The following is a 273,245-nucleotide window of genomic DNA, read 5'->3' on the forward strand; positions in this document are numbered from 1 at the left end:
GCCTGGAGATCTGGGCTGGGAACCTGATCTGGCAAGGAGCCACTCCTTGAGCGATGTGGCCATGGTGCAGTGGACTGTGCCCAAAGCATCTTGACTCAGGCTGTTAAGATCCACATAGTACATGAGGGGCAGTCAGAGACTCTCTGTAGTGGCTATATTCAAAATCTGAGTAATCAGTTTCTTGCAGCAAGGCTCAGCGTGACATTATGAGCACAGGAAGACAATCTGGACTGCAAGGGCCAGCACTGGCCAGGGGAATCTGGGATGCAAGGGGTTAGGGCTAACTTTAGCCTTAAGGAAACTGTTTTGACATTCAGGGAAACTGAGGAAGAAACTTAGGTCCACAGAGCAAAGGGGAAAGGCAGGGGCTGAGTGGGCTTAAGATTCCCGGTGCTCACCTCAGGCAGCCATAGGTCCCTGGGCTTTTTGGAGAATAGAGTGAAGGACATATTGTGTGGGAAATGGCAAGGATACAGAAAGGGAAGCGAGTTAGTGGGGTGTAAACTCCAGCCCTTAGCCTAAAGCTTTTTCTATTCCCTCCCATTTTCACAAGCCGAAGTTGTCATAGAATTGGGTCCCTTGTTCTATGATTCTAGTGCTGGAAGGGTCCTGAAAGGTTCTAGCCAATGCCCTGGGTGATGGTAGAATCCTATATTCTAGGCACGATTCATACACTCACAGAACTTGTAAAGCCTTCAGAGACCACGGGACCTGGTATACAAGGCCCTTCTCCTGCTTTCTGCTCAGGAATAGCATGCCTGGAAGAATTTTCCCCACAGCCTTTTTCTGCCTGGCCCCAGTCCCAGCTCCCAGTAAGAAGGCCATACCTGAGACAGCTCGGCTTTCTCCTCCTCCAGAGCCAGCTCAAAGTCAGGAGGCGGCACACTGCTGTGAAGCCCAGAAGGTCTCCCAGATTGCTCGGTAGTCAGACCAGCTTCATTAAAATGAACTTTGTTCCCCGGGGATTTGATCATGGAGGTGTTATTGTGTACTTGATCACAGTTCCTATGGCTACAGGCTCACAGTGGGAAGGAACCGGTATACATCAGCATCTTCCTGTAAAATAGGGATTTGACCTCATTTATAGTCAAACATGCAGCAGGCAACCTTGCAAATGGCACAGCATGAATAGAATTCAGAGAGTTCTGAATGACTTAAGTAGAAAAGAACATTAAATAAAACAGTACATGTGAAAGTATGTGTTCAATCTCTGGTTCAGCTTAGGTACTTAGTGGTTGTTAACTATTCATAATATTAATCTTTACATCCAGAAGGGGATTAGCCAACTGAAAGGTTGCCAACTGGCAGCCCTTGGGCCAAATTCAACCCATACACCTGTACTGTATTTCAGACTGCTTAAACTTGTTTTGAGTTAACTTCTTAAAAATCAGTATCTTTCAGTAAAAAAAAAAAAAAAAGCCAATTGCCAGTTTCCAGTGACAATGCCCTCCTGTCAAAGGCAACCAAGAATACACCTATAATTGAACAAAGTTGGGTTTATTAACTCATTCAATGAGGGAGACCACACAATATGGGAAACTGTAGGCCATCTCAGTAAGCATATGTTAGACATGACTTCTTATAGGACTTGAGATTGTGTTAGGTTTTTGGGGAAGACTCAAGGAAAGGGACTTTGCTGTGGTTTGAATGCTGTGAGGAAGTAGGGATAGTTCTGTGATTGGATATCTTTAAAATTTTTACTTTATTTATTTACTTATTTATTTATTTATTTATTTATTTAAGAGAGAGAGCGAGCACAAGCAGGGGGAGCAGCAGGCAGAGGGAGAGGGATAAGCAGGCTCTCTGCTGAGCAGGGAGCCTGATGCAGGACTCAATCCCAGGACCCTGGGATCATGACCTGAGATGAAGGCAGATGCTTAACCAACTGAGCCACCCAAGTGCCCCTGGATATCTTTAAAATTTTTTATCTAAAAGGTGGAGAGAAAGGAGCAAAACTAAAGCTATAATTCATAAAGGAGCATAATTATCATATTAGCCAGAATGGAGATATTTGGTCATTTCTGTTTGGATAATGGTCTCGTTTTTGTCTTGATCCATCACAGTGGTGGCCTTGTCTTGCTGTGTTGGTGTTTTGTGAAACTGTTTATGTTCATCAAGAGAAAACCACAGTCTAGTTGTCATGTCATACCTGCTCCTAACAACACCAAAGCCCAGATGACAGTGCCAGGCCAGCTCCAAGCTGTCAGACGATGCTTACTCTTTCTCGGTCTCCCTCTTAGCCCAGGGCAGATGGAGTCAGCCTCGGGACTTTAGTCTACTACCTAGCTCTTCACCATTGCCAAGACTTTGTTCATTAGGAGATTGTGGAGAGAACATCCATAGTTAGACGTATGTCGGTCTCACCTTTTCCTTTTGTTACAACGTGAGTTGTTGAGTCCTCTGACATGATGATGGTTGCACAGTAGCATTTAAGACTCTGAAGGTGGTACATCAGCCAACTACATTCCAGAAAATTACCAGAAACAAACTGGTTATTACTTCTTGTAATAGGCCCTGAAGACAGGGGCCCAGGTTATCAAATCCAGGCATGAAAACATGCCCGAAAGTCCAGCTTGTCTTTTTTAGAAATTCGAGTGACTTTTTTTAGCATTGTCACAGACTTTTCTACTTGACCTGTATTTATGCAGGTGCAGCAAGAGGTGTTTGCTAAAGCATAACTTTTCCTTTGGTTAATACATTTAAATTTAAATTGGTTGTTGGCTCCCAAGTAGATGTTGTGTCATTTATGAGGTCTGCTGAGGTTAGAGACAGATTTTGGATCATCTTTTCCAGTAGTATTATCCCTCTCTGGGAAGTGAAGCTCATATTTGTATGCATTGATAAGGGAGTAGGTTATCCCTCCTGGGAGTTTTCCTGAGTAGCTTGTTCTTGTCTTATTTCAGAGATTTCTAGGTATCACTGTCAGAAAAACATGATCCACTGGAGAGGTGGTAGTTGAAAATATCTGAGAGGCTCTAACAGTCACCCTGAATATACAGGATAAGTTAATGTGCAGCAGCAGGTAAAAGCTTGATATATAAGTAAGAAATAGGACCCCAGTGAGGCATAGGTTGAATTGAGGGATAAATATCCTTTATCACAATAAGCATATACAATTTTTGGACTCTTGAGGTGGACAGATTCCTTGAGCGGAGTTACACAATTACTATAAGTAGGTTAGAGTGTCTGTAGCAAGAATAGAGCCGACATTAGTTCCCATTCCGGATAACCTAGGCTTAACTGGTATAGATATAATGTCCTCAGCAAAAGCATCTTGTTCAGGTCCAATTTTTATAGGACCAAACTTTGGAATTCATTATGTGAGGAAAACTTAAGACCAGAAAGGACTTGTGGAAGGCAATCTACCTTCTGAAATATTTGAAGCTATTACATTTTTTTGTCAGCAGGATTAGGTGGGGAGGCAACAGATCCAGCAATGAGTTAAATTCAGAGCAATACAAATAACAAGTGTTGGTGAGGATGTGGAAAAAATGGAACCCTCATGCACTGTCGGTGGGAATGTGAATTGGTACAAGCACTGTGGAAAACAGTATGGAGGTACCTCAAAAAATTAAAAATAGAAATACCATACAATCCAGTAATTCCACTGCTGGGCCCTTACCTAAAGAAAATGAAAACACTAATTCGAAAATATATATGTACCCCTATGTTTATTGCAGCATTACAATAGCCAGGATATGGAAGTAATCTGAATGTCCACCAATAGATGAATGGATAAAAAAGATGTGATATATATAAACAATGGAATATTACTCAGCCATATAAAAGGATAAGATCCTGTCATTTGCAACAACACAGATGAACCTAGAGGGCATCATGCTAAGTGAAACAGACAGAGAAAGACAAATAGCATATGATTTCACTCATACGTAGAATCTAAAAAAAGCAAATGAACAAACAAACAAAACAGAAACATAAATACAGAGAACAAACTGGTGGTTGCCAGATGGGAGAAGGGTGGGAGGGATGGGCAAAATAGGTGAAGGAAATAAAGAGGTACAAACTTCCGGTTATTAAATAAATAAGTCATGCAGGTGAAAAGTACAACATAGGGAATATAGTCAATAATAATGCAGTCAATAATACTATAATATTGTTGGATGGTGACTACACCATATTACTGTGGTGAACATTGAGTAATGTATAGAATTGTCCAATCACTACATTGTACACTTGCAACTAACATATTAATATTATATGTCAGCTATACTTTAAAAATAGAAAAATAAAAATAAATTTAAAAAGGTATATTGTAGGGGCAACTGGGTGGCTCAGTCCGTTAGGTGAGGGTTCTTGATTTTGGCTCAGGTCGTGATCTCAGGGTCCTGGGATTGAACCCCTCATTGGGCTCCATGCTCAGCAGAGAATCTTCTTGAGGATTCTCTATCCTTCTTCTGCCCTTCGCCCAACTCTCTCTCTCTAGAATAAATAAATCTTTAAAAAATAAAAATAAAATAAAATGGTATACTGTACTTTACTTAGATTAGTGATAGATAATACTTAATATGTGATTTTAACACTTTTATAATATGCACATTGTGTAAAATAATTAAACACTGCCTACCTGTCGTTAAAAAAAACTCAGAGCAATAGCTAAGGTCTGAGAAATATGCAGCAGCATCATGTTTTTTAAAGATTTTATTTATTTATTTGACAGAGCAAGCGAGAGAGCACAAGCAGGGGGAGCAGCAGAAGGAGAGGGAGAAGCAGACTCCCTGTTGAGCAGGGAGCCCGATGCGGGGCTCAATCCCAGGACCCTGGGATCAGGACCTGAGCTGAAGGCAGACGCTTAACTGACTAAGCCCCCCAGGTACCCCGATACAGAAGATCATATCAAGAAAACTTCAGTCAGGGCGCCTGGGTGACTCAATCAGTTAAACGTCTGCCTTCGGCTCAGGTCATGATCCCAGTGTCCTGGGATTGAGCCCCACATCGGGTTCCTTGCTCAGCGGGGAGCCTGTTTCTCCCTCTGCCTGCAGCTCCCCCTGCTTGTGCTCTCTCTCCCTCTCTGTCAAATAAATAAAATCTTAAAAAAAAAAAGAAAGAAAGAAAGAAAGAAAGAAAACTTCAGTCAGTTAAAGAGGGGGTGTTAAAGACAATAATAGGTAAGATTTCCAAGAGAACAAAGGGTATGGAAAAGGATACTGAAGAACTAAAAAAAATCAATCTTGTTCTGTTGTCTTTTGCAGAAGCTGTTCAATTAGCATCTTGTTCCATCATCTGGGACAGACGCTGCCCACAGTCAGCAACTTCTAAGAGATTTGCTAAGAATCCTCAGTGTGAGGTCCCCTAATGGACTAGATGCCTAGTACTCAGGAGAAAATAATATATGTCTTCTTATTTGGGGAATATAAACCCAGGGATCAACAACTTGGAGTTTATTGTTGTGTCAGTTATGTCTTAAAAGTCCTTTTTGTAGAGGCTCATGGGCAGTTTTTTTCTTTTCCAGAAGACTAAATCCCCAGGTATCAGAACCTGCAGAGCTGCTTAGGTGGGTGTTTTGGTAATACATCGCGTTCTTATTGGTGCTAAGTCTAGAGGTATTATATGAGTCCCTGCAGAAATTAGTCATGTAAGTTTACAGTGGGAGCAATCTAGGATTGAAGTAATTCCCAGATGCATGGGGCAATTAACTCAGAAGGAAATAACCTGTGGATCCTGGAGGGAATCGATCATGTTGTACTACGGGCAGTGGCAAAACTTGGGGTTTCTGAGAGTTTTGATAATTATGAGTTTTCAAATTTCTTTAGTTCTCTTATTTTTGCTAAAGGTGGTGGATGATATAAACAGTTTATTTTTCCAAGTAAATTAAGAAAATAAGGGGAAATGTGTGTTTTTCTGTTACCAGAGAGATAAATTGAAACACCCTCCTTGGGAATTTTTAAATCAAGTCATTTTTTTCCTCCACCAGTATGTACATAGCTCTCCAGCAAGAGAAAGCCTCAATCCATCCTGAGAATAAATAAAAATAACCAGGACATTTTCATAGTTCATTTGGAGTTGTTCACAGGGCCTGGAGGCTTTGGTTCCTGCTCATGTCCTACCCTTGTAGTACTGTGGGGAGTACGTCATTGGAGGTTAGGGTATGTGTTGGAAACATCCTCTGCATTACCCTGACAGTCACCCCCACCCATGCTGGTTCAATGTTGTCAATTTATCTCTGTTATGTCAGCAATATCAAGAAGCATTCTTGCTAAGCTCCACTTTGACTATGCTTACCTCTTAGATAACAACAAAACATCTAAAAGTTCTTAATATGCTGTCCATTTTAGAGGGAGATGTCAGGAAATCTCGGTTTCTTTTTAAAAATTTAATCACTTTTTATTTGGAAATAATAATAGAATCACAAGTAATTCCAGTAATTCTACTGCTGGGCATTTATCCAAAGAAATGATAACAATCCCCATGGTAACATCTTACATCACTACAGTACGGGGTCATAATCAGGAAAGTGCTACTGGTACAATCCACAAATAACTCTGATTTCACTAGTTTTATGTGCCTTCATTTGTGTTTGTGCACATATTGAGTTTTATCACATGTGGATTTATGTCACCACCACCACCAAGATAGAGAACTGTTGCTTCACCACAAAGATCCCTCATATTATCCCTTTATAGTCACATGCATCCCCTCTCCCTCCCGACCCCTATCCTATCCTTTGGCAACCACTAATCTGTTCTCCATCTCGATGATTTTGTCATTTCAGAATGTTATATAAAGGGAATCATACAGTATGGAACATATTGTGATTGGCTTTTTTCATTCAGTAAAAGTCCCCTGAGGTCTAAATTGTTGAATGTTTCAATAGTTTATTCCTTTTATTGCTGAGGCGTGTGATAACCAGTGGCTGGGAAGCCTAACAAGAGATGGTAAGGCAAGCCAAAAATTAACAGTAGCAGAAAGTTAGGATGGAGGAACAAAGTGTTAGTGTTACCAGATCCCAGGACCAGGGTCACCAGATCCAGAAGCTGGAATCACGGCCAGCCTCTCCCGTGGCAGCTGGACCCATGTGAAAGCTACAGCTATCACAGGGGAAGCTGCCTGACATGGGGCTGGGAGTGAGGGTGGACGAGGGTGCTGGGAGAGAAATACCCTGGCTTCTCCCTTCCTTCTTCTGCTTTCCATTCTCCCTCCATTGCTTTTCATTGCTTGAACTGGAAGCCAGCTGACACGGCTGCCTGAGAGGTGTAGCCATTACCCAACGAAAAAAACCAAGCACATCAGGGACTATAAGGAGTGGATCTGAGGGCAAACAGGCCCAGAACCTGCACAATAGCACATGTGCGTGTTCAATTTTACGTAATAATGCCACACTGATTTTCTAAGTTAGAATTTCTATTACTGATGCACCTTGAAGTGACGAATTAATCTGAAAGTATAAACCAATAACAGTATAAATATTTGTTTTTGTTTTTGTCTTTCATCAGCTTGCAGGATGGGTGAAGGTAATTAATTTACCATCTGAACTGATTCAATATCTGGGACAAGCTTATAAGGATAAATCCAAGATTGTGATAACATAGGCTGCTTGGAATTTTTTGATTTTTTCTTTCTTTTTTAAATTATTAATTGTGGCAAAATACACATATGATAAATCTTATCTTATGGCTTAACATCTTAGCCATTTTGAGTGTAGAGTGCACTTTTAAGGTATCGTTCAGTGGTGTTAAGTGCATTCACATTGTGCAACCATCACAACCATCTATCTCCAGAACTTTTTTCATCTTGCAAAACTGAAACTCTGTCATTAAATAATGACTCCTCATTCCCCTCTCCCCCCAGTCCCTGGCAACCACCATTCTATTTTCTGTCTCTATGAATTTGACTACTCTAGAACCTCGTAACAGTGGAATTGTACAGTGTTTGTCTTTTTGTGACTGGCATATTTCACTTAGCATCAGGTCCTCAAGGTTGGTGGGTTGCTTCTACTTTTTGGCTCTTGTGACTATGCTGCTATAAACATGGGTGTGCATGGAGGAGATAATGCTTAGTGAAATAAGTCAAGCAGAGAAAGACAACTATCATATGATTTCTCTCATCTATGGAACATAAGAACTAGAACGATCAGTAGGGGAAGAAAGGGATAAAGAAAGGGGGGGTAATCAGAAGGGGGAATGAAACATGAGAGACTATGGACTATGAGAAACAAACTGAGGGCTACAGAGGGGAGGGGGGTGGGGGAATGGGATAGACCGGTGATGGGTAGTAAGGAGGGCACATATTGCATGGTGCACTGGGTGTTATACACAACTAATGATTCATTGAGCCTTACATCGAAAACCGGGGATGTACTGTATGGTGACTAACATAATATAATAAAAAATCATTATTAATAAAAAAAAAAATAAAAAAATAAACATGGGTGTGCAAATATCTCTTTGAGACTCTGCTTTCAATTCTTTTGGGTATATGTCCAGAAGTGGAATTGCTGGTTCATATGGTAAATCTATTTTTAACTTTTTGAAGAGCCGCCATACTATTTTTCATATGGCTCCACAAATTAATATTCCTATCAGCAGTGTACAAGGGTTCTAATTTCGCCATTTCTTTGCCGATACTTACTATCCACCCCCGTTTTATAGTAGCCATCCTAATAGAAACGGAGTGGTAACTAATTGTGGTTTTGACTTGCATTCCCCTGATGATTAGTAATGTTGAGCATTTTTCATGTGTATATCTTCTTTGGAGAAATACCTATTTAAGTGCTTTTTAAAAAATATTTTTCTTATTTATTTGAGAGAGAAAGAGAGCGCGTGCATGCTCACAAGCAGGGGAGGGGCAGAAGGAGAAGCAGACTCTCCACTAAGCAGGAAGCCCTACATGGGGTTGAATCCCAGGACCCTGAGATCATGACCTGAGCTGAAGGCAGCCCCTTAACCAACCCAGGCGCCCCTATTTAAGTGCTCTGCCCACTTTTTAATCAGGTTAATTTTTGGTTGTTGCTGTTGTTGAGTGTAGAAGTTCTTTATGTATTCCAGATATTAACTCTTTAGCAGATACTGGACTGGCAAATACTTCCTCCTATTCCACTAGTTGTCTCTTCACTCTGTTGATTGTGGCCTTTGATGCACAGAAATTTTTAATTTTATGTAGTCCAGTTTATCTATTTTTTCCTGTGGTTTTGGTATCATAGTTAAGAAATCATTGCCAAATCCAACGTCATGAAGCTTTTTCCCCTATGTTTTCTTCTAAGAGTATAATTTCAGGTCTTATGTTTAGTTCTTCCATGCATTTTGAATGAACTTTTGTATATGGTGTAAGGTAAAGGTTTAACTCCGTTCTTTCTCATGTGCATATCCAGTTTTCCCAACATCATTTGTTGAAAAGACTAGCCTTCCCCCATTAAATGATGTTGGTATCCTTGTTGAAAATCATTTGCCCATATGTTTGAGAGTTTATTTCTCTATTCTATTCCATGGTCTGTATGTCTATCCTATGCCAGTTGCCACAGTTTTAATCTATAGCTTTGTAATACATTTTGAAACCAGAAAGTATGAGCTCTCCAATTTTGTTCTTTTTCAAAATAATTTTGGCTATTCAGGGTCCATTGAGATTCCATATGAATTTTAGGATGGACTGTCCTATTTCTGCAAAAATCACTGCTGGGCTTTAGATGGATTTGGGTGGTACCAACATCTGAACAATATAGTCTTCCAACTCATAAACATGGATTTCAATTTATTTGGGTCTTCCTTAAGACCTTCCTTTCAGCAACGTTTTGTAGTTTTCAGTGTACAAGCCCTTTGTCTCCTTGGTTACGCTTATTCCTAAGGATTTCATTATTTTTGATGCTATTGTAAATGGAATTATTTTCTTAATTTCATTTTCATATTGCTCATTGTTAGCATATGGAAACAACTGATTTTCATGTGTCAATTTTGATTCCTACAACTTTGTTAAATTCCTTTATTAGCTCTAATGGGTTTTTTTGTGGAATCTTTAGGGCTTTCTACATATAAGATCACGTCATCTTTGAACAAAGATAATTTTACCAGGGCACCTGGGTGATACAGTTGGTTAAGTGTCCAACTGCTGATTTCGACTCAGGTCATGAACTCAGGGTGGTGAAACTGAGCCCCGCGTCAGGCTCCACACTCAGTGAGCGGTCAGCTTGAGATTCTCTCCCTCTCCTTGTGCCCCTCCCCCTTCTAGCTCTCTTTCTTTAAAATAAATAAATCTTTTTTAAAAAGATAATTTTACTTCTTCCTTTCCAATTTGGATGGCTTTTTTTTCCCCCCAAATTTGGATGACTCTTAATTTTTCTCTTGCCTAACTGCTCTGGCTAGGACTTCCAGTACTATGTTAAAGAAGTGGCAATAGCAGGCATTCTCATCATTTTCCTGATGTTAGAGGAAAAACTTTTTCAGTCTTTCATCATTAAGTACAATGATATTAGGTAATTGGTATTTTTCTTTCTTAAATAAGATTAATCAACAAACACCATTAAAGCGGGGAGGTACATGGGAATCTATAGAAGGTCCTTCCAGGATTTGCTAGTTCCCTAACAGAGAAGAACAACCATGGGCTTCTCCTTCTTCACGTAAGAAAAGGAGGGTGGCTGGGCTTACAGGGTTGTAGTAATGGACAGTAATGTGTAAAAGGAAAATAATAGTATTTCATAGGCAGATAGGCCACCAGCTAAGAACTATTGAGTGTTTTCTGTCAGAAGAAGAGTAGTCTTTAAAATAGGGATCCATATAGTTAGCAGAAACCTTAGAACTAAATCAAGGGAAAGTTTCACATGTTCTACTATTGTTTCTATAGCTCTTAGACAAAGTAGATATGCCTTGGCTATTGGATCTAATGAAAAACTGACATAAGCAGTAGGCGTCTGATGATCCCCATGTAATTGACCAGTATCCCTAATGCTTGTTCAGACTTTTCATGAACAAAAAGGAAAGATGTTTGTGAATCTAAAATCCTGGAAACAGATCTTTTCATAGATAGCTATCATACCAGTCTTTATGCTTAAGAATGATTATGCTTTTTTTAAACTGAAAAGTATATAATCATTGACAGATATTTATATTAATTTATATTTACTCATGTGTAAATAACTTAGGAAGAAAACCTCTCTTCGACCTAGTAATTTAAAAAAAATGATGAGTGTAGAAGACAAAAGAGCTCTCATAATCGTTTTGAATTCATTAAAATTTGGAGAATTCCAGATAAACCTAATTATTCCCAGTGTTCCTCACTTTATAAAGTAAAGAAGATCTCTGTGTTACCTAATGGCCATTTTAGAAAATCCAAAGATAGTTTAGGCATAAAAAAATAGCCTATTAGTCTAAATTTGAGGCCTGAATTTAGAAAAGGTAAAATCCAGAATAGTTGTAGAGGAAACAATATGTAAGAAACAAATAGCTAAAGAAAAATATTTGTAGGCAATGTAAAAAGACACAGCAATGAGCAACAATGGTTATTAGGAACTTTACTTTTTTCAAAAATAAGGACTCTTCAAAAATGACCAAGAGTATATTTAAAAAGCACCAAAGAGTTAAGAATCCTAAAATTTTTATGGCATCACAAATGACCCTGAGAAGCCAAAGTAATCTTGAGGAAGAGGAACAAAGTGAGAGGTACCACAATTCCAGATTTCAAGCTATACTATAAAGCTATAGTAATCAACAGAGTATGATACTGGCACAAAAATAGACACATAAATCAATGGAACAAAAAAGACCCTAGAAATAAACCCACACGTACATGGTCAATTAATCTACAACAAAGGAGGCAAGAATATACAATAGGGAAAAGACAGTCTCTTCAATTAATGGTGCTGGAGGAACTGCACAGCTACATGCAAACCTGGACCACTTTCTTACATCATACACAAAAATAAGCTCAAAATGGATTAAAGACCAATATGTGAGACCTGAAACCACAAAATTTCTTAAAAAAACACAGAGGGAGTAATCTCTTGGACATCAGCCTTAGCAACATTTTTCTAGATATGTCTCTTCAAGCAAGGAAAACAGAAGCAAAAATAACCGCACAGCAGTGGAAGCTATCAACAAAACAAAAAGGCAACCTATTAAATGCAAAAAGATATTTGTAAATGACATATCCAATAAGGGAGTCATTATCTGAAATATATAAAGAACTTATACAACACCAAAAAAAAAAAAATCTGATTTTAAAATGGGCAGAGGATCTGAATAGACATTTTTCCAAAGAAGACATACAGATGGCCAACAGATACATGAAAAGATGCTCAACATCACTAATCATCAGGGAAATGCAAATCAAAACCACAAGGAGATATCACACCACACCAGTCAGAATGGCTAGTATCAAAAGCACAAGAAAAAAACAAGTGTTGGCAAGGATGTGGAGAAGAGGGAACGCTAGTGCTCAGTCACTGCAAATGTAAACTGGTGCAGCCACTGTGGAAAACAGTATGGAGGGCCCTCAAAAAATCAAAAATAGAAATATCATATGATCCAGTAATTCCACTACTGGGTATTTATTCAAAGAAAATGAAAATACTAATTCAAAAAGATATATGGGGGCGCCTGGGTGGCACAGCGGTTGAGTGTCTGCCTTCGGCTCAGGACGTGATCCCGGCGTTATGGGATCGAGCCCCACATCAGGCTTTTCTGCTATGAGCCTGCTTCTTTCTCTCCCACTCCCCCTGCTTGTGTTCCCTCTCTCGCTGGCTGTCTCTCTCTCTGTCAAATAAATAAATAAAAATCTTAAAAAAAAAAGATATATGCACCCCTATGTTTATTGAAGCATTATTTACAATAGCCAAGATAGGGAAATAACCCAAGTATCCATTGGATAAATGGATGAAGAAGATTTGGCAGGTATATACAATGGAATATAAGCCATAAAAAGGAAAGAAATCCTGCCATTTGTGACAACATGGATGGACCTTGAGGGTGTTATGCTAAGTGAAATAAGTTAGAGAAAAAGAAATACCATATGATTTCACTTATATGTGGAATCTAAAAACAAACAAACTCATAGAAACAGAACAGATTGGTAGTTTAAAGAAGCAGGGGGTTGGGGTGGGGGAAATGGGTGAAGGTGGTCAGGAGGTACAAACCTCCAATTATAAGATAAATAAGTTCTGGGATGTAATGTACAACATGGTGACAATTTTAAAAAGAAAAAATATTAAGGTAAATAATATATGAAAACTAGGATAATTTACTTAGCTTTTAAATCAATACAAAATGGGTGCCTGGGTGGAACAGTTAGTTAAGCTCTAACTTTTTTTTTTAAGATTTATTTATTTATTCTAGACAGAGAGAGAAGGAGCATGAGCAGGAAGGGCAGAGGGAGAGGGAGAGAAAATCTCAAGCAAAGTGCAGAGCACGACTTGGGCTCAATCCCACAACCCTGAGATCACAACCCAGCTGAAACCAAGAGTTGGAAGTCCAACTGACTGTACCACCCAGGCACCCCTAAGGGTCTGATTCTTGATCTCAGCTCAGGACTTGATCTCAGGGTCATGAGTTCAAGTCCTGCTTTGGGCTGCATGCTGAGTATGGAGCCTACTTAAAAAAATCAACATAAAAAATAAGAAGGCTTAAGTCATGAGAAAACTAACCCTGATCTTATACTAACCAATATATTGTGTTGGTATTACTTTTATATGGTAGATTAAAATTTAAAGACATTGGATTAGCCAAAAACTCTTCTTTTATCTTAGAACTAAGGGCCTTTTCTTATCTTGCACTATAATAAAGCCCATTACATAAATACACTTTTCAGTGCCCACAAAGTAAACATACATTGAGTAACAATTCATTTAGACATGTTTGACTGTTTAACTATACTAGATGTTCCTAGAGTGTACACATTCAACAGAATAATTTTTTGATTAGTTAATCTTTAAAGTCTTCCAAGAGAAGAAAATGAAGAGCAAAAAAAAGTGAGAGGGAGCTACTTTAGACAATTATACAATTATCACTGTAAAAGGCTAATCCAGGTTTCTCCCGCAAGGAGAAGGAAAACAGCTTAAATGCAGAAAAACACGTTTTGCTTGCTTTTTTTTAGAGAGAGAGAGAAGAGAGCATGCGTGGGGGAGGGGCAGAAGGAGAGGCAGAGAGAGAATCTTAAGCAGGTTCCACACCCAGGGCAGACCCTGATATGGGGCTCAATATCACCCCACTGAGATCATGACCAGGGCCGAAATCAAGAGTCAGATTTAACGCTTAACCGACTGAGCCACCTAGGTACCCCCAAAAATACATTTCTTTTTTTTTTTTTAATGATTTTTTATTATATTATGTTAGTCACCATACAGTACATCCCCGGTTTCCGATGTAAGGCTCGATGATTCATTAGTTGCCTATAACACCCAGTGCACCATGCAATACGTGCCCTCCTTACTACCCATCACCGGTCTATCCCATTCCCCCACCTCCCTCCCCTCTGAGGCCCTCAGTTTGTTTCTCAGAGTCCATAGTCTCTCATGCTTCACTCCCGCTTCTGATTACCCCCCCCCTTTCTTTATCCCTTTCTTCCCCTACTGATCATCCTAGTTCTTATGTTCCATAGATGAGAGAAATCATATGATAGTTGTCTTTCTCTGCTTGACTTATTTCACTTAGCATTATCTCCTCCAGTGCTGTCCATGTTGTAGCAAATGTTGAGAATTCGTTCTTTCTGATAGCTGAGTAATATTCCATTGTATATATGGACCACAACTTCTTAATCCAGTCATCTGTTGAAGGGCATCTCGGCTCCTTCCACGATTTAGCTATTGTGGACACTGCTGCTATGAACATTGGGGTGCATATGGCCCTTCTCTTCACTACGTCTGTATCTTGGGGGTAAACACCCAGTAGTGCAATGGCTGGATCATAGGGTAGCTCAATTTTGAACTTTTTAAGGGACCTCCACACTGTTTTCCAGAGTGGCTGTACCAACTTGCATTCCCACCAACAATGTAGGAGGGATCCCCTTTCTCCACATCCTCTCCAACAATTGTTGTCTCTTGCCTTGTCTATTTTTGCCATTCTAACTGGCGTAAGGTGGTATCTCAGTGTGGTTTTGACCAAAAATACATTTCGACGTATACGTACACACACAAAGAAGAATGATGGTCCAGCCTATTTAAAAAAATAAGTTAGGAACTTGGGAATTTAATAGAGCTATACAATTAAAAAGTCAGCATTTATTAATCTCCCAAGTATGGAAATGAAATAATCACCTATGTTAAACAAAATAATCTCTTTCCCTTTCTTTTTTCTTTTTAAAAAAGAATTTATTTATTTATTTGTCAGAGAGAGAGCGATCACGAGCAGGGAGAGGGGCAGAGGTAGAAGCAGGCTCGCCGATGAGCAAAGACCCTGATGCAAGACTTGATCCCAGGACCCTGGGATCATGACCTGAGCCCAAGGCAGACGCTTAACTGACTGAGCCACCCAGGCATCCCCCCCCTTTTTTTTTCTTAAAGTAGGCTTCACAAGGGACTCCTGGGACTCCCTGGATTCCCCTGCTCCTGGACTCCCCTGCTCAGTGGGGAGCCCACTTCTTCCTCTCCCTCTGTCCCTCCCCTTGCTCATTTTCTCTCTCTCTTTCTCATAAATAAATAAAATCTTAAAAAAAAACCAGAAAAATATTGACTGTTTAAAAAAAAAAAAGTAGGCTCCACACCCAACGTGGGGCTTGAACTCACAACCTTGAGATCAAGAGTAGCATGCTCTACCAACTGAGCCAGCCAGGCGCCCCATAAAATAATCTCTCCTTTTAACAAACAAGACAATCTCCTTATGAGGGTTTCTTCCTTTGTTTTGTTTTGTTTTGTTTTGTTTTGTTCTGAGTTACCTCTCAAATAAACAATCTTGTTAGGGGCCACTGCAATTCTAACTTGTCCTTAGTGAGATTGTGTCAGAGAGGTAAGGGTACAGGTTAGTGTAACTGCGAGACAGAAGCAGAAATTTGGCCCAGTTTTCGTTGAGACAAGGATCCACAAGGATGGTGCTCTGCAAACTTGTATCTGCGGAACTTGGCCAAAGGCCAATTATCATTGACAGGGGCCAGAGACAATGTCCTGATTCTGGGCAGAAGAAATGAAACAAAGCAATTCCCAGCGACACAAACAAAAATTGAGGAAGAAGTCCCTATAGCAATTTAAAATGGCAATCTGAAGGGCACCTGGGTGGCTCAGTTAGTTAAGCATCTGCCTTTGGCTCAGGTCATGATCCCAGTGTCCTGGAATCAAGCCTCAGCAGGGAGTCTGCTTTTAACTTCTTCCTCTCCCCCCCCCACATGCGCGCTCTCTTGCTATCTCTATAAATAAAATAAATAAAATCATAAAATCATTAATTACTGAATGAATTAATTAATTGAGTCATTAATTAAATGGCAATCTGAAGCAAAGTTTATCCAAAAGATCCTGGTCTGAGGATACCTTTTGAATTCCATAGCCTCTAGGCTGTAGTACAGCCTTATTGGACATTGGTTGTTGGAGTGATTTTTCTGGTTTGTTCTGGTAACAAACGACACTCAAGCATGCTAACTAGTTATATGACCTGAGTGGTTGACATCTCCAGCTTCTTAGAGGGACAATCACTAGAGGTAGAGCAGTAACAGATTTGTGATGCCCTTAGACATCCAGGGCTGCATACCTGTCCTTTCCCTAGAAATGTTTCCTCTTATAGACCATGGCATTGAAAACACTAGGACAGATCATAGGAGCAGGCATAAAAAGCCAGAAAACAATTTTACCAAGGAAAAATAAAAATCTAATTGGATAACCATAAAACCAAAGGGGACCTTATTGTAAGGAAAACAAAATAATTCCAACACTGAAGGGTCTTAACAAAACATCAGAGCTCACATTTAATGAGAACTTACCTCCCAGCCATGGGCAGGATGGCACCTCAAACAGTTAGAAACACAAAGGGTCTCAGATGTGCACATTATTACTAGAGTTGAGTGTCCCAGTTCAAAGTAGTGAGGGCTTCAGCTGAATCTCTGTGGATTCTCCATTTCTGACAATCCCCTCCAGTCAAAGACCAGCAGCAGCACACCTGTAGGTGAACAAAGGAAATGGCTCATCATGGGGAACCCACCATGGACCTCTCAGCAAGAATGTGTTAGGAAGGACATAGAGGATTTGGGCTTGTGTTAGATGATTTTCGAGGAGGGGTTGAGAAGGGATATTTGTTCTAGGTTGGATGTTGTCAGGAAGTGGGGATAATTCTTTTTGGTTATCTTAATAATTTTTATCTGGAAAGTAGGAGGAATGGATCAGGGAGTAAAGCTGTTCTTGGTAAAGAAGCAGCAGTTACTCAAACTGTGGGGGTAGAGGTTATGTTTGGTCATTTTAATGGTTTGGACAATGTTCTTGTTTTTGTGTTCAGACATGATTATGAAATGGTCTTTCTCTCAATCCATCAGAGAGTGCCTTTGTCTGATGTTGGTGTTCTGTGAAATTGTTGATGCTCAAAAGGATAACACCATAGTCTAGCTGATAGTGCCAGGCCGGCTCCTAGCATTACCAAGGCTTCCAGAGGGAGAGTGTAAACTAGCTCCCAGCAGCCATGGGGTGCTTTTCTCTTTTTTACCAACTACACTTGAAAAATCAGAATTGGCAACCCGTTTTGGTAAAACATGAGCTCTCTGGGTCACCACGGGCCCCATTACACCCCAATACCTTATAATGCCCCACCCCACTCATTGTCCCCTGGCATTGAAATCTGCACCCCCTCCCTAAGCAAAATAGCAACCAAGCCTAGAGAAAGGTGACTTGCCGAGGATCACCAGTGAACTGGTGGCAGGGTAGAAATTACAACTGTTTTAATTTTCCTTCCGCAAACCCCCATGCTAGACATTAAGATCTTTTCTTATATCTCTGAAGTATCAGCCTCTCAAGGGAACGTAGATCCCGTCAGATAAAACACCTCTCGGACACTCTCTTGTCAATAACGTGTTATCTTATTCCTTCTTTTTTCCGGGACTGGGTGTCTCGCGATTTTAGCTGGGATTCTCAGACCTCTGCTTGGCCGCTGCAGCCACCCCTGACATTCATTCTGCTCCTCAAAACCACCACGCGTGTTCCTGCCTGGAGCTCTCCTCCTTCACACCTCCAAGTGGCCCGGTCTTCTCAGCTTCAGCTCCGCATCCCCTCCTCAGGGACGCACTCCCCGACGACCTTACCTACTCACACCCTGCATGCCCTAGCACTACTGTCACCTCCTCTAGAAGGCCACCTGCGTTTAGCCTCTTTTACAAGTCTCCCTTGGGCTTTGTTCGAAGCTCTCCTCAGTCTGTCAAAAGCGCGGGGATGGGAGGCGGGAAACCTTGCCCTCACGCCCGCGAAGCACTCCGAGGGCAGAAACCCAACCACCGGGCGGAGACCTCGCTTTCCACAGCAGGTCTGTGGCGGGGCGCGGCGTCCTCCAACCAGGGTCCGGGACTCTGGGGGAGCGCACCTCGCGCCGACCGCCACCCTGCCGCAGGCGGCGCGCTACCTCTCAATGGTCCAAAGCCACCACGCATGCTCCGCACCGCCGGCGCGCGAGGTCGGGGGCGGGACCTTGGCGCGCCTGCGCAGCTGCTCGGCCCCGGCTTCCGGGCGGCGTCGGCGCGATGGGGCTGAGGGCCAGTGCAGCTGAGTAGCGGCGGCGTGTGGGCGTGCGGGCCCGGCGGTCTGGCCCGAGGGCTCGGGTCTCGGGCTCTTTGGGAGCCGCCGGAGGGCGCGGAGAGAGCCTAGGATCGCCGTCCGCCGCCACTCCCTGGTATGTCGGCCGAGGCCTCGGGCCCCGCGATGGCCGAGGCCCCGTCCCTCGAAGCTCCTAAGCCCTCGGGTCTCGAACCTGGCTCCGCCGCTTACGGTCTGAAGCCACTGACCCCGAGCAGCAAGTACGTGAAGCTGAACGTGGGCGGCTCGCTGCACTACACCACGCTGCGCACCCTCACGGGACAGGACACCATGCTCAAGGCCATGTTCAGCGGTCGAGCGGAGGTGCTCACCGACGCGGGAGGTATGCCGCGCCACCCTCACCTGTGTGCTCCTCCATCCTCCAGATCCGCGTCCGCCTTCCCTCGCCCAGTCTCCCCTACCCCTTCTCAACCGTCCAGTCAGCTCATTTCACCTCCCTCCAGCCCCGAGTCCCGTCTCATCGCTCCTTTCTCATTCATAATCCCCCTCCTCTCTCAGTCCTTTACCCCGAGCAATAATCAGCATTTATGGAACATCACACGCCCCCCTCCAACAGGCGCTCTGGTAAGTAATTCAACATGTCACTTCAGAATTTTTATTACCAGGCCCCTCCAGTTCTCCCACCCGTTATTCCTCAGCTCAGACGACTTGGGAACCAGCCCTGCTGTCAGCAGCACCCTTCCAGGCAACCTTCATGTTCCTTCCAACTGCCCAGCCTTAATGTTTGCCTCTCTACCTCAGCACTGCTAACTAGCAGCCTGGAGGAGTTGTCTGTCTCTGTGTCCCTCTAGCACAGGTTCCCGTACGTTCTAGGGATCCATCTGTAAATGCAGATTGTAGGAAAAGTCTGTTTTGGGGTTTGCCATGGACACCAGAGAGGAGGGTGGACAGTTCTCTTTGGCAGGTGAACCTACCGTTCGTGGAGTGTTGCATTCAAGGTTGGGACGCAGATGCCCAGGTGGAACTGTAAAGTTTTTGTGAGGGTGGGGGAAGGTATTCAGAGACGGTATAACAAGGATTGTAAGAGCAAGAAAATTAAAATTTGGGTGGTGGAGTTCGGTCTTTAAATATATGAAGTTGAAGAATTTACTTATTTATTCAAGTATTTGTAAAGTGCCGGTTAGTGCCAGAGATACTTTGGTAAATGAATCAGACAAGGTTAGTCTTAGGGACTTCACTTTTTTTATAGGGGCAGGAGGAAAATAATAAGCAAATACACATACAAAAAATACATGTAATTGCAGATAGTAATAAGTTCTGTGAATAATATAAAGGTTAAAATGGTAGTGAACTGGAGGGTGGGGTAGATATTTTAATTAAATAGGATGGTCAGAATTAATACAAAAGTTTAGAGTTTGTTGATAAGGTAATCTGTAATTTTCTCATGGTGGGAACTTTTTTCAATGTAGAACAGATTAGGAAGGGAATTAGTTCTCTGTGTCTACGAGTGTTAAAAAGTGTCTATGGGAGAACTCACTGGATATGCTTTAAAGGGATTTTCTTGGAGATGGCAGAGGTTTGAGACAGATCAGTATTCAGACTTGTAGCTTTGGAATCTGTTTTTGATAAAAATTTAGTAGCTCCAGGGCCCCCTGCAAAGCCATTCTTCCTCCTGCCTCTCTCCATTCCACCAGGTTGGGTGCTGATTGACCGGAGCGGCCGCCACTTTGGTACAATCCTCAACTACCTGCGGGATGGGTCTGTGCCACTGCCTGAGAGTACCAGAGAACTGGGGGAGCTACTAGGCGAAGCACGCTACTACCTGGTACAGGGCCTGATTGAAGACTGCCAACTAGCATTGCAGGTGAGGGGCCCTGGGTCCCACCCTATGCCCATGTCTATGGAGAGCTGCCCAAGCAGTTAGATACTGGGACATTAAAAAATAGAGGGGAGGCATGTGGGGTACTGTCTGGAGAGGCTGCCTGTGGCCTAGCTGTGACTAGCCATGACCGCAGAAGATTCGGGGGTGCCTTCCTGTGTATCCTTGCTGCCTCAAGAAGGACCTCCCTCACCGCCTCATGCCAGGACTGTTGCAGTAGTTAAATGACTGCTCTCTCCTTGCTGTTCCTCCCTGGCTAATCTGGCAATCATACCACCACCCGAGTGATGATCCTTAAACACAGTCGAAATCTATTCTCCCCTCTGCTCAGAAATCTTAAATAACTCCCTGTGCCATAGGGGGGAAAAAATCTAAATTTAAATGAGAATATTATGACCTCCGTGTTTTGGTCCTGTGCTGGGAGGCAGCATTCCACTCCTAGCCAGGTTTTTTGTTTATTTGTTTTCATTTGTTTGGGTTTTTTTTATTAACTTTTTTTTTAGCAATGAAATCTTAGAAGCGGAGCTGCTCCCAATAAAACAGGTTGGGGATTCCACAGCCCCAACTTCTGGGCTTCTCTTCTGTGGATCTCTTAATGTTCTGAGGAGCAGAGCTTAGAAAGCACAGCCAGGACCTGTGGGTTAAGTGTCCCCTCTACCACAGCTGACTGAGTGACCTTGATTGAGTCATTTCCTACCTCTGGCGTTCTGTCCTCCTGTTCCAAAAGATAGGGAAACAAGAAAAATAGGTACAGTGTAATGAGTTTTACATAAAGCCCTTTATGCTGTTCTATTTTTACAATGTTAAAAATGTCCTTTCTTTTATGATACAATATTAATAGGAGATTATGAGTTTCTTTTTTGATGCCCTTTATATATTAAAAAGTGGCAACTATGAACAACTTTCTGTTGTCTTGGTGAATACTTATTGGTTCTTGAAATACAAGTATAGAGTTCCTTTGGGCAATATCCATGTTTTTCAAACTGCATCCCATAGGAAAAAAATGCATCTTATACTCACATATGTATAACTTAAGTAAGAGTTTTATAAAATGATACATTTAGTGAAATACACAGTGCTATATTGTTTTCTTTCTTTTGAATGCTCTTTGGGACTCATTAAACTTATTTCAGGACCCATCAGTGGGTCACCACTTGCAGTTGGAAAACCATTGAACTAGATGATCTTGAAAGTGGGTTCCTGCTCTGTAGTTGTACATTTATCCAGTGTTACCTCACACCCACTGTGCGTTGGGAGTGATTCTGCTGTCTGCTTGTGTGTACATCTTGTACTCCTGCTCGATACATAGGCAGGAGGTTGGGGATGCATCCAAGGTCAAAGAGCCAGCCAGTAAGCCGCAGAGCTCGGATTCAGCCCCAGGTTATCTGACTCCCAGGCGCGGTGCTTTTTCCTCTGTTCCGGTTGCCTCCTTTCCAGGTTTCCCTGATACCGTTCCCATCCTCACCCCACTCAGAGTTTGCTTATTCAGTTGGGGGTTTTGGTTTTGGTTTTTAAGATTCAGGTATAGAGAATTGAATTCATCATACTCCTCAGTGTGTGGTGCTTAATCATCATTGTTCTCTACAAGTCTTTTCTCTTTTTATTTTTCCCCTTAATTCCCAGCCCTTTGCCCACTTCCCTTTTACCCATAGGTACCCCTCCAATTCTAATGTTTTGATACATATACGTGGATTATGTTTGTACCCTTGAAAAGCTAAAAGCTTCGTTTTGTATATGTACTCGTTTTAAATTTCCATAAATGGCATTGAGCTATGGATTGTGTGTTCTGTTTCTTAATTCACTTCTTTCAAGATCTGCTGTCTGTACATTTAGTTCTTTGCTTCTAACAACTGCACAAGAATCTATGGCGTGTGTTCACCATGTTTTATTTATACCTTCCCCTGAGGTTGGAGACCTAGATTGCCTCCACCATCCTTCTGCAAAACGGTGCCACCTGCCACCATCAACATCCTTATACATGTGCCCTTGTGGATCATAGGCCAGGGTTTCTCATGTTTGTAGCTGGGAGTGGAATTGCAGGGGCCCAGAACACATACAAATGAATTTCAGCAAGTATCATCAGATTACTCTCCAGAATGACGTAGCACTTTATAGTCTTGATCAGCAGTACGTAAGGGATCCCATTTCTGCATATTCTCAGCAACACGTGGCATCAGCCAGTGTTGTAATTTTGCCAATCTGATTAGTATAGAGTGATCTCATTTTAATTTGCATGCCTCTAATTACTAATGAGATTGAGCATCTTTTCATGTGCTTACTTGCTTTTGTGGTTTCCCCTTCTGTGAATTGCCTATTCATATTCTTTACCAGATTTTCTACTGAGTTTCCTATCTTTTTCTTGTTGCTTTGTAGAAGATCCTTGCATATTTCAGTTTAGTTCCTAGGGAGAATTAAACCCTAAAGCATGTATTGTACACAATAAATTTACTTTACTCATATGCCTCTAGAATGGTACTATTTGCCTACCATCCTCGGAAAAGTTGAGAAAATAAGTACTCACGTTATTTATTTGTTGGATTTTGAGAGTCAGGTGAGGAATCCTAGTTGAGAAAGTCTGTTTCAGATAATTTCTAGTCAGTTTTAGTTGTCGCCAACATTTTCTCTTAAAATGTCACCTGTCTGTGGCGTCTTTTGTTGAATAGAAATCCTTGATTTTTTTATTATAAATAGCCACTTATTTCCAAAGCAGTATATATATGTATTGTAGAAATTTAGAAAACACAGATAATCAAAAAAATAAAAGCTCCAAATATCCTTCCAGGTCTCTGTGTGTGTGTGTATGTGTGTGTGTGTGTGTGTGTGTGTGTGTGTGTGTTTGCGTATTTGCCAAAATATATATGATCGTGCTATATGTGCTGTTTTGTAATTTGCTTTTTTTTATTTGTTAATAATTGCCATCTTTCTGTGTCAATAAAATTTCTTCTTATCTAACATCCAGAGTATACACAAATTTCTGCATTTGTTCCAGAAACATCTTTTATAACTGCTTCATCTAAACCAGGACCCAGTCTAGATCCTTGCATTACATCTGGTTATTATGTTCTTTAAATCTCTTCCAACCCCAAACCATCCCTTTTTTGCTCATGGCTGACTTGTTAAAAGAGACCACCAACTGTCCTGCACAATGACCCACTTTCGAAATTTGCCTGATTGTTTCCTTATGGTGTCATTTGGTTTGGTACTATACCCTGTTCTGAGTTTTCTGTAAATGAGACAGTAGATTTTTTTTTTTAAGTTTGTTTGTTTGTTTGTTTGTTTTAGTAATCTCTGCACCCAACGTGGGGCTCAAACTCACAACCCTAAGATCAGGAGTCACATGCTCTTCCAGCTGAGCCAGCCAGGCGCCCCAACAGTAGATTTAAAGGCTTGATACTAAACATTTTAATTAGAATACATTTTAGGTACTTTTACGTATTTCATGTTGTGTTGTATTGAGAGATCCATAATATTGCTAATATGACCCATCATTAGTAATGCTCAGAATTGGCCCCTAGATTCAGGTGATGATGATTGGATCCTCCGTTATAGTACACTTCCTTGTTGCCAGTCATAAAGTAATTTGTGTGGTGTTGTTTAGGCACTGTGTGAGTGGCAGTTCCCTATCAACCACACACCAATTGAGAATCCTTACCTGAATCAATAATTTCATTAGGGTTGTAGAGTAATTATAATTGTCATTCCTTCAGCGTTATTACCTGGGATTATGTATAAAGTCACAGTTTCCATTGTCAACTGGAGAAAATCTTGATTTTAATGTCAAGTTCCTCTTTTTTTTCTTTTTTTTTTTCTTAATGGTATATCCTTGTAGAGTCTTGTTTAAAAAGGTTTTTTTTCCATTCTGTCTACATCTTTTATTAGCTTGATAGTTTTATCTTTCATATATGGGTCTTTTAATCTAAATGGAAGTCACTGGTATAAATGTGAATTATGAAGGGATTTAAAGATTTTTTTTGTCCTCCAGAGAGTGAGCTAGTTTTTCCAGTGCTATCTACTAAACATTCTGTGGTAGCCAGTGTCCAAGATAGCCACCAGCAATTCTTGCTTCCTCCTCATTCAGGCTCTTGTATAGTCCCCTCCCACACTGAATAGAGCTAACCTATGTAACCAGTAGGATACTGCGGAAGTGATACTGTGTGACTTCCAAAGCTAGGTCATGAAAGACATTGCAGTTTTTGCCTCTGTCTGGGATCACTCTGGGGGAAACCAGCTGCCGCATGAAGATACCCAATCAGCCCAAGGGAGAGTTTACTTGGTGAGGGACGGAAGCCCCCTGTCAATAGCCAGCACAGACTCCCAGCCATATGGATGAACTATCTCAAGCAGATTCTCTAGGCCCAGTCAAGTCTCCAGATAACTACAGCCCAGGACAACATCTGGACTCCCAACTTCATGAGAGACCCTGGTTCAGACCACCCAACTAACCAAGCTCAGGTTCCCAACTCACGAAACTATATGTGATAATAAATGTTTATTGTTTTAAGCTGCTAAATTTGTAGTAGTTTGTTACCCAGCAAAGGATAACAGAGTAGGGTTCTGGGGTAACAAAAGCCTAAAACATAGGAGTGGCTTTAGAACTGGGAAATGGGCACCAGTTGGCAGGACTTTGAGGAGAATGTTAATAAAAGCCTGAAGAGTTTCAAAGGGTCTGTTCGTGGAAGCCCAATGACCTCAGAGGAGGCTACGGGGTGGCGGGGGTGGGGGTGGGGATGTTACTGGAAACCGGTGCAAAGGGAACCATTGTCATGTAGAAGCAGGATTTTGGCAACACTGTCTCCTACAGTAATGTAGAAAGTAGAAAATGTACCTCATGAACTGGGTGATGTAGCTAAAGAGGTTTCCAGAAAGAATGTTGAAGGGGCCACCGGGTTTCTTGTTGCTGATAGTAAAATAGAAGAGGAGAGGGTAAGCAAGAGGGAAAACAAACAAGGAGGCAGGAATTACTGGGTTTGAGAAGTCCCAGCCTTTCCAGATAACACATGATGTTACAACTCACAAATGGTTTTCTAGCAAAGATCAAATACAGGGCATTCTCAGTAAAACATAGTCTAAAGATGAAGCCGAGGATGTGATTGTAAAAGTCTTTGTTAAGACTTCAGAAATATCCCAGAAGATGCCTCGGAGCACTGTTGATCAAACAATAGTGCTTCTAAGAAGCTGGAGGGTGGTGCCCCTCAGCAGTCTCAGCACATACCCAAAGTAGAGGAGAGCATGTCTCACAAAGATTTTACAAGAATTACATTGGCAGAAACACTGCCAGCTTGGAGCAAAATGACAGAGACTGTTCAAGAGAAGAGGCTTTTGGGCCCCCAAAGCTCTACAGTCAGGAAACCATGGAGCTGCAAGCAAGGACTGTCTTTCATGGAAAAGGAAGGATGATTCAGGGCAGAGGCAAGAGCGTGAAAAATCATTTCTGGCAAGAGTAGGCATCAGAGATGCTAGATTGCAGAATTTTCTGTGAAGCAGTGACTATTGTATGCCACCTACCTCCCCCCAAACATTTGAACAAGAGTCCCCCCCTGATTATCCTAGTGCCTGTTCCACCACTGCGTATATGGGAGGTATATGGGAGAGAGAATTTGGGTCTTTAGTTCACAGGTCTTCAGATCAAGAAGAAATGTACGTAAGGAGCTAGAGTTAAGGAACTACACCCATGGAGCCTCATCCCCACCTGGACTGATTTAGGTGACGGGATTCTGTACTTTAAGCTGATGCTGTAATGGGATGAGACTTTGGGGATTTTGGAAGGGGGTGAGTATGCTTTTCAATGGGAAGGATTTGAAGCAAAGGGGCCAGAAGGTGGCCTGTGGAGCCAGCCTCCAAGGCAGTCCCCAATGATTCTTACTCCCTAGTATTCATTCTTTCGTGTAGTCCCCTTTCACACGGAACAGGGCTGACAAAACCAGGTCATAAAAGACATGGAAGCCTCCACCTTGCTTTCTCGGATTATTTGCTCTGGAGAAGCCAGCTGCCATGTTGCGAGGACACTCAAGCAACCCAATGGAGAGGTCCAGATGACCGGAGTCGGATGTTTCCTGCAGATAGCCAGCATGAACTTGCCAGCCATGTGAATAAGCTTTCTCAGACACAAATCCTCCAGACCCAGGCATGCCTTCAGATTCCTGCAGCACTGGCTGACTTGGCTACAACGTCAAGACAGACCCCTATGCCAAAACGACCCAGCTAGGGCACTCCTGAATTCCTAACCCACAGAAACTGAGATAATAAATATTTATTGTTGCTTTAAGCTGGTAAGCTTGGGGATAGTTTATTACACAGCAATAACCAATACACACTCCATACTTACCCCACTGATATGTGGTGTCCCCTTTATAAATATCAGTTCTCACATATACATCAGCCTGCTTTCAAACTCTCTTTTGTGTTCCATTGGTTTTGTGTGTGTTCCCCAAAACCAAAACCACACTGTTTTCATTAGTATGGCCTTATAGGATATCTTAATACAGGATAGCATCAGTCCTTCCTCTTGGTTCTTTTTAAAAATTGACCTAAGTAATAATAGACTTTTATTCTCCCATATTAATGTTAGAAAAGGTCTTTTTTTTTTTTTTAAGATTTTATGTATTTATTTATTTATTTATTTATTTATTTGTCAGAGAGAGAGAGTGCGCACACAAGCAGGGGGATCAGCAGGCAGAGGGAGAAGCAGGCTCCCTGCTGAGCAAGAAGCCAATACAGGACCCTATCACAGGACCCTGGGATCGTGACCTGAGCTGAAGGCAGATGCTTAACTGACTGAGCCACCCAGGTGTCCCTAATGTTAGAAAGGTCTTATGAGTTTCTCAAAAAAAAAAAAAAAAAAAAAAAAAAATCTGGTATTTCTGGTTGAGAAAAAGATCTGGTTGAGAGAGGTGAAAGGGGTTTTGGCATAAAGATTCTGGAAGACAGAAAAGAGGAAAGAAGCCCATGTATCTGGTTCTGCCTCAGACCTCATCCCACCCAACCAGGTTCATTTATTAACAGACTCTGAGCATCCACTGTATACTAGGCACTCCCTAGGTGAGAAGAGACAGATCAGAAGTAAACATACGAGAAAATGTGAGGAACTCAGTGCTGTGAAGAATGAGCTGCTAACGTGTAAAGGAGGTAGACGAGGCTGTTTTAGTCAGGGAGCTTTAGGAGACGGACCAGCACTCTCTGAGGGGTACTGTTTTGAGTTATCTGAATGGCATGAAGGGGCCAGCCGAGCACACAGCAGTGTCGACCATTCCAGGCAGTGGGAACAGCAAAGGGCCGGGTGGGCACAAGGAACAGGCCGTGGGTGAGGCTGAAGCCCAGCAAGCCAGGGAGAGTGGTGGAGACAAGATCAGACAGATTGGATCCCGCAGAGCTCTGTGGACCACTGAGTCTGGATTTTCCCCCAAAGGCAGCAAGCAGCTTTGGACGGCTTTTAAGTGGGGGAGTGAGTGACCTCTGGTTGTGCTGTTAACCACCTTGCGCTTCTTCTCCAGCAAAAAAGGGAGAACCTGTCCCCGCTGTGCCTCATCCCCACGGTGACATCTCCCCGGGAGGAGCAGCAGCTCCTGGCCAGCACCTCCAAGGTGAGGCCCCTGAGCCCTGGAGGGTGGAGGCGGGGGGCCTCTCCCTGCAGCCTGACCCCCACCCTTGTCCATGCTCTCCCCCACAGCCCGTGGTGAAGCTCCTGCACAACCGCAGTAACAACAAGTACTCCTACACCAGGTGACGGCCCGGGGTGGGGAGGCGCCCTGGGGAGGGGGCGGGCTCAGGCACAGTCCCGATGATGGGGTCCTGGGTGAGCCCACCCAGGGTGAGGGGGCCGGGGCTGCTCAGAGGGACAGAATGCCCGTCAGGATGCAGAGTCCAGCCCCGAGTGCTTTGGCCAGGTCCTTTTCACCCCGGAGGTTCAGTGGGCTGACCTGCAAACCGTTCCGGCAAGGATTAGATGAGAGTGGGTAGCATTACGAAGGGCATTTCCACAACAGACGTTGCTTTCGCGCTCCACACCTTAACTCCCATAATCCTCACGGTTGTTCGAGGTAGTACTATCTCCATTTGACAGATGAGGGAACTGAGGCACCAAGAGGTGAAGAAACTTGCCTGGTGTCACTTGGTTCAAGCTAGGACTTTAGGTGAAGACACCAGCCGCCCTGCCCCCCCCCCCCCCCCCCCCCGCCTGTGCGGGTAGCCCCTCTACTGTGCTGGGATTCGCTTGGCAAATGCTGCTGCTTGACTGAGGCCAGCTTAACCTGACTCTGGGGGGCGGAGGAAGTTCCCTGCTGGGCGCCAGGACCTGAGTGCAGGGTAGGTGGGGCCCCTGTGCGGGGGGGGGGGGGGGGGGGGGGGCGGACAGGACGACAAGACCAGAGGGAAGGAAGCCAGGGTGCTAAGGCCTCCTGGCCCCCTGGTCCTCAGCACTTCAGATGACAACCTCCTTAAGAACATTGAGCTGTTTGACAAACTGGCCCTGCGCTTCCACGGGCGGCTGCTTTTCCTCAAGGATGTCCTGGGGGACGAGATCTGCTGCTGGTCCTTCTACGGGCAGGGCCGCAAAATCGCCGAGGTGTGCTGCACCTCCATTGTCTATGCCACGGAGAAGAAGCAGACCAAGGTCAGAAGGGGTTCAGGCCCTGGTCAGGGAGGGCTGTGGTGGTGGGCAGCCCCAGGACCCCGGCCAGCGGCAAGTCCTGGGAGTCAGGAGGTGCAGTTCCAAGTTCTGGGGTCTCATGTAACCTTGGGCAAGTTACCTTCCTCCTGGGGGTCTCTGTTCCTCCATGAAATGAGGGTGTTGGATTACAGTGGGATTCTTCACGCAGCCCATTTGGGTCTCAAGGCAGACTTGAAGTGGTATGTTGGTTCGGGAATGTGTACACGTTTCTCCATATAAAAGGACCATATTTCTTAGAATGTCCGAAGGGTCCGTGGCCCAAAATAGATTCTTAAAACCTCAGGACTGTAGAACACATGGGTCTCTTAGAACACACTGAGTTTGTAAGTCCTGCGTCATTCACACGGCAGTCATCAGCAGATACTTCTTGAGCACCTCCTCTGCACGAGGCACCAGGCCTGGAATCCAGGTGAATGAAAGGCCCAGTAAAGCACCACCCCTCGGTTGTGCCATCTGCTCCCTTCTGACCTTGATATGAGGGAAGTGCCTCAGATACACACGTCTCTGAGCCCCCAGTGCTATTTCATACCTCCCCACCTTTGCACACTCTGGTCCCTCTTCTTGTACTTTTCCCCATCCCCATCTGCCTGATGAACTTGTGCTGAGTCTTTAAGACACAAGCTAAGCACAGCTTTCTTTGGGACACCTTTGCTCATGACCTTTCAACCCCTCCCAACCCCAAAGTGGGTCATACTTCCTTCTTAGTCTGCAGCAGGCAGGAGGGTGTCACAGCAGCAGCAAGGGGTTAGCTCGTTGAGGGCAGGGCTCTAGCTTCTCTTCCTGTCTCTCTAGCAGTAGACAGGCGCTTATCACGCAGTGGAAGCTAGGAAGCATTTATTGAATGCATGCATGAATGAATGAATGACCCAACTTCCAAGAAGTTTCCACTGGAACTAGGAAGACAGGAAGATAAACCAGTAATGACAATGCAGCTTGTTAAGAGTTACGTTAGCTCTGTCCTCCAGGCCACACGACACCTCCTCTGTCCCTCTCCAACACCTCCTCACTTCACCCCTTTCTACTCTCTCTCCACTCTGCCTCCCTCCTGCTGGTCTTCAAATACTGTACTAAGTGCGCACCTGCTTCGAGGCTGTTAACCTTGCTGTTGCCCTTTCTCTACTTACCCACCTGGCTCCTTACCCCATTCTCTGACTGTTGGTTGAGTGTTACCCTTTCAACGAGGCCTCCTCTGAACGCCCTCTCTGAAGTTGTAACATTCGTGGCTATGACCCTCCCTACCCCCTTTTTCCTGCTGTATTTTTTCCTGTAACATCACCATCTGAGTTGATATTTGATTACATGTATGTCCGGGTCCTCCCGTAGAATGTAAGCTTCCTGCAGACAGGAACTTCGTTTGGTTCACTGCTGTATTCCCAGTGCCTAGAACAACACCTGGCATGGTGCTGTCACTCAGTAAGTATTTGTCAAATGAAAGAACATACCAAGAGACTTGGCAGCAAAGGAGAGAAAACAAGTAACTTGCCTGACTTCAGAGCTGAAGGATAAGTATGACTTCGCTGAGTAAAGAATTTGCCAAGAGGAGAGCTAGTCCAGGCCAAAGAACGTGTGCTTGCGAAGGCCAGGGGGTATGCCGGTGTGGGATCGGCTGCGGCGGGGGCTGTCTGTGTACCTGCATCAGAGGGTAGGAGCTGGGGCTTGCTGGCCTTTTGCAGGTGGAATTCCCAGAGGCCCGGATCTTTGAGGAGACCTTGAACATCCTGATCTACGAGACTCCCCGGGGCCCAGACCCAGCCCTCCTGGAGGCCACAGGGGGTGCAGCCGGAGGTGGTGGGGCAGGCCGAGGGGAGGATGAGGAGAACCGAGAGCACCGTGTCCGCAGGATCCATGTCCGGCGCCACATCACGCACGATGAGCGTCCTCATGGCCAACAGATTGTCTTCAAGGACTGACCTTTGACATTTCTTTCTGTTTTCCTCCTGCCACTGGAACGCAGTTCCTCTCTCTTTCCCTCCCCTTCCCAGACCTTTGCCCCGGCTTTGCTGGCCAAGTCGTGGGTCCACCTTCTGTCCCTTCGTTGCATGGTACAGTTCACTATAGCCCTCTTCCGTTCATTCCCACCTCCCTGCTAACAGCACGGTACGTTCCAGCCCCTTCCATCAGTCAGAACCCTTCAGAAGACCTGCATTTGTTGCCTCATCCCATCCTTGTCCTGCTATCTTCCCACACCAGCTGGTTTAGAATGATTTAGAATTCCCTTTTTCTCTTTCTCTCTCTCTTTTTTTAGTACATCATACATGCCAAAGTGTCAAGCCAGCCCTTACTGACACCCACCATGTTCTGAGCCGCCTCCCCACCATTGTGCAGCGTACTTTCCCTCCCTCCTCCTTCCCCCACCAGTCCCCCTACCCCTTTAACTTTGTACTAGGCTGGCCTGGGCTTGCACCAGCTCAGCCATCTTCTCAACCTATTTCATATTATTTATTTTAATTTTCTATTAAATTATTGGAATAAAGTTGAGTTGAGGGTCTGGTGCTGGCTCCGGGGCAGAGGGTCAAGGAGATGGCTTGTGTTAAGGAGGTACTTGGCTAGTTGGCTAGGAGAGGACAGGAGCACCTGCCCCAAGCCTTTAACTGGGCTGGTAGCTGGAAGAAGGTAGTCAGGAGTTAGGAGAGGACTTAAAATCTGTATTTCAGTGTAGGCTGGCCAGTTCCCACCCTCAGCCCCACCCCACCCCCTGCAGCGGAGAGGAGGTCCTGGCTACCACTCAAGCTATCCCTGAGTGCAGCACCTCTCCAGCCCAGATGTCTTCAAGGGTCTGGTGCGAAGACAAAGTCAAGGGCCTGGCGCTCGGCTCCGGCCACATTGGGGTGCCAAAGGTCCACGATGAAGACCACTCGAGGCCCATCTTCGGGGGAGCCTAGGGCACATGGGGATGGAGACAAGAGAGGGACTGACATTAACTACTTACCTGCCAGAGCACCCACCATATACTCATAACAGCTAACACTTTGTAATTAAGTGCCAGGCTCTGTTCTAACCCCTTATAGATGTTAACTCTTAATCATCAAAACAAACTGCAAGTCAGTACAACGATTATTCCCATTTTATACGAAGTAACTGAGGCACAAAGAGATTGATTAATTTGCCCAAGTTCACACAGCTAGTCGGACAGGAACCCGGGTGGTTCAGGCCCAGGGTCTTGTTAACCACTTTGCTGTGCACCTCCGTGACCTCATTTAATCCCTGCAGTCACCTATAAAGAAGGTGATTGCCCCACTTCACAGGTGTTGGGGAAAGTTCTATGACTTGTTCAAGGTCATGCAGCTGGAAAATGGTAGTGCTAGGACAGGGAGCCAGTTGGGCTTGATTCTGCAGCCTCTAATCTATTCCCCTTCACTCAGTCTCTCATTCCTCCTAGCAGAACGGGAGCCCATTACCATTATGAGCCACTGTGTGCAGGAAGGAGTCATCCACCAGTAGACAGTGCCCCTCAGCCCAGCACTGGGGCTCGCCCCCGACCACCAGCTCACAGCCGGGAGGAATCTTCAGGCCTGTGGAAAGAGACCCAGGCATCCAACACCCCTGCCTCCATCAAAGGGGCCCACCCCATTCAGTCAAAAAGCAGTTTGAGGGTCTTAAAACGCCCCACATGGTGTCCCTCCTTGCTCTCTGGAAGGTGTCCCACATGTAATTGCAATACAGTACCGGATGAAAGAAGTGCTGGGAGATAGGGGAAAGGCAGTGCAAAGCACAATTTACTTGTTCCAAAGGAAAGGGAAGGCTTCCTGGAGGAAGCGGCATCTCTTCTTGGGCTTCTGTCAGTTTAGCTCAAGAACCTACTTACTGTATGCTCGGCCCTCATTAGTATAAAACTAATGGATCCATTTAGGCTCAAGGACCACAACAGAGTAAAGTGTTGTGAGGAAACTGAGCAGCCAACTCAAATGATGGGGAATAGGAAGACCTCCCAGAGCAGGTGTGGCACTTGAAAGTGGGAGCCCTGAAGGCTGAGTAGGAGTTTTCCAGGAGGTAATAGGTGATAAGGGGAAAGACATTCTGGACTGAGGATCGCATGAGTGTGGCATCTGCCAGGATCAGCCAGAAGGCTCTCCTGATCTGATGCATGGTGGGAGGGAAGGGGAGGAAGGGAACAGGTGGGAAATAAGGAGAGAAAGAATCTGGACTTGATCCTGAGGCCAGTGTGCTTTGAAATGGAGGACACATCAAATTAGTGGCACAGGAAGTTATTTTAGGCCACACAAGGTTTTAAATAACACTGCATTAAATAACAAAATTGTTTCCTTTTCCATTTTCTCTCAGTCTTCAGAAAATGAAGAAGGGAATCTCAGGTTGGTGCTACCATAGCTTTAACACCCCACTAATACCGCTCCCTTCTAAAGGAAGAGAGGGTAGGCTTCAGTCTCAGACTGGAGTATTTAGCTAGAATATTTAAAGCTTTTTTTTTTTTTTAGTTTGTTTTTTTATGAGTACTTTCTATCTAGTGCAAGTAATACTGATTATCATTGTTCTATAAAGATTCCTTTTAAACAGACGAGTGAAACAAAATGTAAGGGGAATCAGTACCAAGAAGCATAGTCCAGATGGTAAATGACAATGGCAAAGCTTATGAAGATGGTTGACAGGTCACTGAAGGTTAGGAAATGCTGCTGTGGGCAACAGGGAGTCAGGGAAGATTTCTGAGAAGAGAGGCATGATCAGAAGCACAGTGTAGACAGGAGCAGAGCGGAAAGTCTGGAGGAGGAATCATGGAGGCAAGGAAGTTGTCTGTAGGCAGCATCTACTTACCCAGATGGCATCTGACCCGGGCATTGGTGGGCCCACAGCGACCCTCAAGCCGGGCCCCAGGCAGGAGGACAGAAAAGCCAGCATTGCCGAAGGTGTTGGCACTCATAAAGCTCCGCAGCCCCCTCAGTGCCCGATAGGCCCCTGGGCACCGGCGGCAGTTGCTGGGTTGGCACCGGCCTGCTTGGTACAGCAGGAGCTGGTAGCACCCAGGGGCCAGGGGTGGGGACCAGCCCCGAGGCAGAGGAGTAGTCCCTGAGAAGTCCCAACTCACAGCCCCAAAGTCCCGCAAAATGGCAGGGAAGCTGCTCTCCAGGAGCTCCACGTCATGCCGCTGGGCATCCCGTGGCACGAAGGGGGCTGAGGGCAGGTCTGGCAAAAAAAGCAGGCCTGGGCGCTGAATGCCCAGGACCCCTGGCCCTCCCCCAGGGCCTGGGCCACCTTGAGCTGCCCGCCTCACCCTACCCATGCCAGCCCAGGAGTAGCGCCTGGCATAGGCCCGCAGGCGACGGCTCACTAGGCCTTCTGCCCTGGGTCCGTCCCCAGGCTCCCCAGAGCTCCCTGGGCTTGGCCTGCCCTTCTCAGAGCATCCCCTAGGCCCTCCACCAACACCCCCAGCCTGACTCCCAGCGCCTAGAGCCTGCGTGTCTTGGGAGCCCAGGCGGTAACAGTACCAGAGGAAAAGGGAAGTGAGGGCTCCAAGGAGCAGGGTGAGGGCTGAGGAGGCCAAGGGTGATGGCCACACAGGCATGATGGGCAGAGAGGCCCTGGCCAGGAGGCCTGGGGCATCTTCCAGACCCCAGTTTCCCTGTCCTCCCAGTTCTCCACCGGTTCCCTCTGTGGCTGCTCCCGGGTTACCCCCTGGGCTGTTTCCCCTCCACATTTCCCACTCTTGATTCTCTCTCCTGAGGTCTTCTCTTCACCTTCTATCTCCCTCTTTCTCACCTCCTTCAAGAACCTCCCAGTCCTCCTTTCTCTTTCTTTCCTTCTATTGCTCTCCCCTTCTACCTCTTCTTTCTCCTTCAACTCTCTCCTCTTCCTTTCCCCCCACCCCCTCTCCTTTCTCCTTCCGGCAGTTTCTCTCCTTCAGCCTCTCCTTTCCCCACCCTCTCTGTCTCCCCTCTCCTTTCTTCTCTCCTCCCTCTCCTCCCCGCCCCTCTTTTAGCTCTCCCTCCCTTCCTTCTAGCTTCCCCGGACAGCAGTTCCTACCCCACCTGGACCCGCAGCCCTGGGAGCCCGCAACCAGTTGTCCTCCGCAGCGGCTTCTCTCTCTCCTTCCAACCCCTTGTCCCCTTCTGCCCTCGCTTCTCACTCGACCCGACCCGCGGGTCTCCTCTCTCTGTCTCTGTCTCTTTCTCTTTCCCCGTCTCTCTCTGTCTCCCTCTCTCCCTCTACCCCTCCCTCCCTCTCTCCTACTCGTTCCTTCCTTGGCTCCCACTCACCCTGACGTCACCCCTCCCCACAGTCATCTCAGCTTAGCTACCCCCGCCCCCACCCAGTGGCAGTCGCATCTCAGCCGGGAGGGGGGGGTCGTCTCCGGATTTGTCTCCCCTCCCCGCCCCGACGGGGCGCCACGTGGGGCGCAGGGGGCACTGTGCCAAGCTCCAGCCGCCCCGCATTGCGAAAAGAAGGGGCGGGGGCTGAGGGAGGGGCGTGGCAAGACAAGGGGCGGGGCGAGCGCGTAGACTGATGGACAGGGCCGGCGCTCGCGGACTGAGGACAGGGACACTGCGGCCCATCCGTAGGTCTGCTGAGCCCTTGACCAGTTGGCCTGTGACTCCCCTCCCCCCTCCGCCTCCACTAGAGCCAGCCCCCCATCTCTGGGAGCCTGATTGATAGTGAGGGCGGCTTCAGCCAATCGCCCGCGGCGTCGGGGGCCGGGCCGCTCCGGCGGGGCCGAGAAGAGCTGTCCGCTAGCTGGTGGTGCTGAAAAGGGCGCCCAGAGGCGTTGTGAAGGAGGTCAGGAGGAAAAAAAAAAAAAAAAAAAGTTGAAGCTGCCTGGCAGCTGGCCGGGGTCATGTATGTAAGAGAAGGGGTCTCTCCTCCCCAGATCTTGGCCTGTCGCCCCTTTGACTTCTCATAAACGTGGAAATTTGCCATTCTCCTGGAGGAGGGGAAAGCCCATTTCACATGAGCTGTAAAAGGGAAAGGGAAGTCCCGTGGGGAGGGGGGAAGTATCTGGATGTGGGCAGGGGGCATATAGGGGAGCTGAGCAAGCGTGAACCCAGCTGTGCCGCCCCTCGGCACCCTGGGAAGAGGAGATTTAGATTCCAGATGTGCTGGAAAGGCTGGGGGAAGGGGTTGTAATTACAGCTAGGACCAGAGTTTCCTTTGCCTCCCCTAGGGGCCGCGGGAGTGAGGATTACGGTCTGGCTCATGTGGTCCCTCCTTCCTCCATCTGCACTTCCTCCTTCTCCCTCCCCACCCCCGTCGCCCCCAAATAAATCCCAGGCCCCTCCCTTCGCCCGTCCCCAGGATCTGACGTGGGCTCGACACCTTTCTCAGCTTCTCCCTCCCGCAGCTCCAGTGCCCGAGCCTCGGCTCTCCAGGTTCCGCAACCCCCTCCCCTCCCCACCAAGCCCCGCTAGAGCACAGTAGGAACCCTCCCGATCCTCGACCCCACCCCAGACCCCCAGAAGCTGTCTTGCCTCTCCCCACTCCCCCAGCTTGGGATCCAGCTAGCTCGCTGGACCCAGGCGCCCGAGCGAGCGAGAGGGTAACCCAGGCGACCCAGCCCCTTCGGCTTTCTCGGTCCCACCCCCTGCAGCCGGAGCCGCGCCCCCTCTTCCACAGAACCGATAGCAGAGGACAGAGGAGATTGGGCAAGGAGGAGTGGGATCCAGGCGACCCCCAGCCCAATTCTGCCCCTCCATCCCAAGAGGCAGAGAAATTTTCTTCCTTGCTAAAGGCTAGCAGGAAAAAAAAAGAAAGGAAGGAAGGAAGAAAATTAAAGGGAAAGATAAAAGGAGACGGAGGAAAGGTGACAGCTAGATTATTTAGGAGAGGCGCAGAGGAGAGAAATCGGTGTGAGTCGCCATGGGGACTCCCAGGGCCCAGCACCCGCCGCCTCCCCAGCTGCTGTTCCTAATTCTGCTGAGCTGTCCCTGGATTCAGGGTAAGGACGTGGGAGCGTGGGGGTAGGCCCTGGGACGGTCCCCAGCTGGGTCCTCTACCATCCTTTCTCTGAACATCCTGGGCTTTCTGAGCTTCTGGGGGAGGGGAGGGGTACAGCTGACAGGGAAGGGGCAAGTCAGGGCTTTCTGGCTTGTACCTGGAGCCCTAACCCCCAATACTGAGAAGGTGGTGAAATGAATGAGGGGAGCTTTTACCAGCATCTCAGGGGTTAAATCCAGGAAGAAGGGCTGGGGAAGTTGGGGGGATGTCTGCGGAGGCGGCAGAAGCATGCAGGGTACCTGGGTGGGAGATGGAGGTGCTGGGAGAGATGCCAGGCACTGCACACGCAAATGTTCTTGGACGTATGGACAAAGGCAGATGAACAGAGGCAGTGCTCAGAGCCCAGATATTCAGTCCTCTATTCTGACCCCTCACCAGACTCCAGGGAAGCAGGCAGAGACTGCAGAGAATGAGAGAGAGGAGAGAGAGAGAGAGAGAGAGAGAGAGAGAGAGAGAGAGAGAGAGAGATAGAGAACCACACTGCAGAGATAGAAACCCAGAGAGAAAGCTGGGCATTGCGGAAGCAAGGGCTGGGAGGTGCTACCAGACCCTCCGCAGAGCTCCAGCGTTGGGGGAAGAGCACCATTGAGGGGAAAAGGAAGGTAGCACTGTGGCCCCGCTCCACTCTGCGGGCGCTGTCCAGGGTTCATAAGAGCCAAGATGCTCAGTGAAGGCCCAGCCGGGGGCGGGTTGGGGGGGGGGAGGAGGAAGTGTAGGAGTGCGAGGGGCAGCTGGGAGCCCCTCCTCCAATCTTGGCTCTCAGCCCAGTCTGGGACCCTCTGAGCTCCTGCAGGCCCAGCTGACTGAGGGGGGAGGAAGAGCTCTGGAAAAGATCTTTCTGGAGAAGGAAGGAGTGTGGGGCAGTGGAAGGGCTCACACAACTTCATCTCCTAGGTCTGCCCCTGAAGGAAGAAGAGGTACTGCCAGAGCCTGGAAGTGAGGCCCCCACAGTAGCCTCTGAGGCTTTGGCTGAGCTGCTCCATGGGGCCCTGCTGAGGAGGGGTCCAGAGATGGGCTACCTGCCGGGTGAGGCTCCCAGAGTGGCAGGAGTGACACAGAGAAAGAGGGAGGGACATTAGCTCGGGGAAATGGGGATCCAAGCCAGTGACACTCAGAGAGGGATGGTTAGAGAGAGTCAGAACAGCATAGACAGAGAACCAGGGCAATTGAGACCAAATGATCAGAAGCCAGAGCCAGACAGAAAAACAGACCATCAGAGAGACAGATGGAAACTCAGAGAACCAGAGTGTAAGGAATGGGAGAGAGAGACAGAAAGAAAGAGAAATGAAGAGAGTAGCAGATTTAGAATCATACGATTAGAGAGCCATAAGAATACTAAACAGAGAAGAAGAGTTCCAGAGAGAGCAAAAGAGAGGAAGAGGAGGGGGAAAGGGGAGTGCAGAAAGGGAGCTGGGTCTGAACGGGAAGCATGGAGAGGCTCAAGGAGACTGTCCAAGAGCGGAAGGGTCTGGGTAGAGAGGTGGAGAGGGAGGGGTGGGGAAGTCAGGCTGTGGAAGCCTTGGGAGAAGGTGCAGAGTTCGGGTGCGGAAGGGAGAGGTGGGGGGCCTGCACCTTGTGGGGGAGGTCTTTTGGGTTCAGTGGGGGAGCCCCCAGTTTCCCGCAGCCCTGCTGTTCCCCACCCATGGCCCACCAATTTGCTCCTTCTGCACCCTGACTTCCCTTGCACTGTCCCAGGATCTGATCCAGACCCCACACTAGCCACCCCTCCAGCCGGCCAGACTCTTGCAGCGCCCTCCCTGCCACGGGCCACTGAGCCAGGGACAGGGCCTCTGACAACAGCTGTAACCCCTGAAGGGGGCAGGGGGGCAGGCCCCACCGCACCAGAGCTGCTGACCCCGCCCCCGGGAACTACGGCCCCGCCCCTTCCTGGCCCCGCCTCCCCAGGCCCGCCCCTCGTGCCTGAGGGAGGAGAGGAGGAGACCACGACCACCATCATCACCACGACAACTGTTACCACCACGGTGACCAGCCCAGGTGAGGCGTTTGAATGGGAATGGGGACAGTGTGCAGGAGCATGAATGCGGGAGAGGAGGGTGGGATGCAGGGAGAGAGGCTGCTGGAAACGCGGGGAAGAAGGAGTCTGGGTACAGATGGGAGAAGGGCTAAAGCTCAATAATAACGAAGGCTGGCATGTGTCTACCCTTGCTGGGTACCAGCACCGTCCCACGTGTTTTATCTTTATTACAACTGGGGAAGGGAGTTGTGGGCATGGGAGGGAGAGGGAGCAGCAGATAAAGATGGGGAGGGGTGCTGGGGACAAGACAGGTGAAGGCTCCTAGAGTTGCTTGGCTGGGAGGGCAAGAACACAGGGATTCACTCAATTTCGGCCACTTGTGTCCCTTTAGTTCTGTGTAATAACAACATCTCTGAGGGTGAAGGGCACGTGGAGTCTCCAGACTTGGGGAGCGCGGCCAGCCGCACCACGGGCCTCCTGGACTGCACATACAGCATTCACGTCTACCCTGGCTATGGCATTGAGATCCAGGTAACTGGACTTTGAAGCCCCCAAGCCCTTTCCTCTGGGCCCATGTGTGTGCACAGATCTGGCCTGGGAACCAGAGAAACTTTTCTGACTCAGATGCGCCTGTTTTCTGAGGATCTCAAAGACTCTCCTGGAGTTCTATAATCTGGCCAGTCACGGTTGTATCTGGGCTGCCACAGACAGGGGAAAGGAAGGCAGACGGTGGGAGACTTAGGGGTCACCCACCCTGCCTGACTCGCCCTGGGTCGGGGGGGTGTCTGGGTCTGGCTTCTTTAGGTGCAGACGCTGAACCTCTCTCGGGAGGAGGAACTCCTGGTGCTGGCTGGTGGGGGGTCCCCGGGCTTGGCTCCCCGACTCCTGGCTAACTCCTCCATGCTGGGAGAAGGACAGGTCCTTCGGAGTCCAACCAACCGGCTGCTCCTGCACTTCCAGAGCCCACGGGTTCCAAGGGGCGGTGGCTTCAGGATCCACTATCAGGGTGAGGAATCTGGGGAGCTGGTGGAAGGGCAGGGGCCACACTGGGCACAAGGGACATCCCTGGGAGGCTTCTAAGCACAAGGAGATGTCAGGGGCTTTTCATCCTGACTAGGACCCTGGGGGGCAGAGCCCTCAGAGGAGATCTAGACACACTTATTTCATACACTCACAGACCTGTGTCTGGGTGTGCACACATCCGGGTGGCAGTTCCTCCATTCACTCGACAAAGGTTTATTGAGCACCCATTTCATACCGGCCCTGTGTTGTCCTTGGAGAGAGGAAGGAACAAGCCAGATATAAGTCTTCAAAGAACTCAGAATCTAGGTAAGGAGATGGGCAAGTAATCAGGATGATTATAATTCAATGAGATAAGGACCTATATCCCAATGATGAAGGAAACACAGGCAGAAGGAACAAATTTCAAAGGGACCTAAATTTCTCCTAAGGAATATAGGGACACCTTCTTGGAGGAGGTAACAAAGCTGGGACCCAAAAGATATGCTACTAGGGGAAGGGTGGGAGGGGGAGAAAAAGGAAGGAATGGATCCGTCCAGCTGGATGGAAAAGCATGACCCCCTTGAGGAGTTGAAGTAATTCAGCATGGAAGATAGAATTGTCCTAGCTGTGTGACCTGGGGTGAGTTACTTAACCTTTCTGTGCCCCACTGTCTCATCTGAAAAATGGAGATCATAATACTTGGCTCATGGTATGATTAGGAAGACCAAATTAACTAATAATACATGTCAAGTGCTTAAAATAGTGTCTGGTACACAGCGAGAGCTCAGAAATATCAGTCACTGCCACAGAAAAGCCCAGAAAGTGGTGGGAGAGAAGCAGGCTACAAGAGACCAGCCTAGGAGGTAGGTTGGATTCAGATCATGAAAGGTCTCATCAGCTTCAGTAAGAAGTACAGACTGCTTTATCCTGCAAGGGACGTGGAGACATTTTGAAATGTTTTAAGCAAGATAGTGACAGCCTCAGATTTGTGACCTAGAAAGATCCGCTGACTTTGGGGGGTGTGGGAGGGGATTGTATCCATGCACGACTGCATTCATGAGCACCGCCCACAGACAACCTACACACAGGTGCACATCCGTACTCACCTGTGTGTACGGGAACCTTCCCACAGTGCAAGTGTATGCGCTAGCATACATATGTGTGTGAGGCCAGGGGCCTGGCCCACTGTGCCATTCCAGACACTGCTGCCATCTCCAAAGTCCCTTCCTGTGCTCCTCAGAAACAGTGAGGGAGCTGTGTTTTGGGCCATTGTCCCCTTCACATCACCTCATGGCCTTGCCTGCCTCTTGTGTGCAGCTGACCCCAGATCCCTTGTGGGCCTTTTCAGGACACACACAACCCGTATCCCTGCCTCACACCCTTTCCAGTTTCTCCTGAGGCCTCTGCTTGGGCCCCAGACACTCATGTGCACAAGGTGGAGAGACCTATTCGTGGAGGGGCCAGTGAGTTGGGGACCACGTAACTGGCGGTCAGATCGGCAGGGAGCAAAGGCATTCCTGAGGGCCTAGGGCCGATGGCTGGACTTCCAATGTTACAAAATGGCTCCCTGCTGGCTCCCTTAAGCAGCCACTTCCCTAGGGCACTGAAAATAGGACTCTTTAGACAAAGTGGAACATTTGGGGAAGCAGGGCTATTGCATAAATTGGCCTTCATTACCTGCCTCGGTCTTCCCTGCTTTGCGGCTTCTCCAGGCACCTTTGGGACCCAGGCCCTGTTTAAGCCCTCCCCAGTCTGCCCTAGCTGGGGCCTCTGGTCCAGAGTGGCCTCATTAGCTTCTCTGAAAGGCCAAAGGCTCCATCACTGCTCACCCCACGCCCAGCAAATGTTCCCATTTACAAAACCCTGGCGCCAACTCTTCGTATATGTGCTTCTCGCAGCACCCCTGATGGTGGCTGTTGGCCACGCCACCTCTGAGAGGAAGAAAGGCTGTACGGATGGTCAGCCCCCCGCAAGTACACTGCAGAGTTGGAAGGCCCATCCTCAGCCCTGACTCCCAGTCACTCATTCATCGAGACTGAGGGGCAAGTGCTTAAGATTTTCTGAGCACTTTCAATGTGTGAGGCGGTCTGCGTGTTCCTTTCCTTTAACTGGAAGGCCAGTTGTCAATGATAGGACTTATTACTGCTATTTACAGGTGACAGGCCCTCGAGGTGGCATCACCTGCCCAAGGTCACACAGCGAATAAGTCGTGGAACTAGAACTGGAAGTCAGGTCTGCCCGTCTCTTAATCCAGGGCTCTGTTGTACTATTGCCTACCACCTCTGGGCTGCATGGATTGGTCACTTAGGCTAGGCTTTTGGGAGACTAAATAAATAAGGCCTGGTTCAGTCTCACCATGACGGTAGACAGCAGTGCATGTGATGATAAAATTATGCATGTGCAGGTGTGGAGGCAAGAAAGAAACTAACTCTGTGGGAAAGGGGAGGGGTCAGGAAGACTTCCTGGAAGAGGTGGTACTTAAGTTACTCCTTGAAAGATGAGAAAGAGAGGGAAAAAGGCTTTGCAGGTAGGGGAAATGATGTGGAAAAATATGAAGTCACAAAACTACATTGTGTAGGCCGTGTGGGCTGCGGGTGCTGAGAGCTGAAGCTGTAGGTGTTGGGCTGGACACAGCAGTGGAAGGGGCTTGAATGTCAATCCAAAGCATTTGGGCTTGATTCCGTCGGTCGTGGAGAGCCATCAAGAGGCTAATATTTATTTAACCACTGTGTTCTAGAAGCTTTCGGGGTTTATCTCATTAGACTGCGGACTCCCAAAGGGCAAGGCCTGGTTCTTTTTCACCTCTCTGCGCTAGTGCCCAGCCAAGGAAATGCTTGTTGAATTTGAAGTAGGGAGACCAGGTCTCTGACAGAATCACTCAGGGCTGGAGAGTCAGCAAAAGCAAAGACCCAGGCAAGCTGGTACCTCCCAAGCATGGCTACCCAGAGCCTGCCCCTCCTGCAGAGACCCAGCTTTGGTGCACCCTCTCCAGGAAGCCCTTCTTGGTGAAATCTGCCCAGTCTGAAACAGACACACAGAACTGTGTCAGGACCAAATTTAGAATCCACTGTCTACTGCCAAGTCCCTCCCTCCCTCCCTTCCTTCTTCCTCCCTTCTTCCCTTCCTTCCTTCCTTCCCGCCTTCCTATCCTTTTCCAGTTTACTTATTTAAGTCATCTCTACACCCAACATGGGGCTCAAACACATGACCCCAAGATCAAGAGTCCCACGCTCTTCCGCCTAAGCCAGCCAGGTGCCCCCCACCCCAAGTCACTTTCTATTTATTTATCTCCTGTGATTCCACAAGAATTTCAGGAGGCTTTCAAAAAAGAACACAGCAAAATTAAATAAAATAAGAAGGAAATTGGTACCAGGAAGTGCTTATTAAAGATGAAAAAAACCAGAATGTGGACGGACAAGCCGTCGTTGCTAGGGACAAGCCTGAATCTGGTTCTGAGCTTCTTGGCAGCCAGCACAAAAAGAGAGATCACTCAGTTCTCACTGCAAGAGAGGAGAAGAGAAACCATTTCCTTAAGGAAAGCAAAGCTCTTCCCAGCACTTGGCCTTCCCTGGGGGGTTCACTGAGGGTGCACTGAATATTAAGGTCTGCAATGACAAGATAGCCAGAGTTCCTACAGGAGTTTCATGTGGTACGTCTGGATGAAAGCAGAGGGTCTACTCCCACCACGCACCTCAGTGGAAGAGAGCGTGAGTGCGCAGAGGGGAGAAAACGCTATGAGGCACTTAATAACCCATTGCTACATCTGGAAAATGGGTCACAGCCTTACTCTGGCCACCTCACAAGCACTGCATGAACTCATTTTAGAAGCTAAACAAGCTCTGCAAATACTATTTGTTATTACCAGAGCTGGATGGGTTCACGGTGGTGAACTGAGTTGCCTGAAGTCACTCCAGCAAAGGGGTGCTAAATGCCGAATTTCTTGAAGTCTCAGATTCTTCATCTATAAAATGGAGGCCAAAGTGGGTAGATTACAAAGACTGGGGGAGAGAAGGAATGTTGAGGTTACCTCTTGGTGAGACCAAGTGCCCGAGTGAGAGCTGCTGTATGGAGCCAGCCTGTGCCGCTAGGGGGACCTGGGAAGAGGGAAGGAAGTGCTAGGGGACTGGTGAGAGAGGGGAGCATGGGAAAACGAGTCCTCCTTCTCACTGTTCTGCCTGACCTAGCCTACCTCCTGAGCTGCGGCTTCCCTCCCCGGCCGGCCCATGGGGACGTGAGCGTGACAGACCTGCACCCTGGGGGCACTGCCACCTTCCACTGTGATTCAGGCTACCAGCTGCAGGGGGAGGAGACGCTTATCTGCCTCAACAGCACCCGGCCAGCCTGGAGCGGTGAACCCCCCAGCTGCATGGGTGAGTCTCCTGCACGATAGGTGGGGCTTCTGTCCTGGGAGCCCCATTGGGAGGGTACTATCTTGGGGGTCTCTGTCTTTGGGGAACACGCATCTTGAAGGGGTTTTGCCTGGAAGACGCCCTATCCTGGTGTCTCCATCTGGAGCTCTTTACACAGGTCTCTACCCTTGGAGAATCTTCATCCTTGGTTGAGGGGGAGGTCTCTATCTGGGGATGTCCTACCTAAAGGGTTTCCATCTGGGGCGTCACCATTCTCGAGGTCTGTTCTTTCGGAGACTCCTCGTCCTCAAGGAAGCCATTCTGGAGGTCCATATCTAGAGGGTCTCCATCCTGGAGAATCTTCATCCTGGGGATCCCATCTTGAAGATTTCCCATTTAAGGGCTTCAATTTTGGGGATCCCTAACTCCCCATGCCAGGGTGTCCACATCTGGGGAGGGTTCATATTAGCAGAATTTCCATCCTAGGGGGTGTCCATGCTGGGGGGTCTTCTATCCTAGGGCTGCTTCCCTACCTGGGTCCCGTCCTTGGAGAAGGTCTCATCCTCTGGGATGAGCTTGTAGGGCAGAGACCACCCTGAGGCCAGGTCCCAACCAAAGGTGGGGATGTAACAGCTCTGAAGACATGAGGATAAGTCACCTTAACATGTGGCCCCTCTACCCCCAGCATCCTGTGGTGGCACCATCCACAATGCTACACTGGGCCGCATTGTGTCCCCTGAGCCTGGGGGAGCGGCAGGGCCCAACCTCACCTGCCGTTGGGTCATTGAAGCAGCTGAGGGACGCCGGCTTCATCTGCACTTCGAGAGGGTCTCACTGGATGAGGACAATGACCGGTGAGGGTCTGGGCCTTGGGTCAGAGGTCCCCACCTCCAGGAAATAGGAAGGTTGCAGTGGGGAGTCAGACAGACCTGGGGTGGATGCCAGTTAAAATGGGTGTAAACACAGATTAGTCCCTCCCCTTTCTTAGGCAGTACGTCTGTGCAAACTTAGACCCATAGGCCCTGTCTGTGCCTCAGTTTCCTCTGCAGTAGAATGGAGATACTAGAACCTCCTTCTGAAGGCTTCTGTGAGGATAAATGTGTTAAGATATGTGAAGTGCTGAGAAGGGTGCCTGGCACACAGTGGGCCCCGTAAATGTCTTTGTCATTGTCATCAGCATCGGTACCGTCTCTCGCCTAACGAACGGCTACCTCAGCTCTGCCACTAGTTGCTCTGTGATGTTGGGCAAGTGACTTTTTCTAGGCCTCAATTTCCTCATCTATAAAATCAGGGATAATAAATCGTACTGACTCAAGGGCTCTTGTGAAAAGTAAATGAGATAAAATGTGTGAAGGCTTAGCATACATGGTACCTAGTCAATGCTTGAAAGCAATAGCTGTGAAAGTGAGTTAGGAGAGCCGGCAAGAGCCGAGGCAGCTTCTGAGGGGAAACTGAGCCCCTGGCCACCCTTCTGTCCATTCCAGGCTGATGGTGCGCTCAGGGGGCAGCCCCCTCTCCCCAGTCATCTATGACTCGGACATGGATGACGTCCCGGAGCGGGGTCTCATCAGTGATGCCCAGTCCCTCTATGTGGAGCTGCTTTCAGAGACACCTGCCAATCCCCTGCTGCTAAGCCTCCGATTTGAAGGTAAGTATCCTCCCCTCAGGGACCCCAATTCCTGCACTTTCCCCTCTTGCTGATGGCCAGGTACGGTCACAAGCACATACCCTCTCTGCTCATCTCTGTGTTCGGAACTCTGGAACCAAACTTCCTCCCCACCCGAAAACTACAAGAATCCCCTCTTATGGACCTCTTCTAATTCCTGGGGTGGCTTTTCCTGTTTAAGTCTCACGGATGGCTGGATCCAGGTACACAGCCAAGAGACCAGGCACCTTCATCTCTCAGGGCTTTCCTATGTTAGATTCACTGTCAGTCAGGCTTTCAGTCTGTGGGGCACCTAGCAGTTCCAGACTGACGTACCACCGACGTAGTAAGTCCATCCGAAAGAGAAAGGGTCCCACTTTCCTAAGAGCTTCAGCAAAAATGCCAGGAAGGGCTCTCATTTCCCTGGCTTGGGTCATGTGTCTACACCTGAGCCAATCAGTGAAGCTAGGGGCAGGTGGTGTTATGATTGGCAGATCCACATCACATGAACCATCCATAGTCGGCCCCAGCCTGACCTCATAGACTGGAAATGGGGGAGGCATGTGTCCCAAAATGAAAGTAGGAGTGCTGTGAACAGAAGACGGGGGACTAGATGCTTGATAGGTAGAAACAAGGTCAGTGATCATGGGAGAAGAGGCATTTGAGCTGGGCCTTAGTGGATAGAGAGAATTTTATTTTATTTATTTATTTTTTAGAGAGTGGGGGGTGGGGTGGGGAAGGGCAGAGGGAGAGAGAGAATCCCAAGCAGACTCCACGCCCAGTGTGAAACCCAACGTGGGGCTCAATGTGACAACTATGAGACCATGACCTGAGTAGAAATCAAGAGTCGGACCCTTAACTGCCTGAGCCACCCAGGTGGCCCTAGGATAGAGAGAATTTTAAAAAGAGGGAGAGTTGGGATGAGCATCTCAGGTGAATGGAACAGTGTGAGCAACAGTAAAGAGGTAGAGAAAGGCCTGGTAGGTTTGGGAAACAGAATTCCAGTGTGGAGCAGAGGCTTTGTGCGAGCAGTAGCAGGAGGGAGACACAGAAAGTGAAATGCTCAGAGATGGGAGGGGCTGGTTTCTGGTATGAGCACTGGGCCCTGATGGATGCCTAGGATTTGGACATGACACCTCATCAGGTGTAAGTAACAGTGAACTAGAACAGCAGATCTGGGAAATGAATGGCCTGTTAGATTTGAAAATGTGAAAAGAATTCCCAGGTTTGAGGTCTGCCTGCCTAGTTGTGGGCCATTGCTGCTCCAAGGAGCTCCAGGTTCCTCTCCACAGATCATTTTGCAGCTGAGATATGAGCACGTGGGCAAAACCGAAAATGCTCTCCAAATGTTCATTTTTGCTGAGTTAGTCCAAAGTCAAAATTGAGTAGCTTCTGCATTCCCTGTACTTTTGGATTCCAGCTACAGCATGGATAATCAAGGGTGGGGAGAATCTGGGTTGTTTTGTTTTTTAAGATTTATTTATGGGAGCACCTGAGTGGCTCAGTCATTAAGCGTTTGCCTTTGGCTCAGGGCGTGATCCCAGGGTCCTGGGATCGAACCCCACATCAGGCTCCCTCCTCTGCTGGGAGCCTGCTTCTTCCTCTCCCACTCCCCCTGCTTGTGTTCCCTCTCTCGCTGGCTGGCTCTCTCTCTGTCAAGTAAATAAATAAAATCTTTTTTTTTTGAAGATTTTATTTATTTATTCGACAGAGATAGAGACAGTCAGCGAGAGAGGGAACACAAACAGGGGGAGTGGGAGAGGAAGAAGCAGGCTCATAGCGGAGGAGCCTGATGTGGGGCTCGATCCCGTAACGCCGGGATCACGCCCTGAGCCGAAGGCAGACGCTTAACCGCTGTGCCACCCAGGCGCCCCAAATAAATAAAATCTTAAAAAAAAAAAAAAGATTTATTTATGGGGCACCTGGGTGGCTCAGTTGGTTAAGTGGCTGACTCTTGGTTTCAGCTCAGGTCATGATCTCACGTTCATGAGATCAAGCCCCAAGTCAGGCTCTGGGCTCAGTGGGGCATCTCCTTGAGATTCTCTTTCTCCCTCTCCTTCTGCCCCTCCCCACCCCTGCACACACACACTCTCTCTCTCTCTCTCAGATTTATTTAGAGAGAGAGAGAGACAGAGAGCATAAGCAGGGGAGGGGCAGAGGGAGAGCGAGAAACCACGAACAGACTCTGATGAGTATGGAGCCCAGTGCGGCCTCCATTTGATCTCATGACCCTGCAGTCATGACCTGAGCCGAAACCAAGAGTTGGACGCCTAACCGACTAAAGTACTCAGCTGCCCCTCTAACTGTTATTTTTGAGGAGAGAACACACCTGCATGAGCCAGTTCTCCAAAGGCAGCCTTTCCCCTCCCTCCTCTGCAGTTTCCAAAACCAAGTGGCTCTGGCTGGGAATCAAGCAATCTGGGTTTGAGACTGGATTCTGCCACTGCCCTACTGTGTGACATTGGGCAAGCGACTTTTTTTTGTCTGTGGACCTCCGTTTCCTCATCTGTAGAATGGGGGCTGGGATTTGACTAGCCTAGGGGTTTCCCTCCAGAGGCAAGGAAGGTAACATAAATGTGTGAGTGAGAAGGGTTAGGGTCTGGGGGAGACTGGGGAGTGAAAGCTAAGCCCAAAGTCATTCCATTTTAAACAGCCCACTGAGTGGCCAAACGACATTTGAATTCAGCCCAAGCTCCCCCAGTCTGAGATCCCCTGATGCCTGTCCTCATGCTTACTTTCTGCGACTGACCCCTCTCTAGCCTTTGAAGAAGATCGCTGCTTCGCTCCCTTCCTGGCACATGGCAATGTCACCACCACGGACCCTGAGTACCGCCCAGGGGCACTGGCCACCTTCTCGTGCCTCCCAGGATATGCACTGGAGCCTCCTGGCCCCCCAAATGCCATCGAATGTGTGGATCCCACAGAACCCCACTGGAACGACACTGAGCCAGCCTGCAAGGGTGAGCCCTCCGCGTCCCTAGGAGCTCCTTCCGTCTGCAGACTACCCCTGAGCTGGGGATCTTAGGAAGGCCATTCAGGAGGGAGACTTGCATATCCAAACCCAGTAAACCCAGACCTTGGGTAAATCCTTGTCCTTTTCAGAAATAGTTTTTGTAGCTGAATAACTGGTGGGTTTGTTACAGCAGTTAGGGGTCATGACCCAAACGTTTTGAAGAGCTCTAGCTGGAGCTAAGCCATGCGATTGGGGGGGGGGGGGGCGGCGATAATGCATAGGCTGGAGAGTGGGCGGGGTTAGGTGGGCGGGGTTAGGTGAGAGCAGGGCCCAGGATTGGGCACAACAAACAGGTGGGTAACAGGTAACAGCGAGCTTGTGAGGCGGTCTGATGCACACAGCTGGGAGTGGTGAGGCCCTTGGTGAGTTCTGAATCTGCCCCCCTTCTCCCCCAGCCATGTGCGGAGGGGAGCTGTCAGAGGCAGCTGGTGTGGTCCTCTCTCCCGACTGGCCTCAGAGCTATAGCCCCGGCCAGGACTGCGTGTGGGGCCTGCACGTCCAGGAAGAGAAGCGCATCTTGCTCCAAGTTGAGATGTACGTTCGGGTGCTGCGGGGGTGTGATGGGTGCGGGCTCAGTGAAGTGTGGTATGACAACACCCTAGCCTGCGCCGGGAGCCTGGCTGGCTATGCAAGATGAAAGAGGGGACTAAGGGTTCAGGATGGGGGTGTGGGTTGTCCGGTAGACCTAGGTACAAATCACTTTTGATTTGTTCAGGCGACTTTGGACAAGGACATGGGTAATGCAGCCTTCTGCAGGAGCTGTAGTGAAAAGGGGGTGTCTCTGACTTGGTGTCTCTCACTCTTTGGCTGTTTCTGGCCGCCCCTGGAGCGGTTTCCAGGAGCCCAGACCCGAACTGCGTCCTAGTCACCAGCACCAGAGGTGGTGGTGGGTGTGGGGAGAAGCCAGTGAGCTGATGTGGTATGAGATGGCCATGTGACCGGACAGAACCAGAAGTGGGCATGGTCCCAAAGTGGATATGGACAGGGCCTGGAGTTGGGCCGGTGGTAAAAGCATGGCCTGTGATTGGTCAGAGCTGGACTTGAGCGAGAAGGTGCAGCACCTGGGGAGGGAGGAGGGACCAGAGAGTGCGAGGAGTTCCTAAGGAGTTGGGCTGGGAATCCGGAAACAGGAACTGGGAAGAGGCACAGAATAAGTGGAACCCGGAGCAGCTGGCATAGAGGATAAGGCCGTAATTGGTCAAAGGTTGGCCAGACCTGGGATGGGGGAATGTGGACAGGGCTGGACAGTAGGTAGGGTTACTAATGAACTGAGTTAGGGATTGAGCAGAACCGCACAGGAGGGGCCAATCATAACTCAGCCCGCACAACTGGTTCCACTCCCTGCAGCCTGAATGTGCGTGAAGGGGACATGCTGACACTGTTCGATGGGGACGGTCCCAGCGCCCGAGTCCTGGCCCAGCTTCGGGGACCTCAACCGCGCCGCCGCCTCCTCTCCTCTGGGCCCGACCTCACGCTACAGTTCCAGGCACCGCCAGGGCCCCCGAACCCGGGCCTGGGGCAGGGTTTCGTGTTGCATTTCAAAGGTACCGAGGTCTAGGGTCCTGAATTGAGCAGGGGTCCGGCAGGCCAGAGATCCCGGAAGGAGCGTGGTCCCCGAGGCTGGAAGGGAGCCCTGAGTCGGTCGCCCGACAGCCTCCAAACTCGCTGTCTCACCCCTGCAGAGGTTCCGAGGAACGACACGTGCCCAGAGCTGCCACCTCCGGAGTGGGGCTGGAGGACGGCCTCCCACGGGGATCTGATCCGGGGCACGGTGCTTACTTACCAGTGCGAGCCTGGCTATGAGCTGCTCGGCTCCGACATTCTGACCTGCCAGTGGGACCTGTCCTGGAGCGCAGCGCCGCCCGCCTGCCAAAAGAGTGAGCCCGGGCCCCGCCCAGGTCTCTCGTGGCCCCGCCCCTGCCCGTCGGGGTTGCGCCGCTCCGCTTGGGCCCCGCCCATCCCCTCCGCGTCCAGCTTCCGTACCTTTTTGCCCCCCCCCCCCCACTCCCGGTTTCACTTCCCTTCGCTCTGGATTCTGCCCGGATCCTTCTCAGGCCCCGCCCCTTAACCCTTTGGGTTCCACCCCTCTGATCCTGGGTGTCCCGAAACTGTCCCCTCTGGACCCCACTCTCATCTCCGGTCTGCGTGCCTCTCGTGCACTGTTCTGGGCTCTGACCCCGGTTCCTCTGGGTCCCGCCTCACTGTGGTCCCGCCCCCACCATCTCAGCTCTCCGCTCCATTCTCCCCCTTCTAGACCCAGCTCCAGTCTCAGTCCCCAACCCGTGACATTAGGGGGTCACTTGGCTGGGGCCTAGGCTGGTCGGAGAACTTGGTTCATTTTAATGTAGTCACTGAAGCCCCATGCTGGGCTGGGGTTATGCAGAGGGGCTGGGGTCCCTCCCGACCCTGGCCGAGCTCACAGTCCAGAAGAGGGACAGACACTTAAACAGCTCAGGATATTACAGAGCCCTAACTGCTGGGTGATTTGGGGCAAAGTACTTAACATCTCTGAGTCTTGGCTGCCTCGTCAGCGAAATAGTAATAAGGGCTGTGAAGAGTTTTCACACAGTACCTGTGCGTGTGAACGGTTCAGTAGCTGCTATAAATATGAAGAAGCGCGGTGGGAAGGGGGGGTGCTCATTGTTCCAGGGAGGGGACAGGAGATTTCACAGAGAAGGTGATATTTGAAGGACCTGGGAGTGTTTATGTCTTAGAATAGCAGAAAGGGGTGGCGTCTTGTCATTTTCTCCAAATTTTGGGAAGCCTGCCACAAGGATATGGGATAGTAGGTCTTCCACCCGGCCCCGGGGGGCAATGGTGGGACCGATGAGATTAAGTTCAGGAAGGCAGATTTGGGCTGGACACAAGAAAAACTTTCTGGTTGATGCAGCTCCCGATCTCTAGAAGGATTCACAGGATGTCCAGCCTGAAAGCCAGACAGGACAGGGGAAGGGATGGAGGCAGGGCCCAGAGGGGATAGGGCCTGGCCAAGGCAGCACGTTGAGCCTGAAGGTGAGCTGAGACCCAAGTCTCTGAATCTCAGCCCAGTGCTCTGGGGCTGTGACCCGCCCGAGGGACCATGGACCAGTTATTTGACCGCCCTGAGCTCCGCGAGATGAGTCACGTTGAGCCCTCAGGATCATCAGGGTATAGGATACTATGTTTGTAAAGCATTTAGCGGAGGTCCATATACAACAAATGGCTCTACTTGTTACTTGCACAAGGGTGTAAACGGCACCTGCAGGGCAGGCTGTGCGAGTGCGTGGAGGGCGCTGGGAATGACGGGAACGAGTGGAGCGGGAGGGCTGGGCCCCTCTAAAGAGCGCAGCTGCTGTCCCGCCTAAGAGCCACCGTGCGGGGCTGGCGGCGCTGGGATGCAGCTCATATGCTCTGGTACAGGGGCAGGATATTTCACATTTCATCCTAGGACGGGGGCCCGGCTTGCCCCCACCGCTCTTTTCCGGAAGAAGCCTGAAATCTAAAATGCACCGAATTTTACATTTGTCCAACTTCTGATCTCCTCATTTGGAGGAGATGGTGGGAGGTTGGGGTTTGCTTAGCGGGAAGATGGCCTACAGCTCAGGCGTCTCCCAGCGCTCAGCTTCCGGGAGATCTTTTAAGGCCTGAGCTCCCGCTGAACTTGCCCTCCTGCCAACAGTCATGACTTGTGCCGACCCTGGTGAGATCACCAACGGGCACCGTACCACCTCAGACGCTGGCTTCCCTGTCGGCTCCCACGTCCAGTACCGCTGTCTGCCGGGGTACAGCCTGGAGGGGGCGGCCGTACTCACCTGCTACAGCCGGGACACGGGCACACCCAAGTGGAGCGACCGGGTGCCCAAGTGTGCCTGTGAGTCTGGGGACGCCCTGGGAAGGGTGGCCGGGTGGCCTGCTCAGCAGTGAGCTGGCAAGTGACTGATTTATCCCCTGCAGTGAAGTATGAGCCGTGCCTGAACCCAGGGGTGCCGGAGAACGGCTATCAGACGCTGTATAAGCATCACTACCAGGCGGGCGAGTCTCTGCGCTTCTTCTGCTACGAGGGCTTTGAGCTCATCGGCGAGGTCACCATCACCTGTGTGCCCGGCCACCCCTCCCAGTGGACCAGCCAGCCCCCACTCTGCAAAGGTGCCTGGGCAGACAGGGCAGGAGGGCGCACAGCAGGGTCTGGGGAGTGACGGGACTGGGAAAGTCAGGTAGCAAATCTGAGAGCGACGGTAACCTGCTGAGCTCCCCATTCACCTCCTGTGGGCTCTGATCCTCGAAGGGACATCAGTGGTCCTGGGGAATCTCAAGGTCATGGAATTGTCCTAAGGGACGTAGCCGAGGGGGCTTTGGCTTGGAAGTCCCTGGCCCTCTGGATAGGTCTCAAATTCCCCATTTTTGACAAATTCTACAAACCCGATTAGTTCAGACAGACCAAGAACCCTGAACTTTTAGGGGTCTGGAGAAGGAGGAAGAAGGCCCTGCCCACTCCACACACACCCCGCCCCCCACCAACAGAAGGATAAAGTTTAGGTTGAGCAGAGGGCAGAGAGAACCAGGCTGTCCAGCCCAGCCCCACTGGGCTCCCGGCCTCTACCCAGCCTCCTTCCCTCCCTGGCTCAGACCCCGTCCCCTCCCCCTCCTCTCCCTGCAGTGGCCTATGAGGAGCTCCTGGACAACCGAAAACTGGAAGGTCAGTGAGGGCACAGGTGGAGACCCAGGCCTGGCCAAGTCGGGAGGGCAAGGCAGAGGCCGGGGCAGGAGGCCAGGCCCCGGAGGGGTGAGGCCCAGGGCAGGAGGCTGGGAGAGGCCAGTGGGCTGGGCCCAGCCCCAGCTCACTGGCCTCTCCTCTCCCCAGTGACCCAGACCACAGACCCATCGCGGCAGCTGGAGGGTGGGAACCTCGCCTTGGCCATCCTGCTGCCCCTAGGCCTGGTCATCGTCCTCGGCAGTGGCGTTTACATATACTACACCAAGTAAGTACCCTAGTCGGGGAGCTGCTGGCCAGGGCAGACGTCCTGCCTGCCTGGCACAGAAGCCTGGGTGAGGGGGGGGTGGGGGGCTCACCTCTCGATAAGCCCCTCTATCTCCTCCCTCTCCCAGACTACAGGGAAAATCCCTCTTCGGCTTCTCGGGCTCCCATTCCTACAGCCCCATCACTGTGGAGTCAGACTTCAGCAACCCACTGTATGAAGCTGGGGTGAGCCCTTCCCCTCCCCCTGGAGAGCCACATCTCTCGGCTTCCCCAGGGCTCCAGATCTTCTCTCAAAGTCTCTGTAATACCCGTCTTGGGGATTTCAAACTCAGCCGCCTACAAAGGCTGCCTCAGTGAACACAGGAAGTCAGGTGTGGACGGTCGGGAGGGGCGGCATGGTGGGGACTGTGGCTAAGTGACCAAGCTGTGCCCCATCTAGTCTATAGTGGAAACTTAGGCCCAATCGCCAGGCCTTCCAGTTGTTGAAGACAACCCAGAAACTCAGATCTGTGTGTGATTTTAAGATACCGTGAGAGGAACCAAATACCCACAGGCCAGATTCAGCCCTGTTCCCACCCCATGGTTCCCAAACCTCATGATAATGTTATTTTAAAAACCCCGGGTCCTTCCCCTCCCTGGTGGACGCCTCCTCCCATTTTCTTCCCTCTTCCATCCCATCCCCGTCCAGCAACTGATCCCATCTCTCTGTCTCCAGGATACACGGGAGTATGAAGTTTCCATCTGAACCCCAAGACTAAGGCTGCAGGACCCAGGACGCCCCTCCTCTCCCCATGCTGGGCAGGGAGGAATACAGGACCTTGTCCCTGGCTCCTTTCCTCCCTGCCGTGTAAATAGTCTCCTGGTCCCACGAGGGGGCTTTGATGGCCCCAGGGACCCTACCGTAAATAAACCAGCATCCTGCCGCCAGAGCCTCCTCTTCTCAGTTGCCAAACAAGGGGCCTGCCCCTCCCCTCCCGCCCTACTGGCTTTTGGACCCTGGGAGGGGAACTCAGCTCCCCTGCAACTCCTGGGGCCTCTTTGGCCCAGGGCACCCCCCAAGGACTGCCTGAGAGCTCTGCTGTTCCCTTGGCCTTGAAGGCTCTTCCCAGATGCTCTGGCCCCCAGGCCTCACCCCTGGGGTCTGGAGGGTCAGAAGAAGAGGGATGAAGGGGGAAAGCAAGGACAAGGCCCCCTCCCCGCTTCATGCCATCTCCGAACCCACAATCTCCCCACCTTCGCTTCTGGATTTTTGGTTTTGAGCAATAAACAGAAAACCACCATTTGTAACTGGGCTGGTGGGGTATGGGAAGGTGGGTCACATAGTGGCCTGGAGAGGGGCCTGGGGAGAGCGGACCAGTTTGGAAAAAAGATGGCGCTCCAAGGCGGGGCACAGGGCAATGTCAGGGGGGCTGGCCTGGGGTCCAAACGCCCAGCTTTCCGCTCGGCCTGTGCGGAGGGTGAGCCCCCTCTGGGCCTCAGCTGTCTCTTCCCCTCTGCTTGATGCTTCTAGGCCCTTTTAGCCTGGAGAGAGCTGACAGCAGCCGCCTCTCCTGCTTGGCAGGACGCAAACAGCTGTCTGTCTGTCCCATGACCAGTTCACCTAAAATGCACGCCCCTTTTGAGAACGTTTGTATGCATCCACACGTACCGTTCTTTTCCTCCCCCATCTTTTTGGCACTCTAAGTATATCTGCTGTTACCCGTCTACTAAGTAATGGTCAAATTTGTAGCATTTCATAAAGAATGAGCTTGGTTTTGTACGCTATGGGGGTCCTTTTCCAGCGTATCCACTTTTAAACATTGTAAGGAATTTATAGCCCATTTCTCTAAAGAGCCTCCCAATTAACTGAATTTCACTTAATTCAAATTTTACATTTAAATATAATGAAACATTTTTAGGACACTCCAAAGAACACCGCAATACTCAGAGGAGGCTGAGTTTCAGAACGTGATGCGAACTGATCCTTCTAAGAGCGTGCGTTTCTAGGCGTTTCTTCCACGCCGGGCATGGTGCTAAGCACTTTGTACGCGTTATGTTTTTACCCTCTACAAGGAGCCCACGGGACAGGGATAATGACTCCCATTTTTTGGATAAGAAAACTGAGGCTCAGAGATGTGAACGGACTTCCTCAGGAGGCTCGAATAAGTGGCCAGATTCACCCCCCCCAAGGTGGCCTCACTCCCTTCTGGCCAGCAGTGCGCGTGACGTGTCCCCCCAGGCACGAGGCCCCAGAGCCCTAGAAGAGGCCTCAGCACTGACACTGGTGGCAGAGGTGGCTCCTCAGAGGCTAGGGTGGCCCCTCTCAGATGCCAGAGGCCTAGACGTGTAGGTGCTGGAGTGCGGCTAGGAGGCTGGGTTCCGGATCCATGAGCTCATCTCCGCCAAGAGGCTGACAGAGAACAGGTTGTTAACTGCCCGAATTAAAGCCATTCCAGTAGCATGGAACATGCCGTTTCACCCATATGGCCACACGTCTGGCCAGAAAAAAAAGAAAAGAGAAAGAAGGAAGGAAGGAAGGGAAGAAAAAAGAAAGGGCCACCCTCTCACATCTCCACCCCAGAGAAGCCACTCCAGAGCACGGCCTGGGTTGGGAGGAGGGAAGGACCTCTCTCTGTCTTTTTATTAAAGCCTTTGATTTCTGGTGATGTCCTTGCCAGCTGAGGGTGGAAAGGTGTGAGATGGTTCCAGAACACCTGGGAGGCTTCGAGTGTGCAGCTGCTGCTTATGACCAGGAGTTCCCAGCAAACTAAAGCATTAGTGACTTGTGAACGAGGAGCTCTGATGCATGTTCTAGAAGGACACAATGGGGGAGAACATGAGAGGCTAAGGGCTGCACCAGAGAAGGTTGGGGTCATCCTCCAGGTGTCAAGCTGCTAAGCAGAGCTCCCTAGAAAAGAAAAAGAACCTTCTGATTCTTTGGACCCAAGGCTCCCGTCTTCTCCTTCCATCCTTCACCTCTCCATCCAACCCCCATCCCCCCCACATCTCTCTATCCTACCACCATTCCCCATTTCCCCCACCCACGCACCCACCACCCATCTATCCACGTATTTCTCCACCCACACATCTACCCATCATTCTACCCATGCACACGTTCTACTCATCCATCTGTCCCCCTGTCCATCTATCCCTCATTCACCCGTCTACCCACTCAGCCCTCTTCCACCTAATCACTCAGCCCCCATTTAAACTTCTCAAAAGCAAGGACTCTAGGGGGCGCCTGGGTGGCACAGCGGTTGAGCATCTGCCTTTGGCTCAGGGCGTGATCCCGGCATTATGGGATCGAGCCCCACATCAGGCTCCTCTGCTATGAGCCTGCTTCTTCCTCTCCCACTCCCCCTGCTTGTGTTCCCTCTCTCGCTGGCTGTCTCGATCTCTGTCGAATAAATAAATAAAATCTTAAAAAAAAAAAACAAAAAAACCAAGGACTCTAGCTTGCTCACTTCTAGACTCCAGTCTCCACAGCAGTGCCAGCACATATGAAGTGCCTAAGACACGTTCAGTGAATTTATCCATCCGTTTATCCATTCATCCATTTGCCCACCCTCTCCATCCACTCACCCATTCCCTGACTCAACATTTTGCCCACGTACAAAGACTTATAATTCAAGGGGCAGTTCAAAGATCTGTAGGCTTCCATGTTCTTGAGGATGAGGAAGGAAAAGTCTCTTGGGACCATGGGGTGCTGCCCAGGGGATGAGAGGGTATTATCTCAGGATGAAATTCTCAATCAACTGCCATTTGGGAAGGAGTAGGAAACCACTGCATGAGCAGGTAGGGCCCTTACAGAGCATCTTGTCCAAGGCCCGCATTGACATATGGGGGAGAAAGGAAGCAACTCGCACAAGGCTAACTCTCAGGCTGATAGCACATGAGCTGTTAAGGCCCAGGGCTTTCCGGCTACTTCAAGCTGCTTCTAACACCAAAGCCCAATTAGGAGAGTTCAAAGGTCCCAAAGGCACTAGAAGGCCAGCTCCCTGAGGTTAAGAACAGTGGCCTGTTCTCAGCTGCAGTGTGCCACTGGTCTTGGTCATGAATATTGAGGTAGCAGCCCCAAAGAACTGACCATCGCTAAGACCTGGTGGACCCAGCACATACTAGACTCAATAAACATCTGCTATCAGCTCCTTCTCTGCCTTCCTCACGACCCCCTCTCTCCTCCTCCACCAACACCTTACATGGAGAGATTCTTCCGGACTCCAGCCTCAACACCCTCTTCCTGCTTACTCTGCATAACACCCCCGGGAGCAACCACACAGCCCTCAACTGCCGACTCCCTCCTAAATCCAATTTCTATCACCAGCCCAGACATCTCTGGTGAGTTTTGAAGCCTTATTTCCAACTATCTACACGGTATTTCCACCTGGTCTTCCCAGGGGCACCTCAAACTCAATCCATCCAAAGGTGGGAGCACGGCAGCCATGGTCCAGGAAGATGGAGGAGGCTGGCGTGACTGAGAAGAGGGAGACTAGGCGAGCAGTTGTAAGCAATGAGGTCCGAGAGACAGTGGGGTGAGGGAGGAGAGAGGCCCTGTAAGCCACTGAAGGACTTCAGCTTTTCCTCTGAAACAGGGAACTGTCGTGGAGTTCAGAGCAGTGGCATGTCATCATCAGACTTCAGGTACAGAAGCCAGAAATGTAGGGGCGGGTCATCTGATTTCCTCTTTTTTTCCCCCCTATCATTTCTATTCAATGACCAAACTCAGTTTTCCTGGTCTTTATTTCTCGTATCTGCCCCTCTTCTCATCTCTACTATTACTGTGACAATTCCGGACCCGATCATCACTAGCTTAGTCTCTTGGCATAACTGCTAACTGGCCTCCACCTCTGAGCTCCCCTTTCCAGCTCACTCTCCCCACTGACCACCGGAGTGACTGATCTAAAATTACAACCTCCCTTGATCAAATCCTCTCCAGGGACTCCTGATCTTAAGGCACGCACGCCTAAGGTCTCTGAGTAGACCCTGGCTACCATGCCTCTGTACTCCAGCAGCTAAACTGCCTCTGATCCCACTTTCTCTCCCGCCCTAAGAACATACACTGACATACTCCCACTCAGTCTACTGAAACTCACCTCGTATCTTTGCTCATACAAGCCCTGCCCCTTGGAACACCCTGAACAACCCATTTTTTCCTGGAAGATTCTTTCTTTAGATGTCACCTCCACCCGGAAGTTCTGTGATTCCGTTCCTTCCTGTTCCCACCAAGGCTGGGATAAGCGCTCTCCTGGCTGTTTCCAATTCTATGACAGGCACTGATCCGTATCATGTGTAATTGACCACCTACTTGACCAGCACCATGTTAACTGTGAACTCTTCAAGGGCACAGACTGCCCTTCATTTCTGGGTCCCAAGCTCCTAAAACCGGGACTGGCATATCCTGTGAACTCTAAATGTTTGGTTAATATGGAACAGCCTTGCCACTCATGGACTCAGTATATACCTTGTCACGAGGGGATGGCAGGAGGTGCGCCTTGGTGCGGGTACGGTTTCTGTCAGAACTAGAGAAGGCGGAGGGAAAGGGGAGGGCTGAGAATTCGGAATTCGAGGATCGGAGCAGAAGAGAATCAGACTGCACGGTTTCAAAGTCCCCCTACCCTGCTAGGATGTTGGCAAACCCTCGCTCTCTCCCCTCGGGCTCCTCAGCCTTCTCCCAGGACAAAGGGCATCTCCCTTGAAGCTTCACTCACCGGGTATCCGTGCCTCTGGTCTTGAAGAACACTGGAAGTAGAGGCCCCAATCAGAGAAATTATTACCCCCACGGCCAGAAAGAGATGTGGCTAGGGAGGAAGGTGCCGAGGTGTTCCTGGCCAGCAGTGAGGAGTGGGTACTGGGGGAGTCGGAGGGCGGGAGCACTACTCAGTCCAAGGGCTGGCTGTGAGATCAGGGAGACGGGCCCGGGTTGCTGGAAAGGTCAGCTGTGGTTGGGAGGGGTTAGGGACTGGAACTCGGGGTATGGTAGGGTCTCTGGACACAGTGGTCCTGGAGTGGGGGGGTCACCGTGTTTGGATATCTGAGTCCCTCGGTCTTGTGTCTGTTTTTTCTTCGTGGGCACAGAGTTCATGTGGCAGCCAGCGATAAACAAGGCCTCGTTGGTGAGTTCTGTGCTGATCCGGGTCAGGAATTCCTCAGATCGGGATAATGAAATCTTCTGCGAAAGGGGAGATTGGAAGGGCTCAGGCTTGGAGTTCCCACATGGGAGTCCTGGGTCTGGGGGCTCCCGGCCTGGGAGCTCTGGGTCTAAGGTCTGAAGAGGGCTGATTCTTGAGATTTGGCTGAGAAGACACTGGTAGTGGGGGGGCAGTCTTTGAGAACCTCAGGGCCAAGTGCTGGGGGCTATGGGCTCAGGGTTGAGGCTAGAGTCTCAAGACTGGAGGTGTCAGTGCCCTTGGCCTAGGAGCTCTCCATCCACTTCAGCTCATCCCCATGCTCACCAGACCTCCACCCAAGGGGGTTGCAGCTTGGGGCATCCTGCTGCCCTTCTTCTCCTCATTCCTGGTAGGTGTGGATGCCATCCCCCTGGAAACAGGTGAGACCTGTGTTAGGCTGAGAAACCAGCCCACTTTCCCCAAACCCATCCCACCCCATTCTTCAAAAGGGCCAGATTTAAATAGGGCCCTTAAATGAACTATCCTGCTGCCTGGTTCTCATCCTGGAAAACAAAACAAAACAAAAAAACAAAAACAAAAAACAAACAAACAAACAAAACACCTTTGCCTTAAATCTCCCTGGGGGGCGGGGGAGTGGGGTGGGAACGCCCACAACAATCCTCTCCCTCCACTTCTCCCAGGGGCACTCTCCTTCCTCCCACCCGAGGCCCTTCCCCAAGGCAAGGCAGCCAGCCGGCTTGCTGCCCCCGACCTGGCAGATGAGTTGAAATCTTGGGCAGGAGGGAAACAGGAAGGGCTAAGGAGCCCCTAGTTAGGTCTCAGGGGACGGGGAGTAGGAGCTGGGGAGGAAGGCTGGAAAGAGGGGGTGGTGCAGCTACCCGTTGCTATAAAAACCTTGGTGTCTGCGGACGTTCTGCAACCCCGTTGCCAGGATATTAGGGATTCTAGAACCAAAGGCGGGGGCCGGGGGGGGGGCGGCATTTTTCCAGCATGTCGCATTCGCTCCTCTGGTCTCCGTTCCTCCTCCTTTTGGATCCCTCCTCGGGAATGGTGACCCCAGCGCCAGAAGTCTAGGAAAGGGGAAGATCACACAGGGTGGTGCCTGGGACCGAATCCTCCTACCACTAGGGGCGCGCAAGAAGCAACCCCGATCTCGGCCGTTCCCCACGCGCCCCTCGGCCCCCCGCCCCCAGCCTCTCTAGCCGCCCTCTCGCTGCCTGGAGCCGCGAGAGCAAATGAGGCCGGAGATAGGAGGCGGGGCAGGAAAAATAAAAAACTGTGGGCTGTACTAAATAACCTTGCCCTTCGGGGACGCATCGACCCAGGAGGGCGGAATGCTTCCTTCTTGTCTTTGTCTCCAGGAAGCTATACCCTCCGGAGAAAGGAAAGGAGAAATGTCCATAGAGGCCTCCTTCTCTTTTGACCTCTCCTTCTCAGTGCCCCCCTTTGCTCGGCGCCGAGGCTTCTCTGCGCCCCCTGCTCCCTCTCCGCTTTGGTACGCGCCGATGGAAAGGGGCGGAGGGAGGAAAAGGAAGCGGGCAGATCTTAAAGGGGCCGCAGCCATTTTTAAGCCTTTTTTTTTTTTTTTTTTGTCATCCGGTTTTGCGCGCCCGGGCGCAGCTGGGGGTGACAGGGGCTACTGCTGGAGGCTGGAGGGCCTGCCCCCAGGGAGGGCGGGCTGTGCGCGCCCCTGCGCCCGACGCACCTCGGGGCCGGCCCATGCTCCGGCGGGCTGCGAGCTCTAACACCTGGGACCGGGCGGGGACGGCGGGGGCCTGCGCGCTGTGGGCGCGGCCGATCCGCGGGGCCGGAGGGTGAGGCCGCGCGGCGGGGCTGGGACTTGGTTGCCACCTCCAGATCGGGCCCGGGGCGGCAAAGGGGCCGCCGCGATGCCAGGTGAAAATATCTTCCTGTTTGTGCCTAACCTTATCGGTGAGTGCTGCCCGCGGCGCGGGGCCGAACGGGAGGGCTCGGGGGCTCGGGCAGGGTCCCTGATCCCACTCTGTCTGCCCCCGTCCATCCCAAGGTTATGCCCGGATTGTCTTCGCCATCGTTTCTTTCTACTTCATGCCCTGCTGCCCCCTCACGGCCTCCTCCTTCTACTTGCTCAGCGGACTTCTGGACGCTTTCGATGGACACGCTGCTCGAGCCCTTAATCAAGGTGACAGACACCTCCTCCCAGCCAGTCTTGAGGCCCAGCCACCCTCTGTCCCCTTTTCCTGCCTCCTCAGGACCTCGGGGTGGGCGGGAACTCGGGAACCTGGGGGCTCCGTCCTTCCCGTCTCTGAAGAAAGCAGAACAGAACGGCCTACTTTCCCGGCAGAAGGGATTTAAGCTGGCTGTTGAGAAGAACTTACTGACAGGGTGTGAGATAGCAAGACTGGGCATGGCAGTGCTGAAGGTCTCCCTGAAGAAAAACCCATTCAACAGGTGTTTCCTGGGGGACTACTGTGTGCCAGGCACAAGGAATAAGGGTTCCAGAAGCCACGTTTGGTGGGAGAATGGAGAGGGAAGAAGGATGGTTTTTGCCAGGTTGATTAATTTTTTAATCTGTTCTCCAAACCCACCTGCAAGACCTTCCCCAAGACTTCAAGTTGGCTTGTCTTGAGCCCTGGACCCTCGGTTCTGGGATTGATGAGCCGCAGAGCTCGCTTGCTCATGCCCTGCTCCCCCCCCCCCCCCACCGCTCCGTTCATGTCGCGGTGACCCCTGCCCACTGACCTCACACCCCACAGATAGCAGCAGCCCGTTTTCCTCCCCAGGCAGTGGACGCTGGGCATTTTCAATCTTCTTTTAGACTCTGCATCAGAGTGACATGCTAGATCTGGTTCCTGTCACAGACCTACTGCCCCTGATGGCCCCTTCCCACCTAACAGCCCGCATTTTTCAGGGACCCGGTTTGGGGCCATGCTGGACATGCTGACGGACCGCTGCTCCACCATGTGTCTGCTGGTCAACCTGGCCCTGCTGTACCCACGGGCCACCCTTCTCTTCCAGCTCAGCATGAGCCTGGATGTGGCCAGCCACTGGCTGCACCTCCACAGGTCTGCGATTCTGGGGGTGCTGGCCGGCTGAAGAAGACACTACAGTGCGGAGGGAGGGGTGAGGCTATACGGGAGGGTGTCTGGAAAGGCTTCAGGGTTCCTGCGAGGTCTCCCCCTTAGCTCTGCTTTGTTGAAGGACCTTGGGCATAGGCTCTGTCAAGTCCGGTCCTGCTCGCAGGTGGAGTAGGCAATCCCCGAAAGTCCTCTGATTGGATAGTCCGAGAATACGGCTGGGGGCTCTGGAATGTGGTATTTGAATCCTGACTCTGTTAGGGAATGACCAGCTAGGTCGTTGTGTGGTGTTGGGCAAGATGCCAGTTCGCAGTCGAGCCCCATCTCCTCTGTGCTCAGTAGAGGCAATCCCAGCACCTGCCTCCTGGGGGTTCATAGGATTAGATGGACGCGCGTGGTAAGGAGTGCTCATGGACTCCCCCTGCTTTCTCCCCAAGTTCTGTGGTCCGGGGCAGTGAAAGTCACAAGATGATTGACCTGTCTGGAAACCCGGTGCTTCGAATCTACTACACCTCCAGGGTAAGCATTTCCCGCCCCGCCCTTGTTCCCTCAGCTTATGCCAAGGCCTGGGCTGAGCCCGGGTCCTAGGTTAGGAGAAGACACGAGCCCAAGGAGGGACACAGCAAGCCAGGGGAGACTCTGGGGGAGAGAGGCCTGGAAGCGGAGGTGTGAAGGAGGGTAGGATTGGTGGGGAGGGTCTGTGTGAATTGCCGAGGCCAGCAGAAGGGAGGTGGGGGGAGAGAAGCCAGATGGGCCTGTGGAGCCAGTTCTCAGCAAGCCTTAGGCCGTCAAGGAAAAAGCCTTAGGCCACGTGGGCTTTATTCTGGGAGCACAGCTAGTGTCTGAAAGGATTTTTAAAGAGAGAAGCAATATACTGAGATGTCTCCCTCACCCCACCCGCACTCCTGCTTCCCAGTGGGGTATGGTACTAGGGTGCGGTACCAGGGTACGGTCGGGTTCCTCCCTGCTGCCCATCCGCAGAGGGTTCTGGCCCCTGTCCCTTAGCTGGGGGAGGGGCGGTACCACTTAAGCGCCCTCTTGCTGTTTGTGCAGCCCGCCCTGTTTACCCTGTGTGCTGGAAATGAGCTCTTCTACTGCCTTCTCTACCTGTTCCATTTCTCCGAGGGACCTTTAGGTAGGAGGCGAGGGGCCGGGCAGGAGGGTGGGAGGAGGTCCTGGCCTGCCCCAGGGGATGGCGGCCTGGGCCTCCTGTCCCTCACCTGCATCCCCCTTTCTCTGTATCGCCCGTGCTCCCTCCCGCAGTTGGCTCTGTTGGTCTCTTCCGAGTGGGCCTCTGGATCACCGCCCCGATCGCGGCGCTCAAGTCTCTCATCAGTGTCATCCACCTGGTCACTGCCGCCCGCAACATGGCTGCCCTGGATGCGGCCGACCGAGCCAGGAAGAAGTGACCCCAGAACCTCCAGCCCCTGGCCGCCCACCTGCCCTGGGGAGTCTCGCTAGGCCGGGCGGCTCCCCGCTCCCTCCTGCAGGGCCCAGGCTCCCGTCTTCCTAATGTGTTGTCTGGCCTGCTGGGAAGGCGGTCGGCCTCTTGGGTGATGCCATGTTCTCCAGAATCCTGAGGACCAGTCCCACCCCTGGGATTCCGAAGGACCTGGACTTCAAATCAGGAAGGATGATTGGGAGGCTCCGCCCATGCAGGCAGTGCTCCCGGGGCAGCAGGAGGCCTGAGGACCCGGCCTTGTCGCACCTGCTGGCTCAGCCCAGGGATCTGGACTGGCCTGGGTCTTTAGGGACACTTGAGTGAGAGAGATGGGGTAGGGGCCAGGTTTCGCAAAAGGCAGAGAGTCAGAGCTGCGCCCCTGGCCCCAGGAAGCCTAGGGTACTACGGCCAGGAGAGAAGGGAGCGTGTAGACTCTTTCCCATCCCAGTCTCCTGCATCCGGTCTATCCTGACTCTGAAAATCTCCAGAATAGGGGGCGTGGGGGGGGGGGAGGGCTTCACTCTCCAGGACTTGGTTTCCTTTGGGATACTCCTGGACCAGGGCCTGGTTGAGGGGAGCTGGGGGGAAAGGAAGATAGATCCATCTGGATGCTTTTCTCCTAGTTGTTTCCTGACCAGCTCTGCCCTGTCATTCCACCGTGACCTCAGAGAGAGGTCCCTGCACCCCAAGCTCATACCCTGTCTTTGCCACCTGCTTTCTTTTCTTTATGACATTGTCACTGGCTGTCTCCATTTTTTTGTATACCTCACATTTTCCACCCCCACCAGACTGTAAACTCCCTGAGGGCCCAGACTTCTCTTGTTCCTTCTCTATCCCCACAATGAAGATGAGCCTTAACGGGGCATATCATAGCCGCTTAATAAAATTCACGAACAGATCAGTTGGTTTCTCAGAGTGCGATCCTTAGATCACCTGTGGATTATTATTATTTTTTTAAGATTTTATTTTTTTTTTTTTTTTTTTTAAAGATTTTATTTATTTATTTGACAGAGAGAGACAGCCAGCGAGAGAGGGAACACAAGCAGGGGGAGTGGGAGAGGAAGAAGCAGGCTCCCAGTGGAGGAGCCCGATGTGGGGCTCGATCCCAGAACGCCGGGATCACGCCCTGAGCCAAAGGCAGACGCCCAACCACTGCGCTACCCAGGCGCCCCTTAAGATTTTATTTATTTGTCAGCACAAGCAGGGAGAGCAGCAGGCAGAGGGAGAAGCAGGCTCCCCTCGGAGCAGGGAGCCCAATGCAAGACTCGGTCCCGGAACCCTGGGATCATGCCCCGAGCCAAAGGCAGACGCTTCACTGACTGAGCCACCCAGGCGCCCCGCCTGTGGATTATTTCTTAAAAATTCAGCTGCTTGGACCCTGTGCCAGACCTTTAGAGTTGGCATCTCTAGGGATGGGCCCGGAAGTCTGCTATTTTAGTAAACAACAGGTGATTAATTCTTCCCCATAGTGTTGAGAATCACCGTTCCCTCTCAGGCAGTTTTGAGGCACCCACTGTGTCCTAGACATTGTTCTGGGCTTCTGTCCCTAACAGCTATACCCCTGCCATCTGAGCTTTCTCTGCTGTCTGGCACCAGCTTGCTTTTCAGGACTATATTCGGCCTCCCATATGCCAGATCCTGTGCTGGGGGCTCTTTGCAGATGTTACTCCCTTCGGCCTTGTAATAGCTTGGCTGACAGGCCGTTGTGTCCCAGAGCTGAAATTCAGCAGCGGGGTATTGGGCCTCAAGGCCTGTGCTAGGCCCAGGGCATTCGGTCAGTCCTTTTGGAGGTCACAGGCCAGCCATGGGGGAGGTGATGATGCAGTTCCCGGCCATGCTTGTGGGGGGATGGGAGAAGAAAGCGCCGGAGCGCTTAGGTGTTGCTGAAGGGGTGGGTATCTGGAAAGCTGCTAGGGGGCCCCGGGGCGGGAAGGGTTACTGTGCAAGAGAGGCTTGTTCTCAGCTGGGAAAATGGGGAGGCCAGAGAGCACACCCAGCAGTTGCGGGGAAATGGAAACAGATGGAAACAGATCGATGTGCCGGGGACACTGAGTGCTAGGAGCTGGGAGGCTGGCGAGCGGGTGAGAGCTGGGCCCGAAGCCAGCCAGGGCTGCCCGAGGAGTCCAGGAGGGCATTTGGACTTTATGGAACCACTGAAGGGATCTTTCAAAATAATCAGTAAAGTATGAACTCGTATGCATTACAAAAAGGTGACACAGTCGGCCACCTTAAGCTCTCCCTTCGCCCTAGGGGTGACCACTGCTACTCATTGCTCACGTGTCCGAACAAACTCTTCACGTCTACCCACACGTATTTCCAGATTCTCAAACTCACTCTGTGTATGTGAGAGCTCTGCTCTCACGAGCTACTGTGGTTCCAAGTGCTTTCCGTGTGCATTCATTCCCCCCTTTCGCCCCCAGCCAGGCTAGCCTGAGTACTCACGAATACAGCAAGCCCTTACTGTGCCCATTTTCCAGAGAGGACATCGAGGCCCTCGGAGGAGTCCAGCTCGGCCAGCTGGGCCCCAGAGCCCGCACCCTTAACATTTACCATCCACGGCAGCCGTCTGCCCACTGATGGCTCAGAATTCCATCATGGATTCGTCTAACCAGGTCCTGCCCCCGTGAACAATGCTGGTAAGCGGCCCGGGCCCTCCTTTGAAGACATCTGTGGGATACACATGGGAAGTTTGCAGCCGGGCGGTGGCTGGGGCAGAGGCTCGAGGAAGCTATGAGTCAGAGCAGCGCTGCCCCTCCAGTTCTTCACGTGGCCCCCCTGCCTGGCCTGCTCCCAGTCGAGGTGGGAGACCGCCCGCTGCCCTTCACCCTTTGTGAACCCTGCTCTCGCCTGCAGCCAGATGGGTCCTCTGAGCCCTCGCTCAAGCCCCACAGGCCTGCCTCCTTGGCTCTTCGGCCCTGACCATTTCTGGTGACCCCAGGAGTCTCTAAGTTACATAAACCCCGCAAAGCCATGATCTAAACAAGGGGGAGACGTGGGCAGGAGAGTGTGTCTTGCACTCAAGTGGAAAACACTCCTGCGGCCTGACGCCCCACACGGTAGGGCCTGGAGATTGGCCTCTGCCTTTGGTCCAATGTCCAGTGGCTCCACTGAGCTCAGGAGTGAGCAGAGGGACCTGGAGGAGGACAGTGGGGAGAGCCTAGGCTGAATTCGATCTAAGGAACATAGCAGAGTCATACATGGTCTGCGCCTTCGTGCGTTTGCAAAATTCCTATGTTAAAACCTAATGCCCGACGTGACAGCGTTTGGAGACGGGGCCTTTAGGTCATAAGCCTTCACGAATGGGATTAGTGCCTTCTCGAAAGAGGCTCCAGAGGGCTCTCTCGCCCCTTCCACCAGGTGGGGACAAAAGCCAAAGGGGCCGGCTCTGACCAGGCAAGAGGGTTGCCACCAGAACTTGGCCATGCTCGTGCCTCCGTGTTGGGAGTCGGAACTGTGAGAAACACATGACTGTTGTTTATAAGCCCTCCAGGCTGTGGGGTCTTGCTATCGCAGCCCGAGTGGACTAAGACATAGGTGCAGCAGGAACTTTCTGGATCTCATCTATATGCTTTCAGACTAACCGAATAACCACCATGCAAGACATTCCATTTGCTCGGTCACTTGGCGGGTCCTCGGGTGAACCTAACTGAAGGAACAAACCTCAGGGCATACAGCGGTTCCGCCATGACCAAAGTTTACTTCTAACTCATGCTAAGTCCTAATCAAGAGCTCCTGAGGCAGAGATTCAGGAACTCGGGCTCTTCACATCTTAGGGTTCCACCATTTTCCACACAGGACCCCCCGGAGCGCCTCGCTCGCTCGCAAGGGGCAGGCACAGGAGGTGGGCCTGGAGGACTGCCCGAGGTTGGTGTCTCTGAGGCGGGGAACTGACATGTCCTCCTTCCGTCCCCTTCCATTGGCCTCAGCTCGCGGCCCCTTGCCCCAGCAAGGGAGGCTGGGAAAGAGAGATTAGGTGCAGGCCAAGGAGGAAGAGGAACTAGGCTGGGTAAACAGCATGGTACGTCTTGAGTGTGATTTCACTGGTTTCCTTTGGCAAGGGGTTTTGAAGGCAATTATCTGATCTGGAACTCAGCAGAAGAAAAGCCAATTGCTCGAGTGCTGGAGAAACACGGGCTGTGTTGAACTTCATCAGAGATCACACTGTTCTGTATTTCACGGGCAATTTAAGGGACCTTCAAGGGTGAAGTTAGTACCGAGGGACCGGCTTAGAATCCGGCTCTGGCGTAAGCCGGAGCCCCACGCCATGGCCAGCAAAGCCTGCTTGCCGATCATGGAGGTGTATCTGTCTCCCTCACCCTAGTCAGTCCCGTGCCTGTCGTCACGCGTACAATTTATTGTTTTATTTTTTTAAAGACTTTATTTGACAGGAGAGAGAGAGAACACAAGCAGGGGGAGCAGCAGAGGGAGAGGGAGAAGCAGGCTTCCCGCCGAGCAGGGAGCCCGATGTGGGCTGGATCCCAGGACCTTGGGTCATGACCTGAGCCGAAGACAGACACTTCACGGACGGAGGCCCCCAGGCGCCCCACATGCGTACGATTTAAAGAACAGCTTCCCAGGGGCACCTGGGCGGCCCATGGGTGAAGCATCTGCCTTTGGCTCAGGTGGCGATTTCAGGGTCCTGGGATGGAGCCCCGCCTAGCAGGGAGCCTGCTTCTCCCTTTCCCTCTGCCCTTCCCTCCTACCCTCTGCTCGAGCTTTCTCTCATATAAATAAAATCTTAAAATAAAGATCAGCTTCCCTTATTGCTTTACTAGATTCCACAACCTCGTGGGGGTACACACAGCGGTCAGGGACGGGCTGGATGATGCTATGGTTAACATCCCCCTCCCCGGATTCCAGTTCCCTCTGAGGACACACATTTCTCGCTCCTGCTGCGGGTCTATTGTGGGTCTGCTTCCTGCCATTGTCTCTCTGGGACCCATGCTGACAGAGGAGCCTCTATTTGGAACATTGCCCGTCACCATGGAAAAGGGAAAAGAGAGGACAATGATGTCCCTGCCCCTTGCAGTTGACTGGCTAGAACAAGGGATGTGGCCACACCTGGTGGCCATTAGAGATCCATGTGGAGACATCAGGTCATCAGCTGGAAAGGAGTCCAGAGCATAGGGGTGAGGTCAGGGATGGGGAACTGAAGCCCATGGGATAGAGACGCTCTAAGGCCACGGGGCTGGCCAAGACGGTGAGAAAGAACAGGGTTCAGGGTGACCCGTGATTTAGAGCAGAGGAAGTGGAGGTGGCCAGGGAAACAGGGGCAGGGCCCCGGAGCTGGGGAGGAGGTGGCGTAGGACAGGTCATGGGGGCCCAGTGTGCCGAGTGACGGGAGAGGCTGCCCGAGGAGAACCGAGCCGCGGGGTCTAGCACCAGGGACGCCCCTGGTGACGCCGATAAGAGCAGTTTCCAGGAAGGGAAGGGGTGGAGACAGCAGCTAATTGGAGTGGCTTGAGAAGATAACGAGAGGTGAGGAATGGAAACTAAGAAATGTGGCTGCAAAGGAGAGAGAGAGGAGTGGCTGCCGGAGGAAAGGCAGGGCTAAGGGAGGGCCCGGCGTTGGTTCTGTGGGGCGGAGAACAGAGGCCGCTCACCTGCCCGGGGACAGGGGGCCCAGAGAGGGAGAAGCTGACGGTGCGGGCCAGAAAGGTGACCCGTGGAGGAGTGGGCTCGGGGGGCTGGAGCTCGCCGGGGTCTGGAGCCCACGGGAGGCGCGGGGCCCAGGGGAGGCGTCCCCAGTGGGAACAGGAGGCAGGACAGAGTCCAGGTGCTGGTAGCTTTGCTAGATCTGCTGCTGGGAAGCGGGGAGGCCTCCTGCCCAGTGTGCTTCTATTTTCTCTCCGAGGTGAGAGCAAGCGGGTGGGGACGTGGGTGGCTGGGAGGAGGGGTGTGAGCGGTTGTTCCGAAGGAGAGCTCACACACAACGGAGAAGCGGAGTCAGAGGCCCCAGGTCTCCCCTGAGATTTGTTGCCTTGAGCTTAAAATGAGATCAGTCGGCGTGTGGGATTCACCTCCCCCAGCAACACGCCGCTGGTCAGAGGCGGGCAGAGAGGGTGGTAGTTGGTTTAAGAAGGGATGGGGCCGAGGATCCCTTGGGAAGAGGAGAGGTGGAGTTAAGGAGGGAGGTTTCTGGTGAGTGAATGACCGGGAGCACCGGGCAAGACTGAATGAAAGGGTGGGTGTCAGTGTTGAGAGGGTGGCTGGGGTCACGGTCCCTGAAGCCTCGAGTTGGAGGAACGGTTTGGGAAAGGTGAGGTGGCAGGAGCCCAGGTTTCAGAGGTGGTACGGTTAGTCGACAGGACAGGGTCACAGGACAGCCCCGGGAGCTGGCTGCTGAGGGCAAGGCACATTCCCACCAAGGACAGAATTGCCTGCCATCACCTGTCCCCAGAGGCCCTTGGCCAGGAGCATCTGGTACCTGGCACACGTTCATCACCTCCCTCAAGGGAAGACAGTCGGAAGCAGGGCTGGCGGGGCTGACGCCCTTGCCTGTTCCGTCAACTGGGAGCCGGTCCCACCAAGCGCCGGGGCTCCCCAGCCAGCCCCTGGCCTCAAGCGCAGACTTGAGCAGAACCGCTGGCCGCACGAATGCCACTCAACTCAGAATGAGGCCAGGCTCGTGGGGTCAGGCCTGAGCGCGGGAAGAGGAGTAAGACCCCAACACAAACCAGCAACCCTGTTCAGGAGGGAACGGCCCCGAACGCTTGCACAGGCGGAAGACCTCAGAGGAGTTGCCTTCTCCAGCCACCCAGAAAGGAAACCCCAGCTTCCGCCTCCTCTCTCCCCCTGCGATTTTTTACTTAGCCCAGACCTGGTTCCTACAGCTCTCCCTGCACCAGGGGCTGGGGCACCATGCCGCCACCTCTTGAGGAGGATTTGATCCTGCCCGGATTTTTCCCCAAGAAAGGGCTCTGCTCTGGTTGTGGGAGGAGGGTGGAGAGAGGGAACGCCTCCGTCTGCTCCGGAAGAGCCCATACCAGAAGCCCAGGGACCACTCCAGTGGTGGGGGCGCAGTGTGACCAGCAGGTGGCGCCAGAGGGAGCCTCCCAAGTGTGGGGCGCGGGATGCAGGGGTGCAAGGTCCGGCCCCAGACTGTGTGATTCCAACACTGGCCGGGCTGGCGTGGGAGCACTTAGCAGTGGGATGTCCCCCAGGGCTGGAGCTACCCCAGAGCGGCCGGCTAGGCAGGCGCGATTCTCTCCCCTGCGGTGTCCTGTCCCCCACCTGGGGTCCAGGAGAGCTGACCGTCAAAAGACAGTCTGGCTGTTAAGACTGTGGGGTCACATTCCTACCCGTGTGACTTCAGGGCAGTCCTCTCCTTGCCTCTGTTTCCTCTCCACCTGACAGAGAAGGACAGTTTCTAGCAGGTACCTGGAGATTTCAGGGGTATCCATTTAGCTCCCCCGTGACGCAGACTGGAGGCCCAGGTTGTTTCAATGCCCAGAAGTTTTTATTCATCAGTGCAGCACGGAGCTAAGGCACGACGTGGTTGCCTCCAGCAGCCTGAGGGGCGGGAGTGGAGGGGAGAAGCAAGCCCTCCCGGGGGCCGGGCATGCCAGCCGCCTTCTGGGCCGGGTGCTGGGCCTCAGAGCCAACCCCCAGCAGACCTAAGGCTGTGTTGAAGAGGTTGATGGGAGTGGAGCCGTCGGTGATGAGGGTGGACTTCAGGCCCAGGCTCTGGAGCAGTTTTACCTGGACGAGCAAGAGGGAAGCGAGAAGGTAGAGTCAGGCCCTCGTCCCTTTCTCTCGTCTCCTCGGCCACCATCCACATGGCCCTGCCACTGCAGCTGCGACCCAAGCCATCCCCACTCGAGTAATCAGGGGTAACAAGGGAGGAGCAAAGGGGAGCCTGGAGGTTTCACCGGGACTCAAGAGGCCTGGCTGCTCCTGTCTTGCCTCCTGCCGCTCACCATTCCAGCCTCGGTTGCGGCCATCGGTCCTTTCTGTTCTTGAACACACTGAGTTTTGTTCTCTGTGTGTCTGCCCTTGGACCCTCTCCCAGGAAGCTCCTGTCAACTCTTCATTGACCTTAAGTATCCCCCACTCAGAGCGACTCTCCCTAAGCCACCCAGCATCACCCGCTCCATTTCCCTCAAAGCACTGGCCACAGACTGGGGCCCCAGGGGCTGCAGCTCCCTGCCAAAGCTAGCACAGTGCCCGATAGAGCACACCGGACACGGGATAGGGGACAGTCCCATCTCCCCATCCCCTTGCCCCTCTACCCCTAACATCTTTCCAGATACGTCTGCCGCCCCCAGCGCTGCCTTCTTGGTTTCAAGTACGGTCCTGAGAGAGAGAAAGAGAGACACACACACACACACACACACACACACACACTCCCCTGCTCCGTCCCCACTCACCTGCATCTCTGGCCCGGCCACGGCGAGGTCCCTGATGGTGCTGGGGCCCAGGGCCTCCGTCATCTGCTTGAACTTCTTCACCTCCACCTCAGCCAGTTGCTGGGCCTTGCTCACCTCCAGCTCCAGCTGGGCCCGGGCGTAGACCAGTTCTAGCTCTCGCACTTTCTGCACCCGCTGGAGCTCGGCCTCCTGCAAGGGGGAAACGCAGCATTCTTTCCCTTGTGGGGCCCCTGGGAACTGTCCAGGAAGTCCCCCTCACCAGCGGGAACGAGGGAACGGAGGCCCAAGGTAGGGAACTGCAAACTGCTCGTCCGTTAGCTGTGGACCGGGGCTGGGCTACCTTTGAAGTCAGTGACCTGTGGGAGGCCTTAATCTAAGCCTTGGTTTCCTCATCGGTCACATGGAGCTAATACTTACCCCTTAGTGGGATTTCAAGCATGAAATAAGGCCACGTAAGACAACGTAACAGTTGGCACGAAGCTGGCCAACGTTCGCACGTACTTTACACACAAGGTGGGGGGCGTTCCACCTGCCCCCCGCCTGGGGGGTAGACAATGATTAAGTGAACAGATACAGGGCAAAGGACTTTATAAACCACGACATACTTCAATCAGGCGTCTGACTCTTGATTTTGGCTCAGGTCACCGTCTCGGGGTTGTGAGATCAAGCCCCACGTGGGGCTCTGAGCGGGCACGGAGCCTGCTTAAGATTCTCTCCCCGCCTCTGCCCCTCCCCTGATCCCCACTCCCACTCTCTCTAAAGAAACAGATAAATAATTAATTTGTTAGGGGTTTACATTTCAGATCCCTGGCATCCTACTTATCCTCAGGGACTGCAGTGACGGGGCCTCTTCCAGACCCCAGGCCCCGGCCTCGCACAGGCATCGCCCCCACGCACCGTCTCAATGGCCAAGGCCTCCGCTTTCAGCTTGGCCTGCAGCACGGAGCCTTCTCCCTCGATGCGCAGGGCCTCCGCGCGGGACTCGGCCTCCGCCTTGGCAGTCCCCGTGCTCTCCACCGCCGTGCTGGAGGGGCAGGGGAGTCAGGGGACAACCCAGGACAAAGCCCGGCCCGGCCCCGACTTATGCCGTAGCAGGTGTCACACGCGCCCCCCTCCTCCACCCGTTGCTCTTCCGAGACCCGACCCTCTTTTCCTCTGGTTCCCAGCCCACCTCAGAGCCTCCAGCTCCAAGAGTTCCCTGCGAGCTTTTTCAGCTTCAGACTGGTCCAGGATCTTCTGCCTCTCCAGCTGGCCGCGGGCTTCCTGCTCTAGTCTCTGAGCCTCGTGCCTGCACGGGAGAGGGGACTGGGAAGACGCTGGCGCGGGGCCCGGTCTCCAACAGGAGCTCCACGGGCAGGGCCGGCCATCTACTGGGCGCCCGCGGGCAGCACTCAACGGGCAAACGGAAGAAGGGTGCGCACGGCGAGCCTGGCACGATTCGAGGTGCAGGGGCCCGTGGCCGTGACCAAGGCCCTGCTGTCACACAGCTGACCTTCCCGTCAGGAGAGACAAATGAACGCAGTTCATTTCCAAGTGACAAGTTCCCCGAAAAGGGGTGAAGTGACAGCAAGGCTGAGCAGAGAGGGCGGGGTTCGGGTGCGGCAGGAAGAAAGGGGCTCTCCGAGGAGCTTCGGGCTGACGCCGGAGAAGGAGCCTGCCCAAAGCACTCTAGGGGAAGAGCATTTGGAGCAAAGGGAACAGCCCGTGCAGAAGGCCCTGTGGCGGGAACCCAGCTGCACCAACGAGGGGCAGAATGGAGCTGGAGGGACGCGAGCACAGAAGGCCACAGAAGTTTGGGTTCACAAGCAAGGCGGGGTGCCACAGGGGCAGGGTGGGCCATGCTATCTGCTAAGGGTGACAGCAGGCCGACTGTGGGGGGATGCCATGTCACCCAGGTCCCGGCTGTGGGCTGAGGGAGGGACCGTGGAGATGTCTGGCCCACAGTGGGCATTGCGGGCCGGGGGCTCCCCCCCAGGCCTCACTTACTTGGCAGCCGCTTCCTGGGAGTTGGTGGTGATCTCGATGGCCAGCTGGACACTGCGCTGTAGGGCGTCCCGGGTCCTCTGGTCCACGGGCTCCACCGACTGCACGTCCACGCTGCTGACCACCAGTCCGTTTTGGGGGAAGATGGCCTGGTCCCGAGGCTGGGGCAGGACCCTGCTGTCGGGCCCCTTGGTTTCCAGGGTCTCAAAGCCGAAGACGGCCGTGCGAATGATGCGGGCGGAGTTCTTGTGGAAGTCATCGAAGGTGACGGAGGCCACGGCCCCCCGCACCCGGGACGCGATGGCCTTGCAGGCGTCACCCACGAAGTCAGGCACCGAGAAGAGCTTGGCTGTCTCTTTAGGGTCCTTCCGGTCACTCACCTCGAAGTGCCTGTGAGCAAAGAGGCCCAGAACCGGGAAACCATTTTCCTCCAGGACACAGCAACTCTCTGGTCTCTGAAGAGGACTCGGACGCCCACCCCCCGTGACCGGCTGGGGTCTCTCCCAACAGAGAGTGAGAATCAGTACCCACCACGCACCCAGGTGAGGTCCTGTTTAATTCTCTCAGCCCCCCCCCAGGAGGTGGCAATGGGCGTTATCCCCTCTCACAGACGAGGAAAGAGGCCCGGGGAGGTGAAGGGACAGGCCCGAAGTCACAGGGTAAGCGGCAAGCCGGAAAGCTGGGCTCAGGCAGTGTGGCTCCGTGGTCTGTGCTCTTAGCTGTCCTGCCCCCAAGATGTCCGCGGGCCTCTGCCTGTCATGGTCCTGGTCACCCGGCCAAGAAGTGGCTGAGGGGGAGCCTAGCTTCTGGATGGGACTCTTTCCCCCACCCCACCCCCCAGCTCTAGACGCTGCCATTCCAGCTGTAACTACGTGCCGGGCACTGTTCCCACCCTCACTGTACCCTTTCAATAGCCCTGGGAGGTGCGCGGTTGCTGTTCCAGTTTTACAGACTGGGAAACTGAGGAAAGCACCAAGTCACTTGCCCAGGTCCACGGCTAGCGAACGGCAGGGCTGGGACCCCGGCAGCGAGCCCCGGAGCACGTGCTGGGACACCTGCCCACACGTGCCACTCCGACTGGGCGTGTCCAAGGGACATTGGTAGAACCTGGCCGTGGCGTGGATGGCTGCACACGGGCTGAGTTTAGCTGGGGCGCTCCTCCAACCACATCCACCAAACCCTGCTCCCAGGAGGGGAGTCTGCACCTTCCCATCCCCCCCACCTTGGGCATCAGACTGGGTTTCCCTCTTGGCCATGGCAGAGTCAGGCATCCTGCCCCCACCACGAGCCCCGCACGGTGGGAGGCAGCGTTCGTCCTCGGGTCCCTCCCCAGCCCTCACCAGTTGTAGGCAAGCTGCAGCTGCAGCCTGGCATGGTCTGCGGTCTCGATGGTGATGACATCTGTGAAGAAGTCAGGCCCGAGCAGCAGGCAGAGCGCACGGCGAGCGTGGGGACGCTTAGGCCTCCCGGCCGAAAGGGACAACACAGTGAACTGCTCTTCAGGACCTAGTGACACCAGCTCAGGCCCAAAGACCACACTGCAGAGGGAGCAGGGAGTCAGACACATGGAGAGCCCCTCACCCGGTCACCTGTCCCACCTCACCCCCCACTGGCCCCCCCACCTTGCCCCCACACACAGCGGGCCCCCCCAGTCACCTGTCCCACCTCACCCCCCCAACCACCACCCCCTGTCACCTGTCCCACGTCACCCCCCAACCACCCCCCTGTCACCTGTCCCACCTCGCCACCCCCCCCCCCCCAGCCAGCCCCTCACCGAGCTTTCTTCTCCCTGTAGTCATACACCTGCACGGCTGCGTTGTGAGGGACCCGGTAGCTAACCACACGGGTCTTGTTCCGGAGGGTGGCAGACTGCGGGGTCTTGGTCGTCTCCTTCTCGCCCCTGTCTGCCAGAGGGTCCTGCCCCTTGTTCAGCAGCTCCTCTACCCCAGCAGGCAGCTCCTTCTCCCACAGGACTTCGTCCTGGGTCAGCATGTAGGTGCTCCCAATCACAGCACGTACCTGGAGAGAGGGCAAGGCGGAGGAGGTCACCGGGGAAGGGAAAAGGGAGAAGGCCCCAGCCGGCCGTCCCAAAACAGAGCTGGTCGCGGGGGCAGTAGAGCGTGGTGGTTGGGCTCGGTCTCCGGACTGGGGCTGCACTCAGATGCTGGTGCGGTCGTCTGGGCCAGACAGCCGTGCTTTAGGTCCAGGGCCACAGAACGCACCCACCACCGGCCACCTCCCAGGCTCCAGGAGTAAAGGACATTTCCCACATATAGTGCTGAGAACCTGGCAATGGTAAGGGTTCGACCTTATTTCTTCTGGAATCTTCCCTCTTGGGGCAACCTGGAGGGCATCCTGGGGACAGAGGTAAATCCTAGGACATAGGCAAGATCCACTAACATTTCCTAGGATTCCGAGCTCTACTTCCAGGTTGTATTCTTAGAGAAAGAGGTCAGAGATGTGGTCCTAGGTCAAACCAAGGTCCACGCTTCAGATGAAGGGGCAAAGGGGAAGGATTCCATTGGGATAAGCACATGGGAGAGGAGGCTGGTTCTTGGGGTTCCTAGGCCGCTCCCCAGTCAGACCTTCATGCTGGGGCCAGAGTCCCCTCCTAAAACCTGGCTCATCTTTTCCCTTGGGTGTTTCTCAAATTTCAAGCGAGCTATTTAATGGGGTGCCTGGGTGGCTCAGTCGGTTAAGCATCTGACTCTCGATTCTGGCTCAGGTCATGATCTCAGGGTCATGAGATCGAGCCCTGCGCTGGGCTCTGCACTGGGCGTGGAGCCTGTGTCAGATTCTCTCCCCCCTCCCTCGGCCCCTCCCCACTCCCTGTTCTAAAACGGAAAGACAAAGGGAAGGCAAATACTCCACCGAATGCCCTCATACCTACCAGCCAGCCAGCTCAGATGCCACCACCAAGGCTGTCAAAGTCCCCTCCCCTGTCCCCACCGTGTGCCTCTCCCTGTCGGCCCCACGCAAGCCCCCACCACGGCCACACGGCGGTGATGGTGCCCACCCCTCAGCCATTACCCTTCCGGTCTTGACGTCCTGCACGTAGATGCCCTCGTTCTCGTCCAGAGGGATGGCCTGGCGCTCTTCCACCACCTCCACCTTGGCAGAGGGCACGTATTCCAGCGGTCCGCGGATGAGCCAGCGGTCCCCAGCCTGGTGGGAGACCTTCTCTCCCTCTTCTCCCTCCTCCAGGGGCTGCAGGGCCCTCAGCAGCAGTCCCTGCTGCTCCGAGAGCACGTACACATCCTGGATGCCTCGTTCCAGCCGCTCTCCCGGCTGGAGGAAAAAGGACTTCTCGCCCTAGTGGACAGACGTGGGATTAGGAGCCGGTTGCCGCCCAGGGTTGGGCCTCTGGCGGCACCTGCTACGGCCACAGGCTTGTGTTGAGAACAGGAGCCCAAAATCCTCCTCCCCACACTCCCACTGTAACACCGAGAAGCACGGTCTGGGCCAGGAGGTGCTCGACAAATGCCTACAGACCTCATCTGATTGAGCCTTGCCCTTGATGAATTCCGGACGCGGTCATCACTGGGGCCCTCACAGCTCAACAATTAAGAAGGAACCGCCTATTGCTCAGTTTCTCCCATGCCTTGGTTTCCTGAGATGATGTAGTCTGGGCATTGGCAGACTCCGTTGCTGGGCCAAATCTGGCTTTTTTTTTTTTTTTTTTAAATTAACTATACGTTTGAGATACAATCTATATACCATAAAATTTGTTCATTTAAAGAATACAATTCAAATCACTGAGCTCTACCTCTGAAACCAATAATACATTATATGTTAACTGAATTTAAATTTTTTAAAAAGGGGGAAAAAATAAAGTGTGCAGTTCAGGGGCCCCTGGGTGGCTCATTCGGTTAAGCGTCTGCCTTTGGCTCAGGTCAGGATCTCAGGGACCTGGGATCGAGCCCTGCATCAGGCTCCTTGCTCAGGGGGGGGTCTGCTTCTCCCTCTCCCTCTGCCTGCTGCTCCCCGCTTGTGCACACATACGCTTTCTCCCCGTTAAATAAAAATCTAAAATAAAATGAATAAAAATAAAATCTTAAAAATAAGTAAATAAGGTATACAGGTCCATTGTTTGGGGATACCCACAGAGTCGTCCAATCACCACGATGATCTGACCCCAGGGCATTTTCATCACCCTGAAAAAGCCCTCACTCAACAGCAGCTTACGTCCGTCCATCCCTACTCTAACCACTGATCTGTTTTCTATCACTATGGATTTACCCATCTGGGACATTTCATATGAATGGAATCATGCAATATGTGGTCTTTCACGTGCGGCCTCTTGCTCCGCACGGCGTTCGCGCACCCGCGTTGCGGCAGGTGTTAGTACATGCAGGTGATTAGTGCACGAGCATCGTACGCCTTCGTGCCTTCGTTTCTTTTTATAGCCCAAGGATATTCCATTGTGTGGCTAGGCCACAATTTGTTATCCATTCATCCACTGATAGACATTCGGGCTGTTTCTGGAAGCAAAACGTTACCGGAACACAGACACACTCGTTCATTTACAAGCGGTCTACGCTTTCGCTCCAACGGCACAGCAGAGTGGTTGCAAGAGAGGGACACCACTCACGAAGCCTGAAATACCCGCGGTCTGGCCCTGCAGAGAAATGTGCCCATCCCTCCCAGGGTGAGGCCGGGGCGTGGGGAGAAGCGTAAACCAAGAGGTTTGTTTCGTGCAGGATGAGGACAAAGTTTCCAGGACAGCAGGCACGGACGGGGCCCCGGAGGTGCTCCCAGAAGAGACCGTCTGTAAATCTCCCTGAGATTGGGGGCCTCAGGAGATCAACAGGACAGGGTCTCAAAAGATAAAACTGGGTGTGCAAAGGCACGGGGCGGGGGGGAGCCCAGAATAAGCGTGATGCTTCTAGAATGTGTACGTAGGGTGGGAGGAGGGGAGGGAGCGGTCCCGGGGTCTCAAGCCCCTCAAGGGCAGTCAGCCTCCCCGGAGAGCAGGACGCATTTACCTTGACCACACGCTTTTGCCCCAGCTGGTTCTTGCCATCCGGGCCGACCGGGTCGAGAATCACACAGTAGTTGCGGGGGCCCAAGGTGGTGATGGGCACGATCCCCAGCACCTCCTCATACACATCTGGCACGTGGGCCTCCGTGTCCTGCACGGTCACCAGCCACTCCTCCCCGGTGCGGCGGCTCACTCCCCTCAAGTCTCGAAAGTTCTGTAGAGCCCGGAGGTGCAGGGCCGTCTGGGGGACAAGATGTAGGGAGCATGTGAGGAAACTGACCTCCAATTCCCTCAGGGGAGCTGGGAGCCCCACTGGCCACTCCCCCCACCCCCTACCCTGGCCAGAGCACAGACCTTCTCTGTGAGGATCACGGCATCCACCAAATCCAGAACTTCCTCAAACACGGCCGGGAGGTAGGCGCCCACCGAGCGGACCAGCCATTCTTCTCCTGGGCCAAGGGGGGAGGCGGGAGGGTCAAAGGTCACCCAGCCTGCTCCCCAGCTGCCCCTTCCCGCAGCATAGACAACCAGGACCTGCCGGCTCTGGGGGTGAGAGGCCACACCCTCAGGCTCCAGGGCCTGACAAGGGTGCATATGTTACTTTCTTTCCTGAGGCCAGAGAAAACCAACCCCTAGCCAGGACAATAAGAAAAGCCGGCTAGGGGCCCAAGCTGCTGCCATGCCTTCTCTGGGCTCCAAAGACCAACTCCTCCCCTTTGCCTGAAAGGGGTAGAACTGCCTCTAGGAGAGCTGGAGACATTGTCTCGCTTCTCGGACAAGCAGGAATGCCTGGCTACAGCCTTGCCCTTGCTGGTCGTAAACCCCGGCGCGTAACCTCACTTCCGCGCCTCAGTGAGGTCATATGGAGAATGGGAATCGTAGGGCCTCAAGGTTGTGCGGGGCTAAGTGAGTTCCCATTTGTAAAGCATTTTGAACCACACCTGACACAGACGGGTAACATCACATTGGCCGAATACGATTGCTAATTGTATATGAACACCTGCTCTGTTGGTCTAGAAACAGATATGACTGCCACCCCTGGCCCACGGTGAAGGGGAGGGGGAGGGAAAAGCCAACACGTTCATGATCAGAGGGTCAGGGCAGAGCCGGCGTGAGGCTGGGGTGGGGAAAGCAGCCACGGGCGGTTCCAAAAGCTTCTAAGAGATACCAGGGAAGCACTTCCTCCCAGGCTGCAAGGGCCACCCCCAACGCTGCAGGCAAGACAGGGCCCACCCACCCCCATCAGCACCCCTCATCAACCCCACCTGTCACCCTCTCCTTGCCCTCCCGGTCCCAGCACTCCTTGCGGGCCCTCAGCCGCAGGGCCTGGTTCTGCCTGACGACTGTGGCCTGAATGATCTCCAAGACCTCCACTTCCTTCCGGGGGATATAGGTACCTGGGAAGGGAAGACGAGGCAGAGGGTCAAGGCCAGCAGGTATCAAAGCTATCATGGGAAGACAGGGAGCCTCGGACCCGGACTCCAATCAATGCAAGGAACTCACCAGGTCCTTCAAATAGCCACTCATCTCCTGCCACCACCTTGTCTCCATTCTTATCCTCAAAGTCCAGCAACGCCTTGAGATGGAGGGCAGTGTTGGGCAGAACCACCTGCAGTGGGCTGATGTCCTACAAGGGGAAGATGGGAGGTCGCGGCACATTCAGTACTGTGGCCCCAGGAGTCAAACCCGATCCCTTGGAGGTCAGAGGCCACAGCGTCGATCTTCCCGTGGCCCCAGATAAGCCCCCAGGTGGAATGTACAAAGGAAAGGGTGGTCCCAAAGCCGTCTGGTCTGAAGAACGGGACAGGTGACAGAGGAAGCAGACGCGCTGCCAAAGAGCCAAGGACACACATTCCTCTGGAGGAAGTGCTTAGACGTGGTTCTGAACTACAAATCTAGACAGGAAACGGGGAAACACCTCAAGGCCTCGCATGCACCAGGGCCCTCTATGAAGTGTAGTGAAGTGGGAAGTATGAACAGCTCTAACAGGCACATGGCTTTGTTGTCAGGGTTGCCTCATGGTCACAAGACAGCTGCTGTACTACAGCCATCACGTCTCCCTTCATCAGGAAGGGACACCTGGCAACAAGTATCCAAACCTTTCAGAGGTTTGTAGAAATGTTTCCACGAGTAGGACCTCACTTGGTCTTTGGTCTGAGGGAGGGAGGAGAACACGCAAAGAGCCTCACAGAGACGTGCCCAAAGTCACACAACTAGTAAGGAACGGGATCAGGACTTGAACCACAGTCTAAGTGAAGCCTGCCGGCCACTCCTTACTCCGACCAGAGTGGCCTGGGGTGGAGAAGGTCGGGTAACTGCACTCTCCCCACTGACCACACACGGGGTCAGAGGCAGAGCTGGAGGCTCGCAGGGCAGGCAAGCCCTTCCTTGTCCCTTCCATGTGCACAGCACCCAGGCCGTTGCGGCGGGGGCAGCCTAGCCCTGGCTTTGTGGACGGCACGTTCCAGCAGGTGACAAGACAGACACAGACCGTCCTCTTCAAGCAGACCGTGGACAGTGTCACGAGAGAGAAGGCGAGAGAGAGAGAATGCGAGAGAGAAGGCGAGAGAGAGAGAGAGAAGGCGAGAGAGAGAGAGAGAGAAGGCGAGAGAGAGAGAGAGAAGGCGAGAGAGAGAGAGAGAAGGCGAGAGAGAGAGAGAGAAGGCGAGAGAGAGAGAGAGAGAGAGAAGGCCAGAGAGAGAGAGAGAGAGAGGCGAGAGAGAGAGAGAGAGAGAAGGCCAGAGAGAGAGAGAGAAGGGGGAGAGAGAGAGAGAGAAGGCGAGAGAGAGAGAGAGAGAGAAGGCGAGAGAGAGAGAGAGAGAGAGAGAGAGAAGGCGAGAGAGAGAGAGAGAGAGAAGGCGAGAGAGAGAGAGAGAGAGAAGGCGAGAGAGAGAGAGAGAGAAGGCGAGAGAGAGAGAGAGAGAGAAGGCGAGAGAGAGAGAGAAGGCAAGAGAGAGAGAAGGCAAGAGAGAGAGAAGGCAAGAGAGAGAGAGAGAGAAGGGGGGAGAGAGAGAGAGAGAAGGCGAGAGAGAGAGAGAGAAGGCGAGAGAGAGAGAGAGAAGGCGAGAGAGAGAGAGAGAGAGAAGGCGAGAGAGAGAGAGAGAAGGCGAGAGAGAGAGAGAGAGAGAAGGCGAGAGAGAGAGAGAGAGAAGGCGAGAGAGAGAGAGAGAAGGCGAGAGAGAGAGAGAAGGCAAGAGAGAGAGAAGGCAAGAGAGAGAGAAGGCAAGAGAGAGAGAAGAGAGAGAGAGAGAGAGAGAGAAGGCGAGAGAGAGAGAGAGAGAGAAGGCGAGAGAGAGAGAGAGAGAGAAGGCGAGAGAGAGAGAAGGCGAGAGAGAGAGAAGGCGAGAGAGAGAGGTTGCAAAAACTCAAAGGAAGTTAGGAAAGGCCCTCTGGAAGTGGCATTTGACCTGGGGTTCAAAGGAAGAACTTGCTTCTGACACAAAGGTGTGGGAAGGGGAGGAAACGGTGCACATTCTGGAAGGAGCATGTCGGCCAGCGGGTTGTCACCTCCCCCATCTCCTCTATCATCACTTCCCACCTGTTCCATCGAAAGCTACGTCTGCCTTTATCCATCGCTGCCATTCCCCAACATTTCTCACCTGAACAATGGAAAGGTCTTAACTGGCCTCCAGCTGCCACGTCTGTCTCCTCCCAGTTCATCGCCCACACCCCCGCAGGCTCCCAGCTCCTGACTGGGTACCCAGCAGTATCATCACGTAAAACTGGGAATGTGGGAGAAGAACAGATTGCGGGGGCGGGGGGGGGGACTGGCAGGTTTGCATGTCCAGGAGGAGGTGGCCGTGGGACACCCAGGAGAGAACTTCCTACAGGCAGCTAGGGGCTCGCGGCTGGGCAGCTCCCAGCGATGGTACTGGGCTTGAGGTCTCCAGCCTCGACGGAGGGCTCAAGGCCGAGAGGGCACGAGAGGGCACGCAGGAGGTTCGGGACAGAATTTGAAAGCAGAGGGGACAGGGGAGGAGGCGGGAGACATCTAAGAAGACGAAAAGAGACACCCACAGAGTCAAACAGGAAGACGAGTTTTAGCAGGGGCGAGGTGGGAGGAAAAAAAAAAAAAAAGAGAGAGACAAGTTTTAATAAGAGGGCAGGTGGACAATGGTTGTGGCTAAGAAGGCCCATGAGACACAGCATGGCCCCTGGGGCGGCAGTTAGGAGGCCTTAGGGCTTTGCCAAAGCGAGCTTGGGGGAGGTGGGGGCGGGGGCCAGATGCAGGGGCTTATGAGGAAATGGGGCAGAGGACGTCAAGTACAAGGAGTTATCAGAGTACGTAAGAAAGGAAAGAGAAAGCAATAAATAGCTAGAAACTGGGTTTCTACAGGGCCACTCAAAGGTTCATGCTTTTAGTATTTAGTGTGCATATCCTGGGATCCGGCAATTCTTAAATAGTTTTTGTTTTGTTTTGTTTTGAATTTTAAGTAGGCTCCATACCCAACGCAAGGTTTGAAACTCATGACCCCGAGATCCAGGTCAAGTCCTACCGGCTGAGCCAGCCAGGCCCCCCAGTATCTTCTAACTCTTGAAAAGCAGCAAACCGTAGCGTGTGCTAGGACACACAGCCAAGTACATTCATGGCAAAACTGGTTTTCCTTATAAATTGGAAACACCCTAAAAGAAACTCAGGAGGAGAATGGCTGAGCTTGTGTTCGTCGTATGAAGTTCCCTATGACAAACGAGACTTGTGCACCAACATGCAGACGTTCATCAAAATACAGCGGCAGGGGGCGCCTGGGTGGCACAGCGGTTAAGCGTCTGGCTTTGGCTCGGGTCATGATCCCGGGGTCCTAGGACAGAGCCCGGCTCTCGTAAGAGCTGTAGTGATCAGAACAATATGGAACCGGCACCAGAATAGACACATAAATCAATGACACAGAAGAGAGAGCCCAGAAATAAGGCCATAATTATATGGTCAATTAATCTTCGACAAAGGAAGCCAGAATATGCAATGGGAAAAAGTCTTTTCAACAGATGGTGTTGGGAAAACCGGACGGCAACACGCAAAAGAGTGAAACTGGACCACTTTCTTACACAAAAATTAACTCAAAATGGATTAAGGACCTAAATAGGAGACCTGAAACCATAACAACCCCAAAAGAGAACACAGACCGTAATGTCTCTGATATCGGCTGTAGCAACATTTTTCTAGATGGGTCTTCTGAGGCAAGACAAAAAAAAAAGCAAAAATAACCCACTGGGACTACGTCAAAATAAAACACTTCGGCACAACAAGGAAACCACCAACAAAACTAAAAGACAACACACTGGACGGAGAAGGTATTTGCAAATGGCATATCTGACATCCAAAATATATGAAGAACTTAGGCAACTCGACACCAAGTGGTAACCTAATTCGAAATGGGCAGAAGCCATGAACAGACACTTCTCCAAGGAAGACACACAGATGGCCAACAGACTCATGAAAAGTTGCTCAGCATCACTCACCACCGGGGAAATGCAAATCAAAACCACAATGAGCTATCACGTCCTGTCAGAATGGCTGACATCAAAAACACAAGAGACGGTAAGTGCCGGCAAGGGTGTGGAGAAAAAGGAGCGCTGGTGCACGGGGGGGGGGGGGGGGGGGGGGGGGGGGGGGGGGGACGGGACGCAAACTGGTTCGGCAGCTCTGGAAAACAGTATGGAGGGTCCTCAAAAAATTAAACCCAGGACTGCCCTACGATCCAGTAATCACACTACCGGGTATGCACCCAAAGAATATGAAAACACTCATTCGAAAGGGTATGTGCACCCCAAAGTTTATTACAGCATTATTTACAACGGCCAAATTATGGAGGCGACCCAAGTGTCCACCAATAAAGGAATGGATAAAGAAGACAGGATACATATCTACAATGGAATATTACTCAGCCATAAAGAATGAACTCTTGCCATTTGCAACGATGTGGGTGGATCTAGAGAGTATCCTTCTAAGCAAAATAAGTCAGAGAAAGACAAATGCCCTATGATTTCACTTATATGTGGAATTTAACAAATTAATAAAGAAAAAAAAAAAGACTCTTCACTATGGAGAACAAACTGATGTCACCAGAAAGGGGGGGGAGGGGGGGCTGGGGAAATTAGGTAAAGGGGATTAAGAGTGCACTTACTGTGAGGAGCCCTGAGTCACGCATGGAATTGTTGAGTCATTATATAATATTGTATGTTAATTACACTGGGATTAAAAAAAAAAAAAGATACAGAATGATGAGCTGGGTTCCCGGGCCAGCTGATGGAGGCTGCAGCAGGTAGAGAAAAGTGAAGATATCAACTAAGGGAAGGGGACACAGACCCAGGTCCTGCCAGATGGCCTTGACTCCTAAGTATATGAGGAATCTGTGTAAGAGTGAGAGGACAGAAAATAGGAAGAGAGGACAGAAAATAGGAAGAGTGAGAGGACAGAAAATAGGAAGACAGAAAATAGGAAGATAAATATTTAGAGGCACACAGAGAGAAGTAGAGAGAAAGCTGGTTAGGAAGGAAGAGAACCACTGAACAGGGCTTGGGTTGGAATGAACTGCCTAACCCAACAGCGACTTGTAATCCTGTCGTCTTGGGGGATCTGTCCCCGCTGCCGGGAAATCCCTCCTGAGTTTGAGAACAGAAAGGACAGGCGGGGGCCACGCTGAGCCAGGACCAGGATTTGCCATGGGTCCTGCACACAAGAGACTGTTAAAACGATATGCTCCAGTTGGAGTAGCAGAGAGAGACCAGGAAGAAAAGCCCCGAGGGGCCATGAGGGCCCAGGAGGCCCAGGAAAGGGAGGCTGCTGGTGAGGGGGTTCGGGTTGAATTGCCAAGGGGAGGGGGAAGGAGGCCAGAGCCAGGGGCCACCTCAGTGAAGACCCGGAGAGAAGCCATATGGGCAGAGAGGGGCAAGAGTAGAATGGTGGGTAGAAAGGGAGTGTCTCCAGGGCGCTGGGCTCTGAAGAGGGAGAGGCCCTGCCCTCCTGGCCTGGAGGATGTGGGGTGTGAGAGAATGAGCAGCGGTGGGCTGGGGATCCTAGGGAGCTTTAGACACTGGTGTTGATGACCCCCCCCCCCCACACACACACACTGCTCCCCACCCAGAGGGGGCCTGAGCTGAGCAGAGGTACGACCTAAGGCTTTTTAGCTTTTGACAGTTCCAGACTCTTACACAAAAGTTGCAAGAATAGTACAAAGAACTCCCGGAGGCGCCTCGCTCAGAGTCCTCAAGGGTTAACATTCTCATTACTCGCCAGCACTTTCTAGCTCTACTCGCACGCTCCTCTCCCCAAGGGGCCGCCACAAGTGGGCAGGAAGGTCTAACTCCCTCGGTGTTGCCAGGAAGCTTCCGGATCGAGAAGCACCGTTGCCAGGAAGCTTCCGGATCGAGAAGCACCGGTTAGTAGAGGAAACCAGAGTAAACCAGTATGAACTGGCAAGGAGGTGAGGGCAGAAGAAACAGTTAGGAACGTGAAGGCTGCGGTCCCACTCGCTAAGGGCAACGCGGCCAAGGGCCCGGCCAGCAGCGCAGGCCTGAGGGGCAGTCACCGGCGTGGGAGCCTGGACCTCGTCTTGCCCACCACCGCGGGCCACCGCCCGCCAGGGTCTGGCACTGTTTGGGTGAATGGGATGCTTCCTCTTGGCAAAGTCATGGAGCACCAGACTGGTCAAGAGCTTCTCGCAGGCTCTGAGCCTGGAAAGTCAGGTGGGGAGATGGGCTGACAGCTCTGAAAGCAGGGGCAAGTCTGTTGTGGGCCTGTGGGACGAAGCAGAGAACTCGGGCCTTGGTGAGAGCCGCCAGGTGTCCCCCGCCCCCCTCCCACAGCCCCAGTGGGTTTCCCTCCGGAAGGCAGCGCTGAGCCCCGGGACAAGGTCGAATGGCCATGGGGGGGAAGCCAGCCAGGTACCTTTTCCCAGCACCTCCCCGCGGTACAGGGGGGAAGGGGGTCCTGGGTCAGCCGGATCTCTAGGTCGGCGTGGCGGAGCCGTACTTGCCCTGTGACGTCGAACAGCACGGCGCCCTGGGGATCCCGGGACACGGGGTTGGCCACTGTGGCAATAGTGGCGTGGGGGGACAGTCACCATGGCGCAAGGGGGCAAACAGGACCCTGTTGGAGGGGGGAGAAGCAGTGTGTGAGGACCCAGGGAGGCCCTGTTCCCACTTCTGAAGGGGACCATGACTGGTAGAGAAAGCTCCCCATCACCCACACCAGGGCCAACCCTGCCTGGGGACAGGAAGGAGACGGGACGGTCGTGCCAGCCAGACGAGCAGGTACCCCATGGCCCGGGTCCCAGCACCCACCTCTCATTGTCCTGCCGGATGTAAGTCTTTGGGCCGACCTCCACGCGGGACACGTTGCTGTTCTGGTCCAGCACGTGGATGTAGTGGTACGGGGGGGATGCGGATGATGGACTCTTCGGTTGCCATGGTGACTGCTGAGGCCAGGGCAGCAGGCTGGCAGACAGGTGGGGAGTGGATACAACAGGATGAGCACAGGGGGGCCTGGCAAAGGCAGGCGTGAGCCTGAGGCCCGGCTGGGGACGGAGAATTGGGCCTTCCTCCTCCGGTTACGTCATTTTGCCCCGTACCATCCCGCGCCGGCCTCTTCCTTCTCCCCACTCAGAGCAACCCAGCGCATCGAGACCCCTGCCGAGAACTGCATGACATGGATAAGCACAGAAGCCCAGGGGTCCCTGCCTATTCCTTCCCCTTCCCAAGCTGCCCGCAGCATGTGAAGGGGCTTGAGATCAGAACTCGGGAGGTGCAGTGGCCTTTCCTGGCACAGCGGGGAGCAGCGGCTCCGAGGAGCTCCCCGGCTCTAAGGATTCAGGCTCCTTCATTTGAGGGGATCCCGAGGCCCAGGCTGTATTGAAATGTTAGTCCACAGACCAATATTTACACGATCTTTGCACACACACACACACACACACACACACGCGCTTAAGCAATCTGGGATGAAATGTTCAGACATGGGTCACTCTCAAGGGAGGGATCCCTGGTGAAACAGGCACTGCAAAGAATCAACTGGATTAGAAACACCAAATTATTCTAGTCCTTTCCTCCCCAGTTCTCACTGGTCTGTTGCCACTCTCGGTTTCCTAGAGTTGTGGGTCGGGGTGGGAAGGGGAAGGGAAGAAAGCAGTACGTACCCCACCTACCCTCACCCTACCTGCTTCTGAATCCTGGGTGGCTCCAATCAATGCCTGGCTTGTTCAGGAAGGTGGCACCTCCACCCCATCCCTCCCTCCAGCATGCCTTGGACTTTGGACAACCTATCCCTTGGAGTCACATAAGGGGAACCGAGTTTGCTAGGGGACTCAAAGCCTTGTCCTCGGAGACTCTGGTCAGACATTTTTGAAGCCACCACCAGAAAGAAGGGACACCTCCTCTACTCCACCATTCGTCCAACTTCCAACCTGAGTGAGGAAAGGGGAAGCGAGGGGGGTGCGGCTTGCCACGGGAGAAACAGGCAGAAACCACAGAATTACAGGACCGAGGCAAGGCCCAAGAGTTTTGTCATTTACACCGTCTGTAAAATTTCTTTTTCTTTTGGTTTAGCAATTATGAGTTTCCACAGACTCCTGATTGCCGCTTCTCTTGAAGAATTAGGGCCACGCCCTCTGTCCCCGCCTAGCAGACCTGGATAGAGCCAAGTCACAGCTGCCCCCTGTGGATGGGACACGGGCTTCCCTGCCTACCCCAGTCCCCACCTGTTGTCCCTGCTGTCCTACACCTGGGCCACTGCACTCACATCACCTGCTGGGCTTCTGCTTAAAGCCCTCTACCACAGCACCAAGAGAACTTTCTCTAATCAGGGACATCTTCTAACCCTGTGCTGTGTAGCCACTGAATACTTGCAGTGTGACTAGGGTGAGGAACAAAATACTAGATTTTAATGAAGGTGGCCGAATAAGGCTGGTTGATCCCAGGTTACACAGTGTAGCTCGAAGGGGTGGAGTTCCAGGTAGGGACTACGAATCATTCAGGGCCACCCAGCAAATCAGTGGTACCACTGGGATGAGAATCCCGATGGAATGGCTGGTCCCGTCCCTCCCCTGGGGCAGCAAGGGACAGTGGTTAGGGGCCGGAATCAGCCAGACTGCCCCCCCCCCTACAGTTCTGATTTCCTGCCTTGTACCGTTTCCTTAATGTCTTACCTCATTTTGAAAGCTTATAGTTTTGACCCCTTTTCCTCGTATGCTTTTCCACAAAGGAATGTTCTCCTGCTCTCTCTCGCAACTTTGTATGGGATTTGACCTTGATACTTTTCTGTGGCTCCTTCTTATGGGAAGTTCATTTCCCTTAACTTGTAGGAGTGGCTTTTCTAACGTCAGAGCTCCCCCTTCTGTTGTGTTCAGGTAGGGTTTGAAAATACAGGGGCTGGCTTTCCGCTTTCTTGGTTCTCCTCCCTACTCTCACCAGGCCCTTCCTGTTCCTTCCTCTCTGCTGCCCAGTCCCTCCCAGCTGTGCTTCTGAAGCTGCTCCCTGATGAAGGCCCTGAAAAGCCCCCAGGATCCCTTACTGAATGGGTAACCTCGGACAAGTCCGTTGCCCTCCCTCTACCCATTTCCCAGGCCTACACACTGAGAATGGATAGGGCACCTACCCGAGTTAGGAGGGCTGAGATCATTATAAAGTAGTTGGAACAGAGCCCGGCTCTTCAGAAGCACGATAGGGCTTACTGCTGAGGCAGAAGGAGCCTGCGGCCCAGCTCCCTTATCAGGGGATGTGGCCTAGCACCAGAAGCTCCCTGTACCACCTGGCCTTAACTAACCCCCCCCTTGTTGACTGGTCAGAAAGGTGGTGAGTCTCCTGTCACCCCAGCTGTGGGGCTAGAAGAACAGCAAAGAAGGGGGATCTGATGGCCAAGTGAAGCCTTTTCCAACTGCTCCTTTGCCAAGTTCTCTGCAGGGTAGAAGCCTGGCCAGGAAGCCAGATGGGGGAGAGGAAGGGCTAGGGCTATAAACGGAGGTGTGGACAGGGCTCCATGAGGCCCCCCCAGGGAAGATTTGAACTCTAGAAGGCCATGCAGGGCTGGGAAGCAGGCCCCAGGAGCAGCCTCCAATGACTCCTTTTTGGACAATCCCCCACTCCCTACGGCTAAGGCCTCTCCGCCATCTGTCACCCCAGCTGGGCCCAGTCAGGGGGGCTGAGAGCCTCGCCCAGCTCAGTGAGTCAGCTGAGAATCATCCTCCTAGCTGGCCTGCCTGGGCTTCTGCCTCGTGCCAAAGCCAAGGCCTTCAGTACCAGGACCCTGTCTTAACCCACCAGGCCCGACAGCTGTGCCTTCCACCCAGACCACCTGCTCCTTACCCAAGAGACTTTGCTCTTTTCATTTTGTCATCTGCAAAGGCAGCCCCGAAGTAAGGCCTCTCTAGGGAACCAGGGAAACCATCCGACTCAGACATGTGTGTGACAAGTCCCAGATTTAGACTTTTGTGGTCTACCAGACGACAGGTACCGTCAGAACATTTTCTTCCCAATAGATCAGGACCCTTAAAAAACACCGGTCAAGGACTGTGCTGATCTTTGGAAGTTCCTGCCCAGAGCTTGGGTTTGGCCCCCATATTCCAAATCCACCCAGGCCTCCCTTCGGTGCCTGCTTCCAGGATCTGCCCCCTCGTCTGCTTTCCGGGCACATGGCCAGCTTTGCCCGACCACACTTCCCTCAAGGGTCATGAGACTCCCGCAAGAGCCAGTCAACTTTTGCCCAAAGTCTCAGACACCACACCACACCCACGAAGAAAAGAGGAAAGTAACGGGTGGTGGGGCAGAGAACACAACAAGCTATAGGCAGAAGTGGGGTTCATCCTCGAGGCAAAGGGGGTTCTTGACCAGTGTCTTGGCTCAAACGGAAACTTAACACTACAGCAAAACTTCATGAGTTGCTTTGGTCAGTACTGGTCAGAGATCTTCGGGGTCAACTGTGAGCGCCTGGCACTGGGACTCCAAGAGCAGGGACCAGCTTTCTTATTTCTGCCTGTGCGCTGGTCTGCGGCGAGCGGCGTCTGGCAGTGTCTGAAGCGTGTTAGTGAGGGGGCTTCTCGGTCCTCACTCCAGAGCTGCTGAATTGGCCGCATTTTAACTAGATCCCTGGCCATTTGGGCGCACATTAAAGTACCAGCAGCCCAGGCCTCAAGCAGCCACTCTCAGCCCTGGCTGTATCTGAGAATCACCTGGAGGTCTTTGAAAACCACTGATCCCTGGGGGATTCTGACATCAGGGGCCTGGGGTGGGTGCAAGCATTGCCTCCCACCCCCCTCCATCCCCCCCAGTAGGCTCTCCACCCAGCGTGGAGCCCAACACAGAGCTTCAACTCCCGACGCTAAGATCAGGACCTGAGCGGAGACTGCGCTGGATGCTAGGGGCGCCTGGGTCACTCCATCGGTTAAGCAGCTGACTGTTGATTTTAGGGTCATTTTAGGGTCGTGACATGGGGCACTGCATTGGGTTCAATGCACAGTGTGGAATCTGCTTGAGATTCTCTCCCCCCCCCCCCCGCCCCTACTTCTTCCCCCTCCCCTGCCACCCCCACAGGCTCTCTCCCTCTAAATCTTTTTTAAAAAAGAGTTGGATGTTTAACAGACTGAGCCACCCCGGGGCCCGGAGCACTGCCATATTTAAAGCTCTCGCACAGACTCTAATGCCCAGCAAGGGTAAGCTTGGTCCTGATCCTGGGCCACTTGCTAGCTGAGCCTGAGTCTCTTAGACTGAGAAGTGGGAAGAAGAGGGACTATTTCCTGGGCTGGACGAGATAAGCGGCCACAGGAGGTCTCTAGTGCAGGGGAGTTCAAAGCGTGGCTGGGAGGAGAGAGAATCAGGAGGAGCTCAGATTAGGCTAGTCCTCAGGGCCGGGCACTGGGTTATTCTCCTCCAGCCCCCTGGCCAACACCAGCCCCTGCCCCGAGCAGGCCGCAAGGTGCAGAGGAGGCCGGTGACTCAGCCTGCCACCATCACCTCTATCAAGCTCAGGTTTAGGAAAATGTTCACGACGCTCAGCATAAACACGGGCTCATCTCTGCAGTTTCCCTGATTGTAAACATTCTAGACTTTGTCTGGAGCATGCAGGAGTCCCATGACTCAGGGACTGCACAGAAGCTTATACACCAGCTTAGTTTAGGGAAATTATTTCCAGCTTTGGGGGACTAGAGGGGAAATTTTTGAGACGGTCTCACAGCAATCACGTTTAAGAGCAAAGTTTCAGGAACTTTTCTTCCTAGGAAAGAGGAAGAGCTCCTTCCTTCTCTGCGCTCTAGTCCAGCTACCTTGTGGCAGGAGCAGCTTGGTGGCTTCACGGGGGACAGCACAGTTCTGCCAGCTCAGAAGGCTTCTTGCCCTACCTTCACCCTGCCCCCGGAAACTGGTAATTAATGCTCAGCACTGAAGGCGAAGACTGCCTGGTTGAGAAGTGACCCAGGAACCAGGCTTCAGAGTCCTGATGCAGATCAATGTTTTCTAAATCGCTCCATCACAGGACCCAGCTGAGAGCATCCCTCCTGCTCATGCTGATTCCCAGGCCTCACCCAGCCCCGCGCCATCCAGCTTCGGGGGAGAGCCTCCAGAACGTGTAGCTTTGGCAAGAGCCCCTAGATAAACAGCTCCCACTTATTAAGGACTTAAGTGGTGCCAGGTGTTGTGCTAAACACCCTTAATTGATTCATCTGATCCTAGAAGTTAAGGAACTTTGCTCAGGATCACACAACGATCCGAGCACAGGGTCAGGATTCCTCCCGTAACCCTGGCTCCAGAGCTCCCGAACCAGGAAGTAGCCTGGCTTCTCAGGCAGAAAGGTAAGATTCTGAAAACAAAAGGAGGACTCCTGACCTGGGTGGGGCTGAATACTCTCTAGGAGACAGGCATTCACAGGGGAGCATTTTCGGCAAGGGGCGGGGGGGGGGGGCAGCCTCCATCCACAGAGAAGGCCCGAGTTATCTTGGAGCCCTCATGAGGTCCCTGGGCCATCCCCTCAAGGTGGCTTCTCTACCAGCTCCTGCCTCTGGAGAGCTGCCCACCCAGAGAGCTTCACCCCGGGTCAGGCTGGGCGCCCTGTGTGCCAAGGGCAGAAACGGGCAGGGATTCGCAGGGAGCACACCGGCTGGCACGCCGTGTAACAGCCAGCTTTCTCCTCACAACCCAGGGTCGGCCGGGCAGGGAGCAGACAACACAGGGAATCTGCCTCAACCACCATCCCCCACCCCTCCAAACTTCACTCCCAAGGGCCAGCCCTAAGATCTCCAGGGCCCCAAAGAGTTTTGCATTCCTTCATGTTACCCTCCCAAAGAAGCAAAGAGCCTCGCTCACCAACCTCCACACCTTCTAGAAGTCAAGCCCACCTTAAGACTGTTTTGCTAACCACTTCCCACAGGGTCCACAAGGCCCACCCACAGTTGGCATAGCCTTAAGTGAGGCGATAGAAAAGCCCCAATATTTGGCAGAGAGGAAGGACTGCGGGGGGGGGGGGGCAGGAATCACATTCTAAAAGCTCAAGAGGACAGGCCAGAGCCCAGGTGCCCAGGGGGAGGCAGCAGGGACCCAGGAGGGAGTCTGAATGGCCCCAAGTTTCCTCTGCCCTTACTTCTGATATGGGAGCCTGAAGTCGAGAGGCCTGAGATTTTGGGGGGTCCGGGAGTGTTGGCAAGTAACAAGTTGACCTATCTTTACTTCAAAACACAGGAAAAAAAAATCCGACAAGGAAAGCAAAACCTCCCAAGGGTAACCCCCACCCACCTTCTTCCTCCTCGGGCTGAGAGGTCTTACCTGCCCCGGCAGAAGCAAGCAGGCAGGACGGGGCTCGGAGAGCCTGGAGGGACACAAGTCCCCACCAGCGATTTGGGGGCGTTGGGAGCGGTGTGGACACCCAGGAAGCGTGCCCGCAGCCACAGACCCCTCAGATGGGGGAAGCTCCGTGGCCCAGCCCTAGGGATCACTTCCCGGCAGGGCAGGCTCGGGGGTGGGGCTTGGCCATTTAAAGGGCCCTCGCAGCTGGTTCTCGGTGTTTCTCCTCTGGGCGGCTTCTGCACAGCTGAAGGCACTGCAGCTCTTTCAGCCCTCGGGAAGCTCCTGCCTCAGAGCCAGCTGGCCGCGCTGGAATGAGACTGGAAAGGGTCAGAGGACCTGAGACTGAGACGGGGGTGGGGAGGTGGGGGGTGGGTGGGTGCTGAGTGCGCCTCTGATCCACGTGGCTTTCATTTCAACTTCCCCATCTGGGTGACTGCGATCCCGCCACTCCGCCACTCCACAAAAACCGGCCGGGCTTTGCTGCAGCCCACCCTCTAAGAAAACATAACTTTGCAGTTTTTTTATTTTAGATTCAGAAAATTCAGCCCAAGTCTCCAAAGAGATGTTCAAGAGAAAGCATAAATAGGCACACACACATTCTCTTTCTGGCAAGGGGCAGTGGTGGGCATTTAAGAGTCTCTCTCCTCTTGCCCTGTGTCCCAGCGCCCTGGGTTAGGGAAGGGGGGCCCAGAAGGCATATGCTCTGCACCCTAAGGGCAGCGGCAGCTCTCAGTATTTCCGCTGCCGGGGGAAGAGAGTGCTCCCTGAGGACCGGAGTGGGGGGCTGGCGGGGCTGGGGTCCTCTGAGTCCAGGCTGAAGAGGTCCCTGCCAGTACGAAGGATCTGCTCCTCTAGCTTCTTGTGCCGCTTCATGTCGGACAGAACCTTGTCCAGGCGGGCCTCCCGTTTCTGGCTCCGGGTGGAGCTTCCTGGAGAGAAGGAAGGTAAGAAAAGCGGATGGGAGTGAGGTGCTGTGTACCAGATCTGCCTAGATGTTACTAATTACTTGGGGGGGCTCATTAAACATACAGATTTCCAGGCCTCTGTCATGGAGGCCCTGAGGTTTGGGGTTGGGCCTCAAATGGGGTAAGCAGTGAAAGTCTGAACTATGAGAAGGGACTAGTAATGTGAGGACCAGGGTAAAGATATCCAGGCAGGGGGAAAAGCAAGTGCAAAGGCCCTGGGGGCAGGAACAGGGAGGTCTGTTCAAAGAAGAGTATACAGAGCTGGGCGGGTGTCAGGGAGACAGAAAGATGTGGTCGAAGAAATGACTTAGAGGCCATGATGAGGGGTTTGGATCTCTTAGTTTAAATGGAAATAAATGTCTGGAAACCTTGGGGGCCCAGGCAGTCAGGGGAATTGGTGGTGTTTGGATTCTCTCTTGACATGCTCTTTCCTCCAACAATAGAATTCTTTGGAGAATTTTAAAACAGAGTAGTGACATGATTTATATTTTGAAAGGATCATTCTGGTTGCTGAGAATGGAAGCAGGGAGACCAGTCAGCAGGGAGAAGTCAGGAGCCACCACAAATATTCAGGCAAAAGAGATGATGACTTGGGGCGCATGGGTGGGTCAGTCGGCTGGGCTTCCGACTCTTGATTTCGGCTCCAGTGGTGATCTCGGGGTCCTGAGATCGAGCCTCAAGTTGGGCTCTATGCTGGGAGTGGAGCCTGCTTATGCTTAAGATTTTCTCTCTCCCTCTGCCTCCCCTGCCCCCACCCCATGGGGTGCGCAGGCTTGCCCTCTCTAAAAAAAATAAAAGAGCAAGAAATGACGGCTTGGACGAGGATCGGTGTTGAAGGTGGAGAGCAGCAGATGAGCTTGGAAATTTGGAGGCAGAGCTAACAGGACCTGGGGCTAGCCTGAATGTTGGGATAAGAGAAAGAGAAACCAAGAATGGCTCCAGGGTAAATTCCAGGAAGGCACAAGGGGTGTGAAATCCCATCAGATTAGAAGACTACACAGAAGTACAGGAATGAGGATCTAGATAACAGTGAACGACCAGGAAGATGTGAACTTCTAGTCAGGTGGAGATAAAAGGAATGGGAACCAAGACAGAATCATCTGTGAAAGTCTTGTAAAGGAAAACCGGGTACCTTTCCAAGCTGTTAGAATCGATGCTCTGACAGCTACAAGTCGCATAGCAACCAAAGCACCAAGCATAGGCCTCTTTTAGGAAGTGACCTTTTAGGTCAGTGGGAGTAGACATCCTTCACCTCCCCCCTCCTCTCCCCCTTTGTCTGTACCTGGGGTGCGTCTCCGGTCAATCAGGGAGTCCTTTGGTGTCATTGGCTCATCGTCAAAGTCAAATTCTGTAGGCATGTGCGGTCTGGGACAGGTGGGAAAGAGAGTGAAGGGTGAGGGTGGTGTCCCCTCCCCATTGCATCCCTCCACTTTCCATGCTCCAGAGTCCCACCTCCCCTCCCCAATTTCTTCCTGGCACCAAAGGAGCAAGCCCCAGGAACAAGGTGGAAGGGGTGTGCCCTCACTTTTCCTCTTCCTCCTCTTTGGCCTCAGGCTCCTCATCGGATCTCTCCTCTTCACTCTGGGCCTCAGGCGTGGGTGGCCGGCGGGGGCAGGATCTCAGCCTGAAGCTCCAGGGTACCGTGAGCAGCCAGAAGTTCATAGAGCCGCAGGATTTCCGAGGGGGGGAGGCATCCAGGCCTGCCCATCCGAGGGGAGCTCCATCTCCTCATCGCTGCAGGGCACGCACCAGTCTTCGGATTCTCCCTTGGCATGCTCTTCCCCTTCAGCGCCGGGGGCTTCTCCCTGCACCTCCTCGGCCCCGGACCCCTCATGCTCGGTCTCCTCCCGGCCTCCTTCCCCCTCTTCCTCGGCTTTATTGGCCGAAGCAGAGGAGCCTCCAGTATCCTCCACGGCCAGAGCTTGGAGGCCAGAGGTCACTTCCCCTTCTTCAGACAGAGGAGCCGCCGTGGTGGCCGAAATGTCTCCATGACCACGAACAAGGGACATAGACTACTAGGGGAGGGGCCCTGCGATGATAGTAGACGCAGAAGTACTAAGGCAGGGGGGTCTCCCGCCCCCCTCCCCCAAGGGATTGGGCTCCCCAAGAGTTCAGGGATTGTCCCCGACCAATCAGGTTCCAACAGCGGTCCCAGCGACGAGACCGCCGGTTCCCAGGAGGGGGCGCTGAGTCCCCTCCAAGGACCCCGCCCCACGGATCCAGATACGGTACTCCAAGACTCCCAGGGACCAGCGGAAACCACTCTCTGGGCCTCAGAGGGGCGGAGCCGCTCTTCTGGCCTTCACACCGCCCCTCTCCACACCTGGAGCCGGCGCCCTCTCCCCACACCTCGCAGGTCAGCCGCCTCAGCCGCCGTACGCACCTGGAACTAAGACCCGCCTCCCGGGCTGCGCAGGGTCACAGTACGCAGGCACACAGAGATGGCGCGGATGGCTCCGCTCTAGCCAAAGCTACTTGGGAAAGGAAAGCAAGGGGAGGATTGCACATGCGCAGGTAGGCTCGGGCACAATTGGCTTCGGCCCACAGTAAAGATGGCCACCGGGATGGCGCATGCGCATAAATCTAGGCGGTTCTGCCCGAAAGAGGGCAGTACCGCGGGCCCCGGCGGCGGACGGACGTAAGGACCAACTGAGGCTGGAGGCGAGTCTCATGCAGTGTCCGTTTATTGGTGTTTCAGACTCATGCAGCATCCGGCATACAAAAAGGGAGAATCTGTTTGATGTATCCTTTTTTTTTTTTTAAGACTTTTAGTTTTTCCCCCCACGCCTTTTTTTTTTTTTTTTTTTTTTTTTTTTTTTTTTTAAGAAAACAAAACCCGCCAACTCCGAACAGCGTCGTAGCTCGGTCCCTGCCTCCCTAGCGGACCGTCGCGTGCAACAAACCTCCCTCGTCCTCTTGGAAAATAATTATAGAGCTCCCCGCCCCTCCCTCGCTCCCTGCATCTGGGAGCTTTGGTCCTATTTCGGGGTTCTTTCGTTACAAACCACGTGAATGACCCCAGCCCCGACGCCTTTAAGAAACTCGCCGAGCGGTTTAAAAGCCCAGGTGGGGCTGGTCAGCTCCGGCTGATCAGAAAGGGTCAACAGCCGCGCCCTTCCTCCTCCCAGGTGCATGCTCAGAACAGAGCGAGCAACAGTGCACGACACCCCTCACAAGTCCCCAGACAAGGCCTGGCTTGCCGGCTCTGCGACCCAGAGGCGCCCTGGGGGCGTCAGGACCTGGGTGGTCCCAGCAGAAAATAGTCGTAACCCGGGCTGAGGAGCCCTCCCCTGACACCGCTCCCCTCCCCCAGCCTGATCTAAATGCTGGAGTTTTTGCAGAGAAAACGGTAGCAGGAGGGAGGAGGAGAGGATCCTGAGGGGAGAGGAGCCAGGAAGAGGAAGGGGGCAGAGGGTGTGGAGGGGGAAGGGGAGATGATAAAGGGGAGAAGGAAGAAAGGAGTGGGGGAAGATGCCAAGACAGTGAAAGTTGAAAGGGGGACACCAGGGCTAAGGTGCAAGGAATTGGGGAAGTTGGGAGGAGGGAGTGCAGGGAGGCTCGGAGCGATGCAGGGAGGCTGAGAGCAGAGAGTTTGGGAGACGTTCAGGTCAGGGAGATTTCCAGAAGTGCAGGGAGGTTTCCAGAAGTGCAGGGATAGGGAGGCCAAGAGGCTGGAAAGGATGCAGGCAGAAGTGCAGGGAGGTTGGGAACAGTGCAGGGAGAAGAGAGGCCTACGGTCGGCACAGAGAGTCGGCACAGGAGCCCGGCAGGATGCAGGAGCAGGAAAGAAGCTGTAAACAAGGCCGCTCAGGCTCCCTTGGTCCCTATGGGTGCGGGCCTGGGCCATCGATTGGGCTCCCCCCAGGGGAAGATGGGCCCAAGGCAGCTCCCAACAGGAAGAAAAGTCTTGGAATGCGGGGCAGAGCCCCTCACTTATACACTGTGGGAGAGGAGAGGGAGGGACAGACAGAGACGGTGGGGGGAGAGACAAGGAGAGACAAAGGAGAAGTAGGGAGGACAGACAGGAGAGAGCAGGGGCAGGGGTTAGTAAAGCTGCCCTTGCCAACCCTTCCATTCCTCCCAGCCTGTCCCAGACCCCCACTCACCGCCTAAGTTGATGACGCAGGAGGCGATGATGATGAGGACCCCCCCTACCAGCGCCACGATGCTTAAGAGCTTGGCCACGCGGCCCAGACGCTGGGCCCCATCCACGTCCCCCTGCTGCAGGCTGTTCCGGGACTGGGGTGAGGGTGAGGGGTGGGGCATCGTGGGCCCAGGTCAGGAGAACGCAGCCCAGCAGGGATCAGGTGAAAGAGTTGTCCAGAGGAGACAGGCAGGCCCCGTGGACAGTGGTTAGAAGGGGAAAGAGGGTTGGAGAGGCAGGGGCGGAGGGCACAGGTCAGCAAGGCTGTGTGAAACATGTCTTGACCTCCCTCCCACCTGAAGGGGTAAGGCGGTGGTGGCTCAGAAGGGGAAGTCCCAGGGAGAGGCCAGAAAAAGCCCCAGACTTGGGAAGTGAGATCCATGCAGAGAGGAGAGGGAAGGCAGGGCTTCTCCTGGGGTTCTGTCCCAGTGCTGGCAGGAAGCTGGAAGCCACAGCAGGCCTGGGCCAGGGTCCCGTGGGGCTCACCATGACAGCATAAGCGAAGGCCACGATGTTGACAGGCCACATGGGGCAGAAGCAGGACAGGATGGCGAGGATGATGTAGTCCCGAGGTTTCTGGCTGCCTTCACCCCCCTCCACCCCAGACCCTGCCAGCTGGGAGCTGGGGGTGGCGGCTCAGGCTACCTCGGGGAGATCCTGGATGCCCACTGTGAGCCCTTCCTAGTCGGTCCTCCTCCACCAGCTGCTGCAGCACTCGGGGAGGAGCCCCATTGGCTGGGTGGGTTTTTGTGGAGGGTGGCGAGTGAGGCTGCGGGGCTGGGCCCTCTTCCTCGCCCCCAGCCTGCAGGGGCATCACTGCCCCGTTCTCTTGCTTTTCCCCCACATTCTCAGTCAGGACCTCAGGGGTGGGGTCCTCCTGGGTAGGGGGCTCGGGCTGAAGAGCTGACTTGGGGGTGGGCTGGGAACCTGGCTGGCAGTCTGGCTGGGGGTCTGACTGGGGGTCCAACTGGGGAGCAGGCTCTGAGGCTGGCTCAAGTGGGGCTGCAGACCCCAGATCGGACCCCTGGTCTGCAGTGACCTCTTTATTCACTTCTGGTTTGGGCGCTGGCTCTTGGCATGCTTCTTCGGGGCTGGGGTTGGCATTTGGTTCCCCTCCTGGGCTTGAGCTGAGGTCTTTGGCCTGGGCTGTTTCTGGGGCCCCAGTTGGGGTCTCTGTGGTTTCTGGGGCCAGCCCAGCTTTGGCTTCTGAGTCCACAGGGGCCCCAGTGATGTCTGGGCCCCGCTGCAGGCCCTCTGGCTCATCTGGGACCCCAGCTGGGACCTGGAGAGGGCCAGTTTCGGCTTCAGAATGGCCAGGCCCTTCTCCTTGGGTTTGGGGACCCTCTTCTATCCCCTTCATCTCTGAGCCCTCAGAGCCGCTGGCTGCCATCTTGAGAGGGGAGAGAGGAGAGGATCTCGAGGGAGAGCCTGGAGCAGCAGAGACAGCAGCAATCCTGAAAGAGGAGGAGACAGGTTTGGTGTGAGGAGGAAAGGTGGCTCTCAGCACTGCAGCTGGAGAGGGCTGTGCTCCTGTCTTAGGGCCAGCCTCGGGCTGCCTCTGGGGAGAGGAAGAAAAGTTGGGGTTTCCTTTGCCTTGGGGTGGGACATCCCTGGGGAGGAGTGTTCTGCTCAAAGTCTTCTGCTTGGAGAGCCCTGGGAAGATTAACCCTTTTGTAAACAGGACCCTCCCAGGGTCCCTTCCTGGGTCCGACGGACAAGATCCAGCCTCTGCGATCCTAGCAGATGACCCAGCACCCCGAAATCAACAAGCTGTGCAGACGCTTGTACACTCCGACAGGCAGACAGGCACACTGGGCAGAGGACCGACACTCACATTCCAATCCCCCTGCAACCTCCCTTCCTCCCCGGGCGCCCGGCCGGTGCAGCTTTCTCACTGCGCGCCTGGGGCGCAGACGCCCCCGCCCCTCCCCGGGGGACCTGGGCTTCTCCTCGGAGCCCCTTCTCGGCCCCTCTCGCAGGGATTCCCTCGCCCCCGGGGGACCGGCGCCTCCTCCTCCCATTGGCGTGGCGCGCCCAGCACCACCAGGCAGTCCGCCGGGCGCCCGCATTCCGGTGCAGCGCTCCCGGCGTCCGCCGTCTGTCCGCGCACTCCTCCCCGCAGCCTCTGTCCATCCCCGTCTCACCTCGACGCCGGCCTCTAGACTGCTCCCGCTGCTGCTGCCACCGCCGCCCCGTTGCAGCAGCCGCAGCCCGGGAGGGAGCGAGTCAGCGAGGGAGGGAGGCGGCGGGTCTCCCCTCCCCTCTGCTCATCCCCTCCTCTCGCTCCTCTCAGGTCCCCTCCCCTACGCTCCGCTGCCGCCGCGCACCGCCCCCGCCCCTCGCTCGCCTCCCGCCCCTCCCGGCCAGCCCAAGGGAGCCACGCGTGCCAGGCCCCGCGTTACCCGGGCAACCGGCCGGGCAACCACTCGCGCCCCCTCCCTGCCCCTTCCCACGCGCGCTTCTTGGGGGTGCCCCCTTCCCAAGCCCCGGGCCCCTCCCGCCAACGGTCACCGGGGGTCCTGGCAGAGGCAGGGGGCTGGGGGAGACGGAGAGGGGTCTGCGAGGAGACAGGACCTGTGAGACAGGCGGGACCCGGTGGTGGCACCGCTACAAGCGGAAAGAGGGGAAGGGAAATGAGGCAAACTTGGGGAGGCTGCTCAGGAGGAGCAGGGTGGGGTTCGAAGAAAAGGGAACCTGCAGTACAGGAAACCCCTCTCCCCTCGAAGCAGCAGCAGCAGAAATGGGTGCTGGAAGGCTCCCGGTGCCTGGAGCAGGACTCAAAAGGGAATTGCAGGGCAGAGGCTGCAGGGGCAGTCTGGAACAGGAGGGGGCTGGGCCCCGGAGCCCGTAAGCGCTGAATGGACCACACCAAGAGCGAAGGGAGCAGGTGGGGGGGGGGGGGGGAGAAGCGCAGTTTTTCTTGGCACCCGCACCGCTCCCAGTCCCGGGGCTGACGTCCCCATCCTTTCTGCAGCTCCATCACCCACTGCCACCTTTCAGGGCCTTAAGGGTTGTGCAGGTACTCGGCAGGGGTCTGAGCAGCAGGCGATGGGCGTGAGTGGGGGAGAGCAGCATTTGTGTCTGGTAACTGCTGGGGCTTCTCACCCAGGCCTCTTCAAACCTCCAGTGGCTATTCTGGGCCTGCCCAGATTGGGTATTCCCTGGAGACCTGGGAGTCCTGGAACCTGCTCTCCAGTCACCGGAGCCCTGGCCCCACCCTGAATCTGGGCTGCAGCCACGGGTGCTGCCTCTGCCGAGGGAGGAGCCGGAGCCCCAGAGCCACACAGGCCCAGGCCTGAGCAAGGCTGGGACTGACACCAGGCCCAGGGAGAGACGCCTTGGGGGGTGGGAAGTGGGGGGCTTGGGGAGAGCAATCCATCCACTCCAAAGTCAAGAGACAGGTTTTTATTTAAAATTTATTGTAATGGGGTCCGCGCAAAAGGAGGGGGTGAAGGGTGGGGAACATGCAGGGGACACAGGAACACGATGACATGGCCAGGGCCACAGCTTCTGTCGTGGGGGAGAGGGATGAAAAGAAAAGGCCAGGGCTGGAGCTGGGGTGGAAGAGGGACAGGGGAGACACTGTGACTGCATTCCCCCCACCCCCAAGAAGCACCTCTAGTCCCTGGATCCCCCCGTTTACCCTGGCACCCTAAAATTCCATCTCTTGTCCTGCCTCTGGCCCTAGTGGCTCCTTCTTTTGCTCCCCTTGACTTGTTTTCCCCTGACAGATTCTCAAGTAGGACGATGTTTAGGGCCTGACCCCAAACAACCCCACCTTATGAAGGTACTACCGTTGCCTTCCCTGCTTCTGCCCCTTCTCCAATCTCACCTTTTCCCCTCTCTGGGACAGAATCTTTGATTCCCCTCCTTCCTCTCCTCCCTCCCCCTGGAAAAAAAAAAAAAAAAAAGCACCAACTCCCCAGGGAGGGGCAGCAGACAGTAGTGGGGGGGATGGAAGGAGGAGAGCAAGGACCATCAAGGAGAAGGCTCACAGATCCCTGGAAGGGCAGGGCAGGGGGTTACAGAGAGGAGACGGGGTGAGGGCAGTGGCCGCTCCTGTCCTCTGCCACCCCTGCCCACTATCCAGGGGGCTTCAACACAACCGAGGGGACAGGTGTGTGTGGGGTCAGGTCTGATAGGGAGAAGAGAGGAGCAAGAGAAACAAATCGTTAAAACCTAGCGAATTCCCCTAAGAAACATCTCTTCCTCCTTTCCTTCTGGAGGCTCCTTGGTTGGTGGGGAAGTAGTGAGGAGTTGGTAGGAAGAGAGGGGAAGAGGAGACGGTACCAAGGGACTTTCCTCCACTTTCCACTCTCCCCGCCACCAACTTGGAGCTCACCAGGGCTGAGAGGGAAGTGGCTGAGAGCTCACAGGCACCCCCTCGGCCCCCGAGAGGGAGCCCACGGCTGTGGGGGGGGCTGCCACCGCTGCTGCCGCGGCTGCTGCAGCCGCTGCCGCTGCCGCCGCCGCCATAGGACAGACCTCACCGGTACCTGCAAGGGGAGAAACACCCCATCACAGCGCAGTCCGATCAGCAAGAGCCCCTGGCCCCAGACTCGTTCCCAGACTGCCTCCCCTGGGACACAGCCGTTGCTCACTTCCTGTCTGGTCCCCGGAGGCTTCCACCTGCATCCTTTCCCAGTTCTCCTGAAGGGCCCTCCCTGTCCCCAGAAGTCTCCCTAACTTCAGTGGGGGATGGGCGTCCCTGGCCTTCCTGAGATCCCCTACTGGGCCCTTTGAGCCCCCTCGCCCCACACACCCCATCCCACCCCCCCCAGCCATGCCCCACGCCTTGCCTGGTGGGTGCGGGGTCCCCCTCAGCAGGTGGGCTGTGGCTGGGGGGCGTCTCCCGGGACAGGGGGGGCGGCCCCCCCCAGATGGGTCTGCATGTGGCCGGCCAGCTGGGCAGGGGTCTTGCAGTGCACGCTGCACAGCTTGCACAGGATGCGGTCAGCCCGCGGGGCCTGGAGCCCGTGGTCCTTCACCGCGTGGATGCGCAGGTATGCTGCTGTGGTGAAGCCTAGTGGGGGGGGGGTGGATTGGGATGGGGGGACGGGGGGGTCAGCCAGGCGGAGACCCCAGAGACGGGGTTGTTCTCCTAGGCTGGGGACGCCCTCCTCAGATGGCCCTGTCCTCCTCCCACCACATACATCCTTGGTAAACTGGGGCCAACTACTCTGTGGGGGCCGGTGGGGCGCAGCGCCTCCCTCAGCTTGGGGCCTGGGTGAGTGGTGTCAGCTTCTCAGCCGCGGGACCCACAGAACCTATTTTCCGTGGCTAGGGGGAACCTCTCCCGGGGGGGGGGGGCAGGACACTGATTTCTAGCCACCTGAAGAGTTGACCCTCAGCAGAGACGGCTGTGTCCCCTCCCTCCAGGGCCCCAGGGTCTCAGCCCAGGTACTCAGTGGATGCGCGATGCTGCTCGAGAGCAGCTTTCTCTGCCAGCAGCTTTCTCTGCCACGGGGCAGGGCGCAGGCTTGTGAAGCCCCTGCCGGCGCCCTCCGCTCCCCGGGAGCACAGCGCGTGGCCGCGCCGCTGAAACCCTGCCTCCCGACCCTCGGGAACTGGCTCTCCCGACTGCTCCTTGCCCAGAGCAACCCACCCCCAGAGGCTGACTCTTTCTGGTAGCTCGTCTCCTCCAGTCAAGACCTCTTAGAACTGAAGGCGGTTCAGCCGACCCGACGCTGCTCCGTTCGCTTCCTAAAGGGCTCTAGATGCCGTGAGCGCTTGGCTACAGCACCTTTAAGCCTCGTCTGTGGAAGGGCCTGGGGCTCCGTCCCCACCCTTTGTCCCTGGCCCTCCCAGCATCCCTCAGCATGTACCTTTGTTGCAGAGCTCACAGACATGGTGAGGGCCCTGGCTGTGCACCTTCATGTGGTCCGAAATATAAGCCGAGCTCAGCATCTTGCCACACACATGACATGGCACCTTCTCCTCGTGTCGTACTGTGTGCGCCCGCAGTCGGTCCTTCGTAGCAAAAGCTGCCTCACATTTCTGGGGAGGGGGGAGGGGCGTGGGGGGTGTCAGGAGAGTTAAAGCTTCGGGGAGTGGGGAGAGGGGGGCGAGAGGTTAAAGGAATCAGAGCCCTGGGGGTCTTTGATCTGTAGGAAATGGGAGTGCGATGACAAGGTCTTGAAGAAGGGATGAGAAAATGGAGTGAAAAAGCAAAAAGAAGAGAGAGAAAACGGGGGTCTGAGAGGCTGAACTCAGACAGCTACAATGAGGATCAAAATCATGAAAACCGGGACAGGAGGAGGCGGGCTTCCTACCTCACATTTGAAGGGCCGTTCTGTGGAGTGCACTTGTCTGACGTGACTGTTGAGGTGATCCGGCCTGGGAATACGTTGGGGTTGGGGTTAGGGCCCTGGGGGTGGGGACGTGCTCCCAAATCTGCCTAACTTAGGAGCACACCCGGCCTTTCCAAGGATGCCTGCATCTTCGCCCAAGCCCCAGGCTTCGGAGTCCTGGAGCGGCAGGAAATCCCTCCCCCTGCCGCAGGGCGGGCTGGTCCTCCTCCCACGCGAAGCCTTCCTACTACCGGAGGACCCACCTCCTCGGCTAAGTACCACCCCCTGCTCCCTGGTAACCAGGAGAGGCTTTCCTCCCTCCTCCCGGGGAGTGGCTCCCGGTCCCCATCCTCAGAAACCGCCTCCCTCCCCGCCAGCCAAGGCCAGGCCACCTCCGTTGCCGTCCCTCCCTCCCCACCCGCCCAGTGGGCGGCCGAGGCCCCGTGCACACCGGGAGAAGCTCTTGCCACAGTGGGAGCAGTTGTAGGGCTTGTGCACAGCGCCGTCATGTGAGCGCACGTGGTAGCTCATGCGGTCCTTGCGCTTGAAGCGCTGCTGGCACACCGGGCACTGGTACGGCTTCTCGTCCGAGTGCGACAGCTTGTGTCGGTTCAGGTGGTAGACGTCGCGGAAGGCCTTGCCGCACATCTCACAGGCGTGGTTCTTCCGGATGCGCTTTCCCGAGGCGGTCGTGGTCACCACGCCACCCGCGGCCACGGCGGCCGCTCCGCCGCCCGCACCCGCTTCTCCCCCTCCCCCGCCGGCTCCGCTCAGCTGGGGCACGCTCAGGAGGCTCAGGGGCACCATGGTGGGCATCTTCATAGCACCCGAGGGGACCCGGCCGGCCTTGGCTCCCGTGTGGATGGCCTCGTGCCTCCGGAGGTTGTAGCCGTTCTTGAACTCCTTGGCGCACAGAGCGCAGATGTAGGGCCCCTTGCTCTTTGTCTTCTTCTCCAAGGCAGAGGCGACCGGGGCCACGGCGACCGTCGAGGTTGGGGCTACGACGGCGGTGGCCGCGGCTGCGGCGATGGTGGCGGCAGAGACAGGGGGCGCGGCCTCGGCCGCGGGCGCCGACACCGGCGGGGGCGGCGGCGGGGGCGCCGGCGGCTGCTTCAGAGCCGCTGTGTCCACTGTGGAGGCGGTGGCCGGGGCCGGGGGCGCAGCAGCGACGGCGGCGGCGGCAGCGGCAGCTGCGGCGGCGGCCGCGGCGGCGGCAGACTCCTGGGCGGCGGCGAGAACCGGGAGCAAGTCCACCTGGAGGGGCTCGGCCGCCGGGGGCTGGGGCGTGGGTGGGGGCGCCGGCGCGGCCTGCGAAGACAAGGCGCCGTGTGGGCCGCGGCCGCGGGTCGGCGCCCTCCCGGCCCGGCCCGCCACGGCCGGCCCCTACTCACCTGGAATGGACTCTGGGCGCAGCCCTGGGAGGCAAAGAAGCGGGACTGGAGCTCAGCCCCGACCTGCAGGGGGTTCTGGGCGTGACCCTGAGGTGGCGGGAAGGAGTTCATGAGGCCGCCCACCCCCCGGGAGTCCAGGCCCAGCACGGGGAAGGGGGGGGGCCAGCAGCGTGCAAGGGAACACGGGGAACATGGCCTCGGCCACGGCGGGGCCCCCGGGGCTCAGCGGGGGCCGGGGGCGCGGGCCGCGCGGGGCCCGGGCTCGGGGCGCCGCCCCCGGCCGGCCGGGCTGGGCCGCGCCGAACGCATGGCCCGCGGGCCGCCCCGCCGCCCGCGCACCCCGGCCGGCGGGAGGGAGGGAAGGAGGGCGCCTGGCGGGCCGCGGAGCGCGGCGGCGGCGGCGACGCCCCCTGGGTGGGGGCGGGAGGCCCCGCGGGGCCGGGGGCCGGGGGCCGGGGGCGGGGGGCGGGGGCCCGGGCGGCGGCGGCGGCGGCGGCGGCGGCGGCGGCGGTTGGAGCCTGGCGGGGCGGGGTGGGGGGAGCGAGGGAGCAGCCTCGGCCCCCGCCGCGCGCGCGCCCAGCCGGCGCCTCGGGGAGGGCGGGGGAGGGCGCGAGGGAGGGAGGGGGACAGCTGCGCGCGCACCGGGCGCGCGGAGGGGGGGTGGGACAGGAGGGAGGGCGGGCGGGAGGGGGTGTGGGAAGGGGGGTGGGGGGGCGGGGGGAGGGGGTTGTTACCTGGAAGATGAAGCTGCTCCAGTTGCCGGGATCCATGGCGGAGGGAGGGAGGGAGGTGGCTCGCGCTCACCCTGGGGCGGGAGGAGGAGGAGGCGGCGGTGGGGGAGGGGGAACCCAGGGAGGAGGCGCGCGGGGCGGGCGGGAGGGGGGAAGGAGGAGGAGGGTGGGGGGAGCGGAGCACACTGCGCGCGGGGAGGGCGGGCGGGGGGCGCGAGGACACACAAGAGGCTGGAGCGGGCGCGAGCGCGAGCGCGCGCGAGGCCAGCGGGAGGGGGGAGGTACGAGAGGGACTCTGGCGGGAGGAGGGACGGGGGAGCCACCCAGCAGCCCGTGTCGCCCCAAGCGCGAGACCCCTGAGACGGCCGCTGATTGGCTGATGATGGCGCAGGTGGTGGGCGCGCGGGAGACAGGGCGGCTTCTCTCTGCCCCCCCTCCAAAGATTCCACCCCCCTCCTCCCTCCGCCAGCGGCCGTTATTTCGCGCGCACGCGCATAAAACCGCTGTCGTTGCTGAGCGGGAGAACAGGGGAGCGCGCGCCGGGGTACGGATGGGGCGGGGCTAAACTCGAAGCGCGCGCCCGCCTAACGGTCGTCGTCCTCGGGCTTTCGCGTTACTTTTTTGTTTCCTTTCGGCCACCGTCCTTTCCCCCTCCCCACTCCGGCGGTTTATTTACAATCCTGCCCCGCTTCATTCCTGCCTGGTTTTCCCAAAGATGGCGCCCAAAGAAGTTTCGCGGAGGAGCTTGTGGCCCATCCCAAGAGCAATTATACCCCCGGCCCCGCCCCCGCAGTCCCAAGAATCAGGCTGAAACACCGGAGTAAAAATTGTATTTACACGACACGCAGTTATATGAGGATTAAAAAAACAAAAAACAGGAAAGGAGCTGGCGGTCAGGAGGGGCCTCAGCGCTGGCTCGCGGCGAGACCCAGGATGTTCGCCTGCAACACAGGAGTGAAGGGGAGAGCAGCGTTAAAGCGGGGGCAGGGCACAGGCCGGGAAGAGGAGGGGGCCAAGCGGTGGGCTCACCTTCAGGAACGACTCCATCTGTTTTCCCGATATGCCCTCCACGCGTTCCAGGTCCTCCACCTGGCAGGACGGCAGCGATGGGAGGCGAAGGGGCCTCGGGGGTGTTGCGCTTCTCCCCTCCGCTCCACCCCCCAACTCCATTCCAGGGCCGCCCTCCCTGGCCATTACCTGGCTGAAGGGGCCATGGAGCTCCCTCCAGCCACGATGAGCTGGGCCTTCTTTTGGCCAATGCGCTGCAGGCTGCGCAGATCGCGGGCAGAGCCTTCGTTCAGCAGATCTAATATTTTTTGGCGCCCATGGGCCAGTAGCTCTGGGCTGATCTGTAGCTCCCAGCAGTTCTCAGCCTTCTCCTCTGGCTCTGAGGCATCCAGGGACTCCAGCTATGAGGCAGGGGGAGGTGAGTGACAGAAACAGTTTGCTACTCAGCCCGTGGCAGCAAACTGCTTTAGACTCCTCTGCCAAGGATAGGAGCCGAACAGCAGCTACCTCCCCGCCCTCCCTAAACTCTCTTTCCCTCAAGTGTCTGTCCAAAAACCCTTCTCTCGGGTCATTATCTCTGGGCTGATCCTCATTTTATCCGACTTGTGAAAGAGCGGTAATAGTTGTTGTGAAGCACACAGTAAGCTCTTAAATTCGCCTCATCTCTAAAAAGGAACGAATAAGCTCTTTTTCACTCCTAGGAAGGCACACAGAAGGTGCTCTATAAATGACAGCCACGCCCCCACCACATCAGCTGTTTTTAGGTAATTCTTCCAGTGTTGCCTCATTTCTTGAGTGCTTAGGTCATTTTTCCCAAAGTGGGCTCTTAAGTTTGTGGAGTGGGACCCAGGCTACACACTGTTAAGTAGCTGCTGAGGGTGAGGTGAGAGCCGCCAGGAAGAAAGTGATCTCTGCTAGGTAACATACTGCATTTCACCCTAAATGCCCTGTAAGGTATCTCCACATTCAGAGGATAAGCAGCTTGTAAATAGCTGGTGTTTTAACTCCATGGCCAGCGCACTTGCCATTAGAGCTCACTACCCTTACTTCTCCGCTCCAACTGTAGCTCACGCTGCCAGCTGCTCTCACCTTTCTCTTCCGGCCTTTCTTCTTCAGGATATGGATCTCAGCATTTGGGGATGCTGCCTGCTCCTGAACTGAAGGCAAGAATTGTGAACCGGAATCATGGGAGAGGCTAACTTTTCACCCTCCCTCACTTGGTTCTCCTATTCCTGATTCCCCAGGTCCCTTCCAGCCCAAGTGAACCTCTTCTTTTGTAGTTTCCATATGACCTTTCTTACACCTGTATTTGAAAGCAGTCTCAGCTGTTATTGCATGGTAATGAGTCATACCCCTGTCATTCTGCCCCGACAGTACTAAGTGCCTGAGCACAGAGCACCCGAGCTCTATTTCGGACGTCCTCACCACCACCCCCGTCCCTGGGGTTGCAAAATAGTGGGAGCACATGAGTGACACGATGAAAGCTGTTCCGAACACGTCCCAGGATCTGTCATCTGGGCCCTCCTGGCCCCCACAGCCAAACTTACTCAGTTGTAGGGGCATCACCACAGCCTTTTTGAGGGGCTTCGCTACGGTGACTGTGCGGCGGGCAAGCGGTCGAAGCATTGCGGGAGACGAGTTCTCTTTATCCTTTGGGTCCACAGCGTCCTGGGCCAGAACCCTGGCTTCCAGTTCTTTTTGCTTCATCTTAAGCCTCTGTTGGAAAGGATCAGAGAAACATGTGACCCAGACGAACTTTCAGACAGCTGGAAGGAGATGGGTTAGGAAAGTGAGTGCAGGGCTCTGAGGCCCTAGCTGGCACGGTGACGACCAACGAAATAAGCTACCAGGAGACAACTGGAGCTCAGTAAGGGCTTTCTAATGATCTGGGCTGCTCAGAGGTGGAACAGGCCCCTTTGTGAAACACTGAAGGGAAGGGACTCTTCAGACAAAGTGCTAACTTAATTTGAGCTGTATTTTAGGAAATGACAAGGTCTTACAAATTTTTCCTTTCACCTAGATTTTCACAACCTCACCTCCTCAAAGCTGACCTCAATTATTTTTCAAAGTCCGGCTACATTAAGGACATTCAAGCAGAAGCCGGAGAACAGGGATTCCAGTGTTAGGTAAAAACTGGATGCTGGTCCAGCCTTCCGGTGCCTTTCCCTAGCTGAAGATGCTCAGACTGCTTCTAAAGGCCAGTAGGAGTGCCAACCCCCACCTCCCCAACACTTACCTCAATCTCCAAATCCTTCTCCTCCATTGTCTTCATGAGCACCATCCGCTCTCGCCTTGGGGTGTTCAGCCCATGGGTCCCCTGGCTCCCCTGGGAGCCCAGCAGACGGTCCAAGCTGAGGAGGCGCTCCAGCACAGCGGGGTCCATGCTACTCAGCTTCTGTAGGGGGCTGAGCAGACAGAGGTTACTCCACACCTAGTCCTTCTCTCATCACCCTCTCCACAGCAGCAGGATTCCTCTCATGATGCTTTAAGTTGCCGTAGTCTGTGGTTCCAGACTCTGGTGTGAACTCGCTGGGCAATCCTGAGCAGGTCAAGCAGACTCTCCGGCTGTGCGCTCCAACAGGTGAATGAGGATCCACCACTGCTTGCCCAGGAACCTCTCAGGGATGCCAGGAGATCCGACAAGACAAGCACTTCGTGCACACCTGAGTTCCAAGTGTTCCGGCTCTAAGACGCTGCCCCACCCTGCCCTGTAGGCACTCACTGACAGAAAGGAGAGGCAGAGACAATGAGAAGGTGACAGCAAGGCTTGTGTGCCGGTTTCTTTGAAAGAGCAGTTGGGGAAAGATTCACAGAGGTCATCAGCAGGGCTTTGCAGGCCACTGAAGGCCAATTTGAAGTCCACCTCACATGCCAAGCCTTCTTCCCAAGGGCAGTAGGAAAGGCCTCTTCAAGCTGAGTCCTGACTTAATATGAACATGACAATGCCTAACATTTATTCCTTCTGTCTGGAATTGTTTCCCTCCCGATTATCATTCAAAGTCAATTTGATACCACCTTTCCCATGAGCCCCAACTTGATCGCGTATCTTCCTTCCCATACTGTGAGCTAGCTCCTCAAGAACAGGGACTGCCCTGTTCCTTGGGTGCAAGCGCCTAGAAAGAGCAGGATCAGAAAATCCGGGTGAACACTAGAGGTCATTTCCTCCTGGCGGTCACAGAAGCAGCAGCTCCTTCCTCACCACACCCTGTCCTACCTACCCTGCATCATCTACTGATGTTCTCGTCTCCTTTCCCTTCCTGAAAACTGAGCCCCCGAGGTCAAGGTCTGACTAGGTCTGACGTGGCCCATCTCTGAGCTCACCCATGATGCCCATCCGGCAGAGACTTTGCCTATTCACATGTAACATGCATGTTCAGGGGCGTGTGTTTCTCTGAGTTTATGCACATAAGAGAAGGGACAGCCGACAGACAGCTTGAGAAGGACAAGATTGAGGGTTCTCAGCAAACACTCTTTTCTGTATGCCATCCATCCTCGGCTACAGCAGCCCCCCCGGGGGGCAGAGTATGTACTAATCCTTGACCTCCTCAGGTCACCTCTGTTCACTAGTCTTCAGACGTACACAGTTGAGAGAGGCTTTATTTGGGCTTGGGTAGAAACCAGGCAAAGGTAAAACTGCAGCTGCCTCCCTAGAATTAGCGGGGTCAGTGGCCAGACAGAAAGCAAGACCACTAAACAGCAGTGACCTAAGGATTCACACATCCTGGGCCATGAGGTGGGGCTAGCAGAACCAGAGAGAGAGGCCGCACATACAGAAGGGACTAAGAGACTTTGGACTGAGGTCAGCAGCAAAGTTAAGACAGCAACAGGCTCCTTGCAGAGTCATGGAGATGCTAGACTCTTGCACAGACTGAGAGGTCTCAGAGAGACACAGCTCTTCACCTCTTGTCTCTTTGCTTTGCTCTTATCCTCTAGACCTGAAAGACCCGATCCAGATTACCCCTTGTGCCAGAAGTTCAAGTGCTCATCCTTGAAACAGCTGCCCCCAAGTGCGAGGTTTTGCTGACTGCCTAAAGGGGTTGGAAAATGGAAAGGGAGGGGCTAGAACTCAAGGAGCAGGCTTCTTTCAGGCCCTGGGCAGCAGCACCAAGGCTAGAGATTGAGCTTAGCACTTCCAGTGAATTCAGTGGAGTAGGATTTGGGGTGAATTCGATGAGAGAGGAACAAGTTTGCAGCTCAAGAATCTGACAGGCTAAATTTACCCACTACTCTCTGCACCTAACCCAGACATGACAGTAAAGGGGACCTCCCCCAGGCCCCTCCTCCTCTGCTCACCTGAGTTCCTGGGAGGCAGAGGCTGGAGCTGCTGGGGGCTCTGGACTCCCAATTTCTTCTTCCTCGGGGCCACGGGCTCTCTTTGCCTCTGACGGGCCTAGCAGTTCTTTCTGGGACAGCTTAACAGGTGCCAAGACTAGGAAAGATGTGGGGGTGGGTCAGCCCCTGTGCTGATGCTGGGCAGCTTCAGCACGCGCCCCAGTCGTCCAGATCTGCCCTCTGAACTCTTGCCAAGCCCAGTCCTCACCACGAAGCTGCAGACTCTCATTGGTAAAAGGCCGGTTGATCACCTCCTTGGACCTGGCAGCAAAGTTGAGCGCAGAGACTGTATCTAGGTAGAAGCGTCTCTCAGGGGCAATGTTGGCAATGAGGATGCTGTGGGCTGAGCCACCCAGAGAATCCTGAGGGATGGGGATTGGGCAGGATAGGCAGATCAGAAGCCCCACGTTTCTATTCCTTGACTGCAGTTCCCCCGCCTCCCGGCACACCTGAGAACCAACTTCTCCAGCCCCTTTTCACCCTGAGATGGGTGGCCTGACCTGCAACAGGCGAGTGAGCTTGCTGTCCCGGTAAGGCACACGAGGCAGGCCCTGGTTCAGCGCATCCACCACCTTGCCCAGTACAAAGAGGGAGGAGTTGATGGCCCCGCTTTCCTTCAGCCGCAGACCCTTGTTACCCGTGCGCCGGTTGTCCTCGGAGCCAGCCAAGTCAATCAGGTAGAGTTTACCCTCCCGCTGGCGAAAAGGGGCCAGACGTTCCCGCTGATCCACCTGGGGTTAAGAGCAAGGGCCCCCAAACTTAATTCAGCCTCTAGGGGCTTCCCGGGTCTTCCCCAGTCAGCGGGCCTCACCTTCACCAGGAGCACAGCATGACTGCGGGAGGAGCGCTGGTTGAGCCGGGTGGCTCCTACAGTCCGATTTCTACTGGCTGGCAGGAAGTGCCGCTCAAAATCAGCGAAGCTAGTGATGGGCTTCTGCGTGAGGCCCGGAATCAGGATGTTTCCCCGACAGTCTTCTCGGATCACCAGGTCTCCTGATGCAGGGTCCAAGAGGTCTAATACCTGTTGGAGCAGGGAGAGGTAGGGCCCGTTCTCCAGACACAGGCTGCTTACTTCCTGGGCATCCGTCTCCTCCTTCTGCTGGACTGTCAGAGGGGTACCATCTGCTACCCCAACCTCTGTCTTTCCAGGTCTTGCCTCCTCGCTAGGGCAGAGCTTCGTGGTCAAGAACTGAATCTTATTTTGTTTGACCTTTGTCTCTCCCCTCCCCAACCAGAGTGGGGCCTCACCTTCTCCTGATAGATCTCTACGTAGGACATGGTGACAGAGAGAGCCCACGGCCGGCCCTCGCCGCCCTCCTCCCGTGTGAGCTGTAGGAGGTCCATGAGAGCCCGGGGAATCACTCCAGGTTGCTCGGGGCTGCCCAGCATTGTGTGTGTCTTCCCTGGGGAAAGTGGAGATTGCTGTGAGACCTTCTTCCCCACTCCCGAGCCCTCTCGGACCCAAAGCTGTTCCTTATCTGACTCCCTCACCTGCCCCCGTGGGCCCATAGGCAAGCACACTGGCATTCTGCCCTTCCAGCAAGTGCCTTAGGATGGGCTGCACTGATCCTGCATAGATGTCCTGCTGAGAGCTCTTCTCCCCATAGAAGGCATCGAACCTGCCAGCAGGAGAAAAGGAGGGAATTAGTGGAGGATTCCAACCTCACCCAGACTTAGAGGGTAATACTGGCCTCGGATTTAAGAGTCCTATCTCTTTTCTTGCATAAAGACCTTAGAAAGCACCCACTGAACACCTGTTTTGCCCCAGTCCCTGTACCAGTGTTAGGAATACGGAGATGAGTTTGACGCCCTGCTCTGGGGATCTCTGTAGTCTGGTGGGATGGAAAGATACCCATACTTTGCTGTGATTCAGGAAATAAAGAGGAGGACATGCTAGAAAGAGTAACTGATTCTGCTTGAGGAAAGAGGATTTTGCCAGAGAGGGAAGAGAACGATATTCCAAGTATCAAAAATAGTGCACGGACAAGGCATGGTGTAAGAGGGCAAGGCTTCCCGATCTTCTCCCTGACACAGCACTCATGGAAAGTAGGATCTGTGCACCAGAACGGGGCAGAGGATACTGCGGAAGATGAGCTGAGACTCCACACACCTATGGTCCGCTCTCGGCACTCCGGAGAAGCCGTAGCTGAGGCCACAGCAGAGATGAGTGTTTTAAGGGGACTGTGTTGGGGGAATGAGGCTGGAAAGAAACACGTCAAATTGCCAAGGGCCTAGAATGAGGTTGTCAAACTTGTTCTGTAAAGAGCCAGAGAGTAAATATCTTAGGCTCTGGGAGCCATGTGAACCCTTTTGCAGCCCTCCACCGCCATTAGAGTCGGAAAGCAGCCACACACAGCATGTAAGCGAACAACGGTTCCAATACAGCTTTGATTACAAAAGACTCCTGGTCAGATCTGACCTGCAGGCCGTAGTTTGCCACCCCCCAGCCTCGAATGATAGGCCAAAGAGTCTGAACTTTCAGTCTCCAATGGGGTTTTAAAGTAGCTGCGCCTAGGAGTTCTGTCCCCAAACCTGGATGGTCCTCTCTCACACCACCCAGCCGCAGCCTGGGTTGGCTGGCTGTTCTGTGCTCCTCCAACCCTTCCCACCCCTCCCCTGACCCTCGTTGGGGCTCCCCTGCTCACCTCTGCTACTCCCTGCCCTTCCCTGCTTTATGCCTGTTTCCCCCATGAGGCTGTGAACAGTAATGTGTCTGGTTCGGCCTTCAGCCTTTCCCCCAAGTATCCTACAGAGGACCTGTCACAGTGGGCACCCGTGAACGTTTCTGAAAGACCAAATGAAGGTGTGAGGAACTCAGCTGTGCTAAGGAAGGAGCGAGGATCCTGAAGAGGCAAGTCTGAGAAACCGTGTGGGCGGTGCTAGGAGAGAGAGGAGGGGCGGGAGGGCAGAGCGGCCTGAACCTTACTGGTATTTGAGAGTCTCCTGGTGGTTCCTCCAGTTGGCAATCTCTAGGGAACAGCTGTCCAGGCCCCGCACACAAGGGGGATCACCTGCTCCATCTGTCCCATCCACAAATGGCCGCAGCCGCACAGCCACCCTTACTCGAGCTGGAGGCGGGCGCCGGCCAGCCCCCACCTTGCTTAGCCGACAGCGACCAGCCCCTAGAGGAGAGAAAGTAAGTCCTTAGGCATGAAATTCGGTGGTAGCCGAGAAGCAGCGGGGGGGCCGGCCTTGCTGGAGGTAAGGGCAGGAGTCTTGCAGGAAGAGCCACTTGATACCCTGAGCTCAGAAGGACGAATAGCAGCTTGCCCAGAGTGCGGTCGGAGTCGGAGGAGAGCGATTATGTACAGGTCGGGGACTGCAAACCATACCACGTACGTAGCAAACATTAACATTTATTAGGCACCGACTACATGTCAGGCATAGTTTAATCTTCACGGTGTCCCTGAGGTAGGTTCTACTCGTACCATTTTACCAATGAAGCAGCTCGTGGAGGTGCAGCCGCTCGTCTGAGCCCCTCAGTATTTATACCTGGGGCCTTGTTTCATAGCCCACATTTTGTCTTTTTGCTCCTCAAAAGAATAAGCAAAGCCTAAAGACAAAACCAAACCCCAGCACCTTCAGTAGATTAGAGACCCTCATAACCTTGACAGAGGGGCAGGGAAGATGGACTGGAGGTGGAGGCTGAGGTCCTGGGGACACCTTGGGAGGGCCAGAGGCCCCCAGCTCGTTTCAGGGAACCTCTTTCCCCCCTGGCTGTACTGTGGGTGTCCCCAAGCTTGGCCCCAGTTCCTTCCTTGCTCTACAAGTAGGTCCAGTGGGGTGTAGATTGTCAGGTTTACACAAATGACCTGGAAGATCTTGTTAAAATGCAGATTTCGGGGCGCCTGGGTGGCTCAGTCGGTTAAGCATCTGCCTTCGGCTCAGCTCATGATCTCAGGGTTCTGGGATCAAGTCCCGCATCAGCTTCAACAGGGAGCCTGCTTCTCCCTCTGTCTGCTGCTTTCCCTGCTTGTACTCTCTCTCTCTCTCACAAATAAATAAATAAAAATCTTAAATAAAAGAAAATGCAGATTTTGCTTCAGTCCCTAGAATGCCTGAGCTTTTTTTTTTTTTTTTTTTTTTTAGATTCTGCGTTTCTAACAAATCGCCAGATGATATGGATGCTGCGAGGATTAAGAGTTGACATTTGGCAACCCCCCTCGCAAAACCAGTCAATGAACTGCCTGACTTTTCTGCGCTTGTTTCCTACCTGAGGTTTACAACACATACTTATATTTAAGTGCATACATACACAAAACTGTTAATGATGGTTTTCTCTCGATGGGAATTATGCAGGTTTCTTTTTTATGTTACCCAGGTCTGTAATGCTGTAATGTTTGCATTAACAGAAATACGTAACATTGTGGACATCTTTGTTTCAAAGGAATAAAGTTGAAAGTCAGTCCCCAGTCCCTTTTGTCCCAACTCAGTGTGCAGAAGGCATTAACGTGCAATCCTTCTCTAGTGTAAGCTTTCTGTTTGGTTTGCTTCCAGTGAGTAAATCTAAGTCATTAAAAAAAAAAAAAAAAGGATAATGAATATTTTATCAGAAAACACGAGATAAAACTTTTATTAAAAAGCCTGTTTGGGGCGCCTGGGGGCTCAGTCAGTAGAGCATGCAACTCTTGATCTTGGGGTCATGAGTTCGAGCCCCACACTGGGTGTAGAGATTAATTTAAAAAAATAATAAAAATTTAACAACAACAACAAGCCTCTTTATTTTCGTGAAGACTGAATGAGCTGAAAAATATCTTAGGAGGAGGGTATTTCTCTGCTTTATGTTGGATGCCCCACTGTAGCTCACAGCTAACAGAATTTTTTTTTTTTTAAGATTTCTTATTTATTCATTTGAGAGAGAGAGAGAGAATGAGTGAGCGGGAGCGAGAGGGAGAAAGAATCTGAAGCAGACTCTGCACTAAGCACAGAGCCCGAAGCAGGGCTGGATCCACAATCGCGAGATCACAACCAGAGCCGAAACCAAGAGTTGGACACTCAACTGAGTGTTAGGCGCCCCTAACAGCAGAATTCTAACCTACACCTCTTGGCCTCCAAAAATCTGCTTTCAATGCAGATGCCATATTGCCTGTTATATATAACCTGGGAAAGTTCCTGGCAACTCTGACTCTCTCCTTTTTGCTAGTGGTAGCAGCTCGTTGTCAGGCCCATAGGCCTCATATAAGGCAAGGGCTGGTGTATGTGTCCAATGCAGAAACAGCAAGACAAAAAGGTGGACAGACGACCCCTGCTGAGAATCTTACACATAGTAAGGCATACCCATAAGTAGATGGCCTACGAGAACCGGACCTCTGCTCCTTCACCTGCCAAATGAAGCCAGTAATTCCACGTTATGGTTTACAAGGCACCGGAGGGATCTAGTTTTCACTTGATCCTCACGACTCCTGAAAGTCAGTAGCAAGTCAATAGAAACCTCCAGACATACCCACGTAGATGAGAAAATTAAGGTGCAAAGAGGTTCACTGACTTGTCAAAAATGTGTGCAGGGGCTGCTCCTTGCCTATCTTTCCCAGGGTTTTTGGAAGAACAGAGAAGAGGGCAGATACAGAAGCATTTAGGGAAGTTTAAGGAGAAGGGGAAGTCAGTGGTGATGCAGAAAGAGTGTAGATTTGGGTCAGACAGAGCTGAATTTAAATTCTAGCTCTAACACTTATTAGATTGTGACCTTGGGCAAATGACTTAACATCCATGTGCCCTGGTTTGTTTATAACATGGGGTGAGGTGGGCCTTAGAAAGGCTTAATGAGAGTGAAGAGAAGTAACATGTAAAATGCCAACGCAGTTACTAGCAGGCAGTGAGTAGGTTTGTTACTCAAGGTAAGATAGCCTGGGTTCAGGGGCGCCTGGGTAGCACAGCGGTTAAGCGTCTGCCTTCCGCTCAGGGCGTGATCCCGGCGTTATGGGATCGAGCCCCACATCAGGCTCCTCCGCTGGGAGCCTGCTTCTTCCTCTCCCACTCCCCCTGCTTGTGTTCCCTCTCTCGCTGGCTGTCTCTATCTCTGTTGAATAAATAAATAAATAAAATCTTAAAAAAAAAAAAAAAAAAAGATAGCCTGGGTTCAAATCCCAGCTCTGCCACTTACAACTCAATGAATAAACTGGGGGAAATGATGGTCTATTCCTGTGCCTCAATTTCTACACCTGTAAAATGGGAATAAATAAAAATACATACTCATTGGGTTGTTAAGGCAGTAAATAAGCTAATTGATGTAAAAGAGCTCAGACTAGTATTTGGCACATTGGTAAAAGCTCAGTAAGTGTTTTATTTCTTATTCCTCCTTCATTTTCCAAATGTGGAAGCCCCAGTATAGAGAGGTTGGCTAACTTGCCTGTGGTCAACAGCTACCTAGTGAGAGAGCTTCCAATGAAGGTCTAACTCCAAAATTCATTCTATGGGCCCCCAGTTCTCCTCGGCCTCTCCTCTTTGTATGTAACCCCATGGGCCTTGGAGTCAGAGACAAGTTCCACCTACCAGCTGTGTGACCTTGGGAAGCCTTCTTAACCTCTCTGAGCCTCAGTTTCTCTTTATAAGAGTATCTACCCTCATAAGATTGTGAGGAGCCACAGAAAGAAGGTACATACGATGTTTGGCTCGGTGGCTGTGGCGGGTGCTCAGGAAATGTTAGCTATTGTTATTATTACACTCCTTCACTCTTGCTACTCACGATCCCAGGCAGCAGCTCGCTTCTGCCCTCACCATTCTGCAGGGTCACCGATGACCTCCTTACTGCTAAATCCAGCAGACATGCCCGGCCCCCATCCTATTTGACTTCCCAGCAAGATCCAACACCCTTGATCTGCTTTCCTTTGAGAAATAGACTTTCCCCTAGTTTCCATGCCAGAGAGCTGAGGGAAACCGCTCTCTGTTCACCCCATCTAAGTTTCTGCCAGTCTTAAATTTTCCTAGGCTCCTTCTATCCTCTCTCTAGCACACAGTTGCTCAACTTTGGCACTATTATTTTGGGCTGAACAATTCTTTGTAATAAGGCTGTCCTGTGCATTGTAGGACATTCAGTACACATATGCTAAATACACATATGCCGGTAGCATTCCGTGGGCCACTGCCCCGCCCACCCGTAACAACCAAAAAAGTCCCCAGATATTACAAATGTCCCCCTAGGGAACAAAATTGCCCCTACTCGAGAACTACTACTCTGATTCATTTCATGGGCATGGTCCCCTGCTTTCTGGGTTTTAATTACTATCTTGAAGCTGATGACTCCTAATCCACACCTCCAAACCAGAGCGCACTCTCAAACTTAGGATCCACGTTCCCAGCTGCTGCCCTGACACCTCCTCTGAGACGCTTCGCAGGTACTTCGAACCCCACTTGTCCTAAACTGAACCCTTCTCCATCTCCCCGCCACTTGGTCCTCCTTCTATGCTCTCTAGCATAAATGAATGGAACCAACCCCAAAGATGGGAGTCTTCCTTAACTCCACCTTCTCTCTCACCTCCTACATCAGTTACTCATTAACATCTGTCAATTCTGCCTCTTTAAAGGAGTCCACTTCTCTCTATGCCCACTGCACGATCTTTGCCAAGGTCGTCATCATCTCACCAGTCTTGCCCCTGTTCTGTCTCCAGTCTCACTCCCCTCCATTCGTTCTCTCTCCTCTTCCTCCCTTCCTTCCTTGCACGGGAAGGTCCAGCTGTCAGCCACAATGACTTTCCTTCAGTTCCTACAACATGCCAAGTTCTCTCACACCTTTGAGCCCTCACACATGCCAGCCTCTCTTCCTGGAATACCTTCTTTACCACCACTGCCCCCTCATATGACTGAGATAAACACATCTTACTTCCTCTATAACACCTCTTATAAAATTACTGCCCCACTAAGGTGTTCCCATGGCTACCTGGCTCCTCCGTCTAAGCACTCATCACGTTTCACTGTAGCTACAGATTTGTCCATCTGTGAACTCAGTGAAAACAAGTCTTACTCTGGTCACCTTTATATCCCCAGTGCCTGGCACGGAGTAGCTCTCAAGGAGTATCTGCTGAACTAAGATTTTATGAATGAATTAACACAAAGGATTGGCGGATTTACTTCCTGTTTTCATCATAAAAGGGGCTCACTGACATTCCTGTCCCAAAGCTCACAGTCCAGGGCAGAAGGAAAGAAGAGGCACATGTAAACAACCGCTTATAGTATAAGAGTCTCTCCCTTTCATAATAAATGCAACTTTAAGGATGGGCAAGGATGGGTGCCTGGGAGGCTCAGTCGTCTGCCTTCAGCTCAGGTCATGATCCTAGGGTCCTGGGATAGAGCCCCACATCAGGCTCCAAGCCCAGCAGAGCCTGCTTCTCCCTCTCCCTCAGCCTGCCACTCCCCCTGCTTGTGCTCTCTTGTCAAATAGATAAATAAAAAAAAAAAAAAAAGAAAAAAAAGAAAGGAAGGAAGGAAGGAATCACTCAGTGGTCTTTTCATCCAGCCAAGGCCTGGTAAACTCCTATCCAACCTTCGAAACCCACTTCAAATATCACCTCCTTAAATCAAGTCCTCCCAGAATATCCAAGGGTTTACTTACTATGCACCAGACCCAGTGAGTCTTAGAAAGGTGAGGGGCACCTGTGCTCCAAAAACAACAAGATCGGGTGCTGGGGCATAATGGTTAAGAGCAGAGGCTCTAGAGTAGAACTGCCTGAATGCAAATTCAGACCCCAATATTTACTAGTTGTGTCAACTCGAAGCAAGCCATTTAACCCACCTATGCCTCAGTCTTCTCATCTGTAAAACAGGGACAGTAACAGCCAACCACCTCATAGCACTGTGTGATGATTAAATGATTCATCACCATAAAGTGCTTACAACTGTGCCTGGCACGTAGCCAGGGCTCAACATGTGTCTGACATTCTGCTAAATAGCTTTGTTTCTCCACAATGCCAGACAAACAGCAGGACACTCAAATCAATTACTATGGTGCCCACCATGATCACTGATCAGAACTCAGTGTACAGGAGGAGAGCAGAGACATATGTAAACAAATACTCACATAAAAGATTCCGAATGCCCCAACGACCTTTTCAACCCTAAGATAGCATTGACTTCCACGGCTAGAGCAAAAGGAAACAGTCCCTTATTTCCCTGGTGCGTGATCTCAGCACATCTTATGCTGTCAACTCACACCCAGCTGCGGGCCGGTCGGAACCTCGGCCTGCCCTCCTGCATTTCCCAGGGATCTCCCCTCACGCAAACAGCACGTCATACACACAACCCTTCCCCCAAAACGCGCATCCAGCTCCTTTCTCTGGTCCTTACCGTTAAGTGTCAGCTACTTTTCGCTCGCTTACTCACGTCGTCTCCCGAGATGGGGTCACTGTCCCCATTCGACAAAGACACTGAAGCTCACAGAGGAAAAGTGCGCTAGGCTCAAACAAAGCTCTAGTGTCGGAACCGGCTCTTAACACAGTCCACTGACCCGCGCAAACAGTGAGCAGGAAACAGCGAGGGGGCCTGACCACCTCGGCACTCCCACACTCCCACCTTCCCCTCCCCGCCCCCGCGCCATTTCGGCCTCTCCCCAACACTTCGCGGAACCCGGACCAGACTCTGGCGCATTACCCCACCAGGCTCGACTTCGGCGCCCCGCCCAGGCCGGGCTCGCGTACCTGAGATCGCCGCCGCCATCTCGCGTCGCCTCAGCTGCGCCGTGCCCCCCGCGTCCATTCCACTCCCTCCGTTGGCCCGCCTCTCCCATTCGAATTTCCCGGGGCCCCGCCCTCTGTCCAGGGCTCCACCAATCACGTCTACTCGCCGCCGGAAGCCCCTGCTGGTGGTTCGCAACTATCCCGCCCTCTAGGGTTCGCCTCGGGGACCGGCAAGACAAAGTTTCCCATGGCGGAGGACGCATGCGCGCAGGCTGGCCACCCAGCAGTGGACGTCGCAGCCCGCGGTCCCGCTCGAACTCTGGCGCCGGAGGCACCGGCGGCGCTGGCCGTCGGACGAGCTGCTGGGCGCGGCTGGGCACTGGACTCCCCGTACCTTCTGGCTTTCGGGTTTCCAAGCATAGATTTGCGTAAGTGCAGACTTTTCGCCTCGTTTTTCCCCCTCGAGCATGAATTTTGGTACCAATCAAGCAGTGATCGAAGGCACTCAATCGATTTACCCCCAAGTTTCTCTGCATTGAATACAGTTTTCGCTATTTTGGTGGCAGAAGGGGTGATTATTTGGAAAAGGAAGACGTTGGTGGAAACACGGGTTATTCTAAGTGACCCTCACTTTCTGCAGTTTCTTGCCTTGGGTTCTTTCACGCCCTGTGGGGTGGGGGGGGGTCATTTTTGTGGATTTCGGGACTTGAACTCAGTGCCAGTCAACGGTGCTTTACCGTCTGGTCACTTTTGTCACTTATGTAGGTCTGGACCACGCTGTGTGGATGCAGACAGCCATGGTGCACTCACCTCTTGCTGAGCCCAAATCCGCGCTGTCAAATCTGAGCGCAGGAGACCAGCTCAGATGTTCCTTACTTTGTAACTCAACACATCCGCGTGAGCGTTAAAGGCGTGTTCAGTATTTTACCTTGTCATCTTCACCCACGGTTGCACCCACCCAATGTCCTGTGGTTCACCCCTCTGTGAAGTAGTTACCTGTCCCTTCTGGAAGCTTAACCAGGGATGGGTATCCCATCTTTGAGCTCCTGGTAGGGCCCTGGTTTTTAGAGATTATGTCCAGTCTATTAAAAAACAAAACAAGTGTTAGACCAGGGGTTCTCAATTTTGTAGGCCTTAGAATCCTTTTACATTCTTAAAAAGTGAGGTCCCAGGGGCGCCTGGGTGGCGCAGTCGTTAAGCATCTGCCTTCGGCTCAGGGCGTGATCCCAGCGTTCTGGGATGGAGTCCCACATCAGGCTCCTCCGCTAGGAGCCTGCTTCTTCCTCTCCCACTCCCCCTGCTTTGTTCCCTCTCTCGCTGGCTGTCTCTGTCAAATAAATAAATAAAATCTTAAAAAACAAAAAAAAGTGAGGCCCCAGGGGTGCCTGACTGGCCCAGTCGGTAGAGCATGCAACTCTTGATCTCTGAGTTGTAAATTTGAGCCCCATGTTGAATGTAGCGATTACTTAAAAAGTAATTTGCGAATCTTAAAAAAAAAAATTGAAACCCCAAAGATCTTTTGTTTAATGGGTTGTGTCTATTCAGTAGTTACTGTATTTGAAATTAAAGCAAATTTAAAATATTTATTCGCGCACTTCAAAATTGCAGTAGCAAATCCATAGAGACAGAAAGCAGATCAGGGCTTGGCGAAGGGCTGGTGAATTGGGACTATGGCTAGTAGGTATGGAGTTTCTTTTTGGGTGATAGGAATGTTCTGGAATTAGTGTGATAGTTGCACTACATAGTGAATATACCGAAAACCACTAACGTGTACACTTAAAAATGGTAAGTTTTATCTCCATTTAAAAATCTGCCTGAGGGGCGCCTGGGTGGCACAGCGGTTAGGCATCTGCCTTCGGCTCAGGGCGTGATCCCGGTGTTGTGGGATCGAGCCCCACATCAGGCTCCTCTGCTATGAGCCTGCTTCTTCCTCTCCCACTCCCCCTGCTTGTGTTCCCTCTCTCACTGGCTGTCTCTCTGTCAAATAAATAAATAAAATCTTTAAAAATAAATAAATAAATAAATAAATAAATAAATAAAATAAAAATCTGCCTGGAAAAGTACAATAGCAAACCCATTACATAAAATATAAATAACATTTTAATTTTAAAAATAACTCTTCCAAAGGAAAAAAAAATAGTGAGAAGAGTGGCACTATTTTACATTTTTACAACTATAATGCCCGGCTTAAGAGAAAATAGCTATATTCTCCTATCTGCTTCTGCGTTCAGGATGTTGTGATATCAATATGTCATATAGCTTCTTGAAAACTCCATCATACACTCCAGAAAGGATGCAAGGGGAAAGGGCAAATGGCATCTTAGTTTTATTATGAAAATAGTTTTGGTCTTGCAGACCCCCTCGAAGGTGTCTCAGGGGCCACCAGAATTCCCTGGCCCACATTTGGGAAACCACTGACTTACAACGACTGGCAGTTTGGTCTTCCCCACACTTCAGGAAGGGCTCTTCCGGTTTTCATATTTGTTGCTAGTCCCCAGGTAGTTGGTAAGATACCTGCCAGAAATGGTGGAAAGAGCATAGGTCAGGGGGTCAGGATTTCTAAGGTTGAATAAATAGCTTAGGTACAGGGCTTCGGTGCCAGACCGCCCAGGGTAGAGGCTCAGCCTCCTTGCCTCCATTTCCTCAGGTGTTAAAAGGGAATAGTGGTTGAATCCGCTTCCTAGGGTTGTGCTCCTGCCTGGTGGAAATTAGGTTGTTAAATACCTGACAGGCGAAGAGAAAGGAGCAGTGGATTTTTTTTTTTAACTAGACCCTTAGGAAGCAAAGGAGAGCAGAGCAAAGTCATGTAGCATTTACACCATTACGACTGGAGTCCTTCAAGCCTCAGAAGATCCTAAGTGAGGATCATCTAGGGTGAAAGGCAAAGAGACAGAGATGGAGAAGGGAATTGGTGCTGGAAAAGAAAGGACCAGATCTGGGGGGCCAGGTAGAGAAGGAGGACTCCTGAGAGAGATAATAGAGCACCTCAGGTGGCCAGAAAGCCTTTCCAGTCTGCCCCAGGGGGGCACCCCTTTCCTTCACTTCCTATACAATTACATAAAAGCCACTGAGGGTGGGGAGGCTTCCCAAAAGGGCTCAGCAGAAGTGCTGCTGAGCAATCCATAGGCCCTTTCCTAAAGCCCCCCACCCCCACCCCCCAGGTCAGCTTTGAAAGCTGCTGTGCCTGGGCCAGTTTGATGCTCTCGCTGAAATGAGGCTGGCCCTGCAGAGGGTTCCTGCCTTGAGAAGACAAAACAGAGCAGTATATTCACATTTCAAACAAAACAAAATAATGTAATCCCTAGAGCAAGGATTCTCAAAATGTGGTCTGGGGGCCCCTGGCCTCTGCAGAGTTAAAACGATTTTCATAATAATACTAAAGCTATTTGCCTTTTCACTCATTCTCTCTGGGGTGTACTGTGCGTTTTTCCAAAAGCTCCATGCTTTGTAATATAACAGCAGTTTGAATGCAGAACTGGCTTAACTAGCCTGTGATGAAAAAGTCAGAAGAGCGATTGCATTTGGGAGTTGGGGGCAGGAAGTGACTGGGAAGAGCCTAGAAGGAATTTTGGGGGAGTCTGCTTGTCCTTCTGTTCCCCAACCCCCAAACACTCCCCAATGCTTGATAGAGGAGTTTGAGTTCCACAGGCGTGCATACATTTGACAGAATTCCTGCACAGAAGCTAACATGATTTTCTAACTGTGGGATCCTCATATCAGAAAATCTTGTAAGATTTTGTTTCTGAGATGTTTGAAAATCATGGACATGTGGAAAATGCCCAGATTTTGACATCAGAAAGACCCGAGTTTGACCCTGACTCTGCTCTCTGCTATGTTTGTGATTTTGGACATGTGACAGCATTTAACAAAGTGCCTGATGCATCATGGGCACCTAATAAATATTTGTAATATGACCGAAGGCACATAATTTTTCAGAGCTCTAGTTTGTACTAAGTCCGAGAAATCTCACTTTGATTTGCTCCACTAAGATTTATAGGGTTTCCGGGTGAATTTTCTCCGATGGCACACTGAAGCAGGGAAGAGAAAAAAAACACATGCTTTCGTTTGGGTTTGCTCAGTTATTACCTACTAGAGAATAAGCACGAGTGTAGGGTTGGAGGGGAGGTGACACAGCGACCAGTGACATCTGCCATTGTCACTCTCAAACCTCTTACACACGTAACTGATTTCTGTCTTGGTGACTTCATCTGAAAAATGAGACTACCCTTACTACTTTCCAGCAGGATTGTTGTCACAATTAAATGAGGTAGTTTTTCAGAATGCCTGGACTCTTAACGGATGATGCAAAATAAACGTAAGTCCCCTCTTCCATTTTTGGTCTCTCCCTACCATTTCCCCTGAAATAACCACGCCGGCAAACATGCACGGCGGCTCATACAGTCTTCCTACCGGAAGTTATCCGCGAACGTTCCCGCGCATGCGCTGTGTTACTAACCGGCTATCTTTGCTGTCCTTCCCCAGCACACCCAAGTCCACGTGCTAACACCAAGGATTGTCTTGTTTCATTGCCTGGGCATGAAGTTATTGGGCTCAAAACGTTCTTGAAACCCACAAGCTGTAGGCTAAGGGGAGTCTTCCATTTCTTGGATAGTCGGGTTCTGTTGGTGGTTGTCGTTTGCAAATTTGACCTTTGCTGCTCCTGGGTGACTGCATCAGCTTGTGCAGACTGGGGCTTCTCCATCCTCAGGAATGCTCAAGATGCCTGGCACTCTGTTTACTTAAAATGGCTCTTTCCCAGCTACGTTCTGCCATGGGAGCTTGAGGGCTCAGTACCAGCCACTGTGGAGTCCCTGATGATCCGCACGAGGAAACAGTCATAGTTATATATCACCCAGTTAATTCGGTGACCTCCTGTAGGGAGGGTCTCGAGGAGGGCTTTTTTTTTTTTTTTTTAAGATTTTATTTTTAAATAATTTCTACACCTAACGTGGGGCTTGAACTTACAACCCCAAGATCAAGAGTCCCGTGTTCTACCGACTGAGCCAGCCAGGCACCCTTAGCTGGTGGAGGGGCATGTATAGTGGGGTCGGGGAGGGGTGTTCTTTTTGAGAGATTGCCTTTCAACTCCAGATTGCCCGCAGAGGAGCTGTGGGCTCTCTTTGTAGCTTGTGGGCCTTTGGGCCCTTCATTCCAGGCATGCTCCAGCACTCCTTCCTTGGGGAGACCTCAGACATGCCCCTGTTCCGGGCCACCTTCTTCATACACATAGCTCAGTTATCCCCATATAGCATTCAACCACTGCACAATGAGGCCAGTTGTTTTCATATAACAGTAAAGTCTTACAAATTAGATTTCTGGGATGTATGAGCTCAATACATCTTAGAGAGCATATGACCCAGAGAAGCTAATTTTAAATGGGTGATTGAAACCCAGAGAGGTTAAGAAATTTGACTGAGACCATGTAGCTGTGCAGGGGTAGGACTTAGCTTTCCCAAGTCCCCGGGCAGTACTCTGTCAACTCACTGTGACCTCTAGTAGCTAATAGCTAAGTTCCCAGCATTCCTCAATAATCATTTTATCTGATTTTGGCGCGGCAAACTCCCTCACTGCCTGCCACGTCCTGACTCCCCACCCCAGCCCTCCTAGGTTTTCTCAGGCGCACCAGCTAGTTTATATGTCAGTTTGGCTATAGGCTGTAGCAGAGCATTCAATCAAAACTAAGCTAGGTGTTGCTGTGAAGCTGCTTTGTAGACTCGGTTACCATCTACAATCATAGGACTTTTAAGTGATGATCCTGGGTAAGCCGGGTGGGCCTCATCCAGTTAGTTGAAAGGCTTAAAGTAAAAGCAAAACTGATAGTGCATGGTATCACTTATGTGGACTCTAAAATCAAAAGTTGAGCACAGGGGTTCTTGATAGGCTCGATGGATAGGGCAACATTACTCTTGATCTCAGGGTGGTGAGTTCAAGCCCAACCTTCAGAGTAGAGATTACTTAAAAAAAAAAAAAAAGTTGAATACATAGAACCGGGTAGAATGTGGTTGCCAAGAGCTGGGAAGTATGGGAAATGGGGAGATGTTGGTAAAAGGGTACAGACTTTCCACTGTGTCGTATGGTGACTGTAGTTGAAAATACTGTATTGTATGATTGCAATTTGCTAAGAGAGTAGAGCTTAAGCATTCTCACCAAAAAAAAAAAAAAATTTAAGGTAACTCTTGATAAGATATGGGAGGTGCCTGGGATCAAGCCTCACATCGGGTTCCCTGCTTAGTGGGGAGACTGCTTCTCCCTCTCCCTCTGCCCCTCCCCCTTGCTTGTGCTCTGTCTCTCTCAAATAAATAAGTCTTTTTTAAAAAAATAAATAAGATATGGAGATGTAATATACAATGTAGGGAATATAGTTAATAATATTGTAACTATTTTATAGATTTTATTTATTTGAGAGAGAGAACAAGCATGAGCAGGGGGGTCAGGGGAGGAACAGAGGGACAGGCAGACTCTGTTGAACACGGAGGGCTCGATCTCACGACCCTGAGATCACAACCTGAGCTGAAACCAAGAGTTGGTTGCTTAACTGACTGTGCCACCCAGGCACCCCGACCACTTCATAATGTATATAAATATTGAATCACTATGTTGTACACCTGAAACTAACACAATATTGTATGTCAACTATTCTTCAATTAAAAAAAAATTTTTTTAAGGTAACTGTGAGGTGATGGGTGTGTTAATGAACTTGATTGTGGGAGTCCTTTCTCCATGTGTACGTATCAAATCCTCACGTCATACACTTCAAAAATATTAGAATTTTATTTGTCAATTACACTTCAGTAAAGCTGGGGAAAAAATTCTAAAGAAAATGAAGTTACTAAAAGTGTAAATTTTGATAATGTAGCAAATTAATTTACAAGGAAGCAAAAGAACAAAACTGGGGTTTCCCTGAGGAAGAAGAAATTCCACCCGAGGACTGCAGCACTCCCTCCCGCCCTGGAGTTTCCAGACAGCCGGCCCTCCAGATTTTGGACTTGCCTCACCCGCCTCCACAGTTGTGGACCCAACTCTTTGCAATAAATCCCTTTATCTGTAGGGGCCCCCTGGCTGGCTCAGTCAGTGGAACATGTGACTCTTGATATTGGGGCAGTGAGATCGAGCCCCAGCATCAGGCCCCACGCTGGGCATAGAGCCTGCTTAATATTCTCTCTCTCCCTCTTCCTCTGCCCCTCCCCCCCTGAAATTAATTAATTTTAAAACAAGGCTAATTTTTCCTTGTACTCCTCATCTTAGAGAAGATCCCACTCTTCCCAGTTGCCGATACTAGACATGGTAGTTCTTCTAGACTTTCCTCCTTCACGCCTTCATTTATTCAAGCTCTTCTGAAATCACCCTCCCCCTTGAATCTCTCAAATTCCTCCCTCTCTTCTCTTCCTCACATCGTTGCCTTTGTTCAGACATCCGTCATCTCTGATCTAGACCTATTCTCTTAGTAACTATTACCCTGCTTCACCTTCAATCCATTTTCCCCACTTATACCAGAAAAAAATAACTTTCTTATAAATCTTATCAATCCCTTGGGTGAAATTTTAATTGAATGGCTTCATGTAGCCCATAAAATAAAGTTTCAATAGTTTAGCATGACGTTCATGGTCCCTGCCTGTCCATGAGGCTTCATCTTGGTCCAGTTGTACTTTACATTTTAGCTGTGCTAAACCACTTGTCATTGTCATATGTTCATATTTCTGCATAACCTGGAGCCTGCACCCAGGACTAGGTTCCTATACACATGGGCGCGTGCACACGCGCGCATGCACACACACACACACCCCTTCCTTCACCAAGTCTTCCCTTCAACTAGAGGAAAAGAACCCAACTTTCAGTGGTCTTTGTATATCGAAGCACCTAGCAAAAAATATTTGATGAATGTATGATTAGCTCAGTTTAGCAATTTTCAAACTTTATAAGAAAAAATTTCTTTTAATCAAATCTTGTACAAAAGCATAATATATAGACTAGACAAAAGCTAGGAATCCCATTACGTCATCTTCTTCTGCTACTTCTGCCTCCTAGGTGTGTGCTTGTACCCCTGGCCCCCTGTGAATGCCGCTGGTTTAAAGCCGGTCCTGAAGTTGACCAGATAGCTGGTCTGTCCGACTCAGCCATACAAGGCAACAAAGTACTGACACGTGCCACAACATGGATGAACCTTGAAAATACGCTAAATGGGAGAAGCCAGACATAAAGGCCACGTTATTGTATGATTCCCTCTACATGAAATGTCAGGAATAGACAAATCCATAGAGACAGAAAGTAGATGGGTGTTTACGAAGGGCTGGGAGAGAGGAGCAGGGAGTCTCTGCTTAATGGGGATGAGGTTTCTTTCTGAGCTGATGACAGTATCCTGGAATTAGAGATGAAGTTTGCACAATCTGAATGTACTAAAAACCACTCAAATAACACACTTTAAAAGGGTGAATTTTATGTGCTTTATATCTCAAAAAATAATAATAATAATTACAGTGATGTCATTATTCCATTCCATGGAACTGTTAGAGCCAAATAAAGAAATTGTAAAAACAAGCTAGGTATGAGTTTGCTTCTGTAATGTTACTATTTCTTTCTGAAATTACATGTAGGGGGGCGCCTGGGTGGCTCAGTCGGTTAAGCCTCTGCCTTCAGCTCATGCTCGTCATGATCCCAAGATTCTGGGATCAGTCCATGTCAGGCTGCTTGCTCAGCAGGGAGTCTTCTTTCTCCCTCTGCTGCCCTTCTCCCTGCTTGTGCTCTGTCTCTCTCTCTGACAAATAAATAAAATCTTTAAAAAATAAAAATAAAATTACGTGTACATAGTTGTTATCTTTTTCTGACCTGGAAGGAATGTGACTCTGGCACTCCCCATGCTGTGAATCAATCTTTTGGGAGCACTGAGTGACTTCCCCCACCCCCAACCACGACCACCACCACCAAAAGACAAAACAAAAGCAAAGCACTGTCACAGTCTTAGGACTGGCAACCAGAGTCCTAAGAATTCTCTCCAAAGCAACTTTATGACCTTGCTGTATCTCTGTAGCCACTCTGTTGCCTCCTGAACCCCTTACATTCACGGGAACCGACCCTTACGTTCCTGGGAACCCACGGTGGAAATCTGCCCTTCTCGTAATGCCCTTTTTTTGAGGCTGGTATTGGCAGAGAAGCTGTTGAGGTGGTGGCTTTCTAGGGAAAGAAGCGCAATTTTGAGCAAGCTAAGTTCGGCAAGGACACAAGTGCTTCCGGGGAAAGGTTGGGGGGGAAGCTAGGCTGTAGTAATGGCAAGGTCCTTGACACAAATGTGGGCCAAGCTTCGGAAGTCAGGTGGATTCTCAGAAAAGAGCAAAGGAAAATGGCCAGCAAGTGAGTTAAGGTCAAGAGCTTTTTAGTGGAGAGGCACTATCTCCAGGGGAGAGAAGGTCTAGAGAGTGGAACATCTGGGGGGCTGGCGATCCGCCACAGCTACGCCTTCCCCTCAGCCCCAGAACTGCAGTTTGGGTAAACAGTCTCAGGAGCTATCCTTGAAAACAAGAGTTGGTATAAGCCCAGATCTTATCTCCTCTTGATAAATTATGAAGAAAAGCCCAAGACGTTTACACCTCTCTCGCCCTCTCCCTCCCACTCTTCCCCAGAATGACGTCAGACAGATAACCAGAAACGCGATTCGCCCAGCCACAGCCAGAGTCAGCGGTCAGATCCCAGCTGCACACAGCCACAGACACGCGGGAGCTAGGTCCTTTTATTGTTTTTATTGCGCCATGTGGATGAGGTTAGCGGTGAAGAGGTTCTCAACACCCCCACTGCGGGCGGGGCCTGGGACGAGCTGGGGCTCAGCAGCTGCTGCAGTCACTGGGGTAATCATCCCAGTGCAGGCCGATGGCATTGATGAGGGCACCGGCGCGGCCACTAATGAATCGCAGCACAGTGTTGGGGTACAAGGGGACAGCGTTGAAACTCGTGCCTGTGTCTTTCCCAAAAGGCAGGTAGCGGCCCTTGTCGGTCACGAAGACCAGCTTCCTCAGGTAGTACTTGTACTTGCCAGACACCTGGATCACGGACTCCCCAGGGTGCAAGAAGATCTCCTCCAGGTCCCCCTGGGTGCCGCCCACGTAGTCACTCCACACTTTGCCGTAGCGTACCTGGAGACTAGGCGCCGGGCGAGGAGGGAAGGAAGATGGACACTGAGCGGGCTGATCAGAATTCAGGGCCTCTTGGCCAACCCCTGAGATCCACAAACTGGTGACGGGGTGATGGGCGTCCCGCCAGTCCCACAGGGTGTGAACGATGAGCGAGCCCTTGAGATCATACAGAGAACTTCACCTCCTTTTGCCGACAAACATAGGCTCGGAAGGGAAGAGTAACTTAGCCAGAGTCACCCAGACCAGTGTTGGAATCTAGATCCCCACTGTGCCATTCATCCCCCCTCCCCCGGCCCCATGAGAAAGGAGCAGATGGATCTTTCTGGAAGGCTCTCATGAGGGCAGAGACTTTGTTGTCCCAGGATGTAGCCCAGGATCAGAAGGATACACATTTTGGGGAGAGGCATCAGCAAAGACAGAGGATGTCAGAGGGGGCTTCCCCCTCGGGTGGGGCCCACCCAGCCAGCTTCCAGGTGCCTGAGCAGCCACAGTATACGATCTGCCCATAGTATAAGATCGCAGGTGCGGGGGGGGGGGGGCTGTAGGGTTGGTTGTAGCAGCGCTGGCCTCAGATCTCTGTCCTCTAACCACTTTCGCGTGTCATGTTACCCCTGGGACTCATTGACCGGAACAGACGTGACCCAAAGTGACTGAGAACTTTCCCGTGTAGCAAGATCAGAGAGGATCCCCAAACCAGAGAAACACAAAGAATCTTACCCTACAATGTAGTATCTGTTGACCCGGACCCGGATGGCGGTGATGGGGCCTTCCAGCTGGTAGCCAGAATGGGAGAATCTCTCTCCTCCGCCACCTCCATACTCTCCATTGTAGGAGGAGGCCCTAGCCTGAACTGGGGGGGACAGTAGGAGTCGGAGGGAGAAATCTCAAGAGCTCAGTTCCTCCCCACCACCCCTATACCTCCCACAACTCAGTGCCCGCCACTCCAAGTCAGCCTCTGAACCCTTGGCCACCAGCAGTGCAGGGGGCTGCCTTCCCATAACGCTAGTGCTGGGCTCCTGGCTTCTCACTTACTGTCATTGGCCGAGGCTGATGCACAGAGAAGGGCAAGAAGAGCAATGGTCAACATTCTGGGGCTGGAGCGGGAAGAAAGGAGAAAGTCAAGGTTTAGCCTTTTTCCTTCAGATTTCATTGAGCCAGCCATCCCCGACCTCCCGTGGAGACTCAGCCTTCTTTTCCTTCAACTCAGACCTAACTGACCCAGTCTTGGGCTTTGAAAGGATTGTCCCCAGTCTCTGGTCCGGCTCCTGGAGGACTATCTTCTGTGTCCTTAACCCCTCTGTCCTCCCCGGTCTGGAGGTAGCCAGCTCCCTCCAGCTCCCTTCTTCCATCCCAGATCAGAAGATGGATCCTAACCCTCTTATCTGGACCAAGCTATGATAAGCCCTGTTCCCTCCTAGCACGAAGCAGGAAGAGTTTGCAAAGAAGATTCTCCAAATCCTAGAGATGGTTGGGTGTCCCAAACCAGGGGTCTGAGCAAAACCTAACTGAAATATCCTTGGAATGGCCTGGCCTGGCCTGGGGGACATCTGGGGCAGAATTCAAATTCTTAGCTTCATGCTGGTCTCAGATCAGAAGGAAAGGAGCATTTTAGAGCTGCGTCTCTGTGTCACCGGGGGGTGGAGGTGATGATAGGTGAGACTGCTACCACCAGCATCAGAGCCGGTCAGGAGAAGGGGGATAGACTGAGAGATACAGAAGGAGTTTGGACCAGCTCAAGATAGTAGATTCCAGATGCCTGCTCTATGTGTCATTACTCTTCCTCCACTAACACAAATCTGGCCACATCGATTCCACCAGCATCCCAGGCATCCCCAGTCCTTCCACCGAGACCCAGATATCTTTGCACCTCACTCAGATGCAGATGCCCCCCAGTTAGCTGACACCCAGGTCTCCCCTGCGGCTCAGTCCAGGCAGGCTCCCACACAGCTCAGCCTGAATTCCCCCTAACTCGAACGCAGCCATCCCTGTCACCCCTTAGCTCAGGCCTCTGTCACCCCTTACCTGGCAGTTTCAAGTGCAAAGCAACCCCCCTGCAACTTTCAGATCTTTTATATCAGGTCCAAGCCCTCCCCCTGCTCTTTATCGTGTGAACCTCACCTCCTGAGCAAATATGATCAATCTCTTAGGGTCAGTTGTCAGGCAGGGTCTGGAACTTCTTATCCTGCCTCTCCCCCCAAAGGTTACAGGCCACGGGGTGGGGTCCACTCAGGCCCAGATCTCAGGACAGGCAGAACAAACTTGAGAAAAGGTCACCAACTGAAGGGCCAGCAGCTTTGGGTGGGCAAAGTTACTGATCATTTCTGGGTGTGGTCTAAGCTTCTGCCTCTCCGCGTTGGCGTTCCGCGGGTGCTCTCACCTGCAATCTGTCATCTTTCAGGATAAACATTGTCCTCTCACGGCATTTGAAATACAGATTCTCCTGGAAAGGAATTACACTCCCCAGGCCCTATACTTAGGAGTGCTTACTATCTTCCAGACAATTTTTTCTGTCCTCCCTGTTACTTCATATGGAGAAAAAAAACAACAACATATAGAAAAATTGAAAGAATTATACAGTGAACACTCATATACCCCCATGTCAATTCTACCATGGTTAATATTTTGCTGTATTTGCCTCCCCCCCCCCCCATCTATCCATCCTCAACCGGCCAGACTGTTCACAAACCTTTTCTGAGAAACCATGATGTTGCATGAACACCTGTAGATTCCCCTCCTGGGAACAGACAGTCTGTCCAGAGGGCAAGGGGAAGCTAAGGGGGAAAAAGTAGACAAGTCCTCCTTTGGGGGCAGGCTCAGGGCCTCAGGACTTCGGGGAGCCACGGCTGAATCTTCCAGGGGCTATTAGGACAATTGCTCTTTCCTGTAGGTCTGAAACCTCCCCAGGGTTGATGTCATAGATTTCTTCTCTTTGGAGGCCCTTCCATTACACCTAACTCCCCGGAGGAATCCTGAGTCCTACTTCCTGACCCCTCTAGGACTGGCTCTTTGACCCTCTGAGTCAGCAGGTCCTCCCCAGCAGAGGGAAGGATGGAGCCCAGGGAGGGGCTGAAGTCATTAGCCTCAGTTATTAAGTACTAGCAGCTGGACACACAGAGCACCCACCCATCACAGGCTCACCATCTAGGGCTGAGGACTCCTCCCAGGAAAGCAAGGGAGCCCCACCCTAAGGAGCTGGAAATAGGACAGGGCTAGTCCCCTGGCCGTTCCAGAGCAAGGAGGGCAGCCAAGGATGTGTTGTGTGACCTCTCGTCTCCAAGTTCAAAACACACCTGTCCTGCTGACATACCTTCTTCTTGATTCCAGATGTTTTGTTCTGTCTCTTGTCCTCTCTGGTTTTTCTTTCTTTCCCAGTTCTCTCTGTCTTGAACTTTCCCCCGCATCTCCTGCTCTGAGGATTTTTCTTCATATTCCCTCTCTCTCCGTGCCTTTTTCCTTCTGCCTCTTTTCTTTGTCCTCCTCCTCCCCCAAACCCTCTCTTTCCTCTGTCTTGTCTCTCTTCTTCCTCATGAGGAGTGTATCCCACAGGATGGAACCAAACACCGCCTATCAAAGATCGTAGCTCTGTGCCCTCATCAGGGGTCACACGCATCCCCCCGACCTACATGCAGGGAAAGTCCAAAGCCTCCCCAGGCTTTCTGCTGTTGCAAGGGCAGCTCACATTCTCTCCCTGTCTTCTCTGCCTTCTTGGCAAAGCAACTTAACCCCACATATTTCCGGAGCATCTGTCTGCTGGAGGCACCGTTCTAGAAGCTGGAAAGACAGCTATGGAGGGAGAGTGGAGTCCCGGCTACCCGCTTTGGCTCCAGGCTCCAGGGGGGGGGCCGGCGGACAATGGAACAACTGTCAGCACAGGACAGGCCATGAGGAAATACAGCAGAGCCAGGCGGGAGCAGGGCTGGGGAAGCTGCTCCCCTGCCTGGGAGGCCGCCCACCGGGGCAACCTTCGCGAAGACATGACTGAAGCGATGGGGAGAAGACTGATGTTTGGGGCAAGACTGGGCCTGGCGAAGGCTCCAGGGCCGAAGCCCTGAGCAGGGGGCGTGCGGGGCAGTGTGCGGGTGGGCGGAGTAGAAAGCGGGGGCGGGGAGGGGGCGGGAGGCTGCGGCAAGTGTGGAAGCCAGGGGGAGGGGAGGTCCGGGCAGCCGCCAGTGGGCAGGTGCAGGGCCTGGGAGGGAGGCAGTGGTCAGGAGTTTGGATTGCTCCTGATGGTGAGGGGAGCCGATGAGGGGGTTTTGCCTTTTAAAAGGAGCAACTGGAGGGGCGCCTGGGAGGCTCAGTCGGTTGAGGTGGGACTCTTGGTTTCGCTCAGGTCGTGATCTTCGGCCGTGGGATCGAGCCCGCCACCGGCTCCCACGGAGTCCGCTTGTCCCTCTTCTAACCCCTCTGTCCTTCCCTCGCTCCCTCTCAAAAAAAAAAAAAAAAAAAAAAAAAAGTAAAATATATATTTTTTAAGATTTTATGATTTTATTTATTTATTTGAGAGAGAGAGCACAAGCAGGGAGAGCAGCAGAGGGGGAGGGAGAAGCCGACTCCCTTCGGGGCAGGGAGCTGGATGCGGTGCTCCATCCCAAGACCCCGGGATCATGACCTGGGCCGAAGGCAGACCCTTCACCGACTACACCCAGGGCCCCCAAGAAAATATTTTTTTAAATAAAAAAGTAAAAGTGAAGACTGGAGCTCGATGGGGGGGGGGGGTTAAGACTGCAGGTCGACCCCAAAGCAGGAGTCGCGGGAGCTCTCACACCCCCCCCCAACTCCCGCCACACCAGGCCCCCTGGAGCTACGCTCCTCCCTTGCTCCGCGCCCTGAGAACTACTTTCTCTCCAGACAAAGCAGCTTAAGTCCTGGTGCAAATTCAGACCCCAGGGCGGGGGGGTGGGGTGGGGCGGTGAGAATCTTCCGGCTCCGTCCCACCACGGATTTTCCAAAATGTATTTCCAAACAATGGCAGATCTGTTTCCTGTTCAGAAAATAATTCTCTATCTCCTCCTGTATGGCTTGGGTCTCCCAACTGGCTTCATTTGAACAAAGGGTTTTACTAGAAAAGCAAAATGAACATTTCGTTTCTGTTCATCCTTCCCCGTTGCAGTGAGGAAACTACAGTCTTGCGAGAGAAGTGACCCCACTGAGTTGCAGAGAGGGTCCCTCCACTCCCTACCCTCCTGTCCCCAGTGCCCCACATGCCAGCCCCTATGGTGGCCTGCAGTTTACTCCTGCCACTCCTGCTGCCTAAATGTTCTCCGCCTTCTGCTCTTCTAGTATCTTCTATGTTCAAGACATTCAGCCATAGCACCCCCCCTGCACCCACCACCCCTCTGAACCCCTCACCAAGACTTCAATCACGGGTGTCCCCTCCGCAGCCCCTCTACTTCAAACAGAATTCCTTTCTCTGGCCTCCAGCTGTGCTTCCTAGGGCACTAGCCAGGCTCTGATTACCCTGCGCTGTAGTTTATCTGTTTACACAAGTTTCTGCTGGGAAACCTGGAGCTCATTCCAAGGTGGAGACAGTGTCTTTTCCACCTCTGAATTCCGGGCTCCTGCTTCCCACCTGGCACAGAGAAGGTGCCCCAGAAATGACTGTCGGATGCCCTGGATGCGGTCAGAATTCTATTAAATGTTCCTCCTTTGTCTTTTCATGCCTGTGTCTCTCTTCTGGCAGGCTCCTATTTGGGTTTTCTTGTTTCTTATTTCTGAATCTTCTGGTGAAATTCTGTGTTCGGTAGCATACTGGACGTAAAGATAGAATTTCAAGTTGAGGTCCTCCATCCAACACTCATGAGGTGGGTGAATGTAAAGAAGTCACTTTTTTTTTGGAGCCTAGATTTCTGCCTTTATAAAATGAGAAGAAAAAAAAAAGTCTTGAGATCAACCAAAATCCAAGGACAATGTTTTTCAAACAGTAGGTCTTAACTCACTGGTGGACCACAAAATCATTTTAACAGCTTTGAGACGGACATTTTTTTTTAAGTTTTTTGTTTTGTTTTGTAATCCGTACACACAAGGTAGGGCTGGAGCCCGTGACCCTGAGATCAAGAGTTGTGCACTCATCGGACTGAGCGAGCCGGGCACCCCAAGACCAACATATTTTAAAAGTGGAATAGAAAAGAAAGTGAGACCATCGCATGTAACAAGTCTAAATACTGTTCCCTGGGGGCACCCGGGTGGCTCAGTCAGTGAAGCGTCTGCCTTCTGCTCAGGTAATGATCTCAGGGTCCCGGGATCAAGCTCCACATGGGGCTCCGTGGTCAGTGGGCCGTCCGCTTCTCCCTCTGCCTGTTGCCCTCCCCCCCGCCCCCGCTTGTGTTCTCTCACTTTCTCTCTCTGTCAAATAAATAAATAAAATCCTTAAAAATTTGTTTTAAATGAATAAATACTGTTTCCTGAACTATTGTTTCAGTTAAATACTCTATACTGTGTGTACTGGCTCATGATATAAAATGTTCTTTCCTTCTGTGAATTTCTGTTTAAAAAAAAACAATCCTTGAAAAAAATAAACTTTACCTCTCTCAAAGGGCTGAGTCTCTGTATACCAACACAACCCAAAACAGCCAGGCTAGAAGCGGGTTGGGACACTTCTAGGGTAGTAACCAGAGCAGCTCCAGAAACCCACTCAGGTAGAGAAGCATATGTCGGTAATTTTTTTGTGACATGTAATTGACATGGAACATTATCAGTTTCAGGTGTACAACATAATGACTGGACTGGTGTATATGTTGCAAAGCAAGTTAATCATTTTTTGAAGTCGGAAACCTACAGTGATGGACCAGGAATTCCCGGACAGAAGGTTGTATTAGAAAGAGACGAGTCTTAAAGCTTGGCCCCTGCCCTTACTCATTCCGTGACCTTGGGAGCTTCCATTTGTTCATCTGCTGCCGAGGTGAAACCAACAAATTGTGTCAAGCCCCTGGCACAGATCTCACTCGTAAGTACTGAATAAATGTTTATTTTTTCTCTCTCTTTAATTCTCACAAAACATGGCCTTTTTTTTTTCTTTTTAAGATTTTATTTATTTATTTGTTAGAGAGAGAAAGAGCATAAGCAGGGGGGTAAGCCGGCTCCCCGCTGAGCAAGGAGCCCAATGTAGGGCTCCATCCAGGGACTGCTGGGATCATGACCTGAGCCAAAGGCAGACACTTAACCATCTGAGCTACCCAGGAGTCCCACGGCCTTTCTTTTTATGTCTCTTTCAGATAAAGTTGATGAGGGCGGCCCGTGTCCTTCTTGGCTCTGGTTACCTTTATTTTATGGTTTAGCTTAGTTCAGATCCTGGAGATCTTTATCAAATGCTTGATAAAACTTGAAAGAAACTTTTTTTTAAGTTTATTTTTTTAGTCATCTCTACATCCTACACGGGGCTTGAACTCACGATCCCGAGATCAAGGGTCACATGCTCTTCCGACTGAGACAGGCAGGTGCCCCTCAAAGAAAGAATTTTCTGTAAGTTGATTTGAATGACTCAAGTTAAAGTCACTTGGGAATCTCGTTTTAATTTCCTTTTATTGAGCTATGCTTACATGGTAATTCTTTTTTTAATCTGTGTGTATGCGTGTTTTTGTTTTTTAAGATTTTATTTTAAAGGGGCGCCTGGGTGGCTCAGTTGGTTGAACGTCCGACTCGCTTTTGACTCAGCTCATGATCTCAGGGTTGTGGGACTGAGCCCCACACCGGGCTCCACGCTGGGCCTGGAGGCTGCTTGGATTCTCTCTGTCCCTTTCCCTCTGCTCCTCCCCACCTCGCTCACGCTCTCTCTCTGTCTCTCTCTTTAAAAAAGAAAAAAATAATAATTTTTAAAAATTCCAATGAGTATTTTAAAAAAAGATTTTATTTTTAGTTAATCTCTACACCCAACGTGGAGCTCAAACTTACAACCCCGAGATTGAGTCAAGCCAGCCTCGAGCCTGTAACCACTGTTTGCCTTCAGCCTCCATATCTCGTACTGAATGTCTTGATCAGTTGCAACTCTTTGTTTTCCTTTGTCCCCTGTATTTGTTTTCCTCCTTACCAAGAATAATCGCCCTCCGGAACATAGAACAATATCAAATATTGATACAACAATATCACAGTGGTAATGAGGCGAGGTCATTTCACCAGGATGCAGTCATTCTTGCTGTGTCGGGAAGGATTCATCTGACAATCTGAGCGGATTTTGTTTCTTTCATTATTATCACACGAGGCTCGGTCTTCTGCTCTTGCCCTTGCTGTGTTCTGCCAATGCATGAAGCTGGCTAGTGTGGGGTGCCTTTGTGGTGTTCGGGCACAGACGGGCTGGACCGCTCAGGAGCCGGGTGCCTGGGGCGAGTTATTTTATTTCTCTCTGCTTCTGTGTTCTCATCTGAAAAAACAAACACACATTCAAAAAGGCGATAATGCTCGTACCTGCTCTGAGGGTTGCTGTGGTTCTGAAATGGTTCATGTAGCTGAAGTTCCAGAACACTGCCTGGTGCAAGGAAATGCTTCTGTTTCTCATGGTCTAAGGAGTGGCTCCGCCCTGTGGATACAAGAAAATCGCAAAATACCTAATTAGCCCGCACGTTTTACTTTATTCATTCATTCATGCATTCATTCATTCATTCATTTTTACCCCTCATGTTTTTAGTTATAAACCTAAACCCTGTATTCCTAGCATTCCACTCATAGGCTTCAACCTCGTTCTTTTCTTTTCCCGATTCAATGCTTCAACCCACTGCAGGGGAACTAAAGCCCCAAAGCCCCAAGCTTGTCCGCCTGAGGCCAGATTTGCTGATGTTAATGCCTCACAGCTCAGGCCCTGTCACCTCAAGGTTATGAGCTGTCATGTGTCTCCTCTACCATCATCACCTTTTCCTGTCCGCTCGGCTGGTAAAAGAATAAGGGCAAAATGGTCAACTAAGCAGAGGGCGTTGAACACTGAACATCACGGAAAGCACTTAGTGTGATCGCGCTGGGGAAATGGAATCGGAGTGTCCTGCCCTGGAGGGGCTCGCCCCCCAGTGAGGGCCAAACCTGATCAAACTGGTCTTCAGAACTCCGTGCGGGAGCATTGCCAGACATCTAAGGATTCGGTCAAGCACAGAGGAGGGGACTAGAATCCTGGCGGGGGCCATGAAGTGTGGTCATAGAGGCCAGAAATGCACAGTGAAAAGAGACGAGCAGGCTGGGGTCTGGCTCTGCCCCTTTCCTTGGGCAAATTACTTAAAAGTCTCTGCATCTCAGTGTCCTGATGAGAGAAGGAAGGATAAGGTCCACTGCAGGGCTTATTTTAGAGGATTAAATGAGACATACCAACGTGCTTAGTCAGGGCCACCTGGCTGGCTCAGTCAGGGGAGCATCTTGGGGTTGTGACTTTGAGCCTCATTTTGGGTAGAGATTACCTAGAAAAAGAGAAGGAATGTTCTTAGTAAATTGCTAGGCACATCAAAGGCGCACAGCCCAGAGGAGTAGCGTTGGAGGAGTGGAGACATGGAAACGAGGTAGGAAAAGCAGCACAGGGGACAAAGTGGGACACATCATCCTTCACGGGGGAAGGATGTTGTCAAGGCAGATCAGGCTCCCAGGGACTGGAGGGAGCCAGTAAGAATCCCCAGGCAAGCCGTGAACAGAGCCAAGAGTGAGCATGGCGTTCATGATTGCTAACCTCTCCTTTTTGGGGTGGGGATAAGGAGCCGAAGGGGCCAACCCCAGTCTCAGGGGCTGAGAATGAACAAGGAAGTGAGCGGGAGCTCCCGCCTGAAGCTGTCATCTTTCTGCACAAGAGAGAAACGCGGATACGCGGATGACAAGAGTTGAGGTTGGGCCAAGCTCCTTAGGGAAGCTGTGAGAGGTCTGGAAGAGCAGCTGTAGGGAAGGGAAAGAAGAGCATTGCCCAGACTCACAGGACAGCGTGGCTGAGGGACCAGGTGGAATGAGGGGGCGCTGGTGTGGTGAGTCGTGTGATTTTCTCCATCGGGGCTCACTAACCTGGTAACAGGACAAAAAGAGGGCGGTTGTATTGATCCAAAGGCAGAAGATTTACGAGGAGGGTGTGGCAGACGACAAGGCTGGCAAGTGTCAGAGACCGGATGATTGGAGCAATACACCTCGGAGTCAAGGTCATAGAGGAAGTGGACTGAGATAAGGGAGGGCTGGTCAGGGAGGGACTCCAGGATGTGGGCTCCAAGTAAAGTATCAATAGGATGGAGCAGCAGGTCGAGTCGGGGAAGGGGAGACTCAGAGACCAGGGAACCTGATGGGCGGCGTAGAATAATCGTGAGTCGTAATGAGATTTAAGGTGGGTCTCGAATGTGAGGGTAGATGGTCTTTCAGAGATGAGAAGCAATATTAGATCAAGATGGAAGGGGACAGAAGTGCTGAATGCCTACTTTTATGAGGTGCTTTATATAAACTATCTGCTCTTACCCCCTAAACAGCCCCTCAAGTTGGGAATTTGGGAAAAATGGAAACCAAATAGATTGCCAAGGGTCTCACAGCTGTTGAGCCAGGAATCTCCGATTTAATCCTAGGGCTGACTGGTTCCAAAACCCAGGTTCCCCAGATTTCCCCCAAAGAGGTGACACTTGGAACCTCCTAATTCATTTTTATCACTTTTTACAAGTTTATTTATGTAAATGATCTCTACACCCAACATGGGGCTCGAACTCATGACCGCGAGATCAAGAGTCGCACGTTTCTCTGACTGAGCCAGGCAGGCACCCCCAATCTTGTCATTTTTCACAGCTCTCAAGGTTGGAATCTCTGACTCTTGGGATCCTGAGCAGCCAGTCAGTGCGAGGCGCCAGGCCCTGAGCAGTGATGGAACACTCCTGAGCTCAGCCCTGTCTTTCTTCCCGGCTGGCAGCAAGATGGCCCTGGGTGAGGGCTGGGACTGTCGGCGGGGTAGGCCCCACTGCAGAGTGGGCGATGGTGAAGGGGAAAACAACAGGAAGTAGCTGGACTCTCTTGTCTAAGCTCTGGCTGTGTTTCCTGTGATTGACCTACTCAGTAAGTCATTCATTCAGCAGGAGAAGGAGGTTGGAGAGGGTCAGATCTGCGCTCCGATTCAGCTGCGGCCCTTGAGTGGTGTGACGTTGGATGACGTTGACCAACTTTCTCAGTTGGCCCAGAATTAAAGGGTTTTCTGGGATGTGGAACTTCGGGTGCTAAAACCAGGATGGTCCTGGGCTGCCTGTCTGGCTCAGTCGGTAGAGCGTGCAACTCCTGATCTTGGAGTTGCGAGTTCAAGCCCCACGTTGGGCATAGAGCTTACATTACATAAATAAATACATACAGGAGTGCCAGATGGCTCAGTCGGTTAAGCGTCTGCCTTCGGCTGGGATCATGATCCCAGAGTCCTGGGATCGAGCCCCATGTCCGGCTCCCCACTAGGCAGGGAATCTGCTTCTCCCTCTTCCTCTGTTCCTCCCACCCCTGTTCATGTTCTCTCTCTCACTCACTCTCTCAAATAAATACAATCTTAAATTAAAAAAAATACATGCGTACCTAAAACCAGGATGATCCAAACACAACTGGGGTGGTGGGTCACCCCAGATGGGCTACTGCAACCTTTCTAAGCCTCAGTTTCCAAGTGTATTCCAGCTATCTGCTGTCTGCTTCTCTGCTCCTCACCAACTGGGGTTGTGCTTTTCAGAGAACACAGAGCAGGGAACATAGTTTAATTCCATCTGGTCGGAAGAAGCTCAAGGTTGATTGTAGTCTCCTTCATCTGCTGAAGCTGAACAACTTCTTCTTCTTCTTCTTCTTCTTCTTCTTCTTCTTCTTCTTCTTCTTCTTCTTCTTAAGATTTTATTTATTTATTTGAGAGAGAGCACAAGCAGGGGGAGCAGCAAAGGGAGAGGGAGAAGCAGGCTCCCCGCTGAGCAGGGAGCCTGACACGGGACTCGATCCCAGGACCCTGGGATCATGACCTGAGCCGAAGGCAGACGCTTCACCCACGGAGCCACCCAGGCGCCCCTATCGAGTGAAGCTTTTTAAAAAAAACTACCAAGGTGCTTCTGATATCCAGCCACGGTTGTGAGGTTCTGCCCGGTGCTGTCATCTCCGCATCACCTAGAACCCTGATTCGCCAAGTCTGGGCCGGCACGCCAAGGCACTCCCAGGAGATGCTGCCCTCGCGGGCCCTCAGGCCGCTGTGGGCAGTGAGGTTCAAGGGCAGCGCTCACTGTCCAACAGCGCTCTCTGGGGGGCGCGACGTTCCGTTGCCGCGCTGCCCGGTCCGCGGCCACGACCAGCTGCATGCGCCTACCGAGCGCCTGAAATGCAATTAGTGAGACTGAAGCACTGAGTGTTTTAGTTTATTTGAATTAAATTGAATTTGGAGAACCGCATGTGGCTGATGACTACTGGATTGCACAGAACAGGCCTAGTGGATCTCAGGGAGCGGGAGGGAGGATCTGAATCGCTTGTGGCATTTCCTAACCCACCTCGGTGCGACTGTTCTCACACACACACACACACACACCCGTTCGGGCCCTCAAACAGCAGAAGAGAAGGTGGGGGAGGGCAGAGGGATAAAGAGAGCGCTGGAGAAGGCCCCACGGGTGACTCTGGAGCGCGGTCCTTACTCATCCGGTGAGAGCCCTGCCAGAGAGCCGTCCAGTGACCTGCTCCGGGGTTACGGCTCTCCCCGAAGCGTAGTGCCCTAAGGCAGTGATACTGACTTTTCTCATAAATCTGTCTTAAAGAGGGCACAGTGGGGAGTGCTGGTGTAGGCTGCACGTCGGGAGGAGTGAAGGCTGGGCGAGAGTCATCTGAGCAGTGGCTCACTTACAGGTGGGTGGCTGATGTTGGCTGTCATCGGGACTGTAGCTGGGAAGGACTCTGCCCTTGGACCAGGGCACCTACATGTGTCTTGGGCTTCCTCACACATGGCGACTGGGTTGCAAGAGGGAGCACTGAGATTAGATAGATAGATAGATAGATAGATAGATAGATGACACATAGATAGCAAGCCCAAGCCAGGTGGGAGCTCTGTCCCTTTTTAAAATTTTTTTGGGGTGTCTGGGTGGCTCAGTCGGTGAAGCGTGTGCCTTCCATTCAGGTCATGATCTCAGAGTCGTGGGATCCAGCCCCACATCGGGCTCCCTGCTCATCGGGGAATCTGCTTCTCCCCTCCCTTTAAGCGTCTGCCTTCGGCTCAGGGCGTGATCCTGGCGTTCTGGGACCGAGCCCCACATCAGGCTCCTCTGCTGAGAGCCTGCTTCTCCCTCTCCCACTCCCCCTGCTTGTGTTCCCTCTCTCTCTGGCTGTCTCTCTCTCTGTCAAATAAATAAATAAATAAAATCTTTAAAAAAAATTTTTTTTTAAGTAATCTCTACACCCAATGCAGGGCTTGAATTCAGAACCCCGAGATCAGGAGTCATATGCTCCACCAACTAGGCCAGCCAGGCACTGCCCCCCCTTCTAAAAAACTTATTTAATTTTTTAAAAGTTTTTTTTGTTTGTTTGTTTGTTTAAATAATCTCCGCACCCAATGTGGGGCTTGGACCCACAATCCTGAGATCAAGAGTCACGTGCTCCACAGACTGAGCCAGCCAGGCACACCCCCTCTTTTTTTTTTTTTTAAGATTTATTTATCTATTTTAGGCAGGGGGAGGGCAGAGGGAGAGAATCTTTCAGGCAGACTCCCCACTAAGGGTGAAGCCGGAAGGGGAGATCGATCCCACAACCCGCAAGATCACAGCCTGAGCCAACGCTCAACCGACTGAGCCACCCGAGCGCCCCCTGTCCCTTTTTTTTAACCTAGACTTGGGACATGCTGTCTCTTCTACTCTCTTCCATTCATTAGAAGCCAGTCACTAAGGCCAGCCTGTGTTCAAGAGATGGGGCACGAGACTCAACCCTGTGACAGAAGGGATGTCGAGGGGTTTACAGACATGTTTCAAAACCACCACACACACTTAGGAGGGAAGAGCCCCAGGGACAGAACTCCGCACGCAGCAGCCCACAAGCCGGCTGCCTAATCTATGGGAATTAAGTCTTCCCTCGCTGGTTCCAGGTACCGTCAGGTTCCTCCCCGAACACTTAGCCCCAGGAGCACCCCATCAACCCAGAAGACACCCCCCACCCCAAGGCCTGTTTCATAGACTTCTGACCCAGAGACTTCTCTCTTGCACATACTCCTTGAGTAACTTCCTGATTTTTGTTTTCAGAAATTCTTGAGCCGTGGAGTGGGAGGAACCTGACCGTCAGGACATCTGGGTTCTGATCCCCGCCCAGCAGAAGATTGTTTAAAAAAAATTAAAAAGCTGGGGCACCTGGCGGCCTCAATCAGTGAAGCCCGTGACTCTTGATTTCGGGGTTGTGAGTTCGAGCCCCACGTGGGGTGTAGAGATTACTTAAAAAGAAAAAAAGAATGCAGGCTTTGGGAGTGAGGAGATTGCGAGCAATAATTTCCTTCTCTATGTTTCAATTTTCTGTATTATTATTGAAAATTTGTATTATAGTAAAATACATGCAACATAAATGTTACCATTTTAATGATTTTTAAGCGTACGGGTCAGTAGCATGAAGTATGTTTACACTGTTGTGCACCCATCACCACTGTCCATCTAGAGAACGTCTGCGTCTGGTCAAACTGAAATTCTATACCCATTAAACAACAACTCCCCAATCCCCTTTCCCCCCCAGCCCTGCACAACCACCATTCTACTTTCTTTGTCTCCGTGAGTTTGACTGCTCTGGGGACCTCGTAGAACTGGAATCCTGCAGTATTTGTCCTTTGGTGCCTGGCTTATTTCACTTAGCATGCGGTTTTCTTTTCTTTTCTAAGATTTTATTTATTTGTCAGAGAGTGAAAGAGAGAGCATAAGCAGGGGGAGCAGCAGGCAGAGGGAGAGGGAGAAGCAGGCTCCTCGCTGAGCGGGGAGCCCGATGCGGGACTGGATCCCAGGACCCTGAGATCATGTCCTGAGCCGAAGGCAGAGGCTTCACCAACTGAGCCTCGCAGGCGTCCTGAGCGTATGGTTTTCAAGGTTCAGCCTTGTTGTGGCAGGTGTCAGACTGTCCTTCCTTTTTAGGGCTGGAAAAATATCCCACTGCATCTATGCATATATGTGTATGTATGTACAGATCACATTTTGTTTATCTATTCATTTGCTGATAGACATTGGAGTTTTTCCCACCTTTTGGCTGTTGTGAATAACACCGCTCATAAACACTGATATGCAAATATCTGCTCGACCCTCTGCTTTCAGTTCTTAGTGGCGGGATCACCAAGTAATTCTATTCTTAATTTTTTAAGGAACTAGTTAAAAAATGTTAAGCTTTTTTTTCTTTTTTCTTTAAGTGATAGGAGAGTTAAGTTGAGAATTAAAACACGCAGGGGCGCCTGGGTGGCTCGGTCGGTTAAGCATCCAACTCTTGATTTCGGCTCAGGTCACAATCTCCGGGTCATGAGATCGAACCCTGAGTCAGCCTGCATGGTGACCGTGGGGGCTGCCTGGGGTTCCCTCTCTCTTTCTCTGCCCCCCGCCCCCCCCCACCCCGCTCATGTGAGTAATCACACGCCCTCGCTCTCAAAAAAAAAAAAGAGTCAAAACATCCAATTTTGATTCCAGATCATGGCTGATCTTCCTGGTTTTAATAATGTGTATCTTTCTAATGTTTCTTTTTTTTTTAAAGATTTTTTATTTATTTATTTGACAGAGATAGAGACAGCCAGCGAGAGAGGGAACACAAGCAGGGGGAGTGGGAGAGGAAGAAGCAGGCTCCCAGCAGAGGAGCCCGATGTGGGACTCCATCCCGGAACGCCGGGATCACGCCCTGAGCCGAAGGCAGACGCTTAACCGCTGTGCCACCCAGGTGCCCCTCTAATGTTTTGTTTTTTTTTTAAGGAAAGACTAAAACGGAACAGACGTAATTTTCAGATTTTATTTATGTACTTATTCAGTTACTTAGATTTTTTAAAACTTTATTGTTGTAAATACATGTAACAAAACTTATCTTAACCTGTTGTTCTTTTTTTAAGATTTTATTTATTTATTTATCTGTCAGAGAGAGAGAGAGAGCACAAGCAGGGGGAGAGGCAGGGAAGAGGGAGAAGCAGACTCCCTGCAGAGCAGGAAGCCTGATGCGGGGCTCGATCCCAGGACCCCGAGATCACGACCTGAGCCGAAGGTAGGTGCTTAACCGGCTGAGCCACCCAGGTGCCCCTAATCTGGTTTTTTTTTTTTTTTAAGTTTATTTTTTTTTTTTAGTAATCTCTATGCCCGACGTGCGGGTCAAACTCATGACCCCGAGATCAAGAGTCGCATGTCCTTCCAACAGAGCCAACCAGGCGCCCCAATCTTAACCATTTTTAAGTGTCCATTTCAGTGGTATCAAGTTTGGGTTTTATTTGAAGGCTTATGATCTCATCAAATTATAATCACACCAGGTTTCAGCATGTGTCATGGGGCCCGGAGCCTCTGGACTCTATTTCCACCTACTCCCGTCCCATGCCACACTTTGTGCTCCTTCCAGCCCTTTCCTCAACCCCGCCAGGACAGAGCACTGTGAGTCAGGCTGCCCTTGTGACCATCTTGTAAGACACTAACGTCTCACTGTATAGTCTTATGGATTTTTTTTTAGTCTTTTTCAATAAATGGCTGTCATTTTGCAAAAGAAAATATTAATCCCGAGTAAGAGGTGTGTTGTGTTCGGTTGCTTGCCAGACTAGGAATTTTTATTTATGCTTCTCCCGTCCCTCCCACATACACGGGTTGTGTGACTTCGGGCACGACACAACCCTCACGCGGGGCCTGCTTGTCATCTGTCCGCCCACAAGTCAAAGTAGACAGTCGCCCTCCGAAGGGACCCAAGTGGCTGACGACACTCCTTCATGTCCCGCTCCCAGGCTCCTCTGACCCCTCACCCCAGGAGAAAGGACCGGGATGGCAAACCTCCAGAGCCTTGGAGATAAGCCTAAGCCGGATTCTGGATTCTTCCCAGAGGCCTTACTCTGCTGCTACCCACGCCTCACCTCACAGATGTCTTGCAACCAACATTGAGGCCACATGGTCTGAAGACAAAGAGATACATGCCCACAGGAAGCATGGGGAAGGCTGGGTCAAGCAGGAGGGGGTGTGGGCTGAATGGAGGGAGCAGGTTTGGTGGGGCCCTGTGGGCAGGCCAGGGACAGGGCAACCGCATGCGGGGGAGCCAGGAGCCTCGGTGCTCTGGCAACTGACCTCTTTCTTGGTCTCCGGGAGAATGTTCTGGGGCCTGGCTACGGGGTGAGACTGAGTTCAATACAACCACTGCCCGTTTGGCCCCACCTCTCGCCAGGAAGCGCCTCCCCACCACATTGACCACATCCCCCCAGGTCGCCTAGGAAACACACCACTGGGGCTAGAGGAGTTGGGGCACTGTTGCCCAGCAACAGGTGGTGCCCTCCCTTCCGCCCTCCTTTGAGGCAACTGCCCGGCACCGTCCTCCGCAGGGAGGAGTGCTCTGAAGGGAGAGCCAGGAGCCCTGGGGCTGCCCCGAGGTAAGGTGAGGCGCCAGGAGGGCCCCTGCAGGTGGAGGGCCCAGCGGGCAGAGACGAGCAAGGAAGACAGGGCTGGTGGCTGGGACAGGTGACACCTAGCACGACAGCAAGCAAGGTGGAGCCCGTAGTAGAGAGCAAGACGCACTCCACGGAGAGTCGTGAGGCCACAGGAACATCCAAGGTGCCAGCCAGCAGCCGGGGGTCGCACACACACAGGGTGGAGCGGGCGGGGAGGAGGAGAGCTTCTCATTTCCTTACCCACCACTTCCTCTGAGGCCCAAGGAAGACCTGGGCCGCAGGGGGTGGGGGCGGTGCTAGACAGGAGGAAAGAAGCCCTCGGGGCCCTTAGAGTTTTGTCTGAGGCACCCCTGGGTCTGAGAGGGAACCAGGGCTTCTGGAAGTGAGCGGGAGTGTCCGGCTGGCAGCCACGGAGGGACCCTGGCTCTCCAGCCTTTGCCTCTCTCTTGCCCTTCTAGGTCCCCTTTGCTCTTCTGTCTGCCCGGGTCTGTTCCCCGGGCCAGACACCGAGCCCCTTGGGCCTCTGCCTGTCTCCTCCCTGTGGTCTGGACGCTCACTGCCTCTCTCTCTCTGGGCTGTGCCCACCCCATCTCATCTGCTTCCTCTCCCTACCGCTGTCTCTCCAGATGCCTTCGACTCCACAGCAGCCCTCTGGGCACACGGTGGGACTCCCTGCGGCAGAGCTGGGGTCGTGGCCCCCACTGGCCTGCGGGCCATGCATCCCCATCATGCTGGCCCTGGCCTCCCTCGCCGCGCTCTTCCTCCTAACGACAGCCGTGTTGGCCGAACGCCTGTTCCGCCGCTCTCAGCACCCGGACCCCAGCAACCACGCACCCACCCTGGTCTGGCGCCCGGGAGGAGAACTGTGGATCGAGCCCCGGGGCACCCCCCGAGAGCGCTCAGAAGACTGGTACGGCTCTGCGGTCCCCTTGCTGATGGACCGGGCCCCAGACCCTCCCACCCCCGGGGGCACCTTGGAGGCCCGTGCAACAGCCCCCCCTGCCCCTTTAGCCCCACTCTCCCCTCCCAGCTCCTTGGTCCCCCGCCCCCCACCCAGGGTCCCAGCCCGCAGCACCTTCCGGGGGCCCCAGGCCTTGGACGAGAGGCCCTGTGTCCCAGGCTTGGTGAGCTGGGCTGAGCCAGAACAGAGGCCAGAGGCCAGCGTGCCCTTGGGGAGCCCCCAGGCCCAGAGGCAGCGACTAGGAAGCCCTGATCCTGAGTGGGGCCTCCAGCCTCGGGTCACCCTGGAGCAGATCTCCGCTTTCTGGAGGCGCGAAGGTCGGACCAGTGTGGGGTTCTGAATCCCCAGGGCCTGGAGGACTGAACCCCGAAAGACCCCTGGGGAAGGTCCTACCTCAGAGAGTCTCTCCCAGGCCTCAAGGCCCTGCAGCTCCAGCCCAGGACCCCACGCTGCTACGTGGGCAGCAGGGGAGAAGGCCCCCCACCACCGCCTGCCTTTTACATCTGAATTTCAATTCCCTGGATCTGGGGCTGCTCAGGCTCCCTGTGGGCAGAGCTGGTGCTGCAGGGGAAACCCGGGGCTGCGGCACAGAGAATCAGAGAATCGGGGTGGGCCCGACTCTGCCAGAAGCCACCAAAATCACGTTGCAGATTAAGATCTCAAAGTACCAAAGAGGCAGAAAATATCATCATCACGGAGGCGTCCACCTCCCTTCCTTGCGCCCCTAAGATGCTGAGACTGGAGAGCGGGGGTCCCGTGGATGCGGAAGAACAGGCTGAATGTGGGTGTCGAGGGTCAGTCCCGCCAGCAGGAGAGGACAGGAAGCCAGCCTCCCAGAGCCACAGATATGCCTCCAGGAAAACACACACAGAGGTCAAGACCAGGCAGAAGATCCTCTTATTACATCTCACCTGTGGCTTTGACCCCCAACTCGCAACACGGAACTTGGTCAGACAAACTGGAGAGGCCCCTTCCTTGCCTACAGCTGGGACCTCTCGTTAACGGAGATCAGCAGACAGCCCTGCGACTGCCAGCCGAGGAGATGTGAGTTCGATCCAACGTGGAAAGGAAAACCGTGCCAGGGTAGAGAGCCGCTCCTAATATGCGGCCTCTGGCCACCCTTCCTCCCAGCTTGCTGGATCGGTCAGGAGAGATGGATGGGCCCCAAAGCAGGCTTATTTATAACGCTCCACCCTGGAGAAATGGAGCTCAGAGATGTCCTTGGCTCTACAGCCGTCTGTCCGAGCAGACCTCCACTCTGGGAGACGAACCAGGAGCTGGGGAGAGGGGAAGGAGTCTCCATTCCCAGGGGTCCGACTTCCCCAACTTCAGTCGTGAATGTTAGGATTTTTGCCGTTGCCACTTTACCGCCGGTACTATTATTTACTTCATGTTTTTCTTTAAGATGATTTACTATTTGCTTAATAAATTTATTTGAAAAGGAACCTTTTTTGTATCACTTCTGCAAATGGAAAACCAGTATCACTTGCCAGAAATAGAAGGTAGGACACGAAAAGCAATACATGGTAAACAAAGATATTACGTGGGCATTGTTCCCTCCCCCCTGCAAGCATTCATTGACTCAAAAGATCTGCTCTTTCTTTGTTAAAAGAAAAGAGAATCTGTGGGTCTGCAAGTGTTAGGAAAATGTTAGACATTCTCATCCTGCAACCTCCCCTCCCCTAACCCCTCCCTGGAAGGATGACTGAGAGTCCTACACGGGGAACAGCCACCCTGTGCTTTTTAATGGCCAGGAACCTCCCCGGTTCACACCCCGGGAAATGCTGCTGGCCAGGGGCCAAGAGTCAGCTCTTCCTGCTCAGGAGGGCGGCCAGCTCTCGGGCTGGACCTCCCCTCTCACCCTGGATGCCGGAAGGAAGGAAGTTGAAGTAACAGCAGGGCACTCTGAGCCAGGCCCTGGGGGGGGGGGGGGGGCTGCTCTCCAGGGTTTAGTCTCTCCAGTGGCAGGGGCGGGGGCTGGACGGGTGACATAAGACAGGGACACATAACTCATCCAAGCTAGGGATCGGGGCTCCTCTCCCATCTCTGTCACTCAGGAGCTGGATAACGTTGTCACTTCTCATTGTCACCATCAGCTGACCGGACTGGGTTGTGAGGACTCTGCCCGTGGGGAGCGAACAGTCCACCGGGGAAACACAGCAGACACGCAGCATTCAGAGCGCAGACGTTCACATGTCGAGGGCTCAGCAGAAGCAAGGCCCCGGCTCTCCACCTGGCTTTGCCACCCACGCACGGGGAGACTTCAAAAAAGTGGCTTTTATGTTACTGGGACTCACATTCTTTCTCTGCACAAGCAAGTTGAAAGTTGAACAAGGTGCCCCATGGGGACTTTTCTAGCTTGACCTCTAAGGACGCTGTGACATGAGGGGTGCGTGCACGCACGGATGGATGTGATCTTCCTGCCGTGGAGCCCAGCCTGCTGTCCCCAGAGTCATCTTTACGTTCCCAGACCCAGACCAGGGGCCACATGTACCAGGAGCCCAAGGAAAGGGGGACGGATGGCCAGGCGGGGCGTTAGTTTCACCCTTGGTCCTTTCTCTTTGTTTTAAACCTCTGCCAGCCATTCATTTTTAACGCCCTCGTTACTTTCTCATGTTGAGTCCTTCTTTTAATTCTTCGAATAATTCCGTTGTCTGGCGTTCTAGGGTGCTTACTTTCATCCATGACGGATGGTTTCCTCTTAAGTTTCTAATTTGGGGCTGTGAACTCAGAGTCAGCAGGGCCTTATCAGTGGGAAGCCATGGGATCAGGGTTGAGGGTGTCTTTCTAGAGAGGTTCTGGGTTTGCTCCTGTCAAGGACGCTCCAACGGTATGACCGACCCTGACCGTGTTATTTGTTCACTCTTTCTGGGCTCCCATGACCCTGCAGATGGTGTAAACTCGAACCCCAAATCCAAGCCAGAGCAAGCTGTCAGCAGCAAATTCCCGGGAGAGATTCTCGATCGCCATCAGATCTCAGGGTGAACCGGACAAGGTTCTTCTGTGCCCTCTGAGCTGATGGAAAGCTCTTTCAAGGAAGGTGTCCCCCTCTAAGGGGTGGAGCTGCGTGTTAGGGTCTCCGATTTCAATGCCCCAGGCAAGACATCATCACCTGAAAACCAAGCCCCTGAGTTGCCAATATCGATAGCCTCAAAAGCTCTGATTTTCAAGTTCCTCTTTGTGTGGGGATTCCCCTTACTTTCTTGAAACCCAGCTGCACATTCTAAAGGATGTTTACTTGATTCTATGCCGAATTCCTGCATGTTTCATGGTGGGGCTACACCTTCGGGACATCACAAGACCCAGACTATTTCCTCTATAAACAAGTTCAAATCTCTTCCACCTTAAAACAACCAGCCAACCAACAACCAATTCTCCATCCTTCACCACGCGTGACCTCGCACCTCCTTCATGGCCAAACTTCTGGAAAGAGCTGTCTGTCCTAACAGTCTACGTTTTCTCCACTCCCCAGCACCTCCAGCCTGCCGTGGGCTCCGGCATGCCTCCAGCACTCTAGAGAAACTGCTCTCACCAGAATCATGACCTGCATATATTTTTAAAGATTTTATTTATTTATTTGACACACACACACACACAGAGAGCACAAGCAGGGGGAGCAGCAGGCAGAGGGGAGAGGGAGAAGCAGGCTCTCCGCGGAACAGAGAGCCTGATGCGGGGCTCGATCCCAGGACCCTGGGATCATGACCTGAGCCGAAGGCAGACGCTTAACAACTGAGCCACCCAGGCGCCCCACGACCTGCATATTTTAATTAAAGGACACTGCACAGCCTCCTGTAGGCAGCATGAGACGTCCTGATTCTTTTCTTTTCTTTTTTTTTTTTTTAAGATTTTATTTATTTATTCGACAGAGATAGAGACAGCCAGCGAGAGAGGGAACACAAGCAGGGGGAGTGGGAGAGGAAGAAGCAGGCTCATAGCAGAGGAGCCTGATGTGGGGCTCGATCCCATAACGCCGGGATCACGCCCTGAGCCGAAGGCAGATGCTCAACCGCTGTGCCACCCAGGCGCCCCCCCTGATTCTTTTCTTGACAGGTTCTCTTTGCTTGGCTCCTGTGCTTCTACACACCTGATTTCCCTTCCCTCCCTTTGGCCATTGTCTCTGACTTGTTTGCTGTCCGCCTTCTCCAGCGGTCCTTTCTGGGTGGCTTCTGTTCTGTCTTGCCACGCTTCTCTCGAGCAATCTCACTCATGCCCGTGGCTTCACCTGCTCCTCGTACCTGACAATCCCCAAGTCTCCACCACTACGGGCCGCAGATATGGTCCTCCTATGTGTATGCTGTGCCGTTATTGTAAAGGAATAGAAACCATGGGAGAGAAACAAGATGACTAACGAGAAGATTATCTCAGGGCCACTCCACCGCGATCCCTGGGTACACAGTCAGCATACATCCCCGGGATAAAACCAGAAAAAAGGAAACGACAGGAGTCATGAATTCACATGGGTAAAGAGGCCAAGCAGGAGACAGGTGGCCAAGTGGAGCAGGGGACAGAGGTGGGAAGGGACCACGTGCGCGTCTGTAGGGACAGCAGCCACCCAGCTCTATGAATCATGTTTGTCCTGATTTTCCAACAGAAGCTAGAAATCTGGGTTTTTGGGTAAAATCAACCAAAATGTTGGCCACTTTATATATGTGTGTGTATTCTAATAAAAGCCAAACGAAGCAAGTCTGTGGGCCACGTGTGGCTTATGAACCGTCAGTTGAAGATCTCTCTCTTTTTAATTTTTTTTTAAATTTTATTTATTTATTTGACAGAGAGAGAGACAGCCAGCGAGAGAGGGAACACAAGCAGGAGGAGTGGGAGAGGAAGAAGCAGGCTTTTAGAGGATGAGCCTGATGTGGGGCTAGATCCCATAACACCGGGATCACGCCCTGAGCCGAAGGCAGACGCCCAACCGCTGTGCCACCCAGGCGCCCCAGATCTCTCTCTTTTAAAAAAAAATTTTTTTAAGACCTGAAATTTAAAAAAAGGGAGGGGGTGCGCCTGGGTGGCTCCGTCAGTTAAGCAGCTGCCTGCAACTCAGGTTATGGTCCCAGGGTCCTGGGATCGAGCCCCACATCAGGCTCCCTGCTCAGTGGGGAGTCTGCTTCTCCCTCTCCCTCTGTCCCTCCCCACTGCTCGTTCTCTCTCGCTCTCTCAGATAAATAAAATAAAATCTTTAAAAAATATTAAAAAAAAAAAAAAAAAGGAAAAAGACCTGAGATCAAGACCTGAGCCGAGACCACAAGCTGGATGTTCAACTAACTGAATCCCCCAGGTGCCCCTCTTTTTTTTTTTTAAGATTTTATTTTTAGGGGTGCCTGGGTGGCACAGCGGTTAGGCGTCTGCCTTCGGCTCAGGGCGTGATCCCGGCGTTATGGGATCGAGCCCCACATCAGGCTCCTCCGCTATGAGCCTGCTTCTTCCTCTCCCACTCCCCCTGCTTGTGTTCCCTCTCTCGCTGGCTGTCTATCTCTGTCAAATAAATAAAATCTTTAAAAAAAAAAAAAGATTTTATTTTTAAATAATCTCTCACCCAACATGGTGCTCGAACTCAAAATCCCAAGATCAAGAGTCGTACGTTCCACCAACTGAGCCAGCTGGGCGCGCCTGGAGATCTCCTTTAAACAAACTCGAATAAGTGCCTGGAATGGGTGTGAGGGGTCCCTCTTTGTCTTGGCCTTTGGTGGTGCAACGTGTGGCAGCCTGCTCCCAGATGGTCTTTTTTATTATTATTTTTTTAAATTTTTATTTTATTTTATTTTATTTTATTTTATTTTATTTATTTATTTATTTGACACAGAGAGAGACAGCCAGTAAGAGAGGGAACACAAGCAGGGGGAGTGGGAGAGGAAGAAGCAGGCTCCCAGTGGAGGAACCTGATGTGGGGCTCGATCCCAGAACGCCGGGATCGCACCCTGAGCCAAAGGCAGACGCTTAAAGACTGCGCCACCCAGGCGCCCCGAGAAAAAACATTTCAGCCCCTCACCTGGCTGCACTCTGGATCACCTGAGGAACTCTTAGAAACACACAAGCCAAGATCCCCGCTCCTCCTCAAGGAGGAGTGACAGGGACCAGGTTTACCCTCCTGCCGGAAACAACCACCACCACAACAAAACCAGACAAAACACACAAAACAAAGGTTTTCGAAACACTGGACATCAAACAGTGAAAGACAGTAACAGAAACACTACAATCCCAGAGAGAAGAAAAACAGGGAAGGACACCAGGGGAAGTGCCATCTTTGGAGGGAGCCTTGCTCAGGGCCTTTTCCCACCAGTCAGACTAGAAAATGTGACGAGGCTTTGGGCAGGGTATTCTGGAAGGGTTTGACTTCAGGAGTGGGGAGCAATCAACCCTAAGCTAAGCACTGCTCTGGGCCGGCTTCACAAATCACACAGACTACAAAAATACCTGGCCCTGAGAAGGGAAAACTCACAATGTTGAGCAAGCGATCAAAGATTACCAGGCAGGTAGAAAGGCAGGAAACATATGAAGAATGATGAGGAGAACGATTAATCAGTTAAAACCAACTCAGAACTGACAAAATAAATTAAAATGAGCAGAAAAGGACATTAAACGACTATCATAACTGTATTTCATATGTTAAAAAAGTTAAACAGAGACATGGAGATATAAAAAAGACATAAATCAAACTTCTAGAAATGAAAATTACAAGGTCGGGGGCCACCTGGCTGACCCGGGGGAGCATACAGCTCTTGCTCTCGAGGTTGTGACTTTGAGCCCCATGTTGGGTGTGGAGATTACTTAAAAAAATAAAAAAAAATTTTTTTTTTAAAGAAAATGACAGTGTCAGAGATGGAAAATACACTGAATGGGATCAGCTGTAGATTAGACATCGGGGAAGAAAAGATTAGTCGAGTGGAAGGCAGAGCAATAGAAATTACCCAAAATGAAACATACAGAGAAAAAGAATTTTTTTCTAATGAAAAGCACATTAGTGAGCTGTGGAACAACCTCAAGCAGCCTCATATGTGAGTAATTGGAGTTGAAGGAGAGGAGAGACAGAGGGACACAGAGAAAACATTATACACCTACATATCCAGGAAGCCCAACAAATCTCACACACAAAGATCTACACCACGGCACGTCGTAATCAAATTGCTCCAAACCAGTGATAAGGTGAAAATCCTAAAAGTAATCAGAGACAGCTCAGCATCACTAATCATCAGAGAAATGAACATCAAAACCACAATGAGATAACACCCATTAGGATGGCTATTATAAAAACAAAAACCAAAACCAGAGGGGGTGCCTGGGTGGCCCCGTTGGTTAAGCGTCCCGCCGTTGATGTTGACTCAGGTCATGATCTCAGGGTTGTGAGATGGAGCCCTGCGTCGGGCTCTCCGCTGGGCATGGAGCCTGTGCTGCACACACCCCAGTCTCACAAACAAACAAACAAACAAACAAACAAACCAGAAAATACATGTTGGCGAGGATGTGGCAAAATTAGAACCCTCGTGCACTGTTGGTGGGAATGCCAAATGGTGCAACCACTATGGAAAACAACATGGTGGTTCCTCAAAAAATTAAAAATAGAGCAACCAGGGAGCCTGGGTGGTGTGTAGTCAGTTAATGTCCAACTCTCAGTTTTGGCTCAGGTCATGATCTCAGGATTGTGGGACTGAGCCCCCCATTGGCTCCACACTCAAGTGCAAAGTCTGCTAAAGATTCTCTCTCCCTCTGCCCCTCCCCCCGAATAAATAAACAAATCTTTATTTTTTTTTTAAGATTTTATTTATTTATTTGACAGAGAGACAGACAGCCAGGGAGAGAAAGAACACAAGCAGGGGGAGTGGGAGAGGAAGAAGCAGGCTCCCAGTGGAGCAGAGAGCGTGATGTGGGGCTCGATCCCAGAACGCCGGGATCACACCCTGAGCCGAAGGCAGACGCTTAACAACTGAGCCACCCAGGCGCCCCAATAAACAAATCTTTAAAAAAAATAAAATAAAAATAGAGCTACCATAGGATTCAGCAATTCTACTTCTAGGTACATCTGCAAAAGAATTGAAAGCAGGGTCTCAAAGCACACCCGTTTCATAGCAGCACTCTGCATGGTAGCCAAGAGGCCGAGCAACACAGATGTCCATCAACAGATCGATGGAGAAACAAAATGTGGTCTCGACATACAATGGAAATATTACTCCGCCTTAAAAAGGAGGGACATCCTGGGGCGCCTGGGTGGCGCAGTCATTAAGCGTCTGCCTTCGGCTCAGGGCGTGATCCCGGCGTTCTGGGATCGAGCCCCACATCAGGCTCCTCCGCTGGGAGCCTGCTTCTTCCTCTCCCACTCCCCCTGCTGTGTTCCCTCTCTTGCTGGCTGTCTCTCTGTCACATAAATAAATAAAATCTTAAAAAAAAAAGAAAAGAAAAGGAAGGACATCCTGTCACAGGCTACGACATGGATGAAGCTTGAGGACAATATGCTAAGTGAAATAAGTCAATCACAGAAAGATAAAATACCGTGTTATGCCTCTTATAGGAAGTATTGAAAGTAGTCGAATGCATAGAAACAGAAAAGAGAATGGTGGTTGGTGGGGAGGGAGGAGCAGGGGAGTTACTGTTTAATAAAGGTAGAGTTTCAGATTCGTAAGATGAGAACGTTCTGGAGATCTGTTTCACAACAATGGGAATATACTTCACCCTGCTGAGCTGTGCACTTAAAAATGGTCAAGATGGTAAGTTGTATGCTATCTGTGTTTTATCACACACCAAAAAAGTAGCCAGAGATAAATCCAAGGAGACAGAGGCAGACTATCACAGGTCGGGGGAGGAGGGCAAGGGCAGTGACTGCAGACTAGGACAGGGCTTCTTTGGGGAATGATTAAAATGTTCTGGAACTAGCTGGTAGTGATGGTTGCAGAGCTTTGTGAAAATACTCAAAACCACTGAATTGTGCATTTTAAAAGGGTGAAGTTTATAGTATGAGGATTATATTTCAATTTTTTAGAAAAAGCAACCAAAGAAAAAAGACAACTACCACGGAAGTACAAAGATAAAGATGACATCAGGTTTCTTGTCAGAAGCAATGCGAATGAGGGGCGCCTGGGTGGCTCAGTCGGTTAAGCATCTACCTTCAGACCAGGTCATGATCCCAGGGTCCCGCATCGGGCTCCCAGCTCAGTGGGGAGCCTGCTTCTCTCGCTGCCTGCAGCTTCCCTGCTTGTGCTCTCTCTCTGTCAAATAAATAAATAAAATCTTTAAAAAATATATTCAAGGGGCGCCTGGGTGGCTCAGTCGTTAAGCCTCTGCCTTCAGCTCAGGGCGTGATCCCGGTGTTCTGGGATTGAGCCCCGTATCAGGGTCCTCCGCTGGGAGCCTACTTCTTTCTCTCCCACTCCCTCTGCCTGTGTTCCCTCTCTCACTGGTTGTCTCTCTCTCTGTCAAATAAATAAATAAAATCTTTAAAATATATATATATTCGAGGGGCGCCTGGGTGGCACAGCGGTTAGGCGTCTGCCTTCGGCTCAGGGCGTGATCCCGGCGTTGCGGGATCGAGCCCCGCATCAGGCTCCTCTGCTGGGAGCCTGCTTCTTCCTCTCCCACTCCCCCTGCTTGTGTTCCCTCTCTCGCTGGCTGTCTCTATCTCTGTCGAATAAATAAATAAAATCTTTAAAAATAAATAAATAAATAAATAAAATAAAATATATATATATTCGAAAATTATATAGTGGTGATGATTTTAAATATACTAAAACCCACTAAACTGAACACTTCAAAAGGGTGAATTTCACGGTATCAAATTACATCTCCATTTTCAAATGTTAATACATCAAGAAGAGGGGATTCGATAGATTATTTAAAGTCATAATGATAACCAATAGAAAGACCACCACTAAGAGTAAAACTAACAGGGGGTCCCGGCTGACTCAGTCAACAGACTGGGCAACTCTTGATCTCAGGGCGCAGAGATTAGAGAACTAAATAAATAGATAGAATTTAGAAAATGATAAAACTAACAAAAATAAAGAAAAGATAGAAGAGCGCATAAGCTAAATTCTTCGTCCTTCACGACAGAGTCGATAGAGCTTTAAAAGCTATAAATCATCTTTACAATTCAAGAGATCCGCCAGAAGAATCCAGAACAACTCTTTAAAAGTGGCTCTCTCCAGGGAAAGGGGGTGAATAGGGATTTTCACTTCTTCATTTTATAACCTGATAACTAAATTAATTAACAAATGAAAAATAAAGGCGAAGATAAATTCACTGTCAGAAAAGATAAAGGAACTGACAGAAAAGCTGTCTCCTCCTTCTTTGGCCCCAGTGCACTTTTCATCCATTGGAATTAATTAAATGGGAATTTAAAAAATGCCAGGCTTGCTTTAGCCCCTGAAATCATCTGTCTGGGTAGTTAGTTTAACAAAAATATAAAACTGTGTTACATACAATGCTTTACCTAAAATGCTACAAAACCTCAATGAATTCCCCTTCTGGCTCGTAACATTCTAAGAAAAAGCAAATCATGGGAAAAAAATAAAGATTACATATGTTTGGTTCTCGGTGAGATTACAGTTAAGGGGTTATTGTTGTTGCTTTTTAACGGAGGAAGAATGATTTTTATCCAGCCTCTAATAAATCAGCATTGTCCTTCACATATTGATATCCCAAGAGAAATGCTTTTCTTTAGCTAAAGAGCAACCAAATATCAAGAAGCAAGGGGCTTGGGACGCCTGGGTGGCTCAGTCGGTGAAGCATCTGCCTTCAGCTCAGGTCGCGATCTCAGGGTCCTGGGATCGAGCCCCGCGTTGGGCTCCCTGCTCAGCCGGGAGGCCACCAAACTAGAGCTACACACGAGGGTCTCTGCCCCTGATCATTTTCCAGGAGGGCTGTACTGGATTCCAGGGATCGAGAGAGCACGCCATACCTGAAATGAAGAAAGCCTCATCCTCTGGCATCAATCCGAGGTATGCAGTGATCGGTGGAGATGTTATTTGCGGCCTCATGGTGAGATTCCCTTCAGTCCTTTGTAGTTTGGTCTTACAAGCCGAGCTACTTAGGGCCTCAGCAAGCAGGTCTTAAAATGTGAGTGAGTAACTGCCCAAATGATCTATTACTCAGGAAGAGATTGGAACAAAGTCCAGAGGTACTGAAATATTCATGGCATGTTACCTACCATATTGTCTTGAAGGGCTAGCGATAAATTAATACACGTGTCCACACCACATAATACCACAGTGGGATTTTTTAAAGACCCAAAGTAGAGTTGCTCTCAGATACTAATAATGTCTTGCCATTTTTAAACGCCTTTAGTTTTTAACTCGCCCTGGCCACGCTCAAACTCATGCCCAAGGAGTTCACTGACTCTCTCAACCTGGTTTGACCTCTTGCCTTCCCGGACCCCCCCGGACTGAGTGCCCCCCTTGGCGGGTAGGTGGAGGGCTGGGCAGAGGGGTGAGTAGATGGAAGGGGGTGGGCTGGTGGGCACATGGAAGTTGGTGAGTGCATATGAGCCTTGGGAATCTCTGGAGCACACGGGGCCTTGCAAAGTCGCTGGGAGACCCGGAGCAGTTGGCTGGGGCTCTGGTGAGGGGATTAAGCTGGAAAAGTGGGTGGAAGAAAGAACTGTTGCACACCTCTTCTCAGCTTTAATCCTTGAGCAGGTGCGCTGAGTGTTCATAGCCTCCCCGGCTGTTATCTTTGGAACCCAGAAAGGAAGATGGGCGCAGAGAAAGGAAGGCGGTGTGATCGCAGTGCCCTCTGGTGGCCATAAGGGAAACTTGACATTTGGAATTCTTAGGTACATATGTTTTCATTGTCTATTTCTGCCAACCCCGCACCCCCACTAGACTATAAAGTCCGTGAGGACGGGGACTTTTGTCTGTTTACTCATTGTTTTATCCGGTGTCTAGAATAATGCCGGGTACATGGTAAGTGTTCAATACATATTTATTGAAGGAGCGGCTGATGGATTTCCAACCCTGTTCCACCACTTTATTGAGGAACGACACTGAGCATCTCTCTTAACTTCGTAAGTCCTCAGTTTCCTCATGGGGAAAATGGAGACGGTCACCCCCGCCCCTCATGAGCATGGAGGGAAAGAGACCTACCCGGGCTGAGCAAGGGCGCTCAGCCAATGGGCCCTTCTCACCGACCAGCCAGCGTTGGTGATACACCATATGCCTGCTCAGCACCCAGTTTGATGGGCACACTCGCCATAATGAGCATGGGCCTCTGCTGGGCATGCGGCAGCTTGGGGAAATCATCCAAACCTAATGCCAGGCTGGCCAGGCAAGAAGGAAGTGTAGCCAGATAGATAGGCTGATACCAGGTGAGGTGTGAGGTTCCTCTTCTCCCAATCCCACCCCCCACTTCCATCTCCCCACCCACACAGCCACACCCAACTCTTCCTACTGCCCTGAACCCGTGGGGCTCCATGTGCCCTCTGAGCCTTTGCACATGCTGCTTCCCCTGTCTGCAGTCCCTTGTCTCCAACCCCATTGCCATGACCCACATTCGAGACTCAGAGGGGCTGCGTCAGCCTCCTCGTCGGCTCCCTGCAGCCCCCTCAAACGCATCCTTGTGTGATGGACTCAGTCTACACTGCAAATATGCTTATCTCACTTCCCAGCTTCAGTCTCATTGTTCTCGGGACAGAGTCCAAGTCCTCCGACCTACCATCTTGTGGTCTGGACCCAGCCCAGCTCCTAGCTATCTTGCCTCTCTTGATCCCATCTTCAAATCTTCCACCAAACAATCCAAGCCATTTCCTACCTCGGAGACTTTACCCTTGCAGTCCCCTCTGCCTGGAAATCCACTCCCTCGCAAGGAAGGCATGGGTTGCTTTTGCCTGCCCAGGATCTGTTTCCTTTTCCTCTGCTAATGGGATCCCCTCCCAGCTCTCGGATCTGGGGGTGCCTGTAGGGCTGACCCATTTCTGCATTCCAGGGTGAGCTTGAGATTCAGCTTGCTAGAGTTTTGTGGGGTTTTTAAAAAAGATTTTATTTTATTTTTTTGAGAGAGGAAGAGGGAGGGAGAAAACACAAGGAGGGGGAGCAGCAGAGGGAGTGGGAGAAGCAGGCTCCCCGCTGAGCAGGGAGCCCAACGCAGAGCTCGATTCCAGGACCCCAGGATCATGACCTGAACCGAAGGCAGCCACTTAACGGGGTGAGCCACCTAGGCTCCCCTGAGTCCTTTTTTCCTTTCTTAATCGGGATTCTGCAGGTGCGCCACACATTTCCCAATTGGCCGCAGCCCACTTCTCTTTTTGTCTTATTCCAGCTTCTCCCATTTATTTGGGTCCTGGAGGTGTTTGGGTTTGAGATTCCTGGTACACTTCTCCCTTGTGTCTCTGTCAGGCTCTGATTCCCTCCTTGATCTCAAGTGTTTCGCCTTCCCATTCCCAGCGCATCTGTGAATCCTGATTTCCTTATCTTGACACCCAGAAGTGCCCCTGGTTCTGTGGGCATTTAGTTCCGCCCCTTGGGGGGGAGGCTGAATCTAGGTCCTCCGCTTAGACCCTTGAGTCCTGACTTAGCAGGAAAAGAAGCCTGATGTCTGAACGCCACCTGCCCCATCCTTTATTCCCTCAAACGACCTTTGCTGAGGCCCCAGCTGCTCTATGCCCCCCTCCTTTCCCAACTAATGATAGCGCTATGGGGTCAGAACCCAAAGGGCCTTCAAGCACCAAGTGGAGGAAGCATGGCAGAGTTTGTCGGGGACCCCAGACCAAACAGGTGGTAACAGTAGCCAGAGGTGAGAAGCAAAACACTTACTAACCAGTACCACATGGGCATCAACCACGTAGAACGTTCCAGCTGAATCTCAGGTCTGATGCCATATATACTCAAATATAAGATTCTGTTGACTATAGGGGCGCCTGGGTGGCACAGCGGTTAAGCGTCTGCCTTTGGCTCAGGGCGTGATCCCGGCGTTCTGGGATCGAGCCCCACATCAGGCTCCTCCGCTATGAGCCTGCTTCTTCCTCTCCCGCTCCCCCTGCTTGTGTTCCCTCTCTCGCTGGCTGTCTCTCTCTCTGTCAGATAAATAAATAAAATCTTTAAAAAAAAAAAGATTCTGTTGACTATAAAATATACATACTATTACTGGAAGAGAAACTTGTCAATCTATGACCAATGCTTGCTTTCCTTTTTTTTTTTTTTTTTTTTTTTTAAGATTTATTTGAGAGAGAAAGAGAGCCTGCGAGCGTGCACATGGGCAGGGGGAGGGTTGGGGGAAAAGCAGCTTTTTTTTTTTTTTTTTTTTTTTTATCACTTTCAGTTCCTTTCTGGCATCGGTTAAAAGAGCTCTCTTGGGCTCATTTTAACATAGATTGTTATCAAGTTTTATCTACAAGCCGCGTGCATGCGCCATGACGGCCGTGGGATGACCCACGCCCGGCTGACAGTGTCCACCAGACTCCGTGCAAGACCCACTTCCACTTCAGAGAAGGTAATGTGCGGGAAAAAAGGTGCATCTTAGAGTCGATGAGCTCTGGCAATTTCTAAGAGTTAATGAGCACTTGCGACGTGTCAATTATCACCCAGAGAAATCTGTAAGGTTGATCCTTTATTAGACCCATTGGACAGATGAGCAGGGGTGAAGTCAGCCCCTCCGGCTCAGGGGAGCAGTAGGCGGCCGAGGCAGACTTCCGCCCCGAGAGTCGGGTACTAAACACGGGCAACCTTGAGGGTCCCCAGAAACCGTGTTATTCCACCGGCAGTGGGGTCCTCTTTGGCTTTAGGACCTGTAGGCCCGGCACACTGGAGCAGTCCCCTCCGCAAACAGCTTGAGGGAGAAATCAAGGGCGGGGGCAGCCTGGGTCAGCATCCCCAGAGAGATGACGTCGATGTGGGGCCCGCAGAACTGAGGCAGGTTGGCCAGCGTGATGCCCCCACTGGCCTCCACGCCCACACCCGGGAAGCGGGCCTTCAGAGCTGCGGCCGTGGGGTGCAGCTCCTGTGGGACACAAGCCGAGGGGAGGTGAGGGTCCTCCCCCCCCCCCCCCCCCCGCCACGGCCCCTTCTCGGGAAGCAGACCCCGCCTCACCTCAGGCTTGAAGTTGTCCAGCAGGACGAGGTCCGCTCCGGCCTCCGCAGCCTCCACGGCCTCCTGTAGACTGCTACACTCCACTTCCACCTTCAGGGCGAAGTCGGCCACCTGCCGAGCCCCTCGCACAGCCTGCGGGGGCAGGCCCCAGGGAGAGAGTGAGCTCAGTGGTGCCTGGCACAGGCCACAGAGCAGGGCCTGGCCTCCGAGAGGCCCCAAGAGGATAACGAGCTCCGGATTAGTGAGAAGACCCAGCAGCCGCTGGTTTCTCTCCCACTAGGGGAAACCACATGAAATGACCACTTGCGTGGATCAGAAAAATGGCCAAATATCAGCAAGATTTGGCAGCTGGACGGGAGTTCAATCTGACTCAAGAATATTAAAACTGGAAGGCAGCTCTTTCTGCCCACGGGTCCTGTCCTGCTATAATAAAAACACCTGCTTGCACCGAATGAATGAATGAATGAATGAATGAATGAATGAATAAAAAAAACTGGAAGGGGTCTTCAAGAACATTTTAAAATAGGAAACCGGTCCAGGGAGCTAGAATGACCTGCCCAAGGTCACAGCGCCACCAACACCAGGTTCCCAGCAGCTTGCCTTTCGCTTTTGAATTTCTCAGCAAGTCCCAGAGCGCCTGTGGGGAAAAGTCGGCCATTCATGCATCTGATGGATAGAGCGCCCAAGGGGTCAGGGGGGTCTAGGACCCCCGACTCCTGGGCTATCACTGTTCACCAGGACCTAGTGGGGTAGGAGGTGGGGTCCCTGGTGGAGCGGGAAGGGCTGCGGCAGGGAGGTCCGGGCGGGGCCAGGCCAGGGGCTCGGTCTACACATACCTTTTCCACACCGCCAGCTGCCAGCACGTGGTTGTCCTTCACCATCACCAGCCCCCCCAGGTCGTAGCGGTGAGCAGCGGCCCCGCCCACCAGGAGCCCGTACTTCTCCACCAGCCGGAAGCCGGGCGTGGTCTTCCTCGTGCCTGCCACGTGCCCGGCCCAACCAGCCTCCCTGGCGGCCTGCACGGCGGCGGCGGCGGCGCTGGCGACCCCACTGCAGCGGGCCAGCGTGTTCAGGGCCACCCGCTCCCCCAGCAGCAGGCAGTGGGCGGGGCCCCGGACCTCAGCCACCCTGGCCACGGGCACCAGCTTTGAGCCTTCGGGGAGAAACCAGGAGACTTGGCAGTTGACTTGGGCAAAGATGGCATCGAAGAAAGGCCTCCCAGCCAGTACCCCGGGGGACTTGGCCCACAGCACCGCCTGCGAGGGGGCTGCCCCCGTGACCAAGGCCGCGTGGTTGGGACCTGGGCAGTCCTCTCGGAGCCAGCTGTCTGCCAGGGCGGCCAGAGTGGCGGGGGGGCAGCAGTAGCGCCAGGCCTGGGAGGGAAAGAAGGAGAAGAGGGTTACCTTTTGGCTGCCTCTCTGGGAGTCAGGGGCTGCTGTCAGAACATTTAACCACGGGGGGCGCCTGGGTGGCACAGCGGTTAAGCGTCCGCCTTCGGCTCAGGGCGTGATCCCGGCGTTACAGGATCGAGCCCCACATCAGGCTCCTCTGCTATGAGCCTGCTTCTTTCTCTCCCACTCCCCCTGCTTGTGTTCCCTCTCTCGCTGGCTGTCTCTATCTCTGTCGAATAAATAAATAAAGTCTTAAAAAAAAAAAAAACATTTAACCACGGGCGAAACTGGGGGCTTAGCCAATCAGGGCGAAGATCTGGGTGGGGGCCCGGGAGAGGGCCTTGTGGGCTGGACAAGGCTGTCAGATTAAGCAAATAAAAACACAGGACACCCAGTTAGATTTAAATTTCTGACAAACATCAAAGTGTTTTGTGTGTTGTTGTTTTAAGTATAAACATATCCTAGGTGATATTTACAACATCCTTACACTTAAAAATTATCTGTTGATTCTCCGAAATTCAGATTTTACTGAGTGGCCTATATTCTGCGGCAAGCCTAGCGCTGCATCCAGAGCTATTTACCAACTAGAGGAGAAGGGCCCTGGACTCGCCTGCAGCCTTTGCAGCGGCCCCGGCGGGATGGGAGTGTGTCCGCTCCGCAGCCGCACCGTTTTACAGCGGGGAGGCCAGCTCCTTACAGATGTGGAGACTGAGTAAAGGCAAGTCGGCCGAGGTCACACAGCAAACTGGCGGCAGAGTCCGACCTACGAGGCCCGTGGTCATGGCCGTCTGTCCCTCCGCCTTTGCACCTGTTTCTTGGAGCACCCCTCCCCCCACGTTTGATGTCTCAATGAACTGTCCTCTCTCTAGAGATGGGGGCGATACAAGGAAGGCGCGGGGAGAAATTGGGCTTGAGCCCTTGCTCTGTGAGGCACAGCTTCAGGAGTGTGGGTGAGTTCTTTCCCAGTAAAAAAAGAGTTGTGCGCAAGTGGTCCTTCCCGCCCGCTTATAGGGCTAACCCGCCCCTGAGGTCTGCGGAGCGAATGGGGGAGCTCAGGCACGGTGCAACATCGCCATCTGTCGGCCAGGAGAGGACCTGCAGCCTCATGCGCTGGAGCCCTGGACGCACCGCGCTTCTCCTCGGGAGGAGGGGAGACTGTTGGATGGCATGTTAGGGGGTTTTACTTGGATAGTATGTTAGGGGGGTTTGTCTTGCTTCCTCACTTTTGCTCCAAGTTGAAGTTAAGACCAGGAGTTCTGGCTTGCTCTACTCCCAGAGTAAGGCCCTTCTTGCCCCACCTTTCTTCCCCAAAGCCAAGCACCCCATTTTCACTCCCTTCCCCCAACCTCAGTGATTGTACCTGGCCCTCCTCTCCCACATTGTGGTCGAAGTGGCCTCCATTCTTCGCTCAGAGCCAGCTGTGCCCAGGCTAGGTGCTGGGAACAGTCAGTAAAAGTCACAAAGACATAGTTCCCATCTCCACTGTTCACCAGCCAGCTGGGCAGAAAGCCCCTGGACCTACAGCCGAGATGCAGAAGCTCCACTCCAACCACCCCTGGTGCAGTGAAGTTTGCTTTTTTTTTTTTTTTTAAGATTTTATTATTATTATTTTTGCTTTATTTATGTTTGCTTTATTTTTTTTAAAGATTTAATTTCTTTCTTTCACACACACACACACACACACACACACAGAGCACAAGCAGGGGGAGCAGAAGAGGGAGAAGCAGCTTCCCCGCTGAGCAGGGAGCCCGATGCGGGACTTCATCGCAGGACCCTGGGATCATGACCTGAGCTGAAGGCAGACGCTTAACCTAACTGACTGAGCCACCCAGGCGACCCTGATATTTGCTTCTTAAAGTGAATGCGAATCCTTCCACTGGTGAGACTATGACACACAAACCGTGAGGCACCCCCACAATGTAAGTCCACTCGGCAATAGAGGAACCAACTACCGACATACACGCTAGGGACACATTTCAAATGTATTATTCCAAGTAAAAAAGCCCTTTTCTAAAGGCCATGTGCTATGTGAGTTCATCATCCATCTGACATTTTGGAAAAGGCAAAACCATAGTGAGAGAACAGACTGGTGGTTTCCTGAGAGTGGGGGAGGGGCTGGCCACAAAGGAGCGGCACCAGGGAGTTTGGGGACAGACTGAACTATTCTGTATTTTGTCACTGGTGGTGGCGACGGCACTGATGGATTTGTCGAGACTTGCCGAACTATACACAGAAAAGGGTCCATTTTACTCTCTATAATTATACCTCATTACACCTGACTTTAAAATAAGACAATAAAAAAGTAAATCCCTCTCCTGCTGAAAACCCCACTTTCATTCTATTAGCTCCAGCTGATACTTCTCTGCAGTTTTCATTTATTCTTTTGACAAATCCTTCTTGAACGCCTGCTCTGTGCCAGGTCCCAATTGCTGGGTGACAGGGTGGGCAGTTCTCCTTCTTAGCTTTCAGGCCTTAGCCTATGCTCTTCCAAGGTTGTGCCTCTGCCTGGAAGTTCCTTCCCTTCCCCCATCCCAGACTCCCCCTTCACCTCCACTCCTCTTTCAGGTCTTCTCTTAGATATCACTTCCTTGGCAGGGGGCTCTTGCAGACCCCCTATAAGGTCACATGCTCAGTCGGCTCCTTGTTCTACAGCCATGCTCTACTCTGGGGGCTAAAACGGGTGATCCAGAGAGTTCTCTGCTCCATCCCAAGTGCCTAACACACAGAACCATACAAATGTGTTGCTTTTATAGGTCAAAAATGGCCAAATGTTGGCCATTTCATATTGTTTTCCTTAATACTAGGTGTTCGGTGATACTCACCCAAGCAGAGAGACTGCACAGTGGAATGAATCAGAACGCAGACTCTGGGACCACACGGCCTGGGTTCCAATACTGCCTCGGCCACCTTCCGCTAAGTGATCTTGGGCAAGTAATGAACATCTCCGGGGCCTCAAAGATGCCTCCTTTGTGACAGGGATAGCAAAAAATAATCACCTCGTAGGGTTGTATGAAAAGTAAGTGAGTTACTATTTGCAAAGCTCTCGGGAACACGGTCTGGCGCACGGCAGGTGTTTGCTGAAGGACGACTGAGCATTTACCAAGGGTTGCGGGAGCCCAGCGGAAGAAATGACTAAGTGTCTGTGAGGAAGGGGGGTAGTTTTTGTGGCCCTGAAGAATGAGCAATGTTTGCCAGGCAGAGTGCTGAGGTGATGGGGGTGGGGAGAGAGACATTTCGGGCTGAAAAAGCAGGTGTTTGACATTCAAAAGCAAGAAAATAGAGAAATGCCGTAAGGGCGGGTTTCAGGGGAACGATGGGATGGCCAGAGTGAAGAAGGCCTAAATTATTTAGTTGAGCAATTTGGACAGATCCTAGGGGCCATCACAGAACTTTTAAGCACCAGGGAATTTTTTTTTTAAGATTTTATTTTTAAGTAATCTCTACACCCAGTGTGAGGCTCGAACTTATAACCCTGAGATTAAGAGTCACACACTCTACCTACCGACCGACTGAGCCAGCCAGGTGCCCTAAATAAGGGAATTACAGAATTAGGATTTTGTTCTAGAAGGGTCACTTCAGCCACCGACTGGAGACAGGTTGGGAGGTGAAAGGAGGCCGAGGCACTCGGCCAGACAGAAAGAGATGAAGCCCTGAACTTGGGCAGGAACCGTAGGAGTAGCAAAAGCAAAAGGGAGTAGCTGGGGCAAAAGGGAGAGCCGTTTCTAAGGTGGAATCTGCCCAAATGAGCAGCTCGTGAGATGTAGAAGCCTTGGGTTTCGGCCGTGGGTAGCTGCAAACTGCCACAAGGAACCATTCAGGGTGGAGGATGGGGGCAGCAGAAGGCAGCACCCCGCACGCCTCCGGGGTGCCAGCCGTGGGCTCCACACGTCTCTTGGGCTCTCGCGTCTGAAACTCACCACAGGGCATGACTCCCGTTGTACAAGCACCGAATCTGAACGTCAAGGAGGCTTGGGCATTGTGACGCAGCTGATGAGCGGGGGTTGGGGGGGGTGGGGAGTGACTTTGGCTTTGCAGATGTAAAGGTTGACAAGCCAGCAGGAAATGTGCATTGGCGGTGTCCTGATGGGGGGTGCTGGCATTCGGAGAGACCCTGGGCGAGGAACGGGGATTTTGGAGCTGCCAGCAGATGTGGGTGGTAACTCAGCATAGCCGTGGGTGAGATCACCAGGTCAGGTAAGAAGTGGAGGGCTCTGGGAAGCACCAGTATTTAAAAAGAGAAGCAGCACCAGGAGGGAGTGGGTGTCTGGAGCCAAGGGTTTCAAGTCGGAGGATGTGAGCAGAAGCAAGAAGAAGGAAGGCTGCAAAGGGGCGTAAGCTGTAGCAGCGGGGATGCCGTTGGCGGAGCCATCTCAGGGCTGTGCAGTGGGGGTGGGAGCCACAGCATCCTGGTCAAGGAGCACATGGGAGGCGAGGAAGTGGGGGTGATGGGTGTGACCACTCTTCTTGGCAGAACTGAGAAAGCAGGGACCCACCTGAGGAGCTTTTCAGACTCTCTGCTGCTCAGCCCCAGCCCAGACCCACCGAATCAGACTCTTTCAGGGCTGGTTTGCAGGCATCCAAGTTTGGGGAGGGCTCCCCCCTGTGATTCACGTGCACGCGAGGGTTAAGAATCAGTGCTGCCAGGCACCTGGCTGGCTCAGTTGGTAGAACCGGTGTTCACGTGAGACCACATACTGTGCCTCCATTTACAAGAAATGTTCAGAAAAGGTAAATCAAGGGCACCTGGGTGGCTCAGTCATTAAGCATCTGCCTTCGGCTCAGGGTGTGATCCCAGAGTCCTGGGATCAAGCCCCACATCAGGCTGCCTACTCTGCTGGGAGCCTGCTTCTTCCTCTCCCACTCCCCCTGCTTGTGTTCCCTCTCTCGCTGGCTGTCTCTCTCTCGGTCAAATAAATAAACAAACTCTTAAAAAAAAAAAAGAAAAGAAAAAAAAGAAAAGAAAAGAAAAGAAAGAAAAGGCAAATCAAGGAGACAGATATCGGAACAGCATTCCCCAGGGTTGGGAATTAACTTTACATGGCATGGGGTTGTATGGGAGTGATGGAAATGATCTGTGGGGCTGGCCATGCAACTTAGCAAGTTTACTAAAAATCATTACATTGTTCACTTAGACAAAAGAAGCAAGAACCGATGCCCGGCCAAAAGGCAGGAACCACCCTGCAACTACAGTGAACCAATGGACCCAGGCACTGAACATCAAAACTCAACGTCAAAACTCAATGTCAAGAAGAAAGACAACCAGATCCTGGGTGCTCCCGACAGGACAGCACACCACCATCCCGAAATACTCTTGCCCAAACAGCTAACCCAGAGTCAGATCAGACTTCCAGATGCAACCATCAATTTATAAGAAAACCAGAGGACGGAGGAACACGTGAAACTCTACCACGGGAATATAGCCGCAAAATTCACACCATAGGAAACTATCAGAAGACAACCTAATTTTTCCAACAAATACATTGCAAGGAAAACAAAGGATTAAAAGAATCTTAAAACAGGGGCGCCTGGTTGGCTCAGTCAGGAGAGCGGAAGACTCTGGATCTTGGAGTCTTGAGTTCAAGTCCCATGTCGGGTGTAGAGATGACAGAAAAAAAAAATCTTTAGGGGCGCCCAGGTGGCTCAATCGGTTACGCATCTGCCTTCGGCTCGGATCACGATCTCAGGGTCTCTCCCTCTGCCCCCCTCCCCCTACTTGTGCACATACTCTCTAATAAATAAAATCTTTAAAAAAAAATAAAAATAAAAATTTTTAAAAATATTTTACTTATTTGACAGAGAAAGAGCAAAAGAGCACAAGCAGGGGGAGCAGCAGAGGGAGAGGGAGAAGCAGGCTCCCCACTGAGCAGGGAACCCAATGCAGGGCTCCATCCCAGGACCCTGGGATCAAGACCTGAGATGAAGGCAGATGCTTAACTGACTGAGCCACCCAGGCTCCCTTGAATCCTTTTTTTAAAAGACATATTCATTTATTCGAGAGAGAGCAACTTTAGAGCACGGGGTGGGGGGAGGGGCAGAGGGAGAGGGAGAGAGAGTCTCAAGCAGACACGGGGCTCAATCTCACAACCCTGAGACCACACAACCCTGAGATCATGACCTGACCCAAAACCAAGAGTCAGACGCTTAACCGACTGAGCCACCCAGGCAGGAGCCACCCCCCCAAAGAAAAAGAATATTAAGACTCATGTTAACCAATCACAAAATATGAATCTTATTTGGATCCTAATTCAAAGAAATTGAAATCAAATTAAGAGCATTTATGAGACAACTGGAAACCTGGACACTGACTGGATGCTTAATAACTCTAAGGAAATTTCAAAAAAAGATTTAGATGTAAAACAATTTTAGCTGTGATCATTGTATTGTGGTTGTAGCTAAAAGAAGAGTCCTTATCTTTTTTAGAAAATACATGCCCAGATGTTCGTGTATGAAAAGACTTGAGAGCTGGTTTTGCTTCAAGGTGATCCTGAAAGCTAGAAAATAGATGTGTTGTGGATGGAGCCCGGCCGGCCAAAAGTTGGTGGTCGTTGAGGCTGGGTGATGGGTACATGATGGTTCGCCATACTTTTCTGCTTACTTTTGTGCATGTCTGAAATTCTATATCAGAAAGAAAGAAAGAAAGAAAGAAAGAAAGAAAGAAAGAAAGAGAGAGAGAGAAAGAAAGAAAGAAAGAAAGAAAGACAGAAAGAAAGAGAAAGAAAGAGAAAGAAAGAAAGAAAGAAAGAAAGAAAGAAAGGGAGGATGGAAGGGAGGGAGGGAGGGAGGGAGGGAGGGAGGGAGGGAGGGAGGGAGGGAAGAAAGGAAGGAAAGGAGAGCGAGGACCCTCATTTCACAGAGGGTCAAGGGAAGTTTTCCTTAGGAGGGTAAGGCAGTGGTTCTCAACCTTGGCTGCACAATGGAATTCTCTGGGGAGCTCAGCAAAAAGCTGATGTGGGGGCCCCACCCCCCAGAGATTCTGGCTTCACTGGTCTGCAACGTGGTAACCTCCTTCTGATTCGTAGCAGAGCTGAGAGTGTCGAACTGCAGGACGGGGAGTCATCACTACCATGCACGGGTGCTACCGTATGCCAGGCACCTGCCACGTGGCCTCGGGCCTGGCACTTCGTCACAGATCCTACCCCAGCTCCTCAACGGAGAGCTCATTTGTATTTACCGATGGAGACGGGAGGCTCAGAAATGTAAAGGAAACGACTTACAACTTACGGAGCAGAGCTAGGAAAGGACAAAGCCAGGAAATGACCCGTGTGGACCCAGGTCGTCCCCCCCATATAGACTCCACCAGCGGGGGTTACTCTCTTGACCCATTGGGCCTCGAGACCCATTGTTTGGCTTCTCGGTTGTGGAGTCAGAATGTTACCCGCTCCCTGTTCCGTTTGTGAAAAATAAATTCATCTGGTTTGCTTCAGGCTCCCCGCTCTCTCCTGCATTTCCAACAAACGGGATTCCAGAGGGAAGCTTTGAAACTAGGCTCTTCTAATTAGCAGTCTTACGGAAAGGAACTTCAGAGAAGGGAGCTGTGTTTGCAGGTGCCTGAGGAGACATTCCCCAGAAACTGCCACCCCGAGGGGACAGCTGTCACGCCCTGTCCTGCCTTCTACCCTTGCGGTTGTTACACGTAAAAGTTCTCTCGAGATGCCTAGACTTTGCAGATTATAGTTTTACCCTGTGCGAGGTAACCTTGACCTCTTAATTGGTTGACCAGAGTTTTATTGAAATTGGCATCTCTGGGGGAACCCTGGTTCACTGTTGGGGGGAATGCAAACTGGTGCAGCCACTCTGGAAACCAGTATGGAAGTTCCTCAGAAAGTTAAAAATAGAGCTACCCTACGACCCAGCAATTGCACTACTGGGTATTTACCCCAAGATATAAACACAGTGATCTGGAGGGGCACCTGCACCCCAATGTTCATAGCAGCAATGTCCACAACAGCCAAACTGTGGAAAGAGCCCAGATGGCCATCAACAGATGAATGGATAAAGATGTGGTTCATATATAAATGGAATATTAGCCATCAAAGGAATGAAATCGTACCATTTGCAACAACGTGGGTAGAACTAGAGGGTATTAGATACTAAGCAAAATAAGTCAGTAGGAGAAAGACAGACACCATATGATTTCACTCATACGTGGAACTTAAGAAACAAAACAGAGGAACAGAGGGGAAGGGAAGGAAAAAGTAAAAAGTTTATTTATTTATTTTTAAGTCTACTTATTTATTTGTAGTAATCTCTACACCCACCATGCGGCTCGAACTCATGACCCCGAGCTCGAGAGTTGCATGTTCCAGCGACTGAGCCACGCAGGCGTCCCCATGAGAGACTCTTAACTACAGAGAAGAAACTGAGGGCTGCTGGAGGGGAGGTGGTGGGAGGATGGGGTAACTGGGTGATGGGCACTGAGGAGGGCATTTGATATAATGAGCACTGGTGTTACATGCAATGGATGAATCACTAAATTCTACCCCTGAAACTAATAATACACTATCTGTTAACTAACTTGAATTTAAATAAAATTTTAAAAATTGGCATCCCTGTTTCTGAGGGGATGCAAAGGTTCTCGGGATATTTCTTGCACTTCATTCTTTCTTTTAAAGTTTTTTTTTTTTTATCTAAGAAATCTCGGGGCACCTGGGTGGCTCAGTCAGTTAAGCTTCTGCCTTCAGCTCAGGTCATGATCCCGGGGTCCTGGGATCGGACTCCCTGCTCAGCGGGGAGCCTGCTTCTCCTTCTCCTGCTCCCCCTGCTTGTGCTCTGTCTCTCTTTCTTTCCGTCAGATAAATAAATAAAATCTTTAAGTCATCTCTACCTCCAACATGGGGCTCGAACTCACAACCCCCGAGATGGAGAGTCACATTCTCTTCCAACTGAGCCAGCCAGGCGCCTCTCCTGTACTTCTTTCTTTACAAATAATATAAAAAACAGATAAAGTGATAACTCTGGCAGAATATAGGAAGATCTTCCCCATGGGCACTTTCACTGTTCTTGTCTGGATGGGTGACAGACATTTACTGTTTCCACGTGGCCCTCACTGGATGGGGGCTCGGGGCCGTGAGGCACTGGGCCAGAAGCAGAGCCCCATACCTTTCTCTTTGCTTCCGTCACTTAACCTTGTTTCTGTCTGGGATGGATGGGCACAAAGGGGGGCTCTGTGAACACACTGAAGATGACCGTAACCAGTGTTTGCTCTTATTTTGTGTGTAATGTGACCTGTGCCTGTAGCTTACGGGGCTGGTCTGTGTTCCAAGTAAAACCAAGTCAGGAAGGGGGTGCCTGGCGGGCTCAGTCGGTGCCTTGTGCAACTCTCGATCTCAGGGTTGTGAGTTCGAGTCCCACCCTGGGGGTAGAGATTAATAAATAAACAAACACACAGCAGCTGACACTTTCACGGTCCTTCTGTAAGCGCTGTGCCAAGCATTGTACATATATTGGCACACTCGATCCTCACAACAATCCTATGAAGGAGGTCCCATTATTTCCCCCATTTTACAGATGAGGAAACTGAGGCACCGAGAGGCCACATAACACACCAGAAGTTCACAAAGTGCACACACAGCTGGGAAGTGGGGAGTCAGGGTCACGAACTCAGACAGGATGGCCCCGGAGTCCCCTCACTGACCCCACCGCACCACAACGCCATAATCTAGCCCTAAGTGGTATTTTTTAACTGCTACGTGATTATCAAGTCAACATTCGCAGCAGAGCTCTGCAAACCGCACCCATGGCTCCAGGGCTCTGGCCCCTGGTGTAGTCAGAACATCCGGGTTGGGAGTCAAAAACACCTGGGTTGGAATCCGACTACACCACCTACACCCTGAGTGACCTCGGGCGGTTTGCTAACCTCTCTGAGAGTCAGTTTCCCCGCAGAAATCCCAGGGTTTTCCCCGCAGTGACAGCCCTCCCCACGAGAACACGCGAAGAGCCTCCTCCCAGCCTCCGGGTCCCTGGTCCCCGGGAGAGGACAGGAGGCACTAGAAGAAGTGCCTGGTGTGGAGCCCCAACTCCTACTTCAGGGACGCAAAGTGCCCGGGATGCCACAAAATTACTGCCGTCTTTAGCCACGCACAAAGCGTGGTTTTGTGTGCTGGCTGTGCCACTGTCCTTAGCCAGCCTACAGGAGGAAAAGCAAGGCTTTCAGAGGATTGCTCCTTCAGACCCAAGCAGCCCTAAAAGCATCCCGAGTCAAGATGAATAGAAACGATCCCAAAAAACAGATTTTGGATTGAGAAGACGAAAGAAGAGGGGAGGGGAGGGATGGGGTGGGGCGGGGAGGAGGGGAGGAGAGGAGAGGAGAGGAGAGGAGAGAAGAGGGAGGAGGGGAGGAGGGGACGGGAGGGGAGGGGAAGGGAGGGGAGGGGAGGGGAGGGGAAAGAAAAGACTGGGATACCTGAGTGGCTCAGTCAGTTCAGTGTCTGCCTTTTGTTCAGGTAACTATCTCAGAGTCCTGAGATCAGTCCCACATCAGGCTTTCTCTCTTTCTCTTTCTCTCTCTCTCTCTTGCTGTCAAATAAATAAATAAAAAATTTTTTTAAAGAAAAGAAATCGCAACCACAAGGAGGAGGGAAAGAGATGACTAGCCAGCGCCTGGCCAGCTGTCTCTGAACCCGGTGCGGTGCGGGACCCCGGGCGCCTTGTTCTTCCCGCTGTTGATTTGTTGATCCATGCGGCGAACACCAGATGGAGACAGAGGCTGGGGAGCACAGCAGCTTCCAGCGGAAGTTCTTTTCTTAGCCCTTCTCTCCCTAGAGAAGAGAAATGACCTCCAAATAGGGCCCAACAGGATTGCCCATCACGCCAGTGGTAACACCATGGACGGAATTTCGGAGCGGACCCCTGCATTAGCGCAGCAAGAGGAGGGCTGAGCCGCAGGGTGGGGGGGACTGAGCGGGCCCCGAATGACAGGAGTGAGTAGGGTTTGTTCCACAGGCAATGGGAAAATCACTAAAACTTCAGATCAGAAGTCACTTGGAAGGGGGCCTGGGTGGCTCAGTCTGTTAGGCATCTGCCTTTGGCTCAGGTCATGATCCCAGGGTCCTGGGATCGAGGCCCACATCAGGCTATCTGCTTGGCGGAGAGCCTGCTTCTCCCTCTCCCCTCGGCCTGCTGCTCCCCTGCTTGTGCTCTCTCTCTCTCACTCTCTGTCAAATAAATAAATAAAATCTTAAAAAAAAAAAAAAAAAGAAGTGACTTGGAAGTTTAAATAGTTAAACTGTGCCTGGTGTTCTTGAAAGATGCAAGATCTTTCAAGATGCTGTCACAACGGCCCTGGTAAGGAGCAGTGGGCCCTGGGAAGGGTGGTGAGGGTGTCGCTCCCAAGGCTCTAAGAGAAAGAACACGGTACCCGCGCGCGCACACACACACACACACACACACTTAGACTGGTCCACTCCCTCCCTGCCCCGCTCACACTTTGGCCAAGTCTGACCTCTCTATCTTTGCCCACCAGCCTGCCATCTGCTTCTGCCCCAACTCTGTCCTCGCCCCTCCTTGCCCCCACGTCCCCAACTTTTGCTTCACCCCTTTGACTTTCTACTCCCTCCTGGCTTCATTCCCATGGGGGCATGGACCCGGGGCCAGCCGGGAGTTACGCACACATCACCCGGGTAAAGCAAGGAAGCGAAGGAGGCCTCCACCAGCCTGCTCCCCCCGGGGGAGGTGGGGACAGAAAAGGAAGAGGTTTAGCTGACGCTCAGGTGAAGGGAAGTCCATAGGACGTGGCCACTGTCTGGATATTGGGGTGCGAGCGAGAATGAGCCGTCAGAGGTGACCCTGAGGTTTCCGGTCCAAGCAGGACGATGGTGAGGCAGGAACAGACGTGGAGCGGATATGGGGGGTGGTCTTTGAGTCTGGTGGAGACAGACACACGGACGCACAAGGCTTCCAAAGATGGAAATGGGGCCTGGGGAGCGCTCAGCGCCGAGAGCCAGACATGGGGAATCAGCACCAGCACCAGCATGACCACACCAAGGGATTTCTGTGTAGCAGGCACTTGACGTGTATTATCTCACTTAACCCTCCCCGCAACCCAAGGGGAGGTAACGTTTTCACTTCATCACTGAGGAAACTGAGGCACAGTGAGGAGGAGCATTTTGTCTGAGGTCACACAGCGAGCAGGTGGCAGGGATGGGGCTTGAACCCAGGCTCTGACTCTAAGGTCATTTCTAAGCCAAAAGCTGGTTTGGACCCCCCAAAAGCTGGTTCCACAGCCCAGCCAGAGGTACCAGGTGTGTGGGGCCTGCAGGAACCCCAAAGCAGGAGAGGCAGGTCCGAGCTGGGGAAGAAACAGCCCAGGGTCGGGAAAGGGAAAATGCAGAGAGTTCAAGAAGGGGCTTCCTGTCCTCCAGGCACCAGCCAGATAGCTTCCATGAGTCCGTCACTTGGCCTCCCCACAGCCTTGGGAGCTGGGAACTAGAATGATCGTTTTACACATGCACGGAGAGGAGATGAGGCTCGGAGAGGTCAGGTGCCTTGCCTGAGGTCACAGAGCCTGTTCCTGGCGGAGCCCAAATTCCAACAGGAGTCTTCTGACTCCAGAGCCTGGCCCCTATCGCCGTGCACGTGACCTCCTTAGCGACATCACCCCCGCCCCAGGCAGAGTCGCTGGGCTCGAGCCCCCTCCCCCACTGGGCTGCAGAAGGGACAGGACTTTGCCTCCCCTCTTCCCCTCCTGCTAGCAGGGGGCGAAGTCCAGAGCTGCTCCCCAGACATGGACTCCTCCAGACCACCCGGACCTTTCCTTTCCTGGGGCTCAAGGCCCTTTGTCCCCAGAACTCAGCTGGGGGCTACAGAAAGAGAAAGAAGACGCTTTCCGGAGACAGAAGAGGTGCTTGGGGTTCAGAGAGGTTGGAGGGAGATAGGCAGGCAGAGTAGATGGGAGGGAGGAGAACGGGTCTCCTGTGGTGGGGGAGAGGGGGTAAGGGACTGAGATTCCTTGGGACGGGGAGGGAGGCAGGAGAGGGGAGATGGTGACGCAGGGACAGAGAGGAGAGGCCTCGGAGGCTCCTTTACCTTCAGGGTCCATGCCGGCTTGGAGGTGCGGGGCTGGTGTGTCCACTGCTCGGATCCAGCGTTTGCAGAGGCCCAGAGGGGGTGGGGCTGCCAGAGGAAGGAGGAAGGGGCCGGTCTAGCCAGCCCTTCTCGGGTTCTCTGGAGCTCCCTCGCGCCCTCTCCTAGGACCCCTGGGGGCTGGACTTACCTTGTCCTTTCGCTTTCTGCACAGCACAGGAGGAACTCCCCCTTGTCTGACTCGAAGTCCTCTCTTCCCCGAGCGAGAGGCCCAGTTCCCTCCACACACCCAGCCCTCTGCAGGCTGTGAGCCTGCTGGTGTCAGCTGGAAAGCTTCTTTGATGGGTGCCCTGGGAGAATCCTGGGCCTTGGTCCTGGGTTCAGACGCTAATTCCATCCTTTTTGATCGTGAATACCTTTTTACTTTTTTCGGAGCCTCAGTTTCCTTAGCTGTAAAATGGGATAATTTCTCCCTCATGGGTTCAACTGATAATCAAGTGAGAAAACTCTGTGAGTGACAGAGTAGAAAATCAGCACTTTCTTTCCTTTAACTCCTCTTTCCAAGGTCCATCTTGCACCTTGGACCTTGCTTGCCTCAGTCTAGTCCCAGCCTCTGAACTATTTTCTCCTGGATACCATTTTTATCCCGGTTTCGCTCTTAAAGTTTCTTCTTTTCTTTTTTTAAGATTTTTTTTTTTTTAATTTGAGAGAGAGAGTGAGAGACAGATCACAAGCCGGGGGAGAAGGAGAAGCAGGCACCCCACTGAGCAGGGAGCCCGATGCGGGGCTCGATCCTAGGACCCCAGGATCACGACCCAACCCGCAAGCTGACGCCCAACTGACTGAGCTACCCAGATGCCCTTAAAGGGTCTTTGCTGTCTCTTGCAAGCCCTTCTTCCTACATTCAACGGCACACTTTGGTGTTCCCTCGCTGTGATGGGACTGTTTCTCTTCTCCTCCTGGGCACACAGCTAAACTACATTTCCCAGCCTCCTTTGCACTGAGGCTCCCCTGGATAGGCAGAGCCGTAAAATGGAAGGAGTCTGGGTCCCTGAATGACCTTACAGAAGGCCACCTTCCAATACCAGCATTGGACTGTCACATAAGCAAGGAAAAAACTCCTGAGTTACACCCCTGAGATTTGGGGGTTGTTTGTGACAGCAGCTAGCCTGCTCTGACGGCCTGAGATTCTCTCCAGGCACGCTTGCTGAGCTCCCTTCTCGTGCTGCACAGTGAATGACATAGTTTATGCATTTATTCATCGGTGCCACTATTTAATCTGCTACCTAAAATCAGGTGACTCCCAACTCTCTCTCTAGCTCTGACTTCCCTCCCAAGTTCTAAAAATGAATTCATGGGGCGCCTGGGTGGCGCAGTCGTTAAGCATCTGCCTTCGGCTCAGGGCGTGATCCCGGCGTTATGGGACCGAGTCCCACATCAGGCTCCTCCGCTATGAGCCTGCTTCTTCCTCTCCCACTCCCCTGCTTGTGTTCCCTCTCTCGCTGGCTGTCTCTCTCTGTCAAATAAATAAAAATAAAATCTTTTTAAAAAAATGAATTCATTATGTTCTCCCCCGAAACTGCTCATCTCTGCATTTCTACATAATGCTATCCCCATGTCCTCCACCTCCCAAGATAGAAATCTTGAAGCTTAACCTCATTCTTCCCTCCATCACCCAATAGCCAATTAGGTCTAAAATCTGATTTTCTGAATAAGTGTATTTCAAACTTGACCTTCTTTTTCCCCTTAGGTCCAACCCCCATGATATCCAAATTGTACTACAATAATGCTCTCCCCTTGGGCTGTATTACCTTCAGGCCACCCTCCCGATGCTAGGTTCACTCAAAAGACAGATCCAAGAGGTACCTGGGTGGCTCGGTCAGTTGAGCGTCAGACTCTTGATTTCAGCTCAGGTTGTGATCTTGGGGTCGTGGGATTGGGCCCTGCATCGGGGCTCCATGCTGGGTGTCGAGCTTGCTTGGGATTCTCTCTCCCTCTTCTTCTGCCCCTCCCCACCTGATTGCATGTGCAGTCTCTCTCTAAATAAATGAATAAAATCTTAAAATAAAAAAAACCCCACAGATCTAAGCTTGCCACAAGTTTACTTAAAACCATCATTTGTTCACTCATTAATTCCTTTATTCTCCATTCGGTAAACACATCTTCGGTGGCTATTGGGTGCCAGGCCCTGGACTCTGAAACCGCAAAGATGACCCATGGATTTGGAGGGACTACACTCTAATGAGCGAGGGACAACTTCACATAACTACAGCCCAGTTGACGTGCAGTCGCATGACATGCTGTAGAAGAAATGCTACGTCTATTGGGGCGGTGGTGACATTTGAGCTGAATCTTGACAGTTGAGGAGTTTGGCGAGAAGTCAAGATGTGTGTGTCCGGGGCAAGCTGGGGGTGGGCCGCTTCAGGCGGGGGCACCTGCAAATGTAAGACTGGGTAAGTGGCTCTCCTCACCGCCAGCCTCCTGGGATGGATCTGGCCCATAGTGGAGGTGGGCCATCCAGATGCCACGAACTCGGCAGGCAGCTATTGAGCACCCGAGGAAACTGAGGCACACAGGCCTCCGTTTGCAGCTTATTGTCTGGAGCAAATAGATTGTCTTCAAAGTACCCTGGGCTGCTTCTGTCTAACGGCTCTACCCCAAACCTCCCCTCGGAACAGGACGGCTACCCACCACGTCGGATCCTCAAGCAATACCCTCTTAGAGTTTGAAAGTTTTCTCTCTACTTTGGGCTGGGTCTGCTCTACTTTGGAAATCTCAGAACCTTCTGGTTATATTCTTCTCTTGTTTTGTTGACAGTTCCAGGTTAATCTGCCTCCAGGCACGGTTGCTGAGCTTTGGGGCTCAGAGATGGGATCTGTTTCCCATTGCCTCAGCCCAAGGGCTTGGAGGACTCAGAACTGACAGGCATCCCCTCTCCCTGCAGCCCACCCTTCCCAGGTTCTGCCCGCCAAACTGAACACGGTCCAGGGTCCGAAATAGGGATGCAGGGGACATTCAGGTGTAAATATCCATTTTCAGAAATGAAATGTCCCTAGAATTGGGCATGGAGGCCCTTTTCCTGTCTGCAAAAATGAATTGCGTTCATAGATTTCTCAAGACCTTCTCTATCTAAATCCTTTTACCATCTGGAATTTTCATTCTGTATGACAAAGCTTGATGTGTAACCATAATCTTATTGTGCACTTTTTCCCGTCTGCACAGAATAAATATTTTTAACATTTTAAAGTATATCCCTCACACACACACCAAGAAAATCACATGGCATTTTCAGGGAATTACCAGGAATTTGATGAGACTGGAGGGCATGCACCAAGGACTGACCAGGCAGTGTCCAGATCCTGAAGGAGTCTTATTCTTCATGCCAAGGCTCTATCCGGACTGCTGTAAGAGGTGCAGGGATAATCTGGACACAGTGGCCTTTGAGAAGGTTCACTGGGACCATCACGGACAGAGGATGAAGTGATTGGGGTCAAGAAACCAAAGAGAAGACTGGGCAGGACCCAGGCAAGGTGTGTTAGGGCCTGGGAGAAGGAATGGCTCCAAAGGACTGTGGAAGAAGGGTCAGAGGAACTTGGCACCCAGTAAGAAAGGACAGGAAGGACTGGGGTTTCATGATGGTTCTGAGAAGCGCTGGAAAAGTCTAGAACAGACTTAGGTTTGGTGACCTTCCCACTTCTTTCAGAACTGAATTCAAACTCCCTCGCCCTTCCCAGCGGGGCTCCAACCTGCCCTTCCAGCCTCCTCTCTTTGAACCAGACACCCCATCCTCTCAGCGAACACCTTCTTGTGAATGTTTTCTCTAATTGTAAAAGTGATAGGCATTTATTATATAAACCTTGGAAATACAGAAAAATATGAACAAAATAAAAATCGTTCATAAACCTCTCACCTGGCAGATAACCACAGTAAACATTTGGGATATTTCCTTCAAATCTTTTTTTCTATAAATGTCTATGTTTTTACATTTTCTTTCTTTCTTTTCTTTTTTCTTTTTTTTAAAGATTTATTTGTTTGAAAGAGAGAGCTCGAACGTACGAGGGTGGGGAGGGGCAGAGGGAGAGAGAGAATCTCAAGCAGACTCCTCACTGACTGTGGAGCCCGGCACGGGGCTCGATCCCATGACCCTGAGATCGGGACCTGAGCCGAAATCAAGAGTTGGTCCAACCGACTGAGCCACCCAGGTGTCCCTATGTTTTTGCATTTTCATTACAAAATTAGATTCATATGTATTTACAGATTAGTAGGTTAGGATCCGCCCAGGACCCCGAAACCAGTACTAGTTCAGAAAAGCGCTGGCATGTGTCCATCGAGAGGGGGTTTGCTGACGGCCTCCCAGTTCGTGACAGTCTTTTCTCAACCTGAAATTGGGGCGCTTGGTTTGGCAAATCTGAAACAACAGTCGCGGTGTGTCTGAGGGACTTGGGGGGCTCGCTCCTGCTGCTGGGGCTAAGGCTCATCCAAACAGCACCCTGTGACAAGTGGGGAAAGCCCCCCAGCCCGCTGGTGGCCAGCTTAGCTGGTGAGGGCTGCATTTCCATCCCAGCTCAGCCTGTCCCCAGACCAAGCACAGGTGGCACAAATCGGGGTGGCTGCGTGGGTGGCCACATTCTCTCTCTTCACTGCCCCCCCACAACAGATGCGCCCAGGCTGTTTCCAGATCCCTCCACGGGGCAGCCACGCTCCTGTCCTTCCCAAGTACCTCTCTCATTGTAGGTCAACTTGTCTCGCAGCCACTGAGCCTTCTGACTCAACAACTTCCTCTTTTGCAAATTTCCTCTTTGTCCTGGGGAAAGTACCAACCGCCTCTGGTGCCTATGGGCCCCCCTGGGCTCTGGCCTGGGATGGGGTCTTGTCCCCCCTGCCTCCCATCCCATCCCATCCCGGAGCCACAGGGGGAATCCTGGTTCTGGGGGCCTGTCAGTCTCACTGATTCCCCTTGGAGGAGGGAAGGAGCTCGCCCCCGTGGAAGACGAGATACAAACACATTACATGGGTAACAGCAAGCTCCCCGCTTTCAGCTCTCGTCTCTCCCTTCCTGGAGAGCGGGCAGGCAGGGGCGGGGGAGGCTGTGAGCAGGGCAGACAGCGGCTGAGCCAAAGAACCACACTCAAGTCACACATGCAGCCTTTCTATCAAGCCCCACATTCTTTATTGGGCTACAGACCGACGTAAATCTGCTACCTCCCCCCCACCTGTGCAAAGACGAGGGCCCGAATGTTCTCCGCGGTTCTGCAGCCTCGGCAGCCCCTGCTGCCCCCTCCTCCCGCGGGCTGTACTCACCACCACAAGCGCACACAGAGCCAAGGCCTTGCCTCTTGCCGCCAACGGCGCCCAGGCCCGGCCGGCGCAGGTGCGGGCGTTTCTGAGAATGACACCTGCCCGGAAACTCTTCTCACCTCTGCCCTTGGCAGGAGAAGCAGTTGCCGCCTCCGGCCGCCTCAGTCCGCAGGTGGGGGGCCAGGGGTGTCACCCGCACTCCCGGGAGCACGGCTGGGTGACTCCAGGTGGCCCCACACGGAGCACCGCACAAGCCTGACCCAGTAAGACTGTCCTAATCTATGGGGCCAAAAGTACTTTCCAGAACGATCCTAGGTGGGAGCTTGCTTCCATCCTCCTTCCTAGACTCTGGTGTCCCTGGATAGTCCTCTGCGAAGTCATGGGTCAAAGACGTGCTTTATGGGGACAGAGCAGCTCGGTGTCGAGGACAAAAACACGGAGGAGGCGCTGGGGAGAGGTCAGAATCAGCGAGGGAGGGTTCCTGACTCAGTCCGAAAGCGTCCCGTGGGTGGGGACCCTCTGGGCACCCGGTGTGGGCGCCGGGCGGCAAGACCCCGGGGTTGAGAAGCCGGAGGAGGGTTCGGGATGATCAGTGGGGGAGACGAGGAGGCCGGAGCTGATGGAAGCTGGGAACGATTCTGCCCTCCGCTCTCGTTCTTCACAAGCACGGAGGGGCCTCCGCCTCCCCGGCTTCTGGCCCCCCCGAAGCCTCCTCCTCGCTGCCCACCAGCGGCTCCTCCTCCTCCGCCTTGAGCAGGGGGCCGGCCCCAGCCTTCAGCTCCTCCAGCTCCAAGGAGCACCGCGGGGCCTTGCCTCCATCCAAGAAAGTGGTGAGCATGGGCTGCCGGGCGGCCCCCTCCCCCGCAGACGCCCCAGAGCCCTTCTCGCCCCCAGACCCCGCTGCGGGGGCTGTCAGGGCCTCCTCATCCGACATCTGCGCTGGCCCAGCCCAGGCGTCGACCACCCCATTGCGCTTGCCAGCCCTGCTTAGTGTCAGCACCCCCGTCCTCCTCTTCTGCCTCTGGCGCCACAGCAGAAGTAGGACCAGGAGGACGATGACCACCAGCAGGGCCACAAGCACAGCCACCAGCAGGGTGCCCTTTGTCCCCTGATCTGGAAGTGGGGTACTGCTTGTGTTTTCGGAGGACGACGCTGAGGTAGTCACCGTGAGCTTTTTCACCGAGGAGATGGGGGAGCCACTGGTCCCCTTGGGGGTCGTCAGAGAGCCTGTTGCCGTGGCGACAGGGGGTCCATTGGTTACATCAAAGATCTCCAGAGAGCCAGTTGCCGTGGTGACAGGGGGTCCACCAGCTACCTCAGAGGTCTCCAGAGAGCCAGTTGCCATGGTGACAGGGGGTCCATTGGTTACATCAAAGATCTCCAGAGAGCCAGCTGCCATGGTGACAGGGGGTCCATTGGTTACATCAAAGATCTCTAGAGAGCCAGTTGCCATGGTGACAGGGGGTCCACCGGCTACATCCGAGGTCTCCAGAGAGCCAGTTGCTGTGGTGACAGGGGGTCCACCGGTTACATCAAAGATCTCCAGAGAGCCAGTTGCCATGGTGACAGGGGGTCCATTGGTTACATCAAAGATCTCCAGAGAGCCAGTTGCCATGGTGACAGGGGGTCCACCGGCTACATCCGAGGTCTCCAGAGAGCCAGTTGCTGTGGTGACAGGGGGTCCACTGGTTACATCAAAGATCTCCAGAGAGCCAGTTGCCATGGTGACAGGGGGTCCACCGGCTACATCAGAGGTCTCCAGAGAGCCAGTTGCTGTGGTGACAGGGGGTCCACTGGTTACATCAAAGATCTCCAGAGAGCCAGTTGCCATGATGACAGGGGGTCCACCGGCTACATCAGAGGTCTCCAGAGAGCCAGTTGCCGTGGTGACAGGGGGTCCACCGGCTACATCAGAGGTCTCCAGAGAGCCAGTTGCCATGGTTCCGTTAGTCATAACGTGGAGTGCCAGAGAGTTTCTTCGCGGTTCAGCAGGGTTACTCTCTGCATTAATTTCTGGGTTTGATGATTCCTTAGTGGAAACTTCCTGGAAGACTGTTGGCTCAGGTACCTGGAGGTCACTGGTGGCCGCAGCGGAAGGCTCAGGGAGGGACACTTCACTGGCTGTATAGAGGTCTGGGGTAGATGCGAAGATCTGGGGTTTGGTGCCGTTGCCCTTCTCAGAGACCGTTGTTGTCATAGGGTTGGGGGTCACTGAGTTGAGGTTTGGGGCCTCAGAGACAGTTGAGACAAAAGAAAGAGAGGACTCTCCCGGTGCAGACATCTCCAAAGTGGCTGTGATGTTTGGAGGCTCTGGCATCAGCCCTTGAGCCCAGATGCCCCCCAAGAGGAGGAGAAACAGGGTCATTCCCATGACAGCAGGCACGGGCAGGAGTGGAGATCTGGGGTGGGGAAAGTGGAGAAAGACAGACATAGAAAGAGCTGAGAGGGAGAACCTGGCCAGGCCCTCCCCTTCTGCCCACTTCCCTGCTAACTGCCAGGCCTAACTTGTGGTTTAACGGCTTTTTCCACCCTTGCTTTTACTATTATCAGAAAGAACAAGGGACCAGACGCTGGCGGCTCTGCCCTCAGCTCAGACCCACAGGTCCCTTCGGGCCTTGGCTGCTTGCACCCCAGCAATGGCCACCCCTCCTGGCCTTCCCTGACCCTGCTCAGCCCCGATGACTCCTGATCCTCGTTTCCCATCATCTACCAGGGTCTTTCCAAGCCATAGCGTATTCCCAGGTCCGCTCAGGCTCTTGAGCCCCAGGTCGCACCCCTTACCGGCTCACTTGATGAGGGCACTTGGCCAGGCCACTTCAACTCCTCCTGGAGCTGGAGCAGGACTGGGCAGATAGGCCCCAGGGGGAAAGGAAGTGGCCCTGGCTCCACCCACCCCACCCCAGCATCCTGCCCCACCCGCCCTGCTCCCACAGCTGCCCTGTGATGACGGCTCCATCACTTGCTCTCTCTAGGGTCTGAGATGGCGCTAGGGGCTCTGGGGTCTCAGCTGAGGCAAGAGGGGGTTGTGGTGGGTGGGGGGTTCTGGAATGGGGACTTAGCTGGGAATTGGGATGGTAAGGGGTGGAGCTAGGCTAGGGATGAGGGTCAGAGCCAGGGTGGGGCAGAGGCGTGCTTGACAACAAGGGGGTGTGGAGGAGGACATGGGTGGGGAGGGTGGTTTCCTTTGCATTGTGGTCCCCAAGCTGTTGGGCCCAAATGTGTAGGGTAGCACCATTTTCTTCCCCGAGAGTTCCCAGGAAGTACCAGGGCAAAAAGAGGCCCTGACTCTGGCTGGAGGCAGTGAAAGCCTTTGCAGGCTGTGTGCAATCCCTGGTGGGCTCTTGATGACTTCTCAAGAAGCTGGGGGGTCACCACAACGGCCCCCAGCTGTGGGTACTGAACTAGACCAAGGTGGTCTTCCCGCCGAGCAGGGAGCCCAATGTAGGGCTTGATCCCAGGACCCTGGGATCATGCCCTGAGCCGAAGGCAGACGCTTAACAGCTGAGCCACCCAGGCGCCCCACAACCCTGATATCTTGACCTGAACCAAAATCAAGAGTCTGACGTTCAACCAATTGAGCCACCCAGGCAGCCCTTATTTTATTTTATTTTATTTTATTTTATTTTTTCTCTTCTGGTTTCTTTAATGATTTTTAAAAGGTTTTATTTATTTGTTTGAGAGAGAGCATAAGCAGGGGGAAGCAGTAGAGGGAGAGGGAGAAGCAGACACCCCACTGAGCAAGAAGCTCCCTACTCTCTTCTGATTTACAAGCTTTGACTTTCTGTGTATGTCTGGTTTTCGGGGGGCTTTTGCCTTTCTTTTTAAAAAATCAAAACCGATTTTTATATTGTGAAAACAATGGTAGATGTACGTGATAAATGATTGAACAGGCGCCTCTCTGGGCCTGGGGTTGTACCCTGCTCTCGAGCTAACGAGTTAGTCTGACGCAGATACATGAGACACCGGGTCCGAGACGGAGGAATCCATTACTCACCACAGAGCAAGCAGCAGGAGCATAATGTTTGCCTCAGTTCCCCTTGCCCTCAAGTCCCACAGGTGACTCAGAGGAGCTTGCTTGAAGCTGAGGAACACTGCACTTGGGGCACGGTCCTCTATTTGAGCAGGTGGAAAGCGGGCTTCCTTCTCTCCAGGGAGACATTACTCCACCGCTCAGAGTTACTCACCGCAAACGCGGCCCTGAGAAATTGCTGGGAGGGAGAGCGGCTGGGACCTGGCCGTCGGGGCCTGCTCGCCGGAGGGTGCAGGGTGCTCAGGGCCGGGGGATTGCCTCTCCCCACAGTCAGGATGGTATAAGAGGAAAGTTCCACACTCTGCCACGGGAGAAGTGTTCCCAACAAAATTGTGTCTTGTGACTGAGTTTACACGAGCAAGTATGCATGTCGTTAATTATCTTAAGTCTTTTGTACATCCGGTTCCGTACTTACTGACGAAAGAAAGAAGGAAAGAGGAAAGAAAGAGAAAAGGGAAGAAAAGAAAACATTCCATTGTCAGACATCTAGGTTATTTCAACATTTTTCTGTGGCTAACAGAAAAGTAGAAATCATTGGCTGAAAACTAATTGAAGGTTAATTTTTTTTTAAAGATTTTATTTATTTATTTGACAGAGAGAGAGACAGACAGCGAGAGAGGGAACACAGCAGGGGGAGTGGGAGAGGAAGAAACAGGCTCATAGTGGAGGAGCCTGATGTGGGGCTGGATCCCAGAACGCCGGGATCAGGCCCTGAGCCGAAGGCAGACGCTTAACGACTGCGACACCCAGGCGCCCCAGGTTAATTGTTTTTTAATTCTAAAAAAGTCAACAAACACATTTGTAAGACTACACAAAGATTCCCAATTTCCCAATCTTTACAAAATTACTAAGGCGGGGGGAGCCTGGCTGGCCCCGTCAGAGGGGTGTGGGGCTCTTGATCTTGGGGTTGGGGGTTTAAGCCCCACGTTCGGTGTAGAGATTACATAAATAAATAAATTAATTAATTAACAAGACAGACAAAAAAAAAAACCCTAAATAGCTCAGAGGAAAAAACTTTTTAAAAATGATTTAAAAAAAATAATAAAAAAATTAGTGAAGCAAAATGCATTTTTGGCAAAATGTCATTCCAACCAAATTGCCACTGAAAAGTTGTGTGGGGCTCTATGTGGGGCCCCCATTCTGAGCAGAGCAGAGAGGAGAATGGGTGCGGGCTTCTGCTTTAATGCCCAAGAAACAGGGTCCTATCAGCACAGGCTGTAGACCGTGGGGTGGAGGGAGAGATGATGAGAATTCGAGCAAGGCATGGTCATTGGCCTCAAGACGTCACAGAAGAGCAGCACTTAGAAAAGCCTGGGAGCAGCAGTCCGCCAGGGACAGAACCAAAGGTTCTCTGGGCGTGGTTCCAAGCGCTCCTCACCGCAAGCCCATCGTACAAGCGGGGAGGCCAAGGACAGAGAGATTAAGTAGCCTGGCCTAGAACAGGCCAGGCTCAGTGCCAAGCGCTTCCCATTAACAGAGCCTTTGCTCTTCAGAACTACTCTCTAAGACGCATGTCGTTACCCTCATCTCACGGGTGCAGAAAGCGAGAAACAAAACAGCTCAGAGACTTGGCAAGGTCAGGCAACCAGCAAGGGCTAGCGGTGAGCTCTAAACCAGGTTAGGGCGCCTGGGTGGCTCAGTTGGTTAAGCGTTTGCCTTCCCCTCAGGTCACGATCCCTGGGTCCTGGGATCGAGCCCCGCATGGGTCTCCCAGCTCTGCTGGGGGTCAGCTTTTCCCTCTCCCTCTGCTGCTCCCCCTGCCCGTGCTCTCTCTCTCTTTCTCAAACAAATGAATAAAATCTTTAAAAAATAAACAAATAAACAAAACAGGTTGGCCTAAGGGTCCAAGGCCAAGACAAGGATCGCCCAGTTAGTACCAGGGTCGGTACTTAATTACTGTGCTGCATTTCTAGACAGGTTTGTGTATAAAGAATTCAAATAAGAGAAGGAACGTAGACTTTACAAATGACCAATCTACAGCAACCGCATAATTGATTCAAGTAAGAATGAGTGTTAAAACTGTTGAGTAAAACTGGGGCAGCAGGGAAGGGGTGCGTATATGATATGTTTGGAGGCTTAAAGCATCTCCCCCCAAGGTACACGTTCATTACCAAGGAAAAGGAGCCACTCCATGGCTTCGTGGTGGAGAAATCTAGCAGACATCATCTTAACTTGGGTAACTTAGTAAAAAAAAATTTTTTTAAATAGACTTATTTTTAAGTAACCTCTACAACAGGCTCGAACTCACAACCTTGAGATCAAGAGTCACATGCCCTATCGACTGAGCCAGCCAGGCGCCCCAAACAAGTGATCAAACTTAACATCACTTGTTAGTCATGGAGCAAGCCGGCATCAAGAAGGTCCAGACATGACGCCCTCAGAAGGACACAGCACGCTTCTGTCGTAGTCCCAGAAACAACGCAAATCCAAATTGAGGGTCGTTTTACAAAACAACTGCCTTGTACTCTTCAAAAATGTCCGGGTCAGGAAGGACAAAGAAAGCCCTGAGACATTCTTCCAGATCTTAAAAGAGTAGGGAGATGTGATGACCAAATGCATTGCGGATGGGACCCTGGAATGAAGGGGGAAACGCGGAGAGGCACACGGGGCGGGGGGGTGGCACAGACTGCAGAGGCGACAATGATATTGAACTTGGCTGAATCGGATAAGTGTAGTCTGTTTATGAAAGAGAACATCCTAGTTTGCAGAAAACACGTAGCTGAAGTTTGTAGGCACGAAGGTGCCCAAGGCAGCAACTTCCTCTTAAAAATTTCCACACAAGTAATAAAAATACTAATGTAGGAGATAAACACGAAGCGTGTGTGTCAAAGTGTCATGGGTAGTGGGGGGCGCCCAGGTTGGTGGGTGTGGAGATGTGGGGAGAGTGGGGTGCTCAGAGGAGCCACGGGATGGGGTTATTCCTCAGTTACATTCTTTTTTTTTTTTTTTTTTACATTTTATTTATTTATTTGACAGAGAGAGCACAAGCAGGGGGAGCAGCAGAGGGAGCGGGAGAAGCTGATTCCCCGCTGAGCAGGTTGCTCAACTTGGGGGGGGGGGGCACGACACTCAATCCTAGGACCCTGAGATCATGACCTGAGCCGAAGGCATATGCTTGGCCCACTGAGCCACCCAGGCGCCCCTGAGTTACATTCTTCTAGAACAAACCAGTATGCGCATGAATTTTAACATTTTCCTATTTAAAATTGTACCCTTCCCCTAGTCTGCTCTCCCCATTCCCTCCACCCCACCCCTCCTTTCTCTCCGCAACACTTCACACTTTCTCATTTGCTGTATCTACTTTCTTGGTTCTGTCTTTCTGCCCCCAGAACGTAAGCTCCCAGGCAGTACGAGCGTGTCTGCGGCTGTACCGGCAACCCCTAGAGAGTGCTTCGTACACAGCAGGCGCTCGGCGACCGCGGAGAGAAAGAGAGCGCATCCAGCAGGCCCGAGGCTGGGCGGGAGCGTGAGGGGGGGCGAGGAGAGGTGCAGGGAGGCGGGCACCGGGAGCGCCAGGGCTGTGAAGGCCCCGCCCAGCCCTGACCAGAGCGTCGGGGAGGCCAACCCACGTGGTCTAGCGATGCAAGTGACTTGTGTTCTAGGAAGATATCTCTTCCCGCCCAGGGTTTGGACTTGCAGCCCCGACTTTCTGCGGGTCTTTGAAGGGCCATTTCCTGCCAGACACCGCAGCTGATAGGAGTTGGCGCAGGGGAGCCTGCCCCTCCTTGCTTCGAAGCGGGCCACCAGGGAAGCCACCGGAGAGGGAGAGGGGACCGGGCACCTGAGCTGCGTCATCTCCTCTCTGTGTGGCCTAGGCTCAGTCATTGCAGCCCTCTGCCTCAGTTTCTTCATCTGTAACATAGGGATAATAATGCTATTTTTCAAAGTTTGGGGGAGGATTAAATTAGCTAGTGTGGGGCCCCTGGTGAGAACCTAGTATATAATAGCTGATGTGATAAGAACCGAACTGGTAAGTGCGATTCTGATCTTCCAGGTCAGGGTCCAGGCCTCCAGGATTTGGATCCAGGGTTCCAGGATTTGGGCTTGCTCTGGGCCCTGGGGCCCTTTCTTCCCATCTGTAACCCTCTCCAGAAACAGGGCAGGCAGCAGCCCTTGTCCTCCGGGGAATTTCCATCTGGCCAGAGAGATGTCTACATACTAATTTATTCACTGAACATATTTTTAAAAATTTTTATCAAAGTAATGATATTATAAGTACAGAGAATTTATCACAAATGACAATTCTCCTCCCCAAGTCGTGGTCCTGGAAAAAAAATTTTTTTGTAATGTTTTTAACTTATTCTAGTCTCCATTCTTCAGATGGGTCCATATCCCTAAACACCCTGCTAATTCAGCGGTTTCGTACTGTATCCATTTTGCCTGTCATCATCTACCAGCTTCCAGCTCGATGGCTGAGCATTTGACCCACTGGCCCTGTCCTACTTCCCAGGTCAGCTACAGCCTTCTCTTTCCAGGCCCTTTGTAACTGTAACGAAAGTTGCGTTTTTTTAAACAGTAGCTGCTTACGGTCATCCGGTTAAGCTCCACGGCACAGTGATAGGGGAGTGGACTCGGGGGCCAGAGTTTCTGAGCCAGACCCAGGCTCAGCCACTGGCTGAATGTGTGATCCTGGGCGACGATGTGGCCTTCCTGTGTCTGAGGTTGCTCATCCATGAGAAGGGATGGACTGTATGCAGCTGTCCTGAGGATTAAATGAGCGAAGACACGGGCGGTGCTCAGAACAGTGCCAGAGCCTCTAAATGCCACGTACGCGCGGGCTGTGATAAATCCGCCATTGTCACTTTGTGGCTTCCCTTCCTTTAGCTCTCTTCGGTCCAGTTTCTGTTATGCGTACATTTGCTTTTATAAGGCCTTTTATAAGGCTCTAGGTAGCTCATACTCGCGTTCTCTTCTTGCATCGGCTACAGCTGTGCTATGCGATACGGCAGTCGCTAGCCACATGGGGCGATTTTATTTAAGATCAATGAAAATTAAATAAGATTTAAAATTCAGTTCCTCTGTTGCAACTAACCAGCTACATTTCAAGTACTTGAAAACCACATGTGGCTAGTGGTTACCTTGCTGGATAGCACCCCAGTAGCATAGCTGCAGTATCTCACTGGCTGGTCCAGAATTTGTGTCTAACAATGAAAAACTATTAATTGTCTTTCCTTTTAAAGGTTATGTAATTTGGGAGGCACCTGAGTGGCTCTGTCGGTGAAGCATCTGCCTTTGACTCAGGTCATGATCTCAGGGTCCTGGGATCGAGCCCCGCATCAGGCTGGGGAGTCTGCTTCTCCCTCTCTCTCTGCCCCTCCCTTTGCTCGTGTTCTCTTTCTCTCTCTCAAATAAATAAATACAATCTTTATTTAAAAAGATGATATAATTTCATTCAGTGAACAGCCAATACTTTACTATGATTATCTACCCTGAATTATACATCTTTTAATTTTTCCTAGAGTTTCTAATTGCTTTTCATAATTTCTTGCTCCAAGAGGAGCCCTACCTGCCCCCTGCCTCTCCCCATTGCTTCACAACTTCATCCTAGAACTGGTGGTTATGTCTCTCCCAGGTGGGATCCCCCATTTCCTGCACCCCACATCCTCCTCTTTCAAAGGCTTATCCCCTCGTTTTTATATTTATTTATTTATTTATTTATTTATTTATTTATTTATTTATTTTAAGTAAGCTCCGTGCCCAATGTGGGGATTGAACTCACAGCCCCGAGATCAAAAGTTGCATGCTCTATCGACTGAGTCAGCCAGGCATCCCTTCATTTTTGCTGGAGCACATCCTCAAATCATTTCCTAAGAAAGAGGCCTTCTTAAGAAGAAGGTAAACTTTCTGATTACTCTTTCCCCTAAATATGTCTTTATTTTATTCCTACACTTGCTTGATACAGAATTCCAGGCTAAAAATTATTTCCTTAGAACCTAGAAGCATTGTCTTATTTTCTAGTAGGAACTGAAAACTTGATTTTACTGAAGAATAGTTTGATGCTAATCCAGGAGTTTTTCTCAAAAATAAAAAAGGGGGAGGGGACTTGAAAATCCAACCTCTAAGTTAGGAAGCCCTACTCCAGTACCTAAAGCCCCAGTTAGTGTTTTAGTAGTCCACTCTGAAGGATAGAGGGACTTCGAAGAAATACCATTCAAGGAAGTCCTGCAAAGTGGAAAGAAAGCACCAAAATGAAACCATCCCATCAACCATTCTGCCCCCCTCCCTCCTGAAGAACCCCATTTTGTTCAGAGGCCCACCCTCCATGCAGATCGGGAATACTGAGCCCTCCTTCAGCTCCAGGAAAAGCCTGATTAGGGGCACGTGGCCGGCTCAGTCACTGAAGTGTGTCCCTCTTGGTCTTGAAGTTGTAAGTTTGATCTCCACGTTGGGTGCAGCGATTACTTAAAAATAAATAAATAAACTAAATAAATAAACAAATAAATAAATATTTAAATAAAGAAAGTTTGATTAATCTAAAGGAACTAGCCTCACCCTTGCTCATGATTAGAAAGGGAAACCTGACCCATTTATAGCCAGTGAGATGAAGGAATGGAGGCTTCTTGGAAAGTTCTTCTTTACTTGTAAAATAAAACCAGGGGCACTGATTTCCCTCTCCCTCCCACTAGAGATGATTAAAGACCCGTCCAACAACTCTGAAAGGAACCAGCCCTTAGATGATAATAATGTGAGTGGCAGAGCAGGGAGACAAAGAGCATGGGATCCCTGAAGCATCGTAAAGCTGGATCAATGGGCCCTGAATAACACCTGTCCCCTTCTGTGGTCTTCCTACAAATTGGATCTTTAGTTATTTGTAGTTAAGAGCATTGAGGCACCGGGGTGGCTCAGTGGGTTGAATGTCGGATTCTTGATCTAGGCTCAGGTCTTGATCCACGGTCGTTGTGAGTTCAAGCCCCATGTTAGGCTCCACACTGGGCGTGGAACCCACTTAAAAAAAATAACATAGTTAAGAGTATTATAAGTATATAAACAAAATGAAAAATAATCTTTGAGGAAACAGTAGAAATTATATAAAGAAAAAGGAAGGGAGGAAGGAAGGAAGGGAGGAAGATAGATCTGATATTCTTGGAGAATTTGAGAAGATATTGCTTCCTTAAAATAAGAATAGGATGCTAATAAGAAGAAATAATTAGAGTATAAGACTGAATTCTTAGAAATTAAAACTGTGATATTGAATTAATAAAAGTTCTAGAATATAATATCAAGAAACTATCCCCAAAAATAGAACCCTGCAAAAGTGGAAGGTGGGGGAGAAAATATGGAGCTAACATCTAAGACCACATTATTTCAGGTAAAGTGATGGGCTATAACAAAGAGATCCAGTAATGTGGTCAAAAGAACAGAGTAGATTATTTCTCTTGAATGGAACGAGTCCAGGTTAAGTGGTGGTTTGGTGAGGCAGGTCTGTACCTCACATCATTCAGGGACCAGACCACTTCCTAGTCACTTTTCTGCCATCCACTGGTGCTGAGATAAATCTGCTGTCTGGAATTTTAAATGGCAGGAAGAAAAGAGAGTATGGAGGAAGCATGCCTTGCCCATCTTCTTAGATGTATGCCTAGAAGTCTTTTCCTCTTTTTTTTTTTTTGAGAATTTTTAATTTAAGTAATCTCTACACCCAACATGGGGCTTGAACTCACAACCCTGAGATCAAGTCACATGCTCTCCTAACTAAGCCAGCCAGGCACCCCTGTATGCCTGGAAGTCTTAAACGTCAATTTCGTCAATTTCAAAACATTCTGTTGGTGAAAACTTAGATGATCATGCCGAACTGCAAGGAAGGCTGGGAGATGTAGTACGGCCCTGTTCGCAATGGGAGAGGGGATAAGTGGATTTTGGCAGACAATGAGTAAGTAGCGCTCACCGCAGAGACACAGCAGATCAATTCAAGAGGCTCAAGCCAACCATGCCAGGAGACCATCAAAAAAATGCAAGAGGGATAATTATCAGAAATAACATAAGACACTCAGCTGAAAAACATGCACCTTCAGACAGATCCCAGTAAAAGTCTACTTGGTTAAATACAGCCCTATGTATTTTATTTTATTTATTTTTAAGAAGAATTGGTAGAAAGTCTTTTATTTATTTATCTTTTTTAAAATTTATTTATTTATTTATTTATTTGAGAGAGAGAGAGAGTGCATGCAGAGGGGCAGGGGGAGAGGGAAAGAGAGAATCTTGAAGCAGGCTCCACAAACAGTGCTGAGCCCAACTCAGGGCTCAATCTCATGACCCCAAGATCTCGACCTGAGTCAAAATCAAGAGTCGGACGTTTAACTGACTGAGCCAGCCAGTTGCCCCTTCCTGTGTATTTTAGTTTATTTTTTGATACAATTTGTTCTTTTTGATACAGATTGAAACACCTGCCCAATAGAAGAAGACTCGTGCCCAGATGCTTCATTATCCCAAAGATGGCACTTATGACTGACCTCTTTCCTAAGGAGTAGAAGGCAACTGAGTCCAAAAAACATGGATGAAATCCGAAATGAAAAAGTGGACATTACAAATGACAATACAGAACTACGAAGGCTCTTGAGAGACTACTATGAACAATTACATGCCAACAAACTGGACGACCTAGATGAAGGGGATAAATTCCTAGAAACGTACAAACTACCAAGACTGAACTGTGAAGAAATAAAAATACCTGACAGACTGGTCACCAGAAAGAGATTGAATCAGTAATCACAAATCTCCCAACAAACAAATGTCCTGGACCAGATGCCTTCACTCATGAATTCTACCAAACAGTTTAAGAAGAATTAATACCAATGGTTCCCAAACTCTTCCAAAAAAAAAAAAAAAAAAAGAGGACAGAATACTTCCAAACTCATTTTACAAGAACAGCATCACCCTTATACCAAAATCAGACAAGGAGACTACAAGAAAAAATTATAGGCCAATATCCCTGATGAACATAGACACAAAGATTCACAACAAAATATTAGCAAACCAAATTCAACAATACATTAAGAGGTTCATATGCCATCATGAAGTGGGATTTATTCTAGAGATGCAAGGATGGTTCAACACCCACAAATCAACCAACATGATACCACATTAAAAAAAATGAAGGGTGAAAATTATATGATCATCTCAATAAATGCAGAAAAAGCATTTGATAAAATTCAACATCCATTTATGATTTTAAAAAACTCTCAACAGGGGCGCCTGGGTGGCACAGCGGTTGGACGTCTGCCTTCGACTCAGGGCGTGATCCCGGCGTTATGGGATCAAGCCCCACATCAGGCTCTTCCGCTATGAGCCTGCTTCTTCCTCTCGCACTCCCCCTGCTTGTGTTCCCTCTCTCGCTGGCTGTCTCTATCTCTGTCGAATAAGTAAATAAAATCTTTTAAAAAAAACAAACAAACTCTCAACAAAGTGAATACAGACCATAATATCTCAACATAATAAAGGCCATATATGACAAGTCCACAGCTTACATCATACTCAATGGTGAAAAGCTGAAAGCTTTTCCTCTAAGATCAGGAACAAGGTAAGAAAGCCCATTCTCACCACTTTTATTTAACATACTATTGGAAATTCTAGACAGAGCAATTAGGCAAGAAAAATAAATAAAACGCATCCAAATTGGAAAGGAAGAGATAAAACTGTTTCTATTTGCAGATGAAATGATATTATATGTAGAGGATACTAAAGACCACCGAAAAGCCGTTAGAACTAATAAGTGAATTCAGTAAATTTGCAGGATACAAAATCAATATGCAAAAATCAATTGTGTTTCTATACACTAACAGTGAATTATCAGGATGGGAAATTAAGAAAACAATCCCATTTACAATTGCATCAAAAAGAATAAAATACATAGGAATTAATTTAACCAGTAGATGAAAGACCTCTACACTGAAAACTATAAGACACTGATGAAAGAAATTGAAGGTGACACAAATACATGCTCATGGATTGTTAGAATTAATATTGTTCAAGTGTCCCTACTACCCAACACAATCCACAGACTCAATAATCACATTGAAAAGTTCCAATGGCCTTTTTCACAGAAGTAGATCAGCAATCCCAAATAGACCAAACAATCCCTAAATTTGTATGGAACCGCAAAAGACCCCAAAGAGCCAAAGCAATCTGGAGAAAGAACAAAGCTGGAGGCATCACATCATGGTTCCTGATTTCAAACAATATTATGAAGCTGTAGTAATCAAAATAGTACGATATTAGTATAAAAACAGACACATAGGGGCGCCTGGGTGGCTCAGTCGGTTAAGCGTCTGCCTTTGGCTCAGGTCATGATCCCAGGGTCCTGGAATCGAGTCCCGCATCAGGCTCCCTGCTCAGCAGGGAGCTGGGTTCTCCCTCTCCCCCTGCTGCTCCCCCTGCTTGTGTTCTCTCTCTCTCATTCACTCTCTTTAATAAATAAATACAATCTTAAAAAAAAAAAAAACAGACACATAGACCAACTGAACAGAATAGAGAGCCTAGAAGTAAACCCACACACATATATGGCCAGTTAACTCATGACCGAGAAGCCAGAGTATACAAATGAGGAAATGCTAGTCTCCTCAATAAATGGTATAGGGAAAACTGGACAGCACGTTAAAAAGAAAGAAAACAGACCCCGCTCTTACACCATACACAAAAATCAACTCAAAATGGATGAAAGATTTGAACGTTAAGACCTGAAATCATAAAACTCTTAGAAGAAAACATAGAGGGTAAACTCCTTGACATGGGTCTTGGTGAAGATTTTTTGGATTTGACAACAGAAGCAAAAATAAACAAGTGGGACTACATCAAAAAGCAGAACCTAAGAAGCTTCTGCACAGCGAGGGAACCATTGGCAAAATGAAAAGGCAACCTACCCAGTGGGAGGAAATTTTTGCAAATCACATATTTGATAAAGGATTAATATCCAAAATATATAAAGAACTCATACAACTCAATAGCTAAAACGAAACAAAAACAATTCAATTAAAAATGGGCAGAGGTGGGGCACGTGGGTGGCTCAGTCAGTTAAGCGTCTGCCTTCGACTCAGGTCATGATCCTGGGGTCTCTGCTCAGTGGGGAGCCTGCTTCTCCCTCTCCCCCTGCTCATGCTCACTCGCTCTCTCTCTCTCAAATAAATAAATAAAATCTTTTTAAAAAATGGGCAGAGGAGGGGTGCCTGGCTGGCTCAGTCAGTAGAGCATGCAACTCTTGATCTCAGGGTCGTGAGTTTGAGCCCCATGTTGGGTGTGGAACAACTTAAAAAAATGGGCAGAGGATCTGAATAGACATTTTTCTGAAAAAGACATACAGATAACAAACAGTTTCATGAAAAAGTGCTCAACATCACTCATCATCAAACCACACGAGATATATGAGATATCACCGTACACCTGTTAGAATGGCTATTGTCAAGAAAAACACAACAACAACAAGAAATAGGTGTTGATAAGGACGTGCAGAACAGGAAATGCTGTGTGCCATTGGTGGGAATGTAAATGGGTGACACCACTATGGAAAACAGTATGGAGATTTCTCGAAAGTGTAAAAATAGAAGTATCACGTGATTCAGCAACTCTACTTCTGGTATTTATCTGAAGGAAATGAAGACACTAAGCTGAAAGATATCTGCCCTGCCATGTTTATTGTAGCATTATTTACAGTAGGCAAGACATGGCAGCAGTCTAAGTGTCCATCAATGGGTGAACAGAAAAAGAAAATATGGTATATATATATATATATGGTATACACACACACACACTCAGACCCACACACACACTGGAATATTATTCAGCCATAAAAAAGAAGGAAATCTTGGGGCGCCTGGGTGGCACAGCGGTTAAGCGTCTGCCTTCAGCTCAGGGCGTGATCCCGGCGTTATGGGATCGAGCCCCACGTCAGGCTCCTCTGCTGTGAGCCTGCTTCTTCCTCTCCCACTCCCCCTGCTTGTGTTCCCTCTCTCGCTGGCTGTCTCTATCTCTGTCGAATAAATAAATAAAATCTTTAAAAAAAAAAAAAGAAGGAAATCTTGCCATTTGTGACGACATGGATGGACCCTGAGGGCATTATGCCAAGTGAAATAAGTCAGAGAGAGAAAGACAAATATTGTATTGGGCTCATTTATCTGTGGACTCTAAAACAGAACAAAACAAAACAAAAAAATGAATTCATCAATACAGAGAACAAATTGGTGTGGGCCAGAGGGGAAGGGAGGAGGGAGTTGGGCAAAATGGGTGAAGGGGGTCAAAAGGTATAAGCTTCCAGGTATAAAATAAGTAAGTCCTGGGATGTAATATACAGTTTGAGGACTATAATTCACACTGCTTTTTGTTTATTTGAAAGTTGGTTGGAGAGTAGCTACTAGAAGAACGTTTGTAACTGCGTCACAATATATGTTAAGTAGGTTATTGTGATCGTTTCTCGATGTATGCAAATATTGATATGCTATATTGATACAAATACATTAGGCTGTACACCTCAAACTAATATAATATTGTATGTCGATTGTGTCTCTATTAAAAAAAAACAACAAAGAACATAGATGATGAGGTAAAATAAAAATGAGAGAAAGAAAATCCGAGCCCAATAAAGGGCTAAGAGAGGGACCAACTTCACATTTGACTTGGAGCTTCCTGGGGCTAACCCTGGAAGGGACGATTTACATGATGAGATCCCTTAGTCAAAAAGGAGGAAACACGGTAGTTAGTTCCTCTGAGGAGTCCGGAACTCACTTCTAAAATTAGTTTTCATGTGAGAACATACCTCATGCCAGTTGATGTCGTGGATGTAATGGCGGATAGACAAGGCATCCGTCATGAGGGAGGGCCTGGGGCTTGGGGTCACACAAACTAGCTTGAAGATGTGCGCCTGGGCACATTTCACTTCAGGGTCTCAGTTTTCCTGCCCCCTCCTTTTCTCAGAGAGAATGTGGAAGTGGGGAGGGGCAGAGGCTGAGGGAGAGAGAGAGAGATTCCCAAGCAGGCTCCACACCCAGCTCAGAGCCCGACTCGGGGCTCCATCTCACGACCCTGAGATCATGACCTGAGCCAAAATCAAGGGTCAGACGCTTAATCGACTGAGCCACCCGGGCGCCCCTTCCTTCCCTTTTAAATGGAAATAAAGGCTCTATGTCACCATGTTATTTAATTTGTTCATTTATTCCACAAATATTTACTGAACGCTAACCATGTGTCAGGCGTAGGATATAGTAATGAACCAAGGCAAATATCACTCCTCTGTCTTCCCGGAGGTGAGACAGACTCTAGAAAAATACATGATGTTAAGTATTGTGGAGGATCATAAAGCAGGAAAGGGGTGACAGGAATTGCACATTTCTATAGGAAGGCCTTTAGAGAAGGTGACATTGGGCAGATACCTGTGGGAAGTGAGGGACCCAACCATGTGATCCCTGCGGAAGGGAATTCCAGGGGAGAGCAAAGCCAAGTCAAAGACCCTTTTTATTTTTTATTTATTTTTTTCCAAAGTTCCTTTTTATTTATTTTTTAAAGGTTTATTTATTTTAGAGGGTGGGGGGAGGGGCAGAGGGAGAGGGAGGGAGAGAATCTCAAGGAGGCTCCCCACTGAGCACGGAGCCTGACGGCTCGATCCCAGGACCCTGAGATCATGACCTGAGCCAAAATCAAGAGTCGGACACTTAACTGACTGAGCCACCCAAGTGCCCCAAGGCCCTTTTTAAAACTGGGTCATGTTTGCTGTCCTTTGAGAACCCCAAGGAGGCCAGTGGCTTGAGGGGAACACACCACAGGTAGAGGGGGGGAGGGGAGGTCAGAGAGGAAACAGGGCCGTATCCTGTGATGTGATCTTAAGGGCTTTTGCTCTGAGGCAAAGGACAGCTGTTGAGGGGCTCTGTCGTTGAAAAGGCCCCTTCTGGCTGCTGCAGGGAATGTGGGGGGACAATGAGGGGCTGGGGGGAAGCAGGGAGGAAGCTCTTGCACCTGGCCAGGACAGAGCCCACTGGGTCTGAAACAGGACGATGGGAGACGTGGAGAGAAGTGGTCAGTTGCCAGACAGCTTTTGAGGTAGAACCGACATATATTATACGGATGTATACATATATCGGATTGTTGAATATATTGGAAGTTTCCTGTATTGGATTTGGGGGTGCAAGAGAGAGGCTCGAGGACAACACCAAGGTTTCGGCCTGACAAACTGTAAGAATGGAATTGCATTTTCTGATATGGGAAGGCTGGGGTGGAGCGGGTTTGGGGGAGAAGATAAAGAGTTTATCTGGGGACATGTTAAGTTTGGGAAGCCTATTAGACACCCACGTGGCGGCATCAAGTGAGCAGTTCTGAGGCTCATAGATTTGGGGGACATCAACATTTGGGTGGTGTGTGTGTTTTTAAGATTTTATTTATTTGTCAGAGAGAGAGAGCACAAGCAGGGGGAACAGCAGGCAGGCCAGGCAACAGGCTCCCCGCTGAGCAGGGAGCCTGATGCGGGACTCGATCCCAGGACCCTGAGATCCTGACCTGAGCCGAAGGCAGACGCTCAGCGACTAAGCCACCCAGGTGTCCCTGGATGGTGTTTAAAGCCATGAGTCTAGACAGGTTCACCGCAAGAGTAAGTGTTAAGAGAAGAGGCCCAGCATTGACATGTGAGATGGGTACTGCTCCCATTACAGGGAAGACCATAGGGGCTCAGAGAGGTTAAGTCTCTTGCCTAAGGACACACAGCTGTGTGTGTAAGGGATCGAAGCTTTGGGGCTTGCTGCCCTGGGCTGGTTGTGATCTACCTTCCACCCCCCAGATCCTCTGCTCTGCTCCACGCCTTAAAGGATCCTTTGTACTCTGGCTTCCACTCGGGTTTGGCTAAAGGTAGGATGGATTGGGGATCAGAGGCAGAGGTCGAGTGAAGACAGGACATTTTTTCCCTGCTCCCTTCCTAATCTGGGTCACAGCTCTGGCAGGGGCTTTGTCTGCATAGCCACGTCTAGCATCTGTCAGGTGGCCCCCTGTGATATCGGGACTCATAATAAGAACTATATATTTGGTCTTCGTCCCTGTGTCTGGCACAGTTCCCCACATCAAACACACACACACACACACGCACACACACACACACACACGCAGGCACACGCACACACGCGTGCGCGCGCACACACGCACGCACGCACACACGCAGGCACACGCACACACACACGCACGCAGGCACACACACTGGAATTGGTGATCAGGATTTTACCCCGTCCTCTGTATCTCCAGCTTCCCCTAGTTTCAGGGACATCATTCCCTCCCCTCCCCGGACAGTCCAGGGACCGCAGCCGCCCTCCCTGTCATTAGCCCCTGAGCGCGTGCACATTCCTTGTAGGTTCTTTCAACCAACCCCACCTCTACACGAAGTCCTCAGAGTAAAGTCTCTAGAATCGTTTTTGTTTTTTTTAAAGATGTTATTTATTCATTTGACAGAGAGAGAGAGAGCACAAAGTGGGGAGGAGCAGAGGGAGAGGGACAAGCAGACTCTGCACTGAGCCGAGTCCAACGCAGCACTCGATCATCAGACCCTGAGATCAGAGCCTGGGCCAAAACCAAGAGTCAGGCGCTTACCCGACTGAGCCAGCCAGGCGCCTGGGAATTGCTTTTTCTTTTCCTTTCTTTTTTAAGATTTTAATTATTTATTTGAGAGAGAAAGAGAAAGAGAGAGAGCACGAGCAGGGGAAGGGGCAGAGGGAGAAGCAAATTCAGGGGAGGCTGACTCGGGGCTTGATCCCAGGACCCTTGGATCATGACCCCAGCCAAAGGCAGATGCTTAACCGACTGAGCCACTCAGGCACCCCTGCTTTTTCAATATAAGCCTTGGAAAGCTATTTGAATTCATTTTTTTTTTAAAGATTTTATTTATTTATTTATTTATTTGACAGAGAGAGAGGCAGCCAGTAAGAGAAGGAACACAAGCAGGGGGAGCGGGAGAGGAAGAAACAGGCTCCCAGCGGAGGAGCCTGATGGGGGACTCGATCCCAGGACTCTGGGATCACACCCTGGGCCGAAGGCAGACGTTTAACGACTGAGCCACCCAAGCGCCCCAAGCTTTTGAATTCTTAAAACTATGTGCAGTATTATTTTGATAGGAAAAAAAAACCCCATAATTTTAAAATAAAAATGACTTTTAAAAAGAGGAGTTTCCTGGGGCACCTGGGTGGCTCAGCCGTTAAGCGTCTGCCTTCGGCTCAGGTCATGATCCCAGGGTTCTGGGATCGAGACCTGCATGAGGCTCCCTGCTTGGCAGGAAGCCTGCTTCTTCCTCTCCCACTCCCCCTGCTTGTGTTCCCTCTCTCGATGCCTCTCTCTCTGTCAAATAAATAAATAAAATCTTTTTAAAAAAAAACTACTTTAGGAAGTTAGTTTGGAAAACAGCATGGGGGTTCCTCGATAAATTAAAAATAGAATTACCATATGATCCAATAATTCCACCCCTGGGTATTTACCCAAAGAAAATGAAAACACAAAATCAAAAAGATCTATACACCCCTATGTTTACTGCAGCATTATTTACAATAGCCAAGATAGGGAAACAACCCAAATGTCCACTGATAGATGAATGGATAAAGAAGATGTGGTAAGGGGCGCCTGGGTGGCACAGCGGTTAAGCGTCTGCCTTCGGCTCAGGGCATGATCCCGGCGTTATGGGATCGAGCCCCACATCAGGCTCCTCCGCTATGAGCCTGCTTCTTCCTCTCCCACTCCCCCTGCTTGTGTTCCCTCTCTCGCTGGCTATCTCTATCTCTGTCGGATAAATAAATAAAATCTTAAAAAAAAAAAAAGATGTGGTTAAAAAAAAAAAAGACAACGAAATATTACTCAGCCATCAAAAAGAATGAAATCTTGCTATTTGCAACCACATGGATGGATCTAGAGTATATTATGCCAAGTGAAATAAATCATAAGAGAAAGACAAATACTATATGATTTCACTCCTATGTGGAATTTAAGAAACAAAATAAATGAACAAAGAAAAGAAAGAGACAAACAGAAAAACAGACTCTTAACTACAGAGAACAAACTGACGGTCACCAGAGGAGAGGTGGGGGCAGATGGGTGAAAGAGGGCTTGGGGATTTAGAGTACGCTGGCCCAAGACATCCCTCCAGTAACCCCCATGCCAGTCACACTGGCCACTCCTTTAGGAAACTCCTTGGGGCACCTGCCTGGACCTGTCAGTGGAGCATGTGACTCTTGATCTCAGGGTTGTGAGTTCAAGCCCCATGTTGGGTGTAGATTCCTTAAAAAGAAAATCTTAAAAAAAATAAAATAAAATAAAAAGGGAACTCCAGAAAGCCCCACTTTCCAGGTAGTGACAGGTTTATACCTGGATAACACTAGTACCCCTCACCCCGTGTTGTCATGTATGTAACATGTATATCGTGTATATACACGCCCATATGTGTAACGCATAACACCCTATGCTATCAGGTAATTAACATGTATATCGCGTATACATCATGTATGTAAAACAGCCTAGAGTCTACGTGCACATTATTAGTGCTTAATAAATTTGGAAGTTTGGACTTCTCCAGTGGACGCCAGGTAGGTGTCACGTATCCAGCCTCCTCATGGATCCCGGATTAGCTGGCAGCCCTAGGATCACAGGGAGCCCATGGCCGGGATATTAAATAGCCAGGCTCTTTCCTCCATCCTGCTCTCCCTTGCCTGCCTCTCGCCCACATGGCTCAAGTGCTCATGAACACGGAGAATAGTGCCCTCTGCTGACCTCTATAGAGAACTTCAGGTACATGGTGGAAAACGAGAAGCGGCCCACTACTGTCTCTACTGTCTATTGGGTACAAGATGGGGTTGGGTTGGGGGACAGCATAGTGTAATTAAAAAGCTAGACTGGGGCTTCTGACCAGAACGAAGAAACAGGGGCCAGATATACCTGGAGAACAAAGGCAAAAGAAAAAAATTAAATTTCCTTACAACCTACAGCCCATTGACAATTCAAGACAAGGACTGACCTTCTAGGAACTCAACTTTCTCAATGTTAATACCTTGCTAAGGGCAAAAGGCAACATTAGCTTGACATTAGCCCAACCCCCAGGATCCTGTAAGTCTCTTTTAACATATAAAAATTCCTTTGGAAACTTCCAAGTCTATGACCCACCGATATACATTTGAGGGGTCTCATGACTAAGGTTTTACTAGGCAGTAGTAAATGACCTTTTCCTAAGAACAGCTAGCCCCTCAAGGTTCTGGAAGCCTTGCTTTCAAATTCCTTAGATACTTTCGCTATCCCTAACCCCCTCCCAACCTGAAAGTATATAGTCAGTCACTCCTCACAACCTCAGTGCAGCTCTTTCTGCCCACGGGTCCTGTCCCCAAGCTTTAATAAAACCACCCTCTTTGCACCAAAACACCTCAAGAATTATTTCTTGACCATTCACTCCCAAACATCAATACCTGCTTATCTTAAACAAGAAAAAAGAACTTTCGGTCACTGGACAACAGGCAATGCAGGATGGAGAGCCCTCTGGCTTCCCTGGCTTACTTGCTGGAGAGAATTTCCAGGCTGTCACACAGGAAGAGGGGACGGAAACGGACTCCAGCAGTCTCCCTGGGGTGAGGAGACAGAGTTCCACAGGGAGACTCCCCAGGGCGGAGAGAGAACTCTAGACCCCGGCAGAGGTTGCCACACACCCGCGGGGTAAACAACCCCCAGGGCTCGCACCCGCCCACCAGAGTGAAAAGATCACCAAACCGCCCAGTCTAGTAGAGGACTCGGGAGGGCATTGCCTCAGCAGTGCGGCCATATTAACCCTAGACGGAAGGCTCTTCCGGTCCCGCCTGACGTGTAAAGGCAAAGCCTTGAAAGGATCCAACTGTTTCCAAGGCATTAAGACCCTGCAAACTTTTTGGACGAGTAACAGAACCATTTACAGAACAGAGTTCAAAGGAGGAGATTTTCACCTCTGGTTGAGTGAGGAGGTCAGGAAATCCTCTCCCCAGAAGCCACTGCAAAGCTACACAAGATAAGCGAAACAGCCACTTGAGGGCTCTGAGAGCCGCCAAAGGCCGACTACGATCTGAGAAGTGTAGGGTCTGGAAACCCACTCAATTTTGAGTTAGAACAAAGGGAGTCAAGGGCGTTCTCTCTTGGGGCTCCTCCATCTCTCCCCCTTCCCAGCCTGGGAGGTACAGAGGTTCTACCAAGGTGGGGTGGGCCTGAAGATTGGCAGCTTCACTGCTGAAAGGGGTTTATTTGATTTGGACACATGGACGATGGCCATGCCCCGGATGTTGCTGGAGGAAGCGGCCAGATCAGAGGCAAGTGAGTGTGGAGGGCCAAGGCTCTATTAGCCTGATGTTGTAGTTGTGCTTGAGGCAAGCATACCCCCTGCTGAGGCTGTGCGTGCTTGCTGCGGAGAGAGCTCACGTGATCCTATCCATACACTCTTGGCTAACCCTGGGGCTGCGAGCGAGCGCGGGAGAAAGGAAAGCAGGGGTCATCTTGAAAATGGCCTGAACTCTGTACTCTCCTACCCACACAGAGATCCATTGGTAGAGGACAGAATTCTCCCTGGCTCAAGGTGACAGTACGACCTCTGTTCAATAATTAGCTGACCATAGGGGAGCCTGGGTGGCTCAGTCGGTTACGCGTCTGCCTTTAGGTCAGGTCATGATACCAAGGTCCTGGGATCGAGCCCCATGTCGGGCTTCCTGTTCAGCGGGGAGTCTGCTTCTCCCTCTCTCACTGCTGCTCCCCCTGCTTGTGCTCTCTCTCTTTCTCAAATAAATAAATAAAATCTTTAAAAGAAAATAATGAACTGACCATTACACTACACAGACACAGGGGCATTCCTAGGAATCCAAGCTTAAAAATAAAAACAAGGGGCGCCTGGGTGGCACAGCAGTTAAGCATCTGCCTTCGGCTCAGGGAGTGATCCCGGCGTTCTGGGATCGAGCCCCACATCAGGCTCCTCCGCTATGAGCCTGCTTCTTCCTCTCCCACTCCCCCTGCTTGTGTTCCCTCTCTCACTGGCTATCTCTATCTCTGTCGAATAAATAAATAAAATCTTTTAAAAAAATAAAAATAAAATAAAAAATAAAAACAAGAATTATTTTCAATGGGGCAGAGACATCAGCGGTTCCACCACGGGGGAAGCAGATTTCACAAGTTTGGCCTAGACAAATTATTAAACGAAGAAACAAACAAAAGCCAATGACAACAACAACCTGTAGAGGGCATCAGAATCCAGTCCAAACTCGGGAAACAGGAGTCATCAGTAGAAGCAGTCTCGGAGTGTCTGCAGGGGCTGCATTGAGCAGAGGAAGACTTTGAAGAAGCTATTATAAATACGTTCAAAGAACGAAAATAAAAAGACTCAAAGGAAAGTACGACAACAAAACAAATCATCTTGATAAAGGGATAGAGAAAATGGTTTTGAGAGAGAGAATGGGGGAGGAGCAGAGGGAGAGGGAAACAAGCAGACTCCCAATGTGCAGGGAGCCCAAGGCAGGGCTCGAGCTCACAACCCTAACTGAGATCATGACCTGAGCTGAAATCAGGAGGTGGTCGCTTAACCAACTGAGCCACCCAGCCGCCCAAGAATTTCTTTTTTTTTTTTAAGGAATGCAGTGCTAGTACGTGCTACATCATGGATGAGCCTTCAAAACATTATGCTAATTGAAAGAATCTGGACACATAAGGAAAATATTGGGGTTTTGGTTTTTTGGTTTTGTTTGTTTGTTTGTTTGTTTGTTTGTTTTAGAGATGGAGGGGAGGGGCAGAGGGAGAGGGAGAGAGAGAATATTAAGCAGGTGTGGAGCCTGACATGGGGCTCGATCTCATGACCCTGAGATCATGACCTGATCCAAAATCAAGAGTGGGCCATTTGACTGATTGAGCCACCCAGGTGCCCCCAAAAGGAAAAATATAGTATGACTTCACTTATATGAGGTACCTAGAATACACAAATTCATACATAGAGACAGAAAAAAACAGGGGTTATCAGGAGCTGGGGGAAGGGAAGGGTGGGAGGTTGTTTAATAGGTACAGAGTTTTTGTTGAGAAATAAATAGTAGATGTACTTAACATTATTGAATTTCACACTTAAAAATGGTTAAAATGGCAGGGCGCCTGGCTGGCTCAGTTGTTGGAGTGTACAACTCCTGATCTCAGGGTTGTAAGATCAAGCCCCACGATGGATGTAGAGGTTACTGAAAAATAAAACCTTTTTTTTTTAATTGTTAAAATGGCAATAAATAAATAAATAAATAAATAAATAAATAGATTCCAGAGTTGAAAAGTACAGTAATAACTGAAAGTTAAAATTCACTAGAGGGGCACCTGACTGGATCAGTTGGTAAAGCAAGCAACTCTTGAACTTGGGGTTGTATGTTTGAGGCCCAAGTTGGGTGTAGAGATTACTTAAAAACAAAATCTTTAAAAAAATTCACTACAGGGGCTCAACAACAGATTTGAGGCAACAGATGACAGAATCAATGAACATGAAGATGGGTCAATAGAAATTATCCAACCTGAAGGGGGGGAAAGGCAAGAAAAGATGAGTCCTTACTCAGAGATCTGTGGAGCAACATCAGATATACCAACATAAACATAACAGGAGTCCCACTAGGAAAGGAAAAGAGAGAGCAGAAAAAACACTTGAGGAAAAAATTGCAGAGCTTCCAAGCTGAGTTCCACCAGAGTTCCACAGACCAGGATGGTGGCACACCCCATTTTCATGGGAGCAGAATCTCCTGAGCTTGGAAACTTTCCAGACCCCACCCTATGTACTTCTTCATCTGGCTGTTCATCTGGTTATCTGTATTCTTTATAATAACCTTTATAATAAAGTGGGAAACATAAATTAAGACTTAGAGCAATGTAGTGACTTGTCCGGGTTCACACAACTAGTAAGTGGCAGAGATGGAATTGAAAGATGGGACTCTGTGACTGGGAAACTAAACTCTTAACCATTTTGTCACAGTAGATGTCACCACAAGAACTCATAGAGTACTTTATCAGGGAAAAGGGAAAAAAGAGAAACAATGGCCAAAAACTTTCCAAATTTGATGAAAAAATAATCTACACATCCAAGAAGCTCAATGAATGCCATGTAAAGTCAATATAAAGAGATTCACAGTCAGACACATCATAGCCAAACCATCAAAAGAGAAAATAATAAAGAGCAGCAATGAAAAAGACTCGTCGTGTGGGAAGAAGCATCGACACTGATCTACACAAACTTCTCATCTGAAACAACGGAGGCCAGAAGTCAGTAGAATGGCACAGCCAAAGTGCAACAAGCCAAAAATGAAATTAAGAAAGTAACTCCACGAACAACTTTGCGCCAGTAAAATTCAATCACATAGATGAAATGGACAAATGCCTTAAAAATAGCAAATTGCCAAACTCAACTCAAGAAGAAATAGAAAACTTAAATAGCCCCACATATAAAGAAGGAAATTGAATTTGTAGTTAAATCTTCCCATAAAATTAATTGGAGCTCCGTGCCTAAAATAAAAGCATTATTTCTGGAACCAGTACAGACCTCTAGGCACTGAGAGGAAAGGTTTTTCTCTTTCATTCCCGGAAATAGTCTTTCATCATACAATGTTTTTTTATTGTTGTTTTACATGAGCCAACTTTCAAAATATTTGGAAGCAGAAAGGATTCGCTCTCAGGTTTCTCATCATTGCTTTGCTGGTGAACTTAATAAAACCAATTCAGTTCATTCACATTTCCCATATACTGGAGATAATAAATAGAAATATTCAGGGGAAAAAAATTCCTGCAAAGAAAATTCCAGGTACAAATGGCTCCATTGGTAAATGTAGTAATTCTACATAGTAGTAATTCTACATAGATTAAACATTATTTCCATCAAACCCCAACAAGGTTTTTTGAGAAATTGACAAGCTGAGTCTAAAATTTGCATAGAAATACCAAGGACCTAGACTAGCCAAAACAATTTTTAAAAAGAAAAAAGTTAGAGGATGTTCACTACTTGATACACTCACTATAAAGCTACAGTTATCAAGACAGTATGGTATGGGGGGCACCTGGCTGGCTCAGGCAGTAGAACACGCAATTCTTGATCTCAGGGTCATGAGTTTGAGCCCCATGTTGGACTTAGAGATTACTTTTTAAAAAATAAAGAAAAAAAAAGACACTATGGTATTCATATAGAGATAACCATAGAAGTCAATGGAATAGGGGTGCTTGGGTGGCTCAGTCAGCTGAGTGTCTGACTCTTGATCTCAGTTCAGGTCTTGATCTCAGGGTCATGAGTTCAAGCCCCGTGTATGGAGCCTATTTTAAAAGAGAGAGAGAGAGAAAAAGAGCACCTGGGTGGCTCAGTCAGTTAAATATCTGCCTTCAGCTTGGGTCATAATCCCGGGGTCCTGGGATCGCGTCCCATGTCAGGCTCCCTGCTCAGCAGGGAGTCTGCTTTTCCCTCTCTCTCTCTACTCCTCCATCCCCGCTTGTGTTCTCTCTCTCAAATAAATAAATAAAATCTTAAAAAAAAAAAAGATTCCGGGGCGCCTGGGTAGCGCAGTCGTTAAGCGTCTGCCTTCGGCTCAGGGCGTGATCCCGGCATTCCGGGATCAAGTCCCACATCAGGCTCCTCTGCTGGGAGCCTGCTTCTTCCTCTCCCACTCCCCCTGCTTGTGTTCCCTCTCTTGCTGACTGTCTCTCTGTCAAATAAATAAATAAAATCTTAAAAAAAAAAAAAAGATTCCAATCAATGGAATAAAATCTGTAATTCAGAAATAGATGAACATGTATGTGGTTAACTGATGCTTTGAAAAGGTGGCAAGGCAATTTTTCAACAGGAGAGAGAATAATCTTCTCTACAAAGGGTGCTGACATAACTGGCTAGCCATAAGCAAAAAAAACGTGTGTACAAAAGTCAACACAAATGAATCATAGATCTAAATGTTAGAGCTGAAACTATAAGACTTACAGAAGAAACAGAAAATGTTTGGGACCCTGAGTTTGATAAAGATTTCTTCAATAGGACACAAAAGGGCACAATTATAAGGGAAAAAAATCAAAAATTAAACTTCATCGAAATTGAAAACTTTCACCCTCCAAAAGACACTGACTAAAAACAAGTTAAAAGACAAGCCATAGGCAAAGAAATATGTGCAAAATACGTATCTGACAAAGGCCTTGTACCTGAAATGTATATAACTGCTACAAACTCAATAATAATAAAACAAACAACACAATTTTATAATAGACAAAAAAATAGGAACGGGGTGCTTGGCTGGCTCAAACATGTGACTCTCGATCTCAGGGTTGTGAGTTTGAGCCCCACGTTGGGTGTAGAGATTACTTAAAAATAAAATCTTAAAAAAAAAGAATTGGAACGGACATTTCGCCAAATATTCTGGCTGGACTTTGGGATCCCACAGACCCGGGTTCAAATGCTGGCTTTGCCACTTTCAGGCTGTGTGACGTTAGATAGGTCCATTCACTTCACCTCTAAGAGCCTCGTTTTTCTCATCAGCAAATGGAGGGAACTTGTAACTAAATAGTGGAGAGTCGAGAAGATTAAACATACTATTCCTAACTTATTTAGATACTTAAGAAATGCCAGATGCCCTTTTCTTCCCTTTCAAATACAGGTAGGTTGAGTTATCTCATTTCAAGCCTGGGAAAAGCCGACATTGTGATTAAGCAAGACAAAGAGGTTGAGACAGAGAAACGTGTCCAAAACAGGGCACTGGAGCTGCCGCCCCTGGGGCTGCAGAGCAGAGATACGTGGGGTAGTCGGTGGAGACCGGAAACCGAAAGCAAGAACAATAGTATCAGAACAGGAAAACCAGAGGCTGCCCAAGCAAATCTCAGGCAGCACGAGCGTCTGCAGTAGGGGTTGCACAGGCTTGTCACATGCCATGTTTACACAGGTAGGAGGGGTCTTACCTATAGGGCAGGCTGGCCCACGCCAGCCTTCTGGAGAACAGGGGGCCTGGTGGAGACAGGGTAGCAGCAGCCCCCACCAGGTCCGAGGGAGATGTGCACTGCGATGGTCCCTTGGAGGGGGCTAAAGCCATCTGGGGGCCGCTGAACCTGCCACAGAAAAGCATACCCTTGAACCTGGGGAGTGGCCGAAAAGGACCAAGGGGCAAGCCTGGCCTCCACGCGCAGTTCAGAAGTGGCTACTGACCGAAAGGAACATCACCTACCCTTAGGCCTCGTGTAAAACATCTCCTTCCAAATCCACCCTTGAAAGACATTCCTCTGGGTGTGAGTGTCCAGAAGGGCTGGGCATCTCCAGGGCTTCAGCTTGGTTTGAGCTGGGAGCAGAATGGAAGGCAAACTGACTGGGAGCCTGGCGTTCAGTGACCCCACCTGCAAAGGAGGGATGGAGCCCGCCAGGTGGGTCTGGAAGGGATGACAGATGTCTCAAAGGCATTAAGCCCCACCCCTCAACTCCATGGGCTTTGTGGAGCCTGACTCTTTGCTTCTTTTAATTCCTTTTTGCCGTCCTCCATGGTCTTTGTCTCCCCCAAAACCCCACAGATCCTCAGGACAGACTGTGACACCCTAAGCCCAGACTCACCTTCTCCCACTCCTGCTAGTCTTCTGGAAAATGGCCTACCAAAGACAAAAGGCTGCATTTCAGAGGTTCTCATGTCCTCGATACAGTGATGACATCTGCAGCTTTGAACTCGAGCCCCCCCTGGAAATTTGCCCATGGCCCCAGGGACACCCCAGTAAGAATGACCCTACCGACCCCTCGGCCCTGCTCCCTGAGGCTCTTGGATCTAGACACCTGTACACTTCCAGGTACCCCTTCTGGGGCAGCAAATAGCCCCACCAGCCCCAAGTTTCTGGTCCTGCTTAAGAGGGGAGTGTCCCACACACGACTAGGAAAGACTTAGCTCATTCCCTATTCATTCATCAACCCTGATCCCCAGTCTCAGGCTAACTGGTGGCGACAGACCAGGAAAAACTGCTCTGGGTATGGCGTCAGGCTTCTGTGCCATTGGGCACAGTGGAAGAAATGCTGACCAACCTGGGGGATGGGGAGTGGGTTGGGAAGCCTTGTAGGAAAAGGGGGCTTCGGACCCAAGTACGACACGCATCTATTAATCAGTCTTTCCCAGATAGAGAAGAGAGAAAGGCATCACTGTCCAGGCCTGGAGAAATGAAAGTGCCCTGTTCTGGGAGGAGGCTGGAGCCTGGAGTCAGGGGAGAGAAGGGAGAAAGAAAGCAAAGGCAACGTGGAGCTGGAGGGGCTGGAGCCAGGCCATGGCGACCTTCTCACCAGCTTCAAGTGTTGAAATTCATCTTGAGGGAAATGGGGCCATTAAACATTTTCAGTAAAAGGGAAGGGACTTGGCCTCCATGATCTTCCTCCCCAAAACCCCGATAACCCACATCAAAGCATGAGAAAAATACCAGACAGAAAAAGGCCACATTTGAGGAATATTTTACAAAATATCTAGTCAATACTCTTTTCCAAAACTGTCCAAGTCAGCAGAAACACGTCTGAGAGACTGTCAGACCAGAGGTTAAGGAGACATGACAATTGTATGTGAAGGGGAATCCCAGAAGAGATTCTAGAACAGACAAGGGACATTGGGGAAAAATGAGTAAAACCCAAAGAAAGTGTGAGGTTTAGTTAATGGTAATAAAGCATATATCATACAGTGGAATATTATTTAACAATAAAAAAGCATAAAGTACTCTGTTATGTGTTACATGGATGATTCTCGAAAACTAGCTAAGTAGAAGTAGACATGGGAGACACAAGAGACCACATGTTCAGGAGTCCATTTGTACGAAATGGCCAGAATAGGCAACTCTACATAGAGACAGGAAGTAGATTAGCAGTTGCCAGGGGCTGGAGGATGAGGAGGGTGGGGAGGGACTGCTGGCGGGTGGGGTTTCTTCTAGGGTACACAAAGATGTTCTAAAATTGGATTGTGATGATGGCTGCACAATGCTATGAATATACTAAAACACCGCCACTGAACTGTACACTTCAGATGGGTGCGTTACATCTCCATAAAGCGGCTGGTAAAAACGGTCATGTTGGTGCATTAGTTGTAAGGAAGGTACCACTGAGCGCCGTTAGTACGTGAAACTGGCGAGCTCGCTGTACTGCTTGGTACACTTTCTGTAAATCCACAAAACAACTGTAAAATAGAAAAGGCTTAAGAAAAATTACATACGTACGTATGTACACACAGATGTACACGTGCTGTTTTAGGAAGGGCAGGGGAGTTAAGCGCTGATGGGGCGTGAAATAGGGACAAGGCCACAGGGGGACAGGCTGAATGGCTCTACGGGGTTTGTGAGCTTCCTGCTGGGGCTGTAACAACCACAAATTTAGTGGCTTGAAAACACAGACTTTGTCAGGATTCTAGAGGTCAGAAGTCCACACTGGTTTTCACTGGGTTCAAATCCCCAGTAGGGCTGCCTTTGGTCGGGGCTCTGAGAAGACTGTTTTCTTGCCTTCCCCAGCTTCCACGGGCCACTGCATTCCTTGGCATATGGGCCCGTCTTCCATCTTCAAAGCCAGCAGCTCTGTGTAACACCGTCACCTCCCTCTCCTTGACCCTCCTGACTGCCTTCACCTTGTAGGGCCCTTGTGATGACACTTTGTAGGACCACCCACCCTAACAATCCAGAACCACCCCTCCAACTCGTTGATTTAATCACACCTGCAAAGTCTCTTTTGCCACATAAGGTCCCATATTCACAAATTCTGTTGAGGATATGGACAGCTTTGGGGGACCATTATTCTGCCTACAGTGTCATTGGGGAGGTTGGGGCGCCTGGGTGGCTCAGTGGGTTAAGCATCTGACTCTTCATTTCAGTTCAGGTCATAAGCTCAGGGCGCCGAGATCAAGCCCCACGTCGGGCTCTGCATCAGGCTCCATACTGGGTGTGGAGCCTGCTTAAGATTCTCTCTCCTCCCTTCGTCCCTCCCTGCCCAGCTCTCTCAAAAATTTGGAAAAAACAAAAACAAAATGGTGAACACAGGAGGACGCTGTGAGGGGAAGATAGGGTCGGCTCTGGATAGGTGGAGCCTGAGGTGGCCTTGGCCTTCATCTATTCACCAAACACTAAGCACCTCCCCCATCAGTCACTGGGGCTCTAAAGGGGACCGCTGTGTTGCTTCTCACTTCTGAACGTCTCTGGAATCAGGGTGCACCTTTTAATCAATGACATCTTGTAAATGTAATTGGCAAGGGTTTCTTTCTTAAGGACATAGAAAAGACTTGTTAAGAGGCAATGAACACCAAGTCTGGGCTGGCACTAGCACGGACCCGATTATTACAGAAGCTGGAGCCCTCACTGGGGCACCAAGTATCCCTGGCCTGTCCTCGTCTTCCTGCTTCCCAGCCTGGCTCCTTCCACCCAGGGCTCTGGTGCTCAGCAAGCCCGCACCAAACTCCAGCAGAGCCCTGGCCACACGGGCTCAGCTCTGCCACTGCCGCGGCATCCGGGGAGTGGCCCCTTGTTCCAGGCACACCCGAGTCACAGCAGTCATGCCCGGTGTGGTTCTCCACCTGTCCGCACACTGGAATCACCTGGGAGCTTTCAGAAGCCCCAGCCACCAAGCCGCTACTTAGACCAATTCATTTAGAATCCGAGGAGTCATTTTACAGCTCCCCCGAGACTCCAATGTCCAGCCGAGGTAGAAAAGTGGAGGGCTCCACCTCATTTGGTACAAGAGAGAAGAGGCATAAGGCAGCCCTGGGGAGAGGTGGGAGGTGTTAGGTCCAATTATACCTGCCTGTCTCCCTCCCAACCCCACTCCCCAGAATCTCAATTCCTGGAAAGGGATCAGCCCCCTAGTTAACACTCAGTTCCTTCAAGGTACTAGCCCCATACCAGGCACACTGGGGGAGCCCAGGAAATGGAAGCTTCAGGGCCTCAAAGGTACCAAGAAAGGTCTGGGAAAGAAGCCCCTTGGGTCTGGCCAGCCCTCTGCTTCGCTGTGCAAGCTCCAGGGAGGCACTGCCCCTCTTTGTGTCCGTTCAATGGTTGGCTCAGGTGGCCTTGAAGGGCCTTGAGTTTGCCTTTCCCCTAAGGAGCCTGAGACCCCTGGGGAGCCAATGGATACCAGGCTTCCTACTCACCCCCGACAGACGTCCTAGCCCTTCAAGGCCTAAAATCTCCACTTCTGGTGCTCTATCTTTTACTGGCCGCAAAGATAGACGCTGGGGTTCTAAAAGCCGAAGACCTAAGAACAGCAAAACATGAAGCCTGCTCCCAGAATACTGGAGAACAGCACGTGAGCAAAGGGATTTTTTACACGGTGCGCACAGTGAAGGTGGGGCCGCCACAGGCCACCTGGGAGCCCTGGCTCTGCCCCAGGAATGGTACACGAAGGTGAGGTGGTTCAAGAGATCAGAAAATCCCAAGAAAGAACTTCATGAGGAAACACTCATGAGGCGAGTCCAAAGGGGCTCCGAAGGGCCTTGGCTTCTGGCCATCAGCACAGCCAAGGCCCTGATATACAACTAAAGGCTTTTATTGGGAAAGGAAAATTGACTGAAAAATGGCCCCCAAAATCCTCACTGCCTGAGGCAGCTGGGGCCTCCTCCAGAGAGTCCAAGAAAGAAGGGGACACCAAACTGGGCCCTCGGCAGGCTCAGGTGTAGAGGTCAAAGTCAATGCGTTTGGAGTTGTAGAACTGTCCACCGGGAGGGTCCAGCTTCCGGCAATAAACACCATCTGCGAAGTAGCCTTCGTTCACCCAGGTCTGCAGGAAGAGAGAGCAGAGCTGGGAAAGGACTGATATGGGGGGTGGGGGGCACAGGAGAAGGAAGGAGGAAGGGGCTTACCTGCATCTGGGTGCTGGTGAAGGGCCCGTACAGCTCAGCATCCCCCGTGTTCTCCCACTTATACTCCCACATCACGTCCACCAGACCATCTCCCGGCAACTCTGCTTCTAAAACAACAGGCAAAGCCATCTGGGCCTCAAGTGCCCTGCCCCCCTGCCCCCCTCACCCCTCCTCTGCCTTCCAATCTTACCTCCCCTCTGGGTAGGGGTTGGAGTCTCCAGCTCCCCCTCTGCCACTTCCTCAGCAAACATGTCCAGAGAGGGTGGGGGCGTGGGTTCAGGGGGTCCCTGGGTCCGGGACCCCAACCCCTTCAGCCGCATGGCTAACCGTTCCCTTGTCTCCTGATATACACCAAGGTTGCCCCGGGCCACCATCTGGTCAGCCAACCCGGAGAGCCGATCTAACCGCTGGGGGGAACTAGGCCGCCCAGCCCCCTTGCTGCCCCCTTTGCCACCTCCTCCTCGGGCCCCCAGACGCCTCAGTGCCCCAGCCACTGTCTCTCTTGGCAACAGCAGCTCCAGAAGGCCCTCCAGGAGAGCTTGGGCACTCATTGGGGTCTGGCCCAGGCTGTCCTCTTCCTCTGAGTCTGACGGCGGGCGCTGATCAGGTGGCCGCTCCCTGATCTTCACCTATGATATGAAAACAGGGGGGTGTTATCTCCAACAAACTGTGAACAGGGCCCAAGCCCAGCACTTGCTGCCTCCGGGCCCCCGGCCCTGTCAACCCGTGGGCCACACCCAGTCAATGTTGTCCAGCCAGCTGTCTCGGATCTGAGCATCCCGGTTCAGGAAGTAGTTGCCATCGGCATCAAAGTGGCCTTCCTCCATCTCCTCCTGCAGGTTGAAGGGTGTGATCCGCACACCTCCCTCACTGGGGAGTGTGGCTGCTTCCTGACCTGCACCAAAGACACAGGTGTCCCACACTGAGCAAGCGAAAAGAGACAAAAGCCTTCCTTGCCCCACATCCCCCAAAGCTCTATCTGTTCCTCCAGCAGCATCAGTTCTTGGGTTTAGCTCACCTTCCACATCCTCTGAGGCCAGGATGTCATATTTGCTGGACCCCTCATCATCATCGTCCTCCTCATCGCTGTCCAAAGAGTGTTTGCCTTTGAAGCGGCTCCCAGGACCCCCTGCCCCAGTCACAGGATCCACCAGCTGCGAGGAGGAGCCAGCAAGTTGAGAGAGACAGGTTACTATCTATTCCTCAAAGTACCTTAGGTAGGTTTTTCTTCAAAGCCTTCTCTGACTGAAAATTCTCCAAACCCATTTCCCAGAGAACATGGAAAAGCTAGCCCTTTTACCCGTTCTTTGTCCCCACCAGTTTTCTTTCTCTTCTAACTTCTAGTTCCCTTTCCCTCCCCTCACTCCTCCCCACAATGCAGGAGTCTGACCCCCTCACCTTCTTCTTGGGGACACTGATTTCATCCTCATCATCCTCATCTCCCACGCCTTGGAAAGTCACTTTCCTCTTTGGCATGACTGCACAGAGGGGCCTTCCCCAAGCTGAGCCGAGGTGAAAGGGTGCTCGTTAAAGGAACTGGGCGAGGCTACTCACCGCCGAAGGGCCCCCAACACAACAAATAATCACCTGGTACGCACTAGATCCAGCTTGGGAGGAGAGGGAGCACAGAATCAGGGGCCGAAAGGAAAGTTGGCAGCCAGGAGGCCCCCGGGACTTGGTATGGTCCAAAAGAGTTGCTGGAGACCGGCCGGAGAGGCGGACGCGCGGAGGGGCTTCCCACGGGCAACCCCCACCCTTGACGAAAGGAGACAGGTTCCCCCCACAGGCACCCCCCATTCCTGGCCCCCGCAGTCCTGGGTGCGACGGGGCTCCGCGGTTTGACACCCGCTCCTACACCCCCAGCTCCCTCAGAGCCCGCGGGGCCCGGGCGGACCCAGGACCTGGCCTCCGGGCCGCCCCTCTCCTCCTCGCGCCGAACTCCCAACTCTGCGGGGTAACCCCCAACTGTCTTGGGCTAAGTGTACAAATCAGACGGGCGGCAGAACCGCGAGGGTTCGAGGGGCCCCACCCGCGCGCGCTCACCTAAGGATCCACAGGAGGCGGAGAGGAAAGAAAAAGAGAGAGGTTTTCACCAGGGCTACGTCCGGGGCACCGGCCGCCATCACCCGGAAGAGAACTGCGGAAGGCGCCAGAGAAAGCCGGAAGTGGCTTCACTCGAGTTAGAGGACTAAGTGGAGAAACGGGCGGAAGTGCGCACTGAGCGGGGAAGACCACCCCGCCCTTGCCAGAATGACGTGAGCAGTGTGGGGCGACAATGGCGAGAACAGGAGACGTATGAACACCTAGACCCTGATCAGACGAGAGGGTTGGCCGGATGCGGTTTCGACTCCCTCGTATAGCAGTTAGAGGCTCTGGGGAGAACGTGGAGCGCAGTCTACTTAAAGGGAAGCCCAGGACCGTGATGGAGGACCAAAGTGGGACAGTGGGTTTCGGCCTGTTTCCCTTTCCAGGGTTGAGTCACCCTTCCCCAGGATTGGCCAAGAGCTTTTTGCCCCTCACCATCTCCTTGGGAATCCTGCCTTTCCACTCAGGGTCCAGTTCTGTCCACTTCTAGGTGCGGCCTTGCTCTTCCCCTCCGAGGAGAGGCCCGGTTCTGATGGCCCGCCTGGAGGCCGCGGAGGGCTCTGGAGGCGTTCACCGAACCCAGCTCTCTTTAGGACCCAGGGGAAGTCACTTACCCCACGCCTAACCCCTGGGCTAGTTCCTGGTTTCTGAGGTGGCAAGAGCCATCACCGGAAAGGTGACGGTGATACCTGTGCCCAGTACCCAGGCCAGAAGTCTCTTGTGCCCTGATATCAGGTAGGCCTGGAAAAGGAAAACAGTGCCTCTCTCGAACCACAGCCGCAGGCAAATAGGAGCCCAGGCCGGCGGTCCCTGCCCTGGGTCTGTAAACTGGCACAAGGGGCAGAGCTGGTGGTGGGAGGTGTGGGTCCCAGTGCTGTGGGGGCAAGACCTCTACCTCTTGAGGACAGTGTCTTAAATCCCACTGGACTAGGACCATCCCTCCTCTCTCCTGCCCCCAGGGTTTGCTCCTAGATTGGACTACCATGAAACTGCACCAAAAATCCGTGCTCAGTTTCTTCCGTGGATGCAGAACACAGGCTCCAGACCGGGAGGGCATCTTGCTAAAGAAGGGAGCCCGAAATACCAGCTATCAACGCCGCTGGTTCATCCTCCGGGGAAACCTCCTCTTCTACCTGGAGAACCAGGCAGACCACACACCCCTGGGCATCATTCTCTTGGAAAACTGTCAGGTGGAGCCACGCCTTGGGGCCACAGAACCCTATGCCTTTACCATCCTGACCTCCAGGGTTGAGGGCACAGGTGGGCGTGCCTACAAGCTGGCAGCAGAAAACCAGGAAGAGCTGGAAGCCTGGCTGTGGGCGCTGGCTGGGGCGAGCTGGAGGCGGCTGGTGGTGCTACTACCCCCCCTGGAGGCCCAGTACCGGGAGCTGTGCCAGGCAGCTGGCCAAGAGCCCAGCTCGCCCCCAGAGGTCGGTGGCTTCCTAGCTGCCCTCAGTACCCCCTCCAGCTTCCAGGAGTTGCACGAGCACTTTGGGAAGGAGATCCGGGTGCTGCAGGTGGTACGTAGAAGGCCCCAGGCCAGTGACAGTGGAAGCAGCAGATCCCCGGCAGAGGAGGAGCAGGAGCTCGGCAGTTGTTGATGAGTGACTGAAAGACGGACCAAAGGCCAAGAGGTACCTTCCTGCCAAGACCAGCCAGCTGCTTCAGTAGACACCCAGATGCCGGCCTGCTCCATTGTTTCCCACCCCCTGCCCAGTCCTTATTCTAACCCCCATCATCAAATAACAAAGCAGGAGACAGGCCCAGGTACAACAGCAGGTTCTTTTCTGATTCTTCAAAGCGCCGCACAGGGTGGGAATAGAGACAGAAGAGAATGTAAACATTGGGTTCCACCTCCTGGAGCTCAAGGGAAGACCCCTTCCCCAGATAGGGGCCGGAGGGGAAACAAGGTGAAAGATGGGGACCCTGGTGGAGACAAAGCAGTAGAAGCCTGAGAATACACAGGAAGATGGGTGAAGAGGAAAGACAGCAAGGAGGATGGCAGGTGGGGAGAGGGGGGACATTCCCTGTTCCAGTGCATGTCCCCTTAAATAAAAGAGTGCAAGAACATTGTGGAAGGAAAACTAAAGGAAAGAAGATAGAGCGAACACCCCCACCCTGGACCCACCAGGTCCTCTGTACATAATTACAACACAGAGATGTCCAGAAGTAGAGCGAGGAGAGCCTTGGCCCCCAGGCAGGAAGAGGGGGAGACCGGCAGAGCTGAAGAAGGGAAAAAGGAACCCAGCTCCACTCATGGATAAGGGGAGCAACTGGTGTAAGAATCTGAAAACTGCTGATTCCCATCGCCAAGTCACCCCTGAGGTGACAAAAGGCCAATCAGGACTGCACCTGGGCAGGACCCCAGAGGGAATTGGGGCAGGAGTGACAGAGACCCCAGCTGGGCCTAACTGGAGGTGAGGGGCTCCAGACTTGTTCACGGCTGCCCCGAGGAAAGGCAGCTGCCCCGTGCACTCACTGTCCCAGCTGTGTAGGGATCAGCAGCTGGCAAGGAGTTGGGGAGCCAAACCGCTTTCCCCAGAAAGAGTGACAGCCTGCCCAAGAAGCTTGGGGCAGCACCCCAGGCCAGGCCTGCTCTTGACTGAGGAAAAAAGAGGGAGGCCATGCAGTCCAGCCCCGAGACAGAGGTCAGAAGTAAGCATCCTGCCGGGCCTCAGATGCCGAGGACCTGTCCCCACCATCCTGGGGGGCTGGGGGCCCATCTGCCTTTCGACGCAGCGAGAGCTTCCTGCCTTGGGCCTTCTTTTCCTGCTTCTGTCGTTCCTTCTCCTGCTTCTGTTGCTCCTTCTCCTGCTCTTTTTCCCACTTCTGCCGCTCCTTCTCTTGCTTTTCCCGTTCTTTCTCCTGTTTCTGCCGCTCCTTCTCACGTTCCTTTTCCTGTTTCTGCCGCTCCTTCTCCTGCCTTCGAGTCTCCTTGCTGGAACCCAGCGGGGTGCTGTTGCCAGTAGGCGAAGGAAGGGATGGATGCAGTCCCTCAGCGGTGACCACAGGCCCTGGGGCAGGCCCAGCACTGGCCCTGCGGGCAGGAGGGGGTGGAGAGGGGGCCCCCCCAGCTGCCCGGGAACCTCGGCTCTTGAGGCCAGGGAGGCTAAGAAGGCTGGAGGAGGGGCCCAGGGGTGGCTGCTGCCGCCGCCGCTCCTCATGGATGGCCCGGGAGCCGTGTAGTCGCCGAGAGGGCCGATACTGCAGCTCCCCCCGGGTTTCCCGCCACTTCTTGAGCTGGGCCGCGTTCTCTCGCTCAATCAGTGCTTCTGTCACCGGGAGGGTGGTCACCTAGACCAAGAAGGAATGGGTAGCAGAATGAAGGGGAGGGTGAAGGGCAGGGTGGGACGGGCTGAAGCAGGTGCGGGTGGACTCCGGCCACGGCCTACCTCATGCACCAGGAAGTCCTCCTGCATGCACTGCTGGGGCAGGTTGCGCAGCTGCTCCATGGTCTCGTACATGCCCTGGCAGGAGCGCAGCTTCTCCACCGAGCCCAGCGTGTGCCGCAGCAGCACCAGCGCCACCCGGAAGATGATCTTGACGCCTGCAAGGGCAGAGAAATGACAGCATGGGCGATCAGGGCTGGGATCGCAGCCCGTCCCATGTAGAAGGGCCTCACAGGCCCTATCCCTGTCTTACTGCCATCCTCACAGATGAGGAAACGGAGGCCCCACGGAGATGAGCTGCCATGGGTTTCAGGTTCCTGGGAGGGAGCGTAGGCGCCAGGTTGATGGCAGAGCCAAGACCAGGCCCCAGTTTCTCCAGCCCCCGGACTGCATACAGGGAAGCCTAGGCCCCAGACGTACCTTCTGGCAGCAGCCCCCTCTGTGGCAGCCACCGTGGAAACCCCAGACCCCTCATGGCCTGAATGGCTCCAGAAGTACCTTCACAGAAGAACATATCCCAGACACGCAGCACTGACGCCCAGGGCAGGGTGCGGGCGAAGATGCACATGAACCACTCGGTCATGTAGAGCACGGGGTCAATGCGCTGCCGCCGCAGGTGCCGGTGTGCCAGTGGGGAGGCCCGGCGCAAGAGCGCGAAGAAGATTTCTCCGTCCAACTGAATGGCCTCCTGCAGGTGGGAGAAGCAGTGAGAAGAGGCCTTTGGTGACCCCCTTGGGGTAGCACTGTCCCTAGGAGGGGATCCTCACCTCGGTGGGAGAGGCCCAGAGCACAGGGACAAAAGGGCAGCAGGTGGGACAGGACAAGGACCTCCCTGCAGCCTTGGGTGCACCCAGCCTTCAGACACTCACCAGCCCTGCACTGTAGTAACCGGGGAGGTACTTGTCGCAGATCTGCACCAGGCACCAAAAAGCTTGCTGAGGAGGGCAAGAACAACGGGGGAGGGATGGGACCTGAGAAACAGGGAGCAGAGCGCTCCCCCATCACCACGGCAGGCCAAGGTCCTCCCAGGCCCTCCCCAACCAGGACCGGGGTATGCGGACCTCAGCAGGCATGTGCATGAGCAGCACGGCAGCCACTGGGGCCTGGGCCTGGCAGTAGCCCTCATCAGGCCGGTAGATCGTGTAGGCCTTCAGGATTCGGTACAGGTCCTGTTGCCTGTGGGTATTGGACAAGATCATGAGGGCAATCACAGGAGCTGAGGGCTCTCTGCCCCAAACTAAGCCTGCTCCCCCTAACCAACCCCCTTCCAGACCCCTCCTAGATCCAGTTCCAGATTAACCTCAGAGCTTCACCACCACACACCTCCACTGAAGTTCCTGGTGCTGCCCATCAGGGTGAAGCGACAGACTCCAACCATAGCCAAAGCATTCCAGGCTCAGCCTTCCACCCTTGCCTGCACACTCCACATGCTTCCTACCCGTTCCCCCACACCGGCTGTGTTCTCTCTCCCTCCTTCATCTGCCACCATGCCATATCCTTCAAGGTCACCTTCTTCCGGAAGCTTTCACTGCCCGAAGCAACAGCCCTCCTGTCACACTGTCTGAATGCTTTTAGCGCCCCGGAGCAGGGGCTCTCCCGGGGCAGGGCCCGCCTCATCTGCCTCACTGGATTGAATCAGGTCCCCGCCACCATGTCCTGGGCCCTGGTTCTTGGTGGGCCCTGGTTCTTGGTGAAGGCTGGGGAAGCCAGCTGTGCCTCAAACCTTTCTGTCTCTGCATCCAAAAGAATAAAAGCTCTGCCCTAGAACTGCACCTCTTTCTGGAGGCTGCCCCATGTCTGGGAATTCCATTCAGTCAGCCCCACATTGGAAAAGAGAGCTCTTCATCACTCCCCATGGCTAATCACCACATCTTCTCAACACTACCTCTTGAATTTCATTCAGGCCTGTTCCTTTTCTCTGCCTCCACAGCCATTCCGTAGCTCAGACCTTCATTTCTTACCCAGAAAAAAGTAAAAAATGACCCCCTCTATCTGAAAATGCAGTCACTGAAGTGTGATCTGCACTTGTGCTTTATCTGCATACCTCCCCGCTTTTTTTCACTTAGTATTTTTTCTCCACTTTGCAACAGCATCCATGAACTGTCAGGTTGGATGCACTAGTTATTTTACCCAATACCTATTAAAGTAGACAGGTAATTCCCACAAGCTCCCATGCTTCATTCACCTACCTACATGCATGTGTCCCTGCTTCCTCCCCCGTTGCTGTGGGTGAAATGTCTGTGGTCCTTGCCAAACACAACCTTTCCACTTGGGCACGGCACCCCATCCACTCTCACCTCACGGGCCATCACCCCAGCAAGCCTCCCACCTCTCCTGCATCATCAGTTTTTCTCTCCCTACTAGATCATTCCCATTGGCATACCAACATCTGTTCTTTCCTCTTGCTTAAAAAAATAGTCTCTTGACCACCACCCTTCCCCCTCCAAACACCACACCATTTCTCTCCTTACCTACTCAGCAAAACTTCAGGGTACAGGCTCGCTGTCATCAAGCTCTTCCATTCTGCAGTCAGGCTTTAACCCACTGCCCCGTGCAAAACTGCCCTCATCAAGGTCACCAATGACCTCCACTGCGCTGAGTCCCGAGGTCAATCTGCAGACTTGACTTTACTTGACCCACCAGCAGTTATTTCATACAGCTGGTCCTGAAACCCCTCTTCAATTTGCTTCCAGAAATCACACTGCCCTGGTTTCCCTTCTACCTCTCCAGCTTCTGCTTCTAGTCTCCCTTGCAGGTTCGTTCTCATCTTTCCATTCTTGAAACGCTGGAGCTGCTCAATCTTTGACCTTGCTGCTTTGATGACCTCACCCAGTCCCAGGGGTGAGATTTAGTCCCACCTAGAGGCTGACAATGCTCAATCTCCAGCTTACCTTCACTTTAAACTTCTCCCCAAATTCCAGACTTGCATATAGCATACATCCAACTTATCTGACATCTTCATCTGGACATCTAATTAGTATTTCAAACCTCACATTCCAAAACTGAGCTCCTGATGTACCCCTCTAACTTCCTTTTTCCCATTTTCCCCATCCACATCAGTACATAACAATTCCATTTTTCTAGTTTCTCAGGCCCAAAACCTTAAGAGTCAGCCTTAATTGCACTCTTACTCTCGCTCACTCCTTCTCCCTCTCTCTCACACACTCCACATCTAATCCGTTGGCAAATCCTTTTGACTCTACCTTCAGAAATACCCAGAACCCAACCACTTCTCCCCATAGTTCCACGGCTACCATTCTGGTTTATCTATCATGGTCTCTCTCCTAGATTATGGAAATGGTCTCCTCACAGGTCTCTCTGCTTCTGTCCTTGTCTCCTTATAGTCTATTCTCAGCACAGCAGCCAGAATGACCCTTTTAAAACACAAATCAGATCAGATCACTTGTAGCCCCATCTCCATTCTCACTCTCTACTCCCCTTTCTTGCTTTAAACTCCTCTTTCATACTTACCACCATTTCACAGGCAACATACTTTTCCTTCTTTGTCTTATTTATGTATTGTCTATCCCCACTAAAATGTAATAAGCCCCATAAGGGCAGGAATTTTTGTCTCTTGTTAACTGCTGTCATCTTTGGCTAGACCAGTGCCTGGCAGATAGCAGGTATTAAGTATTTGCTGAAAAGATGAACCAACTGATGAAAAAAAGTCCACCTGAGAGCCACCTAATACCATCTTGCATACTACTAAGGACTGACAGATACACATCTCAGGGAAGCCGGGTATATAGAACAAAAGTACAAATGCCTTGGAACAGTTTTTAAAGGACCTTGGTGACCTGGCCCTAAACTGCTTTTCCAGCCTCAGCTCTACCCAACCGCACATCCCAGACAGAGCTTACATAACACTGGCCAGGAAAAACCTGCCTCCTGCTCTGCTCCCGTCTATCCTTCAAAACCCAGTTCAAATGCGACCTCTTCAATAAGTCGTAGGGCCTCCCATCCCCCCTGCAGCAGCCCCCCAGCCCCAAGTCAGAATCTCCCTCCCAGGACGCTTCCTTCAATATGGCTTGACACTCAATCCATTAAAGACCACTCTCCTAGAAGCCCTGGAGAGCAAGAACTGCTTTCAACCCAGCCCTGTATCCACTTGGAGCCTTCTACCAATGTTTGCTGCCTGACCCATGTGGTCAGGCCATCTTACCCATGCCCCCCTCGAGCAGCAAACATCTCATGGAAAGGGAACTGGCGGTGCAGGTCCTTCTCAATCACATCCAGCCACTTGGGGTCCCCAGGCGCCCGTTCCAGCTCCTGCAGCGGGACAGCAGGGATTATCTCAGGATCTGGGGGGACTGATGATACCCTTCACACCATGTCACAACCCCATACCCTGGACATACCTCAAACTTGCCAGGGTTCTGCTCCAGGAGTTCCTTGCTATTGGACAGGTACTGCCAGGCCTTGGCTCTGAGGGAAGAGGGGATCCCCTTCCGGCAGCGCAGCTTCACCTAAGACAGAATGGCAGGCAGGCCAGCAGCTTCAGGGGCTGGCAGAGCCTCCAGGCTTTCCCCAGCAGTCCTCAGGCTTCCTGGCACACCCCTCACACATCCCATTGGCTTGACTCCACTGGACCTGGCCTGGCCTTCTATCTTTAAAGCTACTCCTCCCCCCAGGCCCAAGTACCGCCTGCCCCCAATGTGGTCTAGAGAGCAAATACTAACATGGCTTCCCTGGAGCACATGAGCCCTCCCTGCCCCCTTCCCAACCTGTCCATCGCCCTGCCCACCACTCAGCCTTCCAAACCTTCTGGAAACGCCGTGACAGCCACTTATCCCAGTTACTGAACATCTCCAGCCATTTGAGCTCCCGCTGCCGAGCCACATCTACAGGAATGGAGCTCTCTCTGCAGGATGAAGGGAGTATGGAAGGGGTCAGTAGCGGTAGTGTACAACATGGATTGCTGGTGGAACTGAAGCAGGCCACCCCCCCGTTTCAAAATGAGAGACTGGACGTAAAAGCATTTTGTGAGCTACCAAATATCAGGACATCTGGCCACTTAGCCATCCAAGTGCCTAGCTCATCACACTGAAAGGACTTCTCTTTGGAAGGAATCTCTGGTGTTCTCATGTTGGATCTCTATACATGTTGGGTGTGTTCAAATCCTGCTTATGGCACATACAAGTTTGGGGAGAGGGTACAGAATATTTAAAAACCCCACTTCGCATTAGACCTGGGTCCAAGTTCTAGCTTTACCACTTATTCATTGTGTGACCTTGGGCAAGTCACTGAATTCCTCTAGCCTCAATTTCCGCATTCGTAAGACAGAGAAGTTACAGGAGATAACAAATGGCAAGTGCTCAGTAATGGCAAGTATTACCCATAAAATGAAACACAGAACCAATATATCTCTCTGCCTCCCTAGAAGGAACGGAGTTTCCTCCTATCAGACTCTTGAGATCTCCCAGGCCATCTGCAATCCCCTCCACCTCCTTCTCCCTGAAATCACCCTAGATTCCCAAGCAAATGAAGTCTTCCTTGCACTGTTTGCCCATTGTTCTGTCACAGCCTCACACTCAAGATGCCCCATGAGTCTTGAAACAGTTACTTGTAGGAGCTAGTACCAGGAGGTGAGTGGAATGGAAGAAAGAGCTTGAGTTTCCAGACAGACCTGAGCTCAAATCCCAGTTCCACCCATTAGAAGCTGGGGGATCTTGGCAAGTGATAACCTGACTCTCTTCCTTTTCTATAAAAAAGGGATGTCACCACCTACATCACAAAGTTATGAGAGGGCTATTGAGAAACCACATAAGGACTGGTAAATGGAAGGTCTCATTAAATACTAGTTTCTTTTGTCTTAGAAGCCCCTTAAACACCTCTCATTAATTTCTAGCATAAGTCAGTTCCAAACTCTACTAAGGATCAGGAAGAATAAGATAATATCTTTCCTGCCCTCAAGAAGGTCACAAGCTTGCAGGGGAGATAATTGCAATGTGGTATGGGAAATGCAATGATAAAAATGCACAGAAGAGGCACTGACTGGAGTAGGGGCAGTGGATATCAGAAAAGGCTTCCTGGAGGAGGAGACATCTGAGTTATAAGCCATGAAGGACTGAACAGAACACACTGAGACAAGAAGGGGGAGAAAGGCATTCCTGGCAGGTGGGAGTATAAAGGGGGAAAGACTACAATCCGTTCAACAGGACCACAGTACTAAGTGCACGGCGAGGAGTGGTGAGACAGAAGACCAGAAAGACTGGCAAAGCCAGATACTAAGGAGCCTATCTGCAGAATAAAGCATTTGAGACTTTATCCTGTGGCCAGTGGGGAGCCACTACAAGCTTTTAACGTAACATGTGCCTCAGTTAGTCTTGCCTCAGAAGTATCCAACACAGAAGATAGATTTTAGAGGGACAAAATTACAAAGCATAGAAGTAGCAACCAGCACGGTGCCTGGCACACAAGAGGGGCTCACTAAAATCCAACTCAATCCAAGTTCCTTAGGGCGGTGTGGTACTGAGGAGAAAGTTGGTCACACAGATCCAGATGTGAGTGGGGCAATTCGCTCAACTGCCTCAATCCTGTTTCTTCACCTATAAATTGGGTACGACAATGCCTCCTCCGTGCATGGGAAAATACCAAGGTCAAACTTCAGATGCCTTCCTAAGACCATGAATGTTGGTGCTTAATCAAAGGTTCTCTGTTTTTTTTGTTAGATTATAAAACATGCTTAGAACATCCTCCCAAGTGTCCCCCCCAACCCCAGGCAGGTGCCCCCCACCCAACACACACATACACAATTAAATCCTACCCATTCTTCAGCATTCGGACCAGCCTCAGCTGACTTCGGAGTGGGCAAAAGACACCTTTCCTAGGTGCTCACAAAATCCTGTGATGATCTCAAGGCTAAACCTTACATATATCGAAACCAACTCTTAAAGTATTTGTTTCTCCCTCTAGATGATGGGCGCCTTGAAACAACTATTTTATCCCTAGTACCCAGGGCAAGGTCTGGCACCTGGGTGCTCAGGTGATGCTGTAGGTTGAACTGACCAGCAGGTTAAAAGGGTACAGGAATATTGCGCAGGATCCAGAGAGAGGGAAGGAAGAAGTCAGAGGCAATCGCACTCCTACATCAGGAGTGACTCAGGCCCCTGGAGGGAACTAGGAAAGAGTAAGCCGGGCTGGGGAGATGAGGAAATGGGGAAGAGGCCTCCCCCAACCCCTTTCCTTCAGTAAGAACACAAGACTGCCCTTCTCTGTTTTGCAGAGGAGCCTTGGCTTCAGGGTCTCCCCTCCATCAACCAGACTTCCCCCTCTCACCGCCCCATCAGACCTAGGGCTACGGGGGAGGGGAGACGCCTCCATCCCTCCCAGACTCCTTCCACTTCAGGGACCAATGAACTCTACCAGAATGCCTGCCCCGCCAGGTCTCCAGAATATCTGGCCCATAGCTGGAGTTTCACATCAAGGACCTGGGACGACCTTAGGTATCATGTCATTCAAACTTTCACTTTATAGAGAAGGAAACTGAGGCACGGAAATAGGGAAGAAAGCTCAAGGGCACACAACACACTAAAAGCAAAGCTCAGACCCACAACTCCTGACACCTGGTCTGAAACTCTAACATGAAAGTGCCATCAAAACCTCAGGATGCTCTAAGCACCACAGGGATCACCAAGAATCTCACTCCTGCTGGAGCCACTCCCCTGGAGCCTCAGAGGAGGCTGGGCTGCCGGAGTCTGGGCAAGGTGTATCATTTCCTCCTCCCCAACCTCTGCTTCCCTGAAGCAGTGCCACTGGGTGCCCACTGGGTACTCACAGACTGCCCGAATACTGGCTGCCCCCAAGGAAGCCATACTTGTCCGTCTTGCGCAGGGCCAGCCCATTTATCTCTGAGTCTGAGCCCATGGAGCTCACATCATCTGCCAAGGACTCCAAGGTCCCAGACATGAGGCTTACGGAGTCCAAGTAGCTCAGAGTGTCCGGGGCCTGCCCTCGAGGCCCAGAGATGCCCGGTCCCAGGCTAGACGTGGAGCCTAGGTCCTGAGAGTTCTCAGCAGGCTCCGGAGCTGGGGTGACCGTCACGACAGCTACCAGAGCCTCACATGTCCCTGAAGGGCCCGGGCCAGGCCCTGAGGGGTCCTCGGGAGCCTGTGCAGTTGATGCTGATGTTGCCGCTGCAGCTCCATGTCCACTTGTCACCTGTCCTGCTGTCACTGCTGCAACCCGCGCAGTCACTCCTGAGGCAACTGTGGTTCCCGGCTTGGGGGCAAGCGGGGGTTTGGCGGTCAGAGCCCCAGGAGCTGTTCTGGAAGGGGTCCTGGTGGGGGTCCCGGTGGGGGTACCTGGTCCAGGAGCGGGGGAGGTTCTAGCCTCCTCCGTCTTCGGAGAGTCTGCCCCGGGGCCCAAAGCCATGGACATCTCGGCTCCTGCCACTGCCCCGGGCACCGGGGGTTCTGAGCCAGGAGAGACCTGCGCCCTCGCGGCTTCGGGTGAGGCCTCCAGCGTCAGCACCACCACTGTGCTGCTCGTGACGGTCGAGGCTGGGGCCGCGGCCGGGGCCGAGGTCTGGGCGAGCCCCGGTACCCAGGCGGGCAGCGCCTCCCCGGGGGCCACCAGGGTGACCGGGGCCGATGTGGCCGTGGTCACTGGCGGCCCCGGAGCCACCACCACGACGGGTCCGGCCCTGGAGCCGCGGGGCGGCGGCGAGGGGGCCGCGGGGGCGCCATGACGGCGCGGCGGGGCCACCAGGGGCGCCGGGCCCGTCTCCATGGCCGCGGGCCTCCCCTCACATCCCCCCGCCGGGGCGGCCGCAGAAGGCGCCGCCCCTCAGGCCGCTCCGCGCCGCCCGCCAAGGAAGGGGAGAAGGCTAAGGGCGCGGCCTGGCGCGCGTCGGGGACGGGGGCGGCGCGCGGGCAGCTGCCCGGCGCGCGGAGGCGTGGCAGGAATCCCGGGGCGCCAGGAGCGGGGGTCCCCCTTGCGCCCTCTCACCCCTGGCGCTCTCTCGCCGCCGCCCCCTCCCTCCTGCTTCAGGCGAGCGGCCGACCTCGCGCCTGCGCACATGCCCCAGCGCCGGCTAAGCGGCCAGCGTTTCGGCGTTTCACGCCTGCGCGCGGGCAGTCCCATCGCGCTCCTTTTTTCTCCCGCCTCGTCAGAGTGTTTGGACGAATAATAGGAGAGAGGGAACTGGGTTTCTACCAATCGTTGGAAGGGTGGGTGGAGTTGGAGGTGGGAAGGGGCTGGGTAATTTGGAAAGAGGAAATGGAGAAGGCGGAGGCGCCCCAATGAGAGGGCGAGTGAAGGCAGGAGGAGGTGGAACGAAAGAGATAACTAATAGAAAAGCGGGAAGCTGAACCTCCTGGCCAATAAAAATGGCTGGAGAGTGAATGACCACGGAAGGAGGCGGGTTCTGCGCGAGAAGAGGCGAGCCTGGCCAATGGAAACAGTAAAAAGGGAGCCAATGAAAAGGGGGAGTAGGCGGAGGTCAAGTTGACAGACAGCGGTGTCTCTTTGGGCAGTGACAGACAGCATCCGCAGTCAATAGGAAGAGCTGAGGAATTCTTTAGGTCTCCCAAGAAGGTCAAGAAGGAATGACAGCTGGCGGGGGGGGGGGAGGGGCGGGCCAGATTGGCTATTAATTTGCATCCTGAGCCAATGAGCGTATTCCCTCATTTTAGCACCAGGGAAGGAAGATAGACGGCTGTATCAGCCAATGGAAGCATCCAAAGGGTAGGGGAGCTGCCAGTAGGCGGTGCCAGCCCAGGGATATCGGTGACAACCGGAGACAAGCGCAGGAGGGGGTGACAGTTGGGGACAGCGCCGAGAGGGGGCGGGGGCCAGGGACATTAGAGCAGCCCTTAGCCAATAAGAGCGCCGCGCTGCTTTGCTTGAGTCCTTTTTGGGCTGCCATTCTCTCTCTCTCCCCCACCTTAAGTAGGCTCCACAGCCAAGGTGGGGCTTGAACTCACGACCCTGAGATGGAGAGCCGCATGCCCTACCGACTAAACCAGCGAAGCGCCCCCTGGTCTCCCATTCTCCATCCAGAGCCGCCTCACTCTGATGGTCTGTGGGACCCCATCACAGATCCAGTGCCCTGATCAAGTACTCTCAACCTCCACTCTGTCTCTAATTTTCATCTCAGCTTGCAACCAACCTCAACACTCAAAGCCCAGACGACTATAACCAGAGCCCCCAAATCATCTAAGGGACCCATCTCCCTGGATCTTCCATTTCCGATGGGAATCCCAAGCCCTAAGTCCCTTTCCTCAGCCCCTCTCCCCTCTATATATCCCAGCTCCTCCCCAGAATCCAGGATCTAATTCTCATCCCCTGAGTGCCTCCCCCATTCTAGTGGGTATCCTAGACCCCAAACCATGAATTCCCAGTAGCACAAACTCCCATATCTGTGTTCTTATTCTTTGGGGGACCCGGGACCTGTCCCATCAACTCCTCTCCCATCACAGCCACACCTCTCTGTACTCCTCATTTTCTGCTAAGAAAGCAGACCCCAATCTCATGAGCCCCCAGGCTACCACAGATCACAAACACAAAATCCTGATTTTAGGAGTCCCTCCTCTCTCTGACCCCCGTCCCTTTGGGCCTCAGGGTTAGAGGCCCCCCAACTTCCATACAGAGTCCACCATCCTGAAGTTTCAGTCAGGCCTAGCTCCCAATGTCCCAGGTCCTCCTTGGTTTCTGAGTTCTCTTAGGCTACTGGCTCCCAGCTCAGACCCAGATCCTGTGTCCGAGTTACAGCTACAGCTCCTTCTCCTCGATTTCCCCACTTTCCATTTGACCCAAGCTATCTGAGCACTTTCCCCCTTCCCCTCTTTGGAGTTTTTCTCCCCTCCCAGAACCCAGGATTAAGTGGGCTCCTCCCTGGGCCTAGACCCCCATGGTAACCGTATAAGGTGAGACAGCTGTCGATTGAGGCAGGGAGGGGCCAGTGTAGGAGGCCAAGGGCAGCTGCTAAGTTTAGGGTGGCTCCTTCTCTCTTCTTAGAGACAACAGGTGGCTGGGCCCCAGTGCCCAGAAAAGAAAATGTCTTAGAGGCTTTGGCATGAGGCTGGAGGAGGGCAAAAGGAGGAGGCACCTTCCTCAGGACACCGGGTCCTAGAGGGAGCAAGAGAAGGAGGAGATGGGTGTCCTTGCCAACCTTGGCCTCCTGGGGCTTCCTCAGCCACTATTTCCCCAGGAGAGGGTACCTCAAAATCACACAGTCAGCCAAGCTGGTTCTTGCCCAGAATGGAAAAAGGGGCCACTGGCACCATCTCATCCACCTGGGAGGAGGTGACCCACTAGCGTCCCCCTTGGTGCTTTGATACCAAGATTGCAAGACCCTCCAATCTCTGGTCTCCGGCCTGCACCCTCTGCTCCAGCCCCATCACCATTCTGGCAACCCGATTTTTTACTTCTCCAGGACTTTGTCCATCTGTGCTCTCTGAACAGCATGCCTGCCCCTCCACTTTCACCAGACTCACTTCTCCTGGCCTTCATAAAGTCATCTCCATACCCCCACACGGGGCTGCTATGCCCTCTACTTTTGCGCTCTTTTTTTTTTTTTTTAAGATTTTATTTATTTATTTTGACAGAGAGAGACAGCCAGCGAGAGAGGGAACACAAGCAGGGGGTGTGGGAGAGGAAGAAGCAGGCTCCCAGCGGAGGAGCCCGATGTGGGACTCGATCCTGGAACGCCAGGATCAGGCCCTGAGCCGAAGGCAGCCGCCTAACGACTGCGCTACCCAGGCGCCCCTCTACTTTTGCGCTCTTGATCAGCTGTTATGTCATTTCCTGCCTTTATCTTGTCTCCACAGCTAAGCTGTAAGTCCACCAAGGCAAGGCATAAATATTAATTGTGGTGATTATATTTCACTAAACTGTTTCCAAATAGTGTTCATATCCACAAGTTTTGTGGGATGGGGAAAACAAGTCCCAGGGAGTTGAAGCACACAGCCCAAGATCTGCTCCAGGCTGTCTAGCCTCTTTCTACCTGGTCATTCCATCCTTGGCATCTTTTCTTGAAACCTCCTCCCTGCCCCCACCAAAGGGGATGGAGAAGACCTTCTTGATTCTTCGGCTTCCCTAGACAGCTGTCTGTCTCCCTTTCAACTCTGCCACCACCCCACACACATACATACACTTGACTGTGAACTTCACAATAGGAGTGGGGGACTGTGCTTGCCAAGGGACACCCATGAAGCATAGCCCAGTGCCTGGCATACTTAAGTGCTCAGTCATTTTACTGGCTTTAAATCTGGAGGGGCGCCTGGCTGGCTTAGTTGGTAGAGCCTGCAGTTCTTGATTTCTGGGTTGTAAGTTTGAGCCCCACGTTGGGTGTAGAGATTACTTAAAAATAAAAAAATCTTTTTAAAAAAATACAAATAAATAGAAACATAAAAATGTTAATTTCAAAATAAGGGATGTGTTTTAGGGGCGCCTGGGTGGCACAGCGGTTAAGCGTCTGCCTTCGGCTCAGGGCGTGATCCCGGCGTTGTGGGATCGAGCCCCACATCAGGCTCCTCCGCTATGAGCCTGCTTCTTCCTCTCCCACTCCCCCTGTTTGTGTTCCCTCTCTCGCTGGCTGTCTCTGTCTCTGTCGAATAGATAAATAATAAAAAAAAAATAATAAGGGATGTGTTTTATATAAATAACTAAATCTGGACCCACCCCACTTAGGGGTACAGGGGCCTGGTTAATTTTTTTCCCAGTACTATGCCTCTGTTTGGGTCCTCTCTGAACTCTGGCACATTCGAACCCCCTTTCGGGAAAGAGAACATCCCTTCCTGCCCAGGTCCTAGTGAGACATGCATCCCAAGACCCACTCCCTCCTCCCTCCCTGGGCTCCAGCTGCTGCTGGCCCTCCAAGAAAGGAGAGGCCCTGAGCCGGGCTATTTTGGTATCTGGGGTGGGCCCCCACAGGGCTAAGGTTACCCTGGTATGTTGAGGGCTCCCTGGGGCAGGACTATATAACCCCAGAGGGACCGCCACAGGCTGACTCTGCTCCTTTCCAGCCAGAGCCACTGCTTGCCCCCAGGAGACTGAAGACATGGTGAGTGGGAATCCCCCAGCCCCTACCCAGATCCCTCAGACCTCAAAGCAGACTCACTTTTTAAAAGAAAGTAGCTGATTCCCAGTCCAGTAAGAGTAAACAGATGAATCCTCCTTTTCATGGCATTGCTAATGAGGAGCGTACAGAACGATGGCCTAAATGACCCAACCAAGGATCATCTGCCCAGACTCTCCACTCGCAGGAGACCCATCCCTCTCAAAGCATGCTCCATACCTTCCTGCACTCCCTCTTCCTAAAACCCTCTGGGACCAGTCAGGCAAGGATTCCAACTCCCATTTTATAAACAAGAAAGCAGAGGTTCAGATAGGGTGAATGAGTAGATCAGGGTCCCACTGCAAGTCTGGGACTCAGAAGAGGCAAGCTCTGGGCACTGAGAAAGGGACTTGTTGAGGAGTCCCACTTGTTGGGAAGGATGGAGGATAGAAATTTGGGGATGCAACCAAAGCAAGGCCCCCCAGCAAAGAGGTTATAAGGAGGGAAAAGCCTAGAACCAGAAGAGTTGCTTTAGAAAAATGACTCAAAAGACCCTGAATCTAATCAATTGCCTCCAGAGTGGAGGAGGGATTGGCCCATGGACCCCTTTGCCCATCCCTCCTCCTCCCTCCCCCCAGGCACCCAAGAAGGCCAAGAGAAGGGCAGTGGCAGAGGGCGGAAGCTCCAATGTCTTCTCCATGTTTGACCAGACTCAGATCCAGGAGTTCAAGGAGGTGAGTAAGGGGAGAAGGGAGACTGAAGACTGACCAAAGGCACCCCCCTGCCGCCCTTCCCCCCAACACCCCCTCCCTGGAATGTGCACCTGTTTGGGGGGAGGGGAAGGGCTTAGAACTCCTTGCTCCCCTCCCCATTTGGCATGCAAGAGAACAGCTGGCTGGGGGCCAGAATCTGATCTGCTGGGGTAGGGATGATGAAGCCTGGCCATGGGGGACCCAACCCCTCCCTGCCCCTGCCTTCCACAGGCCTTCACCGTCATTGACCAGAACCGTGATGGCATTATCGACAAGGAAGATCTGCGGGACACCTTCGCAGCCATGGGTGAGCCCCTTATCCCACCCATAAAGATTCAAGGCTGCAGAGTACTGGGAATTCAGAAGCCTTGGGTTTCAGCCCTGTTGGCTCCACCCTGGGCCTCAGTCCGCCCCGACAACAAATGGGTGGGAGGATCTGAATTTATGGGAAGGATCCACCCTTGGCCACAGGACCCCACTCCAGCTTCCCCCACCCTACTCTAGGGCGTCTCAATGTGAAGAATGAGGAGCTAGATGCCATGATGAAGGAAGCCAGCGGTCCCATCAACTTCACCGTCTTCCTGACCATGTTTGGAGAGAAGCTCAAAGGTGAATGAAGTGTCCTGGGTCTAAGCCCCCAGCTGCCCTTCCCCAGACCTTTCAGGGACAGACCCTTCAGGGATCCTTCAGCTTCACCGGCCTTCTGATCTTCCAGGTGCCGACCCTGAGGACGTGATCACTGGAGCCTTCAAGGTCCTGGACCCTGAGGGGAAGGGCACCATCAAGAAGCAGTTGTAAGTGACCCTCTCCAGCTGCTCACATGCAGAAAGCCTCCTTAAATTCTTCTTTTTTTAAGTTTTGTGTTTTTTTTTTTAAGATTTTATTTTGGGGGCGGACAGAGGGAAAGGGAGAAGCAGCCTCCCCACTGAACAGGGAGCCCGATGCGGGGCTCAATCCCAGGACCCCGGGATCATGACTTGGGCCGAAGGCGGCTGATTAACCGACTTAACCCTGGTCCCCAAGCCTCCTTAAATTCTTACCAAAGCTTAGGTATAAGGGAGGGGATAAGGGAAAAATTGGGACTGTGGAAATGGGCGATAGGATTACATTTTCACAGCACATATGGGAGGGGAAGAGCAAAAGCGGGGAGGCCAGACTGTTTGGGCGACCAGTGAGGGATCTAGAGTGACTTCGGTTTTCAAGTTGATACTAGGAATGGCAACCAGGATGAGGTGGGAGGGAGTGGAAAGGAACCACGAAGCCCAATCTCAACTCCCCATATGTCACCTCTCTCCAGCCTGGAGGAGCTGCTTACCACGCAGTGTGACCGCTTCTCCCAGGAAGAGGTGAGCGGGGGAAGGTCTGGGAGAAGCAGAGGGAGGGGGCAGGGGAGCATAGTGAACCTGTAGGAGACGCCCCTGAATCTTTCCCCAGATCAGGAACATGTGGGCAGCCTTCCCCCCTGACGTGGGAGGCAACGTAGACTACAAGAACATCTGCTACGTCATCACGCATGGCGACGCCAAGGACCAGGAGTAAGGGACCCTCTTAGGCCTCTGCTGGCCAACGCCTTGCTGCCAGTCCGACCCCCACCCCGACTCTAATAAAATTAAACTGGTCTTTGTTTCTTAGCGGTGGCACCTTCAGTGCGTTTGTGGGAGGGGTACTTAGGTGGGACGCGGGGCCGAAGCGCTGGCTGGCAGGAAGCCAGCGCCCAACAAATGAGTGAGTAATTAATGACCGAAGGTCTGGGTGGGGCGGTTCCGTTCCACCCGCTACACCCCCCACTTATTCCCGCTGGGAAAGGAAGACTCGCGTGCCCTCAGGAAAACTGTTTATTATTATTATTATTATTATTATTATTATTATTATTATTATTATTATTTAAGATTTACCCATTTATTTATTTGAGAGAGCGCGCGAGCAAGGAGAGGGACAGAGGGAGGGGGAGAGAGAAAATCTCTAGCGGACTCCCCGCTGAGCAGGCAGCCCAAGGCCGCTAGATCCCAAACCCTGAGATCGTGACCTGCGCCGAAATCAAGAGTCCCACACTGTAACCGACTGAGCCACCTAGGAGCTCTGGAACTGTTTTTATTGAAGTCACAACTTGGGTGAAGAGCGGCGGGGTGGGGGCAGGGGGCGGGGCTGGAGGCTGGGGCGGGGTCGGGGTGGGGCGGGGCCGAAGGCGGGGCTACAGACTGGGGACTGGGAGAACCTGTGAGCCCCTGAGCCCCTTGCGGGGCGGGCCTCTCAGGCTGGGGCTCCAGGATTGGACAGGAGACCGACTGAAGGCGGAGCCGAAGTAAAGCAGGGCGAGGCGGGGTCCTCAGAGAGCTTCCGACTGCTCTCCCTGAGTCTGGCTCTGCTGCATCTGGGCCTGCATCTTCTCCAGCATCTCTTGCATGCGGCGCAGCTGTAAGGGACAAGATTGTAGGCGTGGGATCGGGGAGGCCAGAGAGGGACTTCGAAGAGGACTTGGGGCTTTGTGGGGAGGACGAGGAGCGAGGCAGTGGCTCACCTCTTCATCTTTCTCGCGGATCAACTTCTCGGTCTCGGCCAGAGGCAGCATGGGCAGCGGGATCTCTGTGGCGCTCTGGCGGGAGAGCTTACTAGGAGGCGGGGGAAGAGGGACAGGAATCAAGGGCGGGACCCTCGGTTGTGGGTCGCAGAAGCGGAGCAGGGCGTGGGGCGAGGCTGGGGTCTAGCAGGCAGGGCCATGTCCTTTCAATGCCATAAGCAAAGTGGATGGGGAAAGATTCTGGGAGAGTGGTCTGGATAGTGAAGGCCGGGTCGGGACAGTGAGGGTCCGGCCTTGGGAGCCCCTGGGACTCAGGTCGGGCTCTCACCTACGGCTGGCTCGATCACGAGCCCCAGGGCGGGCCAGGCTCTGTAGGCAGCGCGCCCGGTAGCCCTCGTAGAGCAGATCGTGGGTCACCTCCTTCAGGTCCTGCAGGTGTGTCTGCACCAGCATCCGTCGCAGGTTCAGGAAGTCGCAGTGATGTGGGTTCTCCACTGAGGGGCGTACCGGCGAGCGTCAGGGAGCTTTGGGTCCAGCCCTACCGGCCAGCTCGGGTCTGCCCGGAGTCCTGCCCCCGCTTTAGGTGAGGGTCTGCAGTCCAAGGACCCCTCTTTTGGCCCTTAGGACCCCCGGGACCAGAGATCTCCCTGATTTCATATATTGGGTGCGGTTGACTCAGAGGCGTTCTGGGCTCCCTGTTGGCCTCAGAACGCGTGCCCAACTTACTCACCCTCCACGGTACCCCAGGAGTAGCGGCGTCCCCTCACGGGACGGGTCCCGCCATCCCTCACGACCTCGCAGGAACCAACGACTGCGAAAGGGATGCTTTCCTGGAGGACAGGAGTCAGGGATCACCATTGGACCCCCCTTGGCAGAAACCTCCTCCTCAGCCTCCCCCTCCACATCCGCCTCCCCTGCTTCTTTGCCCCTTCCTCCTTCGCCTCTGCACCTTCATCTCCGCATCCTGCCTCTTGAAGTCTTCATCTTCATCAGAGTCACAGTCGGGGAACTGGTAGATGTTGATTTCCTCCTCTTTCAACTGCTCGCGGATCTGGGAACAGACATGCACAGAGGGAGAGAAACACAGAGGCTGTGAGTAGCAGACATCGCGTGGCTGGACACAGTGAGATGCAGGTTCCAGGTGGCCAGAGACAAAAAGGAAGAGGTGAAAGACAGAGATGGTAACATACAGGAGGCCCCAAACCAAAATCTCAGAGGGGCGCCTGGCTGGCTCAATCAGTAGAGCATGTGACTCTTGATCTGGGGGTTGTGAGTTTGAGCCCCACATTGGGTGTAAGATTACTTAAAACCCTGGGGCACCTGGGTGGCTCAGTGGATTTAGCATTCAACTTGATTTCAGCTCACATCTTGATTTCAGGATCATGAGTTCAAGCCCCTTGTTGGACTCCGAGCTGGGTGTGGAGCCTACTTAAAAAATAAATAGAAATTTGGGGCACTTGGGTGGCTCAGTTGGTAAGCGTCTGCCTTTGGCTCAGGTCATGATCCCAGGGTCCTGGGATCGAGTCCCACATCCAGCTCCCTGCTCAGCGGGGAGCCTGCTTCTCCCTCCCACTCCCCCGCTTGTGTTCCCTCTCTTGCTGTCTCTCTCTCTGTCAAATAAATAAATGAAATCTTTAAAAAAATAAATAGAAATTAAAAATAAATAAATAAAAATAAAATCTTTTCAAAAATATCTCTGACAATGAGAGAGATATAGATGGTAAAAAAGAGACAAAGACACCCTAACAGGGATGGCCAAGGCCTGGAAAGATAGTAAGATGAGGCAGAAACCAAAGGCCCAGGAGAGGAAAACCTAAGCAGAAACAGTAGGAGAAGCCTCTGAGGTTACCAGACGGGTCATTATCCTGGGGCTGCAGGGATATCAAGAGTCATCATGTCTTTGCCACCACCCTCAGACAGGCCTTAGCCAAGCATCCAGTCCAGGGATTTTATTCCGAGCCTCCGGGGACATGGCTCCTTCGGCCAGCTTACTGCCCACCTTCCTCGGAAACTTTCTCCCACAGTGTAGCTTGACACATTATGCTTCCGAAAGGCGATCCCAGGATCAAAGAAGTCAAAGCTGAGTTCAGGTTTGATACCGACTTCTGGCTTCATGTAGGACCAAAGATCAGAGGTCACCAGACATACCTTCTGCTTGAGGGCCTGGGTTTCCTTAGGCATCAGGGCGTCTGCTTTGCCAATGACTGGGATGATGTTGACTTTTTCGTGCACTGCCCGGAGGAAGGCCACATCTAGGGGCCGGAGCCTGCACGGAGTGCTAGGTCAGGGCTCAGCCTGAGGCCACAGAAACCCTCCCCACCCCTCCTCAAAGACCCCCACCCCCCAGGGAGTCCCCCAGACCCTCGGCCGAAGGGGGAGATGAAGTAGAGGCAGCAGTGGACACGGGAATCCTGAATGTTCTTCCGGTTCAGGCCACTCTCATCCCTGAGATACTGCTCAAATTGCTCCTCAATGAAACGCACCACGGGCAGCCAGCTGGGGCGCGGGGCAAGAGAGTAGGGTCAGAGATGAGGGGCCACAGGGCGGGGGAGGGGCCAAGGCTAACCAGGACTGTGGGCATGGGAACTAGTTTCTGGGGCTCCCACCAAAGTCATCAAAGGCGATTGGCAGGGTGTTGGTCAGGTGTTGGAAAGCACGGGGCACGCTGGGCCACATGGCCACCAGAAATGGGTCCCACCTTCTGGGCAGGGCAGGGGCAGAGAAGACCAGCCCTGGAGCTGACCCCTCAGTCTTCACAGAGTAGCCACATCGGGAAGCTTAGTCCCCGCTCCTTCCCCTGCTCCTCACCAGTCCGAGCAATCCACGGAGTCCCCAAAGCCAGGTGTGTCCACCAGGGTCAGCTTCACCTTAATGCCCCCCTCCTCGATCTCCACGCCCCGGCGCTCAATGGTCAGCGTTTGTGTCAAGCGAGCTGTGGGGACGGGGAGAGGTCAGGGAGCTGAGTAGGGGTCTGAGCCAGGACTATTTGCTTCTCAGAATCACAGTTGCCCCCACCCATTTTTCAGGGGAGTCTCAGAGGAAAACAGTGAGCTGCCCAGAAAGTCCCCCAGAAAGTCAGGAGAGACCCAGATGAAAAGAAAAGAGTGCAGTGTGGGGATGGGAGAGACAGAGTCCCTGGAGAGGACAGGAGGGTCTCACCACTGGCCTCTGGCAGTTGCCGGTCCTCATAGAGATTGGTGAGGAACAGGCTGTTGATGAGGGTAGATTTTCCCAGGCCTGACTCCCCTGTAGACAGGACAGACCCACCCCACCTGGTCAGGTGAGGAGACAGCCAGGGTCTCTGGAGGAAGCCTCCCCCTCCAACCAGTCCCCTGTCCAAAACCCATCAGACCTGCGACCATGAGTGTGAAGTCAAAGCCCTTCTTGACGGACTTGCGGTGCAGCTGGTTGGGGAGGGCGGCGAAACCCACATACTCCTTGTCCTGTTGGTGGGGGGCAGACAGTATGAGGCCGCTGGGAGCAGGAGGCAGGGCCCCCAAGATAACCTGACCGTGTGGGCGAGGGGAAGTCAGCCTACTGTGGGTCGACCTGGGCCTGGCTACTCTGGGGGTTGGGGGCTGAGGACAGAGACGCCTGTGTTCTGGGGCAGAAGAACTCACCATGGCCCTGCTAGCTGTCGCTGCACCTGCTGTCTCTACCCACTTCCTCTGGTGGGACAGGAAGTTGAGTGTGGCAAATAAGGGGGCGGGCAATGTAGGAAGCTGAGATGCTCGAACTGGTGGGGAAAACCAAGACCAAGAATACCTGGAGTTCTCACTTCCTGGATCCCTTTGGCTATCCCCCCCATGGGAAGCTTCAACACCTCAGTTCTCTGCACACCTTTTTTTTTTTTTTAAGATTTTATTTATTTATGTGACAGAGAGACAGCCAGCGAGAGAGGGAACACAGCAGGGGAGTGGGAGAGGAAGAAGGAGGCTCCCAGCGGAGGAGCCTGATGTGGGACTTGATCCTGGAACGCTAGGATCACGCCCTGAGCCGAAGGCAGACGCTTAACAACTGCGTGACCCAGGCGCCCCTCTGCACACCTTTATTCCAAGCCCCCACTGTAGCCCCATCACCCTGGTGGGAGATGGGGTGTAGGCAGAGAGAAAGGAAGCAGATTGGTGTCTCTTGCAAGTGAAATGAAGGCTTTGACTGGGATGGTTTAAAAAAAAAAAAAAGTTCCCAGGGTCTAAGTGGACCACAAGTCATAATAGGATTAGGGGTGGAAAGGGCCATCAATTTTCCTTACCAGCTCATGCAACTGATTCTTTTTCTTTTTGTCATGCAATTAATTCTTTTTTTTTTTTAGGATTTTATTTGTTCATTTGGGAGAGAGAGTGAGCACATTCGCTCAGCACATGAGTAGGGGAGGAGGGGGGAAATGGAGGGGTAGAGGGAGAGAGAGAAGCAGACTCCCAGCTGATCAGGGAGCCCACCTTGGGGCTCGATCCCAGGACCCAAAGATCATGACCTGAGCTGTAGGTAGATGCTTAAACAACTGAGCCACCCAGACGTCCCTACATGCAATTGATTCTTAAAAGGACTTCAAGTCTTTGGACACCACTGTCAGTGAGAACTTCCTTTAGAATCCTGACCAGAGGGCACCTGGGTGGCTCAGTCGTTAAGCATCTGCCTTCAGCTCAGGGCGTGATCCTGGAGTTCTGGGATCGAGTCCCACATCGGGCTCCCTGTCCTGCTGGGAGCCTACTTCTTCCTCTCCCACTTCCCCTGCTTGTGTTCCCTCTCTCGCTGGCTATCTCTCTGTCAAATAAATAAATAAAATCTTTAAAAAAAAAAAAAAAAGAATCCTGACCAAGGCAGTCCCCTGCTCTAGCCCCTTCAGGGGCTTCCCAGTAACTTCAGAATTAAGTCTGAGTTCTGGCCTGGCAGCCAGAGCCTTCCACATCTGGCCTCATCACCCATCCCTCACTCATCCTTGGAGAGTGCCCACATCCTTCACTCTGCCCACATTGAGCTTTTCCTTCTGTTCTTCCAGATCCTTCAAGGGTTTGATTCAAAGATCTCTTCTTTCTCCTCTAGGAAATCTTGCCCAACGACCCCAGGCACCGTCATTTTCCCTCCTCCAAACTCTCTAACACCTTCCACAGATCTCTCCCCAATGTTTGCATTTGTCTATCTGTCCATCTTTTCTACTGGCTGATCTGAGGTCATGGACCACGTCCTCTTCATTTCTATATCCTCAGCGTCTTGCCCAGGGCCTGCCACAAAGCAGGGGCCAATCAATAATATGCTAGATGAATGTGAGCATGACGTGATGAGTGAATGAAGTTGGTCAGGGCCCAAGGCTAGCAGAACACGTGAAAGGAGCCTTGCTTTAAAGCAGAAAGCTGGGGCGCCTGGGTGGCACAGTGGTTGGGCGTCTGCCTTCGGCTCAGGGCGTGATCCTGGCGTTCTGGGATCGAGCCCCACATCAGGCTCCTCTGCTGGGAGCCTGCTTCTTCCTCTCCCACTCCCCCTGCTGTGTTCCCTCTCTCGCTGGCTGTCTGTCTCTCTGTCCAATAAATAAATAAAATCTTAAAAAAAAAAAAAGCAGAAAGCTCTGCAAACCTCAGTTCTCCCACTTACTACGGGACCTTGGGCGAGTCATTTGACCTCTCTAAACTCCACTTTCCTCATGGTAAAATGAAATACACACATTTCCACTTGATTATCAGGACTCCGAGTCGTTTCAGATGAAATGACCTTTGCAGTCAAGCAGCCGTATACACAAACCCTGGCTTTAGCCTGTATGAACTGAATCACTCCATCCTCGTTTTCTTTCTCCACTCCTTGTGGTTCTATTTATTATTGCCCTGTTAGCCCCTGTTGTGGACTCAACTGTATTCCCCCCGCCTCCCCGCCAAAATTCATGCACTGGAGCTCTAACCGTCCATGTGACTGTATTTGGAAATAGGGCCCTTAAGAAGGTAACTGAGGTGAAAGGAAGTCATAAGGGTGGAACTCTGATCCAATAGTCTGGTGTGAAGGGACACCTGTGATCTCTGCACAGGCCCAGAGGAAAGGCCATGTGATCCCATGAGGACACAGTGAGAAGGTGGCTGTCTGCGACCCAAGGAGTCTGGAAACCAACCCTGCTGGCACCGTGAGCTTGGACTTCCAGTCTCCAGAACTATGAGAAAATCAATGTCTATTGTTCAAGACTCCCAGCCTGTGGAAGTTTTTTTTTTTAAAGATTTTATTTATTTATTTGTCAGAGAGAGAGACAGCCAGCGAGAGAGGGAACACAAGCAGGGGGAGTGGGAGAGGAAGAAGCAGGCTCATAGCGGAACAGCCTGATGTGGGGCTCGATCCCACAACGCCGGGATCACGCCCTGAGCCGAAGGCAGACGCTTAACCGCTGTGCCACCCAGGCGCCCCCAGCCTGTGGAATTTTGTTACTGCAGCCGGAGCAGACTAGTACAGCCTCGTAGCTCACTCCCATCCCCCACCCCTCAGGCGACCACCGTAATGTGCTTTGTATGTAATTTTTTGGTTTGTACACATTTTGGAAAATGTGTAGCATACAGGGCATGTTTAAACAAATGGTTATATATATTTGAACATATATTTGTTAACTTTTTCATCCAGCTTCTGTTTCTTAAAAACTTTTTTGGGAACGCCCTGGGGGCTCAGTCGGTTAAGCGGTTAAGCATCCGTCTTCAGCTCAGGTCATGACCCCCGGGTCCTGGGATGGGGTCCTGTATCCGGCTCCAGGCTCAGCAGAGTCTGCTTCTCCCTCTGTCTGCCGCTCCCCCTGCTTGTGCACTCTCTCTCTCTCACACACAAATAAATAAATAAAATCTTTAAAAAATTTAAATTTAAATTTAAAAAACTTATAAAAAGCTTAAAAAAAATAATCTATACCCCCAACGTGGGGCTCGAACCCATGACTGTGAAATCAAGTGCGGCACGCTCCTCTGACTGAGCCTGCTGGGCGCCCCGTTCAGCACTCGTTTTAAGATCCCTCTATGTGGCCCCGTGTATATCTTGTCAATACTCAAACTCATTTCTATAACTGTCCCCTTCACGTAACCTTGGACCTGAAGTCCAGGACCTCTCTGGGCTTTACTTTCTTTATCTATCAAATGGCATTGGAATCTCCTGCCACCTGAGACTCCGAAGTTGGGCAAGAGTCAGAGGATTATAGAGACATCGTGATTAAGAGATGTGTGATCTTGGGGGGGGCATCTTTTACTTCTCTGTGACTTCATTTCTTTATCTGTTAAATGTTAAATTAATTCTATCTCTCAGGGTCACAATGGGGATAACATGGTCTAATACACATAAAGCGCTTCGTTCAGTATCTAGCGTATGAGATGAGCTCCCACAGAACTCCAGTTGTTGCTCGAGTCCCTTGAGCGGAGAGCCGTGACAGTGCCACCTTCGCAAACCTAGTGACGGCTCCTTGCTGAGGACCCAGACGGTGAATCAGTCAGGGTTTTGGCGCTCTGGGGACACAGAGACAGCCACCAGTTAAGTGTGCCAGAGAGCACTGGTGCTAAAAATGTCGTGCAGCAAGGAGATAAACAGAGGACTTCAAGACGCCGAGGGAAGGGATAATTATACCCCTCCTCACTCCACCGCAGCCCTTCCTCCTACATTTCTTATCAAGCTGAGCAGGCCTAAGGTCTTAATTAAAACTCTGAGCTCCTCCCCCCTTGCGCTGTCCAAGTAGGTTTGACCCATGACCAACAGGGGTTTAAATTGTGCAGGGAGGGGGGGTGTTAGGGTGGGGGGACACTTATATGGAGATTTTTTTCAATAAATACAGTACTATAAAGGTATTTTCTCTTATGATTTTCTTTCTTTAATTACTTATTTATTATTTTAAAAATTTTGTTTATTCTTTAAAAGATTTCATTTATTATTTATTTGAGAGGGAGAGAGCAGAAGAGCACGAGCGGGGGAGGGGCAGAGGGAAAGAGAAGCAGACTCCCCATTGAGCAGGGAGCCAGATGTGGGGCTCAATTCCAGGACCCCAGGATCATGATTTGAGCCACCCAGATGCACCTTTTTTTTTGTTTTTTTTTTAAGATTTTATTTATTCATTTGAGAGAGAGAGAGAGAAAATGAGCAGGGGGAGGGGCAGAGGGAACCGGGCAAGCCGACTCTGGGCTGATGGGGGCGCAGAACCCAGGATTGGATCCCAGGATCCCAAGATCATGACCTGAGCCAAAGTTAGATGCTTAACTAGCTAAGCCACCCAGGCAACCCTCTCTCATCATTTCCTTTTTCTTTTTTTTTTTTTTAAAGATTTTATTTATTTATTTGACAGAGAGCCAGTGAGAGAGGGAACACAAGCAGGGGGAGTGGGAGAAGAAGAAGCAGGCTCCCAGCACTCCCGGTGGAGCAGGGAGCCTGATGCGGGGCTCGATCCCAGGACCCTGGGATCACGCCCTGAGCCGAAGGCAGACGCTTAACAACTGCGCCACCCAGGCGCCCCTCTCTCATGATTTTCTTTTTTTTTTTTTTTTTTTTTTTAAGATTTTATTTATTCATTCGACAGAGATAGAGACAGCCAGCGAGAGAGGTAACACAAGCAGGGGGAGTGGGAGAGGAAGAAGCAGGCGCCCAGCGGAGGAGCCTGATGTGGGGCTCGATCCCAGAACGCCGGGATCACGCCCTGAGCCGAAGGCAGACGCTTAACGACTGAGCCACCCAGGCGCCCCATCTCTCATGATTTTCTTAACAACATTTTCTTTTCTCCAGATTACTTTGTTCTAAGAACACAGTATGTAATACATGTAAGATACAAAATATGGGTTAATCAACTGTGTATGTTGTTGTTGAGGCTTCTAGTCTAGTAGTCAAGTTTCTGGGCAGTCAAAAGTTATACGTGAATTTCCGACTGCAGTGAGGGTTGGCACCCCTAACCCCTGCATTGTTCAAGAGTCAACTGTGTATCCAACTGGTTTCCAAGACCTTCCTAGCAGAAAAATTGGTCCCCTTCTCTCTATACCCCCTACCCCCTTGCACCTGTCCTGGCTTCAGACTGATGAGGTCTTCCCTGAGTTATTCAACAGCCTTTAGGAAAAGAACATGTATAATCATTTAGCTGCTGCAAAATCAACATATTCCCACAGAAAAAAACAGAAAATGCAAATGGATTAGAGATATATGCATCTAATATCACTACCATGATATAACCCCATTTTGATTTTTATCCTTCTAGATTTTCTCCCATCCCTACTAATATGAATACACATATTTACAAAACTAGGATCATACTATAACTTTGGAATCCTATTTTTGTCACTTCATGTGTTCTATACAACTTTCTACAATAAATACACATCTATAATTTTTAACACATGTTCACTTATTTTTATGAGAATGACATTTAACAATTTGATGAGTGCTTTTTCTTTTCTTAAAGTTGTATTTTAGGGGCACCTGGGTGGCTCAGTCGTTGGGCGTCTGCCCTCGGCTCAGGTCATGATCCCAGAGTCCTGGGATCGAGCCCCGCATCGGGCTCCCTCCTTCTCTGGGATCCTGCTTCTCCCTCTCCCACTTCCCCTGCTTGTGTTCCCTCTCTCACTGGCTGTCTCTCTCTGTCAAATAAATAAATAAAATCTTTAAAAAAAATTAAAGTTGTATTTTAATTCCAGTTTACAGTGTTATATTGTGTACAGTATGATCCAACAATTCTATACAGCACCGGTGCTGAATACAGGTGCCCTCCTTAATCCCCATCACCTATTTAGTCACCCCCCCCAACCATCAGTTTGTTCTATAATCAAGAATCTGTCTCTTGGCTTAGTCTCTTTTTTCCCCCTTTGCTTGATTTTGTTTCTTAAACTCCATGAGTGAAATCATATGGTATTTGTCCTTCCCTGATTGACGTATTCCCTTAGCATTCTACTCTGGCTCCATCCATGTGGTTGCTAACGGCAAGATTTCATTTTTTATGGCTGAATAATATCCCATTGTATATACACACTACATCTTCTTTATCCATTCATTTATCAGTGGACACGGGCTGCTTCCATAATTTGGCTATTACTGTAGATAATGCTATGAACATCGGGGTGCATGTATTCCTTTGAACGAATGTTTTTGTATTCTTTGGGTAATTACCCAGTAGTGCGATTGCTGGATTGTAGGGTGGTTCTATTTTTAACCTTTTGAGGAAACTCAATACTGTTTTCCACAGTGGCAGCCCCAGTCTGCGTTCCCACCAACAGTGCATGAGGGTTCCTTCTTCTCTACATCCTTGTCGACACCTGTTTCTTGTACAGTTGACTTTGGCCATTCTGACAGGTGTGAGGTGAAATCTCATTATAGTTTTGATTTGCATTTCCCTGATGATTGGTGATGTTGAGCATCTTTTCACGTATCTGTTGGCCGTCTGTACTGTGATTTTTATAGATGTTTAGTAGTCAGATTGATTTCCATTTTTCTCAGTGATGACCAATGCTGAGCTGGGATGGACATGTTTATGGCGCTATCATTGTGTATTTGTCCAACCATTTCCTTAGGCTCTTCTATAAGGGGAATTACTGAGTCAAAGGAAGTCACATCTTAAGGCATTTTGCATATTAACGAGTTGCCCTACAAAAAAGGCTCTTGGCTTGTAGAGATGACATGAATTTCTGGTGACACAATATTTCATTTACATGCTTATTACTCCAACAAATTATGTCTAATCATTCATGCAATAAGATTTGGGGCCTGTTCAGAGAAAGGGAGATCCTACCTTGAGATTCCTATGGGGCAGTGTATAGTAGTTCTTTTTCATCTTGCCATCAAACCTGCATAGCTACCTATGGTCCCAGCAGGCATCCCTGGAGGGGCTTCTCTATCTTTAGGCCTGAATTCAGTTGCAGACCTAATAACGCCAGGCTTTCTCTTCCCAAAGTCAAAGTTAGCTCCGTGAATGAGTAGGGGGTGCAGGCTGGCCACCTTTCAGGGGAAGGTTCCTCCAAGAAGGGCTAGCTCTCTGCCATTTGGCACCCTCTTACCTCTCTGTTTTCCAGCACAAGTGCCTGGCACATGTGGGTCCCCAGGAAACGTTTGTGGAACAAATGAATAAACGTACCATTCTATCTTCAGCTTCCACTGCTTTCCTATTATGTAAACTCATGACACAACAAAACACAACTATTTTGAGGCGCCTGGGTGGCTCAGATGGTTGGGTGTCTGCCTTCAGCTCAGGTCATGATCTCCAGGTCCTGGGATCAAGCCCCGCTCAGCAGGGAGTCTGCTTCTCCCTCTCCCTCAGCCTCTCCCCCAGCTCATGCTCTCTTTCTGTATCTCTCTGTCTCAAATGAATAAATAAAATCTTAAAACACACACACACAACCATTCTGTTTTCCTCTTGCAGGTTAGGTCTTAACCATCTTTGGATCTCGAACTTCTAGGACATAGTAGGTTTTCAGTTAGCGTGTAGGCAGCTGTTCATTTCATTCTTTCTGCCTGGAATTCTTCATTCAGCCCCCACTTCAGCCCGCTCTGGGTTTTGCAGAAACCTTAGCTGCTCTGAAAGGATTAGCTCAAAAATGCCACTTTCCTTCTTGGTTGCTCCAGCCAAAAGAGTAAAGTGCTTTTGGCTAAGCACTTTACCCATATAACACATATGAATTCTCAACCATTCAAATTAGCTATTATCATCCCCATTTTACAGTTTAGGAAACAGAAGTCATTTCCCCAGGGTCAAACAATAGTACATGACAAGGTCAGGAATCAGACTGCAGCAATGGCCTTGAAGACAGTCCACAGCCACTAAACTCAACGGATCTCTCTCCGCACTACACTCCTATCGTATCTTGTTCATCAGGTTGGTATAGAATCCGTCTCATCACCCGCACATCTTCATATTCTACTGGACCAAGAGCTCCCTGGGTTCCTTTGTATTTTCAGGGCCCAGACAGTGTCTAGATATTGGTTGGTGATTCCTACGTATGTGCTGATTGATTTGTGGTCCTGCTTTCTGTCCTTGTCTAACATCCCTGCATACCAGGCACCCAGAACCATGCAGACTCCTTCCCACAGCTTAGAATTCTTCTTGCTCTCCCACACTATCTTGTAGTGGTACGTGGAACTCTCTCATGCCCTCCCAATTCTCTCTTTTTCATGATTTGTGTGCTTGCCCCTGTACACTGGTAGCATTCAAGGACAAATCTTACATGTGTTTCATCTCTATCCCAAACTCTTGGCTCAGTATTAAGGTGCTAACTAAGTGTGAATTAATATACAAACCTCAGTCACCCCTCCCTATCATCAGATCATCAAGGCACACTTCCAGGCACTCCCTTCTTCCCCAAAGGCAATCTTGCTTAGAGAACAGATACCTGGGGTCATGCCCCCGGTCCACTGGAACACAGACCCAGCCATGGTGGTACCGAGCTGGGAATCAGGGTTTAACGTTTAAGGTTCTCCCTGGGTCTGGCCTTTGTAGGTCTGTCGACCTGTCCGCTAGTCTCCTCATGGGCTCTTTCTTTGTGTCTCTATCTCTTTGTCTCTGCCTGTTTCACTGTCCTTTGTTCCTCTGCTTCGGGGCCTGCTTCTCTCCAGATTCCCTTCCTTTTCTTACAGCTCCTCCGTGTGCTTCAATGACTTTCTAACTATCTCTTATGTTTCTACATCTGTCTCTGGCAGCCAATCTCTTGCTCCTGCATTTTTGGGCCGCCGCAGTCTCTCGGTCTCTCTCTCTCTGCCTTTGTGTCCTCTCTGAGTCGGGGCTCTTAGGTTACGACTTTGTGAGTCTCTGGCTCAGGGTCTCCGCTCCGCGCCTCGGGCCTGATTTCAACTGGCCGCCTCTCCCCATCATTTCTCTGGAGTCTGCCTCTGTCCTCTAGCTGCTGCCCCGGCCTCGGTCTCCCCCAGCCCAGCCCCCCTCCCCACCCCACCCCCGGCCCTAGGCCTCTCGGACCGGCCCCGCTTTGTTTCCTGTGTCTCGGCGCCCCGCCCCCGCCCCGTCTGGGGTCTCCGCCGCCCTCCGCCGCCCTTTGTTTGCCTGGGTCTCTCCCCCACCCCTTTCCCTGGGTCAGTCCTCGGATCTCTCTTTGTGTCTCCGGGCCGGGGTGGCTGGCGCAGTCGGCCAGCCCCGGAGGTCGGCGCGGGTGGCCCGACACAGCGACAATTAAGAAGAGTCTTCGGCCCTCATCACCCTACTCCAGCCCAGGAGGTACACGGTTAATACCACCGAGTTCGGGCAACTGTCCTCGGCTTAGAGTAGCCCTGTCCGCGGCACGCGGCCTCCCGCCGGCCACCGAGCTCCGGAGGACGCGGGTGGCCCCACAGGCTTGCAGCTCCTCCCAGGTCCTAGAGCGGCTCGGTGAGGACCAGCGCTTCCGCTTCCCGTCCCCGCCCCCGGCGGCCGCCCCCGGGACGCCTGGGTCCGAGCCCCCTCCCCATTTGGCGCGGAGCCCGCATCCCGGGGCCGCCGGCGGCTCGGGTAGCGGAGCCCCGCCGAGGAGCTCGCGAGGGCGCCGGGGTGACATAGCCGGAGGCGGCCAGGAGGAGAAGGGGGCGCTGCGGGCCGGAAGGAGCAGCAGGTGCAGGGGCGAGCGGCGGCGCGGGCGGGGGTCACCGGGAGCCGCGCCCCGCACCTCGGACCCGGCCGCTGCCCGGTGCCCGCGCTGGCCGGCAGAGGGCAGCGGCAGGGCGCCGCGGGCCGCACATGGCTGTGTGACCGTGGGATTGTGTCTGTCCCCTTGCTCAGGGCGGCGTGCGGGCGATGGAGCGCGCGGTGGAGCCCTGGGGCCCGGATCTCCAGGGCGCAGAGCAGAGGGAGCAGCTGAGAGGCGCCCGCACAGGTGAGGGCCGGGGCGGTGCGCCGCCAGGGGCAGGTAAAGGCCGGGTGGGGACTCCGGTGCTGGGCTCTGTCTGGCCGAGACCCAGAAAAATCGGACGTGAACTGTGCTTCCAGGGGAAGGGGGGAGGGGAGCAAAAACCGAGGTTAAGGAGCGAACGTTTCTGAGCACCTACTGTGCGTCAGGCCGTGAGGCGCGTCATCTCAAGGACTCTCCCGGCTCCTCGACAGTCATCACCGGCCTCACTGCCTCTGCCCTACTTCAGGCCTCGTTTTATCTCATCCTGACAATTGCAACAGCCTCCCCTCATCCCTTTTCTCTTCAGTGATGCACTCAGCAGCCACACTGATCCAAGTCCGGGTTTAATCCTGTTTCTCTTCTCAAAAACCTTCCCTAGCTCCCTTCTGCCTACTACTCAAAAGCCTAGTGTTCCATCTAGGCCTTACATGCTTAATCTAGTTCCAGCATCCCTCTCCAGCGTTACCTTCCATTCCTCTCCATGGTTTACTCTTCTCTTTTGCTGTGAAAGCTTGGCCCTATCTCCTTATTTCTTTTCTGTCTTGCGACAGCAGTTATTCTAAGCCCACAGTTACAATTATTTGTGCTTGATCTTCTCTCTCCTACGCATTTTAAGGGACAGGTGTGCGTCTGGGTCCTCTCAGGTACACGCAAGATGACTGAAGTAATAAATTACAGAATGGGCTAATATAAGAAGATATAATAGACATAGCAAATACTAGGTTTTCCAAATAGAGACAGTATAATGTGGTTAACACAGGCTTGGGAATCAGACAGATCTGAGTTAGAAACGTGGCTTTGCTACTTTCTAACCTTTATAACCTTGAGCAAGTGACTTAAATTCTTTGAGTCCTTATGTGTATAAAATGGGAGTAGTAATAGCAGTTATCTCATAGCATTGTTTGCAAGGATTCAGTGATGCCTAGTTCAGTGACTGACACATATTAAGGGCCTGTTATAAGGAAGTTACCCTTGTCAGCAATAATAAGTGTGTCAGAAGTTCAGAGAGAGGGAGAGCATCCTTGTGACCACAGACTGTCAAGGAAGCCTTCCCGGGGAAGTTGCTATCAAAGACAGGGCTGAGCCAAAGGGCAGCGTCTGCTACTCCCTTTTCTTTCCCCAGGTATAGGGAGTGAGAATGTGGAGATTTCTCAGCCGGATGAGTTTGAACATACCCCACAGGAGGATGACTTGGGGTTCAAGGAAGAGGAACATTTGGCCCCAGGTCATGAAGTAGGAAATGCCTCTCTCAAACCTGGAGGCATCCAGACCTGGGATGACTTATGGGTCCAGAGAGAGGGCCCAGGAAAACCTCAGGCTCGGGACAGAGGTCCCCGGCTCCTGGGAGAGCCACGCTGGGGCCAGGCTAGCGATCGGGCTGCCGTGTGTGGTGAGTGCGGCAAGAGTTTTCGGCAGATGTCAGATCTGGTGAAACACCAGCGGACCCATACGGGGGAGAAACCCTACAAGTGTGGGGTCTGCGGCAAGGGCTTTGGGGATAGCTCTGCCCGTATTAAACACCAGCGAACTCATAGTGGTGAAAAGCCCTACAGAGCCCGCCCACCAGCCCAAGGCCCCCCAAAGATTCCTCGGTCCAGGATCCCGGCTGGCGAGCGCCCCACTATCTGCGGCGAATGCGGCAAGAGCTTCCGGCAGAGTTCTGACCTGGTGAAACACCAGCGGACACACACGGGTGAGAAGCCCTACAAGTGTGGCATCTGTGGCAAGGGCTTCGGGGACAGTTCTGCTCGCATAAAGCACCAGCGGACACACCGAGGGGAGCAGCCTCCCCGGCCCGTGGTGCCCAGACGGCAGCCTTCTCGAGCAGCTGTGGCAGCCACGCAGGGCCCCAAGGCCCAGGACAAGCCATATATCTGCACCGATTGTGGCAAAAGATTCGTGCTCAGCTGCAGCCTTCTGAGCCACCAGCGCAGTCACTTGGGGCCCAAACCTTTTGGCTGTGATGTGTGTGGAAAGGAGTTTGCCCGGGGCTCAGACCTGGTGAAGCACCTGCGGGTGCACACGGGAGAGAAGCCCTACCTATGCCCTGAGTGTGGCAAGGGCTTCGCCGACAGCTCTGCCCGGGTCAAACACCTCCGCACCCACAGCGGGGAGAGGCCTCACGCCTGCCCAGAATGTGACCGCACCTTCAGCCTCAGCTCCACCCTTCTCCGCCACCGCCTCACTCACATGGAGCCCCAGGACTTCAGCTTCCCAGGCTACCCCTTGGCCCCGCTGATCCCCAGCCCACCCCCCAGCTCAAGCCCACCCCCACCTCCTCTTGGCACGAGCCCCCCACTGACACCTCGAAGCCCTTCACACTCGGGTGATGGGCCTTTTGGCCTGCCTGGCTTGGAGCCAGAGCCCGGGGGCCCACAGGCTGGGGAGCCACCCCCACCCCTGGCAGGTGACAAGCCCCACAAGTGCCCTGAGTGTGGCAAGGGCTTCCGCCGAAGCTCGGACCTGGTGAAACACCATCGCGTGCACACAGGGGAAAAACCCTACCTCTGCCCTGAATGCGGCAAGGGTTTTGCTGACAGCTCTGCCCGAGTCAAGCATCTCCGCACCCACCGGGGTGAACGGGCTCGGCCACCACCACCGTCCACTCTTCTGAGGCCACATAACCCCCCTGGCCCAGCGCCCACAGCCCCTCGACCCCGAGTCCGAGCGCAGCCCTCTGGACCCAGCCAGCCCCATGTGTGTGGCTTCTGTGGGAAGGAATTCCCCCGGAGCTCAGATCTGGTCAAACACAGGCGAACACACACTGGGGAGAAGCCATATAAGTGTGCAGAGTGTGGCAAAGGTTTTGGTGACAGTTCTGCCCGCATCAAGCACCAGCGTGGGCACTTAGTCCTGAGGCCCTTTGGGACAGGGGATGGTCGGGCAAGGCCCCTTAAGGAGGAGCCACCAACAGGACTGGAATGATGGGGTCCAGGGAAAATGGAAGCCCAGGAGACCAAAGGGAGGGTATCTGCTGCTTAAGCAGAGAATAAAGGGCCGGGGAGGTGGTGGGAGGGAGAAGGAGGGGAAGAAATGGGAGAAAGGAGTGAATAGATAGAAATAGAAATTGGAGATAATGACCTTGAAGCTCAGGAAACTCCTGGCTGGGCTCAGTCAGGACCTTTACAGTGTGGTCTATACCCCCAGCTTCTAGAACACTGCCTCGTATTCTGAATAGTGTAGGCACTCAATACTTAATGAATAAACTGGCCTTAGCCTGAGGGCCCTTAAACAACTCTAAATTCTGCTGCCTCTTAATCTGTTAAGAATTGATCCCACCCAACCTTGCCCCTAGGAGACCAGCACCCTGGCCAGCACCAAACAGGGTTTATTTGACCTTATGAGCCGCGACAGTGAGACTTCAGTTTTGGGTGGTATAGAGGCAGGGGCATCTTGAACCTTCTGGTGGGAAGAGTACTGCTGTGTGGATTGCTGGACATGGTCTTAGCCAGGAAGGGTGCTGTTGGACAGCCCAGACCTATCTGCCCTGGAGAACCCCAACCCACCCTGACACCTGGACGCTGACAGACTAGACCAGAGACAGCAGAAGGAGCAGTCATACACTCGATGCCAAGCCCAGGTCCTGGTGGACGTCAGCAGAGAAACTGGCTGGGAGAAGGGCAGGACTGGAGTGAGGAGAGGCCAGGGAAGCTCCAAGGCAGGACAGCCACATCTCCGTGTATCTCCTCGCCAATAAACTTTCTTGTCTGAAACTTGGACTCTGCTTGTGTATGTGTGCAGGGTGATGGGGGCGGGGGGAGTGTCAAAGCCTCACCACAGGTGAAGCCATGTGTACACTTGGGAAGGTCCCTTGCCCTTTTTGAGCCCGTCAAATAAAGAAGTTGGAATAGTCAGCCGCTTTCCAGCTGTGACATCTGGTTGGAAAAACGGCCACCGGGTCTGTCGGCTGATGGCCCAGACCTGAGTTCTGGCTGCCCACAGGCGCCACCTGCGCCACCTACGCCACAAAGTCGAGCGCGACCCCTAAAGGGAAAAACGGGGCGCCACGGGCCGGGGAGGGCGTGGGCGTAGGACGGTGAGCGCCGTTGCTATGGCGACAGGTTGGCGGGGGGCGGGGGAAGGTGGCCGTCTGTCTAGTACAGGCGCAGAGGTCCCCGACACTGAGGCTCTGCCTACTGGGAAACCCCACCTCCCTGAGACCCTTTTTTTATTTGTTGAGAGGTCATTTGACTGCATAGTCCAAAGGGAGGGCAAAGGGGATGCCTTTTTATCCCCCGGAAAATGCAACCATATTTTCCCAGCGACCCATGCGTCATTAGGAGCAAGACTCCAATTCCTAGCTTTTTCCGAGGAGGGCGCCAGTAGGGAGGAAGGGAGAGAGGAACTGACCTGATTGGCCAGGGATAAAAAAGACGAGGGCAGTTCACCCATCTAAGAAATGAAGTACAAGACCACTTTGCAACTTCGCGGGTTGGGCGTCTCTGCTAGTCTCGGTGGGGGAATGGTCCCTGGATGGAGACTCTCGCGAGATCTTAACCATCGGCCGGGCTTCCCTAGAAACCAACGAAAGCTGGCTGCGGCGCCCTTCCTCCGGATCTTCCCACCTCTGCCAAGTTCTTATATGTACTCGAAATGTTGCGTTTGGGCCTGGGGTTTTTGGCCGCTTCGGTCCTTAGGTGCACCCACACCCGTAGGCCTGAACGGAGGCCTTTGGGGGCTTTTGGAAGATCGCCCCTGCTGGTTTCCGTGTTTCCCCTCCCTACCAGTCGGCCTCCAAGCCGGCCTGCAATGATCTTTGTAAAATTCCATCTGCTTGTGTCGCTCCCCATTAAAAACCCTGCCGTAGCTCCATATGTCGCCTCTGTAAAAAGTAACTCCTTGACATTTAGGTTGGCATTCAAGGTCTTCCGTTTGTGTGGTTTCAGCCCTATGCTTCTTAAATATTGCTTCGTTTACTTGGAATGCTCATGACCACCCACCCCCCACTTGTTAACCTCTCCAAGTCAGAACACTTCAAGCATTACTTTCTCCCAGAAGCCTGCCCTGAACCTCCAGCCTGAGTTAGAATCTACTTCTTCTGAGCACTTGAAATATGGAGAGCTTCTTGATGATGACAAGTCACTCAACAGCATTACCTACCGTGTGCTGGGTATGGGGGACAGGAGGATGAAGAAAACAAGGTCTCCGCCCTCAGTTTCTATGCAGAAGACAGAGGTTGGACAAATAATTACAAGTGTAGGAAGCACTGTGCAGGAAGCATGCCTACAGAAGAGAATCCTACCTGATTCAAAGGCCTCTCCAAAGAAGTGAAAACTACGTTGAGACCTAAGGACTGACTTGGAGTAAGCTGAGAAAGGAGGTGTGAGGGCTGGTATAGGAGCTGGAGTCTTCTGGGCAGAGAGTAGACTGTGTTCCCAAGTCCTTGGGCATTGAAGAACTGAAGTAAAGTTCTAGTGAGTCTGAAGGCAAACAGTGAAATGCAGAGTAATGAGGTGTACGATGAAGACTTTTCCAAATTCAACTTTCTACCTCCCAGTCCCAGCAGGAGCCTGGCACACAATAGGCCTCACTAAATACTTTGGTGAGCAGTGCCCTTGGCACATGATGTGCTCTTCGCAAGAGTTTACAGGCCCACAAGCTGCTACCTCCTTGTCAATATTGCAAACTCCCACTCATCTTTGAAGGTCCTTCACATTTATCTCCTCAGCGAGGCCTGCACCCAATAACTGCTTCCTTCCCAGGGGGTTACTATTATTCACTCATCTTACTATCCTGCCAGAACACTTATACACCTACTGCTTTCCCTTTCATATATATATATTTATTTATATTTATATTTATTTATATTTATATTTATTCATATATATTTATATATATTTATTTTTTATCACAATCTTTTTCGCTAGACTACGAGATTCTCAAGAACAGAAACTAGATCTGAGTTCAGCTATATACGAGTACATGTTTGTAGAGCAAATGGACAGAAGTCCTTTCCCTCCTCTTGCAAGCATCTGTTCCAGAGCCCTTCCACAGCAGGAGCCCTTTCCAGTGGCGACTTTTCACTGTTGCCAGGTGAGTCTCCTCACAGATTGCAGGTCTTGCCTTTTGCTAGAAGTGGGGTTCCAGCCATAACCTGGCCCCTCCTTACCTCGCCTCCATCTCTCATATTACACTTCCCCTTGCTAACTCACTTGGCTCCAGCCAAACAAACCTTTCTGTTCCTCAAATGTGCCAAAATTATTCTCACCTTAGGCCTTTGCAGTTCTGTCTAGAACACTTTTCCTCCAGATTTTTAAATGGCTAATCCTTTCTCATCATTCAAGATTCATCCCAAGTATTATTTCCTGAGATGCCCTCCCTATCCACGTGAAAGAATCCCCCAGACGGCACCTGGGTGACTCGGTTAAGCGTCCGACTCTTGATTTCAGCTCAGATCGTGATCTCAGGGTCATGAAATTGAGGCCAGCATCGATCAGGCTCCATGCTCAGCAGGGAGGCTGCTTGGGATTCTCTCTCTCCCTATCCCTCTGCTCTTCCGCCCCCCCCCCGCTTAAATAAATAAATAAATAAGAGAAAGCCCCAACCATGGCCACTCTATTGCATCATCTTGCCCTAGTAATTTCATTATCTGCAGTTATCTTGTTGACTTGTTTACATTTTTTACACCCTTAAAAGTGCTATAGCAGCCAAGATTTTTGTCTGTTCTGTTCACTACGGCATCTCCGGTGCCTAGAATGGCGCCAGGCACGTATCAGGGCCCACACAACCAAAGCGGAGATCTTGAGTGTGAGTATCCAGGCATTTGCCCCCTTTTCCTTGCTCTGAGGAAGAGCAAAAGTTTGACCTGATGTAATCCTAACATCCAAATTTTGTCCTGGCCTCTGAAGGCTGAGACTCAGGTTTGAGTACTGGCTCTGCCACAAATTTCCTCGTGTAATTTCATTTCTGAAAGATAGTTTGGTGTAATAGAAAGAGCATGAGCTTTGGAATCTTCTACTTACCAGCTTTGTGACTTTGAGCAAATCACTTCAATTCTCTAAGCGTTGGTTCATTTGTCAGAGAGAGACAATATTATTGATCCCCACAGGGCTGTTATAAAGAGACATAAGGACTGCAAGCACTTCCTGAATGTTATTTCTCTTTCCTTTCTTTCTTTCTTTCTTTTTTTTTTTTTTAAAGATTTTATTTATTTATTTGACAGAGAGAGAGACAGCCAGTGAGAGAAGGAACTCAAGCAGGGGAAGTGGGAGAGGAAGAAGCAGGCTCCCAGCGGGGGAGCCCGATGTTGGGCTCGATCCCAGAACACTGGGATCACAACCTGAGCCGAAGGCAGACGCTTAACAACTGCGCTACCCAGGTGCCCCTCTTTCCTTTCTGAATCTGAGGTGCCTCTTTCATAAAATGGGAGAATTGGGTATCTTTTTCAAGACAAGTGGGAAATACCGATCTTTAGGCAAAATAGCCCAATTTTTAAATTTGGCAATTTTAAACGTGTAAAAGACCTCTATTTTTTAAAACTAATTTTTAAAAGTAAAAGTACCCTGAGGGCCAAACAAGATAGTTCCGTGGACTGGATTTGAGCCACTGGATTTGGGCTACTAATTTTCCACTTAGGCTATTGGTTGTCCGGGGTGCCATGACAACCCTTACTGTGTAACTTAGGCAAATCAGTTTTTATCTCCCTCAAGTTCCATTAGCTCATCTGTAAAATGGACCCACCCTGGTGTGTAAAACGCTTAGCACAATGCTGGCGCGTAGTAGGCACACCACACAGTAAGTGGTAGCGGTAGCTGGGGTGGCTGTTGATTTGAAAACTACGTATTCAAAAGGGGCAAGACATCCCAGAGACAAGGACACTGCGAAGGCGACGCTGGGAAAGGAGAAAAAATGGGAGAGGAAAAAAGAGGGAAGGGAAGAGGTGAGCAGGCAACAGGGTCCGCCCTCCAGGCGGGGCGCCAGCGAGAGGCCCAGGCCGGGGCGGGAGCGCACGTGGCCTATTTTGGGCGGAGCAGACGCGCCTGGCCGCAGCGGAGACCTCCGAGGCGGCCACAGGAGACGAGGCTTGAAGGTAGGTTACAGCTGGTCTGCGAGGACCTTGGACGCCGGAATGGGGTAGCCCGGGGGTCTCTGGGAGTTGGGGTACAGCGGAGGGCGCCAGATGTGGGCTCGCCACCCTCCCGGGGCAGTTCTGGCCGGACGCCTGGGTCCTCTGGGCCCCTCCCCCTAGGGGGCGGGGTTAGGTGATCTGACCAATGAGCGGCAGTTCGCGAGGCCCCGCCCCGCCCCGCCCCCGGAGCCGCGGCCTCGCAGAGTGCCCAACCGCCCGGCGCCCTGGCCAGGGGCTGTGCGAGCGCCGAATCTGCGGCGGGTGAGTGCGCACCCCCCAGGGTCTCCGCCCCGATCCCGCCCCCAGCCCGTGCCCTAGTGCTCTGGACCGCTGGCCCGGGAGCCGGGGAGTGACTCAGCGTGGGGAGGGTGGCGACTTGCTGGGGCTGGAGATTCGAACTGTTCAGGGCCTTGAATGCCGGGATGAGTGGGGAGAACGAGTGTCTTCGGAGCTGGTCCTGGGGCCTGGGGCCGGCCTGGGGTGGAGGGAAGAGGGCACCGCAGGGCGGGAGAAGCCAAGGCTACATCGCCTTGCTGGGGTCAGGGCCATGGGGTGGGGGGCGAGGGGTGGAAGGGGGTGCGAATCCTGAGCTTTTGACCCAGCGCCTTGCCCTAGGACACCAAGATGCCTGGGGAACAGCAGACAGAGGAGGAGGAAGAGGAAGAGATGCAAGAGGAGATGGTACTGCTGGTGAAGGGTGAGGAAGATGAGGGTGAGGAGAAGTATGAGGTGGTGAAACTCAAGATCCCCATGGACAACAAGGAGGTACGTGTCCCACACCAGGGGGCTTGGTTACCTTAAATATGGTTAGGTCCAGCCTTCCTCAGACAAACCAGCGATCCAGCCCCTACTTTCCTCTCAGTCTTAGACATAGAATCTCAGGCTTGGTGGCCCATCCTTCTGCCTTACTGCCCATGCTGCCATCATACAGATGTCACACCTACTGTGCTGGCTAGCCTCGGTTCCCCATGGAGCTTAATGTCTAGCGGGATTGGACTGACAAGTAACCATGCAGCTACAGCCCCGGGTGATGGGTGCAGGCACCAGAGGCATGGAAGCCCAGAGCTGGGAACTGCACACTTCGGGTTGGGCAGAGGGGTGGTTAGGTAGGCAACAGCAACAGTAACAGCTGACTCTTAGTAGCATTTGCTATGCACCAGGCACTTTCTAAGTACTGCAGATCTGTAATGTAGGTAGTTTTTGTTCCATTTTACAGGTGAGGAAACTGAGGCCCAGGAAACTGGACAGTTTGGTGACTAGCCCAAGGTCTCAAAGTTAGGAAAGGGATGGCTTAGCTGAGACCACTGGGGATCTGAGGTTTAGAAGGAATGGCCCGATTCATTGCTCAGGGAAGTGGGTGGGGCACTGGGAGAAGTGAAGGCAGGTGGTACCGTCGTGTTGTAGCATGGATGAGAGTAAGGTGGTTGGCAGGCTGGGTGGGACCTCTCCTCTGGGTTTTACCCTAAGGGTTTTGAGGGTTTAAAGAGAGGAGTTTTAAGGAGATCTGAATATGAGTTAAATTTCCCTATGAGAGATCCTAAGTGCCACTAGGAATGTTTCCACTTCCCAGAACCCTATAGAACTCTCACCCCCAGTCAAAGGAGCCCTGAGTCCGTCTGGAGGACTCCTGTTGGGCCGCGTTTCTGGGCTCAGGCTCCCTCTGATTTCTTCCTGCAAGGAGCCAGTTCTCTGGGAAAGACAGTTCTGCTGCCCCCTAGTGGGTGTGGTGGGCCCTAGGGGGAGGGGGCCGGCTGCTTTGGCAACCGATTCCAGTCAAAATAACTGTTTAGTTCCGTTTTCCTCCGGCCTCCTTGGCCTGTCATCCTAGCTCAGCCTGCCTCTCCTGGCTCTGTGGATCTTCTGATCTCCACCTTTGTCCTATAAGCTAAGAACCCAGACTCTGGGGGCATGTGGCTGGCTCAGTCAGTAGAGCATGAGACTCTTGATCTTGGGGTTGTGGGTTTGAGCCCCATGGTGAGTGTAGAGATTACTTAAAAAAATAAAATCTTAAAAAAAAAAAAAGAACCCAGACTCCAGAGCTTAGATGGACTTCCAACCCTATCACCTTCCAGCTGTGTGACCTTGGGTAAGTTTCTTAACTTCTTTGTGGCTCAGTTTCCTCTTTGTAAAAGGGAAATCATAACAGCATCTACTTCTTGAGGTTGTGAGGACTAAATGAGTTAGTGCTGGAGAAGAGATAGAACTGTGTCTGGTGCCTAATAAACACTATGTAAATATTTGCTCCTGATAGTCGTTCTTCTCCCTACAGTTCAGGACCTTGGACTAGGTCATCCTTCTGGAGATTTTTCAACTCCTTTTTATCAGTGAACTTTCTGGGCTGAACTGCGGGGCTGGGAGTGAACAGGGAAACCAACCTGGGGGCCTAGACAGAGGACTGAGGGCAGACAACTCAAGGCGATGGTGAAGGCTTCATGGAGGTGGGGGTTGACTTGGTGCTTGAAGACGCAAGTGGTGATCTGGCAAATGGAGGAGGAGAAAGGGCGTTCCAGGTGGTGGAACAGCAAACGTAGAGGCTCAGAGGACATGAGGCCAGGAGGCCAGAGAGTAAAATGGCGTTGGAAGCCAGCATAGGAATTTAGGCAGAGCGTCAGATCGGAGGAGGGACATGACTGGATTTTCTATTTAGAAGAATCATTGGCTGCTACGGGGAGACCAGGCCAGAAGGGCTGATAGCCTGATCTAAGGTTGTGACAGCAGTGGAGAAAAGATGGAGAGAAGGGGATATTTGGGAACCCTGATTGGACTGGGTGGAGGTAAGGATGAGAAAGTGGAGAGTGGGCATGTCTAATCATCAAAGGTATGTAGGGCTAGACTCTACATGGTATCACGTAGCAGTGAAAAGCATCGGTTCAAATCCTAATTCTACCATTCACCAGCCTGGCCTTGGCTTTGTCATCTGTAAAGAGGGGTAATGAAAGTTAAGGTCCTCGAATGCCAGCCTGAGAAGTGTCATCTGGGTTACTGGGTCTGGGGGAGGAGGTTGGAATTGAGGATCGCACACAGACACCCTACGAACATTTAGCACTGTGCCCACAGCATAGCTCATTAACTTCCCGTGTGGTCTCCTTGAGCCTCAGCTCCTAAAAATGGTGATCTCAAAATCTCTTTCCAATGCTGATATTCTGTGACTTCTTGCTATCACCCACTCCTGTGGCCAGTCGTTGTCCAGAATAGGCTTTAATTATGCCGCACTCAGGGGCTGGAGTATCCTCTCACTGCCTATCAAAATCTGGTCTCTCTTTAATGAGTAGAAAAGATTTTCTAGAAGGGTCTATGCACATCCAGTCCTGTCTCTCTTTGCTTAAACCCTTGAATGGTTTCCTGTTTCCTTCAGGATAAAGTCTCAGCTCCTAAGCCTGGCATTCAAAGCTCCCCATCATCTGACCTCACATCCTGGCTTATCTCTAATCACTCAGTACCCATCCCATGCCCTGACTTCAAACACACCCGACCCTTTCTCATCTCTAAGACTTTGCCCGTGTGGTCTTTCAGCCTGTACAGTCCTCTTCACCTTTTCCACCTGCTTTCTCCAGGAGAGGCTCTTGTCTCTTGTAGATCAGGTTTCTTGACTTTTAACTTTTCAAACAAACTTTTAACAAATCACCTGGTGATCTTCTTAAAATGAAGATTTGCTTCTGCAGGTCTGGGGTCAGCCTTGAGATTCTGCATTTCTAACGAGTTCCTAGCGATGCTGATATTGCTCGTCTGTGGACCACAATTCCAGTAGCTAGGAGCAAGAGAATAGGGTCATTATTTTATCCTTTGTACCAAAAAGGGGAGATTCTGACTGCTAAAAGAGCCTCGGGGAGGAAGACAAGCTGTGTAGGCGATCTCCACCTTGTCAACAAGAGAGAATTGTATCACGGCTAAGAGAATAGGTATTTCGGACAAGGACAGACTCTCAGTTCCAACCCTGGCTCTGCCATTGATGAGCTGTAGGGTCCCTTATTTCCTTGCTCAAAAATGGAGCAGATAGTACCTAACCCAAAGGGTGATGAGAGTTTAACACGAGAACATGGGTGGAAAGCACTTAGCACAGTTCCTGGCACATAGTGAGTCTTCAATGAATGGTAGCTGTTGTTCTTAAGGAAAGTAATGGCCAGGGGGAAACAGACATGTTTGCTCTGATTTAAAAAAAAAAAACTAAGCAGGAAGACAAAATCACAAACTTCAAATATTTGGATTTTTCCTATTAACGCTATTACATTGATTGTAAACTCCTAGTACCTATTGTTATGGTGCAAATACCGTTCTAATGTTTAAGTCTGCTAGCTGTAGAATTTAAGACATAGAAGGGCCTTTGATGATCACCTAGCCTGGTATTTGCCAAGCTTCAGTGACGTGTATATCGCCCACCTGTTGTGCTCTTTTATTTACTGCTTTTCTTCAGATAGGTTCACATCGCTTTGTTTAATTAAACCCGCCTTCATCTACACAGTGATATTGATGGGATTGTGGATTTCATGTGATCTGTTGTTTTTCTAATGTCCGTGAAAATAAATACATGATGATTATAATGAGAGACTTTCCCCGTAACACCTAGAGTCCTCTTGCATCTTGCGTGTGCATGCTTCAGGTTGGGAAATTTTGATCTCACCTAGCCTACCTCGCCTTCCTTGGGACACGGAGGCAAAGGAAGAGAGTGACTTGCCTGGGGTCTTAACGAGCTAGACTCTGCCTGTCTTACCAAGATTCTTCCTGGTGGGTTCCTGGCTGGCTTAGTTGGTAGAGCGTGCGACTCTTGATCTCATGTGTTTGAGGGTCACGTGTTTGAGCCCCACGTTCAGTGCAGAGGTTACTAAAAAAAAAATTTTTTTTAAATTCTTCCTGGGGCATCCAAGGCCCCTTGTCTTGAAGCTGGAGATACTAAGGCTACTCGTATGAAGAATTCCTTTCTCATAAGTCAGTGAACCCAATATAAGGAAGCCCCAGGCACATCAAGCCCTTTTACAGAAGGGTGCCAAGGAAAAATGGGCCAGAAAAATGTAAATGTAATGAGAAAAATCCTCTCCACAATGGCTGACATGTTGAAATAAAGCCAGTAGGTGTCAAAACCAAGGCAAGATCGAAAAGCATGACCTTGAATTCAGACTGTGCCAAACTTGCTGTGGGGAGTTTCTTGATTTAAAGTATCAAGTTGTATTTTAAGCTTGAATCCCTCTTGGAGAGCACCAGGGACTTGGAGTCCAGCCTCTGTCACATCTTGGCTGTTCTAGTGAGGGGAAGCAGTGTAGCCTTCTGGGTAGGGAGTGAGTGCTCTCGTGTCTGTCCCAACTCCGCCCGGCTTTGTGAATCTAATCCCAATGAGCCTCTGTTTTCTCAGCTATCAAAAGATAACACCCGATTCAAGGGGGGTGACAGGAAGCTTTAATACGATAATGTACATAAAATAGCATTGTCAAAGCCTTACACTGTAATGTTATCACTGTTATCGTTATATATACTGTTTAAACCAGAGTTCCCATGGCTGGCCACTAATTTCCCAAACTGTCTTGTTTTCCAGTTTCTGAGTTGGTTACCTAAAAGCTGCCTTTTTTACAAAGGATCTTGAAGGACTTGAAGTTGCCCTCCTGGCAACTTCAGAAAGAAAAGAGCCTTCTGTTCCTTGTCACTCCCCTCTCTTAACAGTTTCTTTTTAAAATGAGAATAGTAGTAACTACTTTGTGGAGATTGAATATGGGGAGAAGCTAACACTTTCTTGTCCTTAATATGTGCAAGGTATTTCATTTGGTCTTCAATTAATTTGCCTGTCTGGTTCATGGTAGGTTCTCAGTATATCCGATGAGCGTTCTCTTTTCTAAGAAGTGGGCAACGTGCCCCCAACATTCCTCTTCACTCTGCTGTTAGCACAAAATGTTTTCTCTTCCCTCCCTCTTACAAAGCATTTCTTTTCTTTCTTTCTTTTTTTTTAATTTTATCTCTAGAGGCTCAGACCTCATGAAACCGGCTCTTTTTCAGAATTTTCCATTTCAGGCCTTGCTTTCTTCACAACTTAAAAAATGATAGGTACTTGGGGCGCCTGGGTGGCGCAGTTGTTAAGCGTCTGCCTTCGGCTCAGGGCGTGATCCCAGCGTTCTGGGATCGAGCCCCACATCAGGCTTCTCCGCTAGGAGCCTGCTTCTTCCTCTCCCACTCCCCCTGCTGTGTTCCCTCTCTCGCTGGCTGTCTCTCTCTGTCAAATAAATAAATAAAATCTTTTAAAAAAAATGATAGGTACTTGCTCTGAAAAGTTTATTAAAGAGCCTGGACTCGGTGCCGGCCTGGCTTCTAAGACACCATGCCCTCCTGGATCTCCTGCCTCACTGACTGCTCCCGCTCAGTCTTCTTGCTGGCTGCCCATCTTGCTGCCCCAGGTTCTCTCTGCCCATTCCTGGGGTGATTTCTTCCGGACTCCGCTTTAAAAACCATCAATAGGCCGACAGCTTCCCAATGAACATCTCGAAGCATAGGCCTCTTTCAGCTCCAGATGTGTCCAGGAGAACTGCATATGTGCTCCGAACCAAATTTCACCTACCACCTTGCTTCTCCCGCTGCCCTCATCTCTGCAGACGGCCACTCCACCTTTGCAGCAGCCAAACTCAAAATCCTTGGAGTCATTTCGACTCCTCTCTTTCATTACACCTCCTATCCAGTCTATTATCCACTCTGTTGTCTCAAACTGCAAAATATATCCAGAAGCCGACCACCTTCACTTTCCACCTGTCACCTGCGTCTGAGCCACTGTCTGCTCTTCGGAGATGGCTGCAGTACAAGTAGCCTCCTCACTGGGCTCTGCTTCTGCTCTCTCCCCTCCCTGTTCTCAACTCAGAAACCTGAGCGTGACTTTTAAAACGAGTCTGATCTGTTCAGATCCCTGCTCCAAACCATCTGCCATCTCTATTGGCTCCCCATCTCGTTCATATTACTTGCCCCTAAGCCAAGAGATCCCCTGCAAGACCACCCCATCCATCACTCTCCCCCTCAAGCATTCTGCCTTAGGCACTTTTCCAGGCCATTCCTGGAACGCAACAGGCAAACTCCCCGCAGGGCCTTGCTGGTCCCTCTGTAGCCTGCTCTCTCACCTGCATTAGGTCTTTGCTCACGTTACATAAGTAAGGTTTCTAAACACTCCTATTTAAATGTACAGCACCCCCATCCCCGCCCCAATACCAGCACTCTTTATCCATTAAAAAAAAAAAAAATTAATGTCGAATCCCCAGTGCCTAAACAGAGTCCGGCACATTGTACGCGCTCAATAAATGTATGTCGAATTAATAACGAATTGCTAGAATGAGCCTAGGCCTTGTGATACGTGCGTTAACAGACTATCTCACTTAAAGCGCACAACCGCCCTGAGGCGGGCACCGCCGCGTTGTCTGTTGTACAGCGGGGAACTGAGAGGCTGCAGCTTGCGGACACCCAGGCCCCCGGCTCCTGCGCCCGGCAGTCAGGGCTGACGTGTCCCCCCTCCCCCTCTCCCCGCAGGTCCCGAGCGAGGCGCCAGCGCCGTCGGCCGACCCGGCGCGCCCACACGCGTGCCCGGACTGCGGCCGCGCCTTCGCGCGCCGCTCCACGCTGGCCAAGCACGCACGCACGCACACGGGCGAGCGGCCCTTCGCGTGCACCGAGTGCGGCCGGCGCTTCTCGCAGAAGTCGGCGCTGACCAAACACGGCCGCACGCACACGGGCGAGCGGCCCTACGAGTGCCCCGAGTGCGACAAGCGCTTCTCGGCCGCCTCGAACCTGCGGCAGCACCGGCGGCGCCACACGGGCGAGAAGCCGTACGCATGCGCGCACTGCGGCCGGCGCTTCGCGCAGAGCTCCAACTACGCACAGCATCTGCGCGTGCACACGGGCGAGAAGCCGTACGCGTGCCCGGACTGCGGACGCGCCTTCGGCGGCAGCTCGTGCCTGGCGCGCCACCGACGCACGCACACGGGCGAGAGGCCGTACGCATGCGCCGACTGCGGCACGCGCTTCGCGCAGAGTTCGGCGCTGGCCAAGCACCGACGCGTGCACACGGGCGAGAAGCCGCACCGCTGCGCCGTGTGCGGTCGCCGCTTCGGCCACCGCTCCAACCTGGCGGAGCATGCGCGCACGCACACTGGCGAGCGACCCTACCCGTGCGCCGAGTGCGGCCGGCGCTTCCGTCTCAGTTCGCACTTCATCCGCCACCGTCGCGCGCACATGAGACGCAGGCTGTATATCTGCGCCGGCTGCGGCCGGGACTTCAAGCTACCCCCTGGCGCCACGGCCGCCACTGCCACCGAGCGCTGCCCAGAGTGCGAGGGCAGCTGAGCCGCCTTTCTTGTCGCCGCGGGGCTGCGAGCGTCCGGCTTGGGGGGGCGGACACGCTGGGACCCCTCACCTGGGGCTACATTAACCAGGACCTCCCCGGCTCACGACCCGGGGCTGGGAAAGGGTGGGATGGCAGGCCTGGCTGCCTTGGAACTGGGAGGCAGGGAGAATCCCCTAACTGGGAACCCTGGAAACAGTGCCCACTCCCCGCTCACTACAACCCCTTGACCCGTGTTAGTGAATAAAGTATTATATCCTCGCCCCACCCGTGCCTGTGAGTGAGGTGGGGGGAAAGGAGGAAAGTTGGCGTTTTACCCAGGCTTAAGTAACTTGAATGAGTTATGGAGCCAAGTGGGGCTACAGGCCCAAAGGGGTTCCCTGAACTGGCTTTATGTGTGGGGAGTCCTCGTAACTTCAGGTCTGGAAGGGTCCACAAATACAGCACATTCTGGCCAAACAGCCACTGCACTGTTTGGTGAACAGACACGAACTTCCTTCTAGGAGAGATGGGCTGACTTCATTTCCTAACTTGGATGACTGTGGGCGATGTCCGGAGGGCACAGGATGAGCAGGACAGGAGTTGAAGTGGTGGCAATTGTTACAACCCAATCTGGACACATTGAGTGTAAGGTAAACGCAGAGGAGTCAGAGAGGTGACTGGAAATATTGGCTTGGGGATATCAGGCCTGGAGTGCACGATACCACTTCTAGAAGAGGTACCCAAGCAAAGTCCGAAAGAACAGCCAGAGCTGTTTCGGCCAAAGCTGAAAACGGAAGCTTCCTGTCCGGGAAATCTAAACGAAAGTGTTCTGTGGAGGGAGTGGTCAGCTCTGTGAGATGCTATATGTGTAGCTCAGGGAAAGTGGTGAGAGGAGTGAGGGTGAAAGCCATCCTTGAGTGGGCGAGAACATAGGAGAATGAGGAAGCCCAGTGGATGGGTGTAGACAACTCACTTTCAGAGGCTTGGCTGTGAAAAGCAAGAGGGGAATGGCTGGGGGTTTGTTGGGTTTGTTTTGTCGATAGGGAAGAAACGCGATTATACTTTATGCTGGTGGCAGAGCTGATAGAAAGGAAGAGAAGCTGGTTATATAGAGGAGAGAGCAGATAACTCATCATGGAGAGGATACACAGTAAG

At 51.8% G+C, this 273,245-nt stretch overlaps 21 protein-coding genes and 2 long non-coding RNA genes across 38 annotated transcripts; 10 read left to right on the forward strand and 13 right to left on the reverse strand.

Annotated features, from left to right (window-relative positions):
- Window positions 1-18,537: 18,537 nt before the first annotated feature.
- KCTD13 (potassium channel tetramerization domain containing 13) lies at window positions 18,538-35,504 on the forward strand. Of its 3 annotated transcripts, none has more exons than XM_026515760.4 (6): window positions 18,538-18,971; window positions 20,284-20,453; window positions 27,959-28,048; window positions 28,135-28,187; window positions 28,881-29,076; window positions 30,807-31,606. In XM_026515760.4, exons 1-6 carry the CDS (start codon window positions 18,728-18,730, stop codon window positions 31,041-31,043), a joined length of 990 nt encoding a protein of 329 aa, XP_026371545.1. In that variant the 5' UTR covers window positions 18,538-18,727; the 3' UTR covers window positions 31,044-31,606. The 3 variants fall into 3 exon arrangements, with proteins under 3 accessions (XP_026371545.1, XP_044246083.1, XP_048080721.1); XM_048224764.2 differs by lacking the exon at window positions 30,807-31,606 and adding an exon at window positions 33,415-35,504 and having other exon boundaries at window positions 18,561-18,971; XM_044390148.3 differs by having other exon boundaries at window positions 18,548-18,971; window positions 28,881-31,606.
- On the reverse strand, window positions 31,602-50,943 carry ASPHD1 (aspartate beta-hydroxylase domain containing 1). Of its 2 annotated transcripts, none has more exons than XM_026515759.4 (3): window positions 33,901-34,969; window positions 32,532-32,645; window positions 31,602-32,011 (listed from the first exon to the last, which is right to left on the reverse strand). In XM_026515759.4, the coding sequence occupies exons 1-3, from the start codon at window positions 34,778-34,780 to the stop codon at window positions 31,902-31,904; spliced, it is 1,104 nt and encodes a 367-aa protein (XP_026371544.1). In that variant the 5' UTR covers window positions 34,781-34,969; the 3' UTR covers window positions 31,602-31,901. The 2 variants fall into 2 exon arrangements, 1 of the variants encoding a protein (XP_026371544.1); XR_006411379.3 differs by lacking the exon at window positions 33,901-34,969 and adding an exon at window positions 50,839-50,943 and having other exon boundaries at window positions 31,613-32,011.
- SEZ6L2 (seizure related 6 homolog like 2) lies at window positions 36,116-54,937 on the forward strand. Of its 2 annotated transcripts, XM_026515757.4 has the most exons (18): window positions 36,116-37,012; window positions 37,966-38,097; window positions 38,767-39,066; window positions 39,438-39,577; window positions 39,851-40,052; window positions 44,233-44,418; window positions 45,083-45,251; window positions 45,882-46,045; window positions 48,802-49,002; window positions 49,451-49,589; window positions 50,403-50,599; window positions 50,738-50,932; window positions 52,714-52,905; window positions 52,989-53,180; window positions 53,692-53,730; window positions 53,896-54,013; window positions 54,141-54,237; window positions 54,728-54,937. In XM_026515757.4, the coding sequence occupies exons 1-18, from the start codon at window positions 36,934-36,936 to the stop codon at window positions 54,755-54,757; spliced, it is 2,772 nt and encodes a 923-aa protein (XP_026371542.1). In that variant the 5' UTR covers window positions 36,116-36,933; the 3' UTR covers window positions 54,758-54,937. The 2 variants fall into 2 exon arrangements, with proteins under 2 accessions (XP_026371542.1, XP_057170918.1); XM_057314935.1 differs by lacking the exon at window positions 37,966-38,097.
- A 1,651-nt stretch (window positions 54,938-56,588) lies between these two features.
- On the reverse strand, window positions 56,589-61,351 carry LOC113267664 (putative protein T-ENOL). Of its 7 annotated transcripts, none has more exons than XR_007191283.2 (6): window positions 61,014-61,321; window positions 60,444-60,528; window positions 60,010-60,160; window positions 59,607-59,730; window positions 59,453-59,510; window positions 56,589-56,899 (listed from the first exon to the last, which is right to left on the reverse strand). XR_007191283.2 is itself a non-coding variant. In XM_048224811.2 (6 exons), the coding sequence occupies exons 2-6, from the start codon at window positions 60,522-60,524 to the stop codon at window positions 56,767-56,769; spliced, it is 357 nt and encodes a 118-aa protein (XP_048080768.1). In that variant the 5' UTR covers window positions 60,525-60,528; window positions 61,014-61,321; the 3' UTR covers window positions 56,589-56,766. The 7 variants fall into 7 exon arrangements, 3 of the variants coding, with proteins under 3 accessions (XP_048080768.1, XP_026371548.2, XP_048080767.1); XM_048224811.2 differs by having other exon boundaries at window positions 56,589-56,802; window positions 59,700-59,730; XM_026515763.4 differs by having other exon boundaries at window positions 59,700-59,730; window positions 60,998-61,320.
- A 368-nt stretch (window positions 61,352-61,719) lies between these two features.
- CDIPT (CDP-diacylglycerol--inositol 3-phosphatidyltransferase) lies at window positions 61,720-65,517 on the forward strand. Its single transcript, XM_026515761.4, has 6 exons — window positions 61,720-62,051; window positions 62,146-62,280; window positions 63,010-63,163; window positions 63,613-63,694; window positions 64,229-64,310; window positions 64,439-65,517. The coding sequence occupies exons 1-6, from the start codon at window positions 62,009-62,011 to the stop codon at window positions 64,582-64,584; spliced, it is 642 nt and encodes a 213-aa protein (XP_026371546.1). The 5' UTR covers window positions 61,720-62,008; the 3' UTR covers window positions 64,585-65,517.
- Window positions 65,518-72,056: 6,539 nt separating this feature from the next.
- Window positions 72,057-88,355, reverse strand: MVP (major vault protein). Its single transcript, XM_057314936.1, is given in 17 exon segments — window positions 72,057-72,317; window positions 72,986-73,174; window positions 73,883-74,009; window positions 74,157-74,273; window positions 74,972-75,358; window positions 76,309-76,506; window positions 76,743-76,987; window positions 77,999-78,280; window positions 79,954-80,190; window positions 80,304-80,398; window positions 81,215-81,346; window positions 81,453-81,576; window positions 87,835-87,981; window positions 87,983-88,012; window positions 88,014-88,035; window positions 88,230-88,324; window positions 88,326-88,355. Coding segments are annotated over 17 exon segments (2,676 nt in total). The 3' UTR covers window positions 72,057-72,098.
- A 6,856-nt stretch (window positions 88,356-95,211) lies between these two features.
- On the reverse strand, window positions 95,212-98,171 carry PAGR1 (PAXIP1 associated glutamate rich protein 1). The gene is given in 6 exon segments (XM_026515771.4): window positions 95,212-95,635; window positions 96,954-97,036; window positions 97,197-97,282; window positions 97,284-97,358; window positions 97,360-97,700; window positions 98,055-98,171. Coding segments are annotated over 5 exon segments (765 nt in total). The 5' UTR covers window positions 97,681-97,700; window positions 98,055-98,171; the 3' UTR covers window positions 95,212-95,435.
- A 948-nt stretch (window positions 98,172-99,119) lies between these two features.
- On the reverse strand, window positions 99,120-102,050 carry PRRT2 (proline rich transmembrane protein 2). Its single transcript, XM_026515768.4, is given in 4 exon segments — window positions 99,120-99,910; window positions 100,302-100,442; window positions 100,444-101,269; window positions 101,960-102,050. Coding segments are annotated over 3 exon segments (1,098 nt in total). The 5' UTR covers window positions 101,206-101,269; window positions 101,960-102,050; the 3' UTR covers window positions 99,120-99,715.
- Window positions 102,051-103,213: 1,163 nt separating this feature from the next.
- On the reverse strand, window positions 103,214-108,313 carry MAZ (MYC associated zinc finger protein). 2 transcript variants are annotated; one of them, XM_026515774.4, is made up of 7 exons: window positions 108,231-108,313; window positions 107,497-107,583; window positions 106,557-107,413; window positions 106,088-106,151; window positions 105,641-105,812; window positions 104,615-104,838; window positions 104,224-104,311 (listed from the first exon to the last, which is right to left on the reverse strand). In XM_026515774.4, the coding sequence occupies exons 1-6, from the start codon at window positions 108,264-108,266 to the stop codon at window positions 104,636-104,638; spliced, it is 1,419 nt and encodes a 472-aa protein (XP_026371559.1). In that variant the 5' UTR covers window positions 108,267-108,313; the 3' UTR covers window positions 104,224-104,311; window positions 104,615-104,635. The 2 variants fall into 2 exon arrangements, with proteins under 2 accessions (XP_026371560.1, XP_026371559.1); XM_026515775.4 differs by lacking the exon at window positions 104,615-104,838 and having other exon boundaries at window positions 103,214-104,311.
- Window positions 108,314-109,042: 729 nt separating this feature from the next.
- KIF22 (kinesin family member 22) lies at window positions 109,043-123,287 on the reverse strand. Its single transcript, XM_057314937.1, is given in 15 exon segments — window positions 109,043-109,168; window positions 109,257-109,316; window positions 109,425-109,459; window positions 109,462-109,636; window positions 110,325-110,392; window positions 110,783-110,951; window positions 111,472-111,640; window positions 113,529-113,664; window positions 113,776-113,929; window positions 114,068-114,298; window positions 114,379-114,588; window positions 114,816-114,970; window positions 115,059-115,186; window positions 116,494-116,689; window positions 123,194-123,287. Coding segments are annotated over 15 exon segments (1,980 nt in total). The 5' UTR covers window positions 123,252-123,287; the 3' UTR covers window positions 109,043-109,132.
- A 109-nt stretch (window positions 123,288-123,396) lies between these two features.
- Window positions 123,397-148,722, forward strand: LOC130544213 (uncharacterized). Its single transcript, XR_008960325.1, has 3 exons — window positions 123,397-123,600; window positions 139,989-140,236; window positions 147,438-148,722. It is a non-coding gene; the product is annotated as an uncharacterized LOC130544213 (long non-coding RNA).
- Window positions 132,893-134,385, reverse strand: ZG16 (zymogen granule protein 16). The gene is made up of 3 exons (XM_026491370.3): window positions 134,326-134,385; window positions 134,011-134,143; window positions 132,893-133,300 (listed from the first exon to the last, which is right to left on the reverse strand). The coding sequence occupies exons 1-3, from the start codon at window positions 134,378-134,380 to the stop codon at window positions 132,985-132,987; spliced, it is 504 nt and encodes a 167-aa protein (XP_026347155.2). The 5' UTR covers window positions 134,381-134,385; the 3' UTR covers window positions 132,893-132,984.
- Window positions 148,723-150,401: 1,679 nt separating the features above from the next.
- On the forward strand, window positions 150,402-153,178 carry CUNH16orf54 (chromosome unknown C16orf54 homolog). Of its 2 annotated transcripts, none has more exons than XM_057314938.1 (2): window positions 150,402-150,935; window positions 151,399-153,178. In XM_057314938.1, the coding sequence occupies exon 2, from the start codon at window positions 151,399-151,401 to the stop codon at window positions 152,071-152,073; it is 675 nt and encodes a 224-aa protein (XP_057170921.1). In that variant the 5' UTR covers window positions 150,402-150,935; the 3' UTR covers window positions 152,074-153,178. The 2 variants fall into 2 exon arrangements, with proteins under 2 accessions (XP_057170921.1, XP_026371564.1); XM_026515779.4 differs by having other exon boundaries at window positions 150,402-150,754.
- A 13,069-nt stretch (window positions 153,179-166,247) lies between these two features.
- QPRT (quinolinate phosphoribosyltransferase) lies at window positions 166,248-181,562 on the reverse strand. 2 transcript variants are annotated; one of them, XM_026515783.4, is made up of 5 exons: window positions 181,341-181,562; window positions 181,154-181,240; window positions 167,576-168,112; window positions 166,740-166,871; window positions 166,248-166,649 (listed from the first exon to the last, which is right to left on the reverse strand). In XM_026515783.4, exons 1-5 carry the CDS (start codon window positions 181,545-181,547, stop codon window positions 166,431-166,433), a joined length of 1,182 nt encoding a protein of 393 aa, XP_026371568.2. In that variant the 5' UTR covers window positions 181,548-181,562; the 3' UTR covers window positions 166,248-166,430. The 2 variants fall into 2 exon arrangements, with proteins under 2 accessions (XP_026371568.2, XP_048080754.1); XM_048224797.1 differs by lacking the exons at window positions 166,248-166,649; window positions 166,740-166,871 and adding an exon at window positions 166,878-167,376.
- On the forward strand, window positions 180,772-185,059 carry LOC130544214 (uncharacterized). The gene is made up of 2 exons (XR_008960326.1): window positions 180,772-180,968; window positions 183,336-185,059. It is a non-coding gene; the product is annotated as an uncharacterized LOC130544214 (long non-coding RNA).
- Window positions 185,060-186,153: 1,094 nt separating this feature from the next.
- Window positions 186,154-189,310, reverse strand: SPN (sialophorin). Its single transcript, XM_026515784.4, has 2 exons — window positions 189,230-189,310; window positions 186,154-188,847 (listed from the first exon to the last, which is right to left on the reverse strand). Exon 2 carries the CDS (start codon window positions 188,817-188,819, stop codon window positions 187,107-187,109), a length of 1,713 nt encoding a protein of 570 aa, XP_026371569.3. The 5' UTR covers window positions 188,820-188,847; window positions 189,230-189,310; the 3' UTR covers window positions 186,154-187,106.
- A 30,530-nt stretch (window positions 189,311-219,840) lies between these two features.
- CD2BP2 (CD2 cytoplasmic tail binding protein 2) lies at window positions 219,841-222,362 on the reverse strand. 2 transcript variants are annotated; one of them, XM_026515788.4, is made up of 8 exons: window positions 222,269-222,360; window positions 221,813-221,832; window positions 221,624-221,727; window positions 221,244-221,379; window positions 220,963-221,120; window positions 220,416-220,854; window positions 220,226-220,332; window positions 219,841-220,143 (listed from the first exon to the last, which is right to left on the reverse strand). In XM_026515788.4, exons 3-8 carry the CDS (start codon window positions 221,699-221,701, stop codon window positions 220,033-220,035), a joined length of 1,029 nt encoding a protein of 342 aa, XP_026371573.1. In that variant the 5' UTR covers window positions 221,702-221,727; window positions 221,813-221,832; window positions 222,269-222,360; the 3' UTR covers window positions 219,841-220,032. The 2 variants fall into 2 exon arrangements, with proteins under 2 accessions (XP_026371573.1, XP_026371572.1); XM_026515787.4 differs by lacking the exon at window positions 221,813-221,832 and having other exon boundaries at window positions 222,269-222,362.
- A 56-nt stretch (window positions 222,363-222,418) lies between these two features.
- LOC113267676 (sesquipedalian-1-like) lies at window positions 222,419-227,466 on the forward strand. Its single transcript, XM_044390123.3, has 2 exons — window positions 222,419-223,045; window positions 223,270-227,466. The coding sequence occupies exon 2, from the start codon at window positions 223,294-223,296 to the stop codon at window positions 223,909-223,911; it is 618 nt and encodes a 205-aa protein (XP_044246058.1). The 5' UTR covers window positions 222,419-223,045; window positions 223,270-223,293; the 3' UTR covers window positions 223,912-227,466.
- Window positions 224,074-234,752, reverse strand: TBC1D10B (TBC1 domain family member 10B). Its single transcript, XM_026515786.4, has 9 exons — window positions 233,477-234,752; window positions 230,461-230,560; window positions 230,058-230,165; window positions 229,862-229,968; window positions 226,761-226,875; window positions 226,569-226,634; window positions 226,198-226,387; window positions 225,703-225,857; window positions 224,074-225,604 (listed from the first exon to the last, which is right to left on the reverse strand). Exons 1-9 carry the CDS (start codon window positions 234,427-234,429, stop codon window positions 224,960-224,962), a joined length of 2,439 nt encoding a protein of 812 aa, XP_026371571.1. The 5' UTR covers window positions 234,430-234,752; the 3' UTR covers window positions 224,074-224,959.
- Window positions 234,753-238,580: 3,828 nt separating this feature from the next.
- MYL11 (myosin light chain 11) lies at window positions 238,581-241,082 on the forward strand. The gene is made up of 7 exons (XM_026516364.4): window positions 238,581-238,705; window positions 239,338-239,433; window positions 239,683-239,758; window positions 239,956-240,060; window positions 240,167-240,245; window positions 240,749-240,797; window positions 240,886-241,082. Exons 1-7 carry the CDS (start codon window positions 238,703-238,705, stop codon window positions 240,988-240,990), a joined length of 513 nt encoding a protein of 170 aa, XP_026372149.1. The 5' UTR covers window positions 238,581-238,702; the 3' UTR covers window positions 240,991-241,082.
- A 425-nt stretch (window positions 241,083-241,507) lies between these two features.
- On the reverse strand, window positions 241,508-245,625 carry SEPTIN1 (septin 1). Its single transcript, XM_044390079.3, has 11 exons — window positions 245,590-245,625; window positions 245,322-245,412; window positions 245,129-245,215; window positions 244,778-244,901; window positions 244,331-244,465; window positions 244,118-244,235; window positions 242,919-243,020; window positions 242,700-242,799; window positions 242,298-242,463; window positions 241,970-242,060; window positions 241,508-241,864 (listed from the first exon to the last, which is right to left on the reverse strand). The coding sequence occupies exons 1-11, from the start codon at window positions 245,590-245,592 to the stop codon at window positions 241,778-241,780; spliced, it is 1,104 nt and encodes a 367-aa protein (XP_044246014.2). The 5' UTR covers window positions 245,593-245,625; the 3' UTR covers window positions 241,508-241,777.
- Window positions 245,626-255,236: 9,611 nt separating this feature from the next.
- ZNF48 (zinc finger protein 48) lies at window positions 255,237-259,457 on the forward strand. Its single transcript, XM_026515790.4, has 3 exons — window positions 255,237-255,468; window positions 255,636-255,729; window positions 256,868-259,457. Exons 2-3 carry the CDS (start codon window positions 255,651-255,653, stop codon window positions 258,667-258,669), a joined length of 1,881 nt encoding a protein of 626 aa, XP_026371575.1. The 5' UTR covers window positions 255,237-255,468; window positions 255,636-255,650; the 3' UTR covers window positions 258,670-259,457.
- A 3,460-nt stretch (window positions 259,458-262,917) lies between these two features.
- Window positions 262,918-272,375, forward strand: ZNF771 (zinc finger protein 771). Of its 2 annotated transcripts, none has more exons than XM_026515791.4 (3): window positions 262,918-263,773; window positions 264,428-264,577; window positions 271,298-272,375. In XM_026515791.4, exons 2-3 carry the CDS (start codon window positions 264,437-264,439, stop codon window positions 272,108-272,110), a joined length of 954 nt encoding a protein of 317 aa, XP_026371576.1. In that variant the 5' UTR covers window positions 262,918-263,773; window positions 264,428-264,436; the 3' UTR covers window positions 272,111-272,375. The 2 variants fall into 2 exon arrangements, with proteins under 2 accessions (XP_026371576.1, XP_026371577.1); XM_026515792.4 differs by lacking the exon at window positions 262,918-263,773 and adding an exon at window positions 264,001-264,073.
- The last annotated feature ends 870 nt before the right edge of the window (window positions 272,376-273,245 follow it).

The sequence above is a fragment of the Ursus arctos genome, unplaced genomic scaffold (assembly GCF_023065955.2).
Source record: "Ursus arctos isolate Adak ecotype North America unplaced genomic scaffold, UrsArc2.0 scaffold_2, whole genome shotgun sequence".
Lineage (NCBI taxonomy): Eukaryota > Metazoa > Chordata > Mammalia > Carnivora > Ursidae > Ursus > Ursus arctos.

Bases quoted from the DNA above. Each gene is read 5' to 3' on its own strand.
- ZNF771 (XM_026515791.4), top strand. From the start codon at position 264,437: ATGCCTGGGGAACAGCAGACAGAGGAGGAGGAAGAGGAAGAGATGCAA. The intron at 264,578-271,297 runs GTACGTGTCCCA...CTCTCCCCGCAG, and splicing joins TCCCCATGGACAACAAGGAG to GTCCCGAGCGAGGCGCCAGC.
- SEZ6L2 (XM_026515757.4), top strand. From the start codon at position 36,934: ATGGGGACTCCCAGGGCCCAGCACCCGCCGCCTCCCCAGCTGCTGTTC. The intron at 38,098-38,766 runs GTGAGGCTCCCA...GCACTGTCCCAG, and splicing joins AGAGATGGGCTACCTGCCGG to GATCTGATCCAGACCCCACA. The intron at 46,046-48,801 runs GTAAGTATCCTC...ACCCCTCTCTAG, and splicing joins GCTAAGCCTCCGATTTGAAG to CCTTTGAAGAAGATCGCTGC.
- CDIPT (XM_026515761.4), top strand. From the start codon at position 62,009: ATGCCAGGTGAAAATATCTTCCTGTTTGTGCCTAACCTTATCG. The intron at 62,052-62,145 runs GTGAGTGCTGCC...GTCCATCCCAAG, and splicing joins GTTTGTGCCTAACCTTATCG to GTTATGCCCGGATTGTCTTC. The intron at 63,164-63,612 runs GTCTGCGATTCT...TTTCTCCCCAAG, and splicing joins CACTGGCTGCACCTCCACAG to TTCTGTGGTCCGGGGCAGTG.
- LOC113267676 (XM_044390123.3), top strand. From the start codon at position 223,294: ATGAAACTGCACCAAAAATCCGTGCTCAGTTTCTTCCGTGGATGCAGA.
- CUNH16orf54 (XM_057314938.1), top strand. From the start codon at position 151,399: ATGCCTTCGACTCCACAGCAGCCCTCTGGGCACACGGTGGGACTCCCT.
- QPRT (XM_026515783.4), bottom strand. From the start codon at position 181,547: ATGGAATTAGCGTCTGAACCCAGGACCAAGGCCCAGGATTCTCCCAGG. The intron at 166,872-167,575 runs GTATGTGTAGAC...CTGCCCCCGCAG, and splicing joins CAGCTGGCGGTGTGGAAAAG to GCTGTGCGAGGGGCTCGGCA. The intron at 166,650-166,739 runs GTGAGGCGGGGT...TGTGTCCCACAG, and splicing joins TGGACAACTTCAAGCCTGAG to GAGCTGCACCCCACGGCCGC.
- SPN (XM_026515784.4), bottom strand. From the start codon at position 188,819: ATGGGAATGACCCTGTTTCTCCTCCTCTTGGGGGGCATCTGGGCTCAA.
- TBC1D10B (XM_026515786.4), bottom strand. From the start codon at position 234,429: ATGGAGACGGGCCCGGCGCCCCTGGTGGCCCCGCCGCGCCGTCATGGC. The intron at 226,876-229,861 runs GTAAGATGGCCT...CAATACCCACAG, and splicing joins GCTGCTCGAGGGGGGCATGG to GCAACAGGACCTGTACCGAA. The intron at 226,635-226,760 runs GTCCGCATACCC...TGCCCTCCTCAG, and splicing joins TCATGCACATGCCTGCTGAG to CAAGCTTTTTGGTGCCTGGT.
- KCTD13 (XM_044390148.3), top strand. From the start codon at position 18,728: ATGTCGGCCGAGGCCTCGGGCCCCGCGATGGCCGAGGCCCCGTCCCTC. The intron at 18,972-20,283 runs GTATGCCGCGCC...CCATTCCACCAG, and splicing joins GGTGCTCACCGACGCGGGAG to GTTGGGTGCTGATTGACCGG. The intron at 28,049-28,134 runs GTGAGGCCCCTG...TCTCCCCCACAG, and splicing joins TCCTGGCCAGCACCTCCAAG to CCCGTGGTGAAGCTCCTGCA.
- MAZ (XM_026515774.4), bottom strand. From the start codon at position 108,266: ATGGATCCCGGCAACTGGAGCAGCTTCATCTTCCAG. The intron at 107,584-108,230 runs GTAACAACCCCC...CCGCCACCTCAG, and splicing joins GGAGCAGCTTCATCTTCCAG to GGTCACGCCCAGAACCCCCT. The intron at 106,152-106,556 runs GTGTGCACGGGG...ACGTATTCCCAG, and splicing joins TGTGGCAAGAGCTTCTCCCG to GCCGGATCACCTCAACAGTC.
- CD2BP2 (XM_026515787.4), bottom strand. From the start codon at position 221,701: ATGCCAAAGAGGAAAGTGACTTTCCAAGGCGTGGGAGATGAGGATGAT. The intron at 221,121-221,243 runs GTGAGCTAAACC...TCTTTGGTGCAG, and splicing joins GGCCTCAGAGGATGTGGAAG to GTCAGGAAGCAGCCACACTC. The intron at 220,333-220,415 runs GTAAGATTGGAA...CTGTTGTTTTAG, and splicing joins AACCCCTACCCAGAGGGGAG to AAGCAGAGTTGCCGGGAGAT.
- ZG16 (XM_026491370.3), bottom strand. From the start codon at position 134,380: ATGTTGACCATTGCTCTTCTTGCCCTTCTCTGTGCATCAGCCTCGGCC. The intron at 134,144-134,325 runs GTAAGTGAGAAG...TGTCCCCCCCAG, and splicing joins ATCAGCCTCGGCCAATGACA to TTCAGGCTAGGGCCTCCTCC. The intron at 133,301-134,010 runs GTAAGATTCTTT...CCCGGCGCCTAG, and splicing joins AACAGATACTACATTGTAGG to TCTCCAGGTACGCTACGGCA.
- ASPHD1 (XM_026515759.4), bottom strand. From the start codon at position 34,780: ATGTGGAGGGGAAACAGCCCAGGGGGTAACCCGGGAGCAGCCACAGAG. The intron at 32,646-33,900 runs GTAAGTAGATGC...CTCTTTCCACAG, and splicing joins CCGGGTCAGATGCCATCTGG to GCCTGAAGATTCCTCCCGGC. The intron at 32,012-32,531 runs GTAATGGGCTCC...CATGTGCCCTAG, and splicing joins GCACACAGTGGCTCATAATG to GCTCCCCCGAAGATGGGCCT.
- ZNF48 (XM_026515790.4), top strand. From the start codon at position 255,651: ATGGAGCGCGCGGTGGAGCCCTGGGGCCCGGATCTCCAGGGCGCAGAG. The intron at 255,730-256,867 runs GTGAGGGCCGGG...TTCTTTCCCCAG, and splicing joins GCTGAGAGGCGCCCGCACAG to GTATAGGGAGTGAGAATGTG.
- SEPTIN1 (XM_044390079.3), bottom strand. The intron at 243,021-244,117 runs GTATGTCTGGTG...GTCTGTTCCCAG, and splicing joins CCCAGGCCCTCAAGCAGAAG to ATCCGCGAGCAGTTGAAAGA. The intron at 242,800-242,918 runs GTGCAGAGGCGA...CCTGTCCTCCAG, and splicing joins GGCAGGATGCGGAGATGAAG to GAAAGCATCCCTTTCGCAGT.
- LOC113267664 (XM_048224811.2), bottom strand. From the start codon at position 60,524: ATGGCATCCACACCTACCAGGAATGAGGAGAAGAAGGGCAGCAGGATG. The intron at 60,161-60,443 runs GTGAGCATGGGG...CCCCTTTCGCAG, and splicing joins CCCCCTTGGGTGGAGGTCTG to AAGATTTCATTATCCCGATC. The intron at 56,803-59,452 runs GTATATACTGAG...GTGTCCTTCTAG, and splicing joins TGCCATCCCCTCGTGACAAG to AACATGCATCAGAGCTCCTC.
- MYL11 (XM_026516364.4), top strand. The intron at 240,061-240,166 runs GTGAATGAAGTG...CTGATCTTCCAG, and splicing joins GTTTGGAGAGAAGCTCAAAG to GTGCCGACCCTGAGGACGTG. The intron at 240,798-240,885 runs GTGAGCGGGGGA...ATCTTTCCCCAG, and splicing joins ACCGCTTCTCCCAGGAAGAG to ATCAGGAACATGTGGGCAGC.